Below are 282959 nucleotides of genomic sequence, written 5' to 3'. Positions count from 1 at the left end.
TGCCTTATCCTCATAGGAAGAAGCATCTGGCTGTGCCTGGAAGTCCATTGGAAGAGCTGCAGGCTCGCGCCCTCCTCTTTATTTTCAAAGAGCGGCACGAAGCTGGGAGCGTTGTGAGGTGGCCCCGACCTCCAACAGTCCCTTGAGGCTGCCAAGCCCTTTTCCAGCTGGTACCTGGACTCCAAGGGCATTTCCCCCTGTTTTTGCTAATAAAAGAATCCCTTTGAAGCCATTGTCAGTGTGGTGCTTTCACTCCTGGAGCGCCCCAATGAGGCAGGGGCACACTGGCTCCACAGGGAGGGAACTTTCCAGGACTGTGCTGGGGAATTTGAAAGGGACAAAGAATCCCAAAGTCATGGGGTGGTTTGTGTTGGAAGCGACATTCAGAGACCTGAAGATCCCTCAGCATCTTCAGAGACCTCATTCTAGTGCAGTGCCCTGCTCTGTGCTGGGACATCATGCACTAGACCAGGTAGCTCAGAGCTGTGTCTAACCACAGGGCCTGTCAAACTCACTGGGCAGCCTGTTCCTTTGTGTCGCCAGCCTCAGGCTGAAATGTTTCTTGCTTACTTTGACAGCAACACCACAAAAGCTGATACCTGATTTCTGTGTATGCAAAGGTGTGAATCTGCCCCAACGCTCAGCCCAGTCATGCAATAGTGAGGGGGGGTAGAGCTGCAGGTCTCAGCATCTTTGGACAGTAGCCTCCCCTCAAGAGCCCAGCCCCATGTCCAGACATCCCAGCTTTGGGATACACTGGAGATTCCTATCTCTTCTCTCCTGATCAGGCCATTTCTCTCAGCTGCTGAGACCACTCTGGCTTTGGCTTGTTCTGCCCAAGCGTGGGCAGCAGGGACAGGGTGTCCAGCCAGCTGTGGCTGAGTGAGCAGCTGAGGGGACTGGGGGCTCTGGAGGGGGCAGCTGAGGCCAGACCCAGAGGTGCCCCACATCTGAATGGGTCCTGGTCAGGTTCAAGGGACGACAAGGACAGGTCTGAGGGCTTTGCGACAATCAGAGCTGTGGGAGATGTGACAGCAGGGGGTACTGGGGAAGTCATGGGGTCATTTGGAGACCCATGAGGTGGCATTTTCCCCGTCCCGAGCCATGGCTTGGGTTGGGCTCCCCAGGAGGATGGTGAGCTGTGGGGCAGGTGTCCCAAACTCCAGCCCTGTGGCCACAGAGACCCAAGGAGCTCATTGCACCAGCACCCAGAAGATCTGCTTTTCTAGGAAAGCAGCTGCCAATCAGCAAGTTCCCGGAATGAGGGCAAACACAATTCCCTCCTGCCAGAGGGAGGTTTTCAGAGCTGATGTGCTCTCTGTGTCCCTCCTCAGCCTGAGCAAAGTTGCAGCCTGGTCTTACCCGGAGGAAATGGAGCATGAGGGGCAAACTGGGAGAGACCTGAGCCATTCCCATTGTAGTGGCACCTCTGGCTGGGGCATGGTGGCACCTCTGGCTGGGGCATGATGGAACGCTGCCTTTGGAGCTCTTCTACCTCCACCCTGGTTTGGGGCCCCGGGGAGGCTGCTCAGGGCCACCAGGGCCCTGGGAGCTACACTGAGATCCTCAGGTCTCTGCTGACATAGACTCCCAGATTTGGGCAAGCTTAGTCCTGACCTGTTATCCACCTGGGGAGCCCAGCCCCAGCCCCAACTTCAGCTCAGAGTGCAGATGCTGCCACATGTGTCCCCAAGGGTCCCTGTATCATCCCTGGCACATCCTCCTGTCTTATCCCTCTGTGGCACCAGGGGACAGGCATGTGGCACCGTGCTCAGCATATGGAGTCAGGAGAAGAACGAAGAGGGGTGTTACTGGTAAGAACACGAAAGAACCACACTCAGTCAGGTTCAGAGGTGAGGAGAGGAAGAGAGAAAGTTTATTGTCATTTGGGATTTAAATAGGATGTGGAGTTAGATCAAAGATTGGTAGATGAGAGGAACATTTTTCTGACCATAGTGGTCAGTTCACCAGTCCATTACAGCCTGGAATTAAAACAATCAACTTGTTTATGTTACATTCGGGAACGACTCCACTAGAAATATGTAAAAAGTCATCAGAAGGCTAAAGAATCAGGGCGACAGAGGGGCACACTCCGAGTGATCGCATTTGTCTTGCCAGGTTACCGTGACATGCAGTGTAGCCCTGCTCTCCTGCAGGTGGCTGAACACCTGAGTGCCTGTGGGAAGGGGTGAAAGAATTCCTTCTATTGCTTTGCTTACTCGTGTAGCATTTGCTCATCCTATGAAGCTGTCTTCATTTCTACCCACATGAGTTTTCTCACTTTTACCCTCCCAATTCTCTCCCCCATCCCACCTGGGGGCAGTGCCAGAGCAGCTGAGTGGGGCTGAGTTGCCAGCAGGGCTCAAACCATGACATCCACAGTGAAGCTCCAGCCCCAGGGGAGATGTGTCCCACCTCCAGGCCACCCTGGGGGACACTATGATGCCCCTGGAGCTCCAGGAAACTCCATGGTGGCCCAAAACTCCTTAGAGCACGGGGCTGGCAGTGTGTGCACACCTCAGTGCAGCACTGGGCACCCGGGGTGGCCAGGAGCACCGAGAAGGGGAGAAGAGGAGCAGTGGGTTCTGGTCTGAGGGGGAGAGGCCGGGTGCCACAATGGACACCTGGCTGGGCTGTGAGGGGACAGCGGGAGAGCTGCCAACACTGAGGGTTGCAAAAGGGATGAAGGACCCCACAGCCTTTCCCAGAATAGAAGCATTTCTTCCCGTTGCAACATACTGCCGTGTAGTAATGCAATCTTTACACTTTATCAGGTGTTTCCAAAAAAGGAAAGAGCTTTGTTTTACCTTTTGACATGCTAAGAAGATAGCTGGAACGTTGTGTGGATTTCTCTTTGCAATTGGCTTGGAGCCAGCTCAGAAGTGTAGATTGGACCTTCAAAATGTTACTCAAAGATTCTTGGTACAGTCATTGGGCCAAGGGCCAAAAAGCCCACTTAAGCTATTAGGTACAAAAGAGAGAGAAGAAAGGAACTCCACGCTTTTCACTTGTCACCTCTTGCAATTAGGGGTGCTGTAGCAGCAAGGAGTGCTGTGCTGTGCTCGGCTCTGTTATTTTGTGTTTATTCCATCTTTATTAAAACCCTTTTGATTTTTCAAGACGCCAACAATCAGCCTCTCGCTCATTATTACAGCCACATTTCTGGCAGGCTAGCCCTCAGAGTGTGTGTATAACCCACACTGCAAGATAAGTGGGAGCAAGAGTTCTGGCCATTGACCAGCCTGGCCTCTACTCCAGGATGGGAGTAGAGGGGGTCAAGGTGGCACCATCTGTGCTCCACTGTAGGCAATGACAGCTCCATCTCACGGATGCAGTTCTTGTGGCATTTGGTCCCATCTCTGTCCCCACTGCACATCCCCATGACCCACGTGGGATTCCATGCAGCAGAGCACTCCAGTGAGATGTTCCACACCGGTGTCGGCTGCCATGTTCAGGCTGGCAGTCATGGACAGAGACTGCTCCGTGTCCCTGGAATGTTCACATCCTGAGCATGTGGCAGCAAGGAGTGGGGGAGGTGACGGTCCCCAGTAGCACTGCTGTCGGCAGCCTGGCCACACCAGGGAGCAGGAGGTGGACCCACTCCCACAGGACCCCAAAACTGAACATGTTTGGAGGTGGAGATGGTATAGGAATGGAAAGGAGAGAGCCCAGGCACCGCTCCTCATGGCCACCCCTGGCTCCTGGCCAAGCCTCTCTTGTCCTTTGCCTGGCCTGGCTTGGGTGTCCCCCTGCATCACCCCACCTAACCCCATCCTGGAGCAGAGGCCATGGCGAGTCAATGGCCAGAACTCTTGCCCCAGGTTATCTTGCAGTGTGTGGCAATGGGAGGAAACGGTTCTATTTTGGGAAAGGCCGTGGGTTCCTTCATCCATTTTGCAACCCTCAGTGTTGGCAGCTCTCCCGCTGTCCCCTCACAGCCCAGCCAGGTGTCCATTGTGGCACCCGGCCTCTCCCCCTCAGACCTGAACCCACTGCTCCTCTTCTCCCCTTCTCGGTGCTCCTGGCCACCCCGGGTGCCCAGTGCTGCACTGAGGTGTGCACACACTGCCAGCCCTGTGCTCTAAGGAGTTTTGGGCCACCATGGAGTTTCCTGGAGCTCCAGGGGCATCATAGTGTCCCCCAGGGTGGCCTGGGGGTGGGACACATCTCCCCTGGGGCTGGAGCTTCACTGTGGATGTCATGGTTTGAGCCCTGCTGGCAACTCAGCCCCACTCAGCTGCTCTGGCACTGCCCCCAGGTGGGATGGGGGAGAGAATTGGGAGGGTAAAAGTGAGAAACCTTGTGTGGGTAGAAATGAAGACAGCTTCATAGGATGAGCAAATGCTACACGAGTAAGCAAAGCAATAGAAGGAATTCTTTCACCCCTTCCCACAGGCACTCAGGTGTTCAGCCACCTGCAGGAGAGCAGGGCTACACTGCATGTCACGGTAACCTGGCAAGACAAATGCAATCACTCGGAGTGTGCCCCTCTGTCGCCCTGATTCTTTAGCCTTCTGATGACTGTTTACATATTTATAGTGGAGTCGTACACAAATGTAACATAAACAAGTTGATTGTTTTAATTCCAGGCTGTAATGGACTGGTGAACTGACCACTATGGTCAGAAAAATGTTCCTCTCATCTACCAATCTTTGATCTAACTCCACATCCTATTTAAATCCCAAATGACAATAAACTTTCTCTCTTCCTCTCCTCACCTCTGAACCTGAGTGAGTGTGGTTCTTTCGTGTCCTTACCAGTAACACCCCTCTTCGTTCTTCCCCTGGCTCCATATGCTGAGCACGGTGCCACACGCCTGTCCCCTGGTGCCGCAGAGGGATAAGACAGGAGGATGTGCCAGGGATGATACAGGGATCCTTGGGGACACATGTGGTGGCAGCATCTGCACTCTGAGCTGAGGCTGGGGCTGGGCTCTCCAGGAGGGTAACAGGTCAGGACTAAGCTTGCCCAAACTCGGGGGTCTGTGTCAGCAGAGACCTGAGGATCTCAGTGCAGCTCCCGGGGCCCTGGTGACCCTGAGCAGCCTCCCCGGGGCCCCAAACCGGGGCTGGGCACTCCAGTTCAGCTCAGCCCAAAGCCAGCCATGCTGCACCCCTGTGGTGGCTGCGCCGTGCTCCTGCAGCAGTCCTTGTCCTCCTGCTCCTGCCATCCCTGCTGACACTGGCAGCTCCCCAGATCTCCCCGGTCTCTCCCAGCAGGATGTGGGGGGTGTGGGGGCACATTCCTGGCTAATGGGGTCCCCAGAAGCACAGAGAAGATTTGGCAATTATTCATGTCCCAAGGATGGGGAGCTGGGGAGCAAATGGATCCTGCTGAGCCCATGTCAGCCCCTAACGTGCTGCCATGCTCACCGTGAGCAGCTTCGGAAGCCGTGGGGGGAGCAGGAGGGCGAAGCATCCGTGTGTCCCTCTGTCCCCAGAGCTCTGTGATGCTCCTGTACCTCCAGGAAGCTCTGCAGTGGCCCAGGTGACCTGATGTGGCCAAGCCTCTGTCTGGCACCTGCACGGCCCCAGCAGCACCCACACACCTTGGTGCAGCATTGGGCCCCATGGCAGGACACCAAGAGATGTCAGAACACAAGGAAAGGGACAAGAGGGGTGGCAAGGACAGGTCCGGTGGGAATAGGGTGTGTGGCAGTGCAGACACCAGGCTGGAACACTTGGGGACAGAGGGACAGCTGCCTGCATCAGAGGTCTCAAAAGGAATGAGGTACCCCACAGCCTTGCCCCAAATAGAACCATTTCCCCTGATTGCCACATGTCACAAGGACGTGCAAGTTTGGCTGGTGCCGCGGCTGTGGCTTTTGCCCTCCCAGAGTTGGGAGCATGGCAGGCTTCCCTGGGGGCTGCAATGCTCTGTGCTGCTGCCACAGGAGTTACATCGTGGAGTCAGGTCCCTGTCCCTGTCCACATCCCCGCTGAACTCAGGGAGAGGCTGGGGGAAGAGGATGTTTGTGGGGACCCCAGTCTCTGGATACCAGCAGGCTCCATTGTCCCCAAACAGGCATATTCCAGGGTGTTTCCACAGAGAATTCCATCGGTGCGCAAAAGGGGTTGCTCAATGTCCCTGGAGTGTTCACGTCCTGAGTGCATGGCAGCAAGAACGAGGGGAGGTGACAGTCCCCTGCAGCCTGGCCAAACTGGGGGGCGGGAGCTGGACCCACACCCACAGGGCCCCAGAACTTTAGGTTTTCGGGGATTGAGATGATAAGGGACACGATGGGAGACACCCTGGGCACCTCTCCTCCTCGCTACCCCCCCGTAGTTCCTGGCATGGGGGGGCAGCGGGACCCCCGGCCAGCTCGGGCGAAGGCCCCGGCGAGGCCGGGCCAGGAGGGATTGCACAGAGCCAGGGACACAGCATGGCCCTGGCCCAGCTGGGCTGGAGCCAAGCCTGCCCCCAAGGCCATCCAGCCCAACCCGGGCTGCCGGCGGAGGACAGCAGGGGACAGCAGAGGGGGGACGTGCCCCAGCACTGCATAAAAAGCCCCAGCAGGGACAGGGGAGCAGGCGACACCGTCAGGAGATCGCAGAGCAGCAGTGCCAGAGCCGTAGGAGAAGGGCCATGGAGCAGTACTTCTCGGCCACGCAGAAGATGGAGCAGGAGGTGATGTTCCCCAGCCTGCTCCGAGGGGTGTTCCCGCAGCAGGAGGGGGCGGCCCCGGCCGCCGAGAGCCGCACGGACCTCTACGAGCGCTACCAGCTGCTCAAGGCCATCAAGCCCATGGTGGAGAAAGGCCTGGCCTCTGTGGGTGACCAGAGCCCGAGCGATGCCGACGCCGACACCGACACCGACGTGGACACGTCCTCGGACAGCAACGAGGCCGGGGATGCCCAGCTGGAGAGGCGCCTGTCCCACCACCTGACTGGCCTGCAGGAGGTCCTCACCCACCTCACCAGGGACACCAACGCCCTGACCCGGAGGTACAGCCAGATCCTGGAGCAGATCAACCTCAGCGAGGGGCAGCCCAGCTGGTGACCCTGTCCTGGCCCCCAGGTAAGAGCTGCGGGGATGCAGAGTCCAGGGGCAGCAAGACAGTGGGTGGGCTCCCCGGAGAGGTGCCCAACAGGGCAGGGGTGGGGACCTGCTGGGAAGGGCCTTGAAATGGGGGCTGCCCCCTCAGCTGGGGCTGGATATCCCTCTCCATGCTGGAGGCGGGAACCCATCCCATTGCTCTGTGCAGAGACTGCAGGGCTTCAGAGTCCGTGGGCTCGGGGGTGAGGGACCGTGTGTCCCCCTGGGATGATCCTTGGAGTTAAGGAATGCTGGTGTTGCAGGACAGGTGCTGGTGTCGGGAAGCACAAGACGTCCCCGTCGCTGACCATCGCAGGCTCTTCCCAGTCACGCTCGCGTTCCCCACGCCGTGGCAGCTCACCTGATCTCCTGGCACTGGCACTGACACCGGAGATGGTTGTGACCACTGGAGAACCAGATGGTGCCTTATCCTCATAGGAAGAAGCATCTGGCTGTGCCTGGAAGTCCATTGGAAGAGCTGCAGGCTCGCGCCCTCCTCTTTATTTTCAAAGAGCGGCACGAAGCTGGGAGCGTTGTGAGGTGGCCCCGACCTCCAACAGTCCCTTGAGGCTGCCAAGCCCTTTTCCAGCTGGTACCTGGACTCCAAGGGCATTTCCCCCTGTTTTTGCTAATAAAAGAATCCCTTTGAAGCCATTGTCAGTGTGGTGCTTTCACTCCTGGAGCGCCCCAATGAGGCAGGGGCACACTGGCTCCACAGGGAGGGAACTTTCCAGGACTGTGCTGGGGAATTTGAAAGGGACAAAGAATCCCAAAGTCATGGGGTGGTTTGTGTTGGAAGCGACATTCAGAGACCTGAAGATCCCTCAGCATCTTCAGAGACCTCATTCTAGTGCAGTGCCCTGCTCTGTGCTGGGACATCATGCACTAGACCAGGTAGCTCAGAGCTGTGTCTAACCACAGGGCCTGTCAAACTCACTGGGCAGCCTGTTCCTTTGTGTCGCCAGCCTCAGGCTGAAATGTTTCTTGCTTACTTTGACAGCAACACCACAAAAGCTGATACCTGATTTCTGTGTATGCAAAGGTGTGAATCTGCCCCAACGCTCAGCCCAGTCATGCAATAGTGAGGGGGGGTAGAGCTGCAGGTCTCAGCATCTTTGGACAGTAGCCTCCCCTCAAGAGCCCAGCCCCATGTCCAGACATCCCAGCTTTGGGATACACTGGAGATTCCTATCTCTTCTCTCCTGATCAGGCCATTTCTCTCAGCTGCTGAGACCACTCTGGCTTTGGCTTGTTCTGCCCAAGCGTGGGCAGCAGGGACAGGGTGTCCAGCCAGCTGTGGCTGAGTGAGCAGCTGAGGGGACTGGGGGCTCTGGAGGGGGCAGCTGAGGCCAGACCCAGAGGTGCCCCACATCTGAATGGGTCCTGGTCAGGTTCAAGGGACGACAAGGACAGGTCTGAGGGCTTTGCGACAATCAGAGCTGTGGGAGATGTGACAGCAGGGGGTACTGGGGAAGTCATGGGGTCATTTGGAGACCCATGAGGTGGCATTTTCCCCGTCCCGAGCCATGGCTTGGGTTGGGCTCCCCAGGAGGATGGTGAGCTGTGGGGCAGGTGTCCCAAACTCCAGCCCTGTGGCCACAGAGACCCAAGGAGCTCATTGCACCAGCACCCAGAAGATCTGCTTTTCTAGGAAAGCAGCTGCCAATCAGCAAGTTCCCGGAATGAGGGCAAACACAATTCCCTCCTGCCAGAGGGAGGTTTTCAGAGCTGATGTGCTCTCTGTGTCCCTCCTCAGCCTGAGCAAAGTTGCAGCCTGGTCTTACCCGGAGGAAATGGAGCATGAGGGGCAAACTGGGAGAGACCTGAGCCATTCCCATTGTAGTGGCACCTCTGGCTGGGGCATGGTGGCACCTCTGGCTGGGGCATGATGGAACGCTGCCTTTGGAGCTCTTCTACCTCCACCCTGGTTTGGGGCCCCGGGGAGGCTGCTCAGGGCCACCAGGGCCCTGGGAGCTACACTGAGATCCTCAGGTCTCTGCTGACATAGACTCCCAGATTTGGGCAAGCTTAGTCCTGACCTGTTATCCACCTGGGGAGCCCAGCCCCAGCCCCAACTTCAGCTCAGAGTGCAGATGCTGCCACATGTGTCCCCAAGGGTCCCTGTATCATCCCTGGCACATCCTCCTGTCTTATCCCTCTGTGGCACCAGGGGACAGGCATGTGGCACCGTGCTCAGCATATGGAGTCAGGAGAAGAACGAAGAGGGGTGTTACTGGTAAGAACACGAAAGAACCACACTCAGTCAGGTTCAGAGGTGAGGAGAGGAAGAGAGAAAGTTTATTGTCATTTGGGATTTAAATAGGATGTGGAGTTAGATCAAAGATTGGTAGATGAGAGGAACATTTTTCTGACCATAGTGGTCAGTTCACCAGTCCATTACAGCCTGGAATTAAAACAATCAACTTGTTTATGTTACATTCGGGAACGACTCCACTAGAAATATGTAAAAAGTCATCAGAAGGCTAAAGAATCAGGGCGACAGAGGGGCACACTCCGAGTGATCGCATTTGTCTTGCCAGGTTACCGTGACATGCAGTGTAGCCCTGCTCTCCTGCAGGTGGCTGAACACCTGAGTGCCTGTGGGAAGGGGTGAAAGAATTCCTTCTATTGCTTTGCTTACTCGTGTAGCATTTGCTCATCCTATGAAGCTGTCTTCATTTCTACCCACATGAGTTTTCTCACTTTTACCCTCCCAATTCTCTCCCCCATCCCACCTGGGGGCAGTGCCAGAGCAGCTGAGTGGGGCTGAGTTGCCAGCAGGGCTCAAACCATGACATCCACAGTGAAGCTCCAGCCCCAGGGGAGATGTGTCCCACCTCCAGGCCACCCTGGGGGACACTATGATGCCCCTGGAGCTCCAGGAAACTCCATGGTGGCCCAAAACTCCTTAGAGCACGGGGCTGGCAGTGTGTGCACACCTCAGTGCAGCACTGGGCACCCGGGGTGGCCAGGAGCACCGAGAAGGGGAGAAGAGGAGCAGTGGGTTCTGGTCTGAGGGGGAGAGGCCGGGTGCCACAATGGACACCTGGCTGGGCTGTGAGGGGACAGCGGGAGAGCTGCCAACACTGAGGGTTGCAAAAGGGATGAAGGACCCCACAGCCTTTCCCAGAATAGAAGCATTTCTTCCCGTTGCAACATACTGCCGTGTAGTAATGCAATCTTTACACTTTATCAGGTGTTTCCAAAAAAGGAAAGAGCTTTGTTTTACCTTTTGACATGCTAAGAAGATAGCTGGAACGTTGTGTGGATTTCTCTTTGCAATTGGCTTGGAGCCAGCTCAGAAGTGTAGATTGGACCTTCAAAATGTTACTCAAAGATTCTTGGTACAGTCATTGGGCCAAGGGCCAAAAAGCCCACTTAAGCTATTAGGTACAAAAGAGAGAGAAGAAAGGAACTCCACGCTTTTCACTTGTCACCTCTTGCAATTAGGGGTGCTGTAGCAGCAAGGAGTGCTGTGCTGTGCTCGGCTCTGTTATTTTGTGTTTATTCCATCTTTATTAAAACCCTTTTGATTTTTCAAGACGCCAACAATCAGCCTCTCGCTCATTATTACAGCCACATTTCTGGCAGGCTAGCCCTCAGAGTGTGTGTATAACCCACACTGCAAGATAAGTGGGAGCAAGAGTTCTGGCCATTGACCAGCCTGGCCTCTACTCCAGGATGGGAGTAGAGGGGGTCAAGGTGGCACCATCTGTGCTCCACTGTAGGCAATGACAGCTCCATCTCACGGATGCAGTTCTTGTGGCATTTGGTCCCATCTCTGTCCCCACTGCACATCCCCATGACCCACGTGGGATTCCATGCAGCAGAGCACTCCAGTGAGATGTTCCACACCGGTGTCGGCTGCCATGTTCAGGCTGGCAGTCATGGACAGAGACTGCTCCGTGTCCCTGGAATGTTCACATCCTGAGCATGTGGCAGCAAGGAGTGGGGGAGGTGACGGTCCCCAGTAGCACTGCTGTCGGCAGCCTGGCCACACCAGGGAGCAGGAGGTGGACCCACTCCCACAGGACCCCAAAACTGAACATGTTTGGAGGTGGAGATGGTATAGGAATGGAAAGGAGAGAGCCCAGGCACCGCTCCTCATGGCCACCCCTGGCTCCTGGCCAAGCCTCTCTTGTCCTTTGCCTGGCCTGGCTTGGGTGTCCCCCTGCATCACCCCACCTAACCCCATCCTGGAGCAGAGGCCATGGCGAGTCAATGGCCAGAACTCTTGCCCCAGGTTATCTTGCAGTGTGTGGCAATGGGAGGAAACGGTTCTATTTTGGGAAAGGCCGTGGGTTCCTTCATCCATTTTGCAACCCTCAGTGTTGGCAGCTCTCCCGCTGTCCCCTCACAGCCCAGCCAGGTGTCCATTGTGGCACCCGGCCTCTCCCCCTCAGACCTGAACCCACTGCTCCTCTTCTCCCCTTCTCGGTGCTCCTGGCCACCCCGGGTGCCCAGTGCTGCACTGAGGTGTGCACACACTGCCAGCCCTGTGCTCTAAGGAGTTTTGGGCCACCATGGAGTTTCCTGGAGCTCCAGGGGCATCATAGTGTCCCCCAGGGTGGCCTGGGGGTGGGACACATCTCCCCTGGGGCTGGAGCTTCACTGTGGATGTCATGGTTTGAGCCCTGCTGGCAACTCAGCCCCACTCAGCTGCTCTGGCACTGCCCCCAGGTGGGATGGGGGAGAGAATTGGGAGGGTAAAAGTGAGAAACCTTGTGTGGGTAGAAATGAAGACAGCTTCATAGGATGAGCAAATGCTACACGAGTAAGCAAAGCAATAGAAGGAATTCTTTCACCCCTTCCCACAGGCACTCAGGTGTTCAGCCACCTGCAGGAGAGCAGGGCTACACTGCATGTCACGGTAACCTGGCAAGACAAATGCGATCACTCGGAGTGTGCCCCTCTGTCGCCCTGATTCTTTAGCCTTCTGATGACTGTTTACATATTTATAGTGGAGTCGTTCACAAATGTAACATAAACAAGTTGATTGTTTTAATTCCAGGCTGTAATGGACTGGTGAACTGACCACTATGGTCAGAAAAATGTTCCTCTCATCTACCAATCTTTGATCTAACTCCACATCCTATATAAATCCCAAATGACAATAAACTTTCTCTCTTCCTCTCCTCACCTCTGAACCTGAGTGAGTGTGGTTCTTTTGTGTCCTTACCAGTAACACCCCTCTTCGTTCTTCCCCTGGCTCCATCTGCTGAGCACAGTGCCACACGCCTGTCCCCTGGTGCCGCAGAGGGATAAGACAGGAGGATGTGCCAGGGATGATACAGGGATCCTTGGGGACACATGTGGTGGCAGCATCTGCACTCTGAGCTGAGGCTGGGGCTGGGCTCTCCAGGAGGGTAACAGGTCAGGACTAAGCTTGCCCAAACTCGGGGGTCTGTGTCAGCAGAGACCTGAGGATCTCAGTGCAGCTCCCGGGGCCCTGGTGACCCTGAGCAGCCTCCCCGGGGCCCCAAACCGGGGCTGGGCACTCCAGTTCAGCTCAGCCCAAAGCCAGCCATGCTGCACCCCTGTGGTGGCTGCGCCGTGCTCCTGCAGCAGTCCTTGTCCTCCTGCTCCTGCCATCCCTGCTGACACTGGCAGCTCCCCAGATCTCCCCGGTCTCTCCCAGCAGGATGTGGGGGGTGTGGGGGCACATTCCTGGCTAATGGGGTCCCCAGAAGCACAGAGAAGATTTGGCAATTATTCATGTCCCAAGGATGGGGAGCTGGGGAGCAAATGGATCCTGCTGAGCCCATGTCAGCCCCTAACGTGCTGCCATGCTCACCGTGAGCAGCTTCGGAAGCCGTGGGGGGAGCAGGAGGGCGAAGCATCCGTGTGTCCCTCTGTCCCCAGAGCTCTGTGATGCTCCTGTACCTCCAGGAAGCTCTGCAGTGGCCCAGGTGACCTGATGTGGCCAAGCCTCTGTCTGGCACCTGCACGGCCCCAGCAGCACCCACACACCTTGGTGCAGCATTGGGCCCCATGGCAGGACACCAAGAGATGTCAGAACACAAGGAAAGGGACAAGAGGGGTGGCAAGGACAGGTCCGGTGGGAATAGGGTGTGTGGCAGTGCAGACACCAGGCTGGAACACTTGGGGACAGAGGGACAGCTGCCTGCATCAGAGGTCTCAAAAGGAATGAGGTACCCCACAGCCTTGCCCCAAATAGAACCATTTCCCCTGATTGCCACATGTCACAAGGACGTGCAAGTTTGGCTGGTGCCGCGGCTGTGGCTTTTGCCCTCCCAGAGTTGGGAGCATGGCAGGCTTCCCTGGGGGCTGCAATGCTCTGTGCTGCTGCCACAGGAGTTACATCGTGGAGTCAGGTCCCTGTCCCTGTCCACATCCCCGCTGAACTCAGGGAGAGGCTGGGGGAAGAGGATGTTTGTGGGGACCCCAGTCTCTGGATACCAGCAGGCTCCATTGTCCCCAAACAGGCATATTCCAGGGTGTTTCCACAGAGAATTCCATCGGTGCGCAAAAGGGGTTGCTCAATGTCCCTGGAGTGTTCACGTCCTGAGTGCATGGCAGCAAGAACGAGGGGAGGTGACAGTCCCCTGCAGCCTGGCCAAACTGGGGGGCGGGAGCTGGACCCACACCCACAGGGCCCCAGAACTTTAGGTTTTTGGGGATTGAGATGATAAGGGACACGATGGGAGACACCCTGGGCACCTCTCCTCCTCGCTACCCCCCCGTAGTTCCTGGCATGGGGGGGCAGCGGGACCCCCGGCCAGCTCGGGCGAAGGCCCCGGCGAGGCCGGGCCAGGAGGGATTGCACAGAGCCAGGGACACAGCATGGCCCTGGCCCAGCTGGGCTGGAGCCAAGCCTGCCCCCAAGGCCATCCAGCCCAACCCGGGCTGCCGGCGGAGGACAGCAGGGGACAGCAGAGGGGGGACGTGCCCCAGCACTGCATAAAAAGCCCCAGCAGGGACAGGGGAGCAGGCGACACCGTCAGGAGATCGCAGAGCAGCAGTGCCAGAGCCGTAGGAGAAGGGCCATGGAGCAGTACTTCTCGGCCACGCAGAAGATGGAGCAGGAGGTGATGTTCCCCAGCCTGCTCCGAGGGGTGTTCCCGCAGCAGGAGGGGGCGGCCCCGGCCGCCGAGAGCCGCACGGACCTCTACGAGCGCTACCAGCTGCTCAAGGCCATCAAGCCCATGGTGGAGAAAGGCCTGGCCTCTGTGGGTGACCAGAGCCCGAGCGATGCCGACGCCGACACCGACACCGACGTGGACACGTCCTCGGACAGCAACGAGGCCGGGGATGCCCAGCTGGAGAGGCGCCTGTCCCACCACCTGACTGGCCTGCAGGAGGTCCTCACCCACCTCACCAGGGACACCAACGCCCTGACCCGGAGGTACAGCCAGATCCTGGAGCAGATCAACCTCAGCGAGGGGCAGCCCAGCTGGTGACCCTGTCCTGGCCCCCAGGTAAGAGCTGCGGGGATGCAGAGTCCAGGGGCAGCAAGACAGTGGGTGGGCTCCCCGGAGAGGTGCCCAACAGGGCAGGGGTGGGGACCTGCTGGGAAGGGCCTTGAAATGGGGGCTGCCCCCTCAGCTGGGGCTGGATATCCCTCTCCATGCTGGAGGCGGGAACCCATCCCATTGCTCTGTGCAGAGACTGCAGGGCTTCAGAGTCCGTGGGCTCGGGGGTGAGGGACCGTGTGTCCCCCTGGGATGATCCTTGGAGTTAAGGAATGCTGGTGTTGCAGGACAGGTGCTGGTGTCGGGAAGCACAAGACGTCCCCGTCGCTGACCATCGCAGGCTCTTCCCAGTCACGCTCGCGTTCCCCACGCCGTGGCAGCTCACCTGATCTCCTGGCACTGGCACTGACACCGGAGATGGTTGTGACCACTGGAGAACCAGATGGTGCCTTATCCTCATAGGAAGAAGCATCTGGCTGTGCCTGGAAGTCCATTGGAAGAGCTGCAGGCTCGCGCCCTCCTCTTTATTTTCAAAGAGCGGCACGAAGCTGGGAGCGTTGTGAGGTGGCCCCGACCTCCAACAGTCCCTTGAGGCTGCCAAGCCCTTTTCCAGCTGGTACCTGGACTCCAAGGGCATTTCCCCCTGTTTTTGCTAATAAAAGAATCCCTTTGAAGCCATTGTCAGTGTGGTGCTTTCACTCCTGGAGCGCCCCAATGAGGCAGGGGCACACTGGCTCCACAGGGAGGGAACTTTCCAGGACTGTGCTGGGGAATTTGAAAGGGACAAAGAATCCCAAAGTCATGGGGTGGTTTGTGTTGGAAGCGACATTCAGAGACCTGAAGATCCCTCAGCATCTTCAGAGACCTCATTCTAGTGCAGTGCCCTGCTCTGTGCTGGGACATCATGCACTAGACCAGGTAGCTCAGAGCTGTGTCTAACCACAGGGCCTGTCAAACTCACTGGGCAGCCTGTTCCTTTGTGTCGCCAGCCTCAGGCTGAAATGTTTCTTGCTTACTTTGACAGCAACACCACAAAAGCTGATACCTGATTTCTGTGTATGCAAAGGTGTGAATCTGCCCCAACGCTCAGCCCAGTCATGCAATAGTGAGGGGGGGTAGAGCTGCAGGTCTCAGCATCTTTGGACAGTAGCCTCCCCTCAAGAGCCCAGCCCCATGTCCAGACATCCCAGCTTTGGGATACACTGGAGATTCCTATCTCTTCTCTCCTGATCAGGCCATTTCTCTCAGCTGCTGAGACCACTCTGGCTTTGGCTTGTTCTGCCCAAGCGTGGGCAGCAGGGACAGGGTGTCCAGCCAGCTGTGGCTGAGTGAGCAGCTGAGGGGACTGGGGGCTCTGGAGGGGGCATCTGAGGCCAGACCCAGAGGTGCCCCACTTCTGAATGGGTCCTGGTCAGGTTCAAGGGACGACAAGGACAGGTCTGAGGGCTTTGCGACAATCAGAGCTGTGGGAGATGTGACAGCAGGGGGTACTGGGGAAGTCATGGGGTCATTTGGAGACCGATGAGGTGACATTTTCCCCGTCCCGAGCCATGGCTTGGGATGGGCTCCCCAGGAGGATGGTGAGCTGTGGGGCAGGTGTCCCAAACTCCAGCCCTGTGGCCACAGAGACCCAAGGAGCTCATTGCACCAGCACCCAGAAGATCTGCTTTTCTAGGAAAGCAGCTGCCAATCAGCAAGTTCCCGGAATGAGGGCAAACACAATTCCCTCCTGCCAGAGGGAGATTTTCAGAGCTGATGTGCTCTCTGTGTCCCTCCTCAGCCTGAGCAAAGTTGCAGCCTGGTCTTACCCGGAGGAAATGGAGCATGAGGGGCACATTGGGAGAGACCTGGGCCATTCCCATTGTAGTGGCACCTCTGGCTGGGGCATGATGGAACTCTGCCTTTGGAGCTCTTCTACCTCCACACTGATTGCAGAGACAGGTGTTGAACCATAAGGAAGGGATAGAGAGTTGCTCCCAGTGAGGAGAGGACTACAGAGGGGATCCCTCTGGTGGTTTCCTTGGCTGGAGCTCAAGGGTGGGATCTGTGTCTCCAGGAGAACTGCAGCTGGCTGTGCTGGTTTATGCTGGGGTAGTGATGATTTTCTTTTATTTTTCGGTACTGCCACACTGACGAGGGGGCTGCAGCACATGGACACTTGGGAGGAGATACTGGTGGGATAACTGATTCCAACTGACTCAAGCAATATTCCAGATCATATGACATCAGTATAGAAAGCGGGGGGAAGAAGGAAGAAGTGAGCCACACTTGGAGTGATGGACTTTGTCTTCCCAGGTCACCATTACCTGCAATGGAGCCCTGCAGTCCTGGGGATTGCTGAACACCCACCTGCCTGTGGGAAGTGGTGAATGAATTCCGTTTTGCTCTGTTTGCATGCACGGCTTTTGCTTTCCCTCTTAAATTGGTTTTATTTCAGCCCACGTCTGTTCTAATTCTTCTTGCCCTTGATTCTCTCTCTGATCCCACTGGTGGGGCAGTGAGTGAGTGGCTGTGTGGGCCTTGGTGGCTGGCTGGGGTCAAACCCCACTGGTGTCACAACAGCAAGGGACACCTGCAGTCACCTGCAGCTATGGCTTTGGGCTTGGGCAGTGCTCAGCAGCTGGAGAGGCTTATGGTGCCCCAGGCAAGTGTCACAGCGGGACACAGGGGGAAGCAGCAGGACACTGCTGCTGTCACAGCAAGACACTGACCACGGCTGTTGAACATGACCAAAGGGAGACGCAGGATGTCCCCAGAGGCCTGTGACCTGGGACAGCTGGAAGGGCTTGCTGACGTCTTGTGGGCCACTTGCATCCCCCCAGGCCCCGTGGGTGTCTCTCTGAGAGCCGCTGTCCCTCCAGCTGGCTCCGAGCCTGGTGTGTCACAGGAACTTTCTGCCTGCTGCAATTGCAGGGCATTGCATCACGCTGCCCCAGGGATGCGTCAAGCCCTGACAGTGCCCTGCTGCTGGCCACTGCTGATAAGAGATGTTAGATAATCACAGACAAGGTCTTTGTCCTGGGATAAACCAGCACTGGTCCCAGTGGGATGCTGGTAGACAGGACAGATCAGGCTTCTGTGGCGTGTCAGGGGTTGCTGTCTCTCGACTGCCTTGGACAGGCTCCCAGGGCACTCACACTGTTGCCAGCCACCATGGGGAAAGATCTTCTCCTTACACATTGTTGAAGCAAATCAGGGTGGCAGGATTTGTTATAAATCTGTTTAGGGACATCATATCCATCAGAGAGCAGTGACCTGGCACAGGGCTCAGTGTCAGGAAGACAAGAGATAAAGCACAGTTTTGATCCAGAATATTGAATGAGTAAGAAACCCCAGATTCTCTTCTCTAACCAGTTCCAGACATCCTAATCACACAATCACCTCACCTCCAACAACGGGGGGCTGCCACTTTCCCTCCCTTCCCACAGGGCAGGTTCCCTGTCTGTACACCCCTGCCTTTCCATTTTTGGGGTGCTCTGGCTTTATCTCAACCCCCTGCTGCTTCCTACCACCTTCCTGGGCAGATGCTGGGGGAAAGCATCCCACAGATTGACATCTGCTCACCCCTGGTCTGGCTTTGTTGTCTGGGAATTTGGCTGTGAGCCAGCAAGGTGTGGTCAGGGCAAAGGCAGTGGAGGGAGGGGATCCTTCCCTTCTGCTCAGCCCTGATGAGGCCTCACCTGGAGTGCTGTGTCCAGTTCTGGTCTTTCTGGTACAAGAGAGACATGGACAGACTGGAGAAAGTCCAGTAAAGGGCCATGAAAGTGATAGAAGAGCAAGAGTATCTTCCATATGAAGAAAGGCTGAGAGAGCTGGTTGTGTCCAGACTTGGAAAGAGAAGGTGGAGAAAGATCTGATCAGTGTTTGTAAAGACCTGATGCAGGTCAAGAGGTGACTCACCCACTGGTGTTCAGTGACAGGACAGGAAAAGAGTGACAGACACAAACTGAAACACAAAAAAAATCCTATCTAAACATGAGAATTTTTTTTTTTCCAAAAACTGAAGGTGCTCGAACACTGTCACAGGATATCCAGAAAGGGGGTGGAATCTCCATCCTCAAAGATATCCAGTATCCATGGTCCCATTGTAGGCCTTGCTTGAGCAGTTGTTGAAGCAGATTGTCTCCAGAGGTGCCTTTTAGCCTCTCCAGCACTGACTCTGTCTCTGTCCCTGCCTCGTGCCCCCTGTGTTGTCAGCCCGGGAGCTGGCTGCAGGCTGCTCACAGCACCTGACCAGGAAGATGCTCTGCCAGGCCAGAGTGGAGGTTGGCATGCTGGCATGGCTGGTTTGGGCTGGGTCCCTGTAGTGGTTTGAAAGCAAAACAAATGAGAGGTCCCAAGTCAGAGATATAATTTAATAGGAAGAAAGGAAATAAAGTAAAATAAAATAGATGCAATAATACAAAAGACCACTGACAGAGTCAAAATGCAACCTGAGCAGGGTGATGGAAGCAGTCCAGATGAGGTGGTCTTCCTGAAGCAGTGATCCTGTAGAAAGGTCTGGTAGCTCTGGTCCTCTGGGAACCCAGTAGATAAGGGCCCCCTGTACTGTCCCAAACCCCAGATTATATCCAGGTAAGAATGCTTGGTTCCTCCCCCTGGGCGGAGCATCTCACAATGGGATGATGGGTCATGCAGGGAATCCTTGATGGCCCATTAAACAGAGACAGCTTCCGGAGGGAGTTATCTATGAGTCATGGGCAAGGCATCTGATGGGCCATTAACAGAAGATAAAGGGCCAGAGGGAGGGGGTCTGGGAAAACACTGCCCCACCTGGATTCAACAGTTCATGAAGATGGTGAGAGAATACTTTGCGCACATCCTATACCACAACCCAGGACAGTCCCACAATCTCTGACTCCTGTCATTGCCCCTCCAGGGACCCTCCTTCAGACTTGGAACTTTCATGTTTCTCCTCAGGCTGACAACTTCTGGATTTTAGAAGTACCTTTTCTAACTCCCTAGTCACTTTTAAACCCTGCTGCTGGCCATATTGGGTTTAATATGACCTTTAATAAGCAATTCGGGGCAAGCACCCTTCAGCCAATTATCCCCTATTCATTATCACCTTCTTTTAGCAAGGGTTGCTCTCTAGGCCAGCTGCCATAGTCGGGCTGGGTGAGACCCCCACACCAGCACAGAAGAAGGTGAGTTTTCAGGCAGAGCACATGGGAAAATCACTCTGTCTGGATAAATCCATCACTTGTTCTCCTTCTCCACTCCTCAAAACTGCCCAGATCAAAGCAGCTTTCCCATGGTGCTGCCTGCAACCTGTCTGCCCTGGGGGAAGGGGCTGGACTCACCATCCTGGGACTCCAGCAGTGGTAAGGACGGTGGTGACAGGGCAGGATGGCAAAGAACCTGACAGACATCAGGCACCTCCTCACCACCACAAGTCAGAGCACGTAGATGCAGTGGGACCTCTGGGCAGCTTGGGTGAAGGCCACGGGGAGGCTCAGGAGAGATTGCACAGAGCCAGGGACACAGCATGGCCCTGGCCCAGCTGGGCTGGAGCCAAGCCTGCCCCCAAGGCCATCCAGCCCAACCCGGGCTGCCGGCGGAGGACAGCAGGGGACAGCAGAGGGGGGACGTGCCCCAGCACTGCATAAAAAGCCCCAGCAGGGACAGGGGAGCAGGCGACACCGTCAGGAGATCGCAGAGCAGCAGTGCCAGAGCCGTAGGAGAAGGGCCATGGAGCAGTACTTCTCGGCCACGCAGAAGATGGAGCAGGAGGTGATGTTCCCCAGCCTGCTCCGAGGGGTGTTCCCGCAGCAGGAGGGGGCGGCCCCGGCCGCCGAGAGCCGCACGGACCTCTACGAGCGCTACCAGCTGCTCAAGGCCATCAAGCCCATGGTGGAGAAAGGCCTGGCCTCTGTGGGTGACCAGAGCCCGAGCGATGCTGACACCAACACAGCCTTAGATGAGGGTGCAGACAGCAATCTGGAAGAGCGCCTCTCCCATCATGTCAATGGCTTGCAGCAAGTTCTGACAGACCTCACCAAAAACACCAAAGCCCTGACCCGGAGGTACAGCCAGATCCTGGAGGAGATCAACCTTAGTGAAGATCAGTTGAGCTCTTGAGCCTGCCCTTCCCATCTCTGAGGTAAGAGCTTGGGGACACACAGTGCCAAGGAAGAGCTGGCTGAGGGTTAACATACTTTGTCCTCATGCCCCATCAGCTGTGTGGTGTTATAATGTTTGCATCACACCCCCAAATCCCAGGAGTTCTGAGTCTGCACTTCATTTCTCAACAGAAATATTCTCCTGGATTTGTCTTTCTCAAGTGCCACTGATGCAAGCTGTGTTAGTGAACAAAGGCAGCTCTGTGAGCTCCACGCTGTCCCCAAGACTCCCCAGTTTGCAGCATAGGCAATGTCTTTCTGCTGCTGGCCAGACACAAAAGATCCCAGGGAAAAAAGGGATGGGTGGTTGAAATACCATGATTGGACTCCAGGAGCTGCCAGACACTGGTGCTCCAGTTATTTCTCTTTTTTCTCTGACAGAAAATGCAACAGTCATTTTTAGAGAGGAGTTTGGCACTTTCAGGTTTCCAAATGTCAAAATTTGGCACACCACCTGCAAACAGCTCAGATACTTGAACCTTCCCCTAGCCTGAAAAGCAAACCCATTCTCCATGCTGGTGAGACTTTCATCCCTGAGGCTCCTTGGGGAGACATCCCCATGATCCATCAGCGATGGGGCTCATAGTACTTGTAGTGAAATGGAGAGCGTAGAAAAATGATAGCAACAACAGAGGGCATTAACTGGACTTTCCCCTTATTTAGGAAGACACCCAGACAGGAATGAGAACACCCTGACCATGTGTGTTATCCCCACAGGATCTGTTGTCCAAGCCCAGTGGCACCAGTTCTCCTGCGCCAAGTCCCACCGAGGAGCATCCATCATGAGCAGCGCAGAGCTTGGCTTTATGCCTGTACCATCTGACTCATCCCACAGACAATCCTGCTGGAAAGCTTCCTGCTTTGTTTCACTCCTGTCCTAGGGGGATTTCTGTGGGGCAGAAATGAGTTTGTGTAGTTGCTTTGTAGAAAGCGCCTGTAACTTTGAAGTGATCCTTTTTTTCTGTGTGTGCCTAAACACCTCCAAACCGTTCTCTTTGGTAATGTAAATTAAATACAAAGCCTTGTGCAGATGTGTCCTCTGTTTCCTACCTGCTGTCACTTCTGTAGAACTACTGTCCCCAGCACATGAGGGTGAAGGACCTTGGCCACCAAGGCCAGGCTTCAGTGCAGGGAGATGAGCTGCTCATCCCCCAGCTCTCTGTCTCTCCCAGCTTGCAGAACCTTGGGGTAATCCTACCACTATTCCGTGCTTGGTGCTGGATCTCAACCTGTTCCCCAGCATCCTTTCTTCACTCCCACAACATCCCCTTCTCTCCTGGATTTGCAGCTTCACAGTGCCCCAACCCCATCAAGACCTGCACATCCCATCCCTTGTCCTACACTCACCCAGCCCTTCATACCCAGCACTGTGTCCTCTCCTGTGAACAGCCTCTTGGAATCCTCATAAGCCCCAGCAAAACGGGGGGGCAGTTCTGCTCCTCCCTGCTTGGCCATGACACACTCCAGGGCTGGGAACAGAGGAGGAGGTGGGGAAGCTCAGCTGGGGTAGGAAGGCAGGACCTTGCTCACCTCTGATCCCTGTGAGCTGTGGGGAGACCAGGGGCAAAGCCCTTACTGGGGGTTGGGCAGGAGCTGCAAGCTCTTCACAGGCAGGTTGGAGCCTTCAGGACAGGTTGGGTCTCACCTCAAGGAGACTCATTCCCTCCCAGACACACCACCCTTGGGAAGTCCTACTGAGCTGGGCACTAGATAGGGGTGTCCCCTTGCCTGTTCAGGACATTTTAAAACAACCTCAGCCGTTGAAATGATGCTCCTTTGGCTGAACAAACACTGGTTCTCCATCAACTTTCCACTTTTGATTACAAAACTGGAGATCTCTGAGCATCTGTGGCGAGAGGAGGATTGTCACTATGCCCTGTGCTGCAGGCTCTGGTAGTGTTGTTCATGTTGCTACAGGTGCTCTCTGAATCTGCCGTATCACAAAAGTGGAATAACATCCTTCAGACCGAAATCAGAGACTCATCAGCTCCAAAAGCCTCTGTCTAAAATGAACAGATGTTCTGCAGATGGTATCCCTGTTTCCTCCATTCACCTCCAGGCAGCTCCATGCCTTGCTCAGGTATTCATGTTGACCCCTTTAGTCGGGTCCTGATTGCTCAGCAGCAATTGAAGATCCACAGCACTGTAAAAGGACAACAAGAGCAGGAACTCTTGTTCCTCGCTTTTATTTTAGTGAAACTCTAATTGCACAGAAAGTAAAAGAGAAAAAAAAATGTTGTGCTGTTAAGCAGTGGAATGTGCTGTGGCAGCTCGGATCTCAGATAGAAGCCTTCAGCCGTGCATCCTGAGAAGGTGGGTGGAGCTGATAAATGGCTGGAAGGCAGCGGTTAGGAATGCTGACAGTGTTTGCACAGCACATGGTGTTTGATTTAGGAGTGGTTATTGAATTACTGGGTCTCTTAAACAGAGGCTGCCAATTCAGTATATAAGAAAACACATCTGTATAAATACATCTGTGGTTAGTACTATTTTCCAAACTGATACGCAGTCAGAATCATGGAGTGGTTTAGGTTGGAAGGGACTTTAAAGATCTCAAAGTTCCAAATCCCCCTACTCTGCGCAGGGATGCCATCTACTGGATCAGTTTCATCAGGGCCCCATCCAACCTAACCTTGAACACTTCCTGGGGTGGGGCAGCCACAACTTCGCTGAGCAACCTGTGCCCGTGTCTCATCACTCTCTGAGTAAATCTGAGTGTTCAGCACAGAGATGTTCCAGCTCACTGTTATATACATATTTTAAAATTTTTTTAAAAACACATATTTATTCCCCACAAAGTCACTGTCAAGTTATTCTTCTTTAGTAAACCCAAAATTCTATGCACTAATGTGATTATTCCTATGATTCACATTGTGGTTGCTCATCCAAGGTCCAGGCATAGGCTAATTCTTTTATGAAAAAAGCAAGGAAAGGGGTGGTCCCTGCCTGAAAGAGCTTACAGGCTTGGAAATATCCCTTTTACATCAAATAAAAAACTGTGGGCAGAGGAACCAGACCAGTATGTTAATCACACTGAAGGAGCAGCAGTAGTTGATGTAGCAGTAGAAGAGAGTTGTGGACATGAGCTGGCAACTCTTCCTTTTGCTAAAGTGGTAAGGATTTCTGTTGTTGCATTGAGGGTTTGGCCTCAAACGCCATTAGGCACCCTTGATTCTGATTTGGGGAAATCTCCCAGATGAGCAAGGTAAACTCATCTACTGCCCTTCATCCTGTCCTAGTGTAAAGCTTGTGTGAGCAGAGAGGTGATGGTCCACCCATCTTTCCAATTCTGCAGCTGCAGAAGGAAAGGTTACCACCAACAGCATTGAAGACATGGTGATGTGAACTCTGTCAGCTATATCCAGGATATTATCTGAAACACCTACATAAGCCAGCCCAAAGAATGGGATTGCAGCACTTAGAAGTCTGGAACATGCAGATCTTCCAGGTCTCCCTGTTTTCCAGTAAGCATTATTCTTTCAAAATTTATTTAAGTCACAAAACCTGGGGTCCCAAAGAGACCTCACTGGTGCATCCAGCACTACCAATTCTGCTGGTCTGGCAAAGAGAAAATTTAAGCATTTCTATTCAAAGCAGCAGAGATAACTCAGACAGAGGTTATCATTGAGGATCCCTGAGGATGCTTCAGAGAACCAAAAGCAAAATGTAAGATGGGTTCAAGGACAGGTTTACCCAAATGCACAAAGCATTCACAAGAGTCTGGGTCCAGCTTTGATGGAGCCTTTCATGAGGACAGCCTTCAAGGGAAGTGAATCAGTCTAAATTCCAACTGTTTTTCCTTCTGTGCCTCAAGCTCCTGCTCAGATCAGTGCTGTCTTCTGAGAGGATACAGATCCAGCAAAATCCCTGGAGTATTCAAAAGCAACAAAGCTGGTGTCCATGAGCAGAAGGCAGATTTTGTGCAAATTATTTCCTTATATACCGTGCTGTCAATTTTCATTATTAATATCTCCTCCAGAAAGATTTTTAGGAAGTGCTGTATTTGTCTGAGATTTTTCCTTTGGTTGCTGGTACGGGGAAGGAGCTTGAAACAAAAGAGAATGAGGTAAGGTTGGTAGAGGGGATAACACCTTCTATTAGACCAACAGAAACTGGAAAAAAAATGGGAAAAAAGCCCTGAGCAAGCTGAAGCAGAATCTGACAGGCATGGGAATGCCTCGTGTGCCCTAAAACATGGATAGTTTTATCCATCTGTATCAGCTGATCTAATAAAAGATATTGTCTCTCCTTACAAATATTAAGTTACATCTCTGGACAATCATGCCCATGGCAATTTTGCCACCATAATGAAACAAAGACACAGAAGTGATGAGAGGCCTGAAGACAAATTTGAAAGCAACAGTGCATTTAGAACTACCTGGAGACCCTGCAGGGCTGTGGTCTGGCTCTGGAGAGGTTATTTAGGCTAGCTATGATGTAATAGTCTGCATTTAATAAATTAACACAGACAGAGAATCATCATAGAATCACAGATTGGTCTGGATTGGGAAGGAACCTCAAAGATGATCTAATTCCAAACCCACCTCTGTCATGAGTAGGGACACCTTTCACTAGAACAGGTTGCTCAAAGCCCCATCCAACCAGGCCTTGAACGTTTCCAGGGATGGGGCATCCACAGCTTTCTCAACCTGTGCTAGTGTCTCATCACTCTCAGAGTAAAGAATTTCTTCTTATATCTAATCTAAATCTCTTCTCTTTTTATCTTCAAAGGTGTTCCCCCTTGTCCTGCCACTATGTGCTCAGGCAAAAATTCACTCTCCTTTTTTTATAAGCCCCCCTTTAAGTACTTTCAAGTTCACCTTCACTGCATCCTTGTGTTTTGATTTTGTGATAGTCTTACAACCACTAAACCTGTGGTGCTGTCCACATTCTATATTTGGTGGATACAGGATATTAGAAATCAATGTCATGCAAAGATAATAATCAAATATTTATGGCCTATTGAAAAGAAGAGTTTATGCTCAAGCAGAGATTCAGGTTTGGCTTTATTTACCTTGCACAAATTACTCAGTGCCCAGAGATTGTATGGGCGAGGAAGAAAATGCCACCACCTCAGATAGGTCGTAGACACCCCATAGATCTGTCATCAGTGCGAGTGACAAATGGGATCAATGAAATTGTTTAGGGTAAACTGTGCTTTAAAGCAGAAGTGCATGAAGGCTAAAAAAGCCATGAAAATGTTTACTGGTTTTGATGCAAGCAGTTGTCAAGGCAGAGGTGGACACACAAGCACCCCTCACGGGGCTCATCGGAGGTGCACTGGACCTCCCTTGGAAAGGATTATTCAGCCCTTAGTCACCATTCAGATAGCAATGCACAAGGTGTGTGCTGGCAGCCAAGTCCACCCTGCACCTTGTTGCTTGCCAGAAAACTAATGAGCAAATACTTCCGCTTTCAGGCTGTCCCCTCCCCTCTCCCTACGCCTGCAACTAGAACCAGGACTCTGCCTGGGACAAACCAGAGCCTCCGTGGCAGCAGCTGGGCTGGGAGCAGGGGAAAGCTGACCCAGCCAAGAAAGACCAAGTGAAACAGGATTGGAGCACAGCTGGGAGCCATCCTGCCCACTAGGGCTTGGACACTAGCACTGAGCAGCCGGTTCTCCCAAACAGCCGAGTCCTCAGCTCCAGGGGAAGATGAGTATTTCGTCGGAGCACAAGCCCCTGGGGAAGCAGGTCACCAGCAGCCTGCATATGGTGAGTAAGGTATGTGCTCAAGGGCACAGTCCCCTCATGCGGGATCAAAGCACCCCTGCTGGGCTACATTTGAGTGGGTTTTTTTCCCCCCCATATGTTAATCTGAAGACAGATATACCTCTAAGAAGATTCTGTTTAAAAAGCTGTGTCTGGCCAGTTTGCACCTGTCGTGTTGCAGGAGGGCCAGGTCTCTCACAGGCACGCAAGATCTGACAACACCAAATAACCACAGTGTTTCTTCTCCTTTGGCAAGAAATGGAATTCAATTATTGTGAAATTCAATTGGTCAGATCCCTAAATAAAAGCCTGTTGTAGGTTTTGGGGGTTTTCAACAAGTCTTATGAGTCTCTAATGATACCAAAGCTGCCCTGTGTTGTTGACATGGAGGATCATCAGGTGGGAGCAGTAGTTTTTCTAGCTATAATGAAAATTAATGGCTATCTCAGACAAGCAGCGTGTTACTAGGTGGAAATCAGTGATGAGATTATTTCTTTTTATTCTCCTCTGCCCTCAGTCTGTTGCTAACTAGTTTGTCTTCTTGGCTAAAGCTGAACAATCTCTTCTCCAGACCTCTCTGTATGAGGAAAACCCAATCTTCCTATGTTGCACTTTTCACTTGTAAGTTGCAAAATGCTTCCCTATGGAAGTAACTATTTCACAGATAGTAAACTGGGGCACAAATAGATGGAATTACTTTCCTGAGTGTTACCTTGCTGGCTAATTTCAGAACTGGGAATCAGCTGGTGCCAGTACTTCCAGTCCACTGGGAGCCACTTTGATGCCAGCCTAAAACAATGAATCAGGATGCCAAGAACATGAAGTTAGTTGGGCTACAGTATTAAGGAATAACATGTTATCCATTTGTATTAGTGACAAACAGCATGAAACATCTGACTTGCCATCTGAAAATGGAACAAAGGCTCGAAAGTCTGAGACTTTCCTGTCAAATGATCCCTGGTGGGGAGTGCTGTTGGTATATCTTAGACTAATGGCAAAGCTCCTGGGGAGAGACTTGACTACAGAAACAGCTTTGAGCTGTGTTTTTCAGTGGGTGGAAATCACAAGATAGTCTCAGACAGAATAGTGCTTGTCTTCTCGAGCCGAGTGTAAATGATTCCTCTTGAGATGAAACTACCCACTAATGCAAAGCAATATTCCAGCAGGGTCTCTGGCCTGAATCTTCTGTTGCTTCCCTGGCTTGCTTAGGGTGTGAGGAAATTTCTGCTAAATCTGATAGTTTGCTCCTGTTTAAAGGGAAGGTCTCCCTCTGCACCAGGCTGTCTGTTCCTAGTCTCATCCTGTTGTCAGCTCTGGGCTTGTTAAATCCTCTGTTAGCCAATCCAGCTCACTAAGATGAAAGAGAAGCAGAGCTGGCATGAGGTGAGCAAGAGAGGACGTAGGTAGGTTAGGTAGGTACAAGAACACGACGGGGAGAAGGCACAGGAGTCCCCCCCTTCTCTTGGTGGCTCACGTCATCCTGTGGGTCTGTGCCCATGTGATCCAGCTAAGCACTTAAGTACACACTTCACCTGAGGCATGTGACCAGCAGCACTGAGGCAGCTCCTTTCGTGATCAGATCCAAGAAAGTGCAGGTGAGCTCCTGGAAAATAGCGTTGTTTATTCACTCATGCCTTCCCAATGGCAGGTGTGGCCCTGGCCTGCCTTGTGACTTGCATTACAGTACTGTTGGCAGGAGGGAAAAGATCTGTCTTCTTTCTTTCTTCCCTCTTCTTTTCATCTGCTGAGTACTACATAAAATGACCAAGTGCAAAGGGAAGCTAGTAAAATTTTTCAGAACTGACCATACAGGAAGGTCAATTAAAAAAGTCCAGTTTTTCAGGTATTCAGGCCTCTTCCAATTCAGAGAATGGTGTTAATACAGAGGGTCAAAAAATGCAAACAAACCCACAATCTTTACATTTTCCCCTCTTAAGTCCATGTCAGTTACTTCCTAACTGAAGCCATAATACATTTTTAGGTACTTTGCTAAACAGCTTCTGTCCTGCACCTCTGAGATGATGGATTTTTGTGTCTTAATTCAGTGTTTGTAGCTGAACCCCTGGATAACTGTAAGCCAATGCCACCTATTTATAAAGTTGAAAGAGCTTTAGTTTCTCTTTCAAAGAGAACAGAACAGTTCAGATTATAAAAATGAAGTGGCACAGCTTTGGGCTCTATCTTTGTCCCTCTGCACATGGGGTGGGTGAGAGCTCACGTACTGCTCTTGCTGTAGGTGGCCCACAGGGACAATGCCTGTGAGTGACCTACGAGATCCATGTAGCCACTCACAGCTTCCCTAGGTTGGGTACTTTTTTCCTTCTTTCCCACCAGGAAAACGACACTTTCCTACATCCCAGAGATGAGGTGAGGACTTAGCCATTTAGAAATGTCCAAGTCTCTGCTGCTCTGGTTGCGACAGCTGTATAAGCATCCTGTATCTGCTTTTTGCAATAAATCAGGTGGAGGTTCCCATCTGATGCCCACAAAATGGGAGCTCATACTGCACTTCACACCATCACTCCATCCTCCAGCCACAATCATCTGTCTTTTCCTTGACACTTCCATGTTGATGACCTCAGACTGATAATGCACATGGCTTTTTGTCACCTTTTTTTTTCCCTATGGTTCTTTTTTCAGTTGTCACCGATTGTGGAGTTAAATGTTGGTGGGGAGATGTACACGACAACACTGAGCACCTTGAAGAAACACCCTGGCTCCAAGCTGGCAGAGATGTTCACTGGCCAGCCCAAACTCAGGACTGATTCTGAAGGGAGGTTCTTCATTGACAGGCCAGGCACCTACTTCAAATACATCTTGGAGTACCTGCGCAGCAACCAAGTGCCCACCCAGTGCATACAGGACGTCTACAAGGAGGCACTGTTCTATGACATAGAGCCTTTGATCAAGCAGCTGGAGGACTCCCCACAGATCTTTGGGGAGCTCGTGGCAAGGAGGCAGTTTCTGGCTCGTGTGCCCAACTACAGTGAGAACATTGAGCTGATGATCCGCATTGCGAGGGCAGAAGCGGTTGCATGCCGACAGTCCAGCGTCATCGTATGCGTGGTCAGAACCGAGGAGGACGCAGCCAGGTGTCAGGATGCCTTGAACAGTTTGGACATGGATAAAAAATCCGTGGTGAAGTTTGGCCCCTGGAAGGCTGTGCCAAGTATTTCTGATCTGCTGGACTGCATTCAAATGGATGTAGAAGCCAAAGGGTATAAAATATCCTTTCAGCCCCATATTGCTGAAAAAGGTTTTCGCTTCAAATCGCACGACTTCTTCTACAAGTTCCTGTTCACCTGGTGGTAGCAAAGTGCCAACATTGATAGGGAACATTAGAAAGCAATTACTGGAACAAAGTAACCTGGACTGTGGAGACTAAACCATGGGCTACCAGAGGGACAGGAAGAAATGCACAGGCCAACAAAGGATCTCCTTTGTCTGTTTGCCATATCAAAGAGCACTTAAGAGCCACCTTACTTGGGCTTTAGGGGATAACTTTTTAGGGGATTTAAAAGGCTTCAGGAAAAGGAGGGATTTTACTTACTATTCATTCAGTTCGAAGAGATGGATCTGTGAACGGAGCCAACCTCACTCAACCTAGGGGAAATGCATAATCCCAAATATGTCTCATGGACATGTAGAGTTGCTCTCAGTACAAATGGGAACAGGCCACTGTGAAACAGTGACATTACCACAGACTCGAATTAAATTTGGTTTCTTAATGGGATGGCAAAAGCTATTCTTCTCCCTCCTTTCTACACTAGAATCTGGGTTAAAAGGAAGGATTCAGTGTCCTATGATCTCTTCTTATTCCTCCAGGAGACAGCCTACTCTCTAGTCAATGTATTTATTACCATTATTTATTATTTGTTCTGAAGGAAAAACAGAGAACCTCAGCTATGGTCCAGGATCAACAAAAGGCAAAAATACCGTCACTGATGTGAGGAGTTTATAATCTAAGGACACACAGTCCTCTTTCAGACCACGCAATCTTAATCTCTTTCTTATGACACTCATTATTATGATGATGCTATTTCTAACTACATAAGCTCCTGGAAGAATTGGGAAAACCTGCCATGATTTGGTGGGAAGGAAGTGGTAGTGAAGCAACAGACTGCATATTCTCTTTTACAGAACAGAAGTTGCATTCCACAATGTGTTTTAAAAAATCTTAGGATTTGAAAGTTTATTTTTATACTGGAGATGGCTTGGGTCTAATTACTCTGAGAATCATAATGGCTGATTTGATAAAGATCATATTTCCTTTACTTCTCAGAAGATGGATTTCTTTCAGTCAAGGACAATAACCATAGAATCGTAGAATGGTCCCTGGGATTTCAAATAAATTTTTTAATTTTTTCTGAATGATGCAGAAGTACTTTATTTACTGACATTTCCTCCTCAAGATACCCCAGTTCTAAAGACCTGGAGTTTTGTCTTTAGGGTAACAGATTTGAATCACTCCTAATTAAGCCGTGCTTCAGATGTGCTTATCCTAGCATGGACCTCCCCTCAGTGACAGCCATGAGTCACTCCAGTGACTGCGGGGCAGTTCTGCTGTAGGTGTGAAGGGACTCTGACATCTCTCACATTCATAACCTTGGTAAAAATGGGTACAATCAGTGTCTGAGAGGACAAAAAGGTTTAGGAAATAGGCTCTTTTGATCATAACCAAGTGGTTGGTGGTGCTCAGCCTGGAAGAAGTGAGATTGAGGAGGCTTCCCAATAGACAAAAGGCTGATTTTTAAAGAGATCCGTTACACTTTTTACGTACTTAAGGGTGGAGGAACTGGCTTAAGTCGCAACAACAGAGATGAAAATTAGATATTAGGAGAAAACAATCTCAGTATAGAATAGTTAAAGCCTCACACCAACCAACCTGCTAAGTCTATAGGACTGCTGCCATGGGAAACTTTAATAGGCACACACTCGAATCCTCTGTTCAGTTTGGGGCCCCTCACTCCAAGAAGGACATTGAGGCCCTTGAGTGTCCTGGAGAAGGGCAGCAGAGCTGAGGAAGGGCTCCAGCACCAGTGATGAAGAGCGGCTGAGGGAGCTGGGGGTGTTCAGCTTGCAGATAAGGAGGCTCAGGGGGGACCTTATCACTCTCTACAACTGCCTGAAAGGAGGCTGTAGCCAGGTGAGGGACAGGACAAGAGAAATAGCCTCAAGCTGTGCCAGGAAAATAATCAAGAAAAATTCATTCACTGGAAGGGTGATCAGACACTGGAACAGGCTGCCCAAGGAATTGGTCAAGTCACCATCCCTGGAAGTGCTCAAAAAAATGTGTGGATGTGGCACTTGGGGACAGAGTTTAGTGGTAGGCTTGACAGTGCTGGGTTAATGGTTGAAGTCGATGATCTTAGAAATTTTTTTCTGACTTTAGTGATTCTACGATTCTGATGGAAATAAATTTTCTAATTATTTTTAATTAAGTGTTTTAATTAATCATGAGCAGTATATTATTCATTAGCATTGCATTAGTCTTAAGTCACTTCTAGACAGAACGTGTGTAAGTTTCTTTACACAAACTGTTATTGTTAGAGTTTGATTGGGAAAATCACCGAAAGTTTAAATTTTGCTAAACTAACCCTTGTATGCTTCGATGAAAAAACCTGCGAGAGCGCGATGTATTTCTGAAAGTGGATACAAAAAAAATGCAGAATTTACAGACTACAAGGGAATTTTGCAGAAACCAGAAGATAACGAGACTAACAAAGACTCTTCAGTATTTGCTGCAAAACTCCCGATCTGGGAAAAAGATAACAAAAAGACTGAAAGATGGGAACTGCTTAACATGAGAAGCAAGAATAAATAACCAATAGAGGACAGAACACTAATTAATTAAGAGAACTATGTAATTTAGAACCGATGAACATTAGTTTCTTTGTTCGCTAAAGGAGTAGAAATAGGTGGGAAAATCGGCTTGAAAATCGAATACTGGTGAACCCTGGGTGTACTCTTTGGGGGAAACAGCGCGGGGCAGACGCCCTGGGGCAGGGCGGGTGGACGCGTGTGGCTGACGGGCGGGCCGAGCCGCGGCCGCCATGTTGGGCCCGCGTCCCCATGGCAACGGGAGGCCGCCGCACCATCGAGTGCGGCCTCCGGGCGGAGAGAGCGGCCGCGCCTCTGGCCCCACCCTGCGGCAGCTCTATGGGCTCCTCTTCCGGGTTGCGGCGCGGCGTCATGGCGGCGCACCTGAAGAAGCGGGTGTATGAGGAGTTCACCAAGGTGGTCCAGGTAACACGTTCCCCCTGGGCCAGGATGGACGGCTCCAAGCTCTGCCATGCGGCGGGAGGCGCCGGCAGGTCAGGCGGGAAACCCAGCCCGGCGCCGAGCCTGGGAGCGCCACCCGTCCGCCGGGTGTCCGGGCTGGGGCGGCCCCTGAGGAGTAGGGAAGGAGTAGGACGGGTCGGCCCCGAGTTTAAAAAGGCTGGAGCTGCCGGAGGGGAGAGGTCTGAGGGGACGTGTTCCCTTCAGGGTGAGGAGGGAGGGAGGTTGTGGAGTCTCCCACATTAAAGATACAGAAGAATCGTTCGGACGCAGTCCTGTGCAGTTTGGTCTGAGATGACCCTGCTTGAGTAGGAGGTTGGACGAGATGACCCAGTGTGGTCCCTTCCAACCAGACCCGTTCTGTTGATCCTTTGCCCTGAGTAGGGCCAGGACTGCTGCAGGGAAGACGCACCATCCCCCAGCCCGGCACTGGGGGAAGCACCTACAGCGAGTTTCTGGGCTGCTCCAGGCCGGCGGGAGTGGAATAAGTCATGTTTGCCATGGATTAGTCGTTTGGTGTTGGAAGCAGCAGGATTTGAGCCTAGGGTGGGGAGAGGCCGTGTTTTGAGGGAATAGTCTCTACCTTGACAGGACAGTAACAGCCACAGCGGTCTGAGGTTGTTTCTTCCTGGGATAGATGAAGGAGAGGCTAGTGACTGCCGTGGGACATGGGAGCTTCCTTAGCCCTCCCCATGTTCAGTCTGGGAAGGAGTGGGTCTGGATACGCTGTGTTTCTGAGCTGTGTCCCTCTGCCCACAGCAGCAGCATGAGGACCTGTCCACTAAGAAGCTGCGGCTGACCAAGCCCAGCAAGTCGGCAGCGCTCCACGTGGACCTGTGCAAAGCCACCTCGCCTGCAGATGCCTTGCAGTACCTGCTCCAGTTTGCCAGGAAGCCCGTGGAAGTGGAGAGTGTGGAAGGGGTTGTCAGGATCCTGCTGGAGCATTATTACAAGGTGGTGAGGCTGGGAGGCAAACATGCTTGCACCTGTTTGCTTGGTGTGGGATGTTGAACAGGGGCTCACAGGCTTCTGTGTTGCTGACTCAGTTGCCAGCAGCGTGGGCTGAGAGTGAACAACTGTAGCCCTTGACCCAGGTGATTTCTGATTGTGGTACTTGGTTCCTGTGCTGATGGTTTCAGAACCTGTGACAAGGGTGTGGCAGTGTCATCCCTGCACATGGCCTATGTGGAAGTTAACTTGGCAAGGGACAAAAGACGTGTCAAGTTTTCCAGGGAGCCTGGCTGTCCAGAGCTGTTTCAGCTTTATCCAACTCTTTCCTGACTGGTGTGTCCTTACCTTGTTCTTAATTTTCTCTAGCAGTGGAAAAACCTTTTAGCTATTACTTATGTGGTAAAGACCAGAACCTTGAAAATCACAGAATCATGGAATGGTTTGGGTTCGAAGGAACATTAAAGATCATCCACTTCTGACCCCTCTGCTAGGACAGGGACACCTTCTGCTAGACCAGGTTGCCCAAAGGTCCATCCAGTCTGGCCTTGAGCACTTCCAGGGGTGAGTCAGCTTCCCTGGGCAACCTTCACCTCACCATCCTCTCAGTAATGAATTTCTTCCTAATATCTGCTCCTTCAACCCTATGTATTTTGGTAGAACAGTCCCCATACACTCCTGATGACAGTGTCCATTGTTCAAACACATACTTTCAACCTTAAAATAAAAACTGTTTCTCAGTTCAATTGAGAAAGGGACTACTCCCTTGGGTGTCATATTTGTCACTTGGAGGCTGTGTGTGGCACTGAAATCTCTCTTAAACACCTGAAAGATGTAACAGTTGTAACTGTAAAATTTCTTGTTGAAAGGTGGGATATTTGTTATTGTCATGTTTCTGCACCTCTGTGTTCAGCGTTGCACAAATGATTGGTAAGGTCAAGACATGACATGCAGATGACTTTTTGCCTTTCTACTCTGCATTGGATAGCCTTGGCAATACAGTGAAAGAAGGACCATCCAGTTATGACCAGAAGTCTTGTGTGCCTGGGTCTACAGAAGCCTCAAAATAAATCTTTAAAATGCATGAACTTCTGAAATTTATTTTAAAGGAATATTAATTAATGAGGCTTACTTATGTAATTATCACCTGTGACAGCATTTGCTGTTTCTTGAATGAGTCGATGTGTGTAGGTAATATATAATCTTCTATTTTTGTGTTTAACCTTGCTGTGTTGGGGATTTTTTTGGGGTGTTGTTTCTTTCCAGGAGAATGATGCCTCTGTGAGACTGAAGATTGCATCCTTGCTGGGGTTGTTGTCAAAGACTGCAGGATTTTCCCCAGACTGCATTATGGATGATGCCATTAACACGCTTCAGAACGAGAGTAAGTCTCACTTTTGATGTGGTGCTTGAGATGAAGGTGGAATCATCCTGTCAAAGCATTTGGGACAGTGGCAAGGCCTTACATCTCAGGTGTATAATTGGGAATTGCTGGTTAGAGTATTTATTTTCTGGTTTTGTGAATGATGACAGATGACACCATATTCTGAAGGGGAGAAGAATGTTCCTCTGACCTGCCTGCTTTATATCTTTGTTCCAAAGGAGTGCAAAATTTGCCTTTGCATCTACATCTGAGAGCTGTTGCTTCTGAAGTTCTCCTTTCTACAAGACAGTTTTGCTTAAAATGGAAATGTGTTTGAATAGGAGGTTTTTGTATCATGCTAGAGGCCAACTCACTATCAACAGGAGTGTAGCCAGCAGGCCAGGGGAGGGTATTACAGCCTTTTACCCAGCACTGGTTAGGCCACATCTGGAATACCTTATCCAGTTTTGGGTCCCCAGGTGCCAGATTAGTGCTGCTGAGGTTATGTGAGTTCAGCAGAAGCACTGAGGTGGTGGAGGACTGGAGTGTGTGATGTACAAGGCATAGCTGAGGGAGCTGGGCTGCTTCAGGCCTTGGAAGGAGGAGGTTTCAGGATGGCCTTCCAATGTGGATCAGTCTGTAGCTGGTGAGAGTTCAGCAAAGTAATGTATAGCCTTTCACTCTTCTGTTTTGCAGAGTCTCACCAAGTCCTTGCTCAGCTGTTGGACACCCTGTTAGTGATTGGCACAAAACTCCCAGAGAATCCATCTGTCAGGATGAGGCTGGTGGAGGTAGCCTGCAAGGTAAGGAGGTCTCCCTGGACCAGGGAACTTTTGTCCCTCCCACAAGAAAAAAAAAGGTAGTCAGTATTTAAATTATTTTCTTTTTTCTCAAAAAACTGTTACAATACTAACATTGATAACTGCTGGGAAACATAACACGATGTTGCAGTTACATTTGCTTGTCTCTTGTTCCACAGCATCTGACAGATTCTTCTCATGGTGTAAGGAATAAGTGTCTTCAGCTAATTGGCTGTCTTGGCCCAGTGGAAAAAGGTGTTGCAAAAGAGGCTGAAAGCCAGGCAGCCAAAGATGTCCAGAAGATAATAGGAGATCATTTTAATGATCAGGACCCTCGAGTTAGGACTGCAGCTATAAAAGCAATGGTAAGTGTAGCTGGCACCGTGGAAGAAATGGTTTGGGGTTGTATAAGGAAGCTGAGAGAGGGCCGCAAAGTAATCCAAAGAGGTTTGATTTAGAGATTATTTTAATTAATAAAATCCTGTTTTATGTATCAATTACCGTATCTATTACCCTTAGAGTTTATAACAATATTCCATCTAATGTGATGGTCAACAAGGATCTTTGAATTAATGTTCTTAAACTCCAAAGAAAGAGGGAAGATGCATTTGAGGAGATCAGATTGCACTTGAATCTCTCTGAAATCTTCCTCTCCTGGACATTGTACTTACTCATCCTTCTAAAAAGAAACACTTTGCTCTCCCTGTGGTTCAGTAATGGAAAGATTTAGATGGCACGAAAACTCATTGACTTTTGCATCCATGTTTCAGGAATGGTAGTAAAGTAATTAATTATCTGTTTTAATTGTGGTTGAATATGGCTAACACTAAAATTTTTTTGAGGGTTGGGAGAATGAGCAGGCAGTGTGCTTGTTTAAGTTGTTTTTCCCTAGTCTAAGTATGAATGAGTGTGAAGCTAAAAAATTACACTGAAGTCAAGAATATTATTTAAAATACTATGGTCAAGATACTGCAATTTTTTTAATTATAGCAGCAGTCAAGAATTGCAAGCAGCTCAAACAGAAAAACAGTGGTGAAAACTTAGTCAGTGTTCCTTAAACCTGTACTTACACTTCCTTGCATTTGTTTTTGGTTTTTGTTTTTTTTTTTCTCTATGTAGCTACAGCTTCATGAAAGAGGATTAAAGTTACAGCAAGCTATTTATAGTCAGGTAAACCCTTGTATTTGTTTTGTACTTGTTTGCATATCTTTCTTTTTGAATTCTCTGGCAGTGTGTTTTGTGAGGAGGAGGGCACTGAGCAGAGGAGGAGTATTTTACACTTAGGTTGCCGATATTCCTTGTTGTCGTATGACAGTGGAAATAAAAGGGTATTCTCCATCCATTGTGCTTAAATGCACTAAACCATATGGTTTATTATATATTGTTTGTTGGGGAGGTGATCATGGGAAGGGCAGGGCATGATGAAGTCATTCCTGTCATCTGGCAGTCATAGTCTGGAAGTCTCAAACCCTTGTTCAATGGAGCGTACCCGTGAAGCCTGTATTGGTTATATCAGTAAAGCTGTGCAGCTGCAGCCTGTATCAAATCAGTTCAAAATGTGCAGACTCACATTTTATCCTTATTGCATAGTACAGGCAGTTCTAGAGTTTATAACATGTGCCTGATTGACTTGATTAGATCCAGTCTGCCTGATCAAACTTGGAAATACTAGGGAGTACCAGGGAAGACTGGATTCATCTTGATTTTTAATCTGTCCAAAGTGTCTCGTGGTGAGGATGCTGGTTACGTTGTGGGAAGTGAATGACAGCTCAGGTGGAGATGTTTCAGGTGTATTGGACTGTGAATGTTCTTTCAGGCCTGCAAGCTGTTGGCAGATGATTACGAGCAAGTGCGCAGTGCTGCAGTTCAGCTGATTTGGGTCCTCAGTCAGCTCTACCCTGAAAGGTAGGTCCTGCATGCACTGTCCTCAAAGGACTGGCCAAGTTATCTTCCTAATCCTGAGAGTTTTGTGCTGGTAGGTCTGAGGAGGAGCTGCTAGGAAACTGATGTATACAAAGGGCTGATGCCTGATGAGGATGCACTGATGCAGTGAAGTTTTGGTTCCTGGTATTTGTTACACATTCATAGGAATTCAGCATAGTTGTTTCTTCTTGATGCCATCCCGTATGGGATACAATCAACAAACTGATTTCTCTTTGTCAGCATCGTCCCGATTCCTTCTTCTAATGAAGAAATTCGTTTGGTTGATGATGCCTTTGGAAAAATTTGCCATATGGTTAGTGATGGTTCCTGGGTTGTAAGAGTACAAGCTGCCAAGTTATTGGTAAGTTGGATTCCTTTCTTTAACAAAGGATAGTTTCTCTTAAGTTACTTGACTTTTCATATATGTTTGGAAAAAAAAGAATGGGAGAATGTTTAAAACTGTATAGGTGAAATTCTTCCAGAATTCTGAGGTGAAAGAAATGAGGGAGGTTGAGGAAACCCAACAGTTTTTCAGCTCAGCTGTGCAGTGATTCTTTCCTTGAGAGTAGATGGTTGAGTATTAAAGAAAAAACCAAATCCTTGTCATAGTTCCCTGCCCCAATTTCTCTACCACAGGACATGTGAACCAATGAACTCAAGAAAAGCCATATTAACCTCAGTGGGAAAATAAGATGTTCTGACTCTTTAAGTTCACATTTTTAGACTCTGATGTACAATAGTGTCAGGCATTGCATAAAGCTATTAGAATGAGTGGATAAGATTGGATGCCATGTTGGGATAAGTCGAGAAATTATATGGTGCAGTTTAGAATAATACTGTTTCTTCCTTTTGATGGTTTTTTTTTCGTTAGGGTTCTATGCAACAAGTTAGCTCCCATTTCTTGGAGCAGACCCTTGACAAGAAGCTCATGTCAGATCTGAGGGTATGTAAGTGTTTGGGTTTGTTTACCTGTATGTAGGTACTAAAATCACACAAGGTTATGTGGGTATGTTAATACTGAGTGTGCTTGTTCACCTTGTCCTTGCCTGAGGATTGCTGAGAGTTAATTGATGATGACAGGTTTTGTTTTAGATTAAAGTCAATGGAGCAATTGCTAGTTTTAGATTTCATTAACCAAGCATGTAAGAAACAGCTCCAGGCTATTCAGGTTTTGCAACAACTGAGAGGTAAACGTTTGTGGTGTTCTAATAGTCTTTTGGCTAAAAAGCTTTGCTTCTTGTGTATGGAAAGAATGCATCCTAGCTCTAGGAGCAAGCTCTTGGAAACATCCTGCAAGAGCTGATCAAAACCCATCAACATTCCAAGAAACATGAGTAGCTAAAGGCTACTCAGCCCTGTGAGCTAAACCTTTCAGTAACATTCCTTCCTTAAGCAACATGCCCAAGGTTATGGTAATATGTTTTTGTCTACAAGAATGGTGAAGAGCTGCTGTTTTTGGTGTGCTGCTTTGTAAAGGCTGTTAAAGAAAGTGCTGTGCAGGTTCATTTAGAGTGTGGGGAAAGGAGGCAGACTAGCAAGCACAATGAATATTCCATTTTACACGTTGCTGAACTCTGGATAGTATTGATAGCATTAAATTATTGCAGTTTAACAAGTTGAACTGCAAAGTGATAGCATTTTTGCAGATCACTTATTGGCTTCTTGATTAGATGGGCCTTTGTTCTGACCCAGTTTGACTGTTTTCACAATGTATGTCTAAGAATATGTTAATTAAAATGTATTTATTATCCTTTCCATACATCAAAACTACAATGAGTTACTGGCAGTTAGAAATAACCATAGAAGAGTAGATACTGTGTGCTTTTCTTAGCACTTGCATGTGTGTCAATGTCTAAGCCTCCAGCTACATCTGTTTTCAGATCCAGTTTAATATTTTGTTCTATCATCTTGTGAAGTTGATGTGATTGTGACTGAGTTGTTTGTTTGGACAGAGGAAACGCACTGCACACGAGCGAGCCAAAGAGCTCTACAGCTCTGGGGAGTTCTCAAGTGGCAGGAAGTGGGGAGATGATGCTCCCAAAGAGGAGATTGATACTGGTGCTGTGAACTTGATTGAATCAGGAGCTTGTGGAGCTTTTGTTCATGGCCTGGAAGATGAGATGTACGGTAAGTGTTAGCTTGCCATGGCATTAGCTAAAGGGGGGAGATGTGTGTTAGCTAATAAGCATCATAGTGATCTCTGATGTGGCAGTTGTTTCAAAGGTACTGTAGTGTTGCACAGAATTTTGGATAGAAATGTTCAGTTGAGTAGCCAAAAGCAAATAGCTTTCTATAAATGCTAAAGTTTTAGTAACATATACAGTAATAAATGGTTTTGCTTCTGCAGAAACCCACTGAAAATATTTTTTGTTGTTGTTGACTTAAATAGAGCAGAAATTGGCAGAGTTAGTTGCTGCTGTTTGAAATTGGTGTTTTGTCAGCAGGAAGGAAATGCATAGAATCATTTAGGTTGGAAGATACCTCTAAGACCCTTGAGTCCAAATGTTAACCCAACACTACCAAGTCCACTACTAAACCATGTCCCTAAGTGCCACGTCCAGATGGTTTCTGACCACTTACAAGGATGGTGATTCCACGACTTCCCTGTATAGTCTGTTCCAATGATTGACAACCCAAATGTTTTCCCTAATATCTCATCTAAACCTCCCCTGGTACAGCACGAGGCTGGTACTTGCATAAACCATGACAATTCCAAGCTCTGAATGTTATTTTTGAATTTGCCTTTATTGTTACCTGAAGAATGAAGGTTAAGTTAAAGCATACAAAACCACTGTAACAAAAATATTGTTGCAGATTGTGTTGTAAAAGTGGGTTTATTGTTCCATGAGTCCTGCAAATAAATGCATGTTTTCCCAGTAGCTAAATTCTCCCTGAAGCTTGCAAGTGCACCTATTTTTATTTTTTCCTGACTAACAATAAAAAGCGTTTCACCAGTTCAGCCCCTCGTCCCGATGGAATGTGTTCTCCAGTTTCTTGTGCCACAGGTCTTACGTCACTATGATGCTGTTGAGGAATGTGGATAAAATTAACAAATTTGAAGTACACACGGATCTCTCTCTCCACTGCAGCATTTTTAAATACTGCTGAGCTCTCCCGGACTGCCAACGCTGCTTCGTGTCTTGAATTCCATGTTGTAATGTAAATCTGAATTAGTGTGTCATCTTATGAGAGCAATATTGGCAAAATGTTTCTCTTCTCTTAATACCTGGGTCTTAATGACCATGGAGACTCAGAGCTGTGGCAAAATCTTCATTACTGAGCAAGCAGGGGTCTTGATGTCTGTGCATTTTTGTACTTGATCAGAATCCTGAGGAGTCAGATATCTTCTTTTAAGAGCAACAGGCCTGAAAGCTCCACACAAGTTCACGTAAATGTTTTCAAGATGAGCTAATTTGAGTGAAACAACAGTGTTTGCAAGACATCAGATTAATTACCATTTTTAGGATCCTAGCACATAAGTGTTAGGGAAGCTAATGAAGATGATTATAGGGAAGAGAATCTCATCTCTGCCTTACCTTGTTATATTTGGGTACTCCTCAAATTCCTGCAGTGTTTTACAGCATAAGTACACTCAGGATGCTTTCTGATGCTTTTTTTACTTTAATTCAAATAATTTTAGTATTTAGGTGGCACCTTTTTCCTTTGATTTGAGGAATCTGAAGTCAGAAAGCAGAAGACTTTCATTCTGTTAACTGCCAAAACATTGATTCTCTGGGGCTTTTCAGCAATTCATAAAGTGCTACGTAGCAAGTTAAAAATGCAGTGAAAGCTCCAAGCAATTAAAATGTCAGGAAGAATAAAACAAACACAGTTTAATTAACTAAATTAGTTTGCTTAAGAAACCAGTGTTAATGCTATGCTTGCAGAACACACTATGAAATACACAGTATTTATTGATAAGTTGGAGACCTGTTTTTCACCTGCAGGTCCCTTTTGCAGATGCTTATGGCAGCAGCAGGGGCTGTGTCAGAAGTGAGACTTGTTTTGAAGATTTGCCTGTGAAAAGGCTCCCAGTGGGTCCCACTTAGGCTCTGTTGCCCTCAGTCTTTCCTCAGCCCAGCCCTTGGGTAGTACAAGACCTCACTATTGGGTGAACATCCTTTTAAACCAGAGAGTTTTAATTAATTTACAGTTAATTCCCTGCTCCTCGTTTAACAGAGGTTCGGATCGCTGCGGTTGAAGCCCTGTGTATGTTGGCTCAGTCCTCACCCTCCTTTGCGGAGAAATGCCTGGATTTTTTGGTTGACATGTTTAATGATGAAATTGAGGAGGTCAGGTTGCAGTCAATACACACCATGAGAAAAATCTCCCACAACATCACACTGCGGGAGGACCAGCTGGATACTGTGTTAGCTGTCTTGGAGGTAAGGAATTCTTGAGGAGGGCAGGAATTGCTTTCCTGCTTGCTTTGGGGTGCTTAATTATATACGGCTAATCAGTTCCTTCCTCTGAGAGCAAACCCACCCTTTTTCTGAGTTTTTTGACTCTTTGAACGCTGCCAGTTGTTCCTAAAATCTGGTAGCTTGTAAGCACCAGGACAGCAGAATACTTCTGAAAGAGATACATTTCAGATAAAAACTCTTCCTTTGATCACTGTGCTGTTGCCTCCATGTGTTTCCTTCTGTCTTGTGGTTCAGCCCTCTATGCACTTAGTGTTGCATGCAGCTTCATTTTCTTTCTGCTTCCTTGAATTAGCTGCTTTAGCTACACCTTTGCTCACCAAGCAGAGCTGGCCATGGCCCTGAGATCTTTTTTCTGTTTAGAGTGTTTATCAGTGTGCTCTGCTGTATAATTTTGAGTTTTCCCAACCGGCATCATCCCAGTTGGTGTTCAGCCAGGATTCAGAGAATAGCACAAGTCAGCTGCTCTTCCTGGTTGATGAGGTTGATCCATTAAGAGATTTTGGCTGTATGAATGGTACTGGATCAAACTGCTTCCTCTCAGACCTGATTTACTTGCTGACCTGTAGCCCCTGAGGCCTTTTTTAAAAAATCTGCTGCTTGTGGTAGGCAAATTCCTGCTTCTTTTGGGAAGTGCCTTGGGAGGTGCTGCAAATCCGCTGTTTCAGGCTCCTCACCTTTTATTTCCTTGACCCCAGGCAGCAATTACTACTCTCAGTTGTGCCTCGGGAAGTAGCAAACTAATTAAACCTATTTCATCAGTCTGTAACAAATGCTGTGGCATATGATCTGACTTTGCAAATGCAGCAATGAGCTTTAGGTGCCTCACATTTTTGTCATTATTTACAGTTGTTTAAGCTGGGGATGTGTGCATTGAAAGATAAAAATGTCCTGGTTAGGCTGGGTTCTTCTGTGCTGACTTATCATGTATGATAAATCCGATGTGTATTGTGGTTTATATTATCATAATTTTTATCAGGCATTGGGATAGCTTAAGTGCAGAATTACTAACATTTTAATGGATTTATCTGATTCTGAAAGATGCTTGGTGCTTTTCTGTAAAATTCATCTTCGAGTACAAAAATAAAGGATGTGGAAAAATACGATTAAGTTTGGTGCCTAAATTGGTTCCAGCAGCATAAATATGGAACACTGGGGTGTTGAGGGTGAAACTTCTGTTTTCACCCCACTGCTTTCACTTTATCAGAATAATTGTACCAGGTACTCCTTCCTTTTCTGACCAAACTTTGGAATTTGCTTTCCCTGTTGTCCTTGATCTCAGTTTCTGTTGAGTTGTGCTCATTTCTGTCCCTTCATGGTCTTCTGCCTTCTTTGTCCCTGTACCACATTTCTGGTGGGTTTTATTAGTGGTCTGGAGTATTTTATGTTTGTGGTCATTCCAGTCCTTAGATTTTGGCTTCTCTGTGGTCATAGTCTGTCTTCGACCAACAAAACCCCTTTGATCATTTGAGTGTGTTGGCTGTCATTTAAGAGCCTTTACAAAAGGATTGCTCTTTCTTCTTTTGTGTAAGACCGTGATGAATGAGCTGTTGATACTTAGCAAATTATAATTTAGAAAAGGTAAAATCCACCATTGAAAAGCATCCACTTCTTGTGTCCTATCAAATTTTCACCATGTGTCCAGCAGCACTAGGCAAATGCTAATTGCAAGGAATGTGGTTAGGGATGAATATGGAATGTCAAGGTGGTTTTTTGGCAGAAGGAATATAATTAAATCAGCTGAATATTCTAGTCTGTCCAGCCATTGACATGTCCTCAGTGCTTACTCAGACTCTCTGGAGGCTGGTGACTGGGCTGGAAGGCTGTGGAATTGAGCTCCCTGGGTTGAAAACGATAAAAGGCTGCTGTGAAAATGCTAAAACAATCTTTGGTGATTGTTTTACTGAGCTGCCCAATGCCTTCCTTTTCTGTTACTGCAAAGATACATCACCCACACCAAGTGGTGATTTTTGCTCTGCTTGAACAGGTCAGCAGTGAAGCAGTTCCCATTCATTCCAGCAAAGGAAGCACAGAGGGGGATGAGACCAGGAGTTCGTGCAGCACTTGCCTGGTCTGTCACTTCATCTGTGCTTAGCTCTGGTAACTAGAAACAGGCACTGCTGTTCACAGACCCCTTTTATTAACTCAGCCAAGGAGCAGAGGCTGCCACCTTTAAAGTAAATGTGTGTGCAGGCATGTTTCACTCAGTGCTGTCTGGCTTGGGATTTTATTTTAGGATTCTTCGAGGGACATTCGGGAAGCACTTCATGAACTGTTGTGTTGCACCAATGTTTCAACTAAAGAAGGCATCCATCTTGCACTGGTGGAGCTACTGAAAAACCTGACCAAGTATCCCACAGACAGAGAATCCATATGGAAGTGAGTGTGTTCAGTGTCCTTGTGTGTCTACTTACTTTCCTCTTCTTTTTAGTAAGTGAAGTGCTAGGAAATACTGAGCTTGCCAAGGAGGTAACAGGTATTGCAGGTGTACAGCCCTGTTACTCTGTAAAAATGTACTTATTCCTGACTGGTGTGGAAACTCAGTGTTGTTCTTGCTTGTCAATACTTGCACTGGGAATCCAGAACTGATGGCCACTCCTGGAAATGTCCCCCTATTCCAGGCACTCAATGCATTCACAGAAAAGATGAATTCAGTTTTCAGTTTAAAATCTCATCTCTTCTATGCAAGTGTTTTTGCGGACTTGATATTGTGTTAAATAGTAATACCTACCAGTAGTTGACTATATCAGATGTGATAACTGGATTGGCCATGTGGTATTGTGCTGTAAGAGGAATTTTTCTGTCTAAGTAAAACAAAGGAACATTTGCATCAGATTTTTTTTGTTTTTTAATGGAAGCAATAAAGGGAATGGTGCTCCACACACATGGTTCGAGATGGAATTCTTAGATATTACTGGAAACACTTATGTTAGCCTGCTTTGACTTCCAGTGTACTTTTACATTGTTTTTGAAGTTTGAGGGTTTTGGGCTTTTACCTCCTATCTTCCTTATTTCTGAAGAAAAAAAAATGCACTCATTCATTAGTCTTTAGTATAAAAGCTCCCTAGATTGTATAACTCCAAGTGTTAACTATTTTGTGGACAATTTAAATTTAAAAAAAAATACTGCTTGTCCTTTCAGTTTTCTGGGATCCTATAAAATATTAATGCAAATGGTCAGTTGTAAAGAAACAGTGAGCTTGGACAGCAGGATTTTCTTGCTGACTGTCTAAAAGTGCTGCTGCAAACATAAACCAGTAATACTTTAGAATGTTGTACTTTAAAATGTGCCTGCTTACTAACAGATATATTTCAATCTGTGTATTTTCAGATGCTTGAAGTTCCTGGGAAGCAGGCATCCCACTTTGGTGCTTCCATTAGTCCCAGAGCTGCTGAGCACACATCCGTTCTTTGACACTCCGGAACCAGACATGGATGACCCAGCCTGTATCTTTATTCATGAAGCTAGCTGATAATTTTGACTGTAGTAGATTTTATTCATGATTTCCTGACTCTCACATTTCTTCAGCCATTTCTCACTGTAGCAGACAAACAATCCTGTGCCTACTTCTGAATCCCTTTGCACTTAGTTTGTGATTCAGCAAGTGATGGAAAAACTGTTAGCTGGAACCATCTTCATAAATATCAGTGGACTATAATTTGCCTTCTTTTTATGCTGTGATGAATATTCAAGCAATTTGTCAAGGTTTAGGCTTTGCAGATGAGCCCTTTGATGTCAAAACATTTGTCTAGTTTGCATTAATTTTGAAGATGCTTTAGCTTTTAAAGAAGAAGAGTGTTTTTATGTGTCTGTTTTCTTTTTAGGTAGAACTTCTGCTATGCTCACTGCTGTGCAGTTTATAAAACAGCACCATCTCTAAGTACAGCAGTGCCTGAATCCCCGTAATACTTTGAATTTTTCATCTTTGTGAAATAATTCAAAATCAGAAATTCCTATATTAGTGTTAGCTCTCAGTGCTTTAGAATACAAACGATTATTGATACACCGTTCTCCTCAACAACAGGAGATGCCTTGGAAATGTATTTTTCCACTGTTATTCCCCTTACTTCCCTTCTGTACAATGGCAAAACATAATGTTATTTCTGATGCATGCTGAGACACATTGGACTGGAACCTTCCTCTAGAAGCTGCTCCTTATTTTTGTCACCAGTCACAGGCCATCGACCAGAAATTCTGTACAGGTTAAATGAATAGCCAGCGAGAATTGAAATGGGTTAGAATCAGGTGGAGAGAAATGAATCTGTAATTACATGGTTTAGTAATAATTTGAGTAAGTTGTCCTGTGAGTTGAGAATTAAAGGAACATTGCAGGGGAAAGAATGCTGTTGTTAAACTCAGTGCAGCTTCCTGCCAGGAACTAGAGAGCATTATGTTAGAGAATATTTTGGAGGTAACTTGCCACCAAATTTTACAGAGGCATATTCTGTGAAGACAAGCTTGTGAGCCAGAACCTGAGGTAAACCTGAATAGTATGTTTCCAGTGTAAACTGACATTTAAAAACATGATTTTGTTTGCTTCAAAGCACTTAGGAAAATTGAATCAGAGCTTATGCTTGGGATCAGCCCTTTTGCAGGTGTCAGCATTTGGGCTAACTTTGAAAGCCTTTGCTCCCTACTTGTGCAGGTCTTAGATTGTGAAAATGTGTTTCCTATTTCAGAATTATCTTTCCATGTTTGATTCTTTGGGTTGCTTAAAGTCTGTGTAGAGTGGTATTTTTCAGGGTATCTTAGGTAGTGCAGCAATTTTCAAAGACTTGGCAGTAAATGTAAAATTTTGGTTGCTGTTAAGGCACCAAAAAACTTGAGCAACCTGGTCTGGTGGGAGGTGTCCCTGCCCATGGCAGGGTGGGGTTCCAACTAGTGGTCTTTAAGGTCCCTTCCAACCAAACCACTCTGTTATTCTGTGGTGCAAACTAGTGAGCACAGTGTAAGCTGTGAGGAAGAGTGAAACCACCTAATGCGCATGTTCTGTATTTGGGATCCCTGGCTCCTTTCCTTTGTGTTGCCTCTGAGCCATCCCATGTTGGCAGGAGCATCCTTTCTCCAGTATGGCTCACTCTGTAATGTTTGCACTTTGTGCTTGGTTTTCATCTGCTCAGACAGCTGTTTCTTTGGGTTTTGCTTAGTATTTTCCAACTATAAAGAAGTCCTAGACAAATCCTGACCAAAGAAGGGGTTGTTGACTTGTTTTAACTTTCCATCCCCCGGAAGCTCTTCTTGCTGTTATTTTTCTTTAACAATCCATTTGCAATAGACATTGCAGTTCTGGTTCTGATTTTTAATGCTGCTAAAAGTTGCCCAACAATGCCTGCCCTGTTCTCCGACCATACGTTCCGACATTACGCGTATCTTCGGGACAGTCTCTCTCACCTGGTCCCTCCATTAAGAGTAAGTTGAGCCACTCTGGTTTGGACTTTGACACCTGTTAAAAATGTTGGTTCTCTTCCATGTCTGTCTGTGTGTAACCCTTAGATTCCAAAAGGTTTTTCTCCTATGCGCCACGGGAATTAATATTGAAATGTGCACTAAAGCGCTAGAGACAAATGTTAAATTGTTACCATATGGTATTTGTGATATTTTGGGGAGAGTAGAAACATTATTGCTCTCAGGTGAGAATAGTATATGGTCTGCTGGTTAGGTAAGAATACTGGGAGAGTAGTATTCCTGGGAGTTTTCTGTAGCTCTGACTGTGTGTGGGGGAAAGGCCTTTGTAGATCTTCCAACATTTCACTTGTGTCCTACCTGAACAGTTTATTCATGGCTGAATTGTGTTCCATTCTGCTTTGCAACATGTTTTTCCTGCATGGAAGTAGAGGTGGGACTGAAGTTGGCTGTAAGTCTTATCACAGCTCATAAAATCAGTGGTGGTTTGTGCAGTCTCAGGCTTCCCTTGACTTCACAGTGTCAAAGTTAATAGATGAGGAAGATGTTTCCCTCAAAAGGATGTTGAAGTTTGACCAGAGGATCTCTAGTGCAAGTGGATTGTAAAGTGGGGAGAATTAACTAACAAGGATGCAGATTTAAAAGCCTTGGTATAAATTTTGTACTTGAGAAATGAATTGGAGCTCTGAGTTTCATGTTAAATAGATGTCAGCTTTTTGCAGCATTATTCCTTGTGTTAGATTTTTCTCTTACTTTTTCTGTTTGTGCGTGTTTCTTCTTGCTCAGTTGCCAGGTAGAAAGCTGGTGTCCTCTGCTCTCTGTCCCAGTATTGCCCCACATGAAGATCCTTCCCAGCAGTTCCTGCATCAGAGCCTGGAGAGGGTTTACAACTTTCAGCACCTTGACCCACGGGGCATACAGGAGCTGCTGGAATTTACCATCCGGTAAGGCCTCGAGCTGCCCTGCTTATGGAAAGAGGTGTTAGAATGCTTGATTATTTTGATGCAGGTCCTTTGCTTCTGAATACGAGTGTTGTAATTTGCTGTCCAGCATTTAACTTGAGCCTTCCTTTAGAGACTGTTGTGATAAAAGAGTGTTCATGACCTGTTTCAAATCAAATTGATGGTCTCAGGTCTGGCACAGCCCCCCCAGAATCACCAGTGTGCATTTTGGGTGGAGGGCATCTTTTCAGAGCATGGTAAGAGTGAGGTAAGGGAACACCTCTTCTTGGACTGTTCACTTATGCTAAAATACACTCTCAGTTTATATGGTTTATGGGTGACAGCCTTGTCTCTCATTCTCAGTTTTGTGTCCTTGTAATTTTGATCATGTTATTTGTAATGTACATGCACAAGGTTTTCTTATTTTGCTTTTGTGGGGGGGAAGAGTGTTGCCCCTTTGCTCTTGATGTTTCTGGGTCCAGTGGCCTTTCATTCAACAAGAAAGGATGTGCATCTGGTGGTTTGGGTTCTCATTGCCAGTCCCATTTACAAAGGACTGGGGCATTCCTCATCAGTTTTCGAATCAGAGAGCTTTTCCAGGAATAGAAAACATTCTTGCATGCTGCTGTCTGCTACTGTATAGATAAGGGTGTGTGCTGTTGCTTCTCAGTGAGGGTTTTATGCTGCCTCTTCCATTTCATCTCTAGACTGATTTACACAAACAAAACACTTGAAAAGGATCCTTTCAATGTGATTCCTCTGCTTGGAAAGAGCAAAAGAGCCTTATTTTAAGAGTTAATAAAAAAAATCCAAAATGCTTTGTTTGGAATGTGGAATTTTTTTAAAAAAATGCTTAATTCTTTTTATTCTTTCAAAATAGCTGTCTTCTGTTGTGTGTATGTTGCTGTGAATCACTGTCACACCCATCTGCAGCAGAGAGTAAACAGTGTGCTCTTCACTGAAAACCCAGCTGTGGAAACTGTGAGGTTTGTCCTCAGCTGTTTTGCAGCTGCTGTGTGCCAGCCTAAAATACAGTCTCAAAGAGTTTAATGCACTAAACACTTGAAACAGGTAATCTCTTGGCCAAGCATCCAGAACCTCTCAGGCCATGACTGTTTTCAGTTTTTGACTTGATGGAAATTATTGGCTTGGCTTTTTTCCTAATGGGATTGCCCCCCAGGAAATCATACTAAACCAGCTGCTCTTTTCCATCCTTAAGACAAAAGGAGGATTTGAACAAAGCCAGAAAAAGTGTTAAAGGTTATATTGCAGAGGGCAGGATATCCCTGCACCAGCAATTTGGTTGCTGAGAGCAGAGGGATAGAAGCAGCTCACAGCAGTGGATTTTGTCATGGAACATAACTTCCTCCTCCTTTATCATTGTCATCCACAGAAATAACAGACCTTGTGGAGTTTGTGTCTACTGGGGACTCAGAGTTTTGGCTGCAGAGCTTGTGGGGGGGAGCATCAGTCTGCAGTGTGGTTAGAAATGTAAGACAGGCTGTTTAGCAAATCTGTCTGTGGTTTAGTTTCTCCATCTATACAAGAACATTTTTTTTTCTTACAGGGATGTTGAAATCTGTTTAAGATTTGTAAGAAAATAGAATTAGTGGAATTGGGAACTGTGTAAGACTGGGAAATGGAGTATCTGCCTAGCTGTGAGCTGAGAGATGACATCCTGTTCCCCATTAGTGTGTTGTGATGGATTGTGACATGGGAGTTAAGCACACAGGAGCCTCCTCTTTACTCTGATCTCTGAAGAAAGATGAAATGGAATCTCTGTGTGATGTTGAGGCTGACTTGGCTGTTGGTGCACTGTTGGGGAAGGAAAGCACAGCCCCTCACTGTGAGAGACATGAGGGGCTGGAGCATGTCCCGAGAAGGGCAGCGAAACTGAGAAGGGCTGGAGCACAAGTCTGATGAGGAGCAGCTGAGGGAGCTGGGGGTGTTCAGCCTGGAGAGAAGGAGGCTCAGGGGAAACTTACCTCTCTACAAGTCCCTGAAAGGAGGCTGTAGCCAGGTGGGGACTGGTCTCTTCTCCTGAGTGACAAGGAAGAGGGTAAGAGGAAGCAGCCTCAAGTTGTGCCAGGGGAGGTTGACTGGATAGTAGGAAAATTTCTTCATGGAAAGGGTTGTCAAGCACTGGAAAGGGCTGCCTGAGGAAGTGGTGTATTCACCATTCCAGGAGGGATTTGAAAGACATGTAGCTGTGGCACTTGTGGTGGGCTTGGCAGTGCTGGCTTAATGGTGGGACTGGATGATCTTAGAGGTCTTTTCCAACATAAACGATTCTATGATTCTCTGGTTAGGAAAGATTTCCTTTGGCTGTATATTATACAGATAATCTCGTGGATTTTTGTTAATGTCTCAGGGCTCAGCAACTCCCTGGTTTGGCAGAGCCAAAGTTTCAGAATTGCATCCTAAATGCAAAGGTAAATCTAAAACAAACAAAAGAAAGTGATCATCTGAAAAAGAAATTTAATAACCCAGTTGGAAATGTGGAAGTGACAATTTTAATAGACTTTGAATCAAAGCAAAGCATAGAGAAGCAAAGACACAAGTTGAAACCACATCATCCAACGTATTTTCAGTTCTGTAAGAAAAAATAATTTTGTTTTTTTTTAACGCACACTTTACAAAAACATGGCTAGCAATGGAGAACGAAAGCCTTTTGGGTTCCATTAACTGACATTTTTTTTCTGTAATATTAAAAGCTGCTTATATTGCTGTATGATTTACAAGAAATACCAGGCAACACACACTATCTAGTTGAGCAAGTATCAGTACATCAGATTCTAGCTTGGCTTAGAAGGGCAGCTCTGTTTCAGATACAGGTGGTTGCATGAGCCTGGCACATTCCAAACAACCTTTCTCAGCCAACATGAATAGTTTGATTTCCCAGCAGTGTAACACAAATGGGTTGTTAGCTGCTGTAGAAGGCTGGAGTGTTTTCAGTTAAATCTGGAGCTGCCACTCTGTGTGGTTCCCATGGGGCTGCAGAGTAATGTGGGTTGACAGACTTAGTGCTTCCACTGCTGTGCTGGTGTCAGCTTCCCAGAAGAAGGGACATGCCGAGTCCCAAGGTGCAGACTGGTTTGTAGTGTGTGTTTTGCTGCTGTTTCTGGTGCTTGCTTTAATAAAAGCAAGCAGCAGGAATAGCTGGCTTTATTGTCACTGCCTTCTGAGTGTGTTTGGATTAAACTGTTCTCTGTCTCAACATTATTTTCTCTCTTTTTTTTTTTTTTCACATGCTTCAGTGATCTTCAGAGGCTTGGAGAGCTGCAGTCAGAACTGGCAGGGATGGCAGATTTCACTGCAACTTACCTTCAGTGTCAGCTGCTCCTCATCAAGGTTTGAATTCATTTGGGCTTTTTTGAGTTGTTCTTCAAAAATGGCCCCAGTCCATCACAGTGGCACACTTTCATGTTTTGATGTTCACGTTGAAAAGTGATGTGTGATGAAAGAGCAGGTTCTGTGGGTTTCTGATAATCCTGCTTCCCTCCTGTGGCAAACAATTTATGCAGTAACTTTGCCAATGCAGACCTCAGCTGCTGTACCTAGGGCTTATGTTGGTTCACGAGCATTTTGTCAGTGCAGAGTTTATTATCTGGCAGAAATCATACTGAGGGCAACTGTGTTAGGAGAGTAACTTTTCCCTTCTGGTGTCTACTGGAATGTTTTTTGTTAGACTGCTGCCATGAGTGCCATTTTTATAGACGGTGATTTGCAGATAGCTTTATTGGCACCAGTGCCAAAGGAGTTCTTAAGACTTGATTGAGCTAAATATCAGTCATGCTTTCTTTTATCATGCTGAAATGATCTATCTATTTAGTTTAGCAGGTCAAGTGGTTGCTTAGACACCATTGCAGCAGCCCTTTGCAAAAGCCCCTTTTCAAAGTCAGTTTCTTGCTGTAAACAGGAACTAATTTTTTACTTCACAGAAAATTTTGACTTGGAAGGGACCCGGTAGTTCCAACACCCCTGCTGTGGTCAGGGATTCCACTGGATCTCATTGTTCAGGGCTGTAAGCTGGCAGTAGTATTTAAGTTGGTCTCTTGACTTTCTTTGGTGTTCGAGTGTAATGTGCACACATATAAAGCAAGAAGTAAAGCAAGCAGCAAACAGGTTTCCAGGAATGACTCAATGAAAGCTTTGTTATGTAAAACCAAGGAGGGATTTCAGTTGCTTTGCTAATGCATAGTTGCCAGTTGGCATATCTCATGGCAAGCCTCAAATCCTTGGAATATATTTATCACCCAAAGGTATTTCAGATGAGCAGTGGTACACAGTTCAGTACAATCCAGCTAAATCCAAAGTGAAATGTGCTGTGCAGGCTGAGGACTAGCATTTGGAGATAGCTTTGTTCCCCTTCTCCAGGGTTTGACTGGAATGAACCAGATGGTTTTTGCATCTGGCAGAGGTGTGCTCTGGAAGAAGGGTAAAAGCTGCATCAGCCATTCTTGGCTTGAGCTGTAGAACAGTCAGTAGATCAGTGATGCAGAAGAGTCAGTAATGTGCATGGAATGAAAAGTAACTGATAGTATCAGGAATCAGAATATCTTGGGTTGGAAGGGATTTTGAGAATAATTTAATTCCAGACTCCATCTTACAGGCAGGGACACCCTCCACTCATACAATACAATTAGAAATTCTGATACTGCAGAGAACCTGAATGTACAAGTAACTCTTTTCAGTAGATTTCTTTCCAGTTGCTTCTTTTCCCAACAGAAAAAAAAAGCTGCTGGGGCAAAAGATATCTTCATTTCCCACCCTCTCAAGGCTCTGAAGGTTCCATACCTTTAAAGGCTCTACATACCCTGTGATTTTAGGGGTAGTTAACTGGAATTCTCTGGCCAGCCTGGATGAAGGATACAGTCTGTATGTTCCTGAGCTTTGGCTGCAGCCAGCCTTGTGCACAGCTGTGTCTAAGGACAGGCAGCTTCAAAAAGGAGGCAGTGATATAAATCATCCAATCAAGCTTTCTGCATTTTTTTAAAACATAAAGCAAAAAGCAAATAGGGTGTGGTAGGCGGTTGGGTTTTGTGTTGGGTTTGTTTGGTTTTTGGTTTGGTTTGGTTTGTTTTGTTTTGTTTTGTTTTTTAATACCAATGTCAGCAGCTGAATTAGACACAATATTCATATTAACTCCAGGATCTTTAGTGGAGAGGAGGAGAGTTCAGAAATGTGGCTGTGGAAATAAGTGTATTTCTGGGGACGGTTGTTACTGTTTCCAGTTTTTGCCTGCTCTCTGAGATTGCTCTGATCTTGGTCTCAGGGGCTTGATAACAAGTGGGCTGTTGGTTTTCTTTATGAAGTACAAGGAGTTTGGCCTGACAAGTCTCTCATTCACAGCTTTGTTAATATTATTCTCAACTTCCTTTATATTTTCTATTTGTATTGGTATCTCTGTTTCTTTATAGAACAGTGTATATTTTGGAGGCCTTGGTTCCTTGTATTGTATTCAGAAGCACAAAAGAAAGCTTTGACATGCTTTTTCAACCAACTGTTTAGACTGAATTGTATATTTATCGTAATTTCATGGTTTTGTTCTTGTAGGCCTTGCAGGAGAAGTTGTGGAATGTGGCAGCTCCCCTGTACCTGAAACAGAATGCATTGGCATCTGCTGCAGCAAAACAGGTGAGGTGGAAGCAGCTGAGCCTGCACAGGGGCCAGTCCTTGGGTAGGAGTCTTTTGTTGGCCATGGAATGATAATGCCCTTCTGACCTTCCACTGCCAAAGTCTGTCCAAGTCAATCTTAGTCACCCAAACTGGGGTCATTTCTCTTCTCTTCAAAAGGTGAGTGGTGAGGGAGGGAAGTTCATGACCGCTGTAAAAAGGCAAATATCACACTCATCTTTCCAGAAGAGTAAGAAAGAATATCCAGAAAACTGTGGGCTGCTTGTCCTTGTCTCTTTCCTGTGGGAGGTTATGCACCAAATACTTAAAAAAGCTGTTCCTAAACAAGATCAGCAAAGCTACTTGGAACAGCCAAAATGCATTTCTCAAGAACAAATTATGGCTGACCACCCTCACTGCTCTCCATGGTGAGGGGATTGGTGCTGTGGACAAGGGGAGGGCAGTGGAAGTTTCAAAGCTTGGATACAGTCTCCCATCGTTTCTCTTTCGCCAGACTTGCAGGATTGTGGCTGAATAAATAGGTAGTAAGGGTTAATTAAGGAACCAGTTGATATGCTGGAGGGCATGGCTGCTGGTCTGGACAGACTGCGGAACTGGGATGATGGGAACCTCGTGTTCAGTACATTGGATATGAGGCATTGCAGGAGGCAACTGCACCTGGGATGACTTGGTTTGGGAAATTATCCAGCTCTGGCAAGATGCCTTCTGGTGTGCTGTGTTGTGTGTTGGCCTCCCCAGTAGAAGGAAGATGCTGACAAACTGGGGCAGTTCAGCAGAGGGCCACCAATGTGGTCAGGGGCTGGAGCATATATTACCTGCAAGGAAAGGCTGAGGGAGCTGGAATTGTCCAGCCTGGAGAAGAGCAGGCTACAGGATGGATTTAATTCTGTCTAGCACCATATCATTACAGGATATGAATGAGACAGAGCCAGACTACTCTGGACAAGAGGCAATTGGCAAATGATGAGAAATTTTGATCAGCTATAGAGCAAAAATTTCCTGTAAGAATGGTTAAATACTGTTGCCCAGAGAGGTGGGGGGAATCTGCTGTTGGAAGTGTTTGCAATTTGATGTGGCCTTGAGTTACTGGATCTAATGAGATGTGCTCTGGGCAGGGAACCAGGCTAGATGACCTCCAGAGGTACCATCCAATCTGAGTTACTCTGATCTTGTGATGTATAAATATATGAATGATCAGATCCTGGAAAAACTGAAGCTAAGCCTTAAGAAAAGGTAGAGAAGCAAGCAAGGTATTAAATAATCTGGTAGTAAATCTAGGGTAAAAGCAAGTTCATGGATCTGTTGGGGAACTGCTCATATTTTGAGTCTTCAGGTAGTTAAGATGTAATAGACAGGTACTGCTGTGCATCAAAGCCTTCTCTGCTGTTGATGAGTAGAAACAAAAGCCGCCCAGCTTTTGAAATATTATCTGATAGAAATGTTTGTCTTGGGTGCCCTCTTGAGTAGCATGTCAACCCCCTGTAAAATGTTTTCTGTTGTGATGGTGAACTTTGGTCACTTGCTGTCAATGCAAGGGGGGGAGTATTCTGTATTAAATAACTTGAAAGTTCTTGGCATCTGCACAGTCATACTGAGCTCAACTGTATTAATTTGAGCACTTCCTCTTGCTTCATGTGTTCCTTGGTATGAGATAAAAATACCAGAATCTGGTGATCATGGTTGTACCAGGGCTTAACAGTCTGATGGTTTTTTTATCCCTGTGATGTCTGTCTGGCAGATCCTGGAAGAAACTTACAAAATGGAGTTCATGTACAGTGGAGTGGAAAGCAGACAAGTGGTCATTATTCACCACATGAGACTGCAGGCGAAGGCCTTGCAGCTGATAGTGACTGCCCGCACCACCCGAGGGTAAGGATGGCCTCGTCTGAGGGTCTTCTTAGGGTTAGCTCTAAAATTACTGTCCTTAAGCTTTGTTTAAAAAACCACCAAGGATAAGTTAGACACATAACAGGGCAGCATGCCAATAACTATTTGCTAGAGTAATTCAGAACAAAGAACCTTCTTTTGCATTTGATACAGCTGTATAGGGACACAATCCTGAATTACATGACAAAACTATTGGGAAGATGAGTTTTGGGGGTTGAGTTCTCTCATTTATGAGCATATAAATAGTTTAAAAACATTGTAGAACTGATATTTGGGGCCTGTTTAAATGCTGAATTTGTAGCATCAGGAAAGTATTGTCTTCCTGACTGATCTGCAACTGCTGTGTGTGACTCAGACAGAAACTGCTCCTGTGCAGGTTTAGGTACATGAGAGGCTCTGAGTGGTTTGTTTTGGCTGCTGAAGTTAAAGAAGGGACACATGCTTGTAGAATGAGAACTCCAGCTGGTGGAATTAGAGCAAATTAGTTACTGTCCTAGTTTACTTCTGTTTCAGGTTTGTTGCCATCAACTTACTGTGTTACCATGGAGGTCCATAATATATTTACCTTTTAACCTCTTGTTTTATAGGTGGGAAATTAGTATTTTCTAACAGTGGCCTAGGGAACTTAATTAGTGCCTTATGCAAATGGAGGGTTTTTTTTTTTTTTTGTGAGGGGGATATAGATAAGTGAGGAACACTTTTTTGGTTCAAAAACTGTAAGATCTTCCCATTTTAGGAGGTTTAATGGGATTCCAAACCCCCTAAATATGTATAGCCATAGAGCTATTTTTCTTTCTTTAAAAGTAAACCAAGAAATACTGTTTTCATTACAGAGTGGAGCCTCTTTTTGGGATGTGTGAAAAATTCCTCCAAGAAGTGGATTCCTTTCAGAGGTGACAAACTCCATTGCTTCTTCATTTTATGTTAGGAAGTCCCACCACCATTGTCATCAGGGGGTATTCACTTTGTTTTTCATCTCTTCACATCTCTCTTCCCTGCTGCCCTACATTGGGAACTGTCATGGGATAATAATAAAGAAAGAAGAACCTTTGTAGTTGAAGTCCTTAACGTGTTATGCTGGTACTTCAGAAACATGTGCTCTGAATTAATTTTTTAGAGAATAGCTGATTTTTTTTTTCTTGTATTTATGAGGATTTATTTACTTTTAGTGGATGCTGTTTTCATGAATACTTAATTTTTTTGTTCTTGTTATTTTGTCTCCTGGAGCCCTGAGAGTGTTTTGACCTTTCAAAGATTAATAAAAAAACAGATTACCCTTGATGTACTCAACATGTAGCAATAAGTCAGACAAGAATTCTGTGGTATCTTTCCTGGCCCTGTCTACTGCTTTTGCCACCTCTTAGTAGTCATCTTTACTTGCAGGGGGAATAGATGTACTAAGTGTCAATTTGCAGGATCAGACTGATTCTAGTGAAAGATGTCCCTGCTCATAGGTGATCTTTAAGGTCCCTTCCAACCCAAACCATTCTGTGGTTCTGATTCTGTGAAATAGTGATGAGTTCTGCTGATCTTGAGACTCAGTGTGAGGAAAAGATACCCAGGAAATGAACAGTTCCATTCTCCAGCTCCAGTTGGGCATTAGGGTAGGGCAGATCTGGTCCTGTTTTCTTATCAGCCAGCCACAACTGCCAACCTTATAATAAATGTGAATTTAATCAGAATTAGAAATAAAATTCTGCTCAGCCAACTAAGGATATCTGTATCTCTGGACTAGCTATCCAATTCCCTGCTGAGTCATAAAATTATAAAATCACAGAATCACAGAATGGTTTAGGTTAGAAGGGATATTAAAGACCATCTTGTTCCAACTGCTGTGCCATGGGCAGGGACAACTTCCACTAGACCAGAGTTCCATCCAGCCTTGCCTTGAACATTTCCAGGGATGGGGCATCCATGGCTTCTCTGGACAACCTGTGCCAGTGCCTCACCACTCTCAGGGTGAAGAATCTCCTCTTAACATCAAATTTAAATATTTCCTCTTCTATATTAAAGTCACTGCCATTTGTCCTGTCATGCTCTACCTGTGTAAAAAGTTCCTTTCCCTCTTCTTTGTAAGCCCCTCTAAGTACTGAAAATTTGCAATGAGGTCTCCCTGGAGCATTCTCTTCTCAGCCTGAGCAACCCCAACTCTCTCAGCCTGTCTTCATAACAGAGGTGCTCCAACCCTCTGAGCATGTTCATGGTCTCCTCTGTCCATCTTACACTGGGAACTCCAGAACTGGGCCCAGTACTCCTAGTGGGATCTCATGAGGGCAAAGAAGAGGGGGAGAATGCTCTCCTTTGAGCACAAGGCATGGTCCCAACACAAGTAGCCAAAGTCATCTCTTATGTATGAGACACATCAGAAGAGGAATGCAGGTATCTGATTCTGTCATTATAACTAAATAGAAGGATTAAGTAGCTTGACTGAAAATAACAAGACTGTGGAAAAAGTTGAAAAAAGCATTTGGTCTTTAATCTATTCTTGACACAGATGTTTCATCTCTGAGCTCCCACATATGCAAGGCAGTTTTGTAGATAAATTGTTGGACTTAATGCCCAGACTTGTGACGTCCAAGCCTTCAGAAGTGGTCAAGATTCTTCAGACAACACTGCGGCAAAGTACCTTCCTCCACCTTCCTCTTCCAGAGCAGGTTGGTTTAACAGAAAATTAAAATGCATTATCCTTGTGGACTGTCTTGGCATCTGACTACTTTCTAACATACCATGAAGCTTTTAGAATTCAGGATCTTGGTCAGACACAAATGTTATTTATTTCTTCTTTGTTTTCTTGTCTAGTGTCCTCAGGAGTACTGCTAAAAACATAAAAAACTTAGTAATTCCTGGCAATAAAAAAAAAATAAATCCAAAGTTTATGCACATCTCTGTTAAGAACAGTAGTAATTACAATTTTTTTTTTCTTTCCTCTTTCCCCCACCTTCTGATTTTTGCTAATCACTTTGCCCGTAACAGCTCCATAGAGCCACTGCAAATATCATTGAGCCTACTGGTGAATCTGATAATCCCCTGAGGTTTACATCAGGATTGGTTGTGGCACTGGATGTTGATGCAACTCTGGAACATGTGCAGGATCCCCAAGGAACTGTTAAAGTTCAGGTAAGAAGTCATGTGACATAAATGCAAACAAGATTATGTCTTGGGGGGAGCGTCTTTAAGGATGTCAATACTTTTAGATTGCAAATAATGATACACTTTATTAGTAACAATGCTGGATTTCTGTGTTTTGACCAGTCATTCAGAAACTGGTTTTTCTGTAGAGCACTGAGAGTTGACTTGGGTGCAGTTCTCAGAGTTTGCTTTGAGCACTTGGGTGTCATTCTGTGCTTCCACATGCATTGTGCATGTTATGGACACAAACGCCAATAAATTCTGGTGAGCTTCCAGCTGGTCTAGTTGGGAGGAGGAGGAGCAAAAGAAGTTGTTCCGAGTGGCACAAAAATATGCAGGCTCTTGGCTTTCTGTATTTCCAGGTTTTCTTCCTGCTCCTGAATCACTAGTTTTAGATACAGCTGAGGAGGTAGGAGTGGTATGATCCCAGTAAAATATGCAGCATCACTGCTTAACAAAGAAACAAAAACCTCAGTTACAATGCAGAGGAAGAAGCTGATGTCAGTGTGGCCTTTTTTCCACCTATGCTGTGGGTTCAAATGGCAGCATGTGACTGTTACATCCAGGGCAGCTGAACTCCTGGCTCCAAGCTAAAGCCTGCTTGTCCTGCCTTCCTAACTGAAACAGAAGACAGCCAAGTAATGCACTGTTCCACTGTGCAGATCCTCAGTGCACTTGTCATTCCTGTGCTGTTTTCTTTTTTCTTTTTTTTGTTCCCTTCTAGGTGCTGTATCCAGATGGACAAGCACAGCTAATCCATCCTAAACCAGCTGACTTCCGAAATCCCGGCCCTGGGAGGCACAGGCTGATAACTCAGGTTTACCTCTCGCACACAGCCTGGACAGGTAACGTTAATGATACACGTTAACATGGCTGTATGGCTGCACTTGCGTTAGACACACGTTACATACCCACAGTCTGGGGGGCTCTGAGGATCCTGGAGTCTGCAGCTGTGGTTGGTGCTGCCCTTGGTGTCGATCAGGCCTTTGAGTAGTTACAGCTCCCTGTTTACCAGGCACTGGTACTCTGTAGGGAAATAGAGGGGCTGCTGTCTTGGGAGAGCCCTAGGAGCCTTCACATGAGAGCTGTGTTCAAGGTGAGGTCACCTACTTGTGTGCAGATCAAAGTCAGCTCTCGGAGCCAGGTCTGCATCCTCAGGTAAAGGCAAGGGATCACGGTAAACTGACTCCTTGTAAGTCATTGTTTTGGGTCTTACAGGTATCTGAGCATGGCAGAGAACAGTACAGCAGTACAACTGCATTGCTGATTCAACTTACACCCTTTTAATACCCTAAACCCCCCCCCTTTAGCTCTGATGATGATGATGTGACTCCAACATTCACCTTCAGTCTCAGCTGCTGTTCATACTTCCCCACGAAAGCACTTCAGTAATTGGCTTGTGGACTTCAAACAACAAAAGCGGAGTGTATATCATTCACAGCCCCCTTTGTCGTGTTTTCTTTTAATCCCTTCACCTTCATTCAAATGTGGGGATTTCCTCTGAGAGGTTTCTTTTTCTGAGCAATTTTTCATTGGATTTGTTGATTTTTTTTTTTAACCAACAGAATTTTGTTTATTGCTGTGTTCCTTCACACACCATTTTTTTAATATAGCACTTTGATGGTGTACTCACTCATCCTGCTGTCTTTGTTTTGTTTTGGAGGAGAAAACATGATACTGTTTCTAGGACTGGAAGTATCTGGGTTTGAGGGTTGATCCTATTACTTCACCAGAGGGACCTGAAGTCCTTATTTGTACTTTTGCAGTGTTCACTGGAAGGGGCATTTAAGCATGGCCCTGAGGGACTCTGTTTTGGTGTCTCCTCTAGGCATTATTTTAATCATTAACTTTGACATCGACACTTAGGCATATAAAACAGGGAGAAAACACTGAGCTGGGATGGGCTCAGAAAACAGAGTCAGAATTCAAAGTGGACAAATCACCTTAGTTCAAGACAATGAAACTCATTAGAGGCCAGCAGAAAGAGTGTGCTTGGGAAGGAGAATGCCCAAGTGAAAAGCACTGACTAACTGCCAGGTGTAGAGCAGAAGTGAAAGAGGTGACTGCAGGCTGCAAATAAGAGTTGGTGGAGTGATGAAAAGGTGAGCTCAAGGAGGTGTTGGCTGAAGAGTGGAATAACCGTGCAAAAGGGTTATTTCTTGTGTTCTGTCTGGTGCTTATGATGTCTCAGCTGGAGACCCCCTGCAGTTCTGGACACGGCATCTTAAAACCCTGTGGGTTTCAGCAAGTTTCACTGAGGTTTCATTATCGTGGTCCTGTTAGGGGTTATTCCTGGTATACTGTTAAGTCCCGCACACCACCTGGTGCTCACTCCCCAGTGGGACAGGTGGAGGATCAGAAGGGCAATGTGAGAAAACTCGTGGGTATTAACACTGTGCAGCAATAGCTACAACATCCCTGTGTTATCAACACTATTTTGGTCACAAATCCAAAACAAGGCATCATGTAAGCTACTATGAAGGAAAATTAACTTTATCCCAGCCCAAACCAGTGCAGTTCATAAAAAAAAACCTAAACAAATCTGGTATTCAGTCTAGAAAGGAGAATTTTGTTGGGTATGTAAGTCCAGCAATAAGTCCAGGGTAATAGTATGTATGCTGAAACCCCAATTCTGTTATGACCACTGTGAGAAGCGTAAAGGGGAATCATCCTATGGGCAGTATTAGGAACCTTGCTATGCCCAGCTGCATAGCTGGTGAAAGAGAGGAAGAGGCAGTCTGGCATGTGACAACTTCCAGCCAAGGAGAATCTTCAAGTAACCTCCTGTGTCACAAGTTCTACCAGATGTCATCTGGATTGATCCTGACATAAATACAGTGAACAAGGCCTGCTACTTCTGTGGGGGTTTCAATGACTATTATTATTTCATTGGAGTTACTTTCCAACAGTTATTTCTGAAAGTTGCAAGTTAGTGGTAGGGTTTCTTAAGTGATGACAAAGAGAGAGAGGAATAAACCTAGAGCAGTCATTAGTTCTGCTGTGCAGAATGTAATGCCAAAGGCTTGTTTTCAGACTCTAAACTGGATTCTGGTCACCCCAGAACAGCTCTGTACATACCCAGCATACATGAAATTAAAATTCATTTGATGTTGATTGTTCACTGTGCAATGACAATCACGTTTTGATTGTTCTATTTTTTTCTCTGCAGAGCCATGTCAGATTGAAGTGCGACTGCTGCTGGCTTACAATTCCAACAGGAGCAAAGCATCTACCAGGATTCCTAAATCTACGTGGAGTGAGAGCTTGGAGTCTCTCCCACCCTCTGAAAATGGCATAGAGGGGACCATCCCCTTCAGCAAGCCTGTGAAGGTGTATATAATGCCCAAACCTGCCAGGCGGTGAAGGCTGGCACTGAAAAACCTATTTGTGGGGTTTGTTGGGTTAGGTGAAAACAAGATGCTGTGTCCAAGATAGCAAACCAAGCCAGAACAGCCTTTACATGCCTAAAAGGACTCAGGTGTCAAAATAAAGCTGCTGAAGAACAGTTGGTCTCTTAAGCAGCAGGCAAATACAGGAGTTACTCAGCTAGTTAGGAGTGGTTTCAAGAAAACGCAGGTTTTTCTATGTTGACTCAACAGAGACAGGACAGTTCTCAATCAGCATTCCAGTAGTAATTTCACTGGGCTGTACCTTCAGTTTTAACTATCAAAAGTCTTTCTCCAAGGCCTCTAGGTTTTCTGCTATGTTTTTACTATGTAAATGCTTGGGCACATAACTCAGTGTTATTTTTACAGTACTCTGAAGTGAAGCTGAGGAGTTCAGCATCTTGTGGGGGGTTGTTGGTTTGTTTCTGAGGATTTTTATTGGTTGTTTTTTTTTTTAATGTCTAAAACTTGCATTTGTGCATTGGTACCTAATTTTTTAACAGAAAAAAATAATAAGTACTATTACTCTTGTGTGGGAACAGCATCTAGGAAGGAAATTGCCAATTGCTGTTCTACATCCTCTACAGCTGTACTGAAGCTGGTCCAGCTCTGGGGAGGGCACAGGTTGTTCATGGTGCAGGGGCAGGAGGAACCTGTTTGTGCAGGTGGCAGAACTTCAGTCAGCAGGACATGAAGTTTAACTGAGCTACAGCAACAAAGGTGAGCTGGGAGAACAGAGGGCCAAGAATTTAGTTAAAACATGGTACATCTGGAATTCCCGTTGACGCGTGTCTGTGCATTGCTTCTGTGTGCCAGGCTTAGCAGACTGAGGAACCTCCTATGATTTGTAGCAATCCTTTGGTAAGATTTTTTAGGAGGATCTAATATGTGAAACATTCTAGTGCAGAGGCCAAATGTTGCCTGTGTTCATGAATCAGGTGAGGTTTTTTTCTTTTTAAAAAGAGGTGTATTTTTAGCAAGTAAACAAAACAGTGAAGAAATACTTTGCAATTGTATTTAGTGTAAATAACTCCTTACATGCTTTCCTACAATAAAATTGGAAAACTCATGCTATTCTGTTTCTTTTTTATAATGTGAGTGAACATGGATGCCTGCATGGTCCTTGGCTAATAAGATCACTGCATGATTTTTTCTGTGATTATAATTTTTTAGCACTGGTAAGTTGTAGCCCAAAGGCTCATAACCATAAAGCTCTGCTGCTGCTTTAGGTATTCTTGAATTAAATTTACTTTCTTAGTGCTTCTGCTCTTACAAACTGTTTTTTGGTGTTTCACCTTTAGGGCATTGCTTTGAAAATCTCCTGCCCTTCTGACAGCTGAGTTGTTTGTCTGACTTGTCTTTGGCATCCTCAGTTCAGTTCCCAACAGACAGGGTTGATGTATCTCTCATTAGGAAGCTGCGTCTGGGCAGATATTTGACAAGTTGAGTGAGCTCATTACAGACTCTTTCCTTTTTTTTCCTCTCATTTTTGCACTTCACCAGTATTCGGAGCAGTTTGTCATCTCAGTAGTGGTTCTAATTTAGATGGTGTCCCTAGGCTCCAGACCACAATGGATGCTGTGGCAGGCACAGTAGATATTTTCAATATCAAAATTTTGGCATCTTTCTCTCTTTTGCTAAGTAGTGGATCAAATTTCTACTATTCTGTTCCCCTCGTGCTGTCCTTGACCCCCTTCCATATAACATACCAGGCAAAGAGTGAGTGCCTTCTGTATTGCTGTTGAGAATCAAATACTGCAGGGCTGTGGAAAAGTTCTTCCATCTGTAATTTCAAGATGCCTAAAACAAGCTGAAAATGTAAGGCTGCTATGAACATTTCCAATCTGCTAATGAGAGCATTCTGCAGTTGGCTTCTCTTCTGTAGATTTTTCTCCGATTCCTGTTTTGGATCATGGAAGAAATCACAGCTTCTCCTTTCCTCCTTCAGTTTCACCTGTGCAAGCAGATGACTAATTCATCATCTAATCTAAACCTTACCTCTTTCAGGTTAAACCCACCCCTGGTCCTATCACTTCATGCCCTTGTCAAAGAGTCCCCTTCCAGCTCTCTTGTAGACCCTTCAGGTACTGGAAGGAGCTCCCAGGTTTCCCCAGAGCTTTCTCTTCTCCAGGCTGAACAATCCAAACTCTCTCAGCCTGTTTCCACAGCAGAAGTGCTCCAGCCCTTTCATCATCTTCATGGTCTCCTCTGGACTTGCTCCATATGTTGGATGCAGCACTACAGGTGGGGTCTCACCAGAGCAGAGCAGAGGGGGAGAATCCTCACCCTTTTTCTGCTGCCCAGAAAGGCAGCTGAGTCCTTTGGGCTGCCAGGGCACACTGTTGAGTCATGCTGAGCTGCTCACCCACCAACACCCACAAAGTGTTGCCCCTCAGGGCTGTTCTCAACCCATTCTCCACCCAGCCTGTATATGTGTGTGGGACTGCCCATTTCACACCATGTTCCAACATATGGGGAATTGGAAAAGAAATTTTTATAAAAAGCAAGGATTATTGTAGTTGTTGAAATCCAGATGTTGACTTTTTCTTCCCATCCCCAAGTTTAACACATCAAGGTTTTTCTGCTCTCAAAAAGCCAGAGTTCATGCTCTTTGTGTCGTCTCAGAGGCATTCATGCCATTCACCCGTTGTCCTTTAATTCTGGATAATTGTTGGGCTGCTGCACTGCAATAGCCTGTGAGATGATTGACCTCAGAATGAAAAGAAAAACAAAGGGCTTCAGTCACGCACAAAGATAATTTGCATTTTTCATCTCTGTTGAAGGGGGAACAGAGGACTTCAGATGACAGTCACCCAAGGATGGGGAGTTGCTGTTCTCTCAGACAGTTCCAAGTGTAGGAACAATGTGCCAGTAGAGCTGCAGCCACAGGGAGATTGCTCAATCTACAAAGGAAGGGCATAATTTGCTAAGAACCACCAATGTTCAAACACCCCTCACCTCTGCATTGTATCTCCTAGTTAGATGTAAGCAAGAGGGAAAAGAATCTGGCAGAGCAAGGAGAATGCTGACCCCATGTGAAAGAGGGGTAGCTTAGTGATTTGAAAATGTGCTATCCTATTAACCATTAACTTTCTGGATTTAATTTACATAAGGCATCTGTGTATGGGGGAAACCCAGCTTTGAATGCTTTTAGTGGGAAATTCATATCCAGATTGCTGAAGTCTACTGAAATTCATTACTGGAAGTAAATAATTCAATTACTGAGTCAAGAGCTCATAAAAAATGCATAAGTGTATTTGGAACAATGTTGAAGAAATGGGACATTAACTCAGACCTGGTGTGGCTTTCACCTATCTTATTTTGAAAAGGACAAAAAAACCTCTAAATGGGCAGGGACACACATTGCAAAAAGTACAAAGCAAGTTCTTGGGAAGATGAAAAAACAGAGGACTGCATGACATCACTGAATGATTTAGGTTGGAAAAGATCTCTAAGAGCATGGAATCCAATCATAAACCCGGCACTACCACGCCCTCAGTAAGCCATGGCCCCAGGTGCCACATCCATATGCCTTTTGAACACTGCCAGGGATGATGACTCCACCACTTCCCTGGGTAGCCTGTTCCAAAGCCTGGCAACGCTTTAGAGAGATTTTTTCCTAATATCCAATTAAAACCTCCTCTGGTGCAACTTGAGGCTGTTTCCTCTTGTCCTGTCACTTGTTACTGACACCCCACTGGCTACAATCTCCTTTCAGGCAGTTGTAGAGAGCGATAAGGTCCCTCCTGAGCTTCCTTTTCGTCAGGCTAAACACCCCCAGCTCCCTCAGCCACTCCTCATCAGACTTGCACTCTCCACCAATGCTATACTGGTCATCATCTTGGGTTCAAGCTCACAGACAAGGATTTTCCTCTGGAATCCTATCTTGCTTGTTTAAGTTATAATCACTTTTTAATCTTATTTCACTGGCATCTTCCATTTTATTCTTAGTAACAGGCACTGGGAATGCAGAAAAGGCTGTCTTTACTTTACAGTTTGCTAATGCGATATCAGTGGGGCTTCAAAATATAAAGTTTTAAGGCTTGTGAATGCCAGGCTTTGCACAAATGCTGCCCAATGTCCCTTAAAAATGCTGGTCATGTTGCATTTGGTGTCTGTGAGCCTTTCATGGCCTGTTTCTCCTGGCTGCCAGCTCACACATGCTGCTTCACAAAGATAAAGGCTGGGGACTGACCCACTCGGCGGCAGAGCAGCTGGGGTGGAATCTTCCTGGCTCCCAGCCCAGCCACAGCTCGGCTTTAATTTCAGCGTCAGGGTGGGAGTTCACTGCCTACTGGGAGATCGTTTTCCTGGTGGGAGGCAGAGCAGTGGTGTATGTGAGAAATCCTGCCCTATAAAAGTGCATTCCCATGATTTGGGCTATGAGCCCGTAATTTTAACAAATTATTTATGGCTCTAGCTGAAAGCAGCGATTTAACAAAGATACCAGTTTGAGCTCTGCTGGAATTTTTTGATGAATCAATCCCAGCTGCTTCCACCATCTAGCAAAGCAATTTCAGGCACCAAGAAGGAAATCGGGCTTTCAGTGACTGGAGCAGCCCAAGTGAAACAGATGCTGTTGTGGGAACTGACAGTGCTGACTCAGGAAGCTGTGACAAGAGCAGCAGGAGAAGACATGGATGGAAAAGACTTGCAGCAGATAATCTCTTTGTCGACACCAAAATTTTGTACTGGTGATGGTGAGACTTAGCAGTTTACCTTTAAAAAAAAGAAATCCATTTCTTTGCATGTTGCAGCTCCCTGTTTTGGAAGTGGAATCTTCTGCATCCTACCAGTTGCCAAAGGAAGGGAAGAATTAAGAGGCTGCAGCACAAAGCTGGGTAGGGTACACCTCAGACACCTGGCAATGCAAAATGGGCTCTGCTCCCCACGTGTCTTTTGGGAGGACAGATCGTGTGGCAGCAGCAGTGGGAGGAGCCCACAGCATTTGTCTCAAATGAGGACGTGAGCTAGGCAGTTTTGGTGAATGTGGCATCACCATTAATGTGCCCCTTTAACATGAAAATGTGTTACCAAAAAAAAAAAAAAAAAAAAAAAAAAAAAAAAAAAAAAAAAAGGTAAAAAAACAGACCTGGAGGAGAAAGATAAAGTGTTTGCTCAACTTCTCCTAACAGTGCAGTGTGCTGGTTCCATTTTTTAAAGTACTGCAGTGTCCTCTCACCCAAAGCATTACAAAGCCTTTTCCCATTTGAGGCTGCCTTAAGGCCCAGAGGATCATACAATAACACAAATACAGGACCACAATCAAGAGAGTCAAACCACCTTCACTATCAGATAACATTTAGTGCAAAAAGTGTCCACACTCTGCGGGCTGGCAGGAACTCGTTCTGCTGGCATTCCCTTGGGATGACCACAGTCTTCTGGGTCAGTAGTTCACCTTCTTCTTCTCACCAGGCAAGTTATGCAGAAATGTCACAGCAGCTACAGTGAGCATTATACCAGCTGCTGTGTCAGACAACACAGATGCAGCTGGAAAGGCAGTTCCTGCTGGGTTATGTAAGATTCTGCCTCAAATGTAGCTACACTAACAGAAAACATTGCTGTAATTAGGAGACAGCAAGATAAAACTTTCAAGTACTCACTTTCCCTTTGCTTCTACACCACTTCATATTTTATCAGATAAAAGGTTCTAAATGATTACTAGAGCAAATAGCAGAAAAAGGACATAGTATTTTGTGCGTCTTGGGAAAGTTATTGTGCTCTCCTACCAATCTACGCCTCTCTACTACTGCTTGGATAGCTCCAAGTGCCTCAGGGCTTTTACAGCTTCATCTTGATACTTTCATTAATACACACAGAATTAATATGCACAGAACAAGAAATGGTGAGCCTGGTGGGGAAAAAAATCTACAGCAGGTAACTTGTAACTGGCAATATTGATAGAAGCCCACCAAGAACAGCAACCAAGAGAACTGTTTAAATCTTCTGTGTAATAATGTTTGTTGGCACATTTAAATCATCAAATAATGATGACCAGTAACAATTCTCACATGCATCCCAAGCTTGCCAACAGTGCCCTGCTAGCAACAGTTCAGGCTGATTACCTAAAGATCAATGTTTTATGCTGCAAACTCTAGTTTTGTAACACACCTTACTGATGATTTTAAGCATGTAGGAACTTTTGAATAGATAAGTATTAGACAACTAAATCCTCACAACTGGCAATTAATAAGAAAATTCTTTAAGGCCCAGGTTTTATGCTTATACCCTGTTGACACTTTTTCCCCTTTTTCAGGCTTAGTGAAAAATTTAAAAGTGCTCTATTATGTGATATTCATAAATTGGCAAATACCCTGACTGAGGTCACCTGCAGGGGGTAAAGTTGTATGTTCTGGGTTTGCTTTTTAATTTATTTAATTTTTAACTTATTTATCCAGTGGTGGTGAAGTGCTCCTTTACCACCACTTCGTATCTACCATTTGATTGTGCTCCTCAGCTATTTTATGGCTGCATTCCAGTAGCCAGTAATGTGATTTTGGGCCATTTTCTAATAAAAGTATTTAAAACATCATCTCCTGATTTAGTCAACAGGTGACAAGTTAAGTAACAAGACTATGGACAGCATTCCGAGGAAAATTAGGTCAGTGTCAACAATACATGGAAGCGATTCTGTAACTGAACAATTTAATTACATTAACAGCCCCGCCTTTTGTGAGCCCTCGATTTTGTTTAAATCCTCAACTAATAAACTGTCTTTGCATTTTCGATTGTCACAGCACGAATGCCTTGGCACGTGAGTTCACACTCTGCTGCGAGCAATTTGACTCAGCAGAGGTGTGTCCGTAATTTGGCCGCAGGCCAGGAAGGCGGAAAGAGCCGCGCTTCAGCAGGTGGAATGGAAGAGCCCGCCCACTTTGACCCCCTGGGCAGCCAGAGCGTTGTACTCGGCCACGGCCTTCTCCGTCTGCAGCACCAGCACCTCGATCCCGTGCCTCTTCAGATACTCCACGGTGGACGCTGGAACCTCGGGAGAGAAAAGGAAATCACAAAAGCAAGTATCAGATTCTTTTCCCCTTAAACTGTAAGACTTGTAGAAAACCAGGTACTGCTGCCGTTTGTTAAACATGACTTAAGAAACTGCTAGTAGCCAAAATGATAATGCTCAGATAGTTCTAAGATTGATTTAATTTTTTTTCTCTTCAATAAAGGTACTTTTATACACACACTTCCCCTATTTCCTTAGCACACTTTAAAATGCAGTCCTCTCTTAAAAATATACACAGAATTGGAACTAAAAGAATTGAATCTAAGTAAGGTGTTCATCCCACCAGAAAGCTCCTAAAGACTTGCTTCTCTCCAAGTAAAGCTCAGCATTTCTGATCTGAGCTTTCTGTAGCTAGTTTATCTGCTGAAATGACACCCTGGCAACACTTGTGACAAGAATGCCTAATTACCAAGGTATTTACAGCAGGCTAGAGAGCCAGTTATAACCTATTGAAAGAGGAGGGGCCTAATGACATGAAAAATTTTCCTTGTTTCAGTTGCTCCTGTAGCAGAACACAATCCTGTTTACTGCTTGACATTGACACTAATACAGGGGAGCTCAAATGATGTTTCTTTCAGGACCTGAGGGACCCCTGACAGGAGCTCATTCCCACTGATCCTCAATTTTTTCCCTCTCAGTGAAGCATCATCGATTTAGTTTTTTTTTCTCCTAATCAGAGGAAGAGGGAAAACAAACAGTTCTCTTTATGCTTGTCACAGCACAAAAACCTACCTGCAAAGCCTCGCTCATGCCACGACCAATCACCACAGTTTTAACACCCTTCTTGACAACTTCTTCAAGGTCAGCTGGCTGCACTCCTGGAGAATGCTAAGTGTCAGGGAAGGAAAATAATAGTCCATGTACTGACAGCATCAGCCAGGAAAGCTGTGTCTGTGTGTCCTGAACACAGAGCAGCAGGGTAAATTAGCAGAACCAAAGTGCAACACAACCCTCTTCTGTACATACACATAGTAGATAACACTAGAAACTGAAAAAGGTGTTCAATATGCAGATGAAGGATGATAATTAATTGATTGATGGCAAGATTATAATTCCTTATTAAACAGTCAAAAGCAAAAAGATGCATTACACATTTCTAAAACATTTATGTCTAACTTCTGGCATTTCATAAATATTAACAGTTAAAGTGAAATCAATAAATTGCAACAATACTGCTATTTGATTTCAAAAAAACAAAATCTACTGGTAAGAACGATCATTGCAAGGCAAAGTTTACTGACTTTAAATACAAAGAGCTCCTCAGATAATTAAAACTATTAAATAATTTTCTTGTTTACTTTGCAAATCTCACCAAAGAGGACTGAAAGGTATTGGGTAGCTTCATCTCAGTTAACAGCTTCCATTTCTGCACTGTTTTCTCTTTTGAGAAAAGAATATTTGAAACCAAACTCCTCAAAGAAAGAAGGAACTTTCACAGCACATTAACAGAGGTTTTAAAAAGTACACCCATTTACTGCTATTATGCTTTAAACATATGAATGCCCAAACACACCTATAATGTTAATATAAAACATTATTATGTTACAATAATTTTCCTCCTGGATTCAGTTTCTATGTATCTCCATGTGGTCAAGAGTAAGATACTGGACATCCTGTGGCTATAATTTGGCCCCTCTTTGGTGTGCATTTTTATTTTTAAAACATAAATATTATTTGTTCCCCCCCCTCCCTTTTTTTTAAGTAGAATTCAGAAGTTCTGAAGTTTTCTAGGGGGCTGAGTTTCTCACTTGAAGTAGGTAATGCCATGGTGGACTCATGGAGAATGGAGCAAGTAAGACTTTTCAAGCTGAAACAAACACATGAGCTGCCTTAAGTTACAGGTGAAAAAAGCCTTCCATGCTTAACTCATTCACTTCCAATGAATGAGTTAAGCTTATTCCACAAGAAAGTCTTTAGCATGGCTGATGTCTGAAATCTCAGTAACAGAGATGATTCACCTTTATGGTTCTCCAAGTTCACAGAATCATAGGACACCTCAAGCTGGAAGGGATCCATGAGAATCATTCACAGGACTATCTTAAGCTAAACCATGACTTAAGAGCGTCATTCAGATGCTCCTGGAACTCTGACAAGCTTGCTCTGTGACCACTTCCCTGGGGAGCCTGTTCCAGAGCCCAAGCACCCTCTGGGTAAAAGCCTTTTCCCAACATTCCATCTGAACGTCCCCTTGCAGCTTGATTGCATTTCCATGGGTCCTGCTGCAGGTCACCAGAGAGGAGATCAGCACTGGCCAGCCTCTGGGAAGTGTAGATGGTGATGAGGTCACCCCTCAGCCTCCTCTTCTCCAAGAGGAACAAGCCAGATGACCTCAGCTGCTCCTCATAAGCCTTGCCCTCCAGGCCTTTCAGCATCTTCGTCACCCTCCTTGGAACACAATCTAATAGTCTGATGTCACCACATGCTGAGGTGCCCAAAACTGCCCGCAGAGCTCGAGGTGAGGCTGCTCCAGGGCAGAGCTCAGTGGGACAAGCACCTCCCTCGGCTGTGCCGTGCCTGACACACTCCAGGATATGTCTGGCCCTTTGGGCTGCCAGGACCTAAGGCTGTGTTCCCCTTAGTCCATATACATTCCATATCCACACCTGGAATGCAGAAGTCACTTGAATAGGCAGAGCTTTCTCAGACCAAATCACTCTTGAGTACTTGTTTATGACAGAATAGGCGATGCTTTTCCTTCGGGGTTTTTTAAGTAGACTCAAAACTTAGACAACAGGAGTTGGTATGTTTTACTGCAATTACAATAATTAGAATTCTGGGGAAGGTTTGCTGTCACATGAGAAGCACTCCTGAGACATTAAAGCCATGGAACAAAAGGATTTTCTTTGGTTACACAAGATAGTTTGATGCTAGTAAGAAACTAGTGTTACTAAAGGAAACATGTAACATGATGAAATAACTGAATCTTTGTTGGATTTGACAGCAGATTTTCTTGCCTGTTCTGTTCTCTGGCCTTCATTTCAGCAGTATCTACTTCTTTTCTTCTGCCATTAGCAGATGGCACTGAAATGCAGCCATTTCAGAGAGGGTGCCATTCATCCCCAAGGGTTAAGGCCACAATAACTGTTAGTGCTCAGTTACAGAACCTTGCAGGGCCAGTTATACAATTTTCCTGATGAAAGAATGCTCCGCTAGACAGCAGTGTGACAGCACAGGAGGAAAGGAAGCAATTTATTTCCAACCAGAGTGTAGGACATGACCAGCACTGCTTGTTTTCCACACTTCAGTTCCAGCTACCTCCAGGAAAAACATGCTCAAGGAAAGGAGGCAAACTGTAGTCCATTACTTTAAAAATAGGCAGAGAATGCAGCTGTTGAATCCTACTGTTTCCAGTGTGGACAAAATTAAATTTTTGACAGTTCTTCTCAACGTTGGAGATGCAGTCTAGAAAAAGCTTAGTTCTATTCTTAATATTTGTTGTTTGTTATTTATTTTAAAAGAAAAGCAACTCACTCCTCAGCTGCAAGGATAGAACTGACCTAAAGCAGGAGGTTTACATGTGACTTACATAAGGCTTTACTTTAAATACGTATTTTTTATTTCCGGATTAAATAAAAATTATGCCAGAAACCCGACCCCTCCAGAGAACCCAACTATTCTTTTTCTCCAATTTTACTTTAACATTGACTTGTTTTTCAAGCCCTCTAAAGACTTACGGATTTAAATGTTTTACTTGTGACAAGGAGATATTCCTTGTTAGAAACTTTCAAAAGAAAGCACTGCCTCCTAAATGTTAGTACGTGCCTACAATTTGAAACCAAAGTTTTCCAGTGGTTGGAATAAATATAAAAATGTGAGTGAGCTGAGAACTAGTTGAGAACTTTTCTGCCATCATTACCTGTTCCACTTCTCCAGCCATGTCCATATAAAGCACAAAAACAATATTGTCAAACAAGCAGACAGCATCTCTCACCACAAAACCCAGCCCTTTGAACAGCCAGTGAAAACTTATTGTTTTATAACCAGGCCCTAAATGAAAAACATTTTAAAAGGTTATATACACAGCTACCTTTTCCTCTGCAAGGTGCAGATATCTTTGCATGACAGCAGCACCTTTCTCTTGGTGTTATATATTCTGCATAAACAGAACTCTGACAGGTTAAAAAAGTTCTATTCTCCCAAAGATTACAGATGAAGTTGCAAACCCAAATGCTCTGCATTTCAGTTGTGTCAAAATGAATCCAAGAGAGCTGCATCCTCTGCATGGATACAGCTGCAGGTGCTGGGCTTGGTCAGTGCATTACTATTTTGTGCTTTAACTTTTGTTTGAAAGTGGAATTTTTATTTTTTCCTACCCAGTTATCTATCCCAGTGCAAGTCCTAATATGTGGAGAATTAACAACATCAAATTCCTAATGCAGTATATGCTATACTGCTTCTAAATCTGAAACATCAATACTGCTCCATGTACTTTCATCCAATTCTGATTGCATTTACAGACAAACTTTAAAAATTACAAGGGCAAGCACTTAGTATATGGATACCAAGAGAAGTCACTGTGTGATTAGCCAGACAGTGAGCTTTTCACAGAGAAAACAGTGCATGAGACACTGTATCTGCATATTTTTCCTCTGAAATATGTACAAGGAACCCCAAGGAAAAGGATATAAACTAAATCACATGCAATGTTGTCTTCCAAACATGCAAGGTCAATTACTGTCTTTTTTTTTTCATAATTTCTTTTCCTATCTCACTCAAGAGAACTTTTGTTTAGACAATCTGAAGAGAGGTTGTTACTGGCATCTTGGGACAATTACACTCCTAAGGAGATGACGAATATTGTTTGAGAGATCTAAGGTGTGTGAGAGTTGTCTAGTCAGGGTGGCTGTCAGAATTCATGGCAACAGTTGCTGCTACATCCTTTTGCATGTAGGACATCGTGGGACTGCAGCCCTCTGATCCCTCCACAAAGTCACCTCCAAAACATACACTCAGTTCTTCCCAGGAAAATCTAATGGCTAGATGAAAGAAAAAGGCAGCTCACTGAATTTCTGGCTGGAGCTTGAACACTGTTCTCTGGACCAGTCTCAGAGTCCTGTTTTAAATGCAGGATAGTAAACAGCAAACTTACGTTAGTCCCGGTTTCTCGCCAATCCCACGTCCGGCTTCCTCCCGGCCATACTTTGCAGTCCTTGTATGTTGTGGAGCAGCCCTTCACCTTCATCTGACCCCAAGAAAGGGAAGCGATTTCAGGGGAAGACATCACAAAGTTGAAGCAAAGTCTGGAAAAAGGATATTTAATACTTCACATCAGGCCAACACATGCAGCACGTTAATAAAAATGGAAAATGCTGTCCTCACCCCAAGGAGCTAAGGAAGGAAATGCTGTAACAGACTTTATCCACGTGGTTTTGTGACAACAGGCTTGAACTGAGGATCAGCAGATTTGGTGAATTACCAGTCCTCTTGGGGATTTTGTGCAGGATTTTGGGCAAATCATTTTACGTGCTAAATCTGCTCAAGTATTGGATGCTCAACTTTTAAAACTAACAACAGGGATCAGGTCCCAGAATATCCTCTCACATCTGGGTTTTAATCTTCTCCCTAAAATGAACAATGACCATGATAATAATTTCCTAAAATATCAGAAATCTGCACTATTTCTTTGGCCACTTTCTTCTTTTACCATTAAAGTGGTAAATGAGGTCAAAAGGAAATGCCAAACAAACCCAACATTAAAGCCATGAATCAAACAGTGTCATTGTCAAACTGCTATAGAAAACAAGATTTTCAGGGATGTAAAGGGGCTGAGCTTTCCCCCAGACGATGCTGACAGAGACCAAGTCTCCCAAGATAATTATAGATCCAAATAAGGACTTGTCTAATTGTTTGACCTCCATCTTCATTGTTTCAACTTAAATCCATTATTTCTAATTCTTTCTGTTGGGGACAAGTAGAACAGCTTAATCTTTGTCTTTTTCACTTTTTTTTTTTTTTTGGTTGTTGTTGTTTTCTTGAGGATTTCACTCAGTATTTTTCTTTTACCTCATTTCGATTAAATGAACATCTCTTCAGTCATGTTTTCTAAGTCTCTGCTTATTTTCTCCCTTTTTCCTTTGGCAGCCAACCACTGGTACACATCTTCCTTTGATGTCTGTTGCCTAGAACTTGACAGAGCCTTATCAGTGCCGCTGTAGCCCAACTGCCTTTTGGTGTCTGCCGCAGTGATGTCGGGATCAGCTCCCACAATCACTGCTGGGCACCAGCAGGGCGGGGACTCTGCCTCACAGGGCACCGTGTCAGCTCCCCGGGGAAGCCTTCCCCTCCTCACAGCCCCTCACATACTGCAGCCTGATTGCTGCACTGACTCTGGCAGTGAATGGAAAGAGGAATCCCAGGGTGATGATACCCTGGAAATGCCTGGGACTAGCACAGCAGTCCACTGACACGTCTCCAGGGCAGAGGCACCTTTCTGCCCTTCCAATTCTCATGGTGTGAAATCCACATTTTGAAGAAAACTTGATGTTTCTCCTGTAAAAAGAGGGTCCACCTCTGCCTAATCCAGAAAATTTCTATGGCAGATCCTTCCAGATGCACAGAATCTTGTCCTTTATTTTTTAATTGTTTACATTCACCAGGAATGGAATAGTTTAAATTCATTATATGAACCCTGGCAGCACAGATTAAAGACAGTGCCCTTGCAAAAGATAAATCTTGGGATGACCATGCTCCCAGTCCTCCTGGAAGCCTCCCTTCCTGTCTTGCACGTGCTACAAAAGATGCAGCACTGCCAAACAGGATGTGCTCTCCTTGGATTGCCAGAAGCAGATATCAGTATCCCACCTAAAACATTGCATGAAGGAAAAAACACGTTACTTTGGATTCAGCACAGGACTGAGTTTGCCAGAGGTGCTTCTCACACAGGATCGTGGGGCAATTCTTTTCCTTCTCACTCCCGTGTGAAGTCAGGCACATGTGTCCCGTCAAACAGGAAGCGAGGCAAGCAGCGAGAGGGGACTAAAACTTGCTTGGATTCATATATGCTAGATTCTCTCATTGCACACCCATGATGCAATGGATTCCAACAAAGGTTTGTAAGATGATTTTTCCAAAGGTCTGCCTGAAGGGAGATTCTAGCTGAAGAAATAACCAGCAGTAGTCCCAACAGAATGAAATCAAAGAGTAGAGGCTGAATAAAGCACCCATAACCTGGCTCTGAAGAATGAAAATCATTTTTGCCTGTGCTACTTTTCAGATGAAATAGTAGAACTAGACCTGGAGGTTAGATAGAGGTGAATGAACAATAAAATGATCAGGATTATCACCTTCCCCAATTCAAACAGTGTCACAAGGCTGGAACTGTGCAGTCAAAGAGGCACAAACTACAAATGGGAGAGCAAGGATTCCATGCTATCTTTTCCAAACAGCATAAGTAAATAGCAGAAATGAAGCAACAAAAGTTACAAGGCACAAATAAAAATTTTCATCTAAAACTATTTCCCATAATACTGCCAGAGATTACCAGTAAGGTAGGCCACTTGAATAAGTGTAAGAATGAACTCATGGACAGAAACTTTGGGCATCCTTTGATATAGAGCGTGGTTCAATCCCTGAGGAGCAGGAAAATAGTTCTCAAACAAATTCTTTTTTAATTATTCACTGTGAGAAATGTAAAGCATCAAAATATACAGTAACACTTAAGATCAAAAGAGACCTTGGATTAAATGGCTTGCAAGTACAACCTAAAATAGCAATTTCTGCAAACTGCAGTAGTCCAAACACAGAGATGAGGAGCAGAAATGGCTCAGGACTCTACAAGCAAAGTTATGAGAGCTTAAAAACATCAGGGAAAAAAAAAAAGGAAGCAGAACTTAAAAGGAGGCGAAATGCACGTTTATGCCAGGAGACTGTACTGAAAGAGAAATGAAGCTAAGAAATGAAAGAGAAATGAAGATAAGGATGGCAGGAGACAAAGGTAGGTGAGAAGGAAGCGGAAGAAAGCTGAGATTGAATTTCAGTTGGGAAAGCTGGTGGACTTTAAGATTGCCTGCACACCTTTCCTCTGCGGAGGTAAGCAGCATCAAATGGAATAAAAGAGGTGAACAAAAATGGTGCACCAGATAATATTTTATTGAGATGCCGCAGAAGGAAAAAAAAACCCAAGGGGCAACGTGAGACTGAAGAGGATACAAGGAGAAGAGTAAACGGGTGTCCGAGAAGTTTTGGGCAGAACAGACTCCTATAAGGTGTCAGAAGACAACGCGCTTCTCCAGCACTGCCTGGGAGCAGGGTCAGGAGGCGGGCGACTTCCCATTCCAGGGGATACAGAAGCCAGAGGAAGGTCAGGATTGAAAACTGACAGCAGCAAGGCAAATAGAAAGGACGAGAGAAGTTTAGATCAACTGTGTAGGGAGGGGGAAGGTGTCAAGTTCTCGAAGGAGGAAAACACACTTCGGGAATTCCATTTCGCTGGGGAGCCTTGTGACGGCCGTTAACCGGCGAGGTCGCGGGGATCCGGTACTAAGAGGAGAGGGGGAACAGCACTTTGTGAACACAGCGGAGAAAAGCAAGGAGACAAGGACAGAGAACCCTGAGAAGTACCGCGAGGGGGTGGAGGGAGGGAGCTGGGAAGGGAAGGTGCAGTTCAGGACCCCAGAAACACGGCCGGGCGTGACGCGGTACAAGGACGGGCCCTCCCGCCCGCTCCCCTCACGCCGACGGTCCGTCACGCGCCCGCACTCACCGCCCCGCGCGCGCGACCCCACGGCCCCGCCAGGCTCCGCCCCCTCCCCGCTGGGCCGGGAGGGGGTGGAGCCTCTGCGCCGCCACTCCCTCATTGGGCCGCTCTGCCTCCCGGCCCCGCCCTCCGCTCTCTCCGATTGGTCAGTCCGTGGGTCTATCCCCGCCCCTGCCCCGCCTTGTTTTCATTCCCCCTCGCCGCGCGCGGCGGAGGGGAGCCGGCTCGAGCCGCTCTGGCCGCCGCCTCCTGCCCTCCCCTGCCTTCATCGTCCTCCCGGTGCATTGTGGGATAGTGGCGGCCCGGCCCGGCAGCGCCCCCTCCTCCCTCCCCCTCCCCAGCTCCTTCTCCATCCCCAGGTCCAAGATGGCGGCGGCGGCGGCGGCTCCTCCGGCCCCATCCCCGCCGCCCCCTGCCCCGGCGGGCCCGCGCTGCCCGGGCTCCTGGCCCAACTTCGCCGTTGTCTGCTCCTTCCTCGAGCGTTACGGGGCCCTGCTGGACCTGCCCGAGCTGCCCTTCCCCGAGCTGGAGCGCGTACTGCAGCCGCCGCAGGAGCCCGGAGACCAGGGTGAGCGACTCCGATACCTCTCTCGCCCGCCCGCTCTGGGCGGCCGGCTGAGGGGGGCCCGGGGGGTGGAGGGGGGACCGGGGCTGTCCCCCCCCCGCCTCCTCCCGGCCCCGGGGGTGGAGCGCGCCGAGGGAGAGGAGGGGCCTGGGATTCCCGGGGGGAGGGGAGCCCTCTCTCCCTGCTTTTTTCGGGGGGGGAGCAGCTATTTGTGTGTGTGTATTGGGGGAGAGCTGCCTGCCCCCGCGGCGGGCACGGGAAGGAGGACTTCCCCCTCTCCTCCCTCTCAGTGCCGCCTGTGACCCCCCTCCGTCCCTCCCTCCCCCCCACCCCCCCGTTTCCCTGGGTTCGTTCCCGAGCTGTGTGCGGGTGGGACTCCTTGCAGAAAACAGGGATAAGACGAAATAACTATTTTCGTTCAGCTTGGCGCTGGTAGCCGGTCTCTCTTCCACCTCCTCTCTTCCCCACAGCTTGGGGGGCGCTTCACAGCCTCTTCCCCCCCATATCTCTGTCTGTTTTTACCTCTCCCCCGAAACAAGAAGGGGACACACACGCACACACATACACAAACACACGAGAATGTGCCGATCCCCAGGGATCCCCCCTTCACCTCGGTGTATCTGGAATGAGGAATGGGGGTCACGGAGGAGCCCTGAGCCCCCCCACGGCTGCTGTGGTGGGCCGTCTCCTCCCCACAAACACAGCCAGCCATTGTGTGCCACCTCCATCCCTCTTTTCTCCCCCCTCCTCCTCCCCCATCCCTTCTTCCAGTTGCGGGGGGAACAGGCTGTGGCTGCTCGCCGCCGCTCCCCCGCCGCCACCTGAGACGTGCGAGGTGCAGGGAGAGGTTATGCGCTCCGCGCTTTGCTTTCGAGCTGCTCTCGCTCCCCTCTCCTCCCTCTCCAGCAGCAGGTTTGGCTGCCAGACTCTCTAATCCCGGCTGCCCGCGATGGATGCGGGAGGGCCCGGGCCAAGAGAGCGGCCTGGGTAAGGAGAGCTGTGTGGAGGCGGCCGCAGGCATACGGAGGGGAGGGAGGGAGCTTGTTGCTCTTGATCTCTTGTCTCTGTTATTCGTTTGGTTGTTGCCTCTGCACTCTTGCCACATCGGGAGCCCGTGCGGCTCAGGGCGCATGCTCGGCGCGGCCCCTCGGAAACTTCCTGCTGCTGGAGGAGCCCGGCTCGGGGCTGCTTGTGTCCCACAGCCCCTGCTTCTCCCCAAAACGGGCTCGCTCTCGCCTCCTTCCCCACCAAACCCACCCTGCCTGGCGCGGGGAAGGGGGGGGGGGGTGGGGTGTGTGTGGTTAAATCGCCATGTAGGTGTTTCCTTATGTAAAGAAGTCGTATTTTGCTAAGCACAGGTGTCCTGTCTGTGAATTCAGTACAGCCGCTGCTGAAACAGAATGAAACATGATGAATGTGTTTTCTCCTCGTGTTGTCTGTGAACTTGAAAAAGACAGCTGAAATCAACAAAATTCTTAAAACAGGGTTAGCTTTGTAGAAAACGTATATTTGGATTCAGTTTCCCACCACTCCTGTACCTCTTGCACTCTATAAAGGTCTGTCTTGGTTTTGAGAAACCTATTTAGAAAAAATGTTGTTTTGTTAAACTGCTGCAAAACTTACTAATAAAAGCCACCAACGCATTTAAAAGTTTGAATTTTTAGTGAAAACAGTAATTTTAAAGTGATGTCTGCAAAGAAAACTAATGGTCCTACTGTGTGGCACAGAGTGAGCGGATATGTAAGAGTAATTTAGTTGTGTGAACTGCGGCATAAATTAAACTGAAAGGATGAGATGGTGGCCTGTGTTGTAAAAACATGCATTTTATTTAAAAAAATCCAAACACCATAATTTCTGATGACTTCTACTTGCATGAGGGGGTTTGTCAATAAGGCAGTGTTTACTGCATGATTCTTTTATTAAAAGATTTCAGATGACTTGTGTTATGGAGTTTGCTTTATGGGTTGATTTGATACTTGTCAAATTTTTAAACTTTTCTTTGTATTGCCCTTCCTGTTTGATGAGGGACAGGTTATTCTCCCTGCTTTAGAATAGCCCCTCCAAATGGGAGCAGATGCAACCTCTGAAAATGTCATGTCTGAAGTACTGGGGTTTTTTGCTTGTGCCTGGTGTAGCTGATGCAATTGTAGAGATAAGTCTCATCTCTGAGAAAGTGTGGAAAACAAACTTGGATAATTTTTGATGTTTTGTCTGATAATTGGTGGGTGTCTTGGATATCTTTTCCTTTGATAAAACCAACTTGTTGGGCTTGGTCTGTGGTACACACTATTACCTGGTATGTTTTACATTTTTGGGAAAATGGCTGCAGTGACTTGATTTCTCTACATGACTTTTACTTCAAGTAGCCCTGAAGGTGGTGTTTTTAAGGGTACATGTCATTAAGTTGATAAACACTGGTGGAAAATGGAAGAGTTTCTTTTGTTTCTTAACATCTGTTATTTACTTACAACTGTATGTAGTTTTCCTTGGAATGCAAAAGGATTTTGGTTTCAGCTTGTAATGTAGTTAGTTTCGCTTTTGATACCAGCATTGCTTGACGGTATATTTGCAGTGACATAATAAAATCTAAAGAGAAAGCTACAGAACCTCAGAGTGTTGAAACACTCAAAGGTTTTTCTCCTGAAATTTTAGAAACTGGAGCATGTTTTAAATCTCAACTGTGACATAGCACCTATTTGTGACTCCTCTTCATATGAAGTCATATTAGTCAAGGAAGGGAATCAGTAGTTTGAGGGTTTCCTTAATTATCTTTAAAACAGTTTTGATGCTCAGCAGTTTAAAAATGCATTATTTCTTGTGGGTTTTTTTGTTTGTGGTTTTTTTTTAAGCATGGCCTATATTGTCTTGTCTGAAGAGTTACTCCTGGGAGATGCCAGCAAAAGTTACTTCCTTTATATTAGGAGCCCCAAGGAGAGCAAGGACCTTACGTTTGGATGTTGTTCAGTAGTTTTGTAGCAGTCATATTTTCTTCCCTGTTAACAATTAGAACAAAGTACATGCTCATTATTAAGGAAGCAAGGTATAACATTTCTGTACAGAGAGGGATGCTGAGCAGATGCTGACAGCTAGGAAGCTATCAGTTATTTCTTAGAGGGTTTTTAGATTTTTTGTTATCACATAGACAGCACTTAAACTTCGCTGTACTACCTCTCCTTAACTGAGAATTTCAAGACAAATGGTAGGGACAGCAGTGCTCAGGTATGAACAGTTTTCAACAGTAGTCTGACTAATGGAGATATCAAATGAACCTCTGTTAGTAGTACGTTGGAAGCTTTGACCAACTGTACACAGGTTGGGATTTAGTGGGTGATGTAAAACATACATGATTGGGAAAATAAGAATGTATGGTGTTGATTTCACCCATTGCTGTTGAATAATGGGATAAACTGATAGATCTGGAAATAGTCTGCTACTTACAAAATCTCTGTGGTAAAATAGCTTAATTTCTCTGGCTGGTGGCTCATTTAAAAGATGCAACCATTCAAAAAAAGTAATATGACCTGTAGTTATCTGGTGAAGATTTTATTTTATGAAGAATAATTATCTTGCCTTTGTGGGTGCTTGTTCTTGCTTTAAGTACAATGTTGTGACTTGGATTGCCGTTTTGACGATCTTGAATGTCTTAGGAAGGAGTAAAGTTGAGTGTCAAGATGTGTTAACTCACAAAATTTGCTAGTTGATTTGCCTCTGAAAGTAAATTGTTTTTTATAGGGTTTATTTTAAAGCAACTGCTGTGGTTTAACCCCAGTTGGCAACTCACTTACTGTCCCCTGGTAGGATGGGGGAGAGCATGGGAAGGAGAAAAGTGAGCAAAGCAGTGGGCTGAGGCAGCCAGTTTATTAGGAAAAGCAAAATGAGGAATTTGTTCACCACTTGTGGTGGGCAGGCAGGTGTTGAGCCATCTTCAGGACAGCAGGGCTCCATCACGGGTAAGGGTGGCTTGGGAAGACAAATGCCATGGTTATGAATATAACCAATGTCTTCCTTCTTGCCCCAGCTTTACATGCTGATCTTGACACCATACGTATGGTCTGGAGATCCCTTGGGTCATTTGGGGTCAGCTGTCCTGCCTGTGTCCCCTCCCAGCTCCTTGTACCCCTCCAGCCCCCTCGCTGGTGGGGTCAGTGAGGAGCAGCAAAGCTTTGGCTTTTTGTGAGCACTGCTCAGCAACAACAAAAGCAACTTGGTATTCTCAGGAAAAGGTTGCCCAGAGAAGCTGTGGCTGCTCCGTTCCCTGGAAGTGTTCAAGATCAGGTTGGATGGAGCTCTCAGCAAGCTGTTCTAGTGGGGGATGTCCCTGCTGATGAAAGGAGGTTGAAATTAGATGATCCTTAAGGTCCTTTCCAACCCGAACCATTCTAGGGTCATCAACACTGTTTTGAGTACAAATCCAAAACAAATCCCAATCCCAGCTACTATGAAGAATATTAACTCCAAGTCCACCGCAGGAACCCAATATGTGATTTTAGCTGGAACTTCTGGTGGCTGAGAGCTGTTATTACAACCCTATTGCTGTACTTTAAGATGCAAAACTAAGGTAATAATACAGATCATCCTGCATTATGCTGTGGTACTGCTTCTCCGTTTCCTCTGCTTGCTTCCAAAGGCAAAATTGCAAACTGGAACAAAATATCACAAGAAAGCAATGCTTGTTCTCCTTGTTCTTACAAATATATGCTGTATATGGCTTTTTTGTTTGCTTGGGATTTTTTTGTTTAGTCAGGGTTGTTTCCCTTTTGGTTTGGTGTTTTTTGGGTGGTTTTTTTTTTTTCCTTGAGAGATTTATTACTTTCAGTAGAAGAGAAGTTGCAAATTCAAATAGTAAAAAATGTGCAGGAGGGGAGCAAAAACTATTTGTATTTAGGGCTGTGTTTAGGGAACCATACCATCAAGTCACTACCTCCTTTGTGTTGGTAAATAGCTTGAGAATCGGTATAAATGTTAATTAAGCACTTGGTCTCTTGTGAATGAAAATATTAGTAGAATGTTAGCTTGCACAACAGAAATCTAATTTTACACATGATTACGCAGAGCACTCCCTGGTCTGCCAGCTTCCCTGGGGTGTGAATGGGAGAAGCTCTCCCGGAGGTGAATGGCATCTTCCAAAGTGTGCTGGGCTGCATTAGCTCATCGATTTCTGCAGCCTTTTCTTAGCAGTGTGGCGTTTGATTTGTTCCTCATTGAAATGGTCGCAAGCACACATGCCTTGTGTGTTCTTTCAGTAAAATTGCAGCAAAATCTTGTTGGTGAAGATCGTGCTAAAGGTGGACTTGAAAATAGCAAGTGAATTTTGTGTGGATTTCCAATCTGAAGCACTCTTCCGTACTCTCACTGCAACTCAAACTTCTTTATCACCTTTGACTCTTGACAGTCACCCTGACAGACTGACCTAGCCTGGAAGATTGTTGCTCAATTTCCGCACGAATGTGTTATGTTTGTTTGGAGTGTTGTAATAAAACCACTCTGTGTTGGTCAGGGTTAAAATGATTTAAAGAAAGATGTGGTGAGGTGCAAATGCCTGGTAGGAGGTTCATTTTTCTGGATCTTTTTTCCCCTTTTCTGTCTTTATAATGAGTGCTTAGGTTAATGGCAGGCAGCTTATGGAAAATCTGTGCAAACTATTTGTAAAGAATACCTGTTACTACACTGTAGACCCCCCCAAAAAAGTCTTGGGGCCTACCATGCTTCAAAGCAGTAAGTTATATTTCATAAGATGCTGTATTTTCCCTGAATCTTCTAGACACTTAAAACATTTTTTCAAATTAATTTGGATCTTGAAATAATTTGTTTTCAGTAGGTTATGTTTGGGTTTTATTTTTTTTCCTTTTTTTTTTTTTTTTTTTTTTTTTGTCATTCCAATACCTCTGGAAAGCAATAAAGCAATACAGTGATAGGCTCAAGGGTTCTCATTCTCCAAAGAAGTTAACAGTTAAGGTTGACTTAAACTGCTGTTGAGTGTATATATATGGGAGAAAGATTTGTATATATGGGAGAAGCTTTGTAGTTGTTTAGTATAACAAGCAAAGGCAACCCTATCTAATGACAAGTAGCTTGACAGACATTCAAGGTTAAGATCAGCTGTGTTGCCAATGAAAAGGGTAGTAAAATGGTGTTCTGTTGATGTAATTGATTTTTTTCTTGTATTTAATGTTTGATATCAAACATGTTTGTGTACTATTGATCAAGAGTTTAATGTGACAGGGTTTGATGTGACTCTTAGGTAAAGTTGTGATAGGTTGCAGTAACTCATAATATCCACAGTAGATTGGTTAGTATTAAAAGTAGGTGATAAATGTGATGTGGAAGTACTGTCAAACATTGAATTTCACTTTAAATTTAATAATTGATATTGTACATAAGATTTATTACCTGGTTTCGATGAAGGTTTAATTCATGTGGTGTCCTTTTACAAAAATGCCAAGTTCTGACTTACAATGTTGGAAGTGTCTGTAATGCTGGGTGGGTGGAGTTTATTCTCACATTGCATATTGCTGCACCTTCATTAACATATTAAATGTGTGGCTGTATTGACATTAGAAGCTTTCTTCTGCCCTAAAGCTGTATCAGAAGGTGACACTTTTCATCTGCTCTGCAGGCCTGAGTGTTCAAGTCTTTTTGCACCCGTTCCTTTGTGAATCAGAAATTTGAACTGCTGTTCTGAATCAGTCAAGTATTTATCACCTTAATGCAGGCTGACCTGACTGTATTTGTGGAATGTCAGTATATAACAGTGCCTTCTTTTTGCATCTAGGGACTGAACCAAAACATTTATGTCAAAGCCATTAATCTACCACCTGCTAGTAAAATGCTGCATTTCTAGCCTAACAGCTGGAGAATAAATGTGTAGTTAGTGAACTTTAGAGCTTGGTGTATTTCTTCTGTGCTTGTTTCATTTTTTTTGCAGTGATGGAGGCTCTACAGTCATGTTTCTAAACACCAAATTAAATCATTTGTTGAAGGTAGACTCCAGTGGATTGGAGCTGATATCCTCAATCAGCATGACAGGGTTAAATCTGGAGAAAGTAAGTAGCAGGGGATCATTCCTGCGCTGACTTCATGGCAAATAAGTCTCTAATGCAGAATAAACTTGTCTGGTCTACACTTCAGTCAGTGTAGATTAGTCTGATGTTAAGGTCAATGTGCCACATCTACACATGCTTTTCAGGTGGTCATTTAAGAAGTGAAGTTTATCTTGGAAACAACTATCTCATAACTATTCCTGTTTTGTTAGTTTTTCCATGGGGAGACTTCACATCTTTATGTGTGTTGAGCTGGCATGTCTGCTCATCCTAGTGTGCTTTCATATTTATGCTGTCAATGCAGTTTTAGGTAGATCCACATCTCATGATCCAGTGTAGAAGCCAGGAAAACAGTGTACTTCCAGTGAGAGAAGCAGTTCAGTCTCTTTCCAGTCACATAGCCCATCTGAAAGAGATGGCAGAATGCCATATGGAATGGAAAGAAGAAACTTGGGACATTGCTCTCCAGGCACAGTTGAGCTATGGAGCATCTGAGGCCTCCTCACAAAGCTCAGCCTTCCTAGGGATTATGCAGATTCTGTTGGAGCATGTGCCTCTATCAAAGAAGAGCTCGATGCTCTCAGTAGGTGGCTTTATTGAATTCCAATGCAGTTTGGATGGTACAGAACTGGAGGAAAAGCTTCTGGTGTTACTGCCAAGTCAGAGTCTTAAGGCTTATTTCAGGACAAGTGTATAAGAACCAGGAACGCAGGTGGAAATTTGTGTGGCCGGTGTGAGATGGTGTTCAGTGAAAGAAGCTCCATGGCAGTGCTGTACCATGGTACATTTGTATTGGAGAACTTTATAAACATCAAAGTGAATTGTGTGTGACCCCATTATTGCATGTAAGGTGGAGGTTATGTTTTATCCAGCAATCCATCAGAACTTTGCCTTGGCCAACTTCAGAGGTCTGCAGAAGCTCTAAGAGTTTCTCAGAATATTCTCCCTGCACCCACCTTTCTAGTTCAGGGTCTTCCTGAGTTTTCAGCACTTACCATGAAGTTCTTTTCTCTTGTTTGGGATTACTTCAAGCTGTATTAGTTCTTACACTGTCTAGTGTAAGAACAGTTGGCTGATAGACATGTTACAAGTATTAGTGCCCACTGCTTGGAACATACACTTCCAAGCTCTTCCCGAAGCTGACATTTAGATTATAGATTCACAAAACGGGTCAGATTGGAAGGGAAGACAGTGGGTCATCTGGTCCAACTTCTGTGCTCAATCAGGGTCATCCCAGAGCACTTTGCACAGGATTGCATCCAGACAGTTCTTGAATATCTCCAATGGGAGACTCCACAAGCTCTCTGGGCAGCCTGTTCTAGTGCTTGGTCATCCATACAGTAAAGACCTGCTCCAGGAGCTCCACGTCTCTCTTGCACTGAGAAACCCAGAACTGCAGACAGCACTCCAGATGTGGCCTTACCAGGGCTGAGGGAGGGGCAGGATCACCTCCCTCAACCTGCTGACAATGCTTTCCCTAAGGCACCCCAGGATACCATTGGCCCTTTTAGCAACAGGGGCACTGCTGGCTCATGGACAGCTTGTTGTCCACGAGGTTCTTCTCTGGAAGGAGCAGAGCTGCTTTCCAGCAGATCAGCCCCCAGCCTGTGCTGCTCTGTTGGGTTTATTCTTTCCCAGGTGCAGTACCCTGGATTCGCCTTTGTTGAATTTCAGAAGTTCTTCTCTGCCTATCTCTCCAATGTGTCAAGGCCCTTCTGAAGGGCTGCACAGCCCTCTGGGGTGTTGGCCACTCCTCCCAGCTTTGGTCACCAGCGAACTTGCTGCAGAGATATTCATCCAAATAATTGATGGATAAGTTATACAGTACAGGGCTCAGTATAGAACCTTGGGGAACACTGCTAGTGACAGGCCTCCGACTAGACCCTGTACTGCTGATTATGGTCCTTTGGGATCTGCTGTTCCAGCTCTCTGTCTCCTCATCCAGTCCACACTTCCTGAGGTTGTCTATGAGAATGTTGTGAGAGACAGTGTCAAAATTCTTGCTAAAGGATTCACAATATCCATTGCTCTCCCCTCATCATCCAGGTAGTTGTTTCATTGTAGAAGCCAATTGGGTTGGTCAAGCATGATTTAATGAATCTGTGCTGACTACTCCTGATCACAGTGACAGAAAGAATTCCCTTGTGTGGGGTGAAGCAGAGGACAGGAACTACTGAACTGTCAGGAAGGGGCAGGTGATGGGAAGATGATGAATAATGCCAGTGAAGAATGCTGTGGCTATGTGCTCACTGCTGCCTCAATGCCTTGCAGTAAGAGCATAGTATTCCAGTTGTGGTATAGCAGAGTGTGTGGCTGTTCATAACACGAAGCTGATCTTAGTGAAGACCCTTCTAAGGGTCTAAGATCTAGGCTGACCCTTTTTCAATACTCTTTCTCCTCTTCCATTTTTTTCTCCAAATCAATGAACTTTGCTTCAACTCATCTGTAAAACTTGACAAACATTTTAGCATTAACAGGTATTAGTAGCCTCTAGCATTTGTCAGTCTCTCATATATTCCCCAAGAGCTAAACAAAGCTCTTGAAGCTCAAGCAGCAGAGAATTTCTCAGAACTACTGTAGAAATTCTGAGCATGTTGATGTCTAGTGGTTTGGGGAAGACAATTTCTCTAAGTGAGAGAGGGCCTACTTTTCCTGTGTTCTGTTTTAGTATTCAGTTTCGTTCCATTATGGTCGTTTAGGTCTTTTAGTACTTTGGAGAAAAATGCATCTTTTACCCTAGAACTCACAGGCTTGGTTGATATTTGAAGAATGGGTAGGAAGCAAATTGTACCTTACCTAACCTAATCTTGAAAATCCTCTTTTCCAGGAAAATGGTGCTTATCAGCATGAAACTCTGCCTGTTTTTTTTTTTGTTTTCTAGTGCTATACCATTTTTCTATCCTAACAGTTGTCCTGAACCAGTAGTATGCTGAATAAAGCTGGTTGTTTAGGTTTGTGTGTAAGTAAACACTTTATTTCCTACTCTCCTCAGTGTCCCTCTGGTACTGCCCTGGCTATTTTCCAACTCATCTACAGCTATCTAGGAGCACCAGTGCCAGGGCACATTTATTGCCTTTTAGTATTAATGACTACCAGGATTATAAAGGTTTCCTCCTGAGAACAAACTGTGATGGTTCACAAAAGCTGTATTAATTAGTGAATGATAAAGTGTGGAAATTTTAGTTTGATCCCAGAGCCTGCTGTGTGGTGTTCTTGTACTTATCAACAATATATTGCAATAAAGCATCCAAGGTGGAGAGGTGTGTGGTGGGATGCAACAACAACAAAAAGGAACACTGAACCCCTCCTCCCAGTATTTCCTGGAGGTGGTAGTTGGGAGGGGTCAGTTTAAGCTGGCATAAAGTGGCCATGTAAATGCCCTGCTTTGCAAAAGACACTTCCATTAAGTGGAAAAAATCATCCTGTGAAATGTATATTTAATTTTAGACAAAATCTGTAGCAGACAGCATTAGCTGATCTCCTAAATAACATGTTAGTAGCACCGTGTGTGAAGGTTAAGAAAGTTTAGCATCAGGTAAGAAAAACTGATATGGCAACAGGGGAACTTTTGAAGGACCTAACTGTAAAAAAGGGAGACCAGAAGGAGTAGTCATAAGTCAAGGAATAAAGGCACTATGTCCTGGATGATGGAGCATGTTCACAAAGCTTGTAGATGTCTCTGTATGCAGGTTGGACAAATGGGCGTAGGATGTTGAGGAAAAGCCTAAGGGCTAAGGGTCGGTTTGTGTGCTGAGTAGAAGTTGTTTGGAAAGTGGAAATCTAATCCTGCTGAAGTCCAGGAGGAGAATGTATTCATAGCTAGCAGTAGAAAGAAGGAAGCTAAAAAGTCCAAGGGGAATTTGCAGAACATGTGGACAGAAAAGCATCTTATGTAAAAAAAGAAAAATCTAGGAGACATGGATGGCTAAAATCATCAGCCACAATACAATGATTAAAATAAGTATGTTACTGAGAACTTAAATAACCTCTTTGCATAAGGTGTCATTATTAGGCTAATTTGTGATATCTTGATTTTATTGCCTTTCTGGCAGTAATGATAAAATATGATAAAACTGATGTATTAGGAAATTATGTGGAACATGGTTAATACTGAGTTGCCTGGATTAGATATTAGCTTGGCTTTCTGAAAGGGTTTAGAACTACAGCTGGTAAAAAAAAAAAAAAAATCTGTGTCTATTTGAGTAAAGAAATGGAAACCAGAGTGACTAGCATGTTTTAAACACTTTAGCAAAGATTTAGGAAATCAAAAGCAAGGGGCTTTTACATCTAGTTTTGATAAACCTTATGAAATAGTAATTTCACGGTTCTAATAGTTGTAGTAGTTATTCTCCAGAGAGAAATATTCTGCTGTTTCCTTTTGAAAGCATGGGTAGTTCTTCCGAAGCAAAGATAGATGGCTCATGTTTGACATATGCTTACATATAGATGGCATCTTTTTAAGGAGGACACTGGTTAAGGTGGTTGTCTTGGCATTCCAGAGCAACCTTACGTGGCATGACCCAGATAGTAGCTCTCATGCCCGGCCCTTTCTTTGACGTTATTCTTTGTGGCAGGAGGAATCAGGTGAGGCATGGAGAATGTTTTTAGCCTTCGCAGCCTACAGCCCAGCATGTTAATGCAAACTGATGTTACCAGTGGTCTGTGTTCTTGCTGTTGATTTTAAGTTAGGACTTGTTGAGGAGGGACTTTGCTTTCTGTCCAGCCCTGACAGCCCTGCCTGGCAGAACAGGAGGGGGTGCATCCCTCAAGGTGAGTCAACCACTGAACGTGAGCCAGTGTCCAGAGTGGTCATCAGTTCAGAGGGAAAGCACCATCATAAACCTTAAACTGATTAAATAACAGGAAGCTGGTTCTCAAAACAGATTATTTTTTATTGGTCGCTGTAGTATAAATGAAGTAGAATTCCTAATTTCTTAAATTTTTTTTTATAGCATGGGCAAGTAATCTCATTTGCCTAGAGATCAGAAGGACAGGATTTGTTTTTAAAAAGATCAAGGTGTAATATGGCTATTTCAGCCCAAGGGGAAACACTGCTGTCGATAAAATATTGCCAATGGGCAACAAAACTGCAAATGAAGGAGAGTTGTAAGTATGCATTATAAAAGAAAATGTGTATAACAAATACATCCCAGAGTATTTTAAATTAGCTGTTAGCTCAACAAAATACTCTAGGTAGTGTTGTGGTAAGTCAGGAAGGCATGCCTATTAACGCAGATATGGAGTTTTAAAATTAACAAAATAACAGCATGAGGAGTGGGCTGAGAATCATGCTAAAACTTGAGGGATATATTATTTTCAGTGTGTGTATCTACCTCTTGTTTTGTTGTTTGCTTGTTTGCTCTGTCTTGATTTCAGTGCTCAGCAGTGTCGGCACCACCTTGAATGGTAATTTGGGATGTAGAGGAAGGAGGACTGACTGTGTCATCTTATACTTTTGACTTAAGAGGACATTTTGAAAAGTATTCAAAGCAAGGCTCCTAGAGTTTTGCATTCCTTTTATATTGTAAAACCAGAAAAATATTGCATTGAATGAAACTCAAAAGTATCTGAGATTTAGATGCTTTTCACGTGTTCTGTAATTGCAGCTGATTGCTGCAAATTGTTACTGAGGCCAGAGCCCAAAAATATTTAGAAACTGATGAACGTTGAGTTGTAGTGAAAATATTTTAAAATAAAACTAAGAACACAAAATTTCTTGCTTTTATGTTAAACCAGGCTCTATGAAAAGGTGATTTGAAGCTAACCTAGGGGCAGGTCATTTTGTTACATGTGCTGTGGTTTTTCTTTATGCACCTTCTGAAACAGCTGCTGGTAGTCACTGTCACATCGAGTGATGTGCACCATGGCTCCTCGTTTTCTTTTCAGAGTGCCATGCTCTCTCACCCATTTCTACTGCTCAGCGTGTTCACCCTCCTTTCTGTCTTTTTTGTCTTATATGGGAAGGGAGGGATTTGATGGCAGAAGTTTTTTGCTTTCAGAAACTGTTGCGTCTTTGGGTTACTTTGTGGCACTTTCCATCTGTCTGCAGCCCAAGCTACCAGTTTCTTCTCAGATCCTGATAAGCATCGACCTGTGGTTGTGTAGATTGGAGCGTTTGTATCTCAGACATGAGGACTGAGTGATGGCAGGCATTATGGAAATGGTAACTACAAAATCAGCGTCCCTTCAGGCTGTTACCCTTGTCTTACTTTCTAGCTCAGACTAAATGTTGTGTAAGAGGTGGCTGATGGCAGCTGAGCCCGAGTTACTGAGAGGCAACAGGAGAGGCAACAGTGCTGCCAGTCTGGCAAAGGGTTGTGAGGCTTTGAGGCTGCTTGGACAGACAGGAGGTAATGTCAGCCCCAAAGCTATCAGTCTTGGCTCCCCTGGGAAGCTGCAGCAGCCCCACAGTTACAACCGTTTCTTCAATTAAAAGAATTATGTTAACGGGGTAGATATTTTAATAGTGTTGACAGGTCAAAACATGAGTTTGCTCATAGAAATTCATACCTAAGAGTTGGGCGTTTCAAGGAATGAAACTTCTGTGAATCTTTACCAGCTCTCAAGAGGACATAAGTAGTGATTTTCTTTAAGTCTAAAGCAGTCTTCATTTTAGATCTAGACTTAAGGAAGTGGGTGAAAACCCACGCTGTTTTTCTGTACTATTAGCACTTTGTCAGACAATTGTCTTGGACAATTCTGCTTCTTAAATTTCTATTCTCACATGCTTCCTGGGTTTCTTAAGATGCAATGGGCAAAAAGTTGCTACTAGCTCTGAAACAATTTTAAAGGACCCTCAAGTTCTGTGCTAATTGGGTTAAAGTTGTAGAATTCTTTGTTTGGGATCGTGAATTCATCTGTAGGATGACTTTCATCCAGCTCTGTGACTGATACCTTTGACAGAAATCTGTCAGCTGCTGGAAATGTTGTTCTGTTATGATTGTTTTGCCCAAGTCTCTGAGATATGATGCATCTCATTCTGGATATCTGATATTTTTATAACCTATTTTAAAATTTCACTTGCACTGCTGATAGATTAATGAACTGATATTACCTTAGAGCAGAGCAAGCATGCAGTTACTTATTTCCAGCTGACAGGGAAGCGTGTTCTGCATTACAGAATGACTTGCTTTGGCTTCACCTTCAAAGTTTGCTTATCCTGATCCTTAAAAAAACCTCATGCTCACATGAAGCTGCTGCTTGTCAAATACCAAATGCTTACTGAGTAGTACTCAAATGTTTCTGCACCAGTTCATCACTGCCAGATGTTTTGAAAAGCATCAAATGTGTGTCTGCACTGTAGTTTCATACTTGTACTTCTTTAGGGTCAAGGAAATAAAAATACTATGAAAAAGATGATGGTTTGCAAGATTAGGTTTTCAAAACAAACATGTCAGCAATATTTGACAGCAACAGAGAAGCTACAAAGAAATATTTACCTGTTGCAATGTTTTGGTAAAATTGTTGGTAAATGAAAGATAAAGTGGTGAATCCCAGAGTATAAGTGAGTTTTATTTGAAATGCAAGTTGGATCACCAGTGACTAGAGAAAAAACTTACTATTTTTAAAATCAAGTCTGAAAAAGGACAGAAATGTATTTATAATAGATCTCATGGGATGCATAGAAGAGGATAAATACTTGGGGTTCTTTGGTGTTCCAGGGTTTGGCGTTGTTTTGTTTTGTTTTTTGGTGTTTTGTTGGTTTTTTGGGGTTTTTTTTTTGTTTGGTTTTTGTGGTTTGGTTTGTTTTTTTTTTGGTTTTTTTTTTTTTTTTTGGTTGGTTGTTTTTTTCCATCTGAAAAGGAGGTTGAGGAATTATAACCTTGGGAATGAAACTTGCTTTAGAAAAGTGGCTTTTATTCAACCTGAGTTTTTTAATACTGCCTTTTTATTCAAGTGAGAGATATGGGAGAAAGTGATTTTGTAGTATAATCCGCATCCTCCATCTGTTAATGCTATTAATATTCACACTTGGACAGTACCTGAGAAATGTGGCAAAAATTGACACCAGAGGGATGTGTCTAGTAACAAAACAAAGTAAGGGATTAACGAGCATTTTCTGCTTTTCATATAATGGCGTGAAAAAGGTCTTTCATTCACCTTATCCTCTAACAGAAAGTGTTAAAAGCTGCTTGTTGTGTTCATTAAGTGTATAAAGCTAAAGTAAAGCTGACAGCTTCTTAACTGGTGAGTTGTGATGTATACAACTCTATGCTCATGTGTACTAAACACTTTTTTCACTGCACTGAGGATGCTTTAGTTTAACATAGCAGGATATAAGCTTTCATCTGAAGTTATGCGCTGCCATGCTTAGACATTTGATTTTGTCTCCCGGAAATGTTTGTGCACAGATAAATTGTGGGAGCTGAAGTCAGATCTGCAATGGTAATTCTGTGTCTAATGGGGAGTGTAAGATCTTAGGGGAGGGATTAAGAATGAGATATACCCACCTCCAGTAACTGGTAATATTCCTATATCTTTAAGACGTTCCCCAGCTGAAAGAGGTGGTTTTCACTGGAAAAAGTGCCATATACTCTATAACAGAATTAATCTCTCCAAATGTATTTAGCAGAGCTCAGATGTTTTACTTCAGGATGCACTGACTTTTTCCAAACGTGTTTCTCTATGTGGGTTGTTAATGGATTTTATGGAATAGCTACATTTGCTTAGATGAATCCTACTGCTCTGCTGCTGCCCTTTCCTATTTTTTTAATAGCAAAATAGCACAAAAATTCCAGGAGTTTGGTGTAGGAATGAAAGCTCCAGCTCCTTTTCACAGGAATTATACTCAGGTTTTTTTCTTCTTTCTTTGGTCTGTTGAATTTTACATTTCTTTTGTGATTGCTTGTCTTCTGTCTGGCCCACCCTCTTAGGAGAAGGAGCTGTAATTTTGATCTGAGAGTGAACAAAGACACTGAATTAAATTTTACCACTTGAATGGCTGTGCAACTTGTTAGTGTTAGATCAAAAGGTGAGCATGGTGAACATTGCCTTCTCGGCCTCTTTTGCTTACATCCTTTCTGCAAATATGATCCTCCATGATTGTAGTGGCCAGCAAGTGCCTCAGTCCAGACTGACATCGGGATGTAAATCCTCCTTTTGCTAGCGACGTTTCTGGAGAGGGCTTGTGCCTCTGAATATGTGCCTTGTTAATGTTTCTTATTGCAGAGTTGGATCAACCCCTCTGATCAACCTGCTTGTTCTTTTTGGTACAGCTCTGAACTCCACTTGTGCTTTCTGTAGGACACCTTTGTGCCTAACACGAGCAGAATGGGCATGGGTATTCTGCAATAAAGGCTGGCTCCCAGTGCCTGAATTGGGCATGTTGATGCCCCCCACTGCAGCTCATCTCTGCCTGCTTCTAATGGGAAACAAAGCTAACTACTGAAATTTCTCTGAAGTGAACTTACCCCAGTGTATCCAGAAGCCATGGAGATGCATACTTGCACTGAGGAGCTGTGAAGCACTCCAGAATCCACTCCTAAATTGTAATCTTTACAATTACTTGTCACCTTTGTCATACCTACACTTTATTTGAGAACTGTAATTACGTAGTTAAGGGCTATAGGAAGGAAATGAAGAGGATTTTCTGTTCTGGATTTAAAAATCTTGGTTGTATTGGAGACCGAGATGCAACGGCAAGCAGAAGGATCCTGGGAGTAATTTTAGTGTCCTGTTTCTACCAGCTAGAATAAAAGATACCTGTGCTGCCATGGCTTTGCTTTCGTGAGGTGTGGTCCCAGCACTTTCAATCAGGGTTTGCATATGCCCAAATGAAGGATCAGCAAGTCAAGTACACTTAATTTTACAGTAGAAATGTATGGTGTTGTCACTGCACGTGAATAAACTGCCAGCAGTGGCAATCAGTGACAATTTCAGATGTTTTCGGTACCCGTTTTTAAGGGTAGTCTGCTTGTTTGCATATTGCTGCCACAGCTTGATTTGTCTTACTTGCTCTTCATATGTCCTAAGTTTGTGGACTGGAGCCCATTTTTTATTCAATACATTTTTTGAGTCAGTAAACTGGGATTTCATATGCTGTCTTTCCTGGACTATTTCCAGTTTCTAAAATAGGTTCTGTGCTATTTTTTCCTGCATTGTTTTCAAAGTAATTTTCTTTTTTTCTTCTACCTCCTATTCCTTTTCATTGCACAGGACAGCATGCTTTTCTTGCTAAATTTTATGCTTTATTCTAACATCAGTGCTGCTTTTGTTAACCTTTCTGCTGTTCCTTATAATATATTGGCTTAAAAAGTCCCCAACATTCCTAGGCACTTAATAGCCAGAGAATGAAATGCGGGGATTGTGGAAGACTAGACCATCTTCTGTCTGCTAAAGGGCTGCTGAAGAACAGCTCTCCAGGGATTTTGTTTGCTTTGGGGTGGCCTTAACTCTTGAAGCTGGAATTAATGCTGATGACAATGAAAGTGATTTTTTTAATCTCAGTTTCATATACAGTGAGAGGGTGACTGATGGTAGTGTGAGCATTGGAAAGCAAAGCATGATCAGGTTGAACTCTAGACAAGGGAAGATTGTAGAATAGAAGATATGGGAGGAAAGGGCACTCAAGGTGGTGCTATGGGTTTAGAAAAGAGTGTTAGGGAATCTACGTCTCAAGAAAGGACCTGGGGGTGTTGGTTGACAGCCAGCATGAGCCAACTGTGTGCCCAGGTGGCCAAGAAGGCCAGTGGCATCCTGGCCTGTATCAGCAGTAGTGTGGCCAGTGGCACCTGGGCAATGACTGTCCCCTGTACTGGGCACTGATAAGGCCATACCTTGAATCCTGTGTTCAGGTTTGGGCTAGAAAGACATTGAGGTGCTGGAGTGTGTCCAAAGAAGGACTCTGAAGGGTCTGGAGCACAAGTCTGGGGAGGAGCAGCTGAAGGAACTGGGATTTTTTTATTCTGGAGAAAAAGAGACTTGGGGGCCCTTGTCTCTCTACAACCACCTGAAAGGAGGTGGCAGCGAGGTGGAGGTTGGTCTCTTCTCCCAAGTAACAAACAATAGGGCAAGAATAAATGGCCTCAAGTTGTGCTGAGGAGGTTTAGTTGGATATTAGGAAAATTTCTTCATGGAAGGGGTTGTCAAGCACTGGAACAGGCTGTCATGGGAAGTGGTGGAGTCACCATTCATGGATGTATTTAAAAGATATGTAGATGCAGCACTTGGGGACATGGTTCACTTCTGGGTCTTGACAATGCTGGGTTGGACTGATGTGATGAGGTCAGGATGCAACTCTGCTAGCAAGGTCTGTTGTGCTGGTGATGCAACTTACTAAAAGAGCTGGGGGTAGAAAAGGCATTTTGGTCCCAATTCAAAACACTTTCCATGTTGGTCACGATTCATTTGCAAGCAGCAGTGAAAGAGGTGGTGTGCTGGGCTCCTAGCATGGGAATGTGTAGGAGGGGCTTTAGCAGCAGGATAAAAATCTGATCTTTGCTGGCTAATGTTAGAGTGACCCATGCTCTGAATAGTCCAGGTGAGAGGAGAGTCTTCTAATACGCGTTTGTACAGATAAGAGAGATAAATGTACTCGGGTATTTGTGTGAAAACGATCTAGCTGGTGAGCATCCAGATTTCAAAGTGCTTTCCTAGGATAACAATGTCATTTAAATATGGTTTGTTTGTTTGTAAAGCCTGCCAACAATCTTTCTAGGAACAGGATATAAAACTGCTACTTGGTGACTTGTTCATTCTGTTTTGATCTGTGGTTTAATTACAGCATGTTTAATTGCTCTTTTCATTCACTCAGGAGGGAGAGCAGTTTCATTTTTTTCCCTTTCCTGTGTGTCTTTTTTTTTTTTTTGTAGGCACGCAGTTTGTTAGGATAAGACTCATCAGGTGACTCAGAAAATAAGGTATTTAGATTGTCCTTTCAAACAGGAACAACTGCTCTTTTTCTCATGAGGTCACATGATTCCAATTTATTTTTTATGCCAAACTTACTGTGTGAAGATGGGGCTCCTTATTGCCACAATTTTTTATCAGGGGTTTACTGAAATTTCTTGCCTGGTTTCAAACTAGGAGGTTTTGTTTTTCCATTTATTTATCATGCCAAGTTCATACCAAGGCTGCCATTTTTCTCTGTGATCTATAAACTTCTATGAATAACTGAAAGGATCTCACATTTTCCTTATGCTGAGTTGAGATAAGAAACAAATTAGATAGTTCTTCAAGAAGAATATTTATGTTATCATAAACCATTGCTGGTACCAAAGGAGAGATACTATTCCCTTTCTGCTACTCAGTGTTTGTTAGTTGTTTAATGAAACAGATGAGTGACTTCTCTTTGGTTGAAACTAATGCAGAAGACCAGATGTTTTCTGCCTCAGACTTCACACAGAAATAATGGAGAATATTAAAGATGCTGGAAATATGGTCACATGTCTATTGGGCACTCTGGTGCCTTTCGTAAGGGAGGCAGCTTACTGGTTTTAAGCAAATTTATGCCTAAGGACCTGTCTATAAAGGGAATTAACGGCGTGGTCAGTGTGTGGTGAGCTAAGTGGTAAATTGTCATAGAATGGTTTGGGTTGGAAGGGACCCTAAAGATCATTCCAGCCACCCTGCTGTGGGCCACACCACCTTCCTCTAGACCACACTCCTCCAAGCTCCATCCTGCCTGGCCTTGAACACTTGCAGGGGTGGGGCATCCACAGTAGCCTGTTCACTGTGGCCACGTACTGACTCTTTATTGATGTCTGAGGAGATGCTCTTGCCCTGTGCCTCCAGGACAGCTCCCTCTGGCACTCACAGCAGAGTGACTTGAGCAGGGTGGAATCCGTCTCCTATTTGTCATTAAACTCTGTGCAGGGTGCCAGTAGCTAATCCACATGAGCTGTGTGCAGGTTGCTGAGAGCTGCCTTCCCTTAGCAGAAAGGAGGTGGGAAATCATTAATGATCTCATCAATCTCAGCTGTCCTTTTGCTCGGTGTGCTGTTATTTGACAGTGCACTCATAGTGTGCACAGGTAATTTTGGTCAAGGCAGAAGGATGAAAAAGAACATAGGGTTAATGGAAATATTTGCCGTGTATGTCTTATGAGTCATTTTATTTCCTCCACTTGCCAAAACAAGTTAGCATGGAAAATGGTTTACTAGTGTAACTGGGAAGACCTGTTTGTGTTTGTGAAGCATGAAAACTGCCAGCAGCCTTTGCATCCCAGAGTTCTATTTTTTGTTCCCTTCACCCCAGGTCCCCCGGCACTAAGAGTTCAGTGTTTTCTTCCTGGGTCCCTGAAGGAGGACAGTAGGCACAGGCTTTGCAATCCACATCAGTACCAGGTGCTCTGTGTGCATCATGGTTCTGATTGTCCTCCCTGTGTCCAGCACTCCAGATCTGCCCTGATACCAAGGGGTTTTTTTTGTTTATAATAATTTTCAAAATAACAGATTCCCCCATCCTCCCGTTGGACTCAGGACTTCGTCATGTTTTCTGTTTTCATTCTCTGTTTTCCGGGTTTTTTAGGTGAGTTGTAAGCCTTTTCATTTTGGCAGGGAAAATATGTAGTGGTGAAATGGGGTTGTGGTTGCATGAGAAGTTGTCTTTAATGTGTGACTGTGTAGGTGTTTGAAAGTTACAGCTTTTCTAGCCAGATGATGGGGTTTTCACATGTTTGTATGTTTTCTCTTCCATTTCAATTATTCTCATGTTCCCGAATTTATTAGACATGTGACTGATCTATAGGATGCTCCCTGAAATGCTGGAGTAAGCAGAATAATGTTCAAAGGATACTGTGTGAGGCCCAGATGACAGCCTGCCCTCCAGGGAAGTGTAGGGCTTAACAAATGGGCTGAACTCCACCAGAGTTACGCCTTATAATTGTATATACACCTTATAATTGTATATAGTGACTCATTCTTCCTGGCTTATGACTTCTTCCTATGAAAAGGATTGAATGTCTAGCAGAATGCACCATGGTTTAATTATAGCCAATTCTTTGAAATAGCACAAAAGTGGTGTACAAATGCTGTTAGCCCTGTGCACAGTCCTCGTGTTTTCTCCACTGCTTAAGCATATTCTGAGAAGGTTTTTTAGAGAACTCCTGTATTACTTTCCAGAGAGATCAAAATTTCATAAAAGTTTGAAAAAATAATTCAGATTTAGAGGGTTTTTTTTTTTAATATGTTCCATCACGCTTTTTTGACCAGAACCTTACACAATGGCAGTTAAACAAGAAGGATGCCGTTCCTTCCCTCATGTGAAATTTTTACAAATGCAGAACATTCTTATACAAGTTCCTGAAATGAGGGATGCATGTCCCACATGAATGGGGATGAAATTTTGCAAAGGAGATGATAGTCTACTGTTGTTATTTGCTGAAACCAGCCAGCAGCACAACCCAAAATATTTGTTACGTTCATTCTCTTTGGTGTTATGTTCTTTCTCTTACATGTAGGGTAGAACAGTGTTGTAAAAATCATCCTTACTGATGTCTCAACTCAATGAACTCTTGTCAGGAATTCTTCTATAGTCTCAACAAAAGTAAATTAATTTATAGTTAGGCAGGTTCAATGCAATTCTGAGAGGATTGAAGTATTAGTTGTGTTTACTAGCACAATTTTGCTCCCTGCCAGCTACGTGTTCTGGGAGAGGTTTGCCACTACTCTTTAGCCTGGCTGGGCCATCTCCCTTAGCTGGTGTTTTTGAATGAGTCAGGTGCACATCCTGTATTATTTACAATTACTTTGGATTTAATACAGAGTTTGTTTCTCAGTCCTATAGGCTTCTGCTCCTGTGGTTGTTGGGGCATGTGACTGGTCAGGCTTCATTTCACACACTCCCTAGAGAGCAAACTAGACATCAGTTTTCTTTTCCAAACCTCCTGCCTCCTTGATTACATCAGGAGGGTACTGTGGGATTCCTCTTGGTGAAGGGAAGGGGCAAAAAGCCAGCCTAGAAATCCAGTCATTAATATTGGAAAGCATCTTGAAAGGGTAGTAGAGAATGGATATGAAGTGTTTTGTGAAGTTTGTAGAAGTGATTACATCAATGCATCATGAAGAGCCTAGAAATACAAGAGCTGAAGTGCTGAGAAAAGTGTGGTTTCTGTAGGTGCTGACATAACTCACAGGACGTGCTGATCCAACAGTGTGCATATTACTCCAATTTTTAAATTTTTTCATGTTCTCCATTTTTTCTAGTTCTAAAGCTCTAGCAGAGATTTTTGTGGTGACTGAGAATTTGATTATTTGAAACAAATCACCTGTGCTTCTTTCAACTAGGATTCCTATCAGTATGTACCCATAAAAAGAGGTCTAATTAAAAACAAACAAACAAAAAAGGATGCTGAGCAAAAGTTTTGATGCAGCAAGATTCTGAATACCCTGGCTCAGTTCCATGTCACACAAACACAAGCAGAGGTTTAATTGTGAGACTTAACATAGATAGAATTGCTCATGTGTATAAAGTGCTTTGCACTTGGTTTTGTTAGTGCCAGCTGCTTGGCACTTACTGGGGTTAAGACCTTTGATTTTGTTCCTTTTAAAATCGGTGTTAATTCAAAATCATGAAAAGAGTCAGTTTTCAGGAAAAGCAAAGAGAGGTATCAGGTGTGTTCAGTATGTAATGGAAATATTATATGCAAATGGAATGAAAGAGAACAAGTCAGCACTTGTTGCTTATGAATTATTTACAGTGAAAAGAGGTCTCCTTGAGGGTACCAGGCTGGTACTTTTTATATTTATTTATTGAAGGAGTTTGTGTGTGAAATGCCTTTATTTCTGAAACGACACAAGCATTTTAATCAAACTGATTTTTTGGCAACTCCGTATGTTCACCTGGAAATTGAGGCATTTGATTGAAAGACAAAGAAAGGTTGGGTGAAGTCAAGCTAGATTCTCACAGGTAATGTATAAATGAGTAAAAGAAGTAAAAGAAGATACTAATGGCATCTAGTTTAGAACAAACACATTTGGTGTCCCTGCTGCTTATCCTGTGTCAAATAATGCTATGGACCAGCAGAAAAATCATGATCATAAATTATGAGAATAAAAATCCTTGGGTTTAAAACTTTCAACATGTGTGTGCATGGAGTGCTGAAAATGCTTTTAGAACATAAAATTATATGCAAAGAGTAGAGAAATAAAAATACTTGAAAACTTAATTTTTGAAGTTTTTCTCAACTAATTACAGATGAGAAAGCTGATGTCACTGGGCATGTAGAATTGCATTAATAATTATCAATTACATGGTTTTTAGAAGTTATGCTACTCATTAACTTAAAAAATCAATGTTCTGCAAATTTGCCACTTGGTGGTGCCAAATTGATTTATAAATCACAGATGTGAGCTGAGACAAGCTGTTGAAATTGTTTCTGAGGAGTGTACACTAAGAGAGGCATACATTTGGTTGGAACACTTTGATTTTGTGGCAGCACTGGTGCAGCTGTACTCCACAGCACTTCTGGCAACCATTCCTCAATTCCCTTATCTTGAGTACCTCTCTTGTCCCTCCAGTACAAGAGAGCATTAGTGTAGAGCAAGGCTACATCTGTGAGAACAGAGTTTCAGGGACATTTCTTCCATACCATGCACCTGGTGAAAAACAGTTTGAATCCAGTCATATTCCAGACATGGGGCAGAATATTACTTTGGGGTTTCTAGAGGCGGCTGCAGGTGTGCTGCTTGCAGTAGTATTTTTGTAGGTGTTTGACTGGTGTAGTTCTGGTACAGTTGTGGTTTTAACGCTGCCAGAATTTCCACAGGTTTATCACTGAAGTCTGTATTCTTGAATTGAAGGGTGGTGATTTTCCTGAATGTAAATCTAAACAAAAAGACTCGTGATTAAATTAACATTCCTCCATCTCTCAGTTGCAGGGTGGCTCTTCAGTGGGCTTGAAGTTTCTGTTTTATTGAATGTCTTAATTTGTCACAGTGTTTCAGTGGTACCAGTATTTAGCATTGATGAATTTTTGCACCAGACTTAACCACTTCTTTTTGTATTTTTCTTTTTCTCTCTCTCCATACTGCAGTCCCAAAAGAATTGGTGGAGCTTCACTTGAAACTGATGAGAAAGATTGGGAAGTCTGTCACAGCAGACAGATGGGAAAAATACTTGATCAAGGTACAATATGCATGTTGTATTAATCTGCAGTGCTGTAATATGGTTGTGCTGAGTAGTTGTGTGAGCGAGGCCTGGTATGAGCTACAGGAGCCTTGGGCTGTGCCAGCATCGACACGCATGCGTCAGATCCCAGCTTAACTTGCAGACTGCCTTGGCTTGTGGGAAAAACATCTCTGAAAATAGGCACCATCTTCTGCATGTTGAAAGTGTGTCCACCCTCATAATTGGCAGGAAAAGACTTTCTTGAGTATTAAGACCCTAAATAAAGAAGATTTAGTAGCCTGAAAATGGGTTAAATTGAGCAGAGATGGATACAGTAGCAGTTCATTTGTATATCACTTGTCTGAATATGATTTAATTACTGTGATTTGGCTGATATTCATACAGGAACCATACAGAGGTCTCATAGCATGTGTTAATAATAAAAGAAAGTATTGCAGTGATTTATATCTGCATGCTCAGAATGGTACAGCTAAGATGAAAATGTAATATGCATCAGTAAAAATAGAGCATCCCATTGTTTTACGGAATTCGGTTTTGGTATTTTAATTGCAGCTGTGTCTTTGTTGACACTTTACATACAAATAGCTTCCAGTTGAAATAATTTTCACTGCTTCAAAAATGAAAATATATGGATAGTCAGAATTAGTAGGTTACCATTTCCCCTCTGGATGTGTTCCATGTGTCTTTTAATCCATAGAACTGTAATCTTGTTATTGTCTGTACAGCCGTGATCACATTTTGCTTAGAAATACTGCATCATGGTAATAGCAACTGTACAAATAATGGCACTTGGCAAATCCACCTGCAGGTCTCCCCCTTAAATGCTGTCTATAAACTCTGCAGAGGTATAAATTTGTCTTGAGGTCTGTGTACCCTTTAAGGTGATGATGTTTTTAGGGCTGGGAGTGTGTTGAGGAATAACCTGCTGAAGAGCCTTTGTTAATTCTGGCCTGTTAACCGATTGTAAAGCATTCGATAATTTTTTTAAATAGTAATGTAATAATTTATGTAACTTGTGTGTACTTTGTGTATTACCAAGTACTGTGGTTACTGAATTGTGTTAAATTCCTTAATAAACCCAAAAACCATTGCAGAAAACTGAGAAAACGCAACTCTGACTCATGAACTTATGTACCCCACTGGAGCCACTTACCAGTTATGTGGTAAAGCAGAAAGCAGGGCAATTAAACAAGTTTGAGGTAGTAGTTTGGAAAATCTTCTTCAAAGCAGTTTGGAAATTCTTCTTCAGGGAAGCAGTGAGGAAACCCTCCCTCACACCCCTGTTAAGACCAAGTAAGTGTTCATAAATTCTACTTCATTTAACAGTCTCCAGAGCTAACTCGAAGCTTATTCTGGCCACTGGTTCAAAGGAACCTTGAAGAACAAAGGAATTTGAATATAACTAATTAGAAAGGTATGCTAATGTTGTCCCCATTTCAAAGGAGTATGATTAATTTAGAAAAGCAAGGAAGAGTACTGGGAAATGGCACAAAAGCCAGGAAAAACTGAAAAGGTGTGGAACCACTGAGAGCATTTTTCCTTGATGCCTGCAGTATTGTTCCACATATTATTGATGACACTCTAAGAGGCAAAGTTGACCTGTTTTTTCTTTGTTAGAAACCACTGATGTGTTGCTTTGATGAACCAGGGCTTGATATATTCTAGATGTTCTTATTTAGGCAGAAACTTTAGTGGAAGGCATTCAGACTTACATGCTCTTAACATTTATGCATGTATGTACTATTATATTTTATTTATATACCAACTAATTATAAAATGCGCCTCACTTGACTGTTGTGCATGTAAAGAGTATCATAAAAACTGCCTCTAAGCTGTGGCTGGTATTTTGACAGATGGATATATTTTGGGATAGGAAGTGAACATGGTAGTTGAGAGTTCTTTCCCTTCCCTCTTCTGGTGGTGAACCACCCAATTGGATCCACCAGCACGTGCAATAGTCTTTTATGGAAGAAAATGGCTGTAGGTCTCTGTGAGTCTGACGTTGCTCCTCTGCACAAGGAATGTCTTGTGGCCATGTGTGGCTGAGGTAAAGAAATGCCTGGTCCCAAGTATTCCAACAACTAAGCAGAAGTGTCCAGCTTAGCTGATTTTGAGAAACATGTAGTGAGGTCACATTGTAGTGTCTCCTGACAAAGTGTTTTATTTAACTATTGTCAAGTGTAAATGACATTTTTATTCAGAGAAGATTTCTCTGCACTGGTCCATCTGAAACCTTCAACCCAAAATCAGTACATTCTGAACACATTTCTGATTATTAATTCTGGTGTCTGTAGTCCCACCCAAGGAGACTCCACTGTCAAGGAGACTCTTCTTTCATGTTCCTGTTTTCCTTGCTTAAAGTGAACATTTGGAACTCCAGAAATAGTGTTGGATGCCATCATGGCTGCTTTGGAATTCTTTGAGAGAGATGTTTCAGCATTTCTTGCAGGGTGGGAAGGTGCTGACCACTCTTAACATGCAGAAGCCAGCAGTTCCTGCAAGCAGCAGCTTTGTGATCTGTGTGAAGCATCCTCCCTGGGAAGGCAGAGACTAAGATTTCAGCAGAGCCTGGATCAATGAGATCTGTGGTTCAGGGTTGTGACAGTACGTGTCAGGATAAAGCACAATTATCTGGTTTTTAATTGTCAAAATGTAGTCATTTCAGTTTGAACAGATGCTTCATCAGCTCTGATGTCTCAAAGCTTTTGCTCTGACAGTCACACACTCCGTAGCACATGAAGCTTGTCATTATTGCTCCCATACTTAATGACTGAGTAATGAACAGCAACTGGCATATGCCCTGAGCAAGGGTTTTGATACAGAGTTTCCCAGTGTTCTTCATATTACATGGCTGAAAAGGAGAGAGAAAGTGGAGTAGCCTCATTTTGTGAGCGAGCAGTGATTGTCTCCTGCTGTGAGCTTTGGCTTGACATCAGAGAAGTCCCTGTGTAATATTCCATAACCTCAGAGCAGGAAAAACTGCTCTTCAGCAGGATCCCTTGTGACCAGAGTGCTCTTCACAGTTCTCTGTAGGTCACAGCTTCAAGTCAAAGTATGATTTATGGTGTGGCTGAGCTGACCTAACTGCAGGCTTACCCTTGTGCCACCTGAGAAACAGTGTCAGTACTAGGGGTAGTGGAGGGTTGGTAGTGGGGAGGGGGTAGCAGCCCCTCTGCTTAGTTGGAGCCCAGGTGGAGTTTTACATTTTGAATCAGTTAATCTGTACTTCTCTTGGGTGAAATTTAGGATTATTTTTGCTGCTGTTTACAGAGAAAGCTGCATTCAAATGTGATTGGTAGGTTTCTAAATAGCTTAGTAACTGTATCTTATGTTTGTTATTAATTTGTTAATTGGGAGACTGCACTGTTTTGATTGAGTCCAGCCTTGCAGACTGAAGGGCAGCAGCATCTCATGCACTGATTTGACAGTTGTGACTCAGCAGCGGCACTTGAAAATAATTCCAACTGGACGTGCAGCTGTGATCAGCTTTTGCCTCCTCATGTGTATTTCCATTGGAATAGCCTCACTGACTGGAGATCCCACTATGTGTCCTCAGTTGATGAGCAGCTGTCTCTTCATGAGAGTTGTCTTAAGCACATCTGAGTTGTTTAGGAGGACAGGGAATTTCTTCTTTACCTTTACTATTGGAGCTCATGCTGATTCAATCTATTTCTCTACTGCTGCCTTTTCTGGTGATAGGATTTTCCCCCTATATTGGTGTGGTTGAATTTATTTGCTTTAAATAAATTGAAATTGGCTATACTTACAATATCTTAAAATATTTGTCAAGCAGCTTGAAGCTCAAGATATTTTGCAAAGAATAGCAATTCCATAGAGTGAGTAGCAGTTGTGTTTGTTATCTGCTGTACAGTTGAAGGAGTTAAGGAGCCCCAAGAGACCCTGACAACTTGTCTGCTAAGTGCTGCAAGGAGATATAACAGGAAATTGTGTCTGCTTGAGAGAATTTATATTTTAAATAGACAGAAATGGAATAATGTTAGATTTGTCCACAGCAAAGACTACCTTCCCATTCCAGAGTCATGCTCTCTAATTTAGGGTGTTTAGAGAATGTGGTGGTGATCAGGACCTCAATGATCTCCTCCTGATCTCCTCTTCCATGAAAATTCAATGGTGGTTGCTGACGTGCCTCAGTTTTACTTTTTGTTTTTCTGTAAGGCTTTCTGACTGCAATCCCAAAGAGATCTAGTGTAATTAATTAGAGTAGTAAGGTACTACTAATAAAAAAGTTTAAAGTAGCTTTTTTCTCCTAACCTTAGAAATATGTTTATTTCTTTTGTAACAGATATGTCAAGAATTCAACAGCACTTGGGCTTGGGAGATGGAAAAAAAAGGATACCTAGAAATGAGTGTTGAATGCAAACTGGGGATTCTGAAGGTATACGTTCCTCAGCTAAGGTTCTAAGTTACTAATTCCTCACTCACTTTAAGGTCTTGCAAATTTAGCTTGACTGAACCATTAGAGCATATATTAAATACAGAGCTGATTGTGGAACAGACATAATATTTGTTGTAGTAGGATAGACCCAAACTGTATGTAACACTTTGTTTGCATATTTTTCACACTTTGTATGAAAATAGTCTTGCACTTACTGCTTTGTCAAGAGCTCTTTGCCTGTGCAATAAAACTTTAAAATGTGTTTGTTACCTTGCTGAATTCCAAAGGCAAAATGGGACTCCATCTTTTGTGGTCTTGACAAAATTGTCAGGATTGTTTCCAAGTTATGTATGGGTTCTGTAGTAGAATGAGATAATTTTTACTATGTAATAAAAATTGAGAATGAGCTTTCTAAGCTAACCAGGTTAAAAAAAAAAAAAAAAAAAGAAAACAACAAAAACAAAGCCAACCCAAATCCTTGTATCTCATTTAAGACCGCCATGGTCTGGAAAAAACTGATAGCTACAGCTGACACACAGATCCAACAGGGAGAGGCCTAAAAACAAGTTCCAAATCACAGTGAAATGAAATGAGCTGATTTCGTCTTTCTTGTTTATATTTTTGATATCTTACCAGTCTTTCTACCTTTTCAGTATCTCTGTGAATGTCAGTTTGATGACAATCTGAAGTTTAAGAACATTATTAACGAGGAGGACGCTGACACCATGCGCCTGCAGCCCATTGGTCGGGACAAGGACGGCCTCATGTACTGGTATCAGCTGGATCAGGAGCACAATGTCAGGATGTACATAGAGGAACAGGATGACCAGGATGGATCCACATGGAAGTGCATTGTTAGGTATTCCTTCTTTTTTTATTGTGGAGTTTTTAGCTGTTTGTGACTCGGGCTCAGAAATGTATTTCAATAAATCTTCATTTCTCACACAGTAGGATTCATGACAGTGGGATTTTCTGCATTGACATCTATGTTCTAGTGAAAAATCCTGTTCAGAAATAACTCACAGATTTGTTGGTAGCAACCATCACATAATTTGTTTCCTGCTAATTCAAGCTACAATGAGTATAGAGAAAGGATAGCAAGAGGAGACTGTCTTGAGGATGACAGCTCCATGTTGCTTACTGGCCAGCTAAATGCCTTAGAAAATAGAACACTCTTGCTTCTTTAGCTTCAGCTTTGTTAGGAAAGGTACAAATGGACAAAATTTATTCTTGAGGAAATTATTTTGCAATTACTGCTGTTGGAAGGAATCCAGGGGAGGCCAAGGAGATACTCAGAGGTCTGGAGCACCTCTCCTATGAAGGCAAGCTGAGAGACTTGGGATTGTCCAGCCAGGAGAAGAAAAGGATCCAGGGAGAACTCAGAGCCCTTTCTATTGCCAGAAGGGGAGAGGGATTTGTTACAGAGGCATGTAGTGGCAGGATGAGGGCGAATGGCTTCAAACTGACAGAGGGCAGGTTTAGATTTGATATGGAGAAATTCTGTGAGAGTGGTGAGGCAGCAGCACAGGTTGCTCAGAGAAGCTGTGGCCGCCCCATTCCAGGAAGTGCTCAAGGCCAGATTTGATAGGGCTTTGAGCAGCTTGGTCTTGTAGATGTCCCTGCCCATAGCAGGGAAGTTGGAAATGGATGGTCTTTGAAGATCCCTTCCAAACCAATCTGTCTGCAGGTTATTTGCACTGCCATGACTTCAGTAACTGAGGGAGTCATACAGAAGTGTTTAAACCACTATCAACGGGCCATAAAATGTTAAGCATTACTACGAGTTACATGTAGACAGCTGTTGTGGGGGAATAAAGTAAATGTATCCAAACAAACAGATCAAGAGCTGATCCATGCATCATCCATCTCTTCCATGCATTGTGGACTCCAAAATTCATTGCCAGAGGAAGAAGAAACCAGGGTTCTGCTGGGAAGGTTCTAACACTCCATGCTCACAGCAGAAAACCACAGTAATGGATTAGGAAATCTGAAATGGTTTAAAAACCCATGAGACTCCACATACTGGGGTTGTTGCAGACTTCCTTTCTTTCTGTAAACCTGGGGAAAACAAATTGCTGAACATTGACTTTGAAAAACAGATGTGAGAGCCTTATTATTCTAGTTCATTAACAAAGCAATGACTGTTTAATCTTGGCTCATATTCTTTATAAATTAAGGGGGTTCTTTATAGTTGGATGTGCAGTTTAAATAAGGAATTACAGTGCACTGAGATTCACGCTCATACAGATGTGCACCAGTATTTTTTGCTATCCTGAGTTGATGGACAACTTGGTGTTGTTTGTTGCATGTGCTTAGGATAAGCACTTGCAAAAAGTATCTAAATTAATTTGCTGTTTGCTTTTGCAAATTTCACTCAAATGATATGGTTCCTTCTTTGGTGCATGAGCCGAGAGCTGTAGCTTGTTCTCTGCTGAGAGACAAAAAGAAATAGCGAAGAGTAATCAGTGATAGTTAACGAGAGGATAATAAATAACAGAATAATAGTAGCAGCTTGGATCCAGACCCGGCAGGAATTAAGATAGATAAGTGGATAAGGTCTTTCCAAAAGCATAATTTTATTTTGGTATGGATAAATTGAAAGGTTTCTGCCTGCAGAGGTGCAGCCGCTGGTGGGACAAAGCATATCACTGTGCTTGTGTTCTCACTATATAACTCTGTGAGGTTTTCAGGGTAATTCATTTAAGCAGATAATGTTTGTTTATTCTTTTTGAATCCCTTTGGGCTAAGTAAGTGGCTTATCAGACAGTGTGTTTTTCTCCTCTAGAAACCGCAATGAGCTTGCCGAGACCCTTGAGCTCTTGAAAGCACAAATTGATCCTGCTCTGTTGAAAAACAACAATTCTCAGCAGGAGAATTCGTCACGTGAAAGTCCCAGCATAGAAGATGAGGACACCAAAAAGGGTGAAGAAGCAGCTATACAAGGTTTTCTGCCTTCTTTTCTCAAATTTTAAGTGTTTTGCTGTGGCAATGTTAGAATTTTCAGCTTCACAAAAAGTTTCTGTGTTAGATTAGGACTTTAAAGAAGTAAATCAAGTAAATATTGAATACTTTGAAATTCTGAATATATTTGGAGGTTTTTCAGTACATATTTAATCTCAAACATTTATTTATAAGAAGAGAGCTGTGTAAAAATGTTCTCAGTAACTCTGTACATTTTGTATAATATTGTAAATGCTCATTATTGTATGTTTTTGTGGTACATTGAACCACTGCCAAACTTCTTCTGTTTTAGCAACATTAAAATTTGAAGAAGAAAAAATCTGCTTGTGCAATGCCATGATTGAAATCATGTATTGGGTGTGGTGTTTATTCTTGCTTTTGAGTTAGAATCAGAAAAATATAGGTTATTTTCTCAAATGTTTCACAGTTGACACAATATTTCAAGAAGACATGAGAATTTCAGAGAATTTCAAGAATTATTTAGGTTGGAAAAGATCTCCAAGATCAAAGCCAAGAACCTTTTTCCTTCCTTATTATCATGTCATTGCACGTATATAGTAACTTGCCTGACTTGTTGGTTTGTGCACTGTTTTTGCTCAGTATCAGTCTGCCTGAAGTATTTGACCTTTTAAGAATCTGGTCTTCTTTCAGGTCATGAAAAACTGGAAGCTTGTTATCACAAGTAATTTTACCCCAGTTTTACTACCTGGTCTTATTATTTTGTTAAAATACGGGAAAATATTTTTACAGTCAGAAACAAAATTTAGGTATTCCAGTGTGTTAGTAGGTGTTTCTACAAATGTGTAGAAGTTAATTGGATACGTGGAATTAGCCAAGGCTTGTCTTGGTTTTGCGTATCACAGAGAGGGAATTGCTATTCTATTCTCCTTCTTTGCAACAAGCAGTGTAGAACAGAAGAAATAAATAAACATTTAGATAAAATTGGAGTTGTTGTGGAAGTACTAAGAGGTGACTGTAAAAATGGCAGTGAATTGTGACAAAGCCCAGCAGAATTGTCTTTCGGTCTAAGGCATTTCCAGTATCTAGCTCTGCATGTAAGGGCCAACACGACCTTCATAGTTACCAGCACTGCAGAATTAATTCCATGTACTGATTGTGCTTTTGCCTCAGTCAAGCCAACTTAAACCACCTAACTGAGACCTCTTCTTCAGATATCATTTTGCTTTAGTTTGAATTTAGGAGCAGCCATTTGAAAACATATCTACATCTATACTGTAGATAATTCCCCAAATCCTGTGGCACATTCAACTGGCTCAGTACTTGCATTTGGCTGTGTATTGCTGTAAAATCACCTCTAGGCACTAGCTGCAGAATCATAGAATAGTTTGGGCCGGATGCCTTTAAAGGCTATCTAGTCCAACCTCCCTGTAATGAGCAGAGACACCTTCTACTGGATCAGTTAGTGCAGAGCCCCATCCAGCCTCACCTTGAACACTTCTAGGGATGGAGCAGCCACAACTTTGCTGGGAAACCTGTGCCTCACCACCCTCCTGGTGAAGAATTTTTTTGTAATGTCTAATCTAAATCTTCCTCCTCTAAGTCTTATCCCTTTCCTGTCACTCCATGCCCTTGTCAAAGGTCTTGTAATACCCCTATAAGTACTGGGAGATGCTGTAAGGTTTTTCCAGATCCTTCTCCAGGCTGAACAATTTGTCTCTCAGCCTGTCTCCACAGCAGAGGTGCTCCAGCGCTCTGAGCATCTTCATGGCCTCAGTCCTACAGGCCCATGTCCGGTGTGTGTGCAATGACTAATGAGATTATTTACATTTGCAGTGATTTGAGTGCTGTCAGTGTGTCACAGAACATTCCTTAGAGCCTTTCAATTGAGAAACTGTACTATTTCCTCCTTGCAGTCCAGGGATTGCTCTGAAAGCCCTAAGATGTAGGGAAAACATGCTGGAAGACCTGACACTTGTTGGCTTTGGCTGTTTTCCACATATCATTAAATTAGTCCATGGAAATGCATGGTAACCTAACCCAATGCCTACGTGTTTGCTGGCCTCACTGATTGACTCTAGTAGCGTTAGGAGAGCCTGTGCATTGACTGAGTCATTTTGTGTGCATGTGAAATGTTTTGTGATTAGTTCAGGGAGTTAAACTATAGAACATCTGCTAATTTTTGGTATGGAGAGGTTTTGGGATTCTGGTGATCCTTGATGAAGTTTGGGAGAAAGCAGTAGGTGATGGGAAGAAATGGCTGAACAAAGTTTAGAGAGACAGAAATAAAGGGAAAGTGGAAGAATTTGGACACTGAGAAAATACCTCATTCTCACTGTTACAGTTACTCTCACTTTGCAGAGGCACTTGTAGGGGCTCTAAGTGAGGATCACTTCTATGAAGGGGGAGAAACCAGCCTTGAGCCTTCAAAATGTGCTCCTCTAAAGCACCTTACTACTTCTGGAACCTTAGAGATGCATCTTTACTGTACTGATACTGAGATTTATATGGATATATGCCTTGTATTTGAAAATACAAGATCTGTGAATTCCTCTTCACTGTTCTTTTCTAAAATGCTTAATTTCTTTCATGTAATTGTTAGCTGTCATGTCCTTTCCCCTGTATATTTTTAACCACTTTCAGAAGGTCTCACCACGCAAAAAAAACTGCACTAGCTGAGTTGGAGAGGCATGAGGTAGAAGGAAAAAAAAGGGTTTTCTCCCCCTTCCCCCCCCCCCCCCACCCATCTTTTTGTTTGCAGTTGTGGCATGCTTGCAAAAGCATCTTCCAGGTGGCAGGAGCTGCTGCTCTGGTATATATAATGCTATTGTATTTGCTTTTTTTAATTAGTTCTGTTTCTGGCTGACACAAAACAGTTGGTAAAATAAGAAAACTTGAAGTATCAAGAGGCTGTGGTAAAAATAAATAACAAGCTGAAGTGCATGGAGACAAAGTATGGTTTATTATAAATGGTGGAACTGTACTTCAAGCCCTAATAATCTAAAACTGAGTTAGCAAAGTGGAATAACCTGGTTCTTAAAGCTCTGTAGGTTTCCTGGGATATGCTGCTATTCATTGCTTGCTTTAAAAACAGCAGATGAAGTGAGTGTAGAATATTGTCTGCATGCAGGAGATGTAGTCATTGCCTGGAGAATCTGGATGAATTTTGCTGTAAGCCATAATGCTGAATGTCTTTTCTCTGAACTGTTGAAATACAGTAGTTAAGTATATTTTGAAATAAAAACATGTACAAACAGGGGACTCATTTCTCTGAGGAATTTCTCTTGAAAGCTGTGGAATCTTACACCATGTTCTGTTTTCTGAAATAGTCCAGAAACTCAAGTGAGATTTCATGCCTCTGCCTAGATTTTATGTATCCTCATGTGGATGTATTGTGGTAATACTAAAGAAGGGACTGAGATGTGTGTTGAAAGAAGCATAAATCTAGAGTTCTGCTGCTGACTTCTGAAGTTTAGGGTTATCATGGTACATAACTAGACTGAGCAGTGGTTCTGTAGCTAAACATTGTCAGCCCACTTATTTAATGACAGTGTTAGACAAGCCAGATTTCTACTAGTTCAGTGAGAGAAGAGTCCTTTGTGTGAGACTTGGGCTGTTGGGTTTTTTAGGTATGCCTCTGTTTTTATGAAGTTCTTTGTAATCCTGTAGGTTCCTTAGTTTTTTCATAGCTGTTTTTCTCTGTCAACAGAAAATCAATTGAAAATCAAAGAAGAAAAAGAGGAGGTAGAGGAACAGTCAGTGGAATCAGAAAGCCTTCCTCCTCCTGTGGTCAAAGAAGACGAAAATGCGCCTAAAATAGAGAAAGTGGAAGAAAAAGAAATTATAAAATTGCCAGTAATAGTGAAATTAGAGAAACCTTCAGAACACAATGAAGAAAAGCAAACTGTCAAGGAAGAAAGTGACTCCTTTAAGGAAAATGTCAAGCCTGTTAAAGCAGAGGTGAAGGAAAACAAAACAGAACCCAAAGACCTAAAGGAAGTAAAAAGTTGTATGGACAAAATAGCAGTTCATGAGCCAGAGAGGTTAGAATTTTGTGTTAATGTCAAAACTCCACAAGAAATTGTGGAGAAATCTGTGGAAGAAAGTGAAAAACTTAAAAATGACCAACAGGCAAAAATACCACTTAAAAAGCGAGAGATCAAACTGACAGATGACTATGACAGTCCAATAAAAGGGCCCCTGTGTAAATGTGTTACTCCAACAAAGGATGTCTTGAAGGAAGAAGGGAAACCAGAAGAAGAAGCTTTTAAGAGAGTCCCTACCATTACTGCTCTGTGTCCTGATGGGAAAGTGCTAGTAAATGGAGAGGTTAGCTGTGAAAAAATAACCCCGAGCGTCATACAAAATAATAAGTCAGAACACTCTGCTCTTACTATGGAAGACAGCACTTCATTAAAAGAGAAAAATGGAAAAAGTGGGGAAAAAGTATCAGACTCCCTAAATTCTGTTAGTAAAATTATAAAAACATGTGAGATTGAGAAAAATGCAGTAACAGTGCTGAAAGAGATCGGGGATGTGGTCTCTGAGGTTTCTAATCAGAAAGTGCCTTCAAAGGAGGAATCTAGTCCTGTAGAAAAAGAGTCCCTTGACAGCACAACTACTGAGACGATAGCAGAAGAGTCTTCAAACTCTGAAGACTGTGCCAAAACAACTGAAGAGAAACAAGCCACTGATCTCAAAAATGACAGCCTGCCACCACCCAAAGAATGTTCAGAGAAGCTAGAGATGTCTCCAAATGCATCTGCTCCTGCAGAACTGCCTACACTTGCACTGGCTGGTGAAGAGACTTTGAAAAGTAAAGATGAGCCTGAGGAGAAAAACGACTCTCCAAAAGTTGCCGAGATACCTCCTGCATCCACTTCACCTGTTTCAGCAGAGAAACCTGTTTCAGAAAAGGAGGACTCTGACAGTAAAGTGGCTCTGCCTGAGGAGAGCAAAGTAGAAGAAAAATCCAGCCCTGAAAAGCAAGAGGAAGAGCCAGAAGCTGCCAAAACAGAGCCAGATAGATTAGATGATGCTCATGCATCTAATCTAGAGGACTCCTCAGAGAGTAAAAAGGAATCTCCAGTACCTAAAAGCAAATTTAAGTATAAGCTAGTTTCTGAAGAAGAAACCTGTGCGACAGAGAATAAAGAAATAACTTCTGAAAGACAAAAAGAAGGAATTAAGTTAACAATCAGGATCTCTAGTCGGAAGAGAAAGACAGAAACACCGCCAGAAGAGGTCAGCGTTGGCCGCACGTTAAGGCGGTCACCAAGAATATCCAAGCCCACTCCGAAAGTTGTGGAGACTCGGGATCAGAAGCCTGAGAAGAAGCGACCTGAAGAGGAAGAGGAGAAACCTGCAGCGGCACAAAAACCAGAACGAAAAGATGATGCCAAAAAACAAGAAAAGGAGACAAATTCTAAAGTTAACAAGGTAAATACAGTTTTATTACTTGGGAGTAAAGAAAACCCCCAGTTTTATCTATAAGAAGAATATACTCTTACGTAGGAATATGTTCCTTTGGTCAGCTTTTGCAAGAAACTAGCTTTGCAATTCAGTTAGTGGACTCAACCAATTTAAAAACACCTCCTAGGAGAGTGCTAATATAGGTTGACTTTTTATAAACTTTGACAGTTTATAAAATCTGTCACTTAAACCAGCCTAAGTAGACCAAATCAAACTGAGTGAATTCTTCTAAAAAACAGCATGATCAAATGTGAGTCTGTCTAGCTGTGTGGCTTGTATCCCCTCTGGATTTACTAGATGGACACATGTTGGTATAGTTGGTCAGAATGATCATAAGCTAAAAACAAACCAGCAAATGGGGAAGAATAAAAATATGATTTCGGTTTCTAAGTGAAGCTAAAGGTGTTGCTGTGGTGAATTCATGATATAATTTAGCTTTTCTTACATGTGATATACTTTTTAATGTGGGTATAGGGGTTTTTTCATATTAACTTCTGTTTATGCAGAATAGATCTTTAAAAGTACGTGAGGTAAATATATAACAGAAAGTTAAACATACATTTATATGGTGTGTTTCTGAGACTGTATTTATAAATAATCCTTTATTAATTTATCTGGTGTTTTCTCTGGATATGCAGCACAAAACAAAAGAGGAATAATGAGTTTATTTTTTTAAGTGCACTTCTTTATTTCAACTTGTAAAATCGTATTAATTTTCCACTGCAACATATTTTTGACTGATGTAGTTTTTCCAAAGCATTCACTCATTTAGCAAGTTTCTTTCACATACTGCTATATTGAATAACCTTAATAAAATGAACAAACAGTTGATTTTTTAGTGAATGGTAACATCTATACTGAAAAATTCTGTCACATGCATGGAGAAATGAAAAACAAATTTTTCATTTAAAGATTTTAATTTAAAAAGACAACATGTGAAATTAAGAGTGACTGTAAAGTCCTGAAAGTCATTAGAATTTTGAAGTACTGTTGCTACAGGTGTTTTAACTTGTTTTAACACTTACAGGTGTTTTACTTGATCTCTGTTTGTGAAAGATCAAGAGATCTAAAGATACTTAATTTTTCTAGAGAGATTTTAAAATAATTATGATAGAGGAAGAAGTTTGAGGCTGTTAAGCTTCTGTCATTTAAACAGGATGAAGAATACCAGGATCTTTAATAGATTATTTTATATCTTGGGGTTCCTTTTCTTCTAAGATGGGTCTTATGAAAACCTGATTTGAAAATTTGATGCTGTACAATGAATCCATAACCCAAACTTAGAGTATCATGGATTTGAAGTACCTTTGCTGCTAAAGTTCAGGGAACAGTAAAATCTCTAAACAGGTAGAAACTGATGTTAAGAACCTGTAACAAAATTTTACCAATTTGATAAATGCAACTTTGGTACGAGTCCATCAAGCAGGAGAAATAAAATATTTTGTGTATTTTACTTTATTCAGCTTATTCAGGTCTGTGAATCATTTAGACAAAATTGAAAAAATGTTTTCAGTTGAAAAAGCTGGAAAAGTTATTTTCTGTTTTCAGTGTCTTTGGGGTGGAGGTAAGAAGTTGTGAGAGAATGACAGGTGTGAAAAACAAGTCAGTCAATGGGAATAAAAGTTTTTTCTGTTTGAGATATTGCTTTAAATTGAAAATATCTTAGTTGCACAAAGTAGTTTAATTCAGAATAGTCTTCTGAATTTTAATTGAAACCTGTTTTTCATTCAAAATATGGTAATATATTAAAAATATTTTCATTCATAACATGGGATATGATAGACAGGCGTAGATGCCCCTTTGATTAGCAAAAAGAAGCACCAACTGAATCTTGTTTCACTTAAGAAAAATAATGAAAAAGTATAAATGTGAAAGAAGACCTAGATAGAAGTTAGGCACTTAAAAGGTGCAGTGATCTTATTTCAGAAACAAACGCATTTTCTAACTTAAAATGAAATAAAATGCTTAAATTCTTTGGGGAGCATGGGGGAGAAAAAAAGATTCTCTTTGGGTTGAAGCAAGTTTTCATGAAAAAGTCAGAAAGTTTAACTGTGGAATTTACCATGTTCACTATGAAGTTGGACTTGTCAAAATGGAAAAAAAGGGGATGAGTAGAAAAATCTGTCTTCCTACTTTAAAATATATTGGAAAATTTCTTTCTGCACATAGATGCAGGGTTTTTTCCCTTTATCTGGTTTCATTTTAAGGATCTTGGAAAGACAGTATATTCATTGAAATGCTCTGCTGTAGATTTACTGCAGCTGTTCTGACTGAAGTGAATCACTTCACTCTGGAGACAAATGTTTTTTCAAGATCTGAGAAGAAGCTCTATGGGTTTCCTTTGTGTTTTTCTCTTTGAAATGGTGTCTCATAGAGAAGCAAAGTTCGGTGGACGGGTACGCGGACACGCGGCAGGTGGAAATACTCAAGCAATGAAGAGACTGAGGACTCTGAGAGTGAAAAAAACTCTGAGGAGGAGGAAGAAGAGGAGGAAGAGGAGGAGGAAGAAGCTCCACCTGCTGATGATGATGAGCCCTGCAAGAAGTGTGGCCTTCCCAATCATCCTGAACTGGTAGGTTTTTGAGGAAAACTTCTGTAGGTTGTTGTGTCGGATTTGGTGGATTAGCTTTGATGGTGTCTGAAGGTACATCATCCTTCAGGGTGGCCATATGTTGGAGAGTATCTTCTAGGTTTTAGGTGGTAAACTCAGGAGTCAATGAGTTACCTGTAATAAGGAGGAAAGGAAGTTATTTTTCCTGTTTGCCAAAACAAAAATAGCATCTTTTACAAGGTGTAATGCACCTTAGCCCACTGAGAATCAGTCTGGGTGAGGCTTTGAGGTTGTGCCTGCAGTTGCAATGAACACAGAGGAAGTAACATTGAAAAGAATCCCAGCAGTGTGATGTCTGCTTTCCAAGGCATCAGTGACATAGCCACATAACCGCATAGTCATCTTCATTGGATGTAGCTGCATCTCACCCTGAGCACTGAGTACAGTGAAATCCCAGACAGCGCACAACAAGAATTTGCTATTTCTCATGGTTCTCATTTATTTGTGGTAGATACCATCATGAATTTCTCTGTTAATCTGGGAAATCTTCATATGCAGTCTTGATATGAATCCAGAAAAAAAGCCCACTCTTGGGTGTTTGACAAGTATCCTGGCATACCTGAGAGAAAGTTTGACCTTTAGGATGTTAGAGGTAAATATTCCAGTAGATATACACACAGCTTATGCCAGCTTTGTTCTCAAGTTTTATGGAAAAGGATATATCAAGTTTTACCCAACTAAGTATGAACGAACTTTTAGTAGTTGCCTAGTTATGGATGCCCTGCAAGATTTTGTCCCTGCTATGCAGGTAATAAAATTATCCTGACTGAGGAAAAAGGCCAGGTTTCCTGCATAAGAGAGCACAGAGAAAACAGATGGAGTTTTCCACTTAGTCGAGGATCTGGAAGGCATTACCAGATTCTACACTAAGGGCACATAGTCTACCTAGTCCGGTAGTACTAAGTACCGAGAAGGTAAGATAAGATAAGACGAAATCTGGTGTTAGCATGGAAAACTGTGATGAATAAACTTTGCCATAAAAACCTCCCTTGGCCCTGAAAGTGTGGTACAGAATAAGTGGTACAGGGCTTTTTTTTTGTTTTGTTTTGTTTTGGCACAGTCCAAACACTTCTGTGTTGGCCAGGGAAATAGTTCTGGAGCTTGTTGCGTGGGAATGCCAAAAGATACTCATGACATGTTTTGTTTGCACAGATTTTGTTGTGTGACTCTTGTGACAGCGGCTACCACACAGCCTGCCTTCGCCCTCCGCTGATGATCATCCCTGATGGAGAGTGGTTCTGCCCTCCTTGCCAGCATGTACGGTCCCTTTGTGACTGCACTCTTCTTTGCAGCTTTCCTTGTGGTTGTGGGGATTGGCTGGGACTTTAACAAGTCCTTTCTATAATCTTTTTTTTTTTTTCTGTTAGCAACTAGACTGGGATGAATGGTAGGACTGCTGATCTTCACTCCTGTCCATTAGTAAAACTGAGTTTGTGACATGGTTTTCTCTTTCTTCGTTCTGCTAGTGACGAGTGACTGTGTGTGGCTTATTTTCAGATGGGAATCTCCAGTCACACTGATTACCTCCCATCTGATTAAATCACATGACTAGTATAGTATGAAAGAAATTATGTATTAATTTTTCCCAAAAGAAACATTTAAGTTATCATCCAAGAGGCAGAAGCAGGAGGCAACAAGGGATGGATCAGTGGCCAGAGCAAGCAGCTGTTTCTGAAGCGCTATTCCCTCTTCAGAGACATTTGTTCAGATGCTGGTTAGAGAAAGCTGCTGTTACTGATAAATCTCAGGGTATAGTTTGTCTCTGCTGGGAAAGCCAGGGTTGTTCTAGCCAAGTAATAGACAAGTATGAGCCCTTATTCCAAGGTTAGAAGCAGGGCTGGTAGTTGGGTGGATAAGCAGAAAGTGTGTGATGCTGCTCTTGTTAAATTAATGGGAAACCATTTGTACACATTTTCAGAATGATCTGCCTGATCCCAACCCCCTTCCTTGGTTTTAGAGAAATTCTGTACCAAAATGGCTGTTGCCTGACAGTAAGCTAAGTGACATTGGACACAATGTGAGATGACTCTATTTGGTGTTGATTTTCAGTTGTCTTCTGAGGAGTGTTTTTAAGTAGGGATGATTTTGAATATGTAAGAATTTTTTTTTTTACACCTGTAGTTATGGCATATCCTTGTTCTGTTGCTGTTAAAGTACTCTTTAGTATGAAAAATGACAGATGTGTAAAAGGGTGAAGAGCATCCTTGGAAATAGTATAATGAGGACATTGACATGGACTAAGGCAAATTTGTCCATGAAAAGTCATTTTTGCATACATGCAAAATGTATGTAATACTCAGGTCCTTGAGTATTTGGTAAAAAAATGTGTCTCTGCTTTTTGCTGCAGTGTCCACTGAACTCATCTAGTTCCAACCTCCTTTGCCATGGGCAGGGACACCTTCCACTAGACAAGGTTGCTCAAAGTCTTATCCAGCAAAGACAGGCTTTATTGGCCTTGTTCATTGAAGAGGAGCCTCCAGTGTAGCAAGGCTTCTTCCAGATACAGACTGAGTGAATGAAGAGTCTGAATGTAGTTCAATGTGAAAATAGCTTTATTTAAATAGCTTTATAAAAATAGGTTATGAAATAAAATAACACTGTGTTTCCTTCCTTTAGAAATTACTCTGTGAGAAATTGGAGGAACAACTACAAGATCTGGATGTTGTCTTAAAAAAGAAGGAGCGTGCAGAGCGCAGGTACTGTTGTTGGGATGCATTCACAGCAGTGCTCTGCAGGGGTGGTAATAATTGAGCAAGCATTAAATAACTGGGGGCTGGGGAGAAAAGCAGTGAAGAGATTGGGAATTGGTAAGACCAGTTTCGACTTCCCACCAATTGTTACTGAATCAGCACGAGGGCAGCTTGCAAGAAGGGAGGAAAAGTACAATAACTGGAAAAGATAAGCAAATACATTAGTACTAAACTTTGCTTAAAGTGCCTGAACAGAAGTTTGACTTTCTTGTACCAATAGTTAAAGGGTTTCCAGTACTGGTTCAGCTGACTGACAGTCGTGTGTAGAGTTCCTGCTGGAAACAAGTTTACACAAGTCTTGACTTTGCTCCAAAAGATGATTGTGGGATTTGAGAGTTATTGCTTTAGATTCTGTTAGACTCTGCCTAATGTACAAGATTATGCAGCAACTGCTGTAGGGCAGTGGGTCACTGAGCACAGAATATTCTGAGTTGGAAGGGACCCACAAGAATCATGAAGTTCAACTCTTCGGTGAATGACCCATGAAAGGATTGAACCCACAACCTTGGCATTATCATCACCCTGTTCTGTCCACCCCTGCCATCACCAAAGGCTAAATGCAAACATATTTACTGCAGTTAGGAATAGCAGCCTTAACGCAGTTTTCAGATGGAGAAATGAGGGACATGAAACACAATCTGCATAATTTATACCTTTCAGGACAAATATGAGTACTTTGCAGAATTTAATAACACCTGTATGCATTATTAAAAAAAAACTTTGCATGAATTTTATCTTAAAAGGCAAATGTCACTAGAAGGCGAGACTCTTTTAAAGACAGTAATTGTGCAGGCTTATATTTTGTGGAAGGGACTGTAATATTACATGAAATATAGTGAGTCAGTGCTGGGAAGATGGGAGCACAATCTGTGTCTGCTTTCAGCTTTCTTCAAATCTGTTTGTTACTGCTGTTGCAGCAGCAACAATGATAGTGACAGATCAAGTACCAACTGTTCCTGATGTCACTACTTCTGCTCGGAGTGTATCTAGATCATACTGTGGTGAAATTATCCATTGCCAATTCTGCTGAATTTGTAGCTGTGGGAATGAAATTATCAGCTATTTTTATGAGTGCACTCAGCATATACACAGCTTCCATCTGTGCAGGAGTATGGGACACAAAGGACCTCTGCTGCTTTGCTTTATGGTGGGAGTGCTCATTAGTAGTGAACAGTATTTTTGGACCTACTTTGGTAAATATTCTGCTGGCAAACATTACATGGAATGCAAGCTTTTGCCAGTCTGTCTTGGTTTTTTGAAATTACCAGTGTTTCATGAAAACACAAGCTTCTGAGAGCAACAGGAGAGAATATGGTTGATATCATAGGAGTTTTCAGTGTCTGAAACAGATGTTTAATAACTGTTTTGCAATTTGATCCTCATACTAAATGAACCTAATGCTTTATACTATATGTCATAAAATTGAGTTTTTTATTTAGTTAGTTTCCAATGTTTTTTCCTTAGAAATAAGCTTTAGTTATAATAGATTTCACAATGCAGTAGTTGAATATGGAAGTCTTCCAACTTAATGCTGTATTGTAGCAAATAATAAGGTAAAAAGAATGAAAAATCATAATGCCAGAGGAAATGATAGTCATTATTACAGCTCAGTGTATATGTTAAAGCAGGTTGGTTGCTTGGGGCACAGATATACTTGAATGCAGTGTTTCTGAAAACTCAGTATGTGGTTGGTGTCTGTCTTTTTGGCCAAGAGAAGAAATCCAACTCTGTCATTATGGATTTGTCTACCTAATAGGTTCTTCAAACCAGTGTTGTTATCCTGCTTTTTGAAGTTGTGACATTGTTATGCTCTTTCCAGCTCTCAGGAATCTGACTGAGGTTGATTGACCTGCTCAGCCGTGTGCATGCACATCCCCAAACTGTTTAAACAAAACCTTCGGGTTTCCCGTTGACTTACAAATACAAATACAAATACAAATGGATGAAATAATACCTCTTTTCCCCTCTTCTTCTGTTCATGAATTGGAAGTGCTACCGCAACAACCTGGATGAATTTCAGGTTTCTCATGTACAGACTACCTTCTATAATCATGTCCTACCGCCAGCTGAGAGTGGACGTTAAAGCCTTGTAGGATCTCCCTTTTAATCCATGTTAGATATTCTGAGACTTCTTGATGGAAAATCCCTCTAGAAACTACCTGTCTAATTCTCCCAGGCCAAACCATGTGGAGTACTTGCTTTCATACACACTGCCATGACTTCCCTGTTGCAGCTTTTGCAGCCATGTAATTGAGATAAAATGTTTTCTTGAATTTGCGTAGGAAATGACCAGACAGTGCTTATCTGCTGCTGCCCTTGGAGATGTCTTGATTCCAATGTTTACACTCTTGCCTGAAGTCTTGAGCTCCTGTCTGCCACAAAAGGAAAAAGGAATTCATCTGATATAATTCTGTATTTCATTTCAAGACCTTGACCTCAGCAGGACTGTCTTGTTCCATTTGCTGATTTGTTAAGTAGTGTATACTCAAGCTGGGGAGAAGAACAGCAGAACTGGAAAACCTTGCTGATCATGTTTAAAAACAGATGAACTTTTCTAATCTCCTGTCTTTTGATGTTTTGCATTACAAGAAATGGGAAGTTGAGTAAACCATCAAAGACACTTACTGAAAACTAAAATTTTTGCACTTCTAGTTCCTTTCTCATTTCAGTAATTGTATTCCTTGCCTTAAAATGTTATTTTAATTAACTTTCAAGAGCATAGTGATTGTGCACGTCATCCTTCCTCCTTATCCAACCAATCTAACGGTGCCCAGTTGGATTAGGATTTCTTTTTATCTGCCACTTAGGAATATTTGCATTAGAATACAAAATCAATTCCTTATATAGACAGCTAGTCATTTCAGTAGGCATAATGATACCAAGCTGTTGAAGTCCGTGGTCTTTTTAGCTGTAAAACAACCTTTTACTCTTTGTAAGAATTCCTGTACGAACTGTGTGTGTTCATTTTATTAAAGAATATTATGCTAGAAAGTGCAGAAGGCTACTCAGAAGACTTTCAAAGTTTACTTCAATTCTTCAGGACTCAATGAATTGGAAACAAAATTTTTACACACCAATGCTTCTATATGCAAAACATCACACAATGAAGTAAACACATCTAAAAGTAATATATGTCATGGGTGTTTTTGCAGTTATGTGCATGATATGTCCTGTTGCAACTCAAGTGTAGCGTGACAGACTCATACAAGCACTCCCTGTAACTTCAAAGTCTGATTCTGGTTGGTTGCGACACTTCAGTTCAAAAATCCAGAGTCCTTCCAGACACCAGTAAATGCCACCAACTTTCATTGTGCTCTTAATTTCTTTAAATTACCCCTTGTTTGCCTAGAAAAAGGCTAGTAGGGACCCATGGTGATGGGAGTTTGGTTACTCACCCTAGTCTGCTTTAGTACCTGGCTATTCTTCCTCAGAGGCTGCTTTTTTGAAAGCTCAGTTCAGCAGCATGAAGATCAGCATGCAGTGCTGTTTGTGAAGTGTTAGGAAGTCCATCTCTAGTTGAGACTGACAGATAAAACAGGACTTAGAGAAGACTCATGTCCTTCAGGAGCCAGAATTGTCCCCAAGGCAATTCATATGATGCAGAATGTCTGTTCTGGGGAAAGTTAAGTGTAAACTGAATTTTGCTTCCGTAGGTTTAATCCTGTATTACACTGTGGTCAAGGAGGACAGCCTGCTTCTCCTTAAAAGAATCTGTCCTGTATTTGAATACTTTTTTCTCTCTCTCTCTCTCCCATCTTCAGTCAAGTGTTCTCTACACTGATCCATCCTATTTTTTCAGCCCTTCTCTACAGGGCATGTCTGCTACCCTCCAGTAACTCCCACTGGCTAGCTCCGGACTGTTGAGCTGGATCACATGTTTCTTGGATAATGTGTGGTGTCCAGATGGCTTTAAGTGCTCCAGCCAGGTGTGAACAGGACTGACTGCCATGGCAGGTGTCCTTCAGGTGTCCTGTTGGCTGTTGTCCTATTTGCACATCCATCTGTCATCATAGTTCTTTGTGCAGCAGTTTGACTCTGCTGATCTTTGCTTAGGCTGTTCTTGTCTGGCAAAGAATTGCTCTGTAGGCAGTTATTTGTCCCCTGGTGTTTGTAGAGTTGGTTCTTCCTGCTTGGGTCTAATATCTGGCATTTATCCATTTTGGATTGCATCCTATCTTTACATATTTTTTCCAGTCCAGTGTGATTCTATTCCCATTTTATCTTTCATTGCCTTCACGATTGGTGGTAGTTATGGTTTTGACAACATGATCTTCATCACAGCATTAATATTTTTCAGTTGGTTTTTACTTGCTTTTTATACCCCAAATTCAATAATTTCTTTGGTGCCCACAATCTTCAAATACTTTTGATTGTCAGAACTCTTTGGAAGTCTCTTACATTATACATGCAGGAAAATGTAACCACATGAGAATTAGCACATAATCTCAATTTCAGTAATTTTTCACTTGGAACATTCTCTTGGGATGTTTCTGCCTAGTGATATAGTAAGAGCTTCAAATGGTTCTAATTACAGCATTATTTTAGATATCTGCAGGCTTTCTGTAAGCTTATTTTCATTTTCTTTCTCTCCTCAAGAAAAGAGCGACTGGTGTACGTGGGTATCAGTATTGAGAACATCATTCCACCTCAGGTAAGCTAGTGTGTTTATGTGGTATTATTGTTTTATTTTCTAAACTTCTCAGGGAAGAAGTCTCTCAGTGCTGTGTCAGAGGTGCTAGTAGCATCTTGGAAAGAAAAAATAATCTATATGCAGATCAGAAATAATTCTAAAATAATTCTTCATTTTAGACTGAATATGGCAGAGAAACCAAGGAAGCTTTATGGTGTTTATTAGAGCCACCTGATGCTGCACAGAGTCCTCTCCCAGTGAGGGATTACAGGACTACCTCTCTGCCCATTACAGTTGTTGGGTTTTGAGTTGAGTGCTCAATATTCAGTAGTTTATAAAGTTGGGAATCAGTTATTTAACTCTGGTGTTTGCTGTGCAGTTATCTAGGTCTGAGCTAATTGTCATGGCTTTTCTTTGGAACTGATGGAAACAAATGTTTCTGGCTTGTGATTCAGAGGGAATATGTAGTATCTCTAGGCAGCATAGCATTTGGCTTCAACGAGTGGATGTTAAGGTCACGTGATTAAAAACGGTAAACATGTAGTGTTTCATTAACAGATGCTTTTGCATGGTTTCCCTTGAGAAAACAGGAAAAATGCTCTGATTCATATGAAGGACAACCTCTTCTCACTTAAATACACTTGAAAGCAAGTCTCTTGAAGCCTTAGCCAAGTTCATCTGGAATTATGTAATCTGTCTTTGGAGTTTAAAATGGAACTGTGGTTCATTTTAAACATAGACTTTCCACTCTGCCTGGCTGTAACAAGGCTAGCTTTTTCTCCCTGTCTCTGAATAACAGAAAAATGATAACAGATTTTACAAACTTGCAGAAGAATCTATGGCTGAGAGCAAATATTTGAAAAATACAGCCTGGGGGCAGATTATTTTGCTTTTAAAATAATAACTTGCAAAGCCCTGGGAGTTTCACCCGAGGCATGATCTCAGCATTGGAGCATAAACACAGTGATCCAATAGCCTGAACCCTTAAACTCTGTGTTTGGAAATTATGTAGCCTATAAGGGCAAAATGTGCAAATTCACCTGAACTGCTGTTATAGGTCAATATATTACAAGTTAAAATGTGCTGTGTTGGGCATATGAGCTTTCTAGACAGAATGAATAATTTGTGTTACAAGTTCAGTCACAATGAGTGTGAAGGGAGGGAAGAGATAAAGTTTTTTGACACTTCTGTCTTACCTGAACAGGAGCCAGAAATACCTGAAGGGCAGGAAGAAAAGAAGAAAGATTCCAAAAAGCCCAAATCAAAACTCGAAAGGAGATCTACCAGAACCCGAAAGTGCATAAGCTACAGGTCAGCAGCTTGTTAAAATAGCTTGTACAGCAGAAGTCATACTGTTGTTTCCTTTCTGAATCATCCCACCACTTCTCATGTAAACTTTTGCATTTAACAGGAAAGCCCAACTAAAGTTTCTGTATTCTTTCATCTGAACACTGGTTATGCTTGGTGGTTGTGAGAGCATGCGGTGGTATAGTGGAGGGGTGATGCAATAAAAAAATGAGAATGTATATGGTGTTCTGTTCAGGAATACTGGAGCAGTATTGTACTATTTGGTACTACTGCAGTTTCTAGAGTTAAAGCAGGTGAATGAAGTCTCTCCTTTCTCTTGCAATGGAGACTTCTGCTTGTGTCTAAAGGCCTTCAATTCCTTGCTCTCTTGCCCCTCCCCACCTTAGACCTTCCTTACATGAAAGGGGCACGAAACTTAAAATGTAATTATCACACAGTGCATCTAAAAATGCAACTGGAGAAATCTTTAACTCTTCAGAGAAATTGTGACAAAAATGCAATCAGTAAATGAAAGTGCTAAGATATTTAGACTGTATTCTGAAGGTAGAGTAGGTCACTAAGGTTTTCAAAATTCAGCGTGATCTTAATAACAACTTCTGTTCTCAGTGTTGTTTTTTATAAACTGCTTTCTAAATAATACCTTGTGACACTCTGTATTGTCTTCAGTCCACCAGGCAAGTAGAATGCCCTTGGGATTAGAAAAGAATGTGGCTGCCTGAGAGATTGTGGGGATTTGTCCTGGATTCATTAGAAATGTTAAAACAAAACTCTGTCTTTTCAGTAGTTGCTCTGTGTAGACCTTTATCATCAAAAATTATAACTTTCCAACAATAATCATCATTGAATTTATAGTCAACCTGGTTTTGCTGCTGAGGAGAGGCATGGCATTTGTATAGGCTGAGTTTTCCAGCCTGGTCAGAACACTCAGTCTGACTTTGCTTAGCTGTTGGATTTTAGTAACTTTTTGAATGAACAGCAGAAAATGCCACTGCTGCTTTGGGAAATTAAGCTTTTCTGTAAGGAATGTTATGCTATGGGCAAGACTCTATGGATCTGCTGTTATGTTAATGACAGGTCAGGCAGCATCTGACCAATAGAAAAAACCCCCTTGCCTGTAGGGTAGGGTGTGTGTGGCACGACTTCATCAGGACCCATGTTGTGCAATGACAGTAAATTTTTATTGAATGAAATGTTTCAGAAAAATCAGTCTTCTGATAAAAAGTGATCATCTTTCTCACAGACTACATCATACACATAAGTTTGAGCTGGTGAAAATATTGCACGTATCAGTGTGTCGGATTTATGTCTGCAGTGAAGTTCCACTGGTGTCATGGAGACTTGTGGGCAGTAGGGGAAAATAAATGCTGAAAGTCTTCTTCCACTAGGAAACAGATCTGAATTTTGGAGCATCCTATTCTCTAAATGATCTGTAATCCCTTTATATCACCCGTCTGTTGAGTCCTGTCGTGAGCAAGTTAGCAAAAACCTGCATCATGAATAAAGCAGCAGCAGAAATTATGTTCCACAGCTCATGGCTGAGCTCAGGTTATTTGTTAACAGTGGTTTGAAAGCAATAAGGGATTTCTTGCATTTTAAAGAGGGGTTTTTTTTAGCTGTGTGGAGGAGAAACAGTGTTTGAGTAATGTGGAACTAATCTTACTGATGGAATAATTTCAGAGTTATTTCCTTGCTAGGTAAAGCTGCCTTGAGAGTGACATGCAGTTGCTCCTAAGTAATACAAAGATATCAGAAGCCCATCACCTTATTTTTAAAGGAGAAAGTGTTTCATGCTTAGTATTGGAATACAGAGTAAAGTATTAGATTTATTTTTTTCTTGTACTGCTGGAGGTTCTTATGAAGGTAAGGTAAATATAACTGTAGTCTTTCTTTTGTGACTGAGAAGTGGAATCTTTAATGACTGTATTGTTCAGTTGTTAGTTGTCTGTATCTAAAAATACTGAAAATTAAGTTTTTAAAAAACAAGAAGAAAAATTTGCATCTAAGTAAAAAGTCTTTTCTATATAGTTAATAAAATCTGTACTTTTGCATGTTGGAGCTCAAGGCATCTATTTTTTCAAACAGGTAACAATCCTTTTTTTTGGAATTTGAATTCATAACTGAAGAAACAAACTGGGCTCATCTGTGTTGAAAGGATTGGATCTTTCTTCTTCAGTTTGCTGTTCTCTTTAAATGAGTTACTCAGGGTGCAGAGATTTATGCAGTTTTATAAAAGCTGTTGCAGGACAAGCACACTCAAACACTTTGCTTTTGTTTGTCCTATTCAGTTATGTAACATTGCATTACAACTTACTTATGTAGATTTATGAGAAACTCTGTACTTCGTGTTTTATTTTGTCTGTTCAGAGTAGAATGTTGCAGATCCATAAAGTATCATGAGCTTTAAGAGTAGAAATCAGAGAAATCAGTTCTGAAGGAAAATGTGGACACAATAATGAATTTTACATTGAATTTAATAGATGATTCTCAGGCTGTTTTGAAGGTTGGTAGAGCTAATGTCATCTAATAAAAGTTGTGGGAAAATGATGAATACTTTGTGTGAAAATGCTATTGAAACCCTTTTAAAGAACTTTCAGATTATATATTGTTAAATTCAGAGGCATGTTGTGTAAAATGGAAGGGGATTTCTGTTCATGTCACTCAATAGTAAGACAGACAATGGTAAATAATCCACAAGCAAATAGAAGTAAGAAACACAACTTTGATAATAAAACAGCCATTTTTTAAGATTCTGTCCCATTATTTTAGTTAATTATTTATGTATCCAGCCCTTTGTCTGTGCAGTGTAATTTCTTAAGATTTTGAGGTATATTTTTGTAATGATTTAATTAAGGTTTACTTCAAAGTGGTAAATGGAAGTTGTTATTTTTAGATTTGATGAATTTGATGAGGCAATTGATGAGGCAATTGAAGATGATATCAAGGAGGCTGATGGAGGAGGTATGTTTCTGATGTTACTTGTTTTGCATTGCAGTAGTGGTAAGAAGATGGAGAGGAAATTTATTTTGATATGAGAAGCAACAAATACCATCTTCTCTCTTTAAACTCTGTAGTTTGCCAGGGATTTTTTTACTGGTGTATTTTTAGATGTGAACTAAATAATTGCCCTTAGGATTGGCCATCCCATACTGCCAAGAGATGTCAGAAAATTAGTAAAAGTTGATAGTTAAATCTAGCCCGTACAGGTTTTTATATATGTGTAATGAGTAAGTTTTGGATTTGAGATTGGAATGGCAGCAGTGCTATTGACCTTTGTCCCCTGTAAAAAGAAGGCTCACAAATTGGTCTGCAGTTGGACCCCTAAAGACTGGGTGTACCAAATTGTCTTAATATTCATCCAGCTCTATTAGCACTTCTCAGTTGAACACCAATAAAGTGAAATTCTGTTCTTGTCTGTTAAGGCAACATGGGACCAAAACAGAGATCTTCAGCACTGAGGGATGGAGGTGGATCTGTGCTTCTGCATCACCTTAACTTGGCCTAACAAAAGAGCCATGAAACATTGTCCCTCAGTTGTTTGGCCTGTGGCATCTCCAGACATTCACCAGTTTCAGACCTCCTGGATGCACACAGACAATCTGAAAATCTTATGTCTCTGGGTGTGTAACACAGGGTCCATTGCAGTAAACATAACCAAGTCTCAACACTAAAGCACCTTTTCAAAAAATCCGCTTCTTGGCCAAACCACCACTCAAACTCTGCATCTCCCAAGAAGGATATTCAGCATTATGAAAAAAGTGTACTTTCTGGTAATTGCCCTCTCAAAAGGCACTGCCATGGTAATAATGTGGGTTGGGCATCAGAATACAGACACTTAACCATGACCTTCTGCTTGGACCTCAGTATTTCCAAGTGACCACAGCTGGGCTGTGTGTGTCAGGAGCAAGACTCTGGGCAGAGTCTTGCTTGACAAGAAAATATTCTGGTTGACAGAAAATAAACTGAAGTTAGGCACATGCAAGAAAGATCCATAGAAAGTTAAAAAAGAAAATAAAGTTGCTATTGTTTCCCCTTTCTGTCACTGAATTCAGGCATTGGCAGAGGCAAAGACATGTCAAATATCACAGGTCACCGTGGAAAAGACATTTCCACAATCCTAGAGGAAGAAAGGAAGGAAAACAAGCGACCACAAAGGGCTGCTGCAGCACGACGCAAGAAACGACGGCGACTAAATGACTTGGATAGTGACAGTAACATGGATGAAGAGGAGAGTGAGGATGAATTCAAGATCAGTGATGGGTAGGTCTGCAATTTAACTTCCACAAGTCACTGACCTCTACAGGCTTTGGTGACTCTGCAGTGCCCTGAAATGATCATCCAGGAGCATGTTCCCAGTGCTGTAATGGCACTACACAGTACCAGTAAAAATCAAAGAAGGATAGAATGGTTTGGGTTGAAAGGGACCTTAAAAATCACCCACTTCCAAACCTGCTACCACAGAGTCGTCCTGGCCTAGGGGAACGTCATTGTACTGGAAAAACTGCACTCTGGATCCATGTGCTGATATCATCCAGTCTGTATTTTAAGCATAACACATTCTGGAAATGTTACTGGGATGTTTGAGGCCTCACTACAGGCTTCTGTTAGTGAAGGAGCCAGGTGGGCTCAGTTCTCTGGCTGATGTGATTGTCAAGAAGAAATCCATAACAGAAATGTAGCTAAAATGAGGCTGGTTGTTTCCTTTTTAAAAAATGAGGTTAAAATTTGTATTTTGTGGATTTTTTTTTTGGCCCGATTGTCATTTTGAAATTGGAAGAGGAAAATTTTCATTATTTAGACCATCCAGAACTTGACAGGCAGATTCTGAAATTAGTTCTTGATTGCTGCTCTGTAGGAGGTAGAGTTTGAAAACAGTCAAAGAGGTGGCTTATACTATGGAAAACAAATACTTGTCATGTGAAGCTTTAAACTTTAAATGAATATTGCTTTGGCTGACTGAAGCTCACTTTCCACAGAATTTTTCATCATTCAGTCTGGGCAATTACTGATGTCAAAGAAGTTGATAATTTTAGATTAACTTTAAGCTTCAATAAAGCAACATAATAAAGGAAGCATGCGGCTGTAGGCTCTTTACCAGCAACATTTAAAGCTTTACGCCAATGTTTGAGTCAATTTACTAAGTTTACGGAAAATCTGTACAAGACAAATGCAAACTTTGAGCTTTGTTTTTCACCTGTGACCATGCTGAGGACATTTCAGTGGCACCCTGAATAATTGAGCTACGTGTGCTGGAAATTTCCAATCAATGAGTGTAGCTTGTGGAAATGTTACAGAATTAATAGTGCATTGATCTGTTGAAGTGTGCCCATGCATTCTCAACTCCATGCTCTGCTTAGGGCCTTCTGGATCTTACACTTGAATTTAGATTCGGCTGGCAGACAAATGCAAGTGACTGTGTACCTTCAGTGCTCAATGGTTTTTAAAAAAGCCTTGGCTCACTTGAAATTATGGGAATGTTACAAGTTTATAAGATTGTGAGGTGCATGTTTTGCATTAGAGCCATAGTTTTGTGTTAAGACACGATATTCTAATTCTCAGAAATCGTGTGGGACAGGGCTGGGTTTGTGAAGAAAAGGTCACCTTTGCTAGAACGTGGTTTGTGGTTTTTTTTTTCCCTACACAGTTACTGCTATGCAGACATTACATTGCAATGAATGATATGAGCACTCTAGGATCTGTCCTATGTTAATGGCACCTGCAGTGTTGGTTTGACAGAGTGTTTCTATCCATCTGCTTTTGTAGTCTGCTGTGTCAATCCCAAATACACAGCTGAACCCTCATGTCAGTGATGGAAGCTTGCTCTCTCTGGATCTTTGCTCCTCATTATAAGATGAGGAGAAAAGATTATTTTGTGTAAAATGATACTTACCACTTGATTGTAAAATACAAGTACTAGTTCAATCTGTTTGTTGTGATACCTATCTCTGTTGTCTGGGGTGTTCCTTTGAACAGATCTCAGGATGAGTTTGTTATATCAGAGGAAAATCTGGATGAAAGTGAAGATGACCCACCATCAAACGAGGACAGTGACTCCGAGTTCTGCGCCCGCATATCCAGGCGACATCTCTCCAGGCCCATGAGGCAAAGCAGGCGGTTACGAAGGAAAACAGTCAAGAAAAAATATTCTGAAGATGATGAAGACGAAGAGTCTGAGGAAAATTCAAGCAGAGAGTCTGGTGAGTATAAGCAGTCTTTGATATTTTTAATACTCTGTTTTGGAGAGAAGGGAGAATGGCAGTCTGAGTTTCTGTCATGACTGACACTAATTTGTTTGCTTTCTTTGGTCAAGTCAGATGTCGCCTTTGCTGTAAAGCAGTTTGCTCTTTGTTCTGCTGTCAGTATTTTTCAGGAAACTGATATTGAGCATTTGGTTCTTGGTATTTCTGGGTATTGAAATAAATGCTTGTGCTATGATTCTAGAGGCCACCATCGTGAATAGTTGTAGCTACCTCTGTACCTCTCCTGTTTGGCACATGATTATAGGAAAGAGGATGGAGATGAAAGTGTGCTTCTTTATAGCTAGTAGAAGACCTTCTGAACACACCTATGAAAACAATTCTGAAAGAAACATTTTCTGTCACTTTTATGGAAGAAAACTTCAGTTGTACGGCATTCTGTGTTTTCTGGGAGGCTTGAAAGCAAAGAAAAACACCTTGAATCTCTCTCTCCTAAAATGTTCCTTAAAATCTGTAGTAACGGAAGACTCTTGCATCACAGAAGATAATAATTCACTTTATTCTACTTGTCCTTCAACTACTTCATTTTCTGTTGGTTTGAAATGTGAGGATAGTACCTGTACACTTCATAAACCTTTTCATGAAAGATGATCAGCATCTTTCTCTGAAGACTGACCTCTTTGTTTCTGCTTCATTTGAGACACAGACTAGAAAGTGTCATATACATAAGCACTCATTTTTTCTCACTCTTATTGGGAATTTAAGGTTCTAACTATACTGGAGTGTTAACTTACTGCAGTGTGTGTTATCTTTCCAGTGGTTTAGCAGTCTGTCTAGAATATAGATGATGAACATATTGGAGTAAGTTGCTTTGGAGCACTGATTTCCCAAAGTAAGGTTCATGCATGGACAGATGAAGACAGCTATATGAGTGATTAGAGTGATTGTTGTGTCCCTGTCTTTAAAGCATCATTGCACTGATCATAAGCTCTTATCAATGAAGGCACTGGCAGAAGTCTAAAGAGATTGCCTATCTCTTCTGTAATGCACAAGAGCAACTGTTTGTTTCCTGGTGGACACACATCTGTGATAAAATCAACTGTTTCTAGTATCATTCCATATATATCTAAAAGCATAATCTTAACTGTGTGTTTCTATTTCTCTCTTACCCTCATTATTGTCCATCAGGATCCTGCTTTAAGCCTGTTTTGAGCTAAGGAAATCAAGTGCCCTGTAAGAGGCTTTATTTTCAGTCTCCAGAGACGGACTTTCTTTTTGAAGCTGGTTGCTCTTGCTGACTTGCTCTGTTCCTTTGTCTAATGTTTTAGGAAGTAAAGAGGATGCCACTTTGATCTGGGACTCATGTCAATCACTAACTTAGGAACAGTGTGTGACTTTTATAGAAATGTATCTTGGGATAATTGTTCTGGCATAGCTCAGTGAAAAGCAGCTGAAGTTGATTTGAGGCTATTTTCAACTGGTGTAAATAAATTTAATTTTTGAAGACACTAACTGCAGTAAACTGGTGCAGGAAGAACTGTGATTGATGGTAAGTTTCTTCTGTATGGTTTCTGTTTTAAGCAAACCCACAATTGAGTGAAACTGATTTTTGTTCTTAACTGAAGTAACTCAAGTCTTGGAGTTTCATCTTGTCAGTCGTTTTTCATCTACCTGTTCTTAAAAGTCTTCTAGTAGATTTCAATTTATTTAAATTTTAAAAGCTGAACAGACTCTCCTGAGGCACTGGTAACTTGCGGCATCAATTCAGTAAGGTTGTTTCCACTGTCAGGAATTGTAGAGACATCTATGGCACCAGTAGAGATAAGGCAACAAAAACACTGTAAGGAAACTGTCTGAATGAGGAAACTTACCTCAGTTTTTTATGTGAGGCAGTTTTACTTTGATGGAATAATGCACATCACTCTTTTGTTCCATACAGAGAGTGGTGATTACACAGACTACAGTGATGATGATTACCTGGAAACTAGGAGGAGAAGATCAAGACGGAATCAGAAGAGACAAGTTAATTATAAGGAAGATTCAGAAAGTGATGGCTCACAGAAAAGTGTCCGATATGGGAAGGAGTTGAGAAGAGTTCATAAACGCAGGCTCTCCACTTCAGATAGTGAAGGTAAAATAACCAGTCCAGCATTTCCAGGAGCAGGTGTATGTCAGCATCAGCATAAAGAGAAAGTTATATAACTCCAGGATTTCAGAGAATTGTCTTTCTAGCATTCCTTGATGTTACTCAGAAACTCTTCCCTTCTGAAACAGCCCACTGGTACTTTATGATGCACTGAGTCACTTCTCAAATTTATCATTGCCCCTTATCTTGACTTCCAGTTCTGAATTTACTGTGCCTGACACAGAGTGTTTGGATTCCAAAATTGGCACTAATGCAACTGTTTCACCACATTTCTGTTAAGAGGTCACAAAGCTGCATCCCACGAGCCTCTAAAGATTCTCTTATGTAAGAGGAAGGGCATTGCCTCTGGTGCCCTGATTGTGTGCTGGTGGTTCAGACTAATTCCATCTCCTGTTTAAGGAGCTGTGCCACATGCAGGGGAAGCCTCTCAGTAATGTCAGGCACACCATGAGTGATTGGTGTGCCTTGTGATTTATAATTAATTAGGTTTTACAAAACTAGCCACTGACTTTGGCTGTTTTGGATTGTGGGTGCCTGGCTTAACCAGACCTTAGGTCTGGCTTTCCGAATGCTGAGCAGTGCAGGTTGCAATAGATACAAGGCTTCCTCAGAATATGAGCTGTCCTTGACAGCCTGAGTGCCTCAGTTTTGGAAGGGCTGGGCTGAGATTACAGAGTGGTAGAGTATCCTCTAGGTGAAGGGAAACAAGTGATGCAAGTCTGTAGTATCTCAAAAACATGAGCTGCGATACAGCCTGGTCACAGGCACTGTGGTGGCTTTTTTTTTGCCAGCACTAGTGGCTTTAAATGTTCCGTGATTGACGTTGTCTTTTCTTCATGAAATCCCATTTCCTTGGGTATCTTTAGTATTGGCTTCCCAATTGGTGTTAAAATCAGCACCATTTAGCACCTTTCCAGCACTGTCCCGCAGTTTCCACAGAATATCATAAAACATGTAACAGTGTTCCTGGAATTGTAATTACTTTAAAAATAGAGGAACACTGTCAGTCTCTATCAACTTGAATCTGCATTAAATAATACCCTTTAAAATGAAAATTCCTATGATTTCTAGTTGGAGTCACAAAGAGACAACAAATTATGTTTGCCATTTGATTTTTCAGTTTCCATCTTTTCTCAGCACAACCATCAAAGATCAGTGTAAAGGCTGTCAGTGTGTAGGCAATATTCCTGTTTGCCAAAACACCAAGCCTCCCATTAAAGAGCAGCAAACTTCAGGTGACAGGCAGCATTCCTCTACTGAAGAAGTTGTATATAATTTGGGGGTGGCAAGGGTATGGTACAGCCTTGTGTGTGTGTAGGTACATGAATTTTCCAATAGAGCAGCCATTATTTGGGTTCCGAGTTTCTGTCAGGGTGCAAATAAAGCACATACTGTGAGATGAGGAATGCAGCTCTGCATTATTCCCAGCATGGAGTTACCAGTTTTAGGGGAGAGCACACCTACTTCCAAAGCCGCTGGTACTCCTCAGATTGAAAACAGAATATCCATAAGTTGTTGATGCTTGCTGCATTAAAAGTTTACTTAAAAAGTAAAAAGATTGCAAGCCTTTTGGCTTGGTTGGGGAACCTGGGGAAGGAGACAGAAATGTGTGTTCTCAGAGAGCTGTCTGGCTAATGAGTGTAAAAGATGGAAGATAAACATTGCACTGAGATTTGCTAATAGCACTAAGTCTGCTGCTTCTTCCAGAGAGCTACACATCTAAGAACTCTGAGGATGATGAATCCACAAAGGAGTCAAAGCGCTTGATTCGAAAACGTCGGCGAAGTACAGACGACTATTCCGAGGAGGAAGGAGAGGAGGAGGAGGAGGAAGGGAAGCCTGTCCGTAAACGCCTGAATCGAATCGAGACGGACGAGGAAGACATGTGCGAGAACGCCAACGACGATGCAGAAACCCCCGCTCCTGCAGATAAGCTGCCAGCAGCACAAGCCCCCCAGGACAACCCCAAGAAGCACTGCTACCGGATAGAGAGCGATGACGAAGATGACTTTGATAATGTAGGGAAAGTAGAGAGCCCTTTGGACTACAGCCTGGTGGACTTGCCTTCCACCAATGGACAGAGCCCGGGGAAAACCATTGAGAACTTGATTGGCAAGCCAGGCGAGAAGCCCCAGGCTCCCAAGGACAGCACAGCCAGCGCCAGCCTGGCGCCCAACGGGACAGGGAGCGGGCAGGAAGCGGTAGGGCCGGAGGAAGATGAAGATGAACTTTTGAGAGTGACTGACCTTGTTGATTACGTCTGTAACAGTGAACAGTTATAAGACTTCCATTTTTGTGCTAATTTATTCCACGGTAGCTCATACCAGCAGGCCAGTTATTAAAAGCTGTTTTATTTTTCCTAGAAAATTCTCCACTACAGTATCACTTTCTAGAAGCAAGAATTTCACCAGTCCTGCAGTCTTTCTGTGAAGTGACCAGTTTTGAACTTTGAAGATGAATTGCTGTAAATTCCCTCTCTTACCCCCCCTTCTCCTTCCAAGTCCATGGTCCTGGGTAATTTCACTCACAAAAACCTTATAACAACAAGAGATTTGTATATTTTTGACTTTATATTTCCTGAGTGCATACAAATTTGTGGAAATGGGTGGCCTAAGAAAGCATTCCAAATCAGTCAGGGCCCAAACCGGAACTGGGGTGGGTTTGGCTCGAGGGGTGGGGGGACGGGAGGGGGGTGGTGCAGAAGCACTTGTGCTTTAGCTTTTTCATATGAGATATATATTATATTTAAATGTTCACAACTTAGATTACAACTTAACAGACAGTTAAAAGCAAAATTAATGTCTGTACTGTCGCATTTTGTGAGTTGTAGGTTAACATACCATAGCTCATTTTAGTAATCACCTTCATGGAAGCAGTTTGATTTCAGTACTGGAGGCAAACAGAATTATTAGAGGCCAAGAAGGTACCATAAACAAGAACTCTGCTATTCATTATGACTTGCAGACTTTCCTAATAAACATCCTTTAAAGTGTTTGTACAGTGAAGTGTACTGTAATGAAGTTTTTGACAGTCAAAACATTCTAGCCATGAATTTCTGTGATCTCATGCACAGTTCATCAGATGGCCTTCAATGCACAGTGTCTAGTGGGAGGACGTATTGATGTCAAGTTAGTCTGTAAGCTGGATGTCAAGTAAGTCTGTAAGCACTGAAAACTTTTACAGACAAAAGAACCCTGCGGTCGCTGCCTGGCCACGTGAGTTTCATCACCAGTTGGAGTACTCTGAACAAAATGTGTTTGTACAAACGGCATTGACCACAGAATGACAGTGCATAAGAGGATGGAGGGATTTTCAAATAAACCATGACTGGTCCATTCATGCCCTTAATATCTACTTCAAATTGAAGTAAACAAATGGAACAGTTTTCCTTTTGGAGGTTTCCTCTTTGGGGTTTGTGTGTGTTTTTGTTTTGGTTTTACTTATCTGCCTGGATGTATTAGCAGGTTTTGAATGTAGTTGTTGGCCTTTGGCCATTAGAATTTTCTTAAAATACATTTTAATAACTGTCACGTGACCAACAGATTTCAAGAAGGCAGAGTTTCTGAGAAAAAACGCTTGACTCCAAGACGCCTCATCAACTTTTGAGCAGGCATGAAGTATGAAGTGATATGTGCTTTTATTCAAGGCGGAGAAAAAAGACAATGGAAAAATAAAAATCCCACCAAATCAACATGGGGCACATCAAGAGCATTGTTTTCTCGTTACTCTGATTAAGTTGTAGGCTGTAGCATTTGTACATGTTGTAGGACACAAGACAGTTCAAACAGATCTGCCAGACACTGAAATCCAAAAAGGTCACATCTATTAATCCTTTTGCTCTGAGATTTGGATTTTTGACTGGTGTTTATGTCCATTGCCGGCAATGGATGCACCAAAACTGCTGCTGCCACTGAGGAGTGAGTTCTCCTTTCCTGCCCCACCTGATTCCCTTCCATTATATTGTATTTACTAATTAGTCATTAAGCACTTCTGTTCTCTTGTAATAAAACCAGCATTGGGTCTTTACTAAATACCTCTCTAGAAAACCTTGATACAGAATTTACCTACCTTCTGGCCTTTAAAGTCTTGGTTTTGTTTCCCCACCTCTTTCTCCACAAGGTCTGTCAGAACCACTCTGTGACTCTTACTCATTTGGGTTCTAGCAGTGCACATATCATGCTATAAAACTAGGATCAGAAAGATGTAAAAAGATGGAACTTGCTCATTATCTGCTGTGCTAAGGAAGCTTGTGATTAGAAACAGAGAGAAATCACTTTCTACATGACAATTTAATTTCATCAAAGATTAAATATTTTCCTACCTTACTGATGTTAACAATTTACAGTCAAATGATTAAAATGGAGTAGTGAAGAGCCACAGAAGCTTAGAATGAGTTTTTAAAAGCAGATGTAATGTTTTAAGCTACTCTAGTGCTTTTCTCTGCTTAGGTGATCCGTAAATGTAGTGCTTCTAAATTCTAAAATACTTATGTGTTAGGACAAGTAAGAACACAAAGCTTCCACTTGTCCATGATAGTAGCTGCTGAGCATTTTTAATACTTGCAGTGCGAACTGATTCACATCCAGCAACTCCGTGGAATTGATGGTTCCTCATTTGTTTTGGCAGTGCCATATTTTCCTTCACTGCCTGATGGAGCCTTTTGGTATCTGATCAAACATTCTTGCTTGTAGAGTCAACTCCAAAAGTTAAATACTTAGTGGGCAGGTACTTGTCTGTGTAAGAAAATACAATAAAGTTACAATTCTGGATTTACCAACCATGGAAAAAATTGAGTACTGAGTTAGAGCGATGCAAAGGCAGGAAAGACCAGGAAGTTAAATAGGAGCATTGAAGCTTGCATCAGAATTGTAATGTTTTAAAAATGGTCAGTTGTTACCAAATTATACTTTCTATAGGTCTCTTCTTTAAAGCAACTTTTCTGTCTTCTAAGAAGTCACCCTTGGTACCTGAGATGGCTTCATCCCACAGGATCTAGCGCTCCTCCTTAGATCAGTGGGAATGGTGTGCAAGGAAAAACTGCAAAATTGTTGTGGAAAGTATTACCATTTTAAAACTTGGGATTTTTGTCATTTTTAAGGCATCCTGCTTAGTGGAAAATGTATCATCTCCTATTTGGGAAGATGACATTTTCTGACAAGAGGCCACAAGGTTCATGCTGTTACAGTACGTTTATGTGATTAGAGAATGAAAATGTCTTCTGGGGTCCTTACAGTCTTGTGCCCTTCTGTGCTCAGTGTGAGATCAGAAGTTAGTTGTCTTTGAATAGTGATCTTCAGGTGTAGCTTTGGGCTTGAAGCTCAAACCACTCCTGGGAAACAGGAAACAGGCCAGGGATTGTTTTTAAAGAGAACAAGCAGCTACTGGCTGAACAGGCAGAGCATTTATTTGGCAAACTCTTATTTATTCCACACAGATTGTCACTAAAAGCTTTGTCTTTTTTTTTACCTGCAAGCTCTTCTGTATATAACTGATTGGGAGGAAAGCTGATTTCTATCTGTAGTCTAAGTAGCACTGCTGAGAAGAAGAACATATAAATCAAGTGGAGGAGTGGATTTTTTTGTGCCACCAAGATAAATGCTGGCTGTTTGCTTCCCTGTGTGGGGCTTCTGTGACTCAGTGAGAAAAAACACACAAGCAGGGCCACTCTGCAGTAATGAATGGGGTGTGTTAATCTAAGCAGAATTAACAACTACGTTGGTTTCACCACAGTTGCTGTCTTCTGGTTGTTGAGTCTGATAAACCTGAGCGTATTCTTGATATCAAATGGAAACTGGCATCACATTTAACAACCCTTAGTTAGCAAGGTCAGTGCTGAACAATCAACTCTTTGATATTTTCATTTTGTACATGGTGAATTACATTATAAAATGACTGCATCTTCCTGATTATCTTTTTTTAATGAAAAGACTGTTCTGGTCTAGCAGCACTTAAGAGAAATGAGACACTTTTTTCTAAAAAGCTAATTTTTAAAGTGTCACCTTCAAGATTTTCTTATATTAAGTGTCTCAGTTACTATCCATATTATGGGAACTAATGACTTAGTTGGACTTGTTTTCTCTTCACTTCTGTTTTCTAATTGCTGTGTCTGAACTCCTGGTGAGAGACTTTACACTGAAAAGCTCAAGGGCCAAAAGATGTATGCTCACTAAAGAAAAATTGTATGGTAGTAGTATACTTGTTCTGATATCTCTTCACATCCGTTTGAACTACACTGGTATCCAGATGCTGCGACTATTTAATAATTTTAATCCTTCATTGTCAGGGGCTCCATTTTATGCCTCTGTTTTCAGGTGCTTATAACATGGTTTTCAGTTTTCTTCAATAGGAAGTTCTAATCTAAACCTTCAGATAATGATTTCAAATCACATCTTTTTACAAACTTCTTTTATGAAAAGTAAACAAGGAATTTTTACGGCATCTGCTTTTTTAAATTCACTTTGTACATAGTGATTTAAATAAATCATGGCAGTAATGCTCGCCCCCAGAACTGGTCTGACAAAGAGATTTGTATCACCTAATTCAAAAAAGCTTTATATAGGCCTTGAAAATTGGGTTTGATATATGTGCAGTGACTACTATTCACAGACTTGTAATGTGGTTCTGATGTGCAGTGTGTACCCTAGGTATGTATTTGCATTGGATGTATGCTTCTGATTTGGTGGATAGATGAAATCCTTTTAATATATATAAATATATGTAGAAGATCAAGTATCTTCAAGCAAAATAGTAACTGGGAAAAAAATTGCAGTGAATATGGTACAGGAATCTCTAGAAGTAAGGCAGCAGAATTTTACAAGTCCTTAAGTGTTTAAAGCTTCCATAGAAGCAATTAGGATATTGTCTGAAGTAAGGATTTACAGGATCAAGATTCGCTGGTAGTCTTTTCTGCCTCCCCTTCCCTAAAAGTTAGCATCGGGACTGTATCTCACTTAAAATGTTGGAAGGCAGAAAGTAAAAAATCCAGAAGAAATTATCCAGTTGGGGTTTTCTTTGAGTAGAGCTTCTGGGGAAAAGAATAAAACACTCCAAAGTGGGTAAGTTTTTATAGTTGAATCTGGTGTGAAGCGTTCCAATTCAACTTTGCAATTGAAAGCAAGTCTTACAACTTGGGTTTTTGACTATCATCTTGTAAATGCTCGTGCCCCACACCTGAGCTGAGGAGCAGGAGGGGGGACAGCACTGCAGTTGGAGGGGCACATGTGCCTGCCAGCAGATCTGCTGTTGCTCCATACAACCTCAGAGGTTGCTGAGGAGAGCTGAACAACGGCGCGGCTCCGTTTGTTTGGCTGGTTTACTTCGTGCACTTCGCAGCACTTTGTGTATAGTCCGTCTCACTGGTTCCCCAGGTGCAGACAGAGTCACTCACTCCTGCTGTATGGATACCTGTTCCAATAACAGGGAGATGGGGAAGGGATGGAGGGAAGTGGAATGGAATAGTGTGTATGCAAACTCATGGCATTTGCAGGACTGGTCTTGGACAGGCCTAGAAACTACTTGTGACTTGCTCTTTAAAAGCTGGATTTCCAAAGGAAGGTCTCCATTTAGGAGAATCATCACAATACCCTCCTTTTCTCATCCTGATTTTCAAAGTAACTGGAAAATGTACTAGATGTTTCCTTCCTCGAGGGAATAAGTAATGTTCCTCCTTCAGTGCAATGTGGATGTAGAAAAAATTAGGATCAATCCATAAATATTATGACAATGTTTGTCTCCAGGGATGACAGTCAGAGTCCACACAATTTGCTTTCTTGTTTGTTCCTCTCACTGTGTTCCACACAACTGAACTTGGATCAGTCTGTCAGAACGTAAGTGATTCTACAGGGATAAAGTCCTTCTGCAAAAACATATGATAGACCTAGTAACCAGTGCATGGTTTGTTAGTTAGAACAGATAAAATAAAAGTCCTTAATAGATACTAATCTGCCACTCAAGGTAGTGGTAGAAAAGGAAGTCAAATCATAAAGCTCTAAGCCTTCGTTAGTTTTCCATTTTGTACTCGTTATATGGACTCTAAAACCTTGTACAGTACCTTATTCCTATCCTGTATTCACTCAAAGGATGCTCCTCCTCCTAACTGGCATTAAACTGCTGTGTTGCCAATGCAGTTCCTGCCCGTGTTTCACAGCTCTCCTGCTGCAGCCAGGGGACGGATGGGACTGGCCCAAACGCATAACGTTACCATTCCTGGGTGCAGGGCAGTTCTCATACAGGCACAGATCCTGTCCATGAGACAAACATCGGGGATTCTCAGTGTCCCACGTGGATGCTTACCCTCCAGTATTTTGAGAACTGGATCAAACCTGCCAGATAAGTCTCTTAAAATTTAAGATATGCTTACATGAAATACAGTTTTGTCTTGCTCCCGCGTGCTGTTTGTATGTTTGCAAAGACACCTTGAGTTCCTTAAAAATGGTCTCCACAGCTGGTGTCATCTTTTGTTTTCTTTCTCTAAAGAATTAACATGGTAAAGTTCTACAAGCTGAACTCTTTATGTAGAGTTTAATCCTTGCATTTTTTGAGTCCTGAACCTTGTTTTTTTAAGTCTCTCTTCAAACCTAACTTGCTACAATATCAAAGGGAAAGGACCCAAGGGACACACACTGTGTGTGTGGGAAGGGGGGGGAGACACCTTGAAAAAACTGGAAGTGTTATTCTTGTTGCACATAAATTGGGTGGTGCTTTCACTGTCTTTTCCCTCCCACTGGTAATATCACGTGCATGTAAAACATGCTGCGTTAAAACTTTTTTAAATGGAAATCATGGTGGCATAGTGCTCAAAGGGTTAACTGCAGTTTATTAACAGCTAATGTTTTTAGATTTGCAGTACACAACTGTTTAAATACTGTATTCCTTGTAAATGAAGTAAGAAAAAATGTTAAGGCTGGTGCCAATATTTTTGTTAATGAATTGTTCAGCGTTGTCTCTCACTACAGTCTGGTCAGAACTCTTTGTGTATAAGCTGGGCCTGAAGCCATTTTATAGCTTGTAGGCCTAATTGTGTAACTTTTCTTTCATAATGGTTTTGTTATAATATCTACTGTCATTTCTTTCATATAAATATGACATGTAAATTGTCATAATAAAAAAAATTGAAATAACTTGATGTACAAAGTATAATGTGTATTGCAGATACAAGTGCTTTTTAATGGGCATTACACATGCACGTGCCTTTCTTAGTTTTAGAACAAGCACTGAGTAATGGCTGCTGTGTATTGTTCCAGCCCCTGATGGTGCCACTGCCTGCGATGGGAATGGGCAACTCCTGGTTTATGTTGGTTTTGTTATGGCAGCTCAACTGACAGAACCTTCCTTTCTTTAAGCAGGTCTGGCTGATGGTGGGGAAGACCTGATGGATTTGTTTTTGCAGCCACGATGGTTTTCTGTGTGTTCCATCTTCTATATACTTTTTGTATCTCATCTCGTAGTGATGTTGCAGTCACTTGACAAAAACCAGTGTGCCTGCAGCCAGCACTGTACCCAGGGAAGGCTGTGCCAGCAGACAGCCATGAGGTGTCCACGTGGTGCTCCTGACTCAGGAGCCAGGTTCATTTATTTAGGCTGAGATGTGTAAAACCTGGGAAAAATGGAGGGGAAAAAACCGTAAGTCTGCAGGGACACACTGAAGAAGCAGATGTTCCGACACGTGACAAAGGCAATGGACATGGATGGTATTTCGGGACTTTAACAGGAGATAGTCAGGGAGAAAGAAACAAATCAAAGAAGAGAGTAACTTCTCTGTGTGAATTGCTGCTGCATGTTTCTGTAGTGATGAGAAATTGCTGTGAAATCCATCCTCTTGCTCCAAGTCCACTGCCCAAACTTTACACTTCCATTTTTAACAGATTCTGGGTATCTAAGTCTGAACTGGCCACCTTATGGCAGGCAGTGCTGTGGAGAGAAACAAGCTCCCCTGGATGGTGACTCCTGCCTTCTGTGCTAAGGTGACAACCCTGTGAAGGTACCTGCTACTCTCCATTGCCTCTGAACATGGCCCTGGTTGACAAAATCACTGTTGGACATCCAGTGTTCAGACATCAGTGTGGGGCTGGATCCTAACTCACTTCTTAAAGCCCTTACAGCTGAAGAAAAGCTTTCAGGTAATGCCATTCTGTTCCATTCAAACTTAGAGGAAACGTCTGCCTTCCCCCTCTAAGCATCTCTTAGGTGCAGCTCTCAGTTCTCTGGTGTGAAGTACCTGGATTGTGTAAATAAGGAAGATGTGGATTTCTTCTCCTTTAATGCCTCATCCTCAAAATCAACTTCCTGCCTGGGTTTTAACTATCCTTTTTCCCATTTTCTTTTGGAAGAGTGGTGTGCCACAGAAGAAAGACTCGGATTTGCATGCAGGGAAGAGAAATGAACTCTGTACTACTCCACTGCAGCAGCTTCAACCAACAGTAATTCAACCCCAACCACTCAGAAATCTTAATTTATAATTACCTAAAGTTTTTGTGTGATTTGGAGTTAACTACAAAGGTGGTGAGAACTCTCTGTGGCTGATATGACAACCACATTAGGTAAGAGGGGATGGACATGAACAGGAGCATTGTTTTATGACCACTAAGTGTAGTGAATGATATTTCCATGTATTTGGATCTCTTCCCACCAGCTGCCGTAGTTTGATCTGTGTTCTTGGATGAACTGCAAATTTTTGTTTCCAGTTGACCACCTGTCTTGGTGTGGCAAACTTGAGAATTTCCCCTTTCCTCATCTCCTGTTGCCTCTGTTGCTTTTTCAAGCTATTTCAGCAGTGTTTAAATACCACTTCATTGTGGAATTTGCTTTCATTTCAGTCTAGGTGATTATTTGTATGAGTAACGATTATCTGCATTCTTATTTGCATAGTTAAAATCAAAAATGGGTAGGCACGGTTGAGCAGCTTTCCAAAGCCTTGTCGATAGCTCAGACTAAGAGAACCATGTTTTATGTTCTGCTCTTTGCTATCCAAGACTGTAGCTAGGAAAGTCCAGAGAAAGGAAAGATGGATACCTAATCTTGTTAATAATTGGTTTATGTTTGTGAAAACCTGCATTTGCACACAAGTAGGTAAATGACTCCTAAAAAGTAAATTTAAACTGGTAAAAGGGAAGGTTAACACACATGACAAGCCAACAACTTGCATGGGCTTTTGGTATGTTGCTATGGCAGGAGCATTTGCCATCCAGACAAGTCAGGGAAAAGGGATGTTTGTGGTGATGCTGTCTCACTGATGGTGTTAAAAGAAGCATCCCCTGACAGAGATGTACTTCACAGATGCATCAGTAATCCCTGTTTCTCACTGCGATAGCAAGAGAAGTGGTGTAAACCCAGGGCAAGAAGCAGGGCCAGTGCTCGTGAGAGGGTTTCAGCCTTCCCATCCCTGCAATGAGCTCTCCTGAGACACCCCCTGCTCGCCAGGTACTGCAATAGTGTTGGGCTCCTGAGCCCACCTTCATCACTGCTGGGGGAAATCAACTGGACACCCTTTAAGCAATTCAGGTACTTGTGATTTTCTTTTTTCTTCTCTGTGTGTATTTATTGGGTGACATTGAGACATTGGGTGTTGGTCACCCACCAGAAATTCCCCTTCCAGCATCTAGTAATGGTAATTGAGAAGCCGCTGTATTTGTCTTTCTCTCTGCCACCTGTCCAATGAGACTTGCAGGCTAAAATAGATATGGCAGAGATCGAGAAGCATTTGGACAGGGCTCTCAAGCACAAGCTGTGGTTCTTGTGGTGTGCTGTGCAGGGCTGGGAGATGGACTTGATGATCATTGGGTGTCCTTTCCAGTTCAGAATATTCAGTGGTTCTGTGACTGCTCTTGGTACGTTCAATTATAGAATCTGGACATTTTCAGTTGGAAGGAACATTAATGACATCTTCCAACCATCCTGTTCCAACCTGCCTGCCATGGGCAGAGACATCTTCCACTGGACCAGATTGCTCAGAGCCCCATCCAGCCTGGCCTTGAACACTTCCAGGGATGGGGATCCACAACTTCTCTGGGCAAAATGTGCCAGGGCCTCACCACCCTCACAGGGAAGAATTCCTTCCCAATATCTAATCGCACTCTGCCCTCTGTCAACTTGAAGCTTTTCCCCTTGTCCTATCCCTTCATGTCCTTGTCCAAAGTCCTTCTCCAGCTCTTCTGGAGAGGAGCCCCCTTTAGGTACTGGAAGGGGCTGTGAGGTCTTCCCGGAGCCATCTCTTCGGAGAACGGCTCTCAGCCTGTCCCCTCAGCGGAGATGCTCCAGCCCTCGGCGATGACCTCAGCGCTCCCCTTTGCTCCTCTTTTCCAGACCAAGATGACTTAACTCGGACCCCGCCGGCGGCACTCGCGGCACCCAGAGCAGAGCGCGGCGCAGACACGGCCGCGGCCGGCCCCGCGGAACAGGAGGCGGTGACACCGCGTCCCGGGGCGGTGACATCGCGTCCTGGGCGGAATCGCATCACAGAGCGGCGCGTTCCGCTTCCGGCGGCCGCGATGGTGGAGCAGGGAGACGGCGGCGGCGCCATGAGCTTCCTCAAGCGCTTCCCGCCGCCGGCCGACGGCGTCCGCCACCAGCAGCCGGACACGGAGGCGCTGCTGGCGGGGCGCAGCCTGGGCACCGGCACCCTCTACATCGCCGAGAGGTGCGGGGGACGCGCGGGGCTGGGAGCCCTCGGGGCGGCCCGGGATGGGGGTTCGGTGAAGGGGCCGTGGTGTGGGGGAAGCTCTCCGAGCTCTGAGGCTCCGCGGGGCGTCCCGCTGCTCCTGCTCGCTTTAAACCAGGCAAGAGGGAGCAGCACGGCCAGGGACCCGGCTGGCTGGGGCATGCGGGGCCGGGCTGGGTGGGACTTGGAGCAGCCTGGTCTAGTGGGAGGTGTCCCTGCCCACGGCAGGGGCTTGGAACGAGAAAGTTGTAAGGTTCCTTCCCACCCAAGCCATTTTGTAAAACTCAGCATGGTGGAGAAATATGCACTTGCAGCCCAGAATGCCAGTTGTATCCTGGCACCAGCTGGGCAGGAGAGGGAATTCTGCCCCACTGCTTTTGTGAAACCCCATCTGAGTGGTGTATCCAGCTCTGGAATCCCCAACGTAAGAAGGACCTGGAAATCTTGGGACTAAGAAGGTTGGAGCCGGAGAGGGGCTCTTTGACAGGAACTGTAGTGGTAGGACAAGGAGGAACGACTTCAAACCGGAAAAGAGCGTTATATTGGTTATTAGGAGAAAATTCTGTATTGTGAGCAGGGTGAGACGCTGGCGCAGGTTGCCCAGAGAAGCAGTGGATGTCCCATCCCTGGGAGTGTTCAAGGCCAGGTTGGATGGGGCTTTGAGCATCCTGGTGTAGTGAATGGTGTCCCTGCCCGAGGTAGTGGATTGGAGCTAGATGATCTTTCAAGTCTTTTCCAACCCAAACCATTCTATAATTAAAACCATGGCAGCTCTCCTCTTTTGACAGGGGAGTAGACGGGACTGTTGGGTTTCTGCTGTTAATAACTACTCTGGTTCTGTGAAGTCTTTCATGTTGCATTAATCACGTAGAGACTGTTCTTACTAGGCAGAAATCAGTCTGGTTATTCTGGAAGATGTTATCTGAGCTCTTTATGGTTTTCTTTCAATTCTGCCTGCATTATATAGCTCAGGGAGACAGGTTGATGATTGAAACAATATAAATTTCTTTAACCACGGAAAAGTACTCATAATATATTCTGCAATTGAAAAGCATTGTTGGAACAAAAACGTAATTTAAAATGTTCTCTGAGGAGTGAATTGTCTTTTAAAAACCTCATACTTGGAGACTTTTATGAAATGGCCAATATTGTTGGAGGAGCTTTTGCCTCACCTGAGCTTGTTAGTGGGTGTTGGAGAGGAATCTCTCTGGAATTTTATTCACTGTTTTATTTAGTTTGTTTACAACTACCAGGACTTCTGATTGTGGGGTATCTGCTCTGAGGATGTTAATGTTGAGTTTCCTTTTAAGTTGCTTTCAGTAAACTTTTGTGTGAGGCACATACAGGTCTGCCAGCTTCCTCTCCATGTGTTTCAGTTGCATCACAGAGCTTTCACCAGAGTCACTTGTTGGGAAGAACAGAAAACATGAGTGTTTGCAGGAGTGCTGTGGGAGAACAGGGCATCTAGGAGTACAGTGTGGCTCTTGATCCATGCACTGATTCTGCACCAGCAGCTGTAAACATTGAGGACTGGACAGTTGAGGCTAGGAAATAAATTCCTTGCTCCCACTGCACTAGCTCTTGCTCTCAGCCAGATTTTCCAAGGCAAGGAGTCTTCTGTGACCTTTCCATTGGTTTTGTCCCACCACAACAGCTTGTGAATGCTGAATTTTGCACGTGGTGGAGGCCTTGCTTTCTGACCCTGAGTATTTCTGTTCACTGTGTGACATCATTGATTACAGGCACCTAAATCTAGTTTGAGTTTGATTTCTCAGTGTCTAGAAAGATGTTGATTGTTCTGATGCGAAGGAAGCAGCATCCTGGTGGTGACAACCCGTGCTGTCTCTTGCTGTGGTTAGGGGTGACAGTGAAAGTGGGGAAAGCAGAGTCTATAGCACATAAGTTGTGAGTGGAGGCATACCCATAACCTGGTTCTACTGATAACAGAACCGTCTGTTTTTCTACATACAGGCTATACCCACATCAGATCTAGAATCCTCTAGGAATTATGACACTGACTTGCCTTTCAGAGTCCTCTTTGTCTTGAAAAACCACATTTAATAGCTTGAGTTACAAATCACACTCTGGAACCTCTGTAGTTGTCTTTGGAATGATAGATGTCTGCAGGAGGAGAAAATGGAGAGGCAGGGAGGGAAGTTCAGCATTTAGTGCCAGTGTAAAGCTCTGATGTGTTTAGGGTTCTTAGCTTCACATTCTTTAGGCGGAGGTGTCTTTTACGTCAGCCACCAGTTAGTGTTGTTGCAAAGTCCTGTTCAGGCAGTTCCAGGGCCGTGTATGCCCGCAGAGTGGGCTAAATGCCTTGTCTTATTACTCGCTTCTTGGGGTTGGTTTGCTTTTCTGCAGGCTTGAATCAGGTACTGTGGATTCCTCTGGTAGTTTCTAACTTGTCTCTTCTTTTTTTCCTCCCTTGTCAGTCGCCTGTCTTGGCTGGAAAACTCTGGAGTTGGCTTCTCCTTGGATTACCCCACCATAAGTTTACATGCGGTCTCCAGGGACCTGAGCGCCTTCCCAAGGGATCACTTGTATGTCATGGTGAACGCCAAGTTTGAAGGTAAGGAGTGATGCTTGCTGCTCCCACGCAGTCCTGGGGGACAGGATTTCCTCCTCAGAAGGGGGAAATGTTGATTTTCAGTAATTGCTTTTATTTTCTTTTTCATTTTCCTAAGCACAGCTTGGCATTTGTTTAGTCACTTCTTTACAGTTCTGCTCTCAGCTTGTGTGTACCCTGAAACTGCTGAGAATCAGTTCTCTGCCCTCTTACACTGTTTTAAACAATTTAGTTCCTCTGCCAGTCTCCCTGTGATTCCATCTTGAGTACACTTTTTTCTTTATTGAATTTATGTTAATGTTGCTGCTCTCTCCAGACTTGATGAATTCCTGCTGTTTCACAGCCAGGGAACTTTTCATTCATTTTCTCCCACAGCTTGGTTAAATACAAACAAGAAAAGGCCATAGGTCATGTTGCCAGGCTTTAATGAATCTTCGTAGATGGCCCACAAAACCCACCTTTTTGACCATTCTTGTTCTGATGTAGAGAAAGCAAGCTTTCTGTTTAATTGTTTGTATGAAGATTGTATTTTTTTATATATATTAATATTTTTCTTCTGGCAGACCTGTTAATATTTTAAGTGTGTCAAAAACTGCTATTGCAGTTGAAAATTAAATGAGTGTTAGGTCTTGAGCAGGTCTCCTTTTCCCCTTCATACCTATTGGACATCACAGCTAAAGGTTAAAATCTGGCCTTTATTTTTTTTTTAAATATATCCAGAAAGTAATGACAAGACTGAGGAGGTGGAGATGCTTTTAAGCTATTAGTGTTCTTCATTATTTCCTTCTCTTATGTTACTAATGTTCTCTGACAGTCTATCACTACAAATAATAAGAGGACATTTGCATACGCCTCTTGGTTCTTCTTCCTCATTTTCCTTTAACTGTGGTTATTTTGAAGTAAAAAGAGCCTCATCTGAAGAAAGATACTGTTTGTAGCTTTTAATTCATTCTTATTATGGCATTTGAAAATATGGATATCCTGTGAGAGCCTTTATCTAGAAATCCTTAATAGACTGGTTTTTAATGGGTGTTTTTTGTGGGGTTTTTTTTTAGTATATTAACTCTGCCTACAGGTAAATCTTCCACAGCAGGTAGGTTTTACTTTTCAAAGTCTAGCCCTGGCCTGCAATTTTAGCTGCTAAATAGTGTTAAACCTTTACACTTAGTTGGCTTCAGGAGTCTTCACTCTCAGTTGTGCAGGGTACATTGTGTTCTTCCTCTGAAAGTTTTCCATGTGCTCTCTGTGTGTTTGTGCCTTGTCCTCGCCCCTTTTTTAGCAAAAGGCCCTCAGAGGTTGACTGCACTGAAAACAAAGAGCTGGACTCAGCAGTAACAAGCTGTGCCTGCGGGTGTCAGTTGGAAAAGAGCTGGGTAGCTTCCTTGCACACTTCATTTTTGGGGCAGCTGGCTGGCAGCTTCTTGGCGTCCTCGTATTCTTGGTGGTGCCAGTTTTGCGTGTGATAAAAAACACTCTCAGTGGAACAGCCTCTTCTCCTGTAGAAAATAATTGTGCACTTTTGAGGCTGTCAGTGCAGTGTCCCCAGCCCCGAAGTGAGGAACTGCAGGCATTTTTGTGGGGTTTCTATTCACAGAAAATGAAACACCACACTGACGCTTATTTATTCATGTACATGGTGTACAGAAGTCAGGAAGCACTGCTGTTGTCGCTGGTTCTGGGTGCATTTTCTGCTTCTGACATCTTGCTGGCTGACTAGGAATGTTGGAAATTGAGCAGAGATCCTTTGCACATGTCAGAGTCCCCTGTGAGGGGCCACACTGGAAGCTAGCTGATTTCGTGACAGTAACGTTAAGGATCCATTAAAAAAGTCCATGTGATTTAAAAAAATTATAACAATTGTGAATTGGGGGCTTTTGAGCACTGTTGTTTTTAATAAGAATCAGGCAGTTTTCCTGAAATACTTGAATGTATTGTGTGACCAGTACAGAAATCTTTAATGTTGTTGAGGTGCTATGAGAGGGCCTCATATATCCGTGTCGGTCTTGGAGTCTCATGGGCTTTTTTGGGAGAACAGAGTAGAGGGTTTGTGCCTTTCTTAGGTTGTTTCTGATTTGATTACGTGTGTGTCCCTGAAAGAGTAAAGAAATGTGACTTTTTTTTTTCTTTCCAAAATAAACATGTTTCTTCTAAATCCTCCAATTTCTTAAAGAGGAGACAAAAGAGGCTCCCATGACTGAAGGGGAGGAGGACAACAGCGATGATGACGTTGAACCGATTGCGGAATTCAGATTTGTGCCTGGTGACAAATCAGCCTGTAAGTTGGAATGGGAATTGTTTTTACTCTGAAGTCCTGGTTATATGTGGAGGACACTTGGGTGTAGAGATATACCATGATCCTTCAGTGTCCTTCTCTAGTGACCTGATTCCTATGCACTGGAAAGAGCAAAGCAGATTGTTTTATCTGGCTTGAAAATGGACTCTTTCAAGTAGCTGCTTCTCGAGGAAAATTCCAGTGTTTTAAAATAGAAACTGTTGAGTTTAAATACACAGCGTGGATAATCTCACTTATATACATTTGCAGTGCATATGTATGGGAAATGTCTTTTTAATTACAAATTCAGTGATACTTGAGTCAGTGACAATTTCATTAGAAAGATGCTAATGCCCTTACCACTGGAAAGCTGTCATATCCTGTCCGGTGTGGAGCTTACAGTTGGATTCAACTGTTAGGAATCCGATGGATGAGGTGCTGCAATGATACCTACAGTAGGTAACCACAGACAGAATTGTCCAGAGATAAACCTTTATCATCAATGACATAATGCAGAAGTGCTGTTCAGAGGCTAAAACACCAGGCCAGATCTCTGAAACCTGATTTGTTTCTTACGTGGCTTCTGGCTTGTTGGATGATGTTTTCAGATACGAATTCAGTTGTGGTTGTGCTGAAGGGGTATTCTGACTCCCTCTGAGCACTTGGAGCGGGATTTCTTGCCTGTTGCTCTGGGATGTTGCTGGAGGTTTATGTTCCCTTGTGTTCCTGCAGTGGAAGCCATGTTCTCAGCCATGTGTGAGTGCCAGGCCCTGCACCCAGACCCAGACGATGAGGACTCGGACAATGATTACGAAGGGGACGAGTACGACGTTGAGGCCCGCGGTTGGTAACAGTTGCCTCTTTTGAAATACCTGCCAGCACTTGGATGCATGGTGTCTGTCATAATTCTTTACTACTTCTCTTGTCTAAACATCCCTTTTGTCACAGGCACAGTATAGATATTCATATATCTGCAGAAGACCTGTAGTTTAGCTGTCACAAGTGACAGGAGTTCAGCAAAAGCATTGTTCTGGCTCTCCAAAGCCCACAGACACAAAGAGCAGCCTTTCCTGTTCCCAGTGGCTGTGGTAGGCCAGGGTCAGTGCCGATGCTGCTGTGTGGTCAGCTCACATTGCTGTGTGTATTCTGTACCTGATGTAAGCAGCTTTTTAATCTCAGTCAGTTAATGTGAGCATAATTTGCCCAGCTGCTCCCCTATTCCTCCACCTCTGCATGTTTCTGGCTCCTAAACCTAGGTCTGCTAAACATAAACTTGTTTTTGCAGAGCTGGAACAAGGTGACATCCCGAGCTTTTACACGTACGAAGAGGGATTGTCACATTTAACTGCAGAGGGCCAGGCCACGCTGGAGAGGTTAGAAGGCATGTTAGCCCAGTCTGTCAGCACCCAGTACAACATGGCTGGAGTGAGAACAGAGGACTCCATAAGGGAGTTTGAAGGTAAGACATGCTTTTGTTTTACTGAATAATATGTCTTCATCTGTGACACAGCCAGTGGGATCGAGGGCACCCTCAGCAAGGTTGCAAATGACACCAAGCTGAGGGGTGCGGTTGACAGTCTGGAAGGATGGGATACCATCCAGAGGGTCGTGGACAAACCTGAGGAGTGGGTCCATGGGAACCTCATGAGCTTCAACAAGGCCAAGTGCAAAGTGCTGCACCTGGGTTGGGGCAACTCCCAGTATCAACAGAGACTGGGGAGATGAAGGGATTAAGAGCAGCACTGCCAAAAAGGACTTGGAGGTGCTGGTGGATGAAAAATTGGACATAACCTGGCAATGTGCATTGTGCAGCCCAGAGCACCAGTCGTGTCCTAGGCTGTACTCAAAGCAGCATGGCCAGCAGGGCGAGAGAGGGGAATCTGCCCTTCTGCTCCACTCTGGTGAGACCCCACCTGGAGTGCTGCATCCAGCTCTTGGGCCCTCAGCATAATAGGGTATGGACCTACTGGAGTGGGTCCAGAGGAGGTCACGAAGATGATCAGAAGTCTGAAGCACCTCTGCTATGGAAACAGGCTGGGAGAGTTGGGGTTGTTCAGCCTGGAGAAGAGAAGGCTCTGGGGAGACCTTACTGAGGCCTTTCAGTACTTAAAGATGGGGACAGACTTTTTTGTAAGGCCAGTTGCTGTAGAACAAGGGGGAATGGCTTCAAACCAAAGGAGGTGAGACTCATAAAAGGAGAGATTTTTTACCATGGGGCTGGTGACCCACTTGCCCAAAGAAGCTGTAGATGCCCCATCCCTGGAAGTGTTTAAGACCAGGCTGGATGGGGCTTTGAGCAACCTGCTCTAGTGGGAGGTGTCCCTGCCTCTGTGGCTGCAAGGTCCCTTCCAACCCAAACCACTCTATGGTTCTATGGTATGGAAGTGGTGGTTCTCCAGTTTGGAGGTCAAGAAACCAAGACTGAGCAAGTGCAATGCCATGAGGGATCACCCACGAGCCTGTGGCCCTATGGCCTCAGCCTCTGGGTTGAGGGCTGCTGTGTTGAAGAGTGAGCCCTTCAGTGTTAAGAACACTTGATTCTTCCTGGTATGATTTCCTGGAACAGTGGTAAAGTGAAGTTCATTTAGGATTAAAAAACCCCCTAAACTTACCAGTCTACACCAGGGTTAGGAAGCAGTTTCCACTCAAAATGAGTTGTAGTTTTCATTTGGGGTTTGATTTTGGTTTTTTTTTCTGATACTCTAAATTATAACAGTTATCTTAACAGAATTCAGGGTGAATTTTGAATCATTCAAACACACTGAAACAGATTTATTTAAAAAGATTATTTTTCTGAAGGTTGCTGTCTCCTAAATCTATTGATCATTCAAGTGTGTATATTTAAGGAGTAAAATTTCTTCTTTGTTGGGGGAAAACCACCTGATTGCTCAGACTGTCTTTAATGTGTGCTATTTTCACTAGAGCAATATATTGTCTGGGAGAAGAACAGGGAAGTAGTTCAGTAGCGTTACTTCTTTTTTTATATTTAAACTGCAGTGGTTTTTATATGCCCTCATGCTTTTTAAAGATGGAAAATGATGCAGCAGTTGTGGATTTCTAGAAAATAATAACTAATTTGTTCTCATTCACAGGGAGAGGTTTTTAATCTTATTTCTTTTGTCAGTTGTTTTCAAACTTGCTTTGTTCTGCAATTTTGTATAATTTTATGTAAAGACAACCATAGGTGATAGGCTCCTGTTTCAGCCGTGTCCTTTGAAAATTTAGTCAGGTTTCTGAATCCCAAAATTTCAGAAATGAATATAAATTGAACAGCAAGTATATCACATGTCTCAGAGTCATCTTCATCAGTTTTGTTTACTTTCCTAATCTTATTTGCTACAGTACTGCTGTTTGGTTTGCTACAATTATAAATATCCCCAGGGCTTCTCAGTTTCAGAGTTACTTTATTTCTTACCCTGTAGTGTAGGGTAGTCTTTCTTTTCAATTAATGTTTCAGAGCAGGATACTGCCTCTTTCTGGTAGAATAAAATTATTCAAAGGAATCACGACATTTGTTACACCTAAGCTTCATTTAAAACATGAAAATGTTAAAATCCAGTGTTTAAGTCCTTTAATAAGATAGGGTGGGATGAGGTTGTAGGAAAGGGTGACATCTTTAAATGACTGACCGGCAGTGCTGGAGCAAACCCAGAAACTTGTGAGCTCATCAGGGTTTCCTTAGGCTGCTTTCAGAAGTTCAGTGAAGGGGTTTTCTGTCCTGGCCACCTCTTGTCAGCAGAGGGCATCCTCTCTCCTTCCCGTGAAAACGTCATCCCTCTTCTGCTTGTTCACGGAGCACTGGCTGTTTTTTCCAGATGGGATGGAGGTGGACATAGCACCAGTAGTTGCTGGGCAGTTTGAAGATGCTGAAGTTGATCACTGAGGAGGACACAGGTGCTGCTGTAAGTTCTTCTCAATTCTCACATCAATGTTTTGCAGTCCTGCAAGAGCCTTCCCTCTCTGTAATTTGTGTAATGTATGTGATGCTACAGGAAGTGTCTCATGATATCAGGATGATGATGATATATAGAAGAAGGAAAAGGGAGCTGTAGTTATCACAAATACAGAAAGATGTTTAATGATCTGTGCCAAAATGCCTGTTGGCATATACCATTACCCTGCAGAGGCAACCTGCATGGAAATGCCTGTCTGGAAGACAGGTCAGCCTTTTAGTTGGTTTAAGAATTGTCTGATCTCAAAGATCCTTAGATGCTGATGGATGAACGCTGGAGGCATCCCTGGGAAGCTGCTTTCTTTAGTGTCTGTTGTTTTGCCCTTAGTGTGTAGGATTTCCCAGGCTGCTTGAGGTGGGCAAGCCACTTCACAGCACTGCAAGTCCAGCTCTTCCTTCATTATAAGCAGAGCAGGAACAGTTCCTGGTAAAGTTACTGAGCTATCTGGATGGGATTGCTCTCTGGAGTGAACAGCTTAGAGACAACACCCTGCTCAGGTGGATGTGCCAGTGTGATCCCTTGTCTTCCATCACCTGTGTTGCTTTTCTCCTCTTAGTAGCATTACAAGATATGCCAGTGGCTCCTTGCTGGTGCTGGGAGGGAGAGGAAGAGCAGCTTTTTCTGGGACTGTGTGTAGAGATGCACAGAGACAGTGGGGTTCTGATGCCACCCTTGCTTCAGCAGTGCCCAGTCTGTACATGCTGCTCACATGGTGCTGTGTTGTCCCAGCTCTTCTGCCTGTCTCAGAAGGGCAACTGACAGCCCTTACCTTAAAGTGAGTGTCCAACTATCCCACTTGAAATGCCAGAGAGAGCAGCTGTGGAGCAGAGAGCCAAAAGCTCAGGGGAGGGAGAAGGAAAGGGACACAAAAAAGAGTGTGACACACTGTAAGAAAAGGGGGAAAGTAGTTGATTAGGGATTACAGTGTCACAAAGAAAGAGGCTGCAGTCCTCGAGGAGGGCTGTTGTGTAGGAGTGCTGCATACCTGCATTCCTCCTCTCTTGCTTATTCTTCTTTGCTGCTGCAATTCTGAAAGTCTCAGAGTAGCCTTGTGTTCTCTTACTGACATCCACCACTGCCACTGTTCCTGAATTGGATTTATTGTCTGGTGTAAGAGCTCAAATTTCTGTAGTTGCATTTCTACCCTGTGAAGGACTTTGCAGAACAGAGAGGAGTTCTTAAAAAAAAATCTAGATACTGCCATTGTCCTGCCATTGGGTAGTCCTCCACTTTGGTAAAGGACATACTTAAAAATCAGAGAAAAGTCATTAGCTGTAGATCAGGAGTGTCTTAGCAAGTGAATGGAAATTTAGACTCTGATGACTCCATCTCCAAGATTACTTTGATCGATGGTTTATTAAAAAGAAAAAATAGTGCTATTGAAAACTTCAAATTTGACTGCTTTATCTATTATCCTGGTTAAAATTTACCTGGATTAAGGAGAATTAGTAGTTGATAGCAGATTTCTAAGAAGCCTGAAAGTGCTAGTGGAAGTGTTGTAGACTGTTCTTCTAGAAAAGGACAAAATACATGCAGTAAGAAGCAGTGTTGGTAAGTGGAATTATTACTCTGCCTTCCATGGTATAGTATGTGGCTGTGGGAGATGAATGCTGTGGGAGGGGACTGGAGAGGATTTCCTCCTGTGCTTCTGCTTGTGCTGATCACATCTGAGGGGCTGATCTCTGTCAGAGCAGATCAGGTGACTTGCACATGCAGTGTCAGGTGCTGCAGTGACATCACTCCAGGTGGCAGTTTGGGATGGCTTTTTTTGGAGTAATCACCAGCCTGAGTGTGTGAATGTAATTTAAGGAGGTTTAGGAATCTAGGATCCAAGGCAGCAATAAGGAACTGAAGGTAGAAAGTGACAAGGACACTTTTGGAGGTCTGTGCTAATTGCCTTGCTCAGAGGGTGGCTTGGCTCTACGCTCTGAATGTAGAGGTGGAGATGGAGCCTGCTGTGATCATGTGGGTACTCCATGGAGCAGCCTGGCCCTTTTAATCTCCTGAACTGCAAAATGATCTACAGGAACATCCTGTTGGTGATCCCTTAGAGAGCAGCGTGCTGCCCTGTCTCCCAAACAATGCCCTTGTTTGATGCTTATGTTGCATGCCACCCAAATGAGATGTGACATTCTCCTGCTGAAGCTCCTGGAAGACTTGCTGGCACTTGGTGCAGGACATTCCCAGTGTTCCTGCACTAAGTGGTGTTTTGTCTGTGTCATCACGAGGCTGCAGCAATTGTTCTGAAGCAACTGGTGTGTCTGTGTGTGGATGCAGCAGGGTCTGCCAGGGCAGCCTGGTGCCTGCTGTGAGCACATGCTGTCCTTAGCTGACCTGAGTCAGAGCTGCTGCCAAAGGCAAAGGTGCTCAGCCCTTCTGAAAATTCATGGGCTTGTAGTAAAGTGCTGTCCTCTGACTGCAACCAACACATAGCTCCTGCTCTGTGATGCTTAATAACCTTTTATTTTAGTGTCAATTATGTAAACTTGGGTGTCTTGTGTCTTTCAGATTCTTCTTGTGGCACTTCCAGAGTAAGCTGTAAAACCGAAGGCATTGCAGTGACTATCGGGAGTTAACCTTTCTTTCAATGACCTGAGTTTAGACAGCTAGGTCTATAAATGCTTGTAGAGATGTTTAAAACAGGGTTTGACATTTGTGACCACTATTGGGGTTATTTAAAAAAAATAAAATAAACAAAAACAATAAAACCTCTCGCATCTAACACTTGAATGGGGCTAATCAGGGGTCATTTCATAGAATCACAGAATGATTTGAGTTGGAACAGACCATAAAAATCATCTGGTTCCAGCCCCACCTGCCACAGGCATGGATGCCATTGAGTAGATCAGGTTGCTCAGAACCCCATCCTAACCTGGCTGTGGACACTTCCAGGGATGGGGCAGCCACAGTCACTCTGACCAAACTCTCTGGCCTTTCAAAGAAGCCTTTGTAGGAATTCTAGGACTTCAGAAATAAAACTGTAAGTAGAACAGAAGTTTAGATTGTCCTAGAATTTTCCATATTTTTTTACCTGTCATTGACTCTGTGGAGTAGAAATGGGAACAGAAATGTTACAGCTAAAAGGAAATAGGGTTGGCCAAGGATTGAAAGAAAAGCTGAATTAAAACCCCCTCAAGTGACTGGCTTTATCATTTCAGTGCTATATCCCTTTCATTTCTCTGAAAGCTGAGCTTGGGTGATAGAGGAGATGAAATAAAGTCTGTAAGGTCGGGACAAAGTTTTGTGTCTTTGTATTAAATGTTAACATTGTTAAATAAACTAAGATTTTTGTATCTCACAACCAGCTCACTGTTGCAGTTCTCCCTCCTTTACTTCAGCAAGCAGCTTGAGCCCTTGGGTTTCAGAATTCTCTTCTGCAACAAAAAATCTTCAGTGAAGCCAAAGCCATTTTCATCATTTACCTCGATGTGAGGATATAAGGGCAGAGCATTTGCAGAGTATGCCTGTGACAGAGTTAATCAGACACATCCCAAATTTAGGAACCCAGCTTTAGATTGCCAAGATGTTGGTCCTGCTGGAGCTTTTGCTGTTTTGTCTCTCTGCGGGGTGGTGATTTTGCCATTGGGAAATATCAGCAAATTCAGGTTGTTCCTCTCTTCCCCCAGTATTGAAATGAAAGTCTGGACCAAACTTTCTCCTTTTTCTTTCACTTTAAAGTTGACCTGTGATTTTTTTTTTGCAGGGGGCAGGGGTGAGGCGTTGCTGTGTTGGTATATGAACAGTTTACTGGCCCTACACTCTGCTTACACTTTAGGATGTAATTTGGTTCCAAGGTACATGACAATTATAACCACTCTTTGTTGAATATTTGTTAGGAATACCAGTCAAATTAGGGATGTCTTAACAGTGCTGTGAACCACTGACGTAGCTGAATAAATGAGGTATTCAGTGTGTGTTATGCAACAAGACATTCTACAGGAATGACTTTACCAGCCCCTTTTTATACATACAAATGTATTCATGTGAGTGTGTGCATGTGTTTGTTAGGGATTCAGAGTTACAAAGGAGGATACAGAGTTGATTTTTGCACCAGGGTTTGTAGAATCTTGGCATGGTGAGATTTTGGGACAGGTAAAATTGAATTCTGAGTCACCATTCAGTGTTGAAGCAGAGTGGTGGTGTTTTCTTAGTGTGTGTAAATCTGAGTTGGAATGTGGTGTTTCTGTTGTTTCCTACATTAAACTGCAGACCTCTACATGCCCTGGCAGATGGGCAAAGTTAACTCCAGGGCAGCTGGACTGTTCACAGCTCCTCTCAGCTCTCTCATGAAATCCAAAAGGAGAATTTGTGTTGTACTAATGGGGAGCTCCAGGAGCAGACATCTTGTAATGCTTCCAGTCAAATCAATGGAGGAAGATTAATTGAGGTGAGGTGGAAACAGGCCTGGATGAACGCTGAAGATAGCATTGAGAAGTGTCTTGTGTGGATTGACAAGTTTTATTTTCAATAAAACTCTGTATTTAGGCTGTGTGTAAGTGTTCTGGACTTCATAAGCATTTGTTACCTCTGCAAAATACTTTTTTGCCTGCACTATCAAAACCAGTTAAATTCTTCATTTCCTAGCTTAGGTTTATTTTTCATTATTTTGCTACTTTTGTTGTTTTTCTTTTCTCTTGTTTTGCATTAATTCAGTCAATTTAAGGTTTGTCTAATTCCTAGTGATTTTTAAACAAAATTTATATTCTAGTGCCTATATAAATAGCAACTACTTGTTAATCACCCAGATATGTACCAATTTCTCTTAAACTGTATATTGTGCCAAAATAAACAAGGCAGACACGGAAAAGTCAGATCTGATCTGACCTCTTCACTTTATGGACTTTGCTTTTGCAAGCCATCAAAAATGATGTGGAAGTAGGGCCTCTAATCTAACAAATCTTGGCTGCCTGCAGGTTTGTATATCTGCTTTCTCTTTTCTTTGTCTATTTTTATGCTCTTCGAGGTTTATTTTTGAGACTTTTATCCTGTGGCCTCCATGGGCTCAGAGGAGACATCAAATCATGTAGATTTTGAAAGACTTGTTTCCATAAGAAATAAGGTGAAAAAGTGGGGGAAAAAAACAATGAGGTATGGATCACTTTAAAAATAGGTAAACAAGATAAAAAGCAGTAAAGCAAGAAAGGGGAGTTAGAAACCCCCAAGAAGATCTGTTTTAGAAGCAGAACAAGGTATAAAAATAAGTATTTTTTCAGAGGATCACATCTTTTCAGGCTCAGTGTGCTGGTGTGTGGTCCTTGCCGTGGGGAGTTTTAACAAGGACAAATTTCCTTTGGTAGATCTACTCACACTATGGCTGAAGAGCTGCTGAATGATAACCCAGCAGTTCTAGTTCTCTTCAGCATATTAGCAGGCTAATTTTTTTAATTAATAACTGAATACAGGGTCATGGATAGGACTCTTGTATGTAAAGCACGTTCATACAGTTGATTTAATTTTGCAATATAATCTTACAGGTACCTTGGAAAAATAAAACAAGAAAAGATTTTATTGCAACAAGGAAGAAATTACATGGAAATATTTACTTCCCAAACTCTGGCAAAAAAGATAGCTGACAATAGTAGCTGTTAAAGACTTCATCAGTTTACTGTGAAAACCCTCCCATCTGATTGCCTTTCTCCTAAAATGTAGTTTATAAGGTGACTTGGATGATGCGGTGAGGGATGTGATACTGAGATCTTTGTAGAATTTGTTAACCATCTCTCCTTTCAAACTAAGTAACCATAAAAACTGAATTAACTCTTGAATTTGAGAAATATATTTTGGTGTGTTTAAAAATTAAGCTGCAGCCAGAAGAAGATACCTCATGCTGGAAACAGCTTCAGAGGATGGTACCCATCAGGTTTTTGCCTCAGCCGAGGCTATAAAGGGCATGCTTGTGTATGTAGCTTTCCTGTAGTTTTTATCTCTGTTATTCTGCATTGCAGATTCATTTGTTTTTTAAAGAAGTTGTTAAGAGCTACATAAAATCAAGGACAAATTGAGTACTGCATGAGTCATCCCTCTATACTGTGTCTATGTGAAGAGGCAGCAGTAACTGCTGATAAAAAACAGAGGGTTTTGCCTAAAATGCCACTTGATGTGTGTGTCTACAGAATTTTATGGTATTTTATTACTGCTTTTTCCAACCAAGGTAAAACATTCAGCAGTCTCAATGGACAGAGCCTTCCTGGAAGGAAGCGAGGGGTTACTTACCTGAACTCAACTATTATTAAAACAATGTTGGTCATAGACTTTTAATTTTGGTGTAGGGTGCCTCTAGAACAGAGCTGTGGAGGCTCTTCTAGGGAGTAGTGTAGCCTTTCTTCCTCTCAGAGGTAAGTATATGGCAAGTAGGAATATGATGATGTCAGTATGAGAAATCTTCAGCTGCCTTTTTGCCGGTGCCTTCAGTGGGAAGAAATCCAATAAAATCAAACCCGGAAAGGACGAGGTATTTCTCTAAAATTAGTTTTGCATGCTAATAAAGGTCAGCAAATGGCACTTATGGCTAAAGTGACAAAGTTTGTGTTTTAACAGTCTCTCACATTCATATGGCTTAACTGAAAATGGTGGCAGATATTCCCAAAATCCCAATATGCATTTACAAAATTATTATTTGAATACAAAGTGGTAAGTCAAATATTTCAAACACGAAATCTGAAAATACAGCATAAAGACGGCACGGAAGTCTGTCAACAGTTCTCTGAAAGCTTTATGTCTGCAGATGTTGAAAATATTTTTTCATGTAGTGCTCCCAAATTTCAGGATTTGATGTCTCAAGATATCCGAGGAAAGATTTCATCCCATATAAAAGCTACAAGTATTGTACCTGAAATGAGAAGTTACAGAAAGGACCTTTAAATGCATTTGAGAAGGACACAGTACTGGTATGAAAAATAAACATGTTGAAGTATTTGAGTGTCTAACACAATACAGCAGGGACTGCATCAGTACTTTTTGCAAAGAAAGCTTCAATAGGCCATGCAAGTGCTCCATGTGAGTTAATAGTCTTGTTTTCCTAGTATGGTTAATGCTTTGATCTGTGTAAGCCAAGCCAAAGGCAGAGAGTTTGGCTGGGTGAACCCAACACGGGCACCTTCCTGTTCCTGATCAGGGCTTCTTTCTTTGTAGCTGGATGTATAAATGATTAAACCAGCAACTTAACCTCCATCCCTCACCTGAGTTTGTTAGCTGTGTCTGTTTTGACAACCACATCATTTTTTTAGGTGCTGCCAAGTGGGTATAAGATAGTGGGTGTTTTTTTGAACATCATTCTCATTTAGGGTTTATTCTGAAGCTGAAAAAATGGTAACATTAGAGATAGTGTATGATTCTCATAAAGAAACTTTTATCTCAAGTTGGAAGGGACCCATAAATCCAAAGGGCATCCAAATACAGTTTATTATGATTTTTTATTTACTGCAGGAAAAGAAATTAGTTTATTCTTTCAGAGACGAAGAGGATCCTGCTTGTGCCTGAGGAGGATCCTGCGGATGTCCACACATAATCTTGTATTTATGAAACTTCTTAGATCACAAGAAAAGCTTATTGAAAGGGATTGTTTAGTCCAGTCTGCCACTCTGCAGGACTTTGCCTATGCTGGATGGGTCAGTGAGACTTTCCCTGGCTGAGTCCCAAAAAACGTCCATGCTGGAGACTGGAGCATTTCTCCAGGAAACTCATTTCAGTCTTGCTGCACTCGTCCTCCTGAATGTTTTCCTGGAGTCTAAACTGAACTTCCCATGCCCTAATTTGTAGCCTTGCTGTTGCCAAAAAGAATGGTTAATCTCTATTATCCTTGTAACCACTGAAATAATGCCAGACTGTGCTTAAATCACGCTTTCATCTTATTTTTGCAGCCTAAACCAGTCTGGTTCCCTCAGCCTTCCCTCTCAGGTACTCTAGGCCCTTCATCATCTTTGTGGTCCTGCACTGCCTGGATTCTGTTTTTTGACACATTGCTCTTGAACTAGGGGACTCCAAACCACCCATGTTCCAGATGCCACATCCCAAGCATTGAGTAGAGAGAGGCAATAGTCACAGAATCAATTCACTTGGAAAACCCCTGTGAGATCGTGGAGTTCAACCTATGACCTGACACCACCATGACAATAGATCTGAGTGCCACGTCCAGTCTTTCCTTAAACACCTCCAGGAACAGTGACCTCCACCACCTCCCTGGGCAGATCTTTCCAATATCTAATCACGCTTTCAGTGAAGAAATTCTTCCTAATGTCCAACCTAAACCTCCCCTGGCACAGCTTATGCCTTTGTCTTCTCATCCCATCACTGGTTGCCTGGGAGAACAGTCTGACACCTTCTCTACCCCAGCTACATCCTCCTTTCAGGTATTTGTGGAGTGATAGAGTCCTCCCTGAACTTTTTTCTTCTCCAATTTAAACAACCCCAGCTCCCTCAGCTACTTTTCATAAGACTTGTGTTCCAGACCCTTCACCAGCTCAGTTGACCTTCTCTAGACCCACTCCAGCACCTCAATGTCCTTCCTGAACTGAGGGGGTCCAGAACTGGACACAGGACTCAAGGTGTGGCTTCAGGCTGAGTACAGGGGGCCAGTCACTTCCCTGGTCCTGCTGGACACACTATTGTTGGTGCAGTGCAGGTGCCATTGACCTTCTTGGCCACCTGGGCACACACTGGCTCATGTTCAGCTGCTGTCAACCAGCACCCCCAGGTCTCTTTCTGCTGGGCCACTCTCCACCCACTCTGACCCCAGCCTGTAGCCCTGCTTGGGATTGTTGTGGCCAAAGTGTAGGACCCAGCACTTGGTCTTGTTGAATCTCATGTTGTTGGTCTCAGCCCACCTCTGCAGCCTGTGGAGATCCCTCTGCAGAAGTGCTGATCCCAAACTGCTCCATCATGTGCTTTGTCTTGCAGAGAGAGCAAACTCTTGTGAACAAACTTCAATTCAGGTCACTGTTAAACATACTGGGGAGTGTGAACTCCCAGTACTGACACCAGCATACCCTGCATGGTATTGGCCACCAGCCAGGTGTCAACCCATTGATTGTGACAGTTTGAGGTCAGTGGTTTAGCCAATCTTTATTCCATCTAACAGTCTTTTTGTGTGAGCCCACTTTGAACCAAGAACACTGTGGGAGGTTGTATCAAAAGCCTTACTGAAGTGAAGGTACACTACATCCCTGCTCCTTCCTCATTCCTACATACATTCATCACAGAAGGCAACCAGGCTGGTCACCCCCACTAAGTCTGTGCTGACTGCTCCTGTGTTTATCTTTGTGTTGTTTACATGGTTGGATGTGGATTCCTAGACTAGATACTCCACCATCTTCCCACTGACTGAAGCGAGACCAACTAACTTATAATTCCCTGGCTTCTCTCTTCTCCTTCTCAAAAGCAGGCATAGTATTACACATTTCCCATTGGCAGGAACCTCCTCTAACTGCAGTAATTTCTCATAAATGAAGGACAATTCCAACAGTGGCCAACTCTATCTTCATTTCTAGGTGAATCCCACTAGAGTCAATGGATTCACAATCACATAATGTTGTTCCTATTTATAACTCCCTATTTATTTCTTCCTTTCCAAAACCTTAGTGAGTTACACAGAGGTTTGGGAGCAAATTTTGCTTGGGAAGACTGAGTGGTACCTCAGCCTTTTCCATGCCATCCATCATTAGGTTGTCTCCCCCATCCAGCAATGGACCTTCATTTTCTCTGGAAATTTGTGATTGGTGTATTTGAAACTCTGCATTTCCCTGCTCTTAGTTTTGGCTGAGCTCTAACCTTCCTGACTTTGTTTCCAACTGCCTGTGCAAAGCTCTTATACTCCTCCTTTGCTGCCTGTCCCAGTTTCAACTTCTTACATGTTCTCCTTTGTTGTAGGGAAGCTCTTTGTCTTGCCAGCAGGGCTTTTTGTCCAAATTCCCAGTGTAACACTATGTGACAGATTCCTTCTGCACATCTAAATCTATTACTGACCTCTCATGAACTTTTTCTAAAAATCACCTTTTCCCATTTATAGCAGGTTCCAAGGGAATTACTACTGATTTAGCAATTCCCTAAATAAGCAGAGTTCTGTTTTGAAGTCCAAAGTCTGGACAGCTCTGCTATTTACCTAACCAGTCTTCCTTTGCACCCTGAACTCTTGTGAGGACTACAACCCAAGTGGCCGCATTCAGGACCCATTCTTCTCTGTAGGCAGGTCAAGTTCAGCATTACCACTCACTGGTACTTTAGTATTTGAATTAGACATAATTACTGACAGTTTCTAGGAACTTCACTGATTGCATCCACTCATTGCATAAGAGTTTTCACTCTGTCAGATGATGTGTGTGCAACTGAAAACCCCCATGAGGACCAGGGTCTAGGAATCAGAATAGTTTGTTTTCCAGTTGTTTGTTGAAAACCTCCTTTGCTGCCAAGTCCCTGAGATACTGAACACTTCACTGCACACGGACTTGGAATTCTTGTTTCTTTGCTTAAGTGTTCTGAACTTGCTGGCAGTCTCAGAATAGCCTCTCCTCTGAGCAGAAAGGTCAAAGTCTCACCTTCTGCCTTCTCCCTTGTTTACCTCCTCCATTTACATCTACTGCTAAATAACTGTTCTGACACTTATTTTCTAAGGAACAGTATTAGTCTTTATAGTAAAACTGATCTAAAGAAGGGGGTCCTGGTTCTGATTTTATAGTGTTAGAAACATAGCAGGAGGCTAGGCCAGGCTGGATGGCTTTGAGCATCTAGGTCTAGTGGAAGGTGTCTCTGCCCCTAGCAGGGGGGTTGGAACTGGATGGTCTCCAATGTCCCTCACTCTACAATACAATTCTATGATATGCTAAGCTGTCAACTGTCCAGGAAAGAGCATTTCATTTTATTGACCTCATGACTATCTTGTCACCAACTCTTCCATTTGTAGCTGCCATGTCCCTGGTACTGTAAGAGCAGCCTTAGCTCAGTCCCCATCATTACTGATGGTATAATCATGCCTGGACAACTAGCATGAATTCCTTTGGCAGTTAAACAGAAACCATCTTTGTTCCACTGGTACTTACTGAGTCTGTTCACAGTGCAGAACTTAGGCCTGCCTGTGCTAAGTTATAAACAGTTGCTGGCACCTCTCTTTATTGCAGGAATCCAGAGTTCAATGCTGCTGGAGAATCAGCTTCACCAGAACATCGGTGAAGCCATTTTGAAAAATGAGTAATTAACTACAGCGTCAAGATTAAATTCCTGAAAGACCATAGACCACCAGTAGATTTGTTTATCCTGAAAGAAAACTTTCATTTTATCCTTGTCTAGTGAAAGTGATAATCAATCTTCTTCTTCTTCCAAGTGTCCTTTCTAAGAACACTGTTTACATCGTGCTTACAGTCAGATCAGGATTCAGTTATAACCTGAACTCTCTCCATATCCTTGCCCTCATGGATTTTTGCTGCAGCCATAAATGAGAATATATTGCACTTTGCACGGGCAATTTTAAGTTTCATGATATGTTAGTCCATGGTTCTACTGTGAGGTAGTTATTGCAGCAAAATAAAATAACCCTTCTGAAAGAATTTCCCAAAGTAAGAACAAAATAATTTAACCATCTAAGAGGCTGATGCTGGAAGAAGTAAGACATCAGATTAGCATATCATTGTGACTCTGCCAGTTTCTAGGAAGTCTGAAACAGCACTTCTGCTGACAGGTGGATTCTGAAAGTAGTTTTTACAATTGAATTTAAAATATCCCTTCCCTCATCATGTACTTTCATGATTCTGCTTAGAGGTTCTTTCCACAAGAATTTATCATCGTAACAGGTCATTTTCTTAGATGCCTCATCATTTTGTCCAATCGTGAAAGAAAAAAATCTATTCCTATTATTTTCTTATTTTCAAAATGTGTCAGAAAAAATCACTTCATATTAAGATTTGTAGATCTGCACTCCTGTAGTCATCAATTCAGTTTTCAAATACAGCAATCTCCTCTATACTTCTACCTCAGACACTGTATTTGTTTAGAACTCTTTATTTATAAGGTGTCTTAAATGTATCCATGAAACATCCTTGTTCTGTAAGGAGATATTTTTATCACCATTAGATTACTCAGTCCTTCAGGTGATCCACAGACCTGAGATCTGTCACTAAATCTTGGCTACAGTAGTGACACTGTGCAAGAAGTGATGTGTCCTGAGTATTCACATCTTTACAACTGCTCAGTCTGGAGGAGTTCCTTTCCCTCATAGATCAAGAGACAGCATTCAATGTATTCTTTATGTATATTGCAGGTGTTAACTAATGATAAACCACCGTTTATGAATTTTCATAGAAATGTAACATTGCTCCCTAATCATATTCTACGTTCCTTAAGTCATGGGTCCATTTCGGTTAACGGTTGTTGATTTTCTTACATCAAAAATCACCGGGAGGTTTTCTGCAAAGCTGTTCTGCAGGACACATCTTGGCATGTAAGTAGAACATGGGGTTTCAGAATGCCTCCTGTTTCTTTAAATCACTTGCCAAAATATTAAATCCCACATACTTACAACCTGGAAAATCTTTAAATGGTTCTGAGGTTGAAATCACTTAATGAAAGCTAAAGCTGAATTGTGAGAAATGTTATGTGGTCTGTCAGGACCCGAGCAATGCTGATCAGCTTTGCCTACGACATTTCATTAATTACTGACTGAACAGTTATCAAGCTTATTCTATTGTTCAGTCATCCTGTTTAGAGATCTTATTCAACTAGGCTATATCAAAGTGAATTTTTGTTAGGTTTAAACTTCCATCTTTCTTTTTGGCTGACAGAGTCAAGCCAAGTAGAACACGCCCATATGTGAACTCAAGAAAAGGAAGTTTTTGGTCATAACAGGAGTTCTTTCCAGTGTTTCCTGTGTATATTTTACATCCTGTTGTTCCGTCATCACTGTTGTACCTTCTAATAGGATTAACAGTCATGAAAGAATTTGGGATTAGCAGACTGCTTCTTTATATACCCTAAGCAGAAAGCTCAAGATTTGTAGGGACCAACTGTAAACAAACAACAGCATGAAGTATCACATGGAGCATTTTCATCTGCACACAGCTAGAAGTCACAATTAATAGCTTCCAAATTAAAACCGTAATTTAAGTTAGAAAAAACCTAGTTGCTAACATCTTTTTATTCCTAAACTAAAAGCAGACTGTGTCCAACAGCGACTAGGGGAAAAACACAGAACGGGAACTGCAAAATTTAGACACTGTGTGGAGAAAAATCATAGAAGTGGTAATTGAGAAAGCATATTTAAGGCACTTGTCCCAATACCTGTGGGTAGGGTTGGTTTTTCAATTTATAATCCCCTTGTTTTTGTAAATGGTCACAAAACAAGACAGACACTGTGTGATAACCAGTATATTTCTCTTTTTGAAGTTAATCAGGCTGATATTTACTTTCAGGTAAGGACCACATGATCTTTAAAGGTCCTTCCCAATCCAAATAATTCTACAGTTCACAAAACAGTGCTGCAGACACTCTACATAGAGCACTAAAAAAGTTTAAAATACACAGCCTGCATTTGCAAAATGAAACCATGATTCTGAATGACTTCAACACATATATTATAATTTACTATTTTCTGGATTTATTTAATGCAAAAATCAAGCACTCTCAAATAAAGAACACTTATTTCTAGATTTATGAACCATGTGCTAAATAACACTTTCTCAAACACATAAAGTCTTAAGAACTTACCTAAGCATGGTGCTATCCAATATACTAGTGTGTAACTCAAAAATTTGTCATAGAAACAATCTGCATGTAATGAAAAAGCCAGTGCTGGGTTAAATATTGCTCCTGTGAGATTTCCACCTGCAATAAGATGTAAACAGCATGAAATCAAATCATCTTTCTTAATATTTACTTTAAATTCAAATGCGCATAGACCATACTACAAGAAATCTACACCCTGCAATAAAATGAATTAACCAGAAACAGTTTGAACAGGTAAAACTCTTCTGAAGTTATCCACCTGATGATGTAGTAAACAGCTGAACTGTTTTCTCAAAGGCTTTAAAACGTGTGAAGTTACCGGTGAGCTAAAAATTCCTTTATCTCTTTCTAGCAAATATTCTTTAAAGAGATAGGTCTGGCTAATGCTGAATGTTTCTATTGATAAAGCTAGAAGCTATTTCCATATCATGATTTTAGAGGAGACAGAAATTACTTTAGCCATTACATTTCAGCCTTGTGTCACATGAAGCACATATGCAAGATAAAAGAAAAAACTGTCAAGTAGTGTTCTTGCTAAGCTGACCTCCATACTTTCTTATAAGAACACTATTATTATATCAATGTACAGAATGTTAAGATTTTCAGGTGGTATAACAACTGTGGGAAAACTCTGCATGTTGTTCAACGAAAATAAAAGCGAGTGCCACTCCACTGTCTTGCAGAAGGAAGCCAAGCATCTTTCCTTGCCTCTAATTTCAGATGTAAATGAAGTTGCCTAAACATTTTCTAAATAACAAGATCCAAACACAGTACACTGGGGACTAAACTGTAATTACACTGCAGATGAACCTGGAGCTAAGTGTGTTAAATTCTGACATACGTTGTTCCTCTCATTGCAACTGCAGAAAAAGCATTAGTCATAGCTAAATTACCTATATTCCTGTACTGTTACTTACTTACCACCCCATACCTGTTTTATCTATTAACCTATTCCATAAAATATTCTATAATTGGATCTGTATAATTCATAACAGCTTATTCTTGACTTCTCCCCAAATAAGCTTCTATGAGCTTTGAACTTACCCTTTGTACAAATACCCTGCTGCTGTAATCCTCATTTACTATGACTGTGCAGTCATTTTTCCAAAGTTTTAGTAAGGTCTTTGTCATTCTCTTCTTCTGTATTTCTCTCTCTATATTCTTCTTATTATTTCTTTTACTAGTATTATTACAGTTCAGGAAAATTTTCATCTTTGTTTGCCTACTCAGTTTACTGTGGTTTTACACTTGTTCTCAAGAACAAGTCAGATTTACTGTGCAGTCTGTTTTTCTGCACACTGACATATTAGCAATGTCCACGGTTGCCAGGAAGCCCAGCTACAATAATTTACTTTGCTTTAATCTATTTATGACTTCACTGCTTCTGCTTTTATATCCACAAACATACAGTTGAAAGCAGAATTTCACTCTCAGGATGCAGTTGATGAACATTAAGCATTAGACAGAGTTTTAACTGCTGTATTTCTTCAAAATTCATTACTAATAACTACCGGAATATCAACAATAGGCCAGGGACACCACTATAATCTTACTTAAAATTACTTATTTAACACCTCATTCTGTGTACCAGAGAAGACAGATTATTTTATGGCAGAAGAAGTGTAATTTCTTTGATGAGGTATGCATAAAACTTTAAAAGGGGAAGTAATGCCACACAGTGCATGAGAAAGTAATTTTACCTTTTTGCCCTTATTAAAGGCCAAAATTAGGAAGAAACTCAGAATTAAATATAGGTATGTCATTTGTACCTTGATATGTTAGGCTCAGAAAAATCAAATCAATTTCATATGATTCTGACTTAACAGTAATGCTGCCAGTAAATTAAAAAGCCCTCAAAAGGTGTATTTTTAACCCCTAAATAAGTATTTTCCCAAAGGAATTATACAAAAATATTCTTTACCATCTTGTATATGGTCTGCATCCTTAGATAATGAGTCATTTCTTTAATAGATAAAGACATAATGTTCTTTTTTCCCCCCCTTTATTTAGTAGAAAAAAGAAAATAAAGTATTGGACCTTTTGTGTACAGTATATACTACTATAAAAATTTGGGTTGTGTAGGACTAAATGTAAAAAAAAAAAAGCAAATATTTTTAATTGTGAAAAAGTATAAGAAAAACTAAAGAAACAGCTTGTAATTTTGATAATACTGTATAACCTGATGTTATTTGTTGGAATAAGGCACATGGCAGACCTATAAACAGTAAAAAAAGAGGTGCAGAAGATTTCCTGAGAAGGATCCAGCCCAGCTAAATTATGCATCTGTCTGTCTTCACAGCCTGCAGATGAGAACTCACCCTGCTGGAGGCCCCTATTTGTGACACCGGATTTGTCAGTGACTCTCACTACTTCGTGTAAGAAACAGAGTTGGGACAGACACGGTTAGGGTTATGCCATGAGATCCTCAGGATATATGGGATATGTGCAGCACACATCGTCCATGGCCACTTCCCAGGCTTCTCATTACTGCCTCAGCTATGACAGGATCTGAACACCTCTGTATTTTTATAATAGACAAGTAGATTGCAGATTAAAAGAAATGCAAGGAAAAATGTCCAGGTAGCACAGGGTGTTGTGCACACGATGCAAAAGAGGCCTGAGGTTTCCTAGAAGTAATTGCAGATCGATTGCACCAGCGAGTCCCAACCAGCCTGAGTTTATGGCATGGAAGGGCACTTGCAAACACTCAGCCTTCTCCGCTAGAAAAAGACAGGAACCTGGCCAATGACACTGGGAACGAATTTTTTGTATGAATGAACTAAAAGAAAGGCAATGTGACACGTATTATTTTATGACTTTGCTCAGGAGAAGAATGTCAGGAATCAGGAATGCAGATTTCTATGCTTGTAGAAGAGGGTGGAGGATATTTGGCTATACTTCCACTAAGCAACTCAGAAATATATTTAATGTCCTCAAATGCACTGACACCTTGCTTCTGCTTTTAGAAAGTAGTTCAAATTGCTAAGTTAATTCTCAAAATTCCCCATCGACTTTTAGGCATTAGCTAATTTCAGCTAAAGATAATGAGTAAAGATTTTTACATTACTACATCTGAAAATGTGACTGTACAGTGTTCTAGATGCTATTATGTTAAATAGCATTAATACAGCTAAACCTTTAGGAGAAGGCATCAGTGACATCTTGGACGTTTGCGGGTAAGAGAAGTGATCTCCCTCTCTCAAAGGGATTTGGTAATTCCCTAGATGACTTTTTCTGTGGTAGGGGCAGTACCAACAGCAAGAGTTCTGTAATCATCTCTTTCACCCCTCCAAGCTACACAATCTCCTGGCCAGTAGGAGGACTCCCTGCAGGGCAATCCTCAAGCGACCTAACAACTTTAGTCACTTCGGTGGGGACAAGAGGGAACATCAACAGTCAGAAGAAAGACCTTCAGACTGACTCCCCTCACCTCTCCCTTCCCACTGATCCAGAGAGGATGCATAGGTGACAGCATCCCAGCGCTGGGAAGGACGAGGTGACAACCAGGTAGCGAAAAGCAGGGATGTGGACTGTCTTGGTGACATGGACACAGATGGCATTACAGACAAGGGAGGCTCTAATGCAACAGGCACCTGTTTTTCCCCTTTTTTTTTACATTTGGTGTCGTGAGGTATTATTTCTGTATGCATTCCACAAATAACCATTCCCGCTTCTGATTTAAGGAAGTAGTTAAATAAACTGCACTGATATGAATTATGCATTATTTAAATGCAGAGCTTCCATATTACCAGTTTGTACCCTGCTGTTGCACAATCAGCACTTTCTCCTGATGCAGCCAGCGGTGCTCTCCCAATGTCACTTAGTAATCAGAGCACATAGTATGAAATCTCTCACGCTGTATAAATAGTTGGATTATGAAACAATCCTTCACTGAGTATTTTAACACTTAACCATATGTACTTGCAGACGTGACATTACTTTAACTGCGTAACTCATTTAATTCTTAACCCCATCCCTGCCTGGAATGCAACCAGGCAAACTTTATATAAACGCCAAGTGAAGTTTGCATATGTCAGACGATACAAAAAGAAATCATCATGGAAAGTGTAATTTAAAAAAAAGCATTGTGCACCTTAACACTTCTAAGAAAACAGTAAGAACCTCTTCCATTACAGCTTTATTGCAGGAACAGAAGAAAAAAAGTAAAAAGACTAACCTGCATACACGAGCATGGTGATGAGAAGAGCAATCAAATGGACCCTGTATTTGGGATTAACACTTTCGGCTCGCAGGACGGCCAGCTGGAAAACGACAGAAAAGAGCAGTTCTATGCAGAACGCCTGCGTCTCTGTAGTCTGCATGGGGCTGCTGCAGCCCTGTGAGAGCGCTCCGAGATGTGGCTCTGTCATCTCCAGACTCCAGATAAACTGCATGAACGCTCTGGCGAGCACTGCAGCCACGAACTGAGCGGCGATCTTGAGTCCCCCCATGCTGAGCGATGTCCCGCCGCCCCACATGGGCTGCAGGGTCCCGCAGGGATTGCATGCGCTGCCGGCCAGGGTCAGGCCGTGCAGGACGGTGAAGCCGTAGGTGAGGGTGAGGGCGGTGTGCGGCTTCGGCTCCACGTTGCCGAGCAGGCTGAGCTCGTTCGTGCAGGCGCAAATCTGGAAGGTGCTGAACATCTCCACAAGGAAAGCGAAGAGGAGCGGGCGGGAGTACAGCCGGCGCCGGGCCAGCCTCCGGCACAGCCCCACGGCCACCACGACGCCGGACATCAGCAGCAGGGAGCTCCCGAGCCCACCGACAGCCATGCCCGGAGCTTCACAGGCCCGAGGGCTCGCCGAAGGTCCAGCCCCACCACCTGCGGGGAGAAAGCAAGCAGGAGGAGGGAAAATGCACCCGCTTTCCCCTGGAGGTAGGAACCAGCGTCTGTTCCCACCTGCGAGGAGCCTGACTCACCCTCCGCTCGGCGGAGCAAAGGGCAGGGGTGAGGCCAGGGGGATCCCGCTTCCTGCCAGGGCACGGGTTAGGACATGGAAGCTCTCTCCCTGCGGTGGAAGAGCGCGGGGAGGGGAGCGGGGGCAAGGGGGTTCTGCTGCCCCCTCAGCCCCTCCGCCGCGGGACGGACCGGGCTCCCCCGTCCCCTCAGCCTGCCGGAGGACAGGGAGGGAAGGGAGGGCCTCGGCTCCCGGCCGCGGGGGAACGGGAGGGGAGCCGATTTCCCCGGCGAGGTCGGCGTTGCGGTGCGTCCGTGGCTGCGGGAGCGGTTCCAGCCCCGGCGCGGAGCCGGGCACGGGCTCGGCCGCGCCGCCCCCTCCGGCGGGCGCTGCGGCACCGCGCATGCGGGCGGGGCGCGCGGGGAGCGGCGGGGGCGCGCGGGGGAGCTCCGGGGGCGCGCCCGGGCCGGCACCGGCACCGGCACCGCCGCCAGACGCGGCCCCGCCCGTCGGCGCCGTGCAGGTCCCTCGCCCCGCGGATTGCGACCAGCCAGAGAGAGGGGGGGAGACAGTGGTTATTTATTTAGAGTTGCGCCAGCCTGCGTGCTCGGTGGCGTTCAGCGAAAGGAGCACTCCAAGTATCAGAACTTTTTTTTTACTATTTATACATTGTAGCACACACAGGCATTAAAGAATCACAGGAACAATTAGGTTTGAAAAGACCTCTGACGTGACGTGGAGTCCAGCCTATGACCGAACACCACCATGTCAATAGACCATGCCACTAAGTGCCACATCCAGTCTTTCCTTAAACACCTCCAGGAGCGGTTACTCCACCACCTCCCTGGGCAGCTCATTCCAATGTCTAATCACTCCTTCTGTGAAGAAATTCTTCCTAATGTCCAGCCTAAACCTCCCTTAACACAGCAAAAGCTCATGCCTTCTCATCCTCTCGTTTGTTACCTGAAGAAGAGACCGACCCCCACCTGGCTACAGCCTCCTTTCAGGGAATTGTAGAGACATGAAGTCCCCCCTGAACCTCTTCCGCACTAAAGCGCCTTCAGCCCCCCCCCCATAAGATCTGTTCACCGACTACAAGTTACATAGTTCTCTTATTAATCAATACTCTGTCTTCTATTGGTTAATGATTCTCTCAGTTCTCATGCTAATTAGTCTGCAGGCTCAGTGTTTATCATCTTTGAGTCAGGGGGTTTCTTGGGTCAGGGGTGTGTGAGTTGGTGGTGAGGATCTCACCCTGCCGGAATTGCCTTTTACCCAGTTGGACCTGATTCAGCACAGTTGCTGAGTTGTCTTTTTTAGTTTCTTCCTTATCTTGTGAGTTTTGCCAAATGTCCTTGTGGCCTGTAAATTCTGTGCTGTGTCCACTCTCAGCATTACGTCCTTCTTCCCAAGCTTCCCCTTGGTCTCAAGTCGTGGAAACATGTTGAGCTCTAAATCTTTACAAGGCAATTCTGCTGACAATTAATTTGTGTTTCTAACACCCAGACATCACTTAGAGCTCGTTGGCTGCTCTCTTTCCTGGATGAAACCTCCTTTCTTGTCAATCAGGCTTGAAATATCCGAAGATCAAACGTTAGGGAACATCCTTTCTTAAGAAAATTTTTACATTTACCACATTTTGTAACGAGAGGGGTTTCTTTCCTGTGTTTTTGGGAACCTGGTGGTGCAAAAGGCAGGTGTGCAGATTGATTCAGCCTCTTCCTCCCACTCGCTTGCTGGGAGAGGGTGTTTGACAGAGCGCCTGGAGGAAGCAGGTGGTGAGTCTTGGGCTTCTCCAGTGGAAGCAATGCTAAAAATAGGCATCAGCCTCATTCTGCTGAATGTGGTAACGTTGGCATTCATAGCAGGGCCCAAATGGCATCAGGATTGTCCTGGAAAAATAGGCATGAGCTCCTTTAGGATAATTCTTAGGGCCTGGTAACTGAGAAGGGTGAGCCCAGCGTGAGGTAATTGGGAAATTGGGAAATGCTTCCTGTCCTGTAAGGCTGGGGCTGAGTTTTCCTTCAGTCTCTCCCTGCAGTGCTATTTTGCAGTATTTGGCATGGGTTGTACCTCTTACCAGAGTGTTTTTCTGGTGGGAAAAGAGAAAAAAATGCCCAAGCTCTGAGCACATGAATGGTTGTGCTGTGTGTCATTGGGTATACTGATTTATTTTGCCCCCTAATAAAACAAAAATAAATGTGTTTTGTGGTGCTTCTTCCCACTTTTCCTCCTCTCTGTCACTGACTGGCGATGTGTCTTTAGGAGTGTCCAAATACTGATTTGATGAACTGTAAAGTGCTGCAAGTGCTGCAAGCAATGTAACCACTGTGCTGCAGTTCAATGCACCTGCAAGGAGGGGCAAATGCTGAATGATTTTTCCGGAATTCCAACATCCAGTAGTTTTGCCACAAGGTGGCATCAATGAGAGTTTATCAGACCTCGCAGGAATGACTTCTGCCCCACCAAGGTCCGCACAGAGTGTTTCTTGCAAGGAGGCAATACACAAGATCTATTACTTCCAAGGAACAACAGCAAACTTTTAACTGAAGGTCAACCTACCATAAAGATCAAAGTTGAAACGTATAGACTTATTTCTCTAGAAGGGAGTGATATGACAAGCTCTTTCTCATTTCCGGAAATGTAGGACCATTTAGACATCTGGGCTTAACAAGTGTAGGGATAAAAGAGTATTTGGAAGGTGCATTTGGCTTTGAGAAATAGGGTTGTTTTTAACAGGAGAGGGGAAAAACAACCGTTGAACAGTGATGATATAAAGAGAGGAAAGGAGAAAATGACAGAGCAGTTAATATTTGGCTTTTACTATTTGTACAAGATTAGATGTCAAAAAACCTGAGTGAGGCAAGCCTGTGATAAGTCATCATGTAAGTCTCAAAACATTTTCATGAAAACTATGCATTGAAACAACTGCTTTTCCCAGGAATGATGTTCTGTAGATGTAATGTGGAAGGGAAAAACCCTGGTCTCTTTCAGAGCCTTGTTCCTTGTGCATATGACCAGTCATGAATTTGTCATTTTAAAATAGACTAATAAGGTAGACGTTTGATTGAATAGCACGGTCTCGAGGTGGATTACTGGAGTGTGGATTGGAACTGATTGCATCTTTTAGTTATCTGAACGACCAGCTGTGAATGTTTTACTTCCTGGTGTACACATAATTGTCTTTTTTGACCACCAGAGGGTAGTGCCATTCCAAACAATTGCTTTTGGTATGCTCCTATAGGAGCTTTATTTTCTGTTTTGCCACAAGGAGGTGAGAATAGTAGATCTCCTAGGTTCAAGTTCAAGCCCTTAATTTTGTAATTTGCAAAAACGAGTGTTCAAACCCGAAATGTCTCTTAAAATTCACTTTACAACATACAGGTTTTTGGTACTGAATTAGGCTCATCAGTTTCTTCTTGGTGGCATCGGTGGCACTGTCTCATTCCAGGTTGTCTTTGTGTATGGTCTCTCCTCCCTGAACAAGATTCCCTCATGATGCTGCTGCCTGCTCTATACCAGGACATATATAATTTCCCTTCTGTCTGATTTGTCCCATTTACTTTTCTCCTCATTTCAGAATCTCTCCACATACTTTCTCCCACATTCCCTTCCATGCAAATCAGTCTTTGTATTTTCCTTCCTATTTGTGTGTATTCCTAGTTTCCTTCTTTGCCCAAGCCCTTGTATTTCCTGCTTTTTCTGTATGCAGTTAACTGCCCTTAGCTGTGTGTATGGTTTCAGCCCCTTTCTTTCTTAAAATTCCCTCATCTACTTCCTTTTCCTATGGCAGGCTGAGTCATTTGGAGGGTTTCAACATGCCAAGAATTCTTGGATGGGTTTTGCAGGGGTGAAATTGGGCATTTTCATGCTGGAAAATGCTGAAAAACACTTCCATCTACATTAAGGAATTGAATAATTGCAGAGCAGCTGAATCAGCTGAATGTAGTTCAGGTACCAGGGAATGTGTCTCCTGTTTTCTCTGTAGTGGTTCAGTTGGTTTCCCCCAAAATTAGTCGATTTCCACTGGCATTTAAAGCTGCATTGGAAATACAGAAAGTAGAAGTAGTCATAGTGCCTCCAAACAGAAAATCCTTGTAAGGCAGGCCCTGGCAAGCTCGGGCACAGCTTCACCACAGCTTTTCTTAGCAAGCAGCTATGGAGTTTTGGGACATTCCCCCTTTCTGGCTACATTTCTCAGCAGTTGGATACCAGAGGCAGGATTTGCACCAGAGGGCAGCCGGAAGATCTGGCGTGCAGAGAGAGATCCCGGTGCATGGGGAGTGGGGAAGAGCCGGGGATCACACCAGCATGGGAATTGCTCAGTATGCAGGAGTCTGGGCCCTTAGACAACACACCAGGGAGCCTTTGATTTCAAGGCAAGTAATGTCAGTGTCCGTGGGGGCTCTTGCCACTAGGACCTGGTGAGGGCGTTGGCACAGATCAAAGTGTGGAAATTGTAGACTCTTTAAAGCTCAGCCGATACCAGCAAATTGAACAGCATCAGGAATGTTCCTGAGCACCAAACTCAGCTCTTTCTACTGCTTCTCATAATCCTTACATGGTTTTAGCCTGGGCCAATGTGGAGTATCCCAAAATATTCCAGGGTGTGGTTTAGGGGATACATCCTGATGTTACAAATAGGCAGACTGTGCTTTCATGGACTTTTTGAGGCTTTCATAGACTGGACATTGGATGCCCTGTGCCAGCTGGCCTCAGGGGCAGAGTCTGGTCCCAGACTTGTTTAATTTACTAATGTGAGTGTAATCACAGTGACTAGGCCTGACCACTGGGCTGAAAATCTGTTTTTGTAAACCCTGTTTGGTTTAGACACCAGGAACCGAAGGGAGGTTGCTTCCATCTATTCCTCTACTCTGCCTCCAAAAGTTACTGCATTAAACAAAAGGGTCAGAAGGTTTATTTGCTCTTCAGTCATTAATGGCCACCTTGCACCTCTAGCACTGAGTTAGACCACTGACTTTTGTTTTCTGATCATGTTGTTGGCTTTGACGGGAAGGGCCTTTTTTATTTTTCTGTAAGTGTAACAACCAATGTTTTTTTATTAGGTGAATCATGGACAAAGGAAATCTCTAAACCACCTGATGTTCATAATCTCTGAGGCAACAAGACATATCCAAATTAATATAGATAAAATCACTACTTGGGAATACCCTGACTCATACACAGGACCTTGAACTTGGCTTTGTTGAATTCATGAGGTTTGCAAGGGCCCACTAAATCCACTCAGATCAAAAAGCATAAAAGTTTAAAAAGCTAAAGGCAGAGTAGAAGCTTCACATTTTTTAGAGGCTCTTGTTTTTCAAGGCCATTTCTCATTTTTTGTTTGGTTCCCCCCACCCCGGATTATGCATTATAACCTTAAAAATAATTAATCCTTAGCTTTGCCTTTTTTTAAGTGTTGCTGTTAGCTGCCGTAGCCCATTCATGATAGTAAAATGACACTTGCTAACAAAAATTGCACAGTGTGCAGTCCTCCATCTTTTGTTCTCATCATGTTGCTTTCCATCTGTTTGAAGCTTGTTCCAGAATCAAACTGCTTGCCTTAAAACATGGTCCTGTGTTGAACAGGGAGTCCATGAAGCGATTGCTTGTTGTCTCAATATATCTGCTACACCCAACTTTCAAAAGAATTTTTAAGTTGCTTATGAACATACTTTGCTTGATTAAATGAGGTAACATAAAACCATATTCTAAGAACTGTAAATGCTGAAAAAACAGTGGAAGCCCCTGAGATTAAATAACTCATTTTCAGGTATGGTTAGGACTACAGTCTTCAAAAGAACCAACTGAAATCTCTGCTTCTGTTTAATATGTATAGTGCCATAGATCAAAAATTATCATTGCTTTCTTTTCTTTTTACCTGTGATTGTTTCCAGGAAAAAGAAATGTGTAAGTGCAGAACACAATATTCTGCTGAATTTGTGAAGAAAGGTACATTACTGAAATCTGCTTGCTCCCACTAATACTTAGCTTTCTCTCTATGAAGTATCATGGAAAAAACCCAACAAATGAATCACCACTGTGACTTAGAGTAGCTCCAGTGAATATTTTTGTACAAATACAGGTTTTAGGGACTGCGTTGTCTCATATAGCATTATAATATATTTAGTATGTCTTTGAGTTTTGCAAGGCTGGGTTAGAGACTTGGAATCCAGCAGTCTTTTTAGCACACTGTCTTTACACTCTTTGGAAACTTTTCAACCTGGTTCACACTCAGTTTTGTCTTTCTCCTTCACGGATCTGGGTTGTGAGTGGCATTCACTGTACTATGTGAGCAGGAGGGCTGGTGCTAGCAGTGCTCCCTTTCGCACTTGTTACCAAAGCAGTTTGGTTTTGGCCCAGGCAAAGCAGTTCTTGCATTCGAGTTTGATTGTAGGTAAACTGCGTGTTCAAGTGTAAGTCATCTCTCTGTATGATGTTGGTGCACACCTGCCAAGTGTCCTTCTGAACCAGTAATCAGACATCACATTCCCTTGACATGTATGAAAGCATTTATCAAAAAAGGTGCATTAGCAAGCGTGCCAGAAACTTCTCTGTGGGAAAGAAGTGAGTTCTTTTGTTCTCTGTCTCTCGGTTGTTACTGATAATGACTCATGTGTTGCTTACAGCCTTGAAAGTACAATAGCAGTAGTTCAGAAAGTGAAAGGGAGCTCTGCTTTTCTTTATGAACAGGTGATGAAAGATTTTGAGAGAAGGAGGCAGCCCATCTTGGAAGGATTTGAATCAGACAGCTGCAGGAGCAAGGTGAGTAGAGAACCAGATATAAAGGAAACGATCACAACTTTTAATTGACTCTGATGTTGTCTGCCTCTGGTGCCAAAGGAAAGATTGTGGAACTGAGGAAAATGAGCATGACTCTGATTTATGCCTGTTTTTATGTTTGCACCTTCACCTTGAGCTGTACCATGCCCATGTCCATTGTGGTTTCCTTCAGAGAGAGCATTTTGTAAGCTTGTCTTTGCTGGAATTCCTGTTGATGAGGTGCATTTGTTCATTGTCTGTTCCTGATGCCATGAAGCTGAAGCAAAGGAGAACTTCAGTGTCAGACAGGAAGATAATTTCGAGTGAGTGGCTCCCTGTGGCAGAAATTTATGTTAGTGAAGTTGTTCCTTCTAGTACTAGGAGACATCTCATGCCTGTTTATCCTTGCATTCACATAATTTCCTTGAAAGTTTAATAAGATTAAAGCTTTATTAACACAACAGGGTTTCTTTCAATTCACTCAAGCATATACAGCTTTTATTCTATGGAGAATTATTTTGTTTGCTTATATTTTATATTTCAATCCATGTATTTTTTTGCAGCCTGAGAAGAAGAGTTGAGTGGTTGATTCCTTCCATAATAAATCATAATTCATTTGTGAGAGATGAGGTAATCTGGTAGCAAAGCATGCATGCTAGTCAAGAGAGATGCAGTCTAATCCTCATTGCATAACCATGTGTTGTGGACTTGTTTTGAATCCAGCTCAGCCTGTCTGCAGCCTTCTACTTGTCAACTGTCAGTGTCAACACTTGGCTGTATGGATCACCATTACCGAATGGCATGCAGTCACATCTCAGATGGGATCTCTAACCCTCATGTAATACAATTAATTAGAAATAACAATAATATTGGAACATTACGTGAGCATTAAAAAGCATGTTTCACAGCACTGTTGCAAGATGCAGTAAAACGTTGCTCATTTTATTGGGCAGTATATCAACAGGTTGTTAAATGCCTTGTCTGAGATGACAGGAGGACCATGGATTATGTGGAGCCTCTTGACTCCCAGGTTTTAACCTTGATCACAAATCCAAGTGTTGACATCCTTGACAGATACTCCCTCCAGCCACTTCAAGTTATTGCTAAACCAAGAACTGTGACACCTGAAAGCGTAACAGAGTTCCTGTGTGCAGAGCACACACTCTGTGCTCAGGGCACTGGCTATGATTTTGTTGAGTTTTCTTTATCTTCAGCTGCCCCTACTCAGGTGTTCTGGGCCTAAAAAGTGAGCAATGGGTTTGCTATTTGCTGTGGACATGCTGGGCCCAATCTGAATCAAATGGAGCTTTGGAAGTTTTCATGAGGTTGAGATGAGGGCACTGAGTATCAAGAGACTCTTTTTCCTCAGTAAGATGTTAGACATCATGCTTCATGACAGATAATAAGCGGTAACGTGAAGGATAACATTGAGACACCAGACCTTAGAAACAAGTACTCTGTGAAGCCTGCCCCTTCTCAGTTATTCTACCTTTCTATGAGTTTTAGCCTGTTGAAGGGTACCACATTGAAGTCTCTCAAGCCTGAACTTCCATGTCACCATTAAAAAAAGATTGTTTAGGGTCAGATTCAGCCAGTGCATAACCACCGACAACTGCTAATTTTCTGTAATGCCACTGGTTTCCCAGAATTGAAGCTTTTGTTATAAGCACCTATTTTCTCCCACCTTCTTTGATTTCTAGGCCACAGGATTTCAAAAACCAGTTCAGTATGTGACTGAAATGAGTTTTTATAGACTTCTTTGGGAAAAATCATCCTGAGAAACATGAACAGATGCCTTTCTTCTCAGTCGGTAATATTTCTGAACTTAACAAATGAAACAGTTTCATTTTAGTTTCCATACTATTGAGGAATCGGACTGAAGTGCCATCACAATTTCCCAGTCCACCTAGGAGCCAAATAACCATGAAAAATGACACTTTTAAAGTTTATAGAAAAAGTAACAACTGTGCCACCTGCTTAGATAACCACTTAGATCTAATGAGGAGAAATGTGTTTGTAGGCATGTCAAGAGAACAGCGATACAATACAAACAAAAACCTATAAAAGCAATAAATTAACAATATTGTCAGGGCTAATTTTCTGGGAGGAGAAAATTTGCTAATTATATTTAGCAATGACATAAAATTGGATGACAAAATCAGAACAAAGAAGAACTGGAACATCATATAAGAATCCTGCATTACCTTGAGGACTAGAGTAATACAAGTCATATGGTCATGTACTGGGGACTAAGGAAAAAATCTGATAGAAGAGAGGATATTTGTAGAAAGAGTAGAGGTAAAACATCTGGATTCAGTTGCCAGCTGCCAGTGTACTGTGGACCAGTTGTAAGGTGTGCCTAGATGAAGGCAAATGAAATCTTGAAATGTCTATTGCTGCTGTTTCAGAATACGTGGAAGAAGCTAAAGCTCCGCATGGAGATTACCTGTTCAATATGAAAAACAATATAGACACAAGAACAAATGGAAAGATGTGTGAAATGTGAAGTAGGAGATCATTGCCAAGCCAGAAACCAAACACATTTATTTTCAGCTTTGATTCCCATGCTTCTAGTAGCAGAGAACACAAGTTCATGATTCAAGGATTCCTTTCCAGTCATGTTATCAGTTATGTTCTGATAATCACAGTTGAAAAATGTGCGGGCTCATTTACTGTCAGTAATACTTCTCCTTGCTAAAATACAACAACCTCCAAGAAACCTGGGAAGTAATCTTAAAGAAAACCCGAAGTCAAGTTACCAATTACATCAGGGTTCATTAGGCTGTGCCAGAGCACCACTGACTCGGCATCATTTGTCTAAACAATAAATATAAACAGGAAGAGGGGGTTTAATTAAGCTGAGGATCAAACAGAGGATTTCAGGAATGCAATGTCTCTCCCAGTCCGCTCTCAGCAGAATCTTCAGCCCAATCTCTGGAAAGTGAAATTGGACCCAAATCTAACAGGGGAAAACTGACTTGCGTGTAAGAGCAAAACTGAAACTGAAGGTCAGGAGAGTGAGAAAGACATATGTTTACTTTCAGAAGGAAATATACCCTAAAAAGACAGAGCCTAAGGCTTTTTTATTGAGCTAGGGCTTCAGAGAAAACTTGGTTATATAGGATTCTGCATCAGTGTTTGCAAACGCACTCACTCCAGACCAATTCCATAATGACCAACTGGCAAACCACCAATAACAAGGATAATAAATGCTTAAGATTTCAAGACAGAGACTTATAATGAACCAGGGAAGTAGACTTGGTAATACTACATGGAAATTGAATCCTACTGGTTCTAATGAATAGGGAGTATGGAGAAAAGGAAAAAAAAAAGTAGCCTTTTGTACGCTAAAGGATGCAATGCATTTAAAACATACTTAAAACATTCAAAACATAATAATTAGTTGCATGGATCCCATTAGGTGAAGTACTTAATAAGAATGTGTGAAAACCTAATTCCCTCACTGTTTACAATCTGAGATAAATCTAACGAACTGATATTAAGAGTCATTAGACCATAACTTTGCAAATTTCTTCAGAAATGTGACTGATATCTTGCCAGGGTAATCACAGCTCATATGGAGACCACAAAAAAGCATAACTTGCAAAAAAAAAAAAAATCAATTTCCTTTATTGACTTGTAATGGGGCCTCTGTTTGAGACTCCATATTTAGTTTTAATTAACTCTGATGCTTTTCAGCCAGGGGTCTGTTTGGGGCTGACTCATCCCTACCTCCCCCTGAAATTTCAGCCAGAGATGTTTAGTCGTTTTCCAGTATGAAAAGAGAAGAATAGGTTGTTTTTCAGTGTTAAAATGCCTTAGAAGCTCAGATCTTTTGTGGCGTGGGTTTTTTTTTAATTTAATTTTATTTTATTTTTTTTGGTTTTTTGTTTGTTTGTTTGTTTGTTTGTTTTTGTTTGGCAAGATGATGGGCTAAGTGTCAGGTCTGCACTTCTTGTGCCTATGAAAATTGACCTAAATTTGGCCAAGTCAGGAGTCTTTAAAAAAGAATCTCACTTCTCATGTTCTGAGGAGTTGTGCTGAACTTCAACAGTAAAATAAAACAGTGGGTGGGAGAATGACAGAGGCTGGATGAGATGATGGGAGAGAGGGGACATAAACAGGAAACTAGGACTGGCCTTATGAAGGTGTTGAATTGGCTGTGGGGGAGTAGAGAAAGATTTACCTAAATGGTTTGATGTGCGTGGGGACAAATATATTAGACAAACAAAACAGCAATGACAGGATGTATGGGAAGTGAGAAAATGAGACTGAGCAAGAGATGTTCCCTATAGGACTGGAGAGGTTAGCTCCTCCATCTTCTAGGATATTATAAAAATAAGAAAGAAATGCTGGGGTTCTATCATGATAAAAATCATAGAAAACTATAGAATAAAGTAATATTTTCTCTCTTCAAGTTTGGCCAGCTTACAGTGAATATGACTTTGAAACATGCAAGAAATTAGGAAAAAAAAAAAGAAATTGAGCTGCTGTTGCTTTAAAAGGTGGATTACTGACATATCTATGAGATAGCTAAATTATGGTTTTGTAAATTCATTGTGGTAAACTCTGTATTTCCAAAGGAGACTCAGCTTACTTAAGACTCAGATTGCATAAACTTGGTGCATAAAGGCAAATGACATCAATCTCCTTTTGAGTGAATGTTCTTTTTGTGAACCAAATGAGGAAGCTGGGACCCATGGAAAAACAGCACCAACTCAGGTAATTAAAATCCACCTGAGGAGTACATGCAGAAGGCAATAATTAAGGTGGTGCAGCTGACATTTACTTTGGCATTTTGCAGCCTTCAAATGCTTAGATTTGCAAATTTCATGAGTGTTCTTTCAGCTTCCTTTTTGTGCATTTAATTAACATTGTGTATTGTTTGTACAGAGGTAGAGTCTGGAAGCCCTAGGCAAGGATTCTAAGGCTTTGCAGTCAAAACACGGAATAGCTGTCAGAAGCCCAGATTTTTCAGTTACTACTGACTTGGACTACATTTGAAAAACTGAGATGTATGAGCTTTGTCTGGGAGCAGGAATAGCAGTGTGTAGTCCCTGGTTTGTCTACTTAGACTTGGTGCTTTTTTGAACTGGAGACATGTTCTCTTTGCACAGTCTCTGCTGTCCTTTGTTACCACCATAGGACTCTAAATGCTGTGCTGATAAAGATGGTTAGTAATACTATGTAATATAAAACCTTTTAAAATCCTTAAGCCTCGCTGCTGCATGTCAGAACTCCCCATCTAGATGTTGCAGGCTGAGTGCTGTTAACAAACAATAGAGATTGTAATTTTGTTTTGTTGTAAGTGCTTGTGGTTTTGGAGACATCCATTCTTCTTCTCCTTCCCACAGAGCTCAAAGTGACTTGGGTATGTAGTAGTGACTGTGAAAGTTTCTGGCTTCTATGCATTTCTTACAGCATTAGGTAAGCTGCTTGGTTTTGTAGTGACCCAGGTAGAATAGTCTTCCCTGAAAATGCTTTAGTGAGTGTCACTCCTTGCCTCAGGCAGGCAGGCGGTCAGGGACAGTCTCTGTCTTGTTCTTCATCCAGCAGTCCCCTCGGACTGAGCTGTGGGGATGAGGCTTCCTCAGGTCAGGAAACTTGTCTGAGGAGCTCAGTCCCTGTGGATGCCAGCCATCGTTCTGCTCCAGCTTCCTTAAGGTCTCCTGGTGCAGATCTTGGAAGTCAGTGCATTCTTTGGCAGCTGTGTCTCACCCTTTTTCTTTAAACTTATTTGGTATGTTTAATACAGGGAGGTTGTGTGAAACACTTTGGTTTCCGCAGCATCCTAGAAGCCTGGATAAAAGATTTAGTGAAAAGAAAAAGCAGATAACAGTAGGCTAAATATGTTGTGATTTGATTGTGTGGAAGCATGTAGACTTACACTTGGAAGGATTCTGGTCTAATGTGTGTGGCAAATTTGTGACTGACAGGAGAGTTTGGCTCAGATTGCAGGCATGTGGATGAACTGCAGGATCAAAACTTTCCATTCCAATTGGAATAACAAGAAAAGTCATCTCACACGCTCAGACAAACTTTGGTTTCATCAGCTGCCTTCTTTTGATGTGCAGTAAGTACCAGCGATCATACTTTAAATGATTACTTTGTTAGACAAGGGAGAAGTGCTGCTGTAGATGTTCCTAATGACGTCCCTCTCTGCCACAGAAGGTGACACCACAGCAAACAAAAATAGTGGGCATAGCTAACAGAACAGTTCCCTTGCAATCAAAGTGTAAATAACACTTTGGCATTATGACTTCATTGCTATATAATGCTTTCTTTGCAATTGCATTGCAAGCAAATTACTTTAACGAGAACCCAAATCTCTGTGGAGCAGAGGTCTCAAGGGTGCTATTTCTTCGTTGGCCATCCTGCAGGGCAACCAGCAAACTGCAGCTTAGCCTGTAAGCCTCTCAGAAGAACTAATCTGGCCTTGATGGAAACAGAGGCTTTACGACAAATCTGGAGAATTTAGAAACAAATGGAGATCAGGTGAGAAGTAAAAGGAGTTAACCAAAATAGATAGTATCACAAGAGTTATGTTTATTTTGTGAATTAACTGATTTTTGACAAGGAAAATGGGATCTCTTGGGACTTCAGTGAAGTAGTGGGTGTGTTGCCACAAAGAAAACTGGGCTAAACAGGCAAAAGTGAGGATTAGGGCAAGGAAGGTGACATAAACAGGTGAGGTCAAAGTTCCCTACTTATTTGGGATTTTGTGTGATTGCATCCTGTGAGGCCATTGAACTAGTTGTTTTGTGCCATATTGCTTATGTTAAACTAACAGGTCATGAAGGAAAGACTCATGGAAAATATGCAGAGAAACAGCAAAAGGGGTGAACCCCACTCTGGCTTTGCCAAGCTCTGTCTGAGTTGACAACTAGCAGCTGTCAGGGTGTTGTCACTGCATTTGTGTAGGCTGTGCATGGGGTTTTTTGGCTTATTTGGATTTGCAAGATTGTCTGTGACTGTCTGCTTGACATGGTCTGCTGGTAAGTCCTGGGCAAGTGCAAATTCTGCTCTGTATACCATCTGTAAACTTACATAAGATCTTTTTTCTAGTATTTCATAAAGTAGACCAAGACTTAATTAAGTGGTTTTGGAAGTAGTTTGCAGAGTGGACTTAAAAGGGAAATCTCTTATTCCTCACACCACGCAAAGCAATAATTTCAGCATTTCTGCTTATCCTGAATACCTTCAAATAATTGTGCTGTTAACAAAACACCAAACAAACCAACCAAAACAGACCTAGAAGGTTGAAGAGGGAGAAGACTTTGGAAGTAGAGAACTTCCTGTATAGGTTTTGAGGATTTGGGTTGCTTGCTGAGCTGATTTATTTTTTAAAAGCACTTAAGGTTAAGCATTTCAGTTTATTTTCCCTTACTAAGTGAGCCTTGTAACCTGCTGTTTTTGTGTTCTTCTCACTCATTATATTACCTTCTAGAGTTTGGGGAAGAAAACCAGGAAAAGATATAGGCACTGGCAAACCCTGATTGAAATTTGCTTAATAACAGCAACCTGCTTACTTCTTTTTCATGTTTCAACACAAATCTTCAGTTCTACATTTACTTATTAAGTCCGAGGACCATCTGCTGAAGGAAATTTAGCTACTGTAGTAGGAAGGAACCACATGCAATTCCTACCTGGGCTAGCAAAAGCTTAAGTGGACTTACTAGTGGTTTGAATTTAGTAGCATATATGCTGAAAACAATTTTTTTGGATAGCTCTGATTTGTATATGTGCAGAACATGTACATGGTACAGAACGAAACAGAGGTGATGAACTGTTATCCTACTCCCTGGCATAACATAAATGACTATCAAGGATATTGAGCAGAGGAGGATTTGGCCCACTCAGCTTATTAGGTTGTTTTCCTGGGTAGATTTTCAGTGCCTGTTTGTTACAGAGATTAGTCATGTATCTGCAATGTTGGATGGTTTTCCTCCATTTCTACAACAGGATGTGATGCTCCCAGTGGAAATAAGTAAATAAGGACAGTAACTCCTGCTTTTTGCAGTACCAGTGGGTGGTTTGGATGGGTGTGTGTGTGTGTGTGATGCTGGAGCTGTGAGTTCAGGCTTGGCAAATTATTACCAGATCATTTAGGTTGGAAATTATTATTTATAGTTAGTGTTATGGTTGTTCCTATAAGCCTTGGCCTTGCCATTGTGGTTACTGATAAAAATACCAGATTGAGGCCTTGGTCTTGGTCTGTATAAGATGTAGTCCAGGTGTGATTTTCATGTATGAGCATTTAACGAGATTTTAATCACTGTATGGCCTAAGCTGGGTGCATGTTTTGTTTGCTTAGTTCTTAAAAATGAAATGCATCAGCCAAAGATTGTGGCATCCCTGGTGACTGTGCAGAGTATACACAGGCTAAGAGCAGATAGCTATTGCCTGTCTTTTTCTGTTCATGAGGAAACACAACACAATGAAAAATTAGGATGATTAATAAAACAAGCAGCATGTCCAGCACACCAATTGCTTCTTTGTGGCTGAGCATGATGGCACCATCCTTACATTAAATTTTTTTACGGAGGCTGCAGTGCTCTTACAGATTTTGTGTAGTTCTTCTTGCCAAAGGAAAGCATGGGAGAAAGCATTCCTGTGCTTGAGGGAGTTCCAGCCTGATGAATAGCAGATGATACCTGGTGATACCTGGTACCCCATTGCTCCAGATACACCATTATGCCCTGCCCAAGGGCATTCAGTGAGGCTGCAGCTCCTAGAGAGAAACTTCTTTGATCCATTTGAACAAGAAAATATAAGCACCATGTCTCAGATATGATCTTTCTGCAAATGTAACTTGTTGAATTAGTTTATTCCAGTGGTGTTCTCTGGCAGGAATATGTAAAGATCAAAATATTAATTTTGAAGCATTATTCTATAGGAATTTAGGTGTGTGGTTTCAAAAGCATTGTCCTTCAAAATCACCAGCCCAAATGATTTCTTTCTGGCTGGCAAAGTTTCTTGTTTTCTGAATTCTTCTTGGCAAGCAGTTCAGCTCCTGTGTTGGTCTTAATTCTACCCATGATCCTCAGAGTAGGCATTCCTTTGTCTGCATCCACTGAGGGTTGTGATCTGGAAGCTGTGCCCCAGGCACACCTGCCTCACAGGGGACAGCACTGACCTGAACACACATCACAGCACTCACAGTCACGTCAGGAAACAAGTAAATAAATAACCACAGCATTGCAGTTAACTAGTCAAGAGAGCTTGGACCAAGACTAGATATCCCTTTTCCCTGGGGTGTCTTCTAACCCTTATGCTCCTTCTTTTTGGCATAGTGATTTCTAAATAGTTCGTTGCACTGTGATGAAATTCCTGTAGCAATTTTTCTTGTGGTTATTTCCTTGGGCACTTTCATGCTTTTTCGCAATTCTACTTTCATCCTTGCTTCAGGCACTGCTGGGGACACTCTGGTGAGTATTGCTGTGGCAGTTTAAGATGTGGCTGCTTGTTCTGCCCCTCTGGTGTGGGGTACTGCTTCACCTCAGAGCTGTCAGAATGAACAGGTGCTGAGGCTTCTACCTGACGACAAAACCAAACTCAGAGAAAGTTGATAAAGATGTATCTGAATTAAGACATTTGGTTTTGGAGAGGAGCAGGCAAAATGCAGGCACTCATTTCCTTCTGCTGACTTTGGTGGAGGGAGGAGTGCACCCTCAGCAAGTCTGAAGACGACACAAAGGTGTGTGGTGCAGCTGATGCACCTGGAGGATGAGATGGCATCCAGAGGGACCTGGACAAGCTTGAGAAGTCAGTCTGTGGGAGCTTCATTAGGTTAAAAAAGGCCAAGTGCAAGATGCTTCATGTGAATTGGGGCAACTCCTGGTATCAATACAGACTGGAGGATGAATGGATTGATTGCAGCCCTGATAAAAAGGCTTGTTAGTGCTGGTGGATGAGAGGCAGGACATGACCTGGCAATTGGCACTCACAGCCCAGCCATGTCCTGGGCTGTATCCAAAGCAGTGCAGGCAGCAGGGTGAGGGAGTGGATTCTGCCCCTCTGCTCTTGTGAAACTCCACCTGGAGTATTGAATCCAGCTCTGAGGTCCTCAGCATGGAGAGGACATGGATCTGACTAGTGCTGCAAAAAATATCAGGAGGCTGGAGCACCCCTGCTGTGGCTGAGAGAGTTGGGGTTGTTCAGCTTGGAGGAGAGAAGACTCCAGGAAGACCTTCCAGTCTCCTGGGGGGCACCTTCCAGTGCAACAAGAGAGCTGGAGAGGGATTTTTGACAAGGGCATGAAGTCAGAGGACAAGAGAAAATGGCTGTAAACTGAAAGACGGTACATTTAGATTAAATACCAGGAAGAAATTCTTCCCTGTGAGGGTGGTGAGGCACCATCACACATTGCCCAGGAACCTGTGGCTGCCCCATCCTTGGAGATGTTCCAAGTCAGGTTGGATGGGGCTTTGAGCAACTTGGTCTAGTAGAAGGTGTCCCTGCCCATGGTAGTAGGGCTGAGCTTTAAGGTCACTTCCAACTCAAACCATTCAAAGATTCTGTGGGAGCTCCAGGCTGAGGTACCAGGCAGCAGCTGCAGAACGAAATGTCTTAAACCGATGCAGCTGTTGCTAAGTGACCGAGCCAAATATAGAATTTTAGTTTAGCATTTTAATTTAGCAATTTTCACACATTAATATAGCATACAGGTGTTAATTTATTACATTAACTCTAAATATGTTTATGTTCCTTTTTCTTTTCGCTTTGCATTTGAGATTGTCTGGCAATAATGGGAGGAAATAAACTGAAAATTAATTTGTCTGGTTTCACCATTTTTTCTTAGCTGATCCTGTGGTATGGTTTGCATCTTCTTGCTTTCCGATTCCTTAATTGCAGTTTGTGCTTGAGAAAACCATATAATACTTGAATTGCAAGCTAGCCCCAGTTAGAAGCAAATGACATAATTATTTGGGAAACCAATCAGGAAGCATTCAAATCTTCCTTGGTGACGTGCCTCCTTTAGTCGTGCATCTTGCTTCCTTCTGGATGGCAAACATCAGCGTTGAGATCAGCCTGGCACTGTGAAAGCGCTTACTTGGCATTTCACCACCAGAGCGAGCACTGCTGGATTTGTGATGCTGCTCCTCCGCCGACGTCAAACGGATTTAGGCACAGCAGCCCTCACACACTCGTGCTGAAACCTGGTCGGCTCTGAAACAGCGTGTTAAAACAAGAGCCAACAGTCTGATGCACAGCTGAGGACTCAGAGGCTGATACAGATACCTTGCAACTGGATACCCATGAGAATTAAAGAGCTGAACTGAAAGAGATTAAGCAGCTCTTTGTACATTCTCCCCTGCGAAGTGTAAAGAACTGAGAGCTTCATTGTTTTGTAACCACTTATAAACTAAAGGGGAAAAAGAATTACTTCAGCGTGGGCTTCTTGAATATCGTTTTATGGAAATTGCTCTTCCCAGGAATGTAGCCATACAGGCAAAATAAGAAATCCTCAATACCCAGATTTCACAACAAAGCATTGTCCATCCTGAAGCTTAAATGTTCCCAAACCCAGTTTCCCTTCACCAAATAGCTTTGCCCTCCTGTTTCAAACACTGTCTACATCCATCAGCGTTTGACTCACTTTCTGCACTATTTTTTGAAAATCATTTATCTTGGACCTCTAGGCCCTTTTTCTCTGGACAGCCATTTGCACCTTCATCTCTGTGTGTGATAAAGGCCACCGTCACCAGAGAATCAGTTTCAGTACACAGTTTCCTGCAGGGCTGCTCTCTGCGAACACAAAGCCTGTGGACAGAGGCTGCCAATTGCAAATGGCAATATTAAATGTTTCTTTCCTATAGTTCACCTGCCTGCTGAAGATTAGTTCTCTGTATGACTGCAGGCCCAGGTCCCTTCCACAAGGTTTTTATTTGCTGCAGTTGGAAGCTTTCAGAGGCACCTTAAAGGAGTGATTTAGTCTGAGAGCAGAAATGGGAAGTAGGAACTCCTGAATTCAAAAAGCATTATTGCAGTAGTTTTGCTGCAGAGCCTGAGGCTACGGATTGAGCTCTTACCTCATTTTCCCCATCTGTGATACAGCTCCTAGGATGGTTTGGTGATTAATTTATGCTGATGAAGTTAATTACTTGGTAAGTATGTAATAATTTGATAAGAATCTCTGCATATCCCAGAAAATGTGGCAAAAAGAAAGGCAAAATAGCCATCCTTAAAACTGTTAATTAACAAACTGAGACAAGATGGTGAGATTCAGGATAGAAACCTCATCAGAGATATTATGGCCAATTACAGCCAGTGCAACCTGGCATTTCTCTGATTGCAGAGGCTACTTGACAAGAATGTAAAGTTAGAGGTTGGTATATTCCTGAAACCTCAGTTTTATTCTGGAAATTTTGCAAGACCTATGTGGTATGCTGAGGCAGCCAGTGAAAAAGCTCAGGGGTTTGTGTGTTGTTATTTAGCAGTTCCTGCAGGTATATACAAGGAATCAATAGGAAAGGATTATGCAATAAAATAATTTATTAAGATTTCCTGTGTCCTGCAGAACAATCTGTGACTCATCAGCAATTTGGACAGCACTGAGGTGTACATCATATCAAAGGAATTCTGCAGGGCCAGCTCTCTTGGCAGGCTTGTTGTGATCTATATCTCTGGTGTAACTCTGGTTATAGTGTGACCAACCAGTATAATTAAATTATCAGTGTCACTGTCCTCAGCCAAATTGCCCCATAACTTGTTTAGCTCCCTACATTGGGTTAACTATCAAAGCCGCTCTCTACCCTGCAAAATGGGTGTTCCATCTCTCCAGCTTTTTGATGAGTTAATAACTTGAATCATCTTGCTGTTTCTATGGTATTTTGTCTGCTCCAGGTCAGTTCAGATTATGTTGCTGAAGATCTTTACTTTGCACTTTAATAAAATTTTACTTCACTGATGTTTGAAGCTGCCATGAAATCTCTCACATTCAATGCAATTTTTCCAAAACATTTGAAGTCAGCTACTCTATAATCTTTCTGTTATGATCCACTTAAGCCCTCTTGGACACAATGCAAATAGGTAGAAATGAAGGACAGAGGTTTCATGTTTTCAAAGCTTGCTTGTGAAACATCCGAAATGCCCAGAGACACCATGTCTGTCAGTGCTCTGCAGTTTTTGGTTGCTATTCATGTAACCCAGTGAGGCAGAAGAGCAGAGATAAGGGAAAGAACAGGGGAAGATTTCTCTCTGCAGTTTATTCTCCAGGGTTTTATTCAGTCCAGTTTTAAATGGCTCAAGCTACTGAAGTGATTCAAGCTATGACATTTTGGCAGGGTGTGAAACAAAATCTGGCAGAGGTGCTATGACTGAAGGGCTGGTTTTGTATTCTAAAATGTGTGGCAAATCTTCCACTGGCTTCAGTTAAAACAGAATCAGGTCTTCAGAGTCGTTCAGTTTGAATAAGCTCAAACCAGCAAAACCAGAAAAAAAATCTACTTTTGTGATTTTTTGTAACAACCATTACGCTGTTACAATCTCTCTCAGCCTCACCCTCCTCTGTTTACAGTGTCCTCCCATGCAACTACGATGTTCTGCATAGAAAAATGAGCTGCTTTTGTTAGGTTTTGAGTAATAAATAGCCCTGGATTAGTAGTCTCTGTCTGATGTCTCATTCAGACTGTCTCTTGCGTTACCTAGCTATATCTTTAAGCCCTGATACTGCAAGTGAAAACTCTCCAGAGGTATTCTTTAAAAAGTCAATAAAGAGAGGAAAATCTAATTGTTTTCCAAATTATATTTATTATTATTTTCTTTGTATGGTAGCCCATTAAACTTGGGGAGTCCCTAATGAAAGGTAAGTTTAGTGCACTCTTCTTTTTCCACACTTCTGGAGTTGTGTCACCTTGATGTTATGCTTTCTTATTTATCCCCACTTATAGGTAAAAGTTTGTTTTTGTTTTTGTTTTTTTTTTTTAAATGGCATAGTTCAGAATAATTTGATTTCACTTTGAGTAGTGTTATTCTGGTTTTCTTACTGGTTCAGCAGGAGTTGTTGAGCCCAAGGAACATGTAGATCTATTTCTACTGTGTTCTTCCACATTCTCACAGAGGAGGATTTTTCTCATCATAGGTCTACAGTAAACAATAATTAAATGAATGGAAAAGTGATTCTGAGTGTCTGTTATACAACCATTGCAACTTTGTAAGCTGAATCCTGGAAGGAAAACCGTCATAGACTTGTCTGTTGGGAAACCTGTTCTAGTTGCAAATTTACATTTTGGCTTGTATTGAGTTATTTTTTTCTGATTTCTTTATACTGAGGAGAGAAAATTAGAGTCATGGTTCTGGGACAGTGCAGAGAACCAGTAGACACCTGAGGCCAGGGCAATCACCCAAACAGTTCTAAGAAGGCTGTGCTGCACAATGGCACAGTCCAGGACCTGGTACTGGTGGCTGAACAAAAGCCAGCAACCACAGATTGTTCTGTGATTTCTGCATGTATTTTGTCACTTGTGAGACAGGCTCTCATGTGCTTGAGATGTTTGCCTGCCTGTCAGTGCTATGCTACTTTCCACACTTCCTTCACTGGCAGCAATTCCTTCATGCTCCAAAGGCCCAAGTGAATGAGCAGTATTTATGACCTCCCCCTTCCCTCCCCTCCCTCTCAGCAGTGCCCCTCTTGCTCTCCCTGGGTGCCTCGTTCTTTGTCTGCTGCTGCCTGTGTTTTGTGAAGCAGAGCTGCTGCCGTGATTCTTCCCTACAGAAGTGGTGAGGCACTGGCACAGGCTGCCCAGAGAAGCAGCGGATGTCCCGTCTCTTGGAAGTGTTTGAGGCCACGTTGGATGGGGCTCTGAGCAATCTGGTCAAGTGGAAGGTGTCCCTGCCCATGGCAGGGGAGTTGGGACAAAATGATCTTTGAGGTCCCTTCCCACCCTAACCATTCTAGGATAATTTCCGGTCAAGGTGGGACAAGGATCCCTAAAAGAGTGTCTAGACCATATTCACATCCTTGCCTTAGGATGGCTGGTGGGATCAAGGAGGAAAGGGATTTTCAAAGTGAGGTGAATGATTAAATAAGGCTAGGAGGTGGAAAGAAGGAGAAAGGAGAGGAAGCAGGAATGAGCAAATGTTCTTGATACAGCTGGAGAAGGATAGGAGCAGGCAGGGATAGGCGTTTTTTAAATTGCAGGCAGAGGGAAGTTTGATGTGGGAACCATAGCTGTGACTGAAGTTGGGAGATTGAAAGATGAAATTCTGAACCAAATTCCTGGTTTTGGAGCACATCAGTACTGTGTTTAATATCTGAAAACAGGCTCTTCTGTTATGGCACTCATCTCCACAGATTCTTGCACAATGTAGGATTTACATACAAATGGTCAGCCTGTGGTGTAAATTCTTATAGCTTCAGTGACTGACCCAATGTGTTTGAAGTCTATACCTCCACCCAAGAAAAAGAGCTTACAGCATTTAAATATGGTTTTTTACCCAAGATTACTGGTGCCAAGTAATATTTTTCCAAAAACCAAACTACTTAGATCATGGAGAGAACATACAAAACCTAAGCCAAAGCCAGGATTCTGTACAGCTCCAAAGAAACTCACAGCGCAGGGTAAAACTCCCCCCTTGCTTTTAAGCTTGAATTAGCAGCATGCCTCAAAACTCAGATATATGTGCTTAAATTCATCTGTTAGCTAATGAATCAAAGACTGACCTCACTGTTAAGCCATTGCCCATCTGTATTTTATGACTTCCAGAGATATACAAGGCTTCCAGAATCAAACAGTCATTTGTGGCTTCCCTAGTATTTCCCGACTTGCTGACTGCTCACCAAAACACTGAGTGCTCTTAGCTGTCTCTGTGCAATTTCCTGGCTAAAGGAGATCTGGAATGTAAAAGTGTATTCATCACCAGAGGTTTTGCAAGATTCCAGGACTTCAATGAAGCGGTAAGAGATTATTTAAAACTGGAATGGCATGAAGGTTCCTCTGAGTTTTCAATCAGCTATGGGGTAACTTAACCAACAAGTAAGTAACCCATAAGAAGAACCAGAATTATTTGGGATTTCTGCATTAAAAAAAAAAAAAAAATTGCACCAAGTTGCAATTACTGTAATATCTGTACCAGACAGATCCTGACCCTTTAGTGTGAGTTTTCAGTACGGAAATGAACGACTAAGTGGCAACGTGTACAGTGTGATGCCTTAACCATTTATCCGGGGTGAAACAACAATGTTTTTTCCGTATGTTGGATTTTTGACTTCAATTCTAAGATCAAAAAAGTGTAACCCAGAGCCAGCTTTGCTACGATGGTGATTCTGGTTCTTACTCCTATATTTGAGCTCATTCTAGGCAAAGAAATCATAGCAAACCTTTCTCCAGGATGGTAGGAGGTGTATGTCCATGTTAAATATGCAGCAGAGGTGATGTGCTATTTGTAAACATTTTGGAAGTGATTTTAACTTCTGTTGTGATGGGTATTACATACCATCTAATGTCAAGATATATAAGATAGGAACCAGATGCTTCTCTGTGCTAGTCAGGTGTTCTGGCCCTTTTTTTTTTTTACCGTGCTTTTCTGGCACTAAATCTCCCTAAAACTTACTGAGGAAATGAAAGATTGTTGCTGTCATGCTTTTGTGTGTTTGTTTAGCAAAAACGTTTGTGCATCACAGATTTGTTCCCAGAAATACATTCCTCACTGCTTTAGTGTACTGCATTATCTGGACAAAATGAAAAGGAAATAGTTGTGATTTGAAAGTGTTTTACATATATTTTGCAGAGCTGTACAAACTTTTATGATATGTAGGGCAGTGATGAATCATAATCTATCTTCTTCACTTCACACCACTATAACAACATTACTTTGCTAGATTGACTTCTGATTTACTGGGTGAGAAACCTCCAGGCAGTAGTGTGCTGACCCACCATCACCTTCAGTTTTGCTTGCTGGTGCTTGCTGTTTCTGCATCTTCACAGTAAGAAGAATTTTGTAATGGTGTGTTGTATAACCATAGGACTCCGTTTTTCTTTTTGTCTATTTCCTTTCCCTGCTACTAAGACCTAGAGACCTGTAATTAGTTTTCAAGTCATTTATGAACTCTGGTTTCTGCCATGTAGGCTGAGTCCAATTTGTCTCTGTTTGCTTGAGCAGATTAAATGAGTGGACAGGTTAATGCAGGTGACTAAGTGGGCACATCCTAACAAGTTACTGTCCCTCAGCTAAGCTTCAGCTCCTGTGATTTCACATACTTTTGTGTTCCTCCTGCATCACGTCAGCCAAGATATTTGGGGATTTCATCTGGCTAAAAACACCTAGGAAAACTCCTAGGTGGACCAGTTTTTTGATCCCTTCCATTACATAGGTGCACAAATAGCTGTGTTGGCACAGTGCATGGAGTAGCTCAGGAACAGAGATGCACAGCAGAGTAGGAACTGTTGATACTGGTGCTGCTGACAAAGAAGAAATCATCAGGCTGTGCCCCACAGCAACTGTACTGTTTGTTCTGCTCTGTGTCTGAAGGGGAGGAAAATGCAAGTCTTATGTGATCACTGTAAAATTGATTGTTCAACAGAGTCGGTCTTCTTTGAGGCTGGGGTCCGGTGCCAGGCTTCTTCCCACAGAACACAGGAGATCCTTTTGAGGTGTCCCAAAAGGGACAAGAAATCCCCCTTTTCCTCCATATTGGAAAAGGGCCATCTGACTTTAACCTGAGTGCAAGGCAAGATGGATCCTTTCCCTGAAAACCCCTGAACACTTAGCTCTGAGTGCTTGGAAATGCAAATAAAATGATTTACATTTCACTCATTCCTTTCTCAAGTACTGAATTCTGGTTTGCAGTGGTAGCTTTCTATCCTATTCTTATGCTGTTCATGCATATCTTCCTCCTTTCCTTTAGGAAGTCCCTCTGAAATATCCAGCAATAGTTTCAGACAAAGGAATCTTGAACTTTGGGTAACTTCAGAAAACTAAGTATTATAATTCTTGGATATCTCATTAGGATTCCACATTACTACAGAGTAGGAAAATAGCAAAATGTAAGGATTCTTAAAGTTTTGGTGAGATCCCTTGGCAGCAAATATACAAAGACTTAATTGAAAGAATTTCTGAACTGAGTTAACCTGTGTATTGATTGTCCCCTCTTAATTGTCTCTTCTCAAGGCTGAACATGCCCAGATCCCTCAGCCTTTCCTCATAAGAGAGATACTCCTGTCCCCTCATCAGATTTGTAGCTCTTCGGGCTTTGGGCAAACACTAAAATTATACAACCCACTCCAGGAGTTCCATGTCTCTCTTGGACTGAGGAGCTTGGCACTGGTCACAGCACTCCAGGCGGATCTCACCAGGGCTCAGCAGAGTGCATTGCACCAGGTGTATATGGATGAGGCCTTAGGTCAAACACTGCAATTACCTGATTTATCCATCCTCCGTGTGGCTGAATGAAAGTATTTGGTAAAACGTCTTGTCAAACAGGCATGTTTATGGGGTATTTTGGGCTGTTCTCTGGCCTGGCTTCAAAATTGATTGTTTAAAATTGTCAGGGTGCATCCATGTTTCTGACAAGGTGTTAGGATGTCAAGCGTGCTACAAAAGGAAGTCACTCTTCAGCTCTCAGTTCAGGGCCAAAGGGTAACTCTCGGGTTTTAACTCCAGCTTTGATGGAGCCTCCTTTATTGGATCCAGCGTTTAAGCAAAGCCGCATGGTTTTTGCCTCAGTTCCCCGCCTCCTCGTCCCCCAGCAGCAATCCTGTAAGCTCCCATGTATCTCTGGGATTCTTGACAGAGTCTGATCCTGTCTTTGAAGTGATGTGACTGATACATATTACCCTGAACTACATAAAAACCTTTATGTTGCAACCAGACTACAGCCAGAGGATGCTTGAGGGAGTTCTTGCAATCTGCCGGTAAGAGTGGATTTGAATCCAATGTTAAATGTATCCGACAGAGGGAAGTGCTTCCAAGTGTGCAATTCCACAGCAGGTTCAGCTGACTGAAATCAGCTCTGTGGCAGTCCCACTCTCCCTATCAGTCCCAGACTCGAATCCTCGCTTCTTCCATTTGTTTACTTTTGCGATGTTAATTTTCTGCTGGTTTAGCTCCCAAACAAACTTATCACGGGAACTGATAATTGTTGGTACAAGGGGGAAGGGAGAGACCGTGGCAGCGCTGTCTCAATCTGTCGTGTGTAGGGGCGTGCTGTCTCTGTGTAAAGCTTGTCTCCCTTTTGCCTGTATCTACCTGCTTCACTTCAACATTCCACCTCCGTACCTCCACAGAGCACATCCCAGGAGCACCGCAGCATGCCCGTGCTCTCTTCTCGAGAGCCCTGCGCTGTACGTGCGGTCAAACCCCTCCTCTTTTTCTCTCCAGGCACAGCACAAGCGCTGAGCCGAAAACTCCAGTTAACTAGGGTGACAAGTTTCCAGCGAGCTTCAGATCACGGGGAGAGGGAACACCCGGATCCCGGCAATATAAGGTATAGACGCCTCGGCTTGTGCAACACGGCAGCAGGGCAGAGCCCGTTTTATTCTTGCCTTTTTTGGATCTGCATGCACACAGTCCTCAGCACAATGGAGCCGGCTCCGCGATAGCGCAGCGCGATACGAGCGGCAGAAATAAAGTCATCGCAGCGCCGCTCGCCAAAGGTGCGACTGCCGGCGATCCACTCCCCGCGTGGCAGCTCCGCCGATGGCGTGATCGCCGAAGACTTCCACGTCCCAGGCAGGCCAGCGCCGCTCCCGCCCCCTGCCCTGCGGAGCCGCGGGGCTCCGGGAGCCGCCGGCAGCCGCAGCACGGCCGGAGCGCGGCCCGCGGCTTCCCGAGGCGCAGCACGCCCCGGGGGTCCCCATCTGCAGCGCCGGGAAGGTACCACCCCCCTCCCAAAAAAAACTTTCCACCGCGGGCCACTGGGCTGCGATGCCGCGCCCCGGCCGCCGCCGAGCGAAGCGGGAAGGACCTGCCCCTACCCCTGACCCCCTCCCCGCTCCGCTCCCCGCCCCGGCGGGCCCGGCTGCCCACCTTGGCGGCAGGGGGGCTGCGGGGCGGGCCCCCCGGAGCCAATGGCCGCGGCAAGGCGGGCAGGGTGCGGGGGGCGGCGCCGGGCCCACAATAGGGGCGGTGTGTGGGCAGCGGGGCCGGGCGGGGAGTCGGGGGAGAGCCGGGCAGCACCTTGCGGCGGGCGGAAGGTGAGTCCCGCCGCGCCGGGGAAGGGGATTTCCTCGCTTGTTTTGTAACCGGGAAGTTTGCGCAGGGGTTGAGCGGACGGGTGCGTTGTTCTTCAGCCCTTCTCTTCCCCCCTTCTTTTGAAATTTTCTTTTAGAAGAGAGTACTGAGCCTGACTTCCCCCTCCTGTCTCCCCGCTCCTGCCTTCCCTTCTCATTCATTTAACAAAGGGAGTTGTTCTCAGCCCCCGGGCTTTGCGAGCGGGGAGCCCTGCGGGGCCGCGCCTTTGGGGTCCCGGCGCAGAGGCTGGGACGGAATCGGGGCTCAGCCCGCAGTTTTTGCCAAGCACCCCGTCCTGGCTTCGGCTGGAGGGGCGGGCGCTTTGGGCAGACACAAAGAATTGAGGAGCTGGACCCATGCTGGGCGATGGGGTGATGAAGCCTCGGGCTTTGTGTGGCTGGTGTAGGAGGGATGGAGAGGTGGGAGCTTGTCTTTTAACCCCTCCGGCCGCGTGTGTGTACGAAACAGTGGCTTTTTGCAAGTAAAGTACTTAAAAGCAAAGCTGAACTTTGGGATCGTGGCATATAATTCAGATTGGAGGGAACATCAGGTGGTCTCTAATCCAGCCACCTTCAAAGCAGGGGCATCTGCCTGGCGACTGGGTAGCAGTGAAGGGACATCGGAGACGGGTGGCACCTCTGGGTGTTCTTGAACGCACCTGGGAGCTCGAAGGAGGAGGCAGCAACAGCAGGACGAGACCAGGGGCAGTAGCGCTTCTGTCTTCTGCTGTGCATGGAAATGCCCCAATCCACAGCTCTCCCATGCCTGCAATCCCTGGTCTTGCAGCTTTTGTTAACCAGAGGGCTTAAAATTCATGATTGTTGGGAATAGCTGGCTCCATCCGTATGTGTGTCACGGTGCATCTGCTCCTGCTGAGCATTACTTGATTCTTATTCCGACATTGCCTCCAGGAGTTCTTTCTTCAGGAGCAAGATTTATAAATAGGTGTCAAAACCTGGCTCTTGCTTGAGACTGGCTGTAAAGGCGTGTACTTTACGTGGTAATTATGTATGAGATATGTTTATGTGTATGTGTGTAAGAACAACCATAAAAGCTGTTCAGTTAGCCAAGCCTTTCATTCTCAAAGTGAAAGCAGGTATTGTAGCTGGGTGAAATGGCTGTGTCGGGCACAGACGGAAGAATGTTTGTTTGTTTTCGTTGCTTGCAATTACTCTTTGCCCAGTGGCTTATGGATGTCCTTCACTGAATCACCTCCCCCTTCTCCATACCTGGAGTTTCCCGGTGCTGCACACATTATCTGGCCAAGCAGAGAGCATCTTCCTGTCTGCTGCTCCAGTATCTCTTAAGTGTTGGTGTGCTGATCTTGCTCTCAGCTTTATAGGGTAAGGCTGGAAAAACTCCTCCTTGTGGAACAGTTTGCGTGTGTGTCCACTGGATGCTTGGAGACTGCTCTTCCCTGTGCATTTTTTTGTGGGTAAGTCAGAGAAGTGAAGCTCATCTCTGCACAAAGAACAGAAGGTATGGTGGGAATTTGAATATGTCTAAATACCGATTCTGTTTAACTCAGGATTGCCTGTCTCATGCCACAGAACAGAATTTGTTCTCATCTGTACTGTATAGCAAAGCTGGAGTCTAAGACTGGACAATAAACCACCAGGTGATTTTTTAGCCCTTTTTGACTCCTTGTGGGGGAGGACCCACATCTTTAAATGGGATGATATAACTACCATTCTTTGATTTGGAGATGAAAGCCAAAAACAAACTTGAAGAGAAAATGCTCTTGTAACATGACAGGAAGAATGCTTTTACTGGTTTTTGAAGAATACTGTGTGCTCTGGATGTTGCTCAGAAAAAAGAAAAGAATAGGGAAAAGGGAGGCTTTTAATTCATGCTTTTCTGTGCGTTGTGGGGATATTGGAAGAAATATGTGACAAGTCCAATATAACTGCCACAAGTGAAAATATATTGCTTGCTTATTGTGTTTCTGACTGCCTTGCTTGCACTAGATTGAAAACTGATGCTAGCTCTCTTTGCTTGAGAGGTCAAAGAACTGTTTTAGTATCCTTTTCCAGGGCTCTGAAGGGAGACCTTTTCTCTCAGCTTCGATTCCAATGCATGAATTTCACCAGTTTGCTGACTAGTGTTTTATTTTTTATAAATGTGAGCCGCAGTATGGCTTCTTTCCTTATTTTTCCCTTTTGTGCACCTGTCTCACTTCCTTAGTGTGGGAAGTTTTGTAATTTCAAAAGCTTGTTGCTATGGTCCAATTTCCTTATATGCTTAAGAGTGTACAGAACAACCTAGAGCTGAAATAAACTTTTCTTGGTTGAAAAATACAGAAATGATCCAGAGCTCCACCCTCAAACTGTTCTGGTTTTACAGTTCATCCTGTCAACCGCAGATAACAGAAGCAAATAGACTTTGTAAAGGAGCTGACCAATCTTGGTGAGGATGTGCAAGACGCAGACTGAAACCAGACAACTAAAAATCAGCCATGTTTCTTAAAAGCACGGTCAGCCATTAGCCCTCTGACAGGTATAAGAATGCCTACTGTTGGCTTTTTACCTCTGTGAGAAGGCCAAATAACACTGTGTGCCAGAACTGTATTGTGTCAAAGTGTATTTTTCTATACTTGGCAATGAGCTGAACTAATTTTCTCAGCCTGATGTCTTGACTTGTATAGGAATTGGGGACAATGTCAGCATGTTCTGCTTGATGCTGAGGGCTTGCTCTGATGGAGAAATAGTCCAGTGTGTGACTCTTCTTATGCACTGGCACAGCTCTTACCTGGGAGGAGCTGCTTTGTAGCCCTGTTCTCAGAGATGGGAATGGCTGGGGACATTCCCCTTGGTGGCAGCAGAACTGGGACTGTCAGCCAGTGCTCACTGATGTAGCACAGAAGTCAGTGATCAGTTCTTCCCTTCTGAAGTTAAGGCACATGGTGCTCTTTGGGAATGGATAGGTTAAAAGTACCTGATGCAGCTTGTACTGATCAGGTTTTTTACGCAAACTGAAGTTCAAGTTTGACATTCCTGCGCTTGGGTGCAGCTGTGCACAGCATGTGCAGATGTGGATGTTGTGGCTGTGGGGGGTAATGCTCAGTGCTCCAGTGGTGATGGCTGCTCCTCGCTTTGTGCAGGAAAGGGACCTGGCTTTTGTCCCATCACACCTCAGGCACATCCTCAGAGCTGTGCGTGTCTTTGGGTCCTTCCATGGTCTGTCTTCTTTTTGGCACGTGACACTGGGGTGCATATCACAATTTCAGGGCCCTTTATGGGATCCATTCGATGAAAACATGGATGCTCCAAGCTCAAAACACGGTTGCTCTGAACTGAACGTATCTCCACAGGCTCCCAGTATGATCTGGAGAGAGAAAAAGACCCTTTTAGGATGTGCCTTGTGTCACCCTCCTGTAGGTATTTTTAAAATAGGTCAGAAAGTTGCACTCTAAAAGTGCTGATTCCTCTTGTAATCTCCCTGATCTCCTCTGTCTCCCATGTGTTATGTTGTATATTGGAGCAGCTGAGGGGAGTTTTAACCTGCTCCTCTCACTGTGGGGATGCAGGCAGGCAGCATTGCTAACAAATCCATCAGCAAAATCACTGTTGTAGCATGGCTTTCACCCTTTCTGTTCATTTTAGCATTTCTTTGTTGGGGTGGGGGAAGAGGAACCAACCAAAAAAAAAGCCATCTGAGAAGTGGATTTCCAGGGGAATTTGAAGAAAAAGTCCAAGTATTCAGTTCTGGTTTGTGTACTAATACACTCTTTCAGGCTAGCAATCCAAGTGTTCTGGCTTCCACTTGTACACCATCAATCTCTCATGTTAGTCTGAGATGCAGGTTAAACAATAACTTCATCTCCATAGTTTCTTTCCTTCTTGCAATCGGTACTCTTTGGACCTGCCATATAGCTAGTTTGTTTTACTTTTAAGCTGATGTAACTGTCTTCAAGCCATTCTAATTCCTTACTTCCTGTCAGAAGTGGTGCTGAATCAGGCAACCTTGTGTCATCTTAGATTTAAAGGAGGGAAGAGAAAAAGGTGGCTGGTGTAGGAAAAAAGGTCCTAACTTGTGAAAGTTGGGCCAAATCATAAGACTGCAGAAGAAGTAACCAAATGTACTTTCTGGGGAGAAATAATTTCTACCAAAGTAGCCCTTTGTGATCCCAACTACTGTGTGAGAGACAGTGCACAAAATATATTTTGGCTGCCTTTGAAGCATATGGCATCTAGCTGCAAAAAGTTCCTTGATCTCGGTGGGCCTTTAGCTTGGGACGCTGAGGAAGTCAAGTGGGGAGTATGTGCTGCAGGCAGGTGGGGCATAAAGACTTGGGTCATGCCTTTTTTTTTTTTCTCTCCTTTTTCCATTAAGTCTGTCCACCTGTAATGTAAAAGAAAAACGGGGAAGAAAAATAATTGCTATTCAAATTGTGAGTGTTTTGGGAATGGAGAAGTCTTCCAAGTTTACCTTAAGGCTTTGTTTCCTGCTCTTATGAGCTTGCTGCATGTACTTACAGTGTCTGTCCGTGGTTTACTGCTGACAGCACTTGATGACTTTCCAGATGGCAGCAGAGAGAAGGAAAATCAAATACAGAAGGTTAGGACACAGTTTGACAGCCTGGCTTGCTAAGGTCACAGCACTGCTTTGAGTTGCTTCCTCTAAGCATCAGTAGGGCTTTGCACTATTACCTTTCTTAATGACTGCAGTAGTACACCAGTATTTTAGATGATGCTTCCCTTACAAGGCAAAGCCCATTTCTCAGGGCTAATGTTCTATTCATGAAGTAAGAGCTGGAGTGAGAAATACTTTTATTTGAGCCAATGGCTTGCATCATGCATTTTTTTTTCCTCTTTTGCATATAGTGTAATGCAAAAGACTGTGTCACTTATTTAGCATAAAGAAATTACAAGATGGATAATTATTTGTACCTACGTATTCCCAAATGCACATTCTCTGCTGATCCTAAAATAAGAGTGGCTTGGCCTCTTAACCCAGTCTCTTCTGTGGAAAGAGTAGAGAAGTGATTCCTTTTGTAAAGTTGTACTTAATTTCCCCAGCTCTCTGTAAGTAAACATTATGCAGTTTTGCCAACAAGTTCAACTTGAAGGCTTTGTGCCAGGATGATTCGACAATTTGCCTTTAGTAGGTATTTCAGGAATGTCTTCTTTCAATCATGCTTTGAGAGGCTAGAAGTCACAACTGGATGTGGAATTCATGCACTTCCAGAGTTCAGACTTGTCTGGGGTGAAGCAAAAGCTGATTTCCTTCAGAAGCAGAAGGGAGAGATATTCCAGCCCCTCTTTCCCAATTCTCTGCATGCTACTGAAGCTGTTAGATTAACTCAGCTCAGGGCCCTGTGTGTGAGGTGTTTGAGGCTGTGATGGAGCTTGCTAATGCCAGCATGCATCAAGGTAGAGGAGGAAAAAAATGAGGCCAGGCTCATAATGTATCCTCTGCTTTTCTTGCTCGTTATACTGGTCACCTGAGCCTGAACTCCCATGTCCCTTCACAATAGAAGGTAGATTTGTCAGGTAACGGCTGCAAAGACCAGGGAGCACATAGCACAGAGAGGGATTTGCAGCAAACGGACACGTCAGGATTCAAAATGCAATATTGGTTAGCTCATTAAAATTAATAAAACGCTCAATTATGAAAGTCCTGTTGCACTTTGCAGTTCTTCTGGAAATAGAACAATTTATATGTCCTTATCCTTTCAGGAATACCTCACACAAGACAAATTTTGATGTAATTTTCCTCTGCAAGTCACAGAATGTGTTAACTTTCAATAGAGACCAACTTCATCAGTGTTTTATTTAGTAAAACATTGTTTTTAGTAGGGCAATGTTTTTAATAGACTGAAAGATGTAGGCATAGTACTAAATAGTTTCTTTTACTGAGAGTGATCCAAATTAGTGTATAATTGGGCTACTGTTTTAGGTAGGGTCAAAAATTAAATGGCAGATATTCACATACTGGCCAGTTTTAACAAATCAGATGAATCTGTTTCAAAATACAGCACACAGAGGGGAAACCCTTTGATTGATGCTCAGGAACTCAAGCAACAAGTATGTGAAAGGGCATGTTGTTCCTAAAAGGAAAAAGAGTCAAAATTTTCCCAAATCTTCAGAAATATATATATGGTCTCCAATAGTACACAAATGCAATTTTTTAAGCTACAGATCTATTTGCCTTGTGGAACCTTAAATTACTTAGAACTGGATTTCCAATGTGAATGTCTATGTTTTACTAAGTACTGTGGTGTTTTTTGGTTTGTTTGTTATGTTTTTGTTGTTTTTAATATCTTTTTATTATAGGCTTTGCTTGAGAGGGTTTGAGCCACCTGACTCATGGTGATTCTTGCTGAAATGAGAAACTGCTCCGGGAATACTCAGTTTCCATGCAAGAGAGAGGCTGGAGGAAGATAAAGTCATAGAACTAAGATCCTGGGATGATTGCTAAGTGGATGGCACATCTTATGGATGTGGTCTCTGCTACTTCTTTTTTCTACAGAAGTTTGATTGATTTTTTTGCCACGTTGCCCAGGAGAGCTAATTTCCCTGTTTAGCCGCAAAATGTTAACTACAAGCTTATAGTTCCCATCTCTGTTTTACCCTGATGTTGTGCTCATCTTCAGTCCCACTTTGGAATAACAAGTGTGTTGGCTTCCAGTGCTGCTTCTCTGGTCTCACAACCACAGCAGATCACAGGTGATAACAAAAAAGCTTTGGGAGCTGAACTCAAAGGAAAGACCCAGAAATGAAATGGTGATAACACCACATAGTCCTTCATCAAAACCACCCCCTTCCTGATAATCAAAGTCATTGGTATGGTTCTTTGGTAAAATGTATGCAGTTGTGGGTGTGTGTTAAGGTGTTTGATGCTTTCTGTTAAGCTCAAAGATTCTGGAGATGTAAAAGCTATGCAAAAATATGTGTCATATAAAAGAGACTTCTCCCACTCCTATCTGTAGAGAGAAATGACAGAATTTGATCCAAATGTGCCTTGAAGACTTAAATAAAGAGATTTAAGCACAAAGAGGCTTTGGTTTGAGCCTCCAGTTCCTAATTTTGAGTGAGGAAGTGGTGGTATCTACTACCTCTTAATGGTGAGTTACTAGCATTTTAATTTAATTCTCCAAAATCACTGAAGTCTTCACTGAGTAGCCTTACAGAAAGTCAGAGAAGTTGCGAGGGAAGGTAGGAGAGGAAACTGCAGCGCCAGCAACAACTATTGTCTCAAAGTTATCTTGATCTAATATAAAAATCTGCATTTTAATTTCTGGCTCATCAAATTTCTTATTGTTGCATCAGCCTGTATGTCTTGGTAGTAAGGTACCTGGGAAAAAATTGCAGTCTCTTACATTTGTGTGTGCTATAAATTCTTCTGTGCAATTTTGACTCCCTTGGTAGCAGAGGGAATGAGTAAAAAGGCTGTACCATATTCACAGCAATCAGCAGGAGTCTCATGCACTACCAGGCCACTGCCAAAAAGCTCTGAAGAAGTGAGACTGGAAGTACTTTTCCAGGCCTGCTTTAATTCCTTTGAATATGTTCCTAAACCAGATTTTAAAGAGTATGAATAAAATTAAACTGACGTTTTATCTGGAGCTGTAACCTCCAGTGTCAGACTTGTGTCTCTTGCCATTTCTGGGAGCCCTGACAACAGTACTGAACTTAACTTGCAGTTTGTATGGGGGAACTAGCTTTTGTATTCTTCCTGTTTGGTTTCTTTTCTCTGCTTCCATTCCTTGATCATATCTCTTAAAGCATTGTTTGTTAATTTATTTGTTTTCCTTTTGCCTTTCTATGGAAACATTGTTCATCTCCTGCCTATCTTTACTTTCCCTGGCCACACATTCCTCATGCTTCTGTGTTCCTCAAGATACTGGGCAAGCACAGATGAGCAGCAGGGAGGTAAAATATTTTGTCCTTTACCCCAGTAAAAAAAATATTTTGTCCTTTACCCCTTCTTTGGGGCTTGGGGGGAGGATGAAGACTGGATAGGGGAAGAAACCCATTATCTTCCTCTGTTAAGCAGGTAGTTTTGGTGATGAGATATGTGGAAATATTTAAATCTGTAGGTTTCATTAGAAAGGCTGAGGAGGTAAGGGCAGGGCTGGGGATGACGAAAGCAAGACTTGATTCAAAAGGAGAAAGCAAACAACTCAAGATTCCTTCAGGGCTCTCCTGCGAGACAGAAAATATGCAACAGTGTATTCCTCTGTGTAGGCTGTCTTTAAATGGAGGCAGACGGTCACGGGTGGTATTTGGATTCCAGGTTCAATAAAGGCACATCCTTCCGTTAGAGGAGGCCAAACAGTGTCACTTGTTAGACTTCAAAATCCATCTCTAAATGCCTCAGTGACTTTGTCATCAAGTGACTCACTGCACTGTCATGGTAGGGCTTCTGGCTTTCACACCAAAGTTATACTTGCTGACACAGTGTCCTGCCAGCTCATATTAACAGTCCCTCCTCCCAAGCTTGTTTCCAATTTACTCAAGGTGAAGAGGGGATTTGGGAGTGTCAGGGCAGGAGAAGGCTGCAAGGGCAGATCAGAAATCTCACTACCTTGTAGACTTCAGAATGCCAGCTTTTCATTGGCTTTGTGTGTCTCTGAAACAATCCTTGAGTTGCAAAAGAAAAACATTCAGAAGAGATGAGCTGTAAAAAAATGTAAGAATTTAGTCATTTACTTTGTCCAACCAAGAATGTCTTTTCTTGCAGGCTTCTTTTAAAGTTATTTGTGACTTCAGAAAAATGTTGAAATGCTCTCAGCTTAATTTCCTTTATCTCCTGCAGTTTATTAGGTGATCATCAAGATCACTTTTTTCTTTAACTCACATAATCAATTTTATTCTAGGTGACCTTTGTGTTTTTTTTAAGAGCCAATTCTTTCTAAAACTAGGTGCATCCTGCAGGAGCCCTTCCTGCCTTCTGATCCAATACTTATTCATCCTGGGACCTAGTCCAAATGCCACCAACAGTGTTTGTGTGGGCTTTTTTTGTTTGTTTCAAAAACATTTCATCACATGATGACATATGGTAGCATTAAATGTGTAAACATGGAGTTTAGGATTGAATGGTCATGAAGATGAAAAGAATCTCACCTGAGCAGCAAGTAGCTTTCTGCTTTTTGTCACACCTGCTTCAAATTTAATATTACAGTGGATGCCTTGTGTTTCTGATGATGTTGCTTTCTGAATCCCACCCTGTTATTTTGGCTTGGTATCGAGGAGCAGTGACTTCAACAAGGTGATCTCATCCAATGTGTGGTGTAGCTGTGTTTGTTTTTGAAGGCTTGAGATCCTGTTCCATCTGCACTTTCTTGTAGCTGTAAAAACATCTGAAATCCAAGACGATGAGCATGCCTGATCTCTGTGCTCTGAATCCCCTTTCTCATGAATTCATGTGCTTCCCTTCTGTGGCGGGGCTCTTGTGTGCGTTGTTTTTCTTTTCTCTAGAATGTGAATGGGGTGAGCAGGGAAAGGGTTCTCAATAAAGCATAACCTGTGCTAGTTTCAGCGTAAGAACTCTCTCTGTGAGAGCTCTAAATTCCTAATGAATTAACTACTAATTTTGGAGGAGACTGTGGTTGACTTAAGATTCTTCCCAACTAGCATATGAGAAGCTTGTGTTTTGCTTTTTTTCTCAAAATGGGCTTGTGCTCCCCTCCTCCCCCAAACTATAAAGCAAGGATGTGGCCGTTGGCAGCTGTTTGCCTTTTGATGTGGTCAACCCAAAATTAACATTAAAAGTATAATTCTGAACTTGCATTTTCTTGGAGACTGAGTGCATGATGAAAGAACAGGAGGGATCTCTCTCCACCTGCTGGGAGTGTGCTCTTTGCTTGAGTTTCTTAGGAGCTGAGATGGGAGGATGAGGCTTCACACAGCTGAGCTCATCGTGGCTCACAGCCATCCAAAGGCAAGGGTGCTTTTCCCTTTCAGCACTTGGCTGTGAGCTGACCTGGCAGGAAACTTTGCAAAGCAGTATGAGTGACTGTAGCTGTGGTGTAGTGTTAAAGATCACAGAGCTGCCTGCAGGTCTGAGAGCTGGAAGTAAGGTCTGTAAGACACACAGTGAGATCCAGTGGCTCCTCAGAACTGCCGCTCAAGTAAGTACCCCTTTACTCTGTCATTGTGGTGCCTGCTATATACAGCTTTTTATTTTGCTTATTTTGTTCCTATATCCCTCTGTCCCTCAGCTCTCTAGCACCTGCCCAGTCAGCTCCTGCGGGACCTGCTTATACTGCAGATCTGAAAGTCCTTAGTGCAGAATGGGTTTTACAGAATCATAGAATTGCTTGGGTTGGAATGACCTTAAAGGTCATCTAGTTTCAATCCTCCTGCCATGGGCAAGGAATCTTCTACTAGAGCAGGTTACTCAAAACCCCATCCAGCCTGGTCCTGAACACTTCCAGGGAATGGGCATCCACAGCTTCTCTGGGAAATCTGTGCCAGTGCCTCACCACTTTTATAGTAAATAATTTCTTCATGATACCAAACCTAAACCTACCCTCCTTAGCTTAAGACCACCCTCCCCACCCTTGCCCTGTCACTCCATGCCCTTGTGAAAAGTTCATCTCTAACCTTCTTGTAGCCCTCTTCAGGTACTGGAAGGGGCTTTAAGGTGTCCCTGGAGCCTTCTCTTCTCCAGGCTGAACAGTCCCAATTTTCTCAGCCTTTTGGTTTTGCCTCTTCTCTAGCTGGTCCTCTGTCTTTAATAAATGTCTTTGAGAGAAAGACCCTGACAAGAAAAATCACAATGGCTCATGTATTTCTCCCATCCTGTTTTTCCGCTGCACTGAATCCTTCTTTGATTCCATATGGAGGAATAATTCTTGTAATCCCTGCCATGCTGTAGAGACTTCCATGCTTAGACTAATGGGTTCATTTGTTAGTGTAGCAGAGCACTTTGGGGATTTTCCTATCACCTATCTGGATAATGTCTTGTGTTGTGTAAGTGTTACATGTATTCTAAGAGGTTTTTCAGAATTGAAAGAATGATTATAAGCTGGGCCCAAACTACTTCTTGTGTTCAGCTTGAATTGTATTTTACTCCGAGACAGAATTAACTTGCTAATGCTGTAGCTAGTCTCACTAAATTAAATAATCCTACTGTTTTGCTGTTCCCCTTCTACCTTGAAGTCCTCCACTTCATAGCCCAAGTGCTACAGTGTAGGAGTAGTACAAATGTTTGATGGCTTTTTCATGGAGGTGCTGTGATTCCTTGTCACCTTCCACCTAAACACTGCCAGTTAAGGCTCGCAACTGTGCTGGAGAAATAATATGCTTACTTCTGTCATATAGATGTAAAGGGCAAACAGAGAAACAGCAGGCACAGGAGGAGTAGAAAAACATATTTCTGATATAGCATAATGTCATTTTATCTCTGAATACTCTGCAATATGTATAGAGAGACTTCAGCAACATCTGTGCCTCAGAATTCATAGCCAAGATGAAAACAAAGCTTTCATGTGGCAGGAACTGTGCAGCAGGTATTTGGTAAGACCTGCCTGGCATGAAAGAATAAAACCCAAAAGTTGTGGAGGGTTTTTTCTTTCTTTTTTCCCTTTTCTCATCTTTTTCCCCCCCTTCTTCTTTTACTTTTCCCTATTTTTCTTTTTCTTCTCCCTAACCAGGAGGCATAACTCTGTCAGTAGCCTGTGTGTTTCAGTGGGAACATTCAGAGACTGTCTTAGCAGCACTTGAGAGCCTAACCTTGAGAACAAAAGTACTGTTTCATGTGGTTACGTACTAAAAGATGTGGGTAGGCATCTAGTGGGAATCCAGAAAGTGCGTGGGCGCTTGATTCCCTCGGAAACTGTTGGGATTTGGCACCTAAGCTGGAAAAATATCTTAAAAAAACCTCTTAAATATCTTTCTGAAAATTTGGTCTGATGTTGCTAATCAGTGTGGAGGGCGGGGGGATTTTTTTATTGTGATGTAATGTTGCCTTTGATCTTTGTTACTTTCTAGTAGATAAACTGAAGGAAGTTGAAGGAAAGCAATAGAAGTGACTTTGGGGTTGGAGGGATTGACGCAAGAGGAAGATAAAAGCTATATACTTGTGTAGTTTTTATAAAATAAGTAGGAGGGCAGGACTGCTATAGGCTTCTGAAGGGTCCAAATGCCAAGGAATGGAGGGTGTGGAAGAAGGAAACTGAGTCTCTACTCTGCAAGTGCTTGTGCAGGCAGGTAGCTTCACACACAGCCTCATCCAAAAGGAGAATTTTCACAGAACCTTGTGAGTGTTACAGGGATGTGCTGGTGAGGAACAGAAACATTTTGTGTGGCAGCAAGGAAGGTACCTGCTTTAGTATTTCAATCAGGGTAAACCACTAAAAACTGCAGTTGTTTGCACCTCACATTGGCTAGCATCTATAAATGTCATCACATCACACAAAAGCAGCTTTCGATTTGTGCCGGCCTTCCCAGACAGGAGGAGCTTTAGGAAACTCCACTTTAGGCCTGGATAGCTCCTGTCCCCAACTTGGATTGTTAGTGCTTGGATCTCCACCCTGCCTTATAGCTGGCTGCCATGGTGACACAGTTTAACCTCACTGATCTCTTGTGGTATCTGAAACTTTCACCAGGAGGGACAAGCAGGGTGACAGCTGCTCCAGGGCATAGGTTGGTAGGAGGGGGACACCAGGTAGGTAAAACAGTCTGTCTTGGGACTGCTCTTCTGAGATGTTAGGACATCACTTATTGTATGCACTAGGACAAATTATATGTGTGAGGATATAATCCAGTAAGATTTGGGTATCTTGGGAAGTGCTTGAAATCAAAGGTGTAAAAAAGCTACTTGAAGATGACAAAGCATTAGCAGAGAATATCAAGTCTTAACTGCTGGAGATGTTGAGGATGTTCCCCTGTCAAGTGCACTTTTTGTAGCCAATAGATTGATAAACTAATTCAAGATAATTACTAAAGGAAAAAATAGACCAAACAGATAAATGTTAATAAGTCACCAGAGCTGGATGGCATTCAAGAGTCCTGAGGAGCTTGAATGTGAAACTGCAGAACTGCTGGCCAAGCTGTATAATTTATCACTGCAGACGGCCACTGTGCCAGAGGACTGGGGAGCTGCCAGTGTGATTCCCAACTATAAAAAGGGCTCTAGAGGGGATCCTGGGAACAACACAACAGAGTCATACTACCAGGAATGGAAAGGATCTCTGAATATTTAGAGAAGTGTTAACTGTTGGGAAAGTCAGTGTGGCTTCTGAAAAGGAAAATCCTGCTGCCCAATCCCATGAAGTTCTGTGGGGTGTCAATAAGGAAGGGTTAAAGTGCATATATGGTGTTTAGATTTTCAGAAAATATCTGTCAACACCTTAAGCTTCTGTAAGTTTGGAGGAAAGGCTTTTTTATGGTTTGAAAGCCACATGGATAATAGGAAGTAAAAAATTCGGGACAATTTCACATCTTATGATGGAGAGAGAAACAACACTGGAGCAGCAACCAAAAAGGCCACCATCTTCACTGGGCAAGTGATGAACGACACCATTTGGCTTTGGTATAAATGCTCAATGCACCCATATCTTGTGGGTGATGTGCAGTTATGGTCTCCACATTCTTGCAGAGCACCGTGACATTGCAGAAAGGGCAAAGAAATGGGCTGCCTTCCAAGAAGAAGCTAAAATAGTTGAGACTATTCCATATGGGAAGAAGGGAAGTAACACAGGTTTAAATCACAAAGTCAGCAGGTAAAGCTAATATGAACCACCAGCTCTCATGCTTTTACAGCCAGGGAACTTTTGATTAAACACGATGGTCTTTGATTTTAAAATAGGTGGAAGACAATACTAGTGCAGTGGAGAACTGGTGACTGTAACCTCAGAACAGGTAGAATTTGGTGACAGGCTTTCAGGCACTCACCTGTGCAGGGCAAATCCCACTTGCACTTTGCAAGACTCTTGCCTTTGCAAGAATCTCTGCATGACCCTTCCTTTCCCCAGGGCTTTCCTCTGCAGTTTTTTATAGGAAGCAATTATCCAGGTGGCTGGCAAGTGTTAGACACTCCCTTGTGTGCACAATGAGGGTTTCTTTTTTTTTAATAAGAAGTGACTTATTCCTCAGAGAAGCAATTTTTTTTAATGCTGCCTTCAGCAGGGTGTGCATGTGAACTTTATTTTAATTAAGGGTGAGGAATCTGTTTTACATAACTATATCCCAGATTCTCATGAGAGAGTGAAAACAGCCCTGAGGGATTGATGAAAAGGCCAGTGAAATCGGGTTGCCTCACGGATGGGAGGCCTGATTCCAATCTCTTAGGTTTTCTGTCCTGTGGGACTTGCTCCAAGCTGGTTGACAGCCAGAAGAATTGAACCAATGCAGAGGCACCGCCTCCTCACAGCTTTATTTTGGGCCACTAATTTGTGGTTCTGGGCAGATACTGGGGTGGCTGTTGCTGCTCTGCCTGAGGTTGTCCCTGTAGAGGGAATGGCCAAATTGGTTGTGAATCTGCTTCCAAGCCCTTTCAGCCATGTCCTGTTGCTGGCTCAGGCAACTTCTGCCACCGTGCCTGTTGCCAGGGTATTGTATTGCAACACTTGGTTTACCCATCTCCTTGGAACAGGGGTGCCTGTTATGATCAAAATGTGATCCCCACCAGCCAATGAGTTGCTAACTTAACCAACCAGTGAGCTGCTAACTTAATAGCAGTACCAATGAGATTGGGTCAAGATGGTTCTCTGAATCTTTGAGAAAGAAAACAAATGGCACTGGAAGTCACAAACAAATGCTGTTAGCTAAAATTTGTTCTCAGTTGTAAAATCTGAAAGGGACAGGGAGCAGATGAGTAAAATGTTTCTGTACCATTAAGGAGGGGAAATCCAGGGTGTGTACATGGCCTTTTGTTTATTTGTTTTGCTGTTATGAAAAAAGAAGTGATAAAGGTGTTAAAACTCAGCTATTGCTGGAACTGTACTGGAGGTAGGGCATACAAATAAAAGAGGACCTCTTTCACTGTGCACAAAGAGAAATACGAAAAACAAACCACAAACTCTGTAAAGAGGCTAATGAAGTTTATGAGTCAAACCTGGCATGCTGTTAGCACCTGCTGCTTGTTTGTGGTGACTGCAGCAAGCATCCCTTTAAGAAAGTCTCTCATACTGGAAATAGTTTTACTGTGCTGTTATCAGAACCTCAGAGTGGTTGAAGAAGCTGAACTGCTGATAGACTGCACAGCTGAGACCTTCAGCTTGATTCCTGCTGAATCTGGTGGTAGTTGGCAATTTTTTCTGATGGTAAAAGCCTAGAGAGGTTTGGCATGATGCCAATGCATGAGGACAATGTTGGTTTTGTTCTCTTCCTGTTTCTGCCCCAAGAGCTGGCTCTAGAGAGTGTCTAGAAATTTGGCTTCTCTTATCAGAATCTTACATGACTCAAAGAAGGGTTTTGATGCTCAGCTCTTAATGTTTCAGTGAAGTGGCAGTTCATGCCATTGGTCTGAAAAGTGTTTAGTTAAAATTGATGAGAATTAACTTTGCAGCCCCAGGTGGGCATCTGCCACCAATGTCCTGGGGAAGGAGGAGACAGATGAGCAAGGAGGTGGGGCAAAGATAATAGATGGGTGGGAATAGATGTCCTTCAGCTGCTTAGCAGAGCAACAGAAATGAGTGCACTTTTAAGAGAAAGGAATGCGATGCTCATGTCACAGCTTGGATGTGCTTTGCTTTGGGGTGAGTTCATAGATTGGAGCATGTCCTTCGAGTGGAGGTCAACAGATTCAGCTTGGTGTGAGGTGAGGGGAGTGGGGAACAAGGTCAATGTTAGTCTTGTCAGTCTGAGGGGATGTGCTGAGGGCCTTAAGCACCTCAGAGTGCAGAAGATGTAGAGAAATGTCTGATGGTGAAATGTTTTTCCAGTGAAAGAGGCCTGACCATTTCCTTCATCTTAACAGAACACGAGGAAATGGCCTCAAGATATGTCAGGGGAGGTTTAGATTAGATATTAGGAATTTTTTTTTTCCACAATAATGTTGTAAATCATTGGAACAGACTGCTTAAGGAAGTGGTGGAGTGGAAGTGTTCAGAAAATGTGTGAATATGGCACTTGAGGACATGGTATAATGGTGAATGTGGCGATGGTGCTGGGTTCATAGTTGGACTTGATGATTTTAAAGGTTTTTTCCAACTTTAATGACTCTATGGTTCTGTGACATGAAAATTCCATTCCTGGCATAGGTGGTCGGAACAAGAACACTATAAGCCGTTCCAGGAGCAGTGATCCAAATCTCTGCTTTATGCAACTTGTGCCCTATAGGGAGTAGGATAAAGTGTAGTAATCACTTGGTAGTTTAAACCAGGGACAAATCTCTGCAGCTCCTTCAGGTGGAAAGGCAAAAGAGTGAGCAGTGCCAATGTCTGATTGGGAAAGTTTCAGAGAGGATGGATAAGGATGGCAGAGTGCTGCCAGTTCCTCCTGCTCTCTGAGCTGTTTCCATTCTGAGTGTGGTACCAGCCCCAGCAGCTTCTGCCTGGCAGCTTGTTCCAGCAGCAGATCCCCACTATATGCCTTGCTCCAGAGTCGCTTGCAAAATTAGCAGAGAGTTGGAGGGTTGCAGGACAGAAGCCTGGAAGATGTGTTTCTTCTCTGCTGTAAACTTGTGTGACCTTTCTCGAGTCACTTCAGCTATGTCCTCAGTTTATAGAAGCGTAGTGGAGCTACTGTGCACTTTCAGGTATTCTGTGTTACCTGTCAGAAATTGTTCTTTCACCCACATCAGTAATGTTTTATCACTGAGAAGTGTTTTATGCATGAATGGTTTTCTGTGCAGTGCTGAAAATTTAGGAAATGGTCCTGAAATTTTATGAGCCTCTTGTATAGGCAGAGCTGGCCAAGGGGGTGGGGGAAGAAGGAGCTGTATTCTTTTCTGGAGAAACTCTTGTGCATTTTCTCTTCCAAAATAATTTCAGGCTATTTATTTATATCAAACCTTCATTAATTCATTGCACAGTGAAACAGCAGATAGAGGGTTCTTTTGGAAAGCTGTACAGATTAGAAGATGCTTCAATATGTAAGCCATAAGCAAGGAAATAAGAACCCCCTAAGGAATAATATGAAGTGTGATGCTTTCTGGGCCTGCTACACAGCTGCAAAGCAATGGGTGAAGTCAGATTTTGCCCACACAGCTCTCCTAAGCCTCAGTACTTTGAGTTTTACTTTGCTTTCTTTGGCTTCTGAGACAGCTGGTGTCTGGAGCTGAGGCACTCTGGTACTTTGCTTGGTGTCCCCAAAAGACCTGCAAACTTAGCCAAGCTTTTGGGCTTGAAAGAGATGAGCTGCGTAGCTTGAATTGCAACTGGGTGCCTCTAGTTCTGGGAGGCTGTAATGACTGCGACCTTTTGAAATCTTGTTCAAACTGTTTTTGTTGCACTCAGACAGGAATGTTATGTTCTTTGTTCCATCTCCTAAGAGGCAAACTTTTCTGTATAGGCCGCTTGTGGCTTTTAGAGGTTGATATATATGGGTCAGGGGAGGAAGCAGGCATAGACTGTTGGATGTTTTCAAGCTGCTGAAAAAGTCCTTCTGAACGCATGAAGTGGGTTTTAAGATCCCAGCTGAATTTTTGCAAATAACCTCTGTCTTGATTAGGAAAAGAAATAAGCCCCCAAATGCGGATTGCTTCCAGTTTGTGCGCACACAAGCGAGTGGGCTGACTGTTCTGAGACATACCTGTGTGGTAAAGGGTTACATCTTTAATTCTGAACCTCTTCTCCTGGGAGGAAGCACGCAACATCTCCGGTACCATTACTGAAATGTCACTGTTTTTCAAGCAGAATAAAAAAAACATGCATTCAGTAGTTAAAACTGAGGTGAAAGTTTGCATTGCTGCTTGGAAGGGCTCTCCTGGATGCCTGTACACCTTTAGGAACATGTCTTCACAGAATCACAGACTGCCTGAGATGGGAACTCCAGATGTCGTCTGGCCCAACCTGCTGTAATCAAGCAAGGCTACCCACAGCCAGTTACCCAGGACTGTGCCCAGACAGCATTTGAATATCTCCAAAGGTGGAGACTCCACCACCTTTCTGGCCAGCCTGTGTCAGTGCTTGGTCACCTTCACAGTGAAAAAGTGTTTCCTGATGTTTGGAGGGGCCCTCTGTGTTTCAGTTTGTGCCCACGGCCTCTGGCCCTGGGCATCACTGACAAGAGCCTGACTCCATCTGCTTTGCATCCTCCGTGCAGGTATTTATAGACATAGATGAGATCCCCCTGAGCCTGCTCTTCTCTTGGCTGCTCTTCTTCCAGCTCTGTCAACCTTTCATCATTGAAGAGATGCTCCCCTCGGCATCTTTGCAGCCCTTTGCCGGACTCTTTCTCGTCTGTGTGCCTCTCATACAGGAAAGCCCCAAACTGGATCCAGCACTCCAGGTGTGCCTTCACCAGTGCTGAGAAGAGGGGAAGGATCATTTGCCTCAAACCTGCTGATAATACTTGGCCTAATGCAGCCCAGGGTACCATTTGCCTTCTTGGCTGCAAGGACCCACTGCTGGCTTATGCTCAACTTGGTGACCACCAGGACCCCCAGGTCCTTTTCTGCCAGAGTGTTTTTCACCTACACTCCAGCATGTGTAGGTGCCTGTGGTTGAGTGCAGAACTTTGTGTTTCTCCTTGCTGAACTTCATGAGGTTCCTGTAGGCCCACCTGTGGTTCCCTGGGTCTTCTGGAACATCAGGATTGACATTTGCTTTCCTCCAGTCTGTGGGCCCTTCTGCCAGTTGCCACGATTGATCGAAAATTACTGAGCCTGACCTCACAACGGCATCTGTCAGCTCCCTCAGCATTCCTAGATGCATCCTGTTAGGGCCTGGGTACTTATTTTGAGTCTCTATCTGTAGATGTGAACAGAAACTTCTAGAGAAGGGCTAAGGCTTGGGAATCAAGCCACTCTTTGATCCTCCTTTCTTCCCTTCTTTCCCTCTCTGTTGCCTGCTGATCTCAGTCCTCAGCTACTGCTGGAGGCTCTTTGCTTGCATGACAAGGTTATTGTGGGTTTGGCTTTAGATTTAAAGCCTACAGGTAATGTGGCTTTAAAGCCAGGACACCTCTTTTGCAAAGGTTCTCGTGCTGTGTGGAGCTACTTCTGAGGTGGTGTGTCATGTACATACACACTGTCTCCTGTGCAGTGTTGCTGTTTATTGCTGGCTGAGGAAGGGAGTCTGCCGCAAGGACTGGCTGTGCAACTTCAGCTCAAACTGCCTTAACTCACACTATTTACTTTGGAAATTACTGTTTCAATTGCTGCTGATAACCCAGCTGATTGTTATGTTTTACATTTAGCACAGTTTTTTTAGTTCTTTCCTTAATTACTTATGTAAATAATTTTAGAAGACTTAGCATTCGTTTTGGAGAAGCTGGCGTATGGGGCTGCGAGGCTAGCAGCAGGTGCTGTAAGTAATCACTCTTCTAAATTAAGCAGCACTTTCTGAGGCAGTAGGTTAATTTCTGGGTAAGCAGCCTGCATACAGATTCTTGGAATCAGCTGGATCTTCACCCATCAAATGACTCAAGGCTTTGTGTAGGTTTAATTGCTTGAGTTATCTCACTGAAGCCTTTCACTTTTAGAGGAAACTGGGGCTGTGCTTGAATGTCTGTTGAAACTGTGTTATCGCATTGAAATCTTTGTCACCTGGCTTTGTGCTTGTCTTTGTAGGTCAGTCTTCACTGCCATTGGAGGTCTGTTTGGAGCATGGGCAGTGTCATGGCTTAACCAGGTCAAGCTGCCTGGAGCCAGGGTATCTATCATAGAATGGTTTGGGTGGTATGGGACCTCGAAGATCATCTCATTCCAACCTCCTGCCATGGTTAGGGAAACCTTCCACTAGACCAGGTTGTTCAAAGCTCCATCTAACCTGGCCTTGAACACTCCCAGGGATGGGGCATCCACAGCTTCTCTGGGCAGCCTGTGCCAGTGCCTCACCACTCTCACAGTAGAGAATTTCTTCCAGATATCAAATCTACACCTGCCTTCTCTCAGTTTGAAACCTTCTGCTCTTGTCTTATCACTACTTGCCCTTGTAAACAGCTCCCCTCCAGATTTCTAGTAGACAGTATTTGGCTACTGAAAGACCGCAGTGTTCATGAGTGGCTCGTGCTTATGCTGAAGTCTGTGCTGCTGTGGGTTTCTCTCATTAGTACAAGAGCAAGCAAAGTAGTGCTCAAGGTCTCTGGGCCGTTTCTTTCTCCACCTTTGTGCCTGCGAGTGGATTTCTACAAAAATACTTCTAATATCTCTAGTGGAGTTCTCATGGGAGCTGTAAGCAGTAACTGTTGACCAGATTGTGCTCAAGTGCTGCCTGTCACTTTCGCATTGTCACAGCTCTGACCAGCATTGTTCTTGCTCAGGGCTTGGAGATTGCCTGCTGAAGTGTGACCCACTCTTTGTAAAACCAGTCTTGAGTCCGTGAGGCTGATGGGGCCAGTGGTGTTTGTGATTGAAAACTTAAATGATTTTTCATAGGCCCTACAGAGCTCTGAGAAAACTGGTAAAATCTTAATTTCTGTTACTACACAGAGTATGATTTTGGAGCACTTTGTCTAACTTGTGGAGTAGAAAGGTGCAGTTTTTACAAGCTCAAGCTCTCTTTAAAATCTGTCTTCCTGTGTGGAGATTGTGCCAGAAAATGTTGTAAAAAGTGGAATTTCTACTTACATGGAATCCCACATAAAGTGGAAGAGAGCAGGAAAAATGCCCTTCTCCAAGGATTCAAGGAAGGAGAGAACTTCAGAGAGCTGGAGAGAAAAAATGGATTTTTGTTGCCTCCATATGACTGTAAGCTGGGACTTGCCCCATCTCTGGCTTGGAGTTGGTGTTTCCTATGCCTTTGGATGTTCAGCCTAATATCAAACTGGTGCTTGAAATCATATACCTGCTAAAAAGGTCTGAAGCCACTTGCTGCACTCTTTAGCTGGATTTTTTTTTTTTTTTTTTTTTTTTTTTTTTTTTTTTTTTTTTTTTTTTTTTTTTTACTATGGTCAGTCATCTTCAGTTCAAAATGCTCAAAGGATTGAAAGTGAGTGTTGGGATACAGCCCTTTCATGTTTAAAAAATTAATAATCCAAATGACAGGCTCCTGAAGGTAGAGCATGTTTCTTGTGAACAGTGTTACAGAATGACATGGCTTCTGTAATTTTTTTTAGAGATCTGTAATCTCACTTTCTAGATTAAAACTTTACTCACTTCTTTGCTCTGAAATGTTGAAGAGGAACAGTTCACATGTGCAAAGTGTAACAAACAGTATTGTACTTCTTCTCTATAATGGAAACTAGATGTATAAGCAACTTGGTTTTTTGATAGCTCAGCTTTACCAGAAAACCTGAACTCTCATGTAGCTCTGAAGGCAAACAGTCCTCTCTAGATGACATTCTGGTTCTGTGGGAATGGGACTGAAATATTTTTTAAAAGAAATGGTGAAGAGGAAGTCATACACACTGACTCTCCACTCTTTATGGATCTTCTGACAGTGGATACCTTGTGGGTTTAACAGATTATCCAAATGCATATTGATTCATTCAGATGATCTCAGTGTATTCTCCGGGATGCTGTGAGATGTGTCAGTAAGCTTGGAAATGGGCAAGAGCTGGATGGACAATGAGTTGGTGATGGGAGCATAGAGACATGGTGATCTTGGACAGCCTTTCCAAAAGGAATCAGAATTTGAACTCTCCTAAATTCTGTGGCATAGAAGGCAAGGAAATCTTTTTTCCTCCGGATGAATTAGCTCTGTATGGGCCACAGGAATTGAAAGCATCAGGTGAAGAAGTGACCAGATGCTTAACAGGTGTCTTGAATGTTGGTTTTCTGAATGGACTTCTGAAGAGAAAGCAGAGGACCAAAATTCTCTGTCCAGATGTGTAGATTTTGATAGTTAATTTAAATAGGCAATTTAAGAATATTGCTTTGCACTTTTCTCAATGACTGTCCTAAACTCAATCTATCCAAATATTTTTTCCAGGCGGCGTTTAGAATTTGTAATGCTTTCTGTTATCAAAAGCAGAACTTGAAAGAATCCTGCGCCATACCAAAGGCATGAATGCTGTGTTAGGGAATTTGGACGTATTAATAAAAAGAACATTACCACTCTCTCCTCTGAAATTAAACGTGCCAAGCAAATTGCTGAAATAGTAGATGGAAACTTGGCAATTAAGTTTGTGTGGCAATTTGATTCTGTTCTCCTAAAATACCTCTGGAGAGCATCCAACTGTAGCTCTGCTCTGATCCCAAGACTACCCTGCAGATGCCCTGAACTCAGACACGTAAGCGGCAAGCTCTGGCGGCCTGATCTGTGTAGTTGCTAGAAAGCTTCAAAATCTGGTTTGCTCTCAGAGGGCTTTCCATTTGGGAAAGGAACTGACACCATTTCAATTTTAACTCTGAGAGAGGAAGGGAAAACATAAAAGCTTCAGAGAAGCAAGTTTTTGTCTAGACTGTGGAGCCAGCTGGGTGTCTTGTTCTGTCTTGTCAGGCTGCCTTCTTGTTTGAGGCTGTGTCTGAGTGGTTGATAAGTGCCTTAACTCTGTGAAAATAAACCCACTTTTGGTGTGGCAAATGAAACCTGGTCACCCATGACCATCCCCTGCCACAGTTGTTTCAGCAGTGTTTTACTGACCCATAAAAATGCACAATCTTCTCTCCTTGTCCTTTTACAGTCACCATTTGAAAAGCTTTCCTCTGTTTTTGCCTCAAAAACTACTTTTGAAGTGAAAGGTCCCTTTTGTTTCACTGACTATAAAGTGTGCATGATAATTACACGACAATTGCTGTGTTAGCTGAGATACTGCTGTGTTTCTGTGGGACAAAACCCTGCTCCAAGCAGGAGCACTTCTGCTTCTCTCACTCAAACCCCAGGGGCCAGGGACAAGGAATTTCCTCCGTTTTGTGCTCAGCAGTGACAGTGGTATCTGTGTGGATACAATTTATTGCAGTGTAAGTAATAGTTTAATGGCCTTGCATGTGATAAATGCTGTTTCGTGCTGGTGTGTGGTTTTCAATAGTATGTCAGAGAATTACTTATGCCTTTTAATCTGCATCATTCAACAAGGCAATATTTTAAAAATGTTATTATGATATCAAGGTTTGTGAAGTGAAGGGCAGAGAGGCTTTTGCTGCTCCAAAGATTTCCTGTCTAGAGAATGTAAGTCATAAGCATGACAACTATGGGGTTTTTTGTTTTGTTTTGTTTTGTTTTGTTGGGTTTTTTTTTTTGCTATTTGGTTTGGTGTTTTTTTTTTTTCTTTGAGTCAGGCTTCTTTTCTTCTCCTGCATTTGGATCCTCTTAAAAATGACTAGCTTCAGGGAAAGATGCAAGCATACCAAATAACCTGTGGAAGTCTTCTGTCATTTGCTAACTAATTGCTGCTTTTGGAGTGGAACTTGTCTTGTTTCTTTAGCGGTGTGTCTACTTAGCCATGCTCTTGCTCCAAAATGAATTGTGTTTCAGTCTCTGAAAGCCCCACTGTCCTTGACTGTCTTTTAAACTATATTTTTTATCATATGTTTGGGTTATTTTCTGCTGGTTGCTGTCAGGGAGATGCTGTGATAGCTAAAGAGGCTGCTCCTCTTGCCTATTGTATCCCAGTTCCTGCATTTGGTTATTTACAAGGATACGACCTGACTTGTAGCATAGGTGTTGACCCTGTCTTGTGCAAACCTCTGCTGTCTCCAGGGATCCAAATAAAGGATCTTTTTAAGAATTAGATGGTACAGGCCCTATGCTGTTTGTAAAAGCAAGGGCTTCTGTTTGGGCAGGACCCAGGCCCCCTATTCAGAGCAGTGATACTGCCCAGAGCCCTTGGCCGCTGGAATACTTGCATTCATTGTTGCTCAGCTTCTCACAGGATCAAGGCCAGATTGAGTTGAACAGGGCTCATAGACATGTTTTCCTCAGGAGAAACACTCAGCTCTGGCACATACTTACCTGGTCAATATTTGCTTGGTAAAGAGTAGGACAGGGATGGCAAAGTTCATCAGCCAATGGTAAACTGGTTTCCTGAGCATCAATACCATTAGATTTGGGTTCAAAGGCAGAAGCTGGCCTCTCAGACCTCAGTGTCTCCTGGCTGTAAAACCATCCAACTTGTCCCAGGTCATGTTGGGGATGGCAGTAGCTATTTTAGGGCAGTTCTGGAGGTATTGGGTAGGAAAAGATGGGGATTTGGGTGCTGGAAAAAAAGTTCAAAAAAGCATCTGAAGGTGGGGTTATTATTGCACAAGTTAAATGATATCCTGGATGCAAATGCTTTGTGGTTTGGGGTTGTGTTTTTTTTCCTTCTTTAAAAATGTGGTTTGTTTGGCATTGAGTAGCTATCAGAGAGGTGTTTTCAGCCACTGTTCTTTTAAAATCAGCATGCTAAACCCCCTTGGAGTTGTGAGAATATGTGCATATGCAGACTGGTGTTGGTTGAATTCAATTGTTACAAAACACACCCTTGGAAACCTCATCTGGGATGGTGTTGGCATGTCCCTTACATTTTGCCAGTTTTCAGAAGCTGTCAGGTAGTACTGTGTGGGAAGTGTTACAGGGATAAATCCTGAAATCCTAATTTGGGCCAAACTCCCACTGTTTTCAGTGGGTGGCTTGCTGGCATTAAGGCCAACACCCTCAGCTATTACAGATGACCTTTCTGTCCTTTAAAAGTCGAGGAGACTGAGACTTGATGCCTCTGTCTTGTACTAGAGATCAAACTGCAGGATTGCAGCCCTTAAAGTTTGTACATGTGCTGAGATTTGTGAACAAGAAGTTGGTTAACCAAAAACATTTCCAGTAACCCTTCTTTAGATTCTCAGTAGTGCTGGTGAAATGCCAGAGATCTGGAAACAGAAATTAGCTGGTGATTTAGAGCCGTGCATGAAGAAGACACTCATTCTGTAGGGGAAACACTGATGTTCTGAAAACTCTATTTTACATAAATATAGAATATATAACCCCAGGTATTTTAAATAGAAAACTTGAAAATCTTTCAAAACACTAGCACAAATGTATTGAAATTCTGTTTGCTCAAGTAACTGATTTTTATTTTTTTAGGGGAATGTTTCTATGAAATGCCTGCAGCTTTTGTCAGTGTATTGCTTTCCAGCAAAATTGAATTAAATGTATTTTAGAAGTCAATAGTCTGAAAGTAGGCACCTGAAGTTCCTGACTATCACCAAGGAACTGAGATCATACGTTGCCCTGGGTTCGTCTCTCTGTGCAAGAAAGAGGGCAGATGTTGTGTTTGTGTGGGCAACACTTAAGAAAATCAAACGATATCTCAACAGTAAGGAAAAAAAAAAGGCCCTAATCCCTTCAGAAAATGTTGCTGTGCAAATCTTGTCTGGCAGCAGGTCTTCCCAGCTGAAAAGCTTCTTTCCTGCACCTCAGTGGAGCATTGCCATTAAAGTCTGACTGAAGCCAACTTGGTATCAGCCTCAAATGTTATGCAAGGGCACCCCAAGCACTTGCTCAGTTGCAGCTGAGGCTCTGAAGCCCACACTGTATTGTTTTTCTTGTCCATTTCCCTTTAGGTGGTCACTGCCTATTCATATTTCAAGCTCAGAAGGGCTCTTCTGTCCCATCACTGGGACTCCAAGGGGGAAAAAGGGTTTTCAAATCCTTCCATGCCGCCCTTGCCCTCTGAGTTCCCCATCAGGATTTTGTACACAGCTCTCCTTTTCCTCTCTCTCTCTCTCTCTTTTTTTTTTTTTTTTTTTTTTTTTTTTCCTTTCGGAGAATATGTTTCCTGTGCTTAGTGAAGTTGCAGAAGCACCTGGAAGGGATTCTTCTCATGCTGTGTGCTCTTTAACTATCTGAATTGCCTTTCCTTTAAAGAGGTGATTGACTGATAGGAGGAGGGTGGAGCAGACAGGAGGTACTTTGGGTTTCTCCCCCTCTTGTGCCTCCAAGATCACAAATGATGTCTGTGAGAACTTGGACAAGAGCTGGCATCTCCCAAGTACTGGGACTGTGGTCCACATACTAAAATTCATAATGAGAGTGTTATGGTACTGATCCCAGCTCTTCTGCTGATTTTCTGCTCAAGGTCGTCACAACCACTTGTAATTTGTCTTCATCACTAAACTGGGGCCTTGGATGCTGAGGAGTAAAAATGTGCTTCACACAAGTAGTTTGAATGATGTTGTGTATCTCTCTCCTTTAAAGCCTCCCTGTCAGTTTGTGTGGCTTGTAATTGCAGAATTGCAGGTTGGCAGGAACCTCTGTGTGGATGGTCTAGTCCAATTCCCCTCCTAATGTGGTGGCAGCTGAAACAGTCTGCTCAGTGGCATGTCCAGTGGGGTTTTGAGCATGCCCAAGGATGGAAATTCCCATTATTTTCCTGAGCAATCTGTGGTTTTCTGGGTTCTGTGGTTTTGTGTCCATCTCCCCTCATCCCCACCCAGAAAAAAGTGTGGTTTTGTTGTGGGGCTTGTTCTTACATTTAAATGGAATTTCCTGTATTTCAGTTTGTGCCCATTGACTCTTATCCTGTTGCTGGATACCACCAAGAGGAGCCTGGTTCCATCTTCTTTACACCTCCATCAGGTATTTATGCACACTGATAAGACCCCTCTGAACATTGTCTTCTGCAGGCTGAAGAGTCTCAGCTCCTTCAGCCTCTCCTTATATGCCAGATACTCCAGTCCCTTAATTATCTTTGTGGACCTTTGCTAGTCTCAGCAGTATGTCCACGTCTCTGTTGTACTGGGGAGGGAAGCACTTGTCCCAGCACTCCAGATTTGTTTCACCAGCCCTAAGCAGAGGGGAAGGATCCCCTCCCTTGACTTACTGGAAGTTCTTTTCCCTAATGCCCACAAGCTGCAATCTTCTTTGCTACACAGGTGGTTTGGAGGCTCATGGTCAACTTGATGTCCACCAGGAATCTCAGGCCTTTCTCTGCTTTTTCTGCGTCCTTTCTGCCTGTTGGCTCCCAGTCTGTCCTCCTGAACAGCAGGGCTCTGCATTTTCCGTTGTTGAACTGCAAAGGTTGATGTTGGCCCATTTCTGCAGCCTTCCACATCCCTCTGAGTGGCAGCACACCTATCTGGTCTGTTAGCCACCACTTCCCATACTGTATCATCTTCAAACTTTCTGAGAGTGGACTCTCTGCTGTCACCCATAATCTGTCATTTATAAAGAATTTAGAGCCCTGGGTGAAGTGTTTAATGAATCAAACCTCTCAGCAGTTCTTGAAAGTACATTGCTGTTCACTTGGGAAGGTCAGACAGAGATGAGGCAGCTTCACTAGCACTAACAGAACATTAAATACTGTGCCTTGTAATAAATTACTTCATTATTATTATTTAGGACTTTAATTCCTTGAATCTCTGATACTTCATGCAGTACCAGCTCATGCCCTTTGCTAACACCATAGCAACCTGCTATAAATGTCACTATATTATGTGGCTTGTTGGCCAAAACCTGGACAAGGAATGCTTTCTAGGGCAGGAAATCCATGGGGTCAGTAAAAAAAGTGCTGCAGAATAAGGGAAAAATCCTATTGTTATTTTATAGCATTGCAGAGTGATTTTTCTTTTTCTCTCCAAAACTGTGCCCTAGAGGAAACAGAGGCATCAACTGAACTGCTCTCAATGCTTTATCTACACCCCCCTCCCCCAAAAGCTACGTCTAAACCTCTGGGCTAACAGATGGTGTTGAGAGGGGGAGGGAGGGGGAACAATTTGCATCTAAATAGCTGAAATAAAAAAGGGTCATGTCCCACAGACCAGCCCCACTCACCTGCTGTTTAAATCCCCCTGAGAAACAGGCAAATGTGCTTAGTTTTTTAACGTCTGTGTCAGCTGTACTTGCTCTCTGAAGCTCTCTGCCCTAAAAAAGCTGCAATCCTGTGCGTCTTGCTGTATGGATTCTGCTCTGCCCCCAAAACGACCAACTTTTAAGGCTTTAGTTCTTTGAATGGAGTTGACGTCTGTGTCACTTCTGTTCAGCCCTCCCACCAGAGTGACTGGTGCTGTTGGTTATCGTAATTAGCGCAAGCAGTAATGCTACAGAAAAGGTTTAGAGCAAATATTACCTCTCCTGTCAGCTTGCTACTCTCATGGCTGCTTGATTCTGCCTTCAGAGGTGCTCTTACCATATGGTCCTGTGGACTCGTGACGCAACATTCCGCCCTGGGTTTGTGTGTGCAGGTGGGAAGGGCTTTGGCCCTAGTGATAACCAGGCTGCAGCCCAGTGGTGATCCTGATCCTGCAGGACCATGACATGGTGTTGGATGACTGTGCTTAATCCTGCAGGCATGCAAAGCCAAGTTGCTCTGGTTTCCTGACTCTTTCCTGTAAGAATTTCTCAGGTCTGACTAAGACCTTGCTGCTTTGTAATGATTTTGTTTTGGAGTGCAAGGGTCACTTGCCCACCACTGTTACACATTCATGGAGACTACTCTGGGTCTACTCTCCTGTCCTGGCAGCAAGAAGTGGGCTTTTGTCTCTTCAGGCAGACTTTCTCTAAGTTTAAGGCTGTGGAAAGCCTGTAATAAGGAAAACCTTTCCATTTCTTCATAATCGTGTACATGTTCACCACCCTGAAACTATCCTACCTTATTTCTCAATGATATTTGGAGAGGCAAGAGGGCTTCACAATGAAGTTTAATTTTAGTACAAAACACCAGGATAAGTGAAACCTGGTTCTACCCATCAGTTCCTTGGACTTCTACACTCAAATGCTAAAAATAAATAATGTGACAATAGTCCAGGTGGTTCAGGAACTTTATTACTTATGTCTGCTGACAACATCTTCTCTACTTCCCAAGAAGTCAGAGGCATTGAAAAGTTGAGTTTGGCAGACTGGAAGGCTCAGCAGGATAAGGAGTGGCAAAGATGATGTCTGGGGATCCACCACTGTCTCCTGGGTGTTGATCTGGTAGAATAAAATGTCTGCAGAGGAGGATTTCTATTTCTGGAATTGCAAACCTTGGATCTCTTCTTTCTTCAGCACAAGCCTGGAGGGAATTGGTGAGGTTAACCTTTGCTAAGCTGCTGGGCCCTCCCTCCCACAAGTGTCTTGGAAGAGGAAATGGCCTCAAGAAGTGTCTTTGTTTCTTTTTCTCATTTAATTCCCAAGTATATTTCAATATTGTGGGCAGTAGTGGTTGATGTGCATTAGGGCAACGTGGATCTGGGCAACAGCCTTGTTTACATGCCTCTGGGGAATAGGTTAATTTATTTTATAATTTAATATAGATTCCAGTTAATAGAAACAAGATCCGGTGTATGAATGCTTACAGAAATAATTGGGCAATACCAAATTATATTAATTTAGAGATGTTTGTGGTACTTTATAACTTTCCACAACTGTTTTTCTTTACTACTTTGTCACTTGAGGATAAATGGTCATATCACATGAGGCATACTCACTGTCTGGGAGTAAACAAAATAAGTGAGTTAACTTGGGTGGTACAAATCATATGCACACATAAATGTGTGTGTGGATATACATGTTTATATATCCACACTCTCTTCTGTAGGACAGACCTCTGCCCTGCTCCTTCTACCCCCTTCCCCAGTTCAGTGATGCACGTAGGTACCTGGCTCTGGCAGCTGTGCTGCTTGTCTTTGCTGTGGATAAAATACTTGTTAAGCAGGGCCCCACAGACCATGTAAGAGTAAATACAGAAATGAGGGATGCATTGGAAATATTTCTTTTCTCTGTTTTTTAAAAACAAAACAATGTAAATTGTGCAGTTGTAGAAGAGGTGCATGTTGCTTTTTGACAAAGGAGGCAAAAGGGGGAAATACGAGGAATTAGGTGCCCTTTGAGGTGAGGCTTGGAGGTAGTGGGATGAAGACTGGGGAAACTGGACTTCACAGACTCCTAGAATGTTGTTGGAAGGGACCCTAATGATCACCAGTTTCAACCCCTTGCCATGGGGACTGCCCTCCACCATGCCAAAGTTGCTCAAAGCCCCATCCAATCTGGACTAGAGAATTTCCAAGGATGTGATATCCACAGTTTCTTGGGCAGCCTGTTTCAGTGCCTCACCACCCTCACAGGAAAGAATTTATTCCTAGTATCTAATGTAAACTTGTCTTTCTGTCTTACGGCCATTCCCTCTCGCCCTGTAACTCCATGCCCTGGTCCAAAGTCTCTCTCCAGCTCTCTTTTAGCCCCTTTATGTACTGGAAGGTGCTCTAAAATCTCTGTGGAGCCTTCCCTTCTCTAGGCTGAACAATCCCAGCTTTCTTAGCCTGTCTGCATAGCAGAGGTGCTCTGGCCCTTGAGCATTTTCCTGATCTCTTATAGTTTTGCTCCAGCAGGTCCATGTCCCTCTTATACTGGGGTCCCCAGAGCAGGATGCAGCACTCCAGGTGGGGTCTCACCAGAGTGCATGTAGTGGTTTGAAAGCTAAACAAATGAGAGGCTCCAAGTCAGAGATACAATTTAATAGGAAGAAAGGAAAGAAAGTAAAATAAAATAGATGCAATAATACAAAAGACCACTGACAGAGTCAAAATGCAACCTGAGCGGAGTGATGGAAGCAGTCCAGATGAGGTGGTCTTTCTGAAGCAGTGATCCTGTAGAAAGGTCTGGTAGCTCGGGTCCTCTGGGAATCCAGTGGCTAAGCGCCCCTCTGGTATTCAGAGTCTCAGCTTATATCCAGGCTGGAATCCTTGGTTCCTCCCTCTGGGCGGAGCATCTCACAGTGGGATGGTGAGTCATGTGATAAGGCCTGATGGGCCCATTAACAGGAGATAGTCCAGGAGGGGGTTATCTGTGAGCTGTGTAGCAAAGGTGCTGATGGGCCCATTAACAGAAGATAAGCCAGAGTGGAAGAGGCAGGGATCCCTGCCTCACCTGGTTTCAACAGTTCATGAAGATGGTGATAGAATATACTTCAACCCAGGACAGTGCAGCAGTAGTGGAGAATCCCCTTCTTCTACCTGCTGGTCACAGTGGCCTGAGATGTAGGCTGCTTTTATTTTATAAAATAAAATTTGTTTATTTTATTAAGTGGCTTACCAAGTTGCTGGCTGACATTGGAACATTTATTTCTATATCTTCCCAAGCTCTCTAACTGGAAGAGGAATTTGCTGTACAGAAAGGACCATTCTGGTAGTCTGCAGTGTTATTTCAATCACTTTCTCTATGTGGAACTAAAATAGTAAATAAAAAGATGTGCTGGATTGGAACCATGCCTCAAGCAATTCTCGGCATAATGGGATTATTTTACTGATTTTTAATTAAAATAGAATTCTAACTAGATTGTTTTGAGCATACATACAGCGCTGCTTTGTTGTTGTTAGTCTAATTGCCTCCTAAATTAAAGATACCAATATTCTAATCCACCTTCTCCCTTGGGATACTGGAATTAAACGAGGGTGTGGAATGCTATGTAAAATGATTTACGGGCGTACAAGATAGATAGAAAATGGTCTTTAAAGGCATTAGCCAAAACTTAGGTCTTCCCTTTATTGTGATGTCTTGACAGAGAGATGGATGAATTGTTATTTTTTTGGTATGTATTTATTTCTCTGTCCTGACAGGTCTTTTAAATGGTTAGAAATGTAGTTGGAGAAAAATGCCAATAATCTCAGCCTTTGAGAAGAAGCAGTTAATGAATCTCCAGGGAAATACCCAGAGTACAGATGCTCCGTGGGGAAGAAAAGGTTAGGAGCAAAGGTTAGGAGTGGACCAGGGGTTGGAGACAATACATCATCTCAGCTCTAAGATGGAAGTTGTCTGCTGGCAACACAAGATACTACAATGACAGAATTATGGGCTTATTTGCTTAGGACTACTTTTTGAGAGCCCATTTTAAAATAAGTCATGGTTTGGGATTTGACTACTTCTGTTTAAGATATCTTGGTTAAATTTTGTCAGAAATAAAGCATTATCTTTTTGCAGATTTTTAATTATCTTCATACACTGAAACCGTCTGGGGATGTTTCACCTAGGGGGATTAAATTCAAATCATGCTGTAAATTTAAAAATATATATATAAGGTTCAAATCCAATTTCTGTTTTGAAAGCTAAAAGGGACCTTACAAAGTAGCAGGCCTCAAGTTTAGATGTCTGTTTTGTAACATTTTAATAGAGTAGCAGAGACTGACAAAACTTTTGTCAATGTAGAATATTTAAGCTCCTCAGATAGAACTAGATGTACACTGAAGAGTATTCACAGGAAAACGAGTTATTTCCAGCCTGAAGATATTTTTCTTAGAAATAAAAGCAGCCAAACGTACGTCTGTTGGGAGGCTGTGAATCAGCACCTGCAAATACCAGCAGTACAAGAATAACCAGGAATGGAACAAAAAGTTGTGTGGGGCCCTGAGCAACCTGATCTGATGGAAGGAATTGCTGCACATGGCAGAGGGGCTGGACTAAGTTGATTTTTAATGTCCGTTCCAATCCAAGCCTTTTCTATGATCCCATAAAAACTTGGGCCAAAAGAAACAGCTGGAAAGAGTGGAAGAAGCAACCTCATACTTGCAAAGGGGACAGTTCAGTTAAGCTCTGTTGTGGTCATGCTCTGTTGTAGATTGATTTGAAAGATCTCCTTTCCCACGGCAAGTGTGTTTTACTTCACTGAATCCCTCTGCAATGAGTGTAAGACCAGGAAAGATGGAGTTAAGTGCAGGTTGTGCCACGAAATGAGTATGTATTGTTAGTAAAGAGGAAGGCAGCACTTACCTGAGACAAGTGTAAATGGCATAAAGTGAAGGGGGAAAATTGGTTTGGAAAGGGTATCCCCATGCATTGCTCCTAGGTGTGCTCAGGGACCAAGCCTGGGATTTCTTGAGAGCTGTGCAATAGCTGTTTCCAAAACTGACTGCCCTGGTCGTATCTTGAGGTTTTTTAGCAAACCGAGCTGTTACTGAAAAGGTGAGAGGTTATGGTGTGCTAGTTACGGAATTTAAAGTATTATTTTTTACTCTCTTGCCTTAGATAGGAGAGAGGGAGTGTGGTCAGGTAACCTGAGGTGAGTGCTGGGTTTGTGTGACCAAAACACTGAGAAAACTTTGGCTTGTGGGTAGGTACCATATCTCTATGACAGCCTGCTGTGAACATTCTTGACTCTTAATTGCTGAAATTAGGGGAGAGTGATGAGAAAACTGCACCCAGACTTGCTGCGTGCTGTGCTCTCCTAATTCTAAAGCTGGTGGCCTTAGGAGGAAGTAGCTGTAGGGACTTGAGCAAGGTGACTTAAAACAATGGGAGGAAATACTGTACTGAACAAAATGCCTTAACTCATGCACCTTCCTAGAGCGTCTCTCTGTGATTGTTGTCTTCATTTTGGAAATCTGTTGGGCTTTAGCTACCACTTAGCAAAGGTACAACTTTGTCTATAGAGCTTCTTGTCTGTCCCGTAGTGACCATTAAAAGATTTTTAGCATTTTGAGTACACAGAGGACAAACAACAACCTGACAAAGCAGTCTTGAGATGAATAAAACATGCATACTGGCAATCCATCCATCAGTGAAATCCCAATTCTGCTGAATTTGCAGTTCATATTGTGGCTAATTGTATGATGTAGATGCTTTTCCACTGGGAATTGGATGGAAATAGGCAAGTCACTTGCTCCAGATGCTGACAGGGCTGTGAATGGGAGCTCAGTCAGTCTCCTCTGGGTTGGATTTTATGGCTAAAGTGTTGCTGCTTCTTGAGAAAGAATGAGTTTTAAATAGGTAGCAGTGAAGATCCATGCATCCTACTGAAAGCTGCCTAGGTCGTTGTAGCAAGAACAGAGGGTAAGAAGATCTGTGCCCCAGAAAAACCTTGCTCAAAGATGTTGAGGAAAACCTTGCTTGCTATATCTAGCCTTGCAATTAACTCCTACTCCTAATTACACAGTGTCTTTAAATGAGCCTGCCACTGTAATAAATGATGTTGCTATATTTCCTTTTGTTCAGTGGAGTAAAAATAGTTCACTTGGCTCATGGGCTTTATTTAACTGAGCGCTAATGCAGACTTGGTCGTAATATATTGCAGAAACAGCAGTTCCTTTGTGCCAGTCCTACAGAGCTTTCTTTTCTCTACTGACATACAGTAAGTATGATTGGAATCTGAGTAAATGATGTGATAAAAGGCTTGATGGTGCTTCCTAAAAACAAACTGCTGCTCATTAAATTAAATGATGATGATGATTCTTAATGGACTAGTTAGTGCTCTGCAGTGCATTTGGTACAAGTAAGGAAGTCTAGGGATGTGAGACCTTGCCACTATGGCTCCTCATGTTCCGGAATCATAAAGCGGGTAGAATAGGGAGTTTTGCTAGATAGCATATAATTATACACACAGAGGTGATGTTCTTGCAGCAAAGAAGACTACTGTGACAGTTTAATTACGGAAGAAACCATAAGCCACCTTAGGCTTTTTCATTTTGCCTTGAAAGTGAACTGCTCATAGAGCATTTCATGTATCGCACTTGAAGGAGTAATCATGGCAAACCTGAAGCGGATTTATGTGCAGTTCTCAAATTGCTTGTCTTTACTGATATTAAATTAGTTCTTGCAGCGCTGGGGTTTTGATGGTGCTTATCTCTAAATTCAGTTTGTCTACAAAAAACCTCATATTTGATTCAGAGCTTACCCTGTCTTTGGAGAACTATTCATTCTCCCTCTTTCCCCAGTTTTAAAGAACCAAAACTTTTAACAAAGCAACATGAAACTGAACCAATCTTTGTGATTTTATTTAATTGAAGACTACTGCCAGCATGAAAATCCTGGCTAGCAATTAAGGGAATGTGACAGCTTTGCCAGTCATTACATAAATACTATGGAGCACTGGGCTTCCTACTGTCATTAGCTGCAGTGAGCACAATGGTGCTATACACAGGAGCAAGCACTACTCTGATGATAAATGTTTGCATTTCCAATTAGCACTGAACTGTTGTGGCATTTTCCCCTCAGTCTAATTGAGAGTCTTGGATGGTTTCATTCACTGACTCTAATTGGGTTGTCTTCTTGCTCTTTACTTTCCCAGCAGCAAAGGAGTTGAATGAGTTTTGCTCTTAAGAACATTGGTTTCCTCCGTGCAGGTCTCTGTGTCTTGGTGTTTCTTCATCTCAGAAAAAACTCGGCTTTTATAGGTTTCATCTATTTACGTACTATGGCTTTTTGCTAACCATTGCATGGCATCCTCTGTGCATTTGGGATTTTGTTGACTTGATCTGATAATGTTCTCGTTTTTGTATATGCTTCTTACCTCCAACCCTATTGCTAAATGACAGATCTCTGGATATAAAGAGGTGGAGTTTTTGCAAATGCTTACACGTATTTAAAGTGTGAATACATTGTACTGGGAATTATTCCACATTAGGAAATAGCAGGGCTTAATTCTGAGCCCTGTGCTCTATGTCCATCTTCTGCATTGGAAACCTTTGAATGGAAGAATGATTAATGACTCGGCTGCTCTCAGTTGCTGTTGCCGCTAATGTGTAGTCAGGACTCTGAGCCAAGTAACTTAGGCAAGAGTAGTGGGGGTGGGTTTTACAGTGTGCATTAATATATTCTCTTTATGCTGCGTCTAGTCATTTCCTCTGGAGCACAGATTTCCTCCAGGAAGCCTGCTTATATGGGCTTTGGATATGCTTTAACATAAGAGGCCTTTATTTTTCCCACCCTGCTTAGCAAGCTCCGACTCCAGTGACTACTTTGACTTGTGTGGTTGAAGCCCTGCCCTCCTGTGAGCTAAAGCGGAACCGGAGCCAAGGCTGCTCAGTGCTGTGCTGGAAAAGGGAGCCTGGCCTGACATCTGCAACAGCGAACTTGCTTGTTCAGGCATGTAGCTGGGGGAGGGGAGGCAGCACTTCTGGAGATGAGGAAACAAGGAGGATGATTTGTGGGCTGAGAGCTTTTAAAAATGATACTCTTGGTTCTTTCTGTCGCAGCTTGGATTTTTTTTTTTCCCCTCCTTGAATATGGATGCAATTTATTTCTCTCGGGCTGTTTAAAAGCGCTGTTAAAAGTGCGTAAATGCTTGGTCAAAATGCCCAGGGATGGGATCAGCCACAGCTGAGCTCTGCAGTTGTCCAAGCTTGAGTACTGGAGCACAAGTAAGGGCAATTCTAGATGTGTTTCAGGTACTTGGGCGTAGCTGGCATTGATTGTGAAATGGTTATTGTTTGACAGGACCATTTATTTGTGCAACAGCTGAAGCCAAGTCTAAACACGGCAATTTAAGCTGGCATTGCCTCCCTGTGGTTTTGGATTCAAGCCAAATGTGGTCAAAAGGGCTTGACCTGCCTCAGCGCTTCTGAAACCATCAGTGTGCCTGGGTTACTGTCACAGTGGCCATGCATAGGCCCACACTGTGGAACCTGGTGAGCATTGGGTCTTGATTCTTTCAAGCAAAACAGAAAAGAAGCTTCCTTAACTTGAATGAAAGGAGAACTCTGTTGCTAGGAATCGAGTGGTTATAATTAGTCTGTTCTTCTTCAGAAGCTTATCTGTGTGGTAGGATGGGTTAGCATGGATATCTGCCCAGGGAGAGATTTTGCAGCTCTCCTGCCCACTGCAGTGATGTCCACATCCTCCTGCAAAATCTGGGACAGGGAATCCCACCTGGCAGTTCTTGCATTTAGCCCGAACTGTTGGGGTTGAACTAAAAGCTTTTTTTTTAGAGGACCGTCCAGACTTCTGGCTTTTAAAATTCCAAGCCATGGAATTGTCCAGCTTTTCCTGTTGAGTTGTAAGTGGTCAGTCATTCTTTGTGTCTGGCACTATGGAAATAATGTTGGCAGTGGAGTAAGACTGCAACTGGTAGTTGGCCATCTGCCATGAGAGTGTCTCCCTTCCCCCTTATCACACCCACCCACACGAGCTGTAGCAGTGGATGCATTCTCTTCTGCGTGTATACTGATGTTGAATGATTATTCTCATTTACGTGAGCAATCTCATCTGCATCTTGAGGTGTTGGCAGTACCTGTAGGGGTCTAACAGGTAAGTTCTAAAAAGACATCAGCAAGCATTGCTGTTTTGTAATTATTTATATAAACATTACGCAAACCTGTTGTTTGGTTTGTTGGGGGGTATTTGTTTTTTTGCTTGTTTTTGATTTTGTTTTGTTTTTGTTGTAGTTTACATGTAAATGTCGGGTCTGGGCTGGTGCTTTGCTGGTCCTTGACTTTTTTGGTTTAATTGGCACATTTGCACAGAGCTCAGATGTGCAGGAACTGGCTGGGGGAACAGCTCCATGTTACAGTTTCTGAGGGTTTTTTTAATCACCTCTAAATGCGGTGATCTGTCTGTCCTCCCTTGGTGTGTGTGTGTGTGTTGCAGCTGCCTTTTTTGTGACAGCATGTGTTCCAGGTCCCATCTGCTGTTGGTGGAGGAAGAGGACATCTCTTGCCTCTTTTTCAGGTGGAACGCGTGGGGTGTCTTTCCTTCAGTGTGAGACTGGTGTTTGAGACTTAGTCCCACGTAAAGTAATAAAAAACCAATGACTGTCTTTTCATCCTGTGTGGAAACCCAGCTGGTAAACTCTGATGTTACTTTTTCTGCTGGGATTTGCATGGAAGCGTGACACACAGGGAGGGAATCTGCTGCTTGCAATGTGTTTGAACAGAGCAGGGCACAGCCTGTGCTCTTTCTCACCAGGGCAGTGTGAGGGGGAAGGAGGAGATGTTAACGGTGTGCACAAGCAATTTCTAGCCATGGGGCGGAAGGATGCAGGGATTCTGGTGCAGAGGTAAAACACTTGTTCTGATCAGAATCAGCTTGATTTAAGGTTAAGACTGTCTCTCAATTTTTTTTGTGGGCAAGACACCCTTTCCTCACCCTGCCAACAACAGAATACTAGTGCCTTGGAAAAATGTGAGATTTCCTTCTGGTAGTAGGCAGAGAGGAAAGAGCAGTTGCTGAGCATCTTCCTCCTCCCCGTCTTGTTTAATATAGTTTATTCATCTGTAAGTTGTAGAGAGTAACTTACAGCTACTCTCTTGCCAGACTGCATGAATTATAGATGGCTCTTTTATGAGTTTTCGTGTTGACTCCTGCAATTAGTATGCATTGGACGTAGTTATCTGTATGGCATCTACTGTAGCGTAGGTTTCAGCCTTTCTGACTTTTTAATTGCTTTCTGTTTTAGCAATCAGTCATCTGTCTGTCTTGCTAAGGAATGCAAAGAGAACACAAGCAGCCTCATAGAAACTTAAGAGTTCAGCGTGGAGCTCCAGGTTTGAAATTATGTGCTTAAGTGGAAGGAAAAATGACATAGATAGAGGGTCTTTGTTCTCTCTTTTTTCTGCTTTTTTCTTTTTTCTTTCTCTTTCTTCTTTTTTTCTGTGTGTGTGCTACAGTAGGGTCAGAATGTCCCACCTACCTCTGGGTCCCACTCTATGAGGTGAATCTCTCAGGAGGCTGTGCCTGTACTACAGTTTATGCCTGTAGTTTAGGCATAAACTCCATGATTTCCAAGGCATGTAGATGTGGCACTTGAGTGTGATTTAGTGATTAACACAAAGGTGCTGAGTTAATGCTTGGACTTTATGATCTTAGATGTCTTTTCAAACCTTTATGATTCTGTGACTTTGTGTTATATCTTCTTAGCAAAGATCAGCAGATCTGCATGGATCTTCACATGTGTGAATGTACTCTGAGCTCTTGGATGCTGCCCTTGGCACCTGTGGGTGCTGTTTTCTGTTCAGTACTGCTTGTTCTGTCTTCTGTCTCTCTCTTTCTTGTCTGCAGAAGTGTTTTGTAGGTGTAAAAGAAGAGTTTGTCAGGTTTGCTGTTGAGTCTGGGGCAATGATATGTAGCTAATGGGCTGCAAAAGTTGATGGGGAGGGACAGGGGTGCATTGAAGGCAACCATAACTTGACTACAGCAGTCACAGATTGCAGTATGTAATAAAACTTTTCACGATTACTGTGTGCTGAAACAACTCAAACTTTCAGTACTCCCAAATGTCCGCAGGAACAATAGTTCTACATTACAGCTATGCCTTCCTAGTGGTGTCTACGGAGTTTGGTTTGAGTGCCGGTATTTTAATATATATAATAGTTGAGAATAATTGTGTCTGCAGCTAAAATGTATTCCCTCATCTGACTCTGGTTGAAAAGTTCATGTGCTGTTTCATTGCTTCCACTCTTCACTTAATCACGCCGTGGAAACCTAAGATGGATTTCTCAAGGCAGAGTCGTGCTGGTGTGAAGAAGGAAATAACTCAGTGCAGTGATGCCTTGCATTCATTCCTGTTGGAATGGACTGTGCCGAGCAGAGTGACTCATTTCAGTGGCCTGGCGCTGATGTTCTGCCGGCTGGGGAAGCGACTGCCGGGTGCTCTGAATTTGAGCAGCGCCTACATGAGGGGGTTTGTTTAAAGCCTGCTTACATGTGAATTGCCAGGAGGTTATTTTAGAACAGAATTTGCACAGCCAGCTGGGCTGCAGTGCGGGAAATGGCTAACTCTGTAAGCACTTGGCAGGGCTCTGGGCTCTCAGCTTTGACTTGGGGGTATAATTCTGTCAGGGCAGGGGTTCATGTGCCCACTTGGAAACCAATAGAAGTTGAAAGTATAATGATGTTGCGTTTGACCTCTGTATTGCTGAGGCAGGATTCACTTAAACAGGTTTTCGGTTTCCCCTTTAAATATACAATAGCACAAGGCTTTTGGGAACCCTCTAGTGCTGTGATGACAGGGGATAACTTCTGTGGAACCAGTCTCTTGGTTTTGTGGATCAAGGGATTTCCCTCACCGCCCCCATCTCCAAACAGCTCATGTAACTCCAAACATAAGACTTGGATGAAGAGAAAGGACTATGAGCTTGAGTGATGGAGGGAAAATGAGAGGGTGCACTATAGGCTTTGCCTGCAGCAAAGGTGCAGTTATCAAATAGGTGTGAAACAATATTGTTTGTAAAACTATGTAACTTCTCAGCAGTTACTTGCTCTTTCAGGGAATAATGTAAGATAAACAAGAGCTTGTACTGTCAGTTTCTATCCCTGCGGTAAAACAGTATTTCACTTGTGCGCTATACTTTCTGACTGAGGGATTTTGAAAAGCTTTCTTATATTGAGGAAACTGAGAGCAGATGTCCCTGGGGTTTTGCACTGGTGGAACTGAGAGGGAAGGACGCTTGACATCCAGAGATTTTTCTTACACTATTTTTTTTTTTTTGAGGTTTTTCCTCATGTTCTTTTTCTTTCTCCCAACACTAGGCCAGCCTCTGCCTGTAATCTGGGTTGGGTTTTTTTTATTCTTCTTCTCATTTCTTTTTCTCCAGCCTGGAGCCACATACTGCTCTATTTCGGGCTGATGTTGCATCCATTCCCCAACTTAGTAAACTTTACGCTGTCCCCTGCTTAGTTTTGTGCCTCTGACAGCAGGTATACTGACCTCTCTGCTCAGTAGGAGAGGGACCCTGAAGTGAGTCAGTCTCTATCCAGCCATGCCTGCAGCTCCAGGAAGTCTGGCTGATGGGGGAATCTTTGGATGCACCTTTATTCAAACCCCCCATGGGGGTAAACCAGGGTGTTGGAGCAGCAAATGAGGTGCCACTCCTGGGGAGGTCTGTTTGGCAGGCACAGGGCTGCTAACATTCCTTTTCCTTCTGCTTCCCTGTTTGCAGTATTTTCCTAGCAGATTCATGGCAGATTGCTTTCTCATGGTTAAATAAGATCAAAGCAGGGAATGCATCTCTTGTGGGACACTGCTACTTATGTTGTTTCAAGTGGTTTAGCTGTGCCAGTTCAGTTCCAGCCACTGACGCTGAGATGTGCAAGGCCCATCAGGAAGGCCTCAGTATCTTCATGTTCCACAAGATACACGTGCAGCAGTGGCTGCCAAAATTATCCATTGGGTTTTAGCTTAGACTTTTTTTCCACTGCTTAGGCAGGGAGAGTATTCATTAGCACCAACCACTTCATGGCTGGCACTCCAGCTGTCACTTAGTTCTTTTCTATACCCAGGAATGGCATGAGGCTGAAGCATGAGTGGTGGGACATGCACAGGGCACATGCAAGGACACACCCAGAAAAGTGCACAGATAATTTCCCCCCACCCCTCCCAAATGCCAAAGCTGTCCCACCATTAAAATCAATCCCCAAATGCTAGTCTGTCATTTAATATTTCATTGCACAGCTATATTGGAAGGAAAATGGGGCTAGGGTCAGACCTTTTAGAAAATTCCCAGTGTGTGAAGTCTTGCCCAAAGCTTTATAGGCTGTACAACACTGCCAATCCTTCCATTTAAGGGTGACTGTGAAGAAACTGGGAATCAATCAAGTGGAAGCGAAGGTGAAGCTGCAGGCTGGCAACAGGGAAACTCTGCTCTTGGCAAAATCTGGCACATTGCTGCTGAGTGACTTCTGTGAGCAGTGTTTCCCTGCCTCAGTTCCCCACAGCAGCAAGAGCAGTGTGCTCTGGGTCCAAATCTTGCCAGTTACACTGAGGATCAGTAGTTTGGCTGAAGAAGACTTTGAAGGCTGGCTGGGTGCTGTGTGGCTATAGGACTGTGGGATCTGTTTGCAGTGTGACTCAGTGTCACACTGAGTCCAGCCAGTGGAAAGCAGCTCCCTGGCAGTCAGCAGCGATCTCAACTTTGTAACTAGACTTCTTACTTGCAGAGAGCAAACAGCTTCTGACTTTCTGCCACCCTGTAATTCTCCCTGAGTGAAACATCTTCTCTTACTGCTTGTGAAATTGGTAAAGCTGTTGAATTGCTTTTTCCACCCAAACAGAAACTGTTCCCACTTTGGTCTTTATTCAGCAGTTAACTCCCAACTTACTTTTGAAAGAAAACATAGTGCAGATGAATTCCGGTTTCCAGAAGGATCCTGCTGCAGCCGGGCTGTGCCCGGAGTAATACTGATCTCATTTGGGTGGAACAAGTTAGTTGTTGCTGAATAATCTATTACCCTGTTCCCAAGCTTCCGTCTTTAAATCTGCACAGCAGGGATTATTTACTTATGGATTTAAGTGTGTGTTGGGGATCTAGTTTTGTTTGACCCTCTCAACAGAACAAAATACAATCAACTTCCTGGGAGTTGGGGTTGCTCCTGAGGTGTGCTGTTACTGCAGAAAGGCCAGGGCTGGCTCGGCACAATCGAGGGCTGTGGAACTGCATCTGAGGTGATGTGGGTACAGCTCAGGGCTTCCCGGCCACCTCTGTCTCTCAACCCACTCAGCAGCTTTTTAGCAGAGGAGCCTGAGCAGCCGCATCAAAACTCTGAGTACAGGCTTCAGTCTCTATATCGTGGTGTGCTGGAGACTGATGCAAACCTTTTGACACAGTTTTTAGGAGAACTAGCATGGATCTGAGAGGTATTACCAACTCAGCAACTTGTTGGCTCCTCTCGAGTATCCTTACTCTTTGCTACCTCACATTTACCTTCCCACCCTGCACTTCTGCTCAATGGTTTCCTTGAAAATTGGTTGTATCCTGAAACAAGCTTTTCTCAGTGATCAATAGCTCTAATGCTTGAAAAAAATTTGGATCTCGGGTAGAATTTGTTTTGCTGACACAAATTTTTATGCTGGTTTTGTGTTGCTATCATTATCCCTGGAAGTGCTCAAAAACCCTGTGGATGTGGCACTTGGGCATATGGTTACTGGTGAATGCAGCAGTGCTGGGTTAATGATTGCAGAGGTTGCAGGTCCATCTGCAAATACCTGCTTATGATTTACTTGATAGTTTGTGATTCTAGTCTACAATAAATAAATAATTACGGCTTCTAACTTATTTTCTTTTCCAATTCCCAGTGACGGCCTCCCCAACTGAAGATGTCTAACAATGGAGTGGAAACAGAAGACAAACCACCTGCTCCCCCAATGAGAAATACCAGCACTATGATTGGATCGGGAAGCAAAGATCCCGGGACTTTAAACCATGGCTCAAAACCTCTGCCTCCCAATCCAGAAGAAAAGAAGAGGAAGGATCGATTTTACCGATCTATTTTGCCAGGAGATAAAAGTACAGTATTTTATCTTTTCTAATAAATGTTCTGTCTGAACATTGCTCTGCTTGAACATAGTCAAGCACTTGATGCTTAGTGATGGTTGAGGTTTTAGAAAATGTTTTTTTCCTGTACATCTGTCTTGGTAATTTTGGGGTGCCTTAGGTACAGTCCGTAGATATGCTTTTTTCTAGTGATTAATCCTGTAACATTTAATCCATCTCACTTTTTTTCATAAGTTCATAGAGTGCTAGAATTACTTGGGTTGGAAAGGACCTTAAGGATCATCTTGTTCCAACTCTCCTGTCATAGGCAGGGATATCTTGCACCAGACTGGGTTCCTCAGAGCCCCTCCAGGCTGGCCTTGAGCACGTCCAAGGATGGGGCATTCACAGCTTCTCTGGGCAACCTATGCCCGTGGCTCACCACTCTCATAATGAGGAATTTCTTTCCTAATGTCTAATCTAAACCTGCTGTCAGTTTTTAATCCAATCACTCTTGTCTTATCACTCCATGCCCTTGTCAAAATCCCTCTGCAGGTATCTTTTAGGCCCCCCTTCTTGTAGTTTTTTTAAAATTTATTTTACCTTTCTGATAAATCATGAGAACAGTGTCCCTGAAAACTGGGACTAGCTCTGTTACTTCCCAGCCTGACTTGTCCATAATGGTCTTGAAAATCATATGTTTTTGTGCCAATTACACGCTGGCCAATAAAGCTGGCATTGGCAATTGGTGAAGAGCAGAGGGTGGTCTTTTGCTTGTTTTGTTGTTTAAAAAAGCAACTGATTTGAGTTATGCAAGACTAACATGCAATATCCTACTAGACCTGTTGTATTTTGCCTCATGGCCATTTACTCTGTTCTAATGTCTGGGTCAGGCATTGGCTACTTGCTTTTAAGAACAATCTGTCACTGAAAATTCTTGCATATTTCTTGTGAACTGAAGGAGGTTTTCATGTTCAAGGGACTGTAACAGATGGAAAAAGAGATAGGAACTGTGAACTGTACATGAAATTCTAATTTTTAGGATGAGGATATTTTAAAAAAACCTTCTCTCTTATGAATCTTTTGAAGTGATGCAAAAAAAAAAAAAAAAAAAAAAGTCTTCATCCCCTAATATGTGCTGGTTTCTTTTTATATCTGACCTATTTTTTTGGAGTTCCTCTTCGTAATACATTGACTTTTTCTGTATTGCAATGGTTTCTAAGAGCTGGGTAGCTAAAGTCAGGACTAAATATCTTCAACTCCCTGGGATTCAGAAGTGAGGCTGCCTCCTAATTTTTATTAGTGAAAGGACTAATTGAAATGATAGCTTTACTAATTTAAATAAGCAAGGTGGTGGATCATTTTCAACAAAATGAATGTGGCATTCATTATTAGTATTCTTATCTGATACTTTTGGCAACTTTGGATTGTTTTACAAATGTGGCGTTTTGAACCTGCAGTCCAGAAACCTGTGAACTCAATGTTAAAAGTCTGCCAGGTCTGGGTTAGAACTTTCCATTATGAGTGTGAATCCTAAAAACGCTGCAGGATTTTTGTGTCGACTTACTTAAGGGAGAGGAGTTTTTAAGTCTCTAGGATCAACTGTTTCAGAGATCAAAGAAATCACCTGAAACTTGCAAAAGAGTGAAAGAAGTAGAACCTGAAATGCTAGTTTGAACTTTTTTATGAAGGAGAACTATGAACAAGGAGAAAAATGAAGGTTTGGGGAAATTTAGCAGACAGACTGCGACTGATCTGAAGCTGCCTATGTTTACTGAAGATTGGCCAACATGGCAGATGCTTCAAGACATGAGAGATTTTTGTTTAGCCAAGCCCAGCAGAGCCTTCTGTTGCAATACACCTGCCCAAATGAGAATGGTTGCTTCTGTCCTCTAATTCCTGTTGAGCAAAAAATTCCTTTAACACTGTCACCTTCACTTCAAATTAGTTGATTTCTATGTTATGAAAACTTCTTCTAGTCTCATGATTACAGCTAAATTCCTAGTGTGTCATGCTGCTTAAATGTAGAGAAATTCTTCAGTGTTCAGACACTTCTCCTTGGTTTGTGCCTGAAATAATTTGGGTGCTATTTTCTAGTTTGGCTGAGCTAAAAGGGAAGTTTGTTTCCATTCAGTTAGAGGAAAGTAATTTTGAGCAAATCTATGCTACCCCTGCACATGAACAGAGGTGTTGTGTAAGGGACACATGGGGCATAAATTCAAGGCCTCATGCATGTTTGCACACTTGCATTGAGTTATACCCCTTGCCAGGCAGCTCCGGAGGTGTTGTGCTCTGCCTGCAAAATTTAGGATGTAATTTGTAGTCCTGATTTCCTCTGTCCAAGCTTAAAGCACAAACCTGGTATTTAAAAAACCTGTTGGCTTAATACTGGATGGGTCCTGCCCAATGGGATGCAGAGCTTGTGTGACTCGTTGCTCTCAGCAGGACCTGTGAATATTTTGAATTTTCCTGGGCTCAGGGGACTCATCAGTTCCTAACTGAGGGTATCAGTCTGGCTTGAATGGGGCACATTTATCTCCTTTGAACTTTGCTGAGCTCAGCTGCACCTTTGAACAGAGGCAAGATTTTACCCACAAGGTGACAGTGTGCAGTAACCAGGAGTCCTTTCCATGGTGACTGGGAGCACTTTACTCCATGTCAGCAGTGGTGAAGACTTTTCTCATCTCAGTGGGCTTCAGGATGGCCTCACTGAGTGGTCAGACATCGTGCTTCACAGTTGCAGGTCAAGTTGCCAGAACATTGTAAGGAAAATTTATTGGAGGCTCTTGTAACAGCATTGAACATGGAAGGTTGTGAATGAGTAGGTGATGAGGTGTTTGTGGGAATAAAGCCTTTGGTGGTGGTAGGTAGGCCATCTTAAATATATTATTTCTCTTTTGTATTTTTTTAAATTAAGATTCTTCGAGTCTTCTTAGCTCATTGCAAGGATAATGCAATAACTTTAAAGGGCCATTAAGTGTTCAGCAAGATTGGGGGTGCCTTTCTCTTTAGTTCTTTTTCACTTATACCACCTGCTATGACGTAAATATTTGCTTACAAAAGGAATTGTGTTATTAACGGTTTAATATTGTTTAGGCTTCTAGATCTATCAGATCTGCCTGAATGTAGGAATGAAAATACACCTAAGACTTCTGGATAACAATTGAATGCCCTTAAACTTTTTTAGGAATATGTTCAACTCTACTGTGGCAGCCACCCTGTGGGTGTCCATGTGTAGATGTTCATTGTCCATGCGGAACTCTTACACAGTGGTGCTGGTAGAGGTTTCCTCTTCTTCCTTGCCTGAGCAACGGGCGTCTAGGCTGAGATGGCAGCTCAGTCTTTGGTTTGGAAGGGTGGCCTGATCCTGTAGGCAGACCTGTGGAATATGGTGCCTCTGATGGCACTCCCTGCACCTCTGCCTCTCAGTTTCCATCCAGGGCTAGTGCGTGCAGCAGCCTCTGTGCTGCAGATGCTCACCATCTGCTCACCAGCAGCTGCTCCTGTCTCCTCCTCGCTCCCCTCTCAGGGATGGCTCCTCCAGCATGGCTCTTTTCCCCTTGGCAACTCTGTCACTCCTCTGCGACTCAGCTTCCTCCATTCCCTTTGTTTGAAAAGAGGGATCAAAAACAGTCTGTTCCATCTTCGTGTCCCAAATGGAGCATCTGATTCTTTTCTTTCTCCAAAATTACTCTGTACAATTGTAGCTCTGCAGTCATACAGAGAGAAGTGCCAGAGCTGGTGCTGAAGAAAATGGGATTCAGTCCTTTGGGGCCAGCCCTGAGCCTCTCGACACAACCAACCACAGCAGTGTCTTAAATAATTGCTACACTGAATGTTAGCCTTGCAGGCTCCTCAAATACCTGGGGTTTGGCATTCATGTTGCCAAAAGTGCACTGGGGAATATCAGCCACAAAACTAATTCTGTTTGGCTTTGGATAAAAAAGGGGAGCAGCTGGGAAATGTAAGTGGTTTGCTCACCTTCTCCTGGATTCACTGATTTTATAACTGCAAGCAGCAGCAAAGCCAACTAGAATATGGTTCTTCCTTAAACTAATCTCAATTTCTTGAATACAATAAATATTAAAGGGAAGGTGGAGTCCTTAATACATAATGAATATGGATGAACTTAATCCAATGCATAATGATAATCTTGTTTGAAGACCTCAGTTTAAAATTTGCAAGGTTCATCTGCTTTTATATATTTCCTTCTCTGTTTCTTTATGACTTCTCCTCACCTGCCAGATTCTGCCATCTTGCTCCTGTCTTCAAAGCTGGTTATTAAAACCATCTTTAGTTCATTTTATGAGAAAAAAAAAAAAAGTGCTTTTGCTCATAAGATTTTATTGCAGAATCCCACATTATATTTAGGTTTCTTCATTAACTTTTAAGGAAATAGGATAAAGAAAGCAATTTCTAAGCAGTATTTGTAGTTAATTTTGTTCCTGGCTTTGTATGAGAGGCCAGTGTATATTTAAAAGCATATAATATTGGGGGGTTTTTTTAAGTTGCTTAAAACAACAAATAAAAAAGTGTTCAAAACTGACTGGCTTCTACTTGTTGCCCCTATAGAGGCTTTTGACTCTGACCTGTGTAAGTTTGAGTGGATATTTTAGGTAAATAGCTTTCATGCAGTTGAGTCTAGATACACTAGTTGATACTGTACATACTGAAAATATCAGTTTCCTTCTTTTATGTTTGTCCTGTGTTACAGGACTTTTATTTCTGTTGCCCACTCGCTGTGGCTGTTCTTCAGTGTGGAAAGGAAGTTCTTAAACTTGCTGTTTGTCTGCTTCAGATTGAAATCTTATGACTAGCAAAAGCTGGGGAGTGATTGTGTAGGTGAATTAGAAGCTATTGGGGAGATTTTAATTCTTGATGCATGTATGGATTTTTAAAATTGTTGTTGTTTTTGTCTCTTGCAGCCAATAAGAAGAAAGAGAAAGAGAGGCCAGAGATCTCCCTCCCTTCAGACTTTGAGCACACAATTCATGTGGGGTTTGATGCAGTCACAGGAGAATTCACAGTAAGTGAATCTGAAGGAAAAGAGAACTGTGTGGTTTAGTTTATTGCTAGGAGGAGCCAGGGCCCATTAATCTTTTATATATTAATGCTGGAAGGGCTATTACCATCATGTACTTTGATCTCATTTGAAACACATCTGCAGAGGTTACCCACTAATTCATGCTGAGAGGCTGTCAAACTTGGCACATCCCAGGAGCTCAGACAGCCAGCAAACTTTTGCTTTCCTGGTTTTTTGGCTGTTGTGGTCAGCTAAACATGGTATATCTCTTCTACCTTCCCATCTCTTCCCCTCCCTTCCTTGTCTAGAGCTGAAAGAGGTCTATGGCATAGCCTGTGTCCCCCAAGTGCGGCTCTGAGAGTTTTCCTTTGGGAGGCACACAGCTGTGTACAACTATTTAGGACGGAACATGTATGTGCTGCCCTAAGGCTAAATGTCAGATGCTTTTATGTGTGGTGGGGTTTTTTTCATTTATTGACATACAAAATACTGTAAAGACAGGGTTGTGTTTCATCATCATCATATTTTCATTCTTATTTTGGTTATGAGAAAGTATTTTCTGGCAGCAGAAGTTGTTTGTGAACAAGGTGTTTCTGCCTGTCTGTATTATGCTGCTTTTTCAGGGACTTTATTCCCCTACCCTGAACCATGTGTACATGTGTGTTTTGCATGGCAGCCTCTACACTTGCCCAGGTTACCCCCACGTGTACTAGTGGGGCATTACCTGAGGGGTGTAGCCAGCCATCCTTTTGAACAGGGAGGATAACTTCATTGCTCATGGATCCCAATCTCTGCCACTTTGTGCATACAAAGTGTCATCCCTGCTGGTGAGGAAAGGCACAAGTCTGGCTGCTCTCCAGGTGTGTTTATTTTCTCGCTGAAATGATGTCCCTACAATGAAATTCTGAGCTTCAGATGTGAAGTTAAGACCTCTGCTTTCCCAGCTCTGGTTACAAAGGGCCCCACACTGCTGTTACCAAAGAGCTCTAGTGCTACCAGAAGACCCAAATGAGTGTTGCATGTCCATTGTGCTGGAGGCCATGCAGTGTACGTTACCTCTGTAGTCTTTCTCCAGTATAAGTACGTATGTGAATACCTGTGCATAAAGGATTTTGTGTTTTGTTTTTTTTCTTGAGGCTTTTCCCAAACTGCAGCAATTGGGTCTTCTCTTTTCTGGTTTTTGAATTTTGGTCTGCAGAGGATATGGGAGTCACTCAGAGACCCAAAAGCAGAGTGATATTTGCATGCCCAAGTGTGATTTATAATACAGGCAGTGGCTAGGGAGGCACACAATTCACCACCTCTTTTTCTTTCCTCTCCTCTTATGTCCTCTTTTCTCCCTATTTCTCTCACAGTACTGTGTAACTCCAAAAGCAGGGGCAGAACTGTTGCAGTGGGCTTTTGTTTTGTGCCCATAAGGCCAGCTGTGTGTTAACAAGTTGCCTCTTCTCACAGGGAATGCCAGAGCAATGGGCACGTCTGCTGCAGACTTCGAACATCACCAAGTCCGAGCAGAAGAAGAACCCCCAGGCAGTGCTGGATGTGTTGGAGTTTTACAACTCCAAGAAGATCTCCAACAGCCAGAAGTACATGAGTTTCACAGGTACATGGTGGTGGTCTCATGTGGCTGCTACAGCTCTCCATGGTCAGGCCATGTGGGGTTTAATTTGTTTATTCAACAAGTAGGTCTCTCTTTTCTAGGAAAATGTGAATGAGATTTTCTTGCTGCTCAAGCACCCTTCTTCCTTTAAAATGGTGCTCTGTTAATCTGGATGCCCAGCATAGCTGCAAAAGAGGAGGTCAGTCAGCTGGCTGAGCCTCCCAAACACATACTTTTTCTGATGCTCACAGCCAGCATTTGGAAGGCAGATCCCAGGCTGCTGGGCCTGGGTTCCCCCTGATGAAAGTCTCCCTGGAGAAAACAGGCAGCTAAATTTTGCACCAGTTTCAGTTTGCAGGGTGGGTGTGGGTGTTGCTTTTTGTGAACTTGGGGTGAGAGTCTCTCTGCTCCCATGTGCCATGGTTGAGGAATATGCCTCAGCTGCCTGGGTGTTTGAAAATTGCTGGCTGGGTTCCTCTAAAAGGCAAAACTGCCAAGGTTTTGTGCCTCTTTCTATGGGTTATCGGCCCTCTGAAGGACATCTGTAACCACCACTCCTTTTCCTTTCAACTGCAAATCCTTCCCTTTCTAAATATTAACCCCTACTCTGGTTCTTTTAGGAGAATAGAACCATGTCACCAGATCTGGTGCTAATTAGGAGGGCTCCAAGTGGGGATAAAAGCACAAATATTCCCCATATGTGCCTGGATAGTCAAATGAGAAGCCCATCAGTTGACTTGTGGGGTCCTCTGTGCTATTCCAGGAAATTTAGGTGGCTGAGACTGAAAATTTTGCAGTCAGGAGTCAACTGCAGTTCCTCTGCTGGGGACTTAGTCCATTGATAATATTTTGTGTACGTGGATGGAGGACAATATTCATTCAGGTTTTGCTCTGGGCAGTTCCATCCTTCTGCTGCAGAGATTTGTGACTCCTGCGTTTGTCTGCATTTATTTACCCTCTGTTCCTAAATCTTGTGGGGTGCAGCTGGTTCTGGGAAGCTAGAGTTAGGGAGCTAAGTTTGGGAGCATCCTTTTTTTCCTGCCTTTTCTGAAGAGAGCTTGTCCCTTGCTCCTCTTGCTCCTCTCCCCACTGTTGCTGCATTTATAACTCATTATTATCTGTCTTTCAGATAAATCAGCAGAGGATTACAATTCATCTAATACATTGGTAAGCCTGTCTCAAGTTTGGGGATTAAAAAACTTGCAAAAAGTAGTTAATTACATGTAAACTTGTAGTTTGCTTAGTATTTTAAAATCTGAGCCATATGTATTTCTTTAGTGTGTACATGTTTATAAAACAGGCATGCTCCAACAGGCATGCTCCTTTCACTTTTCTTCCCAACTGGTGGGGAATAAAGCAGATGTAAGTAGGATTTTTAGTGAAGAGTGCATTAGTGAATAGAAATTAGTGAATTAATTAGTAGAAATAGCTCTGTTTTCATAGAAGTTGGTCTTTGCCTATACCTAGAATTTAATAACCATGCTGCTATCAAGTTTTACATCTCTATAAACATCTGTGACATAGCAAAGTTTATTTACTAATCTGCAAGGTTTGATTTGCCAAAGCTAATGTTGATTAACCAGACTAATCTCTAGCAGAACGGGAAATAAAAGGTTTTCCTTCTCTCTGCTTGACCTTTACTCAGCCCTTGCCAGGGCAGGCACCACTCCTATTTGCTTTGTTAGGGGACATGATACATTTCTGTATGTGCCTGTGAGATGGAAGGAAAAAACTTTCATTTTAAGATGGTTCATAAAAGCCCACAATTCCCTTATGTCTTGTTTTCTCATGGCTATATCATTACCTAGAACTGGCTTACTGTGATCCCTTCCAAAAGCAGGTTATTCAGATCTGATCATTTAGGACTCTCTGTAAAAAGAAAAGGAAAATATTTCTGCCAGTGTTCATTATTACATGTCATTGTATGTCAGTCCTCAGAAGTTTCAGTATCTGAGGTTGTAATTTTAAGTAAATCCTGATAAAAGCAGTAGTTACCAGTCTACTGAGAGAGCCTGAGGGAGGGCATTGGGTAACCTTTAATTTTGGGGATATTCAGGAAGCTCCCAGTACACAGGTTTTCCTGATGCTTTTAACAAGCTAGGCTTTTGTGTTATGTCAAGTGCATTTTGACAGTTTTTTTTGTCAGGATGATGGTGACATCAAGTATTTTAGGCTTAGTGAAATACTGTGTTGCTTTCCCCTCTTTCTGAGGACTTAAATGCTTTTCTCCTGCCACTCTTAGGGAAGTGATGATGCTCAAACGGAACTGGTCTAGTGGGTTGAAGACCTCACCAAGTTTATTCTGAAATGTTTATAGTGTAAGGAATGTAATGAACTTCAAATCCAGTTTCAAATGTATAAGTTTAAAAGCTACTCTTCCTAATCACAGTATTGCAGAAAATTCCAGATAATTTTTAACCACTTATAAAACTATTTTTAAACAAAATAATTCTTCCTATTTTTTCCATAATTTTTAATGTGAGGAAGTAATTTTAAAAGATATTTGGAAGTATTTTGCCAGATTCTTCTTCCAAAATCTCACATTAATTATTTAGTTCTCAATCACAATACCAGAGGCAATGTTAACTTGACTTCCTGACTTTTGGAGAAAGCATTAAGACTTTGATGCAAATTCTAGCATTTAAAGTCTGAAATCTTCCTACTGAATGGTCAGGGTTTGAGGCAAGCAACAAACCTTAAGAAACAGTATGAATTAGGGACAGGTATTTCTAAACTTGAGTGTCCCAAAACTTGATGATCAGCTGTGTGGGTATTGGGAAAGCAGTGAGAGAACCCAGGTCTGCTCAGGCCCTTGGGAAGAGTATTGGTGTCACTCAGGCAGATGAGGAGCTCTGTCTGAATGGTTGTGTCAGGCAGTGCTGGACTGCACATCTGTTTCCTATGAAGACCCAGGAACTTTGAGTTTTGAATTTTTCAGACACTGTAACTCACCAGCTTGTTCTGATTATTGTTTTTCTGCACTTGCTTCAGTGTAATCTCTGTTAGGAGCTTAATCCAGTGTTTGTGATTTTGTTTATAACTTGTGATTGGGTTTTGATTTTTGCTATTTGTGTAACTCCATGCAGAATGTGAAGGCTGTCTCTGAGACCCCTGCAGTGCCCTCAGTGTCTGAAGATGAGGATGATGAAGATGATGCAGCTCCACCCCCTGTGATAGCTCCGCGACCTGAACACACCAAATCTGTGAGCAGAAATTCTTTGTTCAGCCTGCCCTGCTGCAGTCATAGTCAGGCCTTGACTGACTCTGCATGGATTGATGCTGAGCCCTTCTTGGGAGCAGGAGGGGGGCAGTGGGAGCCATTCCTTCTGTCAGAGTACCTTAGTGTTGTCACCTGCCAAGTTGTGGGGGGGATAAGTCCTTGATTAGTGATGTTAGTTGCTAACAAAGCAGCTATAGAAATGCATCCCTGGCAACAACAATAACAAGATGAATAGAAGTGTTTATCTTCACCTGACTTGTGTGTTTTTCTCAACAAAATTAGATATACACCCGCTCGGTGATAGACCCCCTTCCTCCGCCTACCAGAGACGTGGCCACCTCTCCCATTTCTTCTCCCTCGGAAAACAGCACAACAGCACCTGACATGCTGGTCAGGAACACAGAGAAGCAAAAGAAAAAGCCAAAAATGTCAGATGAAGAGATACTGGAAAAATTAAGTATGTCCTTGTTCTTTAAAAAAGTTAAATTCCAGGTCCTGCTGTCTTGGTTTCTCAGAATGTCAATAAGCTGAAATGTTTCCCAATTTAGTGATCCCTTACCGAAGACATGGGCACACAGTCACGACACAAAACTGGGGGCAGATGTAAGGGGTGAGCTTGAATTCAAGCTGAGCACCTGTGATGCTGGCTGAAGTCCCCAGGGAGTTAAAGATCCTCAGGCTCTGCAGAACAAGCCCTGAGCAAATAACATCTATTTAACTGTGAAGTCTGAGATCATTCCACATCTTATCCTGTAGCTCTGAAGCATGAATGATTATATTGCAATGCTAGACATAAGGTGTCTAAAAGATGGAGAGAAAATTAATGCATTCCCAAGTTTGCCTTCCACAGCATCATGGTGTAAAGTGACTTGGTTATTTTTAAGTGCTTTAACATTTTGTGGCTAGCCAAATTGGTGGGTTTTTTCTGAGAAAAATTCATCAAGTCTCTCACTTGTGTCCTCATGTCTTTAACAGTTCCTACCTTCAGTGCAAGTGCTCCTCTGCTGCCTGGTGGTTTTGGGTTGTGCTGTGGCATATCCAGCAGCTGAACCAGCTCTTTCATGGAATTGACTGCTATCCTCAGCCTGGGCCAGGTTTTATTAGAGTAGAGCATTTCTAATTCGTTGAACTGCTAGTCCTGTATTAGTTACGTCCATACCTTGCTTGTCAGTTGACTTGACTTCTGTTAGCACCTCTGTGATAAGCACCTCTGGCCTCTTTGGTTTGAGGGTATATTTGTCTGTATTTTAGGAATAAGAGTCTAGTTAGATGTTTACTTAAACTGAGGATATTACTTTAAAAAAAATTAAAATAAGTAAATGGTATCTGAATAACTCATTTCTCTAAATAAAGCCTAAATTAACCTGATGGCTTATTAACTGGAGCTGCTTGTTATTGGAAAAATTCGTACCCATTGTTTCAAAACACCAACTTCACTCACTCAATCAGCAGGATCTTTGTACCATTAAGCATTCAAGACATTTTTGTGACCAGGTAGGGTGAGCAGCAACTGTGGCAGGAAAAAAAAAAGTGCTATTCTAATAAAAATACACCCACTTCAGTCATGCAGAGAAGTGCAAGTGCTACTTTTGGGAGTGTTGGGAGGCAGATGTACCTTCTGACACCTTGCTTGCTCCAGGTGTCAGCTTCTATATTTGGACTAGTCAGAAAAATGTTATGAAGTTCTAATCTTTAGTCTTAATCTAAGTAAAAATGTCTTTCCACTGAGGGCAACGGAGCTGTACTTGTGCAGACAAGCAGCCTTTTGACATTTTAGTTTGAAATGTAACTAAAATTATTAAAACTGTAAAGCAAAAATATATTGACACGTTCTACAGATGTGCTAGATGCATGCAAAGGTTAAAAGGAGGCTGCTCAATCTCTGCCTCTCAGCAGAAACACAGCATTGGTGCAAACATTAATGAATCCTGACCCGACTTTTTGGAAGGTAGGAAACACCCCCCCATTTTAAAGTTAACAGCATTAAACAGGGCAAAACTGGCAACTGCCACTTGTCCCCACAGCATTCTGTCTAGTCCTGGCCTTGGGGAAAGATTTGCAGTCAGAGCTTGTAGCCTGTGTTAGGCTTTGAGGGAAAATTTCTGAATATTTGTTTAGAAATACCAGTCCTCAGGTCAAGACAGCATTGCTTCTGTAATTGTAGAGTGAGTTTTGGAAAGCCAGATTTCTCTTCCTGCCCTCCTCTCCAAACATGGGTGATATTCCTTACTTCTGCCTCTCTCTGTCCTAAACCCTCTGGGTTTGGCTGCTCTCCATTGCTGAAAATAGCCTGCTCTAGCTCTGCTTGCTACTGGATTTCTTGGCTTAATGACCACGAGCAGTTTCTTTGCCAGTACACATCTGTTAAGGCTCAGCCCCAGACCCTGTGAGAGCAGCACCATATGTTGGCAGCTTCGGTGACTTGCAAACACCAACTCAGATGCCGCTCTGCATCCCTTGATCCTATTAGCCACCCTGGTGCTGTTAGAGAGGAGACTGGCTCCCAGCTGAGCTCTAGAAATTGCTGGCTCTGGTTCCTTCACCCTAAAAAGTGTGTAATTCTTGCCTGCCATCAGGGAGTTATCAATATCAGTTAAAGTTTGCAGCCACTTGCAGCCCCGTGCTGTGGAACACCAGGCAAAGTGCTTTTCCCTTTGAGGAAGGCACTTTCTTTTGGTTTTGGGAGAATGAGCTGAGGTGGTCTCAGGTTGATCTCCAAAACCAGAGGGCTGCTGGTAGCTGCTGCTAAAACCTTTGGTGACTGTCAGGTTCCTGGAAGAGCAGCTGAGCATTGCCCAGGAAAGGCCAGGGGAGGTTTGGCTCTGAAGGGTGTCTCTACCTTCACTGGGTCAGTAAATGGTTGTGGTTGTGCTGATATGAAAACACCATAAATATATATTTTTTTTTTTTTCCCTGCTACAATTTGTCATGGTGTAAGGAAATCTTTGACTAGTTTTATAACAGGCTGTTGCCTCCAAGATGATTGAGAGCCCAGCCTCCAAATTCAGAGACATTGCAGTCCAGGGGCATCTTAGATCATCCAGGGAGTTGAAGCTGGGAGTGACTTTAAATAGCAGGTTTCCAACAAGTAATTGTTTTTCCATGTGTTAGGCCTGTGTATCTACATCCTGCACCTAGTAATGACTGCCAGCGAAGATTGAATATTCTTAATGTCTGTATCCCATAATTTCTGAAGGGAAGTTCCTGGTACAGGGCGATGCTGCTGCTGTATGTGAATAAATAACTGAACACTTCCTTGGTGTCCATGTGCCTCTGGATTTCTGATGAGTGGTTCATGAGACAGAGCCTGCTGTGGTGGATGGAGCTCTTCTTACAGCTAGTTCTTATAGCTGTATGAAAAAAGGACTTGAAGAAAATCCTCTTGGTTTTTGTTTTTTGTAGGAAGTATCGTGAGTGTGGGTGATCCGAAAAAGAAGTACACAAATTTTGAGAAGATTGGACAGGGGTTAGTATGTGCTTCTCCTCTGTCCTAAACCTTGCATTTCCTTATGCTAAGAAAAAAACACTGCAACAAGGCTAAGTTAGCTTGCTGGAAATGTTGCTGGGGATACTTTGGAAAGTTTATTTTGTTTGGTTGTTCATTTGTTTTCTTCTTTTTGTTTTTGGTTATTTTGCTGGGTTCCACGTGCCCCCCAAATCTTCTCCTGTTCCTGGCAAAGTCACAGGGACTGGGTTTTTGTGTAGTTGCGTTGTAATATAAGAAATTATGCCATTAGATGATCGGGTTGATAAATACAGCTACAAGCAGGGAAAGAACTGCAAGACCATCTTCAGTTTACAGATTTGCTTCTGAATCAGCTCCCCTCAAGGCATGTGCTGTGCCCCTCTAAGCAAGGTAGGGGGAAAGTAGAGGTTGTACGAGAGACTGTACTGAGGCAAAACTGCAGATCTGCAGTCAGGTCTATGTGCTGAGGCTCAAACTCCTGTTTGCCTCACTACAAATGCCCCATATGTTTACTTCAGCTGATCCTGTTGCTCTGTTGTGTTGGGCATTCTCTAAGCCAGGATAATGTGGTCATGCCACTTGAAATGGAATAAACTCACTGTCCTACAGTTTGCTGGTTTAGCAGCAAGGGTTTGGATGGATGACCATAGCATCCCTTTTTAGGAGCTTTTCTCCCTGTAAATCCTCTGGCTTCTGCCTCAACAACAGCCTTGTCTCAGAAATATTTCAGATGATGTTTACCACTAGAATTATTGCATGTAAAGGAATGACATTGAGAGCACTTCAGAGAGACAAGTGGGAAGGGGCATGTGTTAAGATATCACTTTTATTTTGAGACACTAATAAATGATTTTGTTTTTCTTTTCTCTGTTTTTTGGTTTTTTTTTTTTTGTGTGTTTGTTTTTATTTTTATTTTTTTATTTTAGAGCCTCAGGTACAGTTTACACAGCAATAGATGTAGCTACAGGACAGGAGGTAAGTGCTGCCAGAGTACCACAGCAGTGGATTTTGGATTGTGTCCCAAAAGTTCAAGTTGTTGTTACAAAATAAGGACTGTCTTTCAGGGATTCATGGCATCTTATTTTTAATGAGGTCTTTGTTTACTTACAAATGAGACATGGTTGAGTAGTCTGAGAAGAGAACTGGAAAAAATGACTTCCCAAGTTTTGATTCCTGAATCATTTCATATTTATAAAGATTCTTTCTGTGATTGCAAAGGTTAGAAGCAAATATTTGGACTGGGCAGTTCCTCAGTAAAAGTTTCTCTTTTCTTCCTCAAGATTGCTGTCTGTCTCCATGCAAACTCCTTTATTTTTCCTCTGCTCCTTTGCTTTCTACACTCATACTATTTAACTTGCATAGAAATGGTTCCTGTCCCACCCTTTGCCCACTTACTTTCTGCCCTGGAATTGTGAGACAAGGAATGCCTGCCTTTCCTTTTTTCCCCTCACAAATATTAAAAAGTACCATGCTTATTGCCTGCATAATAAACCAGTAGTGATGGATATGCAGCATCTATGGAAGCCTTTATTTTACATGGAGGACTTTTTAAAAGATGAAAGTTTGTGTTATTCCAGGTATATTTATGGAATTCTGCAACAATGTGTGTCTGCTTTGCATTTGTACAATGTAAGAGTTATTCACCTGTAAATTTCATAATTGTGCTTTTTGCTGAAATGCCTTCACCTCTTTTTCAGTTCCTGAAGAATTAATGCAGTTTAATTGCAGCATTTAAGGAGGGGTTCTCATATTTGTTTTGAAACAATGAGAAATTTTATAGGAAGGGAAGTCCTTTGATGACTTTCTGCTTTATTTCTGGATCCCTTGGGGTGACTCCCATGTGAAAATTTGAACTCTTGTATTACAACAGACTTTTAAATCATTCCTATTACACTAGTGTGATCAGGCCCTGAATTTTTAAATCTGCATTTGGGTTTGCTGTCACTTTGTCATGCTGTTGCTTGTTCCTTTCTATGAAGTGCACTAAACTCAGGAGCTCAGTGCAGGGAAACACTGGTAATTTCTTTATTTGCACAAAATGCTTTCCCTCTCTTCTTCATCTTTCATTCTTCTCTCTGGTCTTGTATAAAGAGCATCATGGGGTTTTTGTTTTTGTCTTCTTTAAGTACTCTTTGGCAGCCATCGTGATGACTGTGGAAAACCAGCATGTCTGTCTGCTCTTGCCTTCTCATGTGTTGGGATTTTTGTATCATCTTCCCTGCTTTACTATCAGAATGCTAATTGTATCCATTTATATTGGCACTCTGTGGCTTCTTGTTTTTGGTTTTTTTTTTTTTTTTTTTTTTTTTTTGAAAATCCTTGTTTTTGAGAGTTACTGTACTTGCTGGCTCCCATCCATTCATCCAGGCTCCTTTCTCTGCACATAGCTGTTTTGTAAAGGTGTAGTTTCACTTCATTCCTTTTGCCTAAATATTGTACCAAGTACTGGTAGTGTGGAAACTTGAATACAAGAGTTAAAAATGTGTTGTAACCTTCCTGCTCTTTGCATACCTACATGTGGAGCAGGTATCCTAAAACAGGGAGAAAGCTACTAAACCAAAGGGCTGCAACTGACAAATCCATCCCTGTTGCCCTTCAGGCATGACTGGACATAAAGCTGACTCCAATTCATTTATTTTCAGCCTTATATCTAAACACTGGTGCTTTTCTCCCCCATGTCTTGTTGTGACAAAAGAAATAGAGTTACTACTTCGAAGTAGTAAGCATGGTTGTGTTATTTACCCACCCTACTTTAGATTTCTAGAAGCTGAAATTTGCATGGGACCAGGGAAAAAACACCAAAAAAATTTCAGAAACATCCAGTTAAAAATAAAATTAATAAGAATCCTATCAGAAATGAAAGGTTTTTGACATACCAGTCCATATGAAGGTAAGGGGATCTCTGTGTTACCAAGAAACTGTAGATGGCTATCCAACTGTGACATTAAGATGCAGTATGAGAATGGCAATTCCCCTTGTTCTTTTTTTCATTAACAATCATCCAGCATGCGTGGAAATGGACTGGCTGCAGGAACTTGCAGAGTTATGGAATGGTAATTCGGTAGCTAACAATGAAAAAGTGACCTCATGATGAAAAGGTGTTTTTTTCCTCCCTCATGTGGATGTGGGACTAAATGGACAGGTACTGACAGGTTTCTGGGGGACTCCTACAATAATGCTTTACTTGACTTCTTTTCACTGCAGGTTGCAATCAAACAGATGAACTTGCAGCAGCAGCCCAAAAAAGAACTGATTATTAATGAGATCCTTGTGATGAGGGAAAACAAAAACTCCAACATTGTCAACTACTTGGACAGGTATGTCAGTATTTGAAGGGCTCACAATGGGACACTGGAAAACACTTCCTTGTCAGTGAATTAAGGGTTCCTGGCTCATGCAAGTGTAAGTGCAAGTGTTGGGCAACCTTGCATTGCTTAATGCATGTGCCATGGTGGGAGTGTGGGTGGCCTGGTAGTCTCTCTACAAAATGAGAAGAAAGAGGTATCTGTACCAGTGTTAAAGGGATGTCTAGGCTCCCTTCAGAGGTGCTGGCAACTAAGGTCCTGTCAGGACTTTATTTTTCATCTCTCTCCTTTGCCAAATTTGACACAACAAACTTCGTGCTTATTTCTTTTCTGTTACTAAAGGAGAAATAGAAACAGTGTGAAATGTATTATTTCTGTTTGCTTTCCTCTTCTTTTCTTTTCTACTGACCAGTGCTGGTGCTCTGCTGCTAGAGGAGCAGACTGCTTCCAGAGTTAGATGTAGTCATTTTCCTGTGACTGTCCATTGAGGTTTTTGCATAGTAGCAGGACAGCAATGAGGGTGAATGACACGTGACATATGACTTGATGTCTGGGGAGTCCTCAATGCAGCCTTGCACTATTTTAAGGGCACTTGTAAAAAGAGGGAGAGTGACTTTTAAGGCTGATAGTGATAGAACAAAAAGGAACAGTTTTCAGATAAAAGAGGGTAGATTTAGGTTATGTATAATGAAGAAATTCTTTACTGTGAGGGGTGGTGAGGCACTGGCACAGGCTGTCCTGCCAGTGTTCAAGGCCAGGTTGGGTGGGACTCTGAGCAGCCTGGAGTTATGGAAGGTGTCCCTGCCCATGGCAGGGGTTTGGAACTGGGTGGTCTTTAAGGTCCCTTTGAATCCAAAGCATTCTATCATTCCATGATGCTGAAAGCCCAACAGGCAAAGGCATTTCATGGTGGCTTGAATTCACCATCATCATCACAGTGCTGCATTGTGTCAAGCCTGTGTCACTCACTTGTTAAAACTATAGCTAGTTCCATTTGAGCTACAGCAAGATTTTCAGTCTGCTGCACTCAACATCTGAATGTAGCAGTTCTGATGAACCACAGGTTTGCCTTATCGTAAGGGTAAAGACTACTTGGATTAGTTGAGCTGCAGACTTTAGTCTTGGCAGCTTGGGTTTTTTGGAAGATACAATGAAGGGATGTGGCCTAGCATCTCTGGAAATTTGAGAGAGTATTTCCACACTTTTTTGCTCTGAGTGTATGTCAAAATCTAATCAGATGTTTCTTTAATAGGTTTCTTTTGCAGGCTTTTAGTATTTTAGCCAAAAAAAGGTGATACTTATAAACTGAAACAGTTGTTTTGCTGAATTTTTGTGGTGCTGTGTCCCATGCATAGCTGTAAAGAGCTACTTTGTTGAGGAGACAGAAAGTCTGCTCCTGAAATTTTTATGATCGAGGTGTGTGTGCAGGGAACTGATGCTGGGCACACGCCCTCTTCCTAGAGAGAGGAGAAGAATGTTACCAGTGTAAAACAAAACAAGTGGTTAAGAATTGCATCTGGGCTAGAACTTTTATTTTCCTCTGGCTCTTCAGAGGCTTTGTTTTGACAAAGCTGTTTGAGAGACAGGCTCTCTTCCTGTTAGAGAGCATTGCTGTGTGCATGCCCCTGCCTTGGCTAGCCAGTGCATTTCAGCTGCAGGATAGCTCCACGTCCTGCTGTCTTGTTCAAACTTTCAGCAACAAAAGCTCCTGCTTTTGTCCTCCACTTTCACTAATCTTTTTCAGAGGGGTTAGCTTTTGTTTGAGTGCTGCACATAGACAGAACAACTGGGATGAACATGGGGTTCTTGTGGCTGTTACGCCACTTCAGCTCTGCAGCTGAAGGATCCTGTTGCTGGGGTGCTGTGTCCCTCCTGCCTGGCCTAATGTGCCTGTGCTTCCCAAATGCTGAATTAAGCTGATATTTGGATGCCACTTGCTGGCTTCTGCCTCCTGCTGAATGAGGTGGAGGAAGGGTGTGCTGCTCACTGTAGGGCCTGGTTTCTGCTTTGTGGTTCTGTTTCAGTCTCTCCCTTTCTGAGTCAGTAAAGGGAGCTGCAAGGTAGTTCATTGGCATAAACCAGCTCTCTCAGCTCCTGCCCTTATGCAAGGGTTTCCTGTGCTTTGTCCTCTGTTTACTGCATGGCCTACTTGCTTGTGGTTAAGCAGCTTTTCTGCTGCAGACGTAGTGGCCAGCATTCTTAAATATCGCACAAAGGTGTGCTGTGATATTTAAGATAGTGACGTGGCTTAATTCAGCTGTACTTGGGAGCTGGGCGTAGAAGCATCTGGCTCTGAAGACAGTGACACTAGTCTTCTGGACAGACAAACAGCCACTTGTGCTGAGTTACCTGCTGGAGTTGCCAGTTCCTTTCTGCTGCATGAAAGAGGCCCTCAGAGCCCTACTTCTAAATTCAGCCATCTAAACACAGGCATCAGATGCCCAATGCCAGGCAAAGCAAACTCCTGCCCTTTAGTTTTGTTCTGAAGAACTCCTTGACTTAATAATCCCCCCCAAAAAGTCATAGCCTCTGTTATCCCAACCCCAAACTGTAGTAGGGATGGATGGTCAATGAATGAAGCTGAAGATGTAAGACAGTCATGCTACAAGAACACACTGGTTTCTTTCCAGCCTACGTTCATGTTTGCATGTAGAAGGCATGTTACTGGTGAAAAATCCTGTAATGAACTTGCACTTCTGGGAAACTCCAAATTCCATCAATTTTATCAGTAAAGAATGTGTATATGAGATAGAGAGGGCTTGGTGAACAACTCCCTAAGGTATCTTAAGTGGAGGCTGAGGAACACCACACAGGATCAGACATTACCTGCTCTTGCAGATGGATGAAGAGAAAGCTGTAGACCATTTTCTTCCTCAAATATTTTCATCAGGTTTTTCTTACTACCAGCTTGTTTTGGAAGGTGACTGTGGGTTACAATATGTGACACCACACTGTGCCTGATGTCACATCAGAGCAGTGTGTAGGTGTCTGGACTTCATGGTGGTCTCTAGAACTGCTGAGAGAGTGGCTTTGAGTGCTGCCTGCAGTGGGCAGCTCAGTGACTGAAACTGGCAAAAGAGTGGAAAGATTCCTGAGACAGCACCCCCTGAAATTACATTCCTTTGGTGACAGCTGTCTGGGAGCCACTGTTAATTTCACTTCCCTGTGTGTTATGTCAAATCTATCAATTATTGAGTTGCCAGAGTCTTGGCACATGTTTGTGGCTGCTCATGGCTCAGCTTTGGTTTCACAGTGTGGTTCTTGGCTCCATCTGTTTTGGCTGCAGAGAGATACCAGCTTGCTCCCAGTGTGTGGAACTTAAGACTGTCATGCCAAGAGCCCATTCTGCCCTCATTCTTAGAGTCAGATGCATTTGGGCTGCAGAGAGTGGATTTGAGCTGCAGAGAGTGCTACTGGCAATAAAGAGAAACCTTGCAATGTCCATGGTGGGTGATTTGTTGAAAGGGTGCTGATAAAATCTGCAGAGAGCCTGATTTGGCAGAAGTGAAGTAGCTATGGCATAGGGGCAGGAAGGAAGAGTGTGGATGAAGTTGGGCTTTCAGAGCCCAAAAAAAGGTAAATGACCCACAGAGTTAGCAGGAGTTCTTCTGAAAGCAGTCTTGCTGCTCCTCTCTCACTCAGAGGGGCTGCTCTGCAGGTGGTACTGCTATTTCTGGGGTCTGTAATGCTGGGAAAACAAAATGCCAGTGCATCAGCTTCTGTTCCATAGTGGAGTTTGAGACCTCTCTGCTGTAGGAGCACAGTCCTGTGCCCTTGGGCTTTGTATCCTGGAAGAACCTGCAGATGTCACCTCCCTACACAGTCTTCAGCATCAGCAAACCAAGATGCCCACTTTGTCCTGGAATTAAAAGCTGTCCATAACTGCAACACTACTGTCATCCAGGTATAGCTCAGACCATTATTATTAATTAGGCAGATTTTTTTCATCAGCCTAGTGTTCTCAGTGTGTCCTTTGGGGTAAATACCACACCTTGCTCACTCCTGTGATGTCTCACACATCTCTGTCTACTTTCCGTGCCAAGTTTAATGGCTTCTTTCTCTTTTACTATTTTTTTTCTACTTAATTGGTCCCTAGTACCTATCCCAGCTTTTGCATTTGGCTCCTGGCAAATTCATACCTCAGTGGGATCAGTCTTTCATAGCAAAGCAAATGCATCCTTGATGACCTCAAATGCCAGATGAAGCTTTTAATTAGATTCTCTGCCCTCTCACTTTTGACTCATCTGTCCACTCACTTGAAAAATAAGAGGACAGGCTAAAAAGGTGGGTTTTCAAACTGATTATTCCTTCCTTCAGGAATGTGTCATCCTGATGTATCTGTCATGGAAGTTTGTGTTGATGGGTCCAAAAAGGGGCAGAAATGGTTGGTGGGGTTTTTTTTTTCACTTTCTTAAAATTATTTTTTTGTTTCTTTTTAATGATTCATTGCTGAAGTCTTCATCTCCTGTCTTCCACTTTTAGGCCTGGGTGCACACACACTCAGCAGAGATGAATATCCCAAATGACTGAGAAAAGCCACTCTCATCTCAGCTGTCTCCTCCCCATCTTCGTATGGGCCTTTTTGAGAAAAGACCTGCCTTTTGGAGGTTTCCTTTTTTTATTTTAAGTCTTTAGAATTGCTGTTTCATCCACTAAGGTGTACTCCTTTGCCTTTATGAGTGCTTCTGAAATTTTCAGACCAAATCACAGACTGGTCTGATAATGTGGAAAAGATTGAGGTGATTTTCAAATGCATGATGCTTAAAAAAGAAGTGCTCTTTCATGATTGATTGTGGGTAGGCATCTTTTCTGTCACCCAGAACTGCCCCTGGGATGCCAGTAATGAAACAGCCCCCAGCTACCTCTTCCAGTGCAAGAGACCTCAGAAGCCATTGCTGCGTGCCAAATATCTGGGTTGCATGCTTGGACCCTGTCCTGGAGTAGTAGCTCTTTACCTTCTCTCCCAGCAGCAGGAGCAGTTGTAAGGTCAGGAATCCGTCTTAGTCTGCATCCTTTCCATGGCAGAAAAATTCAGCCTTGCTATTATGGACAGGCGACTTGTAGCCAGCTCTCCCACTACATCTCTCCTCAACTTTTTGTGCTCACCCTTCTCTTTGGTCATTCAGGTTGTGATCGGATGCTCCCATGAACAAAAAGTACCAGGAGCACGTGGTTCTCCAGCACTGTTAAATGCAGCTCGTGTTTTTATTGCAGTTGTAAGAGAGCTTTAATACCCTGTGCATTCTGTTTTTAAAATCTGGCTTGGGCTCTGCAGTTACCTTGTAGGAGAAGAGCTCTGGGTGGTGATGGAGTACCTGGCAGGAGGTTCCCTAACCGATGTGGTGACAGAGACCTGCATGGACGAGGGACAAATCGCCGCCGTGTGCCGGGAGGTAAGGGGCACCACTCACACTCCAAGGGAGCTCTGGTTGGGAGTGGGACACAGGCTTTCCACAACCTGTCTCTGACTCCATGGAAGTGTTTTCAGTTTCTGTAATGTGACAGTCATTCTTCTAGGAGATGGATTTTGCCTGTGAGGTTGCAGCATACAATTCTAATGCAAGCCTCATGTTTCACCCCAGAAGAAGGAACTAGAGTGGAAAATGGGGGGTGGGATCCTCTTGGTTTTGTCTGTTTTTCAAGTCTTTTGGGGCTAACTTGTCCTCCTAGGACCTGCTGGTCCCAGTGTTACATGTCTCTATGGCCCTGCACATACTGAATATATGAAAAGGTCCTAACACACTGCGCCCTTACTGCCAAAAATGCACAGTCTCTTTGAGTCCTTTAGTTGGCTAATTGGGACTGGTGAATCATTTCATGCACAGTAAGAATATCTCAATTATTTTTCAGTGTCTCCAAGCCCTGGAATTCCTTCATTCAAACCAAGTTATTCACAGAGACATCAAGAGTGACAACATCCTGCTGGGAATGGATGGCTCTGTCAAACTAAGTATGCAGGGAACATTACTGCTTGTGACTTATCAACCCATGCCAGTTATCTGCTCTGGGGCAGGCATTTTAGGAAGATGGGTTTGAGGTGCTTGATGCTGTCATGATGAACAGGCTGTAGAAATGCTACTGTAGATATTTCTTTTAATGGAGATTGGCAAACACAAATCCTTGTGAGCTGATACCAGACTTGAAGTGAGGCTTGGGCTTCGTTTAGCTTTGGGCCATCTGTTTGTGTGAACTAAAATAACAGTATTTTAATGCTACTCCAGTCTAGAAAACTGGGTTGGAAGGTATAAGGCTGGAAGTCTTTATTTATGAACAGCCTCTTCAGTCTGGAAAATACTGCAGGTACTCAAGGGGCAGGGGAAGTGGAGGGAAAATTGAAAACTTTGTAACTAGAAATCATTTAATCTTACAGTGCCAACCCAGACTGGAGCCTAATGTTGTTTCCTCTTTGTGGGATCACTAGTAATGAAAATCTTGAAACTGTTCTGCCCCTCAGGTGCTAAGGTAACTGTTGTGCTTGTCATTGTCCATGCAGAGATAAGCCTGGAAACCAATGAATTATTATCTTCCACCTATAGCTTTAACAGAATGGTGCTCCATTTTTCTTCCTCTCAGTTCTGTTGGCTAGCACCCAACAGGCATAAATAAATCTATTTTTGTCGGCAGCAACAGCAGATATGACTCAAAATTCAGAGTGCAGATATGCTGAGTAAGAAGGTGAGGTTTTTTTGTACATAATTGCTTTTTAAACTAAAGCTGCACTTTGGTAGAGTCCGATCTCAGGAGTGTTAGCAATAAACAACTGATGGGGGCCAAAGTGCTCTAATCTTACAGAGTAACTTTTTTGAGCATGGTGTGCTGGTACCGGGCTGTAGTTTAAAGTTAGAGAAATCTCTGTGGACATGATGCAGTAACCTTCTGGATCTGAGCTGCTTGTTGGCTCTGCTGGAAATTTGCCCTGTTTATGAACCATATGTCCTTTCCTGGTATTTACTCTTGGTGAAAACTCAGTTTAATTTTCATCATTCTGTGTAAAATTAGACCTGTGATGCCATAGGGGGTCAGGATGGGCAGTGCATCTTGCTGTGTTGATACTGCTGGGCTCACAAGAACAGATTTAGTTTTCTTTTGGTGAGCCAAATACAAGTAAGACATAGGACACAGCAATCTTTGTGTGAAGGCCCTCCATCTTTCTCTCCGTTCAAAGAAAATAATCAATATAAATTTAGGTACTTTAAATTTATTCTGAACACTCTTTGCTCTATAAAATAAATGCTGTTTGAGGGATGATATGTCTACAGGGGAAGTAATACCCCTTGGACAGAAAGTATCACCAAACAGTACAGTGTGTGGTCTGGGGGGTGTATCTAGATCAGGCTTGCATTAGTTCCTGTTTCCATATACCCAGGAATTGTCTTTAGACCATATATTACATAGTGTGTAGGATCTGCTTAATGCTGCAACACAGCTGAGTGTCTTAACTTCTGTGTGTGGTTATTTCCTGAGCCCCATCTTTCACACAGACAAGTCAGCAGCTCTAGAATCCTCACGGCCTCAGAGAGTCAGATTTAGAAACTTAGCTCTGAACACCATCCTCTGTGTTAGCCACAAAACCAGTCCTCCTGTCACAGTTGCAGCAGCAGCACACCAAACAGTGCAGCAGGGTAAAGCGTACTGTAGCTCTGGTGTCAATAAGGGCTGTTTTTGGAGAAACTTGCTGATTCCTATGTCTTTTCCTTCTACCCTATTTTAATTTTCCAGCTGACTTTGGCTTCTGTGCCCAGATCACTCCTGAGCAGAGCAAACGCAGCACCATGGTGGGCACCCCGTACTGGATGGCACCTGAAGTGGTGACGCGGAAAGCTTACGGGCCCAAGGTGGATATCTGGTCTTTGGGGATTATGGCCATTGAGATGATCGAAGGAGAGCCCCCCTACCTCAACGAAAATCCTCTGAGAGTAAGCCAGTACTTTTCTCCTCAGGTCTTCACCAAGCTGCTGGTGAAACTGAGCTCATGTGAATCCTCGGGTGTGGTTTCGTCACCTCCAACCCCATCTAATTTAAGTGATTCTGTGGTCTCCTTAGATGTCATAGTGAGAAGTGACAGTTTTAGTTAAAAGCCATGGTTTGCTCTGGGTAGCAAAGGTGTGGGTTCTTCTGTGAGCTAGATCATGCACACTCATAATTTCCCACTTTCTGGGTTCTAATAGAAGCAGAAGTTCTACCTTAAGGCAACAAAGCAGTCATGTCTTGAAACTTTCTACACTGTGAATGAGAGAATTCTCCTCTGAGCAGCCTGGTGTAGTGGAAGGTTCCCTGCCCGTGGCAGCAGTATTGGAACTAGTTGTTTATTAGGGTCCCTTTCAGCCCAAAGCATTCTATGTTTCTGTGATTCTATTCAATTCTATTCTAGTAGGAGCTTTTTCCTAAGGGCAGATTGTTCCTCATTGCACGCTCCAAGTAAAATTAGAAGTGTAATAAGCCTTTAGACAGTCCTTAAGCCTCCTGATGTCTTTCCTTTGTTTAATTATTAACAAAAGGAGATATGCTGTCAGCATGTAGGGACATTACTGCTCTTAATGTGAGCTAGGTTTATGGCTTTTTCCCCAGTTACACGGGTTGGAGAGATCTAGAAAAATTCTATTTAACTTTTTTTTTTCCATCTCTTGCAATGGAAGTGATTTTTGGGACAGAAGTGCAACAGCCAAGAAGACTATAAGAAATGAAACAGTGTTGAGTTAAAGTAACAATACTTTGGCCTCATTTAACTCAATTTATGCCAATCCCAGGCCTATCAGACTGCTCCCATGGGGATGTGCTGAGTGATGTGCTCAAAAGGCCTGTATATTAACAAGTCTCTGGCAGATTTCTGTTTCTTTTGAAAATTCATCCAGGAAGTTTCTTTCATGAAATCCTGAAATGGATGAATTTTGAGTCTCTTGATTCTCAGGGGAGGATGTGTGCGAATGCTTTATCCCCAAGCAGTAGCGAAACTGCTTTTTTCTGCAGGATATTAAAAGATGCCCAAGGGTCTGCTGGACATCTTTTGTAAGGAGCCAGCTGCATCTTTAACGTGTTAATGTTTTAGGCCTTGTGCACTCAGGCAGAGTACCAACAGAAAAAAATATCTATTTACTCAGGGTTACCTTCCCATGAGGATATAATCATTACAGGAGTAATGGTAGAATCGTGCCAGTTTACTTCCCTATGTAAACAGGGTCTGGAATGTTGGTTTTGTCCTTGTAATTCATTGAGAGGGCTGCAGGATCCAAACCCAGATTACGAGGGTAAAACAATAAAGGATTGGATCTCATCCACAAAAAAATAGGGCTGGCAGCTATTCTGTGTGCTGAAATGTAGGCATTGATTAGCGATCCTGATAAGGCGGGGTTTTTTCCTCCCCATTGCAATGTGGGGAGGGAGGGGAGAAATGGGTGTCTCTAATCCAGAGATGGAATCTAATCTTCATAACCTTCTGTTTCCTGGGTGCTTGTTTTTGTCTCAGGCTCTGTATCTCATTGCTACTAACGGGACTCCAGAACTGCAGAATCCAGAAAAGCTTTCACCCATATTCCGAGACTTCTTAAATCGCTGTCTTGAAATGGATGTGGAAAAGAGGGGTTCTGCAAAAGAGCTGCTACAGGTAGGTGATGGAGAACAGCACTGGTACAATGTAATCATACAATCCTGAGTGAGGCCAGGCTTCTGGGCGAGATCTTGTTCAAGGTCTTAAATACTGCATCAGCTGAAAGCACAAGCACAGTTAAGGTAAACTCTCAGGGGGAAAAAAGCAACTGAGAACCACGGCCCTCAAACATAATCTATTATAAAGTGATGACAGTCTGCTCCCTTTCCAGTACTGGCTACTGGCAGCAGCTGTGCAGCGTGTTCTGTGTCCAACCTCAAATAATCGCTGTGTCCCAGGCCTGCCAGATGCTGAGCCCCCTGGTTTCTTGACATGGCTGGCCATGACATCTGTGTGTGTTGTCACAGTCTTGTCATGCTTGTTCCAATTTGGACAGCAGGAAGGCTTCTAGCTATCAGATATTCTGGCTGTCTCCTTTTGGGAGGAGGGATCACAAAGCTCTTCGAAATGTTCATGGCTTCAGTTAACTGGAGCATTTCACATTTTGCCTGCTACTACTCCTTACGGAGATAATGGAACAAAGCTTGTGAGATATCTTAATTATAGAACAGCCTGGATTGGAAGGGACCTTAAAGGTCCCCTGGTTCTTCTTCCCCTTCCATGTGCAGGAACACCTTTCTCTAGACCAGGCTGCTCAAAGTCCATCCAACCTGGTCTTGAACATTCCAGGGATGGGGCATCCACAGCTTCTCTGGGCAGCCTCACCACCTTAAAATCAGATATTTTACTGAAAACCTGGTGTCTTAGTCTGAACTCACAGTGAAAGATGAGGACCAAGCTGCCAGGATTTTTACTGACATGGATAAGGGGAGTGGTTTGTGTGTTCTTTCTGTCAAATTTGCCATGAGGGTGGAACATGTAAGGCTTTGTAAAATAGAACTGTGATCAGGAACACTCAGACCTTACTTATCCGACAGTTTCAGTTTTTTGTTTTCCTTTCTCTCCACTAATTTGTGCAATGGGCTCAGACTTGCATGTGTTGCTGCCTTCTGAGACTATAATGAAACATAAATGTCTGACAGTATGCTAGTAGCTGAAAGATAATTTTTTTTCTTCTTTTTCTTTCTCATTCCGAAAATATCAGAAAGAAGTTATGTCCTGTTCCTTGGAGCAGGAGAGCATTCTGACTGTAACACTTCAGCCTGTTCTTAACTGCCTTGTGGCTTCTGAATTTTTAGGTTTTATTTTTTTCCATCTCTGAAGCATGTTGCCTTGGGTGATTGATCCCTTTTGATGCTCAGAAATCTTGCAGGTTATTGTTGCTTTTTGTTTTCAGAACAGCTTGTGGACTTGCCCTTCACTCTCACCTGAGAGCTGTTTTGATAATCAATATTGTTTTATTTAAAGAAGAGCACCTATATAGGAGACTGAATGGTGCTGTGTTGCAAGCTCTGTGCTGCTCTCATAAATTTCAGCTGCTTTGCAAATGTATTATATCTAGTAGAAGGCCAAGGCAGGTCTGCTTTCTCCAGACCTGTGACAATGGGAAATAGGGAAATAAGAGGTGATTCCTGCATGGAGCCCTGTGCCTTGTGTCTGAATCACACAGGTTGGTTTTAGTACACCTTCTTTCGCACTGGATTTCACTATAGATTTTGCAACTTTATAATTCCCCTGGGGGAATTCACTGCGTTTTGCTTGATCTTGAACATGCATAAACATTGGATAATTCAGCATGTGCTGTGTGCAAATCTCTTCATCGCTTCAGGCAATCCCCAAAATTTTGTGTTAGTAACAGGTCTTCTGGTTTCACTTGTTCAGAGACTCTAGGGTAGGTTCTTAGATTTCAGACGAATTTAGGTGAAAATGCTTAGAATAGCCACTTCTGGGGCATGTTCTGAAAAATCTAACCATTTTTCCTTTTGTTTTGTCCTAGCACCAGTTCTTGAAAATTGCAAAGCCTCTCTCCAGTCTCACTCCTCTGATTATTGCAGCTAAAGAGGCAGCCAAGAACAACCATTAAAGTGGTGAAGTCAACACAGTCATCATGCCAAGACTTCCGGTTGTTCGTTTCAGAGACTGAATTACCTGCCCTTCTCCCTGTGTGCTCCTTCTTCACAGGAGTGTTCTTAAAACTTTGACTTGCCCTGAAGGGTGGCAAAGGCATTGTCCACTGTATGTGGAAGGGCACACAACAGGGGCATGGCTGATCTTACATGATGAACTGTCCTTCCATCCTCAGGATGGGGACGAGAGGGGAAGAACATTTTGTGTGGGTGAGAAGATCTTTCTGAGAGCGTCTGAACCTGACCTACAAGTAGCAACGCCAGTTTGTTCTCATATTTCTTATGGTGTTTATTTTTAAAAATAATGTGGAGCCTTAGACCATGTTTATCTTAATAAATTAAATCTTTTGCTGGCTGCACTTTGCCTGCTTCTGCCAAGCTGCTATTACGCCACGGAGGCTGCTTTGTGCTTCGGATGACCCGAGGAGGGAAGGAAGCAGGCAGCAGCAATGTGAACAGCTCTCAGCTGAGAGGGGAACGAGGGGGTGAAGGTGCATCCCTCCTGCAGCACTGCTGGATGCTTCGAGGAAGCATGGACAAAGCCTCTGTGTGCTTCCTGCAGCCATTGAAGACCTTACTTCATGGATGATCTCTTTGCCAAATTGTGCGAACTGCCCCCTACTCCCCCCTTCCCCCTTTAGTGGCAACTCTACTAGTTAAACAAATCTCATATTTTTGTGTTGTTCTAGGAAATAAGTAACAGGAAAGAAAAGGACAGAGAACTCTTTTAGGGTTATTTTATCAGCGCTGTGAGGCTTTTTAGAGATGCTGCCCTGTATGGTTAACAAACAGAGCAATTGCTATTGTAAAGATGAGATCTGCCTGCAAAATATTTTGTCAACTCTTGTTTCTTAGCAGAAGTCCAATGGAAAACAAACTGATAATGGATGCTGCTTTCTCCGTGGAGATGTGGGGACACAAATTTTTTGAAATGATGGTTTCTTTATGCTACTGATTCCTTGGGTTGCCAATAGTTTGTAAAACAACAGGAAACCTGGAACTACTAGAAGAGGGATTGGTTGTAAACACTGGGCTTATGTTCAACTCTATACCGATATTAAATAAAGTGACTGCTGCATTTCTTAACCTGGGACTAAGAGAAGAACTGGAGAATTCACTGTCACCAGCCAAATCTGTCATTGCTCATATGGTTAACAGGTTCTTGAATGTGTTGGCTGAAGTAATTTAAGCTTGTTTCTTACCCCTTGTTCTGCACTCCTATGGTATAGTGAGTAGCTCCCAAGGGCATAACTTTACAGATAGAGAAAATCGATACAAAAATTGTGTATTATAACTGTGGGAGCTGCTTTCTCTGTACTGCTTTGGTTACATATGGGGTGAGTTTAAACCTGCTCTGGAGTAACCTTTCATCTTTCTGTTGGATAGAAATTCATTCCTTCTTGCTGGAGACCCACTGCTGGCTCAGCCCTTTCCTCCCTGGACCTGGGCTTTAATTAAATAAATTTTTCTGATTGACTCCACAGTCCATGACAACTATTACACCAGCTCTACTGGGTGTAGGTACTTTGTGAGTTCTTTTGCTTGTGAGGGACTTTTTCCCATCCTTTGTGCTCCAGGGTCGTCACTTTTTGGCACTAGGCTCAGGGGTGAAGTCTATTGCCCAAATTTGCAGCCTCTCTCCCTTTGTGTATGTATATTTCATCTCCCAGTATTGTTAAGTTTTCTCTCACAAAGATTGTATCCAGGGATGAATTCCTTGGGCAAAACAGTAGACCTACCAACCTGGAAAGGGATATAAACTATTGATGAGCTCATCTGCTTGGAACTTAGATGGAGATTGTGGAATGGAAGGCCACTATGCTTGAATAATTCCCTTTGAAAAGGACTTTGTATTCCCTCTGGAAGACTCAGGATGGCATATGTGGGAGGAATGGAATTAGTGGTTAGATCTCTCTTGATCTGAAATCTCATTTGACTGGCAGATATGGCAATTGACTGTTTTTCAGACAGCACAGGGTTCAATTTGATCCACAATGTGTTTAATGTCTCTGACTTCTCTTTGATTCCCTTCCCTACTCCCTTCTCTGCATCTCATTGAGGTGAGAACCTTAATGCAGATGTGTCCTGTCTATGAGCATGTACAGGATTTTATTTTCCTGCAGCAAGATTTCTGCTAAACTTGCCCAAACAAGATAGAAAAGGTTATTTTTATGTGTTTTAAGTTGCTCTTCTGGATCCTCTATTGCATAATGAAAAGGGATCAACAGTGACTGTTTATCCCTCCTCTTACAATGTGCTTCTGTCTCATGGACTTCCACGTGGACTCAGTCCTGCCTGGTTTCTGTTGGCTACTGGAGAGGGGTGTTGCCAAAAGCCTTTAGTTCTGCTGCGAAAAGCTGCAAGACTGTGCCCATGCTTGTGTGTCATCTTGTCCCAGGCTGTTTTGTACCCACTTGTGATGGGTGAGTGGGAAAAGGAGGCAATTGCTACAGTGTGCCTGGAATTAGTTTCTAATTACCAGACACATCATGGTTTTATGTTCTCAGAAAATCTTAAAGTTTTAATTAACCCAATCTTAGGAGAATGGGTTAATTTTGTTCTTGTTGTTCTGAAATGCGTCCTTTCTTCCTCTCTCCTTTTGTGTGTGAGACACCCAGCACCAGCACCTCTGTTAGGAGGTTTTGAAGAACCCTTCATGTCTACAGCACACTCCTGTCTAGAGAGGGCTCTTAAATAGCAACTTTTTGACTCAAAAAATAATCTCCAGGGCTAATTTTTTTGAGAATATCTTGTCCCTACTGTTACTTGAAAGTGACTCCAACTGGGCAGCTTCTTTTGTGCCTTTCCGCCCCCTAACTTTCTCTTATTAACTGATTTGCCTGAGTTGAAACCATTTTTAAACACACCTCTTAATTATTAATTTGCCTGCTAATATTAAGGTTCTCTCTTCCATATTAGAACATTAAATATCCAATTGTTTTGACTGTCCTTTCAGAAAATTGATTTCCTTCTTGAGAAATGTCGAGCAATCTTATACTAGAAATAATTTCATATCCTACAGTTTAAAAAGGGCTTGGTGGAGGGAGAGACTAAAGCGTATCTTCTTTTCTTAAACACTGAGATTGTCTTATTTAAGTATCAACTGGTATCTTCAATAAGACTTTTCCTATGTTTCAACAGTGGGCATCGATTTGTATTACTTTAGCTATTAGGGTTTTTTAGGGTTTAGAGGGTTTTTTTTAACCAAACAATTTGACTTGGGTCCAAGAGTTTGCGTGTGAGAGGGGTATGGAGACCATGTGGGAAGAGGACAGGTTATTTGGACAACACTGTCAGGCACATGGTGTGATTCTTGGAGTTGTCCTGTTCAGGGCCAGGAGTTGGACTCAATGATCCTTGTGGATCCTTTCCAACTCAGGATATTTATGATTCTGCAAGGCTGATAGTGAAGAGCCAGGAGAAGGATGGAGGGCACAGCAAAACTGGCTGGTTGCAGTAGCACACCTTTAGCCATCCCTGAAATGTCTTCATTCAATGGAGGTGTTTTTAAAGAACATAAATCTGGCGGATTTGTTGCTACAGGCACTTCTCTAGGCAGGCATTATGCTCCTACCAAACTGCCTTCCCCTTTTAAATAAAAGGGGTGCAGGGATTTCTCCAGCAAAGGAGGCTCCTTGAGAAAGGAGGTTTCCATGGAGACACTCACTTGATTTAAACAATCTGGCTAAGGCTTGAGAAGGGGTTTGGTGGGTAGACACCACATGGACACAAAAGCCACTGTTTTACAAAGAAGCTGGAGTTGCTGCAGTGTTTTGTTGCCAACTTGATGCCCCTTTACAGGGGCTTGGTTTTGAAAAAGTGCTGAGAATTTGGTCAGGATCGTGAGATGTATAGAAATCTGGCTCTTCTTAGCTGAGATCTGTTAGTATACTAATCTGTCTGTCACAAAATGCTGCAGGTCAGTGTAAGTAGGGCACGTTGGCAGCAGAGTACTGTGCAAGAAAGGATTGCAATGGTCTGTAGTAGGTGCTTGCTTTCTTAGAACCCACCCTTCTTGGCTGGCAGCAAAATTGGTCCTGACCAATTTCCAAGAATAATATTTGTTTGAAGCCCGCTCCTAGTTAAGAGCATTGTCCATAGTCTGGTGAATGGCAAACTCTTCAGTGTTAAAATTGGTAAAGGGGAACTGATTATCTGCTCACCTTTCCCCCATAAAATGGTGAGACTTTTTAATGACTTCTTACTTCAGGTAATAGAGCCTGTAAATGTATTTTGAGGCCATACGCCCAACTGGATGGAACATATGTATAACAAACGCTGTAGGATCTCATAGTTTGTTACTAATGACAACTCACAGTGGCAAAGGTGGGATCTTGAAGAAGCAGCTGCCAACTTTGACAGGGAATGGCCAACAGCAACAAAACTGCAATCCAGATGGGAGCTGGACAGAAACTTGCTGCCAGAATGGAGCCTACAGCGAGTGGTGGGAAAGAGACAGAGTTGCTTCAAAGGTAGGATGAAGCAAAGGTTAAAACTTCAATTACCCGGTTGCTGAGGAAATTCAGGGAGTGCCACAGTAGCCTGCTTCATCTCAAGGCAGCAGCATCTCTGAAGGAGGAGAGCAGAAAGGAGCCTGGGAAGGGAAAAGGTACTGAAAGTGGAGAGTGGAGTAGTGATATGGCTCTGAGTCACAGCCTGTGCTAAGAGCTGGAGCTAATCCAGGAGGTTCACAAAAGTGACAAAATTCAGCTGAAAAGGAAAAGTGGGGTTAGAAATGGAGGAGATGGCCTTGATGTGCCAAGGAGCTGAAGAGAGAGGCCAGATTTCCTGAATGTGTGAAACAGCAAAAACAAATTTAACACAGGCTTCTGTGGATGACAAGCAGCTTGTTCCCTCCTGCCTTGCAGCATCAGTGTCTTGTCTTTTTGAGATCAGCTCTGCTTTGGGATCATGTTAGCAGCCGCACAACTTTGGTCTTGTGTTTGTGAAGAAGGCTTTTTGCTCTGCACATACTGATTTCTGACTGCAGCTCTCTGCTGTTGGTAGATGTCTTTGTGTTGTGTCCCACCTGGAAATACAGAGGCTGTTGCAGTTTTAAAATCTGCTGGATAATGTACTTCTCCCCATGCTGCCTTGGCATAACTCCTGTACTGTACTGCTGGGTTTGTTTAATGTGCCAGGTCAGCTCAGCCATTTTAAAAATAAAAATTGAAACCTTCAATAAAACCTTGATTAATTATTTGGTTCTGCTTGACTTGCTGTTTCAATGATCCGTGCAGTGATAGTGGAAATGAATGGGGGTGCTTAAGGAGGGTTTTTTTTTTCTCTGACCTATTTTAGATTAATCAGGTCTTATTTGATAGAGGGAAGTGACTACACTAAAAGCTGTTGCAGCAAGTGTGACTTTCACCACTTATTTTAACTTGTTTGGACATAGTTAATGTTCTGGAAAGCAGGCTTGAAAGCAGGATCTAGACCACAGCTTGAAAGAAGAAGAGAAGAAAGCTCAGATGGTTGTTTTCTATGCGGGTAGAGTTTGGTGTCTGAGGCGCCTGGTATGGAGGAGGAAATCAGGGGTGGGTTTGAGATGAATATGTGCACCCACCTTCCCAGCATCACCTTTTCTTTCAGGATTGGTATGATAAGGCTGATGACAAGAACAGTAGTTCATGATACTGCCTGGATATCATCTGACCTGGGTGTTTTACTTTGAAGTCTGAGAAGACCAACCGGTGCTGAGAGGACTTTCTGGGGTCAGCATCTGTGCAATATGGGGGTGAGGAGCAGTGAAAAGCTCTGACAAGCTCCCATGAGTCAGCTGCGTGCTGAGCCAGGTATTAGAGAAGTCACTGAGAGAATAAAGGAACACCTTGAATGGGGGGACTTGTTCAACTAGAATAAGGAAAGCGATGTGACTCCATAAAATCCTCTCTGCCTAGAACAGAGGCTGGAGCTGAAGGTTGCTTTCCATCAGCTCTTTTTCAGGAAAGCCAGAAGAGATACCCATCAAGTTGTGTTTTACAAAGATGAGAGCCCCATCATTTGAGCAAGAAGAACATTGCAGCTGAACTGGCAGCGATTTGGGGTGATTCTTTTTGCCATGATGTGGTAGCATCCCGTGTTGGATGTCCTTGTCTCATTAAAACAAAAAAATCTGACGGTGCCAACACCACCTCCCTTCACAGAATCATAGAATGGGTTGGGCTGGAATTACCTTAAAGGTCCTCTAGTTCCGATCCTCCTGCCATGGGCAGGGACATCTTCCACTACACCCAGGTTACTCAAAGCCCCATCCAATCTGGACCTGAACATTTCCAGGGATGGGGCATCCACAGCTTCACTGGACAACCTGTGCCAGTGTCTCACCATCCTCACAGTGAAGAATTTTTTCCTAATATCCAATCTAAAACTTCTCTCTTTCATTTTTGAAGCCATTTCCCGTTGTTCTGTCATACCATGCCCTTGACCAAAGTCCTTTTATGGCTCTCTTACAGCGCCTTTAGGTACCAGAAGGTGCTCTAAGATCTCCACAGTCTTTTCTCCTCCAGGCTGAACAGAGTCTCCTCTTCCTCCAAAGCTTCACAAAACAGGGCACCAGGCAAACTTTGCTCATGGTAATGCATGTCCCCCAAAGTGCCCCTAAAAATACTACTGGATTGGTGTCTGGTGGCTCTATCCCCTTCCCCATGGAGGGGGCATAGTGTATTCTACTAGCTACCATTCTAACTAGCTATCCATGATTTCTGGAGAGAACTTGCTGTCTTGGAGGCTTCTTCTCTTGAGATGAACTTGGTTGAGTTGCCCAGCAGTGGATGGGGGATGGAAGATGTCCTACAATGAATGATGGCAAGACTTTAAGAAATGTTGATTTCAGTGAAGGGTAACTCGTCTGAAGAATCTTCAGAGCCCAAGGCAGCTTTCCTTGAAGGTAAATTAACAATCAAATTTAAAAGCAAATAATTATTGAAGGCTTATTTCATAGCTTCATAGTTGGGAGTCAAATAATTATGGAGACGGATACTAGGTGACGATGCCTGACGTTACATCAGCTGATCTGTGGAGAGGGAGCAGGGGAAGAAAGAGAGCAAAAAGCTTTGAGGAAGAAACAGCTTCGGGTCTGAGCCAGACACAGCAAAGTGGAAGCTAATCCTAGCAGGAGTACTTATTCTCTGTGTAAGTGCATGACATTAGTTTATTTGGGAATGAAATGGCGGAATAACTGGTAGGAGAAGCAATACACTGGCAGACCCAACAGAGAAGAGATGTTCTTTAACCCGTGCTGCAGGAACGCTGCAGCTCCTCGTGCAGAGGATGCTTTGACTGGATCCCTCATTTTCTTGCAGCACCCAGAAGACTTCCAAGTTTTGGTCCTCGAGCTCATCTTTGAGGAGGATCTGTAGTTTGAACACGGTAAGCAGTGTGCTGGCTAGGCTTGCCTGATCCTTCCTCATTCCTGGCGCTGTGCTGCCCTCTCCCGGCAGCTGCACCAAAGAGTCCTTTCCTTTCACGTTCGTTTTCTATGAGCAACATGGGAAGGAACTTTTTGTGTTTCTTTTGGAGGATGCACGCTGATGGCAGCCGGGAGATCATCCTGACGTGGAATCTGGTGTCTTGCTATGTCTGTTCCCTTGTGATCGCCCCACCTCCAGCTTTGCTCCTCTCACATTTTCAAGTTGCAGCAGTCTTGCAAGGCAGATGTGTTCCCCCAGACCATGGGTTATGTGTGAGCCCTCTGGTCCCATCCCAACACGGGTCCCTAATGCTCACTGACACCCTTGTGCTATCCCCAGGTGTGGTGGGACTTTCTGGTGGGCCAGATCTGCTCTGACAGAGTGGTTAAGCCTGGTAAAAGAGAAGGGGCACTGTGCCTCAATGGCAGGCAGGGCTGAGAGAGGCTGCTGGGCAGAGGCTCCTCCCCTGTGCATGCAGTCACGCAGTCAGAGGTGAAGTGAGCCCCGGGTCATCCCTCATCCCATACCTTGCGCCCTAAAACCACTAACCTGCATAAATTTGGGGCCAACAGCTCTTGTGGCAGTCAAGGTCATGGTTGTGCTGTCCACATGTGCAGCTGCAATGGTGTCAAGGGCTCAGGTCTGCCTGGATTGTGCGCTGGAGGGCAGCAGGAAGGTAAGAGTCCTCTCTTTTCTCACCAGGGGAGAGTTGAAATGCTCAAAGGTGGACAAGGGAGTGAGTCTCGACTGGCACAGGGGGGCAGTGAACTGGGGGGCAAACTGGTCCCTCAGTCCCACTCCTTTTCATTCCCCAGCCTCATGGCTGCATGATCAGTGAGTCCCTAGATGGGAGCATCCACTACTTTTTTCTATTCCTCACATTTTCTAACCACATCAACCTCTAACCCCTCCCACATCTCACTCAAGGCCTTTGTGTTTTGTAGTCACCCTGAAGCCCTACAGGCATTGGGAACAGCCCAACCCAGGGACACTGTAAATTCTCCTATCTCATTTGCACCATGAAGAATCCACCATGTAGGTCACTACCCAGGAAGGACCAGCACGGGATCAGTGGTAATGCTGGGGCACAGAAGGATGGTGGTATCCCCAGAGCAGGCATCAGCCAGTTCAGGTCTCCCCTTGCACAGGGAAAGTGGATTGGGTGCTCCTGAGTGGGTGCAGGAGCTTTGGGCAATGTCACCACTGGTGCTGGTGTGCTGGGAAAGGGATGTCTCATTGATGCTGGGTCCCACCGGCCACCCCTTGTTTCCTTGTCCATGCTATCCACCATGTGAAGGGTAAGAATCACTCAATGAGGTCTCTGGACTTACCCTGGTGATGACAAGTGTCACCTGGGGGCTCCTTGGTGACAAAGCTGCAGCACAAGCACCATGGCCCAGGCTGGGAGGCACGGGACACAGTACAGTTTTAAGAGCCTGAGTGGTGGGAACCATCTTTGCTAGTCCAAAATAGGACAGCAGCTCTGAGTCCCCACAAAACTCTTTGGCTGCTCAGTTCCCTGAAGGGTGGTTTATTGCCCTCGGATAGTGGGGGATCTTGCGACAACATCCCCACTGAGGGGCAGCAGGGGAGGGAGGAACCATCAGGGCAGGGGCTAACGCAGACTTCCAGGTTCACTGACCAAAGAGGAGGAGGAGGAGGAGGAGGAGGAGGAGGAGGAGGCGGCAGCACAGGACAGCTGTGTGTGTACTCAAGAAAAAAAAAACCTTAAGTGCTTCACTCCTGAGATCTGTCATAGTCCTCCATCACCATTTGCCACATTACCTTTCTTGGACACAGAAAAATTTGGCCAAAGGATGTTTTGTCACACCTTCATCTTCCTCACTCACCCTTGCATGATTTTCTCCTCTGGAAGTCCCTTGGCCTCTCAGGGTACCTCAAGCTGTATCCTCCTGGGTGTGCTGCAATCCCCTGATTTCTGCCAGGAATGGACAAAATTATGCTGTTTCTTAAAGGACAGCCACAAACTATGGAAGAAGAGTGAGGACTGTTCTTTTCTTCCTTTAGACAAGGCTGTACCAGCTCCAGCAGCAGCCAGCCCTGCCATGGGAGGAGCTGCTGCAGCAACAGCTGTGAGAGGCAGAGTTTGTCCCCTCCAGCTGCTTTGAGGACGACTAAAAGCTCTCTCCATCCACCAAACACAGCCTGTATTTCTGCTGGGGGGCTGGTTCCCCACAGTCAGGCTCTTGATATATCTGCCTGCTGTCCCTTCCTGCCCAGTCAAGAGGTGTGACTTTCCTAGAAACTACGCTCAGGACTTGGTAGGACTTGTCTGGCAATTTGACGTGCATGAGTTGATTTCCTGAGTTTATATTTT

At 43.5% G+C, this 282959-nt stretch overlaps 11 protein-coding genes across 21 annotated transcripts in view; 9 read left to right on the top strand and 2 right to left on the bottom strand.

Moving 5' to 3' along the window:
* LOC136285882 (mid1-interacting protein 1-B-like) overlaps positions 1-228 on the top strand; it is a 1163-nt gene extending 935 nt beyond the window's left edge. For both annotated transcript variants that reach the window (XM_066177395.1, XM_066177394.1), the window contains exon 2: positions 1-228. This exon is cut by the window's left edge. The gene's annotated coding sequence lies outside the window, so the exon portion shown is untranslated.
* Positions 229-6522: 6294 nt separating this feature from the next.
* LOC136285881 (mid1-interacting protein 1-B-like) lies at positions 6523-7685 on the top strand. 2 transcript variants are annotated; one of them, XM_066177392.1, is made up of 2 exons: positions 6523-7017; positions 7304-7685. In XM_066177392.1, exon 1 carries the CDS (start codon positions 6586-6588, stop codon positions 6997-6999), a length of 414 nt encoding a protein of 137 aa, XP_066033489.1. In that variant the 5' UTR covers positions 6523-6585; the 3' UTR covers positions 7000-7017; positions 7304-7685. The 2 variants fall into 2 exon arrangements, with proteins under 2 accessions (XP_066033489.1, XP_066033488.1); XM_066177391.1 differs by having other exon boundaries at positions 7299-7685.
* A 6294-nt stretch (positions 7686-13979) lies between these two features.
* LOC136285880 (mid1-interacting protein 1-B-like) lies at positions 13980-15142 on the top strand. Of its 2 annotated transcripts, none has more exons than XM_066177390.1 (2): positions 13980-14474; positions 14761-15142. In XM_066177390.1, exon 1 carries the CDS (start codon positions 14043-14045, stop codon positions 14454-14456), a length of 414 nt encoding a protein of 137 aa, XP_066033487.1. In that variant the 5' UTR covers positions 13980-14042; the 3' UTR covers positions 14457-14474; positions 14761-15142. The 2 variants fall into 2 exon arrangements, with proteins under 2 accessions (XP_066033487.1, XP_066033486.1); XM_066177389.1 differs by having other exon boundaries at positions 14756-15142.
* Positions 15143-20089: 4947 nt separating this feature from the next.
* On the top strand, positions 20090-21619 carry LOC136285879 (mid1-interacting protein 1A-like). The gene is made up of 2 exons (XM_066177388.1): positions 20090-20571; positions 21308-21619. The coding sequence occupies exon 1, from the start codon at positions 20160-20162 to the stop codon at positions 20547-20549; it is 390 nt and encodes a 129-aa protein (XP_066033485.1). The 5' UTR covers positions 20090-20159; the 3' UTR covers positions 20550-20571; positions 21308-21619.
* Positions 21620-26053: 4434 nt separating this feature from the next.
* On the top strand, positions 26054-30675 carry KCTD14 (potassium channel tetramerization domain containing 14). 2 transcript variants are annotated; one of them, XM_066177387.1, is made up of 2 exons: positions 26054-26304; positions 28942-30675. In XM_066177387.1, exons 1-2 carry the CDS (start codon positions 26245-26247, stop codon positions 29611-29613), a joined length of 732 nt encoding a protein of 243 aa, XP_066033484.1. In that variant the 5' UTR covers positions 26054-26244; the 3' UTR covers positions 29614-30675. The 2 variants fall into 2 exon arrangements, with proteins under 2 accessions (XP_066033484.1, XP_066033483.1); XM_066177386.1 differs by having other exon boundaries at positions 26054-26313.
* A 1813-nt stretch (positions 30676-32488) lies between these two features.
* On the top strand, positions 32489-63536 carry INTS4 (integrator complex subunit 4). Its single transcript, XM_066175574.1, has 23 exons — positions 32489-32547; positions 33340-33534; positions 34795-34912; positions 35588-35694; positions 35871-36056; positions 36811-36861; positions 37508-37596; positions 37855-37975; positions 38486-38557; positions 39567-39741; positions 41794-41999; positions 44272-44414; positions 45366-45481; positions 47311-47444; positions 48225-48382; positions 51637-51730; positions 53936-54016; positions 55755-55885; positions 56737-56796; positions 58398-58557; positions 58877-59020; positions 59757-59877; positions 62202-63536. The coding sequence occupies exons 1-23, from the start codon at positions 32494-32496 to the stop codon at positions 62393-62395; spliced, it is 2910 nt and encodes a 969-aa protein (XP_066031671.1). The 5' UTR covers positions 32489-32493; the 3' UTR covers positions 62396-63536.
* Positions 63537-69046: 5510 nt separating this feature from the next.
* On the bottom strand, positions 69047-78184 carry AAMDC (adipogenesis associated Mth938 domain containing). Its single transcript, XM_066175573.1, has 4 exons — positions 78126-78184; positions 74514-74664; positions 70157-70252; positions 69047-69403 (listed from the first exon to the last, which is right to left on the bottom strand). Exons 2-4 carry the CDS (start codon positions 74643-74645, stop codon positions 69263-69265), a joined length of 369 nt encoding a protein of 122 aa, XP_066031670.1. The 5' UTR covers positions 74646-74664; positions 78126-78184; the 3' UTR covers positions 69047-69262.
* Positions 78185-78466: 282 nt separating this feature from the next.
* RSF1 (remodeling and spacing factor 1) lies at positions 78467-138908 on the top strand. Its single transcript, XM_066175572.1, has 16 exons — positions 78467-78687; positions 102697-102788; positions 107095-107187; positions 107841-108046; positions 109973-110130; positions 113816-115545; positions 117953-118150; positions 119342-119446; positions 120806-120885; positions 125536-125590; positions 126774-126880; positions 129768-129835; positions 130927-131134; positions 132848-133071; positions 135011-135202; positions 136925-138908. The coding sequence occupies exons 1-16, from the start codon at positions 78486-78488 to the stop codon at positions 137497-137499; spliced, it is 4293 nt and encodes a 1430-aa protein (XP_066031669.1). The 5' UTR covers positions 78467-78485; the 3' UTR covers positions 137500-138908.
* Positions 138909-147687: 8779 nt separating this feature from the next.
* CLNS1A (chloride nucleotide-sensitive channel 1A) lies at positions 147688-159967 on the top strand. Its single transcript, XM_066175571.1, has 7 exons — positions 147688-147851; positions 150308-150444; positions 152612-152716; positions 153446-153556; positions 153999-154172; positions 156529-156615; positions 159175-159967. Exons 1-6 carry the CDS (start codon positions 147703-147705, stop codon positions 156594-156596), a joined length of 744 nt encoding a protein of 247 aa, XP_066031668.1. The 5' UTR covers positions 147688-147702; the 3' UTR covers positions 156597-156615; positions 159175-159967.
* A 2220-nt stretch (positions 159968-162187) lies between these two features.
* On the bottom strand, positions 162188-175594 carry AQP11 (aquaporin 11). Its single transcript, XM_066175570.1, has 4 exons — positions 175291-175594; positions 174548-175192; positions 170353-170469; positions 162188-163495 (listed from the first exon to the last, which is right to left on the bottom strand). Exons 2-4 carry the CDS (start codon positions 175140-175142, stop codon positions 163443-163445), a joined length of 765 nt encoding a protein of 254 aa, XP_066031667.1. The 5' UTR covers positions 175143-175192; positions 175291-175594; the 3' UTR covers positions 162188-163442.
* Positions 175112-278409, top strand: PAK1 (p21 (RAC1) activated kinase 1). Of its 7 annotated transcripts, XM_066175564.1 has the most exons (17): positions 175112-175246; positions 181962-182033; positions 228615-228693; positions 244808-245018; positions 249911-250011; positions 251464-251611; positions 252738-252775; positions 254695-254811; positions 255111-255285; positions 258231-258294; positions 259221-259269; positions 261499-261611; positions 266875-266992; positions 267450-267549; positions 269319-269515; positions 271063-271200; positions 273080-278409. In XM_066175564.1, the coding sequence occupies exons 4-17, from the start codon at positions 244829-244831 to the stop codon at positions 273164-273166; spliced, it is 1635 nt and encodes a 544-aa protein (XP_066031661.1). In that variant the 5' UTR covers positions 175112-175246; positions 181962-182033; positions 228615-228693; positions 244808-244828; the 3' UTR covers positions 273167-278409. The 7 variants fall into 7 exon arrangements, with proteins under 7 accessions (XP_066031661.1, XP_066031664.1, XP_066031663.1 ...); XM_066175563.1 differs by lacking the exons at positions 175112-175246; positions 181962-182033 and adding an exon at positions 202123-202165; XM_066175567.1 differs by lacking the exons at positions 175112-175246; positions 181962-182033; positions 228615-228693 and adding an exon at positions 201385-201456.
* Positions 278410-282959: the final 4550 nt, after the last annotated feature.

Source organism: Chamaea fasciata, unplaced genomic scaffold, assembly GCF_029207755.1.
Source record: "Chamaea fasciata isolate MVZ Bird 193981 ecotype frontalis unplaced genomic scaffold, bChaFas1.0.hap1 SCAF_2, whole genome shotgun sequence".
Classification (NCBI taxonomy): domain Eukaryota; kingdom Metazoa; phylum Chordata; class Aves; order Passeriformes; family Sylviidae; genus Chamaea; species Chamaea fasciata.
Note: the sequence above shows the minus strand (reverse complement) of the source record. Positions and strands in the feature narration are given on the sequence as shown.

What these genes read in the sequence shown, in the direction of transcription:
- AAMDC (XM_066175573.1), bottom strand. Translation starts at nt 74,645, where the DNA reads ATGTCTTCCCCTGAAATCGCTTCCCTTTCTTGGGGTCAGATGAAGGTG. An exon ending in GGCGAGAAACCGGGACTAAC is followed by an intron (nt 70,253 to 74,513) that starts GTAAGTTTGCTG and finishes CCTGACACTTAG; the next exon opens with CATTCTCCAGGAGTGCAGCC. An exon ending in GCATGAGCGAGGCTTTGCAG is followed by an intron (nt 69,404 to 70,156) that starts GTAGGTTTTTGT and finishes TTCTCTCCCGAG; the next exon opens with GTTCCAGCGTCCACCGTGGA.
- CLNS1A (XM_066175571.1), top strand. Translation starts at nt 147,703, where the DNA reads ATGGTGGAGCAGGGAGACGGCGGCGGCGCCATGAGCTTCCTCAAGCGC. An exon ending in GCCTGGTGACAAATCAGCCT is followed by an intron (nt 152,717 to 153,445) that starts GTAAGTTGGAAT and finishes GTGTTCCTGCAG; the next exon opens with TGGAAGCCATGTTCTCAGCC. An exon ending in GTACGACGTTGAGGCCCGCG is followed by an intron (nt 153,557 to 153,998) that starts GTTGGTAACAGT and finishes TTGTTTTTGCAG; the next exon opens with AGCTGGAACAAGGTGACATC.
- AQP11 (XM_066175570.1), bottom strand. Translation starts at nt 175,142, where the DNA reads ATGGCTGTCGGTGGGCTCGGGAGCTCCCTGCTGCTGATGTCCGGCGTC. An exon ending in CACCATGCTCGTGTATGCAG is followed by an intron (nt 170,470 to 174,547) that starts GTTAGTCTTTTT and finishes ATCTTATTGCAG; the next exon opens with GTGGAAATCTCACAGGAGCA. An exon ending in TTGGATAGCACCATGCTTAG is followed by an intron (nt 163,496 to 170,352) that starts GTAAGTTCTTAA and finishes TTCTCATTTCAG; the next exon opens with GTACAATACTTGTAGCTTTT.
- LOC136285880 (XM_066177390.1), top strand. Translation starts at nt 14,043, where the DNA reads ATGGAGCAGTACTTCTCGGCCACGCAGAAGATGGAGCAGGAGGTGATG.
- LOC136285879 (XM_066177388.1), top strand. Translation starts at nt 20,160, where the DNA reads ATGGAGCAGTACTTCTCGGCCACGCAGAAGATGGAGCAGGAGGTGATG.
- PAK1 (XM_066175564.1), top strand. Translation starts at nt 244,829, where the DNA reads ATGTCTAACAATGGAGTGGAAACAGAAGACAAACCACCTGCTCCCCCA. An exon ending in TCGCCGCCGTGTGCCGGGAG is followed by an intron (nt 266,993 to 267,449) that starts GTAAGGGGCACC and finishes ATTATTTTTCAG; the next exon opens with TGTCTCCAAGCCCTGGAATT. An exon ending in TCAACGAAAATCCTCTGAGA is followed by an intron (nt 269,516 to 271,062) that starts GTAAGCCAGTAC and finishes TTTTTGTCTCAG; the next exon opens with GCTCTGTATCTCATTGCTAC.
- LOC136285881 (XM_066177392.1), top strand. Translation starts at nt 6,586, where the DNA reads ATGGAGCAGTACTTCTCGGCCACGCAGAAGATGGAGCAGGAGGTGATG.
- RSF1 (XM_066175572.1), top strand. Translation starts at nt 78,486, where the DNA reads ATGGCGGCGGCGGCGGCGGCTCCTCCGGCCCCATCCCCGCCGCCCCCT. An exon ending in GGGAAAAATACTTGATCAAG is followed by an intron (nt 102,789 to 107,094) that starts GTACAATATGCA and finishes CTTTTGTAACAG; the next exon opens with ATATGTCAAGAATTCAACAG. An exon ending in CTCCACTTCAGATAGTGAAG is followed by an intron (nt 135,203 to 136,924) that starts GTAAAATAACCA and finishes TGCTTCTTCCAG; the next exon opens with AGAGCTACACATCTAAGAAC.
- INTS4 (XM_066175574.1), top strand. Translation starts at nt 32,494, where the DNA reads ATGGCGGCGCACCTGAAGAAGCGGGTGTATGAGGAGTTCACCAAGGTG. An exon ending in TAACACGCTTCAGAACGAGA is followed by an intron (nt 34,913 to 35,587) that starts GTAAGTCTCACT and finishes TCTGTTTTGCAG; the next exon opens with AGTCTCACCAAGTCCTTGCT. An exon ending in GTCAGCTGCTCCTCATCAAG is followed by an intron (nt 51,731 to 53,935) that starts GTTTGAATTCAT and finishes TTGTTCTTGTAG; the next exon opens with GCCTTGCAGGAGAAGTTGTG.
- KCTD14 (XM_066177386.1), top strand. Translation starts at nt 26,245, where the DNA reads ATGAGTATTTCGTCGGAGCACAAGCCCCTGGGGAAGCAGGTCACCAGC. An exon ending in GCCTGCATATGGTGAGTAAG is followed by an intron (nt 26,314 to 28,941) that starts GTATGTGCTCAA and finishes TTCTTTTTTCAG; the next exon opens with TTGTCACCGATTGTGGAGTT.